This window comes from Buteo buteo, chromosome 1 (assembly GCF_964188355.1).
Source record: "Buteo buteo chromosome 1, bButBut1.hap1.1, whole genome shotgun sequence".
NCBI lineage: Eukaryota > Metazoa > Chordata > Aves > Accipitriformes > Accipitridae > Buteo > Buteo buteo.
In genome coordinates, this window is record NC_134171.1 from 35,234,511 (window position 1) to 35,522,868 (window position 288,358).

General features: G+C 38.0%; 2 protein-coding genes across 7 annotated transcripts; both read left to right on the top strand.

The window, feature by feature from the left end:
- The first annotated feature begins 57,023 nt into the window (after positions 1-57,023).
- Positions 57,024-171,597, top strand: FAT1 (FAT atypical cadherin 1). Of its 5 annotated transcripts, none has more exons than XM_075027088.1 (29): positions 57,039-57,462; positions 65,676-68,964; positions 96,054-96,368; positions 117,398-117,459; positions 122,329-122,658; positions 123,189-123,399; positions 127,543-127,682; positions 136,570-136,845; positions 137,065-137,275; positions 139,807-143,874; positions 144,522-144,718; positions 146,119-146,272; positions 147,746-147,979; positions 149,258-149,647; positions 151,026-151,240; positions 151,655-151,792; positions 152,093-152,236; positions 154,418-154,615; positions 158,956-159,757; positions 160,693-160,824; positions 160,932-161,095; positions 161,687-162,149; positions 162,647-162,800; positions 163,030-163,140; positions 163,350-163,981; positions 164,223-164,360; positions 166,333-166,392; positions 169,161-169,196; positions 170,133-171,597. In XM_075027088.1, exons 1-29 carry the CDS (start codon positions 57,409-57,411, stop codon positions 170,756-170,758), a joined length of 13,944 nt encoding a protein of 4,647 aa, XP_074883189.1. In that variant the 5' UTR covers positions 57,039-57,408; the 3' UTR covers positions 170,759-171,597. The 5 variants fall into 5 exon arrangements, with proteins under 5 accessions (XP_074883223.1, XP_074883189.1, XP_074883199.1 ...); XM_075027108.1 differs by lacking the exon at positions 57,039-57,462 and adding an exon at positions 59,299-59,381; XM_075027098.1 differs by lacking the exon at positions 166,333-166,392 and having other exon boundaries at positions 57,040-57,462.
- Positions 171,598-206,432: 34,835 nt separating this feature from the next.
- Positions 206,433-263,510, top strand: MTNR1A (melatonin receptor 1A). 2 transcript variants are annotated; one of them, XM_075041607.1, is made up of 2 exons: positions 206,433-206,844; positions 262,642-263,510. In XM_075041607.1, exons 1-2 carry the CDS (start codon positions 206,652-206,654, stop codon positions 263,508-263,510), a joined length of 1,062 nt encoding a protein of 353 aa, XP_074897708.1. In that variant the 5' UTR covers positions 206,433-206,651. The 2 variants fall into 2 exon arrangements, 1 of the variants encoding a protein (XP_074897708.1); XR_012652345.1 differs by lacking the exon at positions 262,642-263,510 and adding an exon at positions 211,656-212,523 and having other exon boundaries at positions 206,651-206,844.
- The last annotated feature ends 24,848 nt before the right edge of the window (positions 263,511-288,358 follow it).

The following is a 288,358-nucleotide window of genomic DNA, read 5'->3' on the forward strand; positions in this document are numbered from 1 at the left end:
TAGATTAAGTTAGGTGAAGTTTGGGTGCTGTGGGTGGAGGTAGATCAAATCTGCACTAGCCAACAAGCTGTAGTAACATTACTGTAATGTAAGCCATAGCTGCATTATAAACCCTGGACATCCTGCAAGTAACATGCTCCATTCACAAGCCTTCCTCCTTCAAGTGTTTTTTGGGAAACCCAAAAGGTCCTTTTGTTTAAAAACTAGCCACCTAAATATTCATATGACTTTAAAGTTGGTTGTTGGCTCAGAAAAATAAGAGTTTTCTCACAGAAATCCCAGAAAGTAATGTTTCGATAAAAAAGGTAAATTGTACCACTATCACTTCAAAAACAAAAATAGTTGACCCTAAATCTTAATGCTAGAAAGATAACTATGGAGCAAAATATTCATACCTCTTCACTGATTATTCAACATGCTCTTAAAATCTAGATTCCCATATAGCATAGGTGAGCTTGATAGCAAAAAGGCAATTTATATTGTTCTCATTAAAGGGGCTGTGTAAAATGGGCATCATGATTTTAATATTAATAAAAAATTGTTACCACTTCTTGTTCTTTAAAGAAAGTGACAACATTATTTTAACACCATTCCTGTAAACAAGAATGGGAAAAGGTGTCTCTAAGAAATAGTAATTCTGGTTATTCTCTTTTTTACTTGGCACACAATTTCTCAGGAAAGTTGTTTAATTCAGTGGAAGTCTATTAATGTAAGAGTACTGTGGAGAAAGATGCACACAGTTTCTTTCAAGTTGCACTTCAATTCTTCACTTTCATTCTTTCAGATTTCACTACTGAAATTACATAAATAACAACTCTATTTTGACTAAATTATCATGTCACGTCAAGATGGGGGTAATATACAGTTTATACTCACCTATTCATTTACCTTTTCATATCAATATGGAAAAAAGATCTTTGTTTCCATCTCTTCTAAACACTTTTCTCTCCATTATCCAAGGTAATATTACTTATATTAGCATATTTCCCACAACTGCTCTTCAGTCAAGATTCATGGTTTTTGTCTCTGCTTAACCAACTCAAGAACTTTTCATCATCAAGGAACATTCCTAGCTACTATATGGACAAACAGACACAAATACACAATTAAATGCTCTTTGAAGAAGCAAGAAGCAGGAAAAATGGTCTTTTTAATAAATATTTAGCATGAAACGGCAAGACTATGGTTATGGAAAGTACATAGTAATAGAGAAGAAATGACAAAAAAAAAGGCTATCAATTCTTCTGCTGGGTTTTTTTCCAACATTGCCTTGATTTGTATCATGATATTCATAGAATCACAGAATCATAGAATCATTTAGGTTGAAAAAGACCTTTAAGATCATCGAGTCCAATCATCAACCCTGCCCACTAAACCATGTCCTGAAGTGCCTTGTCTACCCACTTTTTGAATACCTCTAGGCATGGTGAGCCCCAACACTTTCCTGGGCAGCCTGTTCCAATGCCTGACAACCCTTTCAGTAAAGAAATTTTTCCTAATATCCAGTCTAAACCTCCCCTACTGCAACTTGAGGCCATTTCTCTCATCCTATCTCTAGCCACCTGACAGAAGAGACCAGCACCCACCTCCCTACAACCCCCTTTCAGGTAGTTGTAGAGAGGTATAAGGTCTCCCCTCAGCCTCCTCTTCTCCAGACTAAACAGCCCCAGTTGCCTCAGCCGCTCCTCACAAGACTTGTGCTCCAGGGCCCTCACCAGCTTTGTTGCCCTTATTAAGTCATTTCTAGCTAAATTCTAGGTAACCAAGCATGCCAATGCTTGGCTTTTAGGCATATTCTGCTTAATGGAGAATTATGTGTGTGTCCATGAACAGACCTGCATGATCCACCAAAGAATGAGATCCACAGTTATGAGTTACAGTTACGAGTATGTTGATCTGGGGAGCCATCCATAACTGCTTGTAGAAAGTGTTGAGGAAAAAGGTTGGGTGAAAACCTTCCCCCTTTCATGGATATAGTTAGATCTGGAGAGGCACATCTCTCTCACATGCAATACCACTGGCGAAGTTGGAGCCTGTGCACTAAAAATGCTCTACAGTCACCATTGGGTTTAATGGGTTTTAAGTCAGTCTCATAAACTACTGCTGCATAGTGACACCCGCAAATAAATATGACTGGGATTTTCTTATTAGAAACAAATAAATTTTAAGGAGAGGGAGAGAGAGAGTGGGGGGGAGAGAGAGGCTATGGAACCAACCAGAAACCTCTGTAATGCAAGCCAATATGTCATTGACATTTCAGCTAGAAGTTATTTCAGACAATAGAGATAGGCTTGGGTGCATCTATAACATCGCTAAGGAAACCTCAGTTGTGGCATAACAACACACTCTCACATTGCCTGAATGCTTGTTGTCCTGAACTAGTACTCATAGTCAGAGGTGGGTTCGTAGGGCAGAAGTCTACTACCTCTCAGGTAAATCCAATTCTACATGGCATAGATAAATGCATCTTCATTTCACAGCATCACCATTTCCTGCAGAAAAGAGCATTCAGTCTATTTACAAAATCTGAGCAAGACCAGGGAGTGAATGCATGAGACGTATGTATATAAAACTGTCAGACTGCCACTATTGACACAGTTGGATCATCTGAATGGTAACAATTCTGAATCTTAATAAAACAGGGGAGGGAGGGTTAGAAGAGAGAGAGAGAGACATAAAGGGATTTCTTTTCTTCTTTTCCCTCTTTTTTTTTTTTTTTGATGCACATGTTCTTTTGGTATGAAAGAGAAACAGAAAGAGAAGAATGTGTAAAAACAGATGTGGAACTACAAAGCCTCCCCACAGACTCCTTGAGAAGGAAGATGTACATAAAGAGCAGTCTGTGTGGCCACTAAAGTACAAACTGATTCAGAAAGAGGATATGAAAAAATGTTACAGTGAGCACATAATTTATCACAAAAGTTAAGATGTATATAACTATCCCAGAGTAGCAGGGAATTAGTCTTTCTTGCATGATTAAATACACAGCTAGTGTTTGCAAATATGAGGAAATCACTGCATGGCTAATCTAGAGCATGTAAAGTTTATCAGGAAAAATAGTACATTTTTTAGACAAATCTGATATAGCTGTGGCAGGGGGAGACAAGTTGATAGGCTAACTCATAGCTTCAATCCGTAGCAGCTACAACTACACTATTATGACATTGTTGATATAAATATGATCCTCCTTTCATCTGAGAATCTCATTCAATCCTTTGCCACAGAATGATGTGTAGTTCTTAATATTGTCCAAGGCAAATTCCAGTGGCAGCTCAGCCTCATCGCTGTAATAGCAGTACCCTCTCTAAATGACAAAGGCAGCTTCCTACCATAGTTCTGAGTCACCTTAAGGAAAATGCTTCCCTATCTTTTCTATAAGATTTTCAAGGGTTATAGATCTTTTTCTGATGAATTTATGGTCTGGACTGTTATATATTTTTTACTGTAGTCCTATTCTCACTTTCACAATTGCAGTCCAAAAAAAAGCCCTAAATGTCCAATGCTTTTACCAATTTTGAATTGTCTAGTGATGCTTTGATTAGTTACTGTTTCTCATACAGTGCTCCTTCTGCAATTTCACATTCCTTTTTTTTTTTTCATTTTTCTTATAGTTTCTAACACTGAAGGCTTTTATTGGTGAGGGACACAAAATATACACATGTATTGTATGGTAAGTGGAAAGTGTGATTTATGTCTTTGTTTTGACTGTTCATTTATTAACCATGTACTAACTATCATTGGTTTTAATACAGTGAAGTTTTTTTGTAAAGAAGCTGTGCTTTTCACTTCATCTTCTGTTGCTGTGATCTCCTCGGTCCCTATCATCTTCCTTAGTTTCTATTCACCCCAGCCTGTTTCAGTAAATGGCCCCAAAAGTTTTGGTTATTTTCTGGATTTCATAGGCCAACATTTCAGACTTACCTCTTCTTGACAGTGTACATGGCTGAAAGCAACTTCCCACTCACTCATACCATCTACTGCTCATGCCATTACACAGTTCCTAAGTGTCATTATCATAGAAGCATGTGTTCTGAAACGTATTTCGTGTTAAATTGTTTCATGACTTCTTTCAAATATGCGTACATTCAACAACTAAAATGCTGAGTTGGGTGGTCCCTACTGCTTTGTGGTAGAGGCAAGAGCAAAACATCATGTGTGATTTCAACACCGTTAAGTTGTTTAGTGATAATGCAGAAGTGATGTGGCTGAATCAGCATTATCTCCACTGTAAGTGGTTTCTGGTGTTAACTCTTCTGTTGCCTATCACCATGTACAGATCATAGACAGAGCAATTCCCTATCCTGTCGTCTCTTTTAACTGGCAATGCCTACAAAAGTCTGTAGAGGCATTGTATCAAGAATGGCAGCAGCATCTGTCCCTCAGGGAATACTTGTCTTTGCTTTTCCTTTAGATTTCAATGATACATAATAAAAATACAACAGAAATGATTAAGTGTGATAGCATCTTTGACTCAGATTGTCTTTATTTTCCAGACTAGAGAACTTCACTCAGACTACTCAGACTGCTTTAAAACTTCTCCAGCTGGGCATGTTCCTCATGCACAGCATCAGATGATATTACTGTCTCCAAATCAGTTGGTACTATCATTCAAATAGCAGCTTCCTGATTCAAACCTAAAACCATAGCAGTCTTCTCATTAATTATAGTAACAGTTTGGAGGAGATTGCTGTTGCACATTACAGCAGTACATATGAATTAAAACATCAACAAAACACAGTTGTGTTTAGAGTTTGGTAGTAACAGATGGGTGTTCATGTGCAGCTATCTCCTAACAATGGCTGAACTCTTTTCTGCTTTACATAACAGAGTTGCATACTATTTAAGCCAGAGCTAAACTTCTCCAGAATTCCACCCAAATATCTGAACTGTTTGCAGCAAAGACCCAAAGTTAATTTTCACTCACTTATTCCCATATAGCTCTGCTGAAGCTAATAGAGTTGCATAGGTCCGACCAGAATTTGGCTTCAGTTTTCTGAGCACATCTGTTCATTTCATGACAGCCATTTCTTTGTGGGTTATGTCAGTTAGAACAGAGCCAGATGCTGATCCCTTTCTCGAAGCAACTTATTTTTTGAGTGATCCCACTGATACAAGCACCTTGTTTTTACTAAAGAACAACCAACCTACATGTGACAGTGACATGCCATAGGAAAATGATCTGTTACATTCTCGTTATCTGTTCCTTCCCCTTAACCATCAAACACCCCGTTAGGTACAAACAGTGTCACTTGGCACTAGATAGGTGCTATTGAATCCTGAAGGAATGTACGACACAGTTTACCTCTATGGTAGAATAAACCCTGTTTATATTGCTAGATGCTCCTAAGTTATATGCTCGCAAGGCAAGCTTCACCATCTGCCAGGGAAACCTGGCAGAAATGGACAAATAGAAGATATTCTTAATCAATATACCCCTTTATTTCCTCTCTTCCCTCTCTCCGTAGACTCATAGCCACTAAGCCAGCACCATCCACCTGTGCCGATGACTGCAGGATTTCTGGCTCAGGAGGGGACACAGATGCCTTGAACCACTAAGCAACTACCCCTTGCCTATTTTTTATATGCTGAGGGCTCCATGCCTATGCACCTGGTTTGGGATAACACATTTTCATTCAGCTGTTGATGACTCTGAATCCAGTTGAGAAAACAGCTCATTTGAATTCTGCATAGCTTGTTTGCTTCTGCATCTAATTTATTACCTGATCACCTCTAATTAGACCAGTTGCAATGGAAGAGTTGTTTTGTTCTATGCAGTTAACAATTATTTCCTCCCAGTCAGGACGTAGGACCTTTCCTCATGGGGTGATCTGCAAGAAAATATTGAAGGTTTAGGTTTGTTCGCACATCAGAAGGAAAAGGTTAATGTAGAAAACTTAAGAAGCAACATTCAGGTTTTCTGCCACAGGAGGTTTCACAGTAGTCAAAAGATTTTAGTTTTATATTATTTTTCTGGAATTGTTAGCACTTTTTATTCCCAGCATTTATTTTCCAAAATACATGGTTTACTGTAGTGATAATGTACTTCTTTCTTCTTTTTTTTTTTTTTCTGATCTTCTTCTATAATCATAGCCAAATTTGCCTAAAGATTCATGGGCTTTGGACCCCCAAGATTTCTCAGGGAGAAACTGTTATATTTTGCTTTACAACAAAATTATAGGGAAAAAGGTACTACCATTTTACTTAAGAAGAATTATATGTGACAAACAAATGCACAGTGTTTGGGGCATTATCATCATTTTCTTAAAGCTATATGTTGTTTTTACAGGGACTGTTGCTGTTGTCATGGGTGGAGACCAATATCACTGAGGAAAGAATGCTGCTAGTTTAGAAATTTTTGTTTGAAAGCATGAACAGAAATGTGCACACAAGCAGGTGGCAAGATGAAGCACTGTTTTTGGTTAAAAATAAAATAAAAGAAGAGTAGTAGGTGGTTGAGTTCCACTAAGTAATAATAATAATTACATTTAAAACACCTCTGTAGGCTACCAGCTTTGAAGTGTGTGGAAAGAAAAGTAATGACTGATAAGTGTTTGCGAGTGTTCAATTTGTAATGGCCAGAAGAGATAACTCAGCTCAGTTTGATGCTAATTAAAGACTTATTATCTCTCTTTCAGCTCTGCGTCCAGTTGTACACTAAAATTATACATTTTGACATAATTTTATTGTTACTTGTATCTTTGAGCATAACAAGTGAATGTCACTGTACCTCAGTAATTCAGGTATCATTATACAATTAGCTGAAGAGTTTGCTTGCATAATTGTAAATCAGCTGTGTGGTTTTGAGTTGCATGTTGCACTTCTAACTGATTTGTAATATAGCCAAGATGAGAGACGGTGTCTCAGTTCTCTGCTCTTCTCCTATTAGCTCTGAAACAAAATTAGACTTATTAGAAACAGTAGAAAGTCATTAGACAGCTTAATTAATCAAATTTACTTAAAGTATCTGAAACATCATTCATCTAGCAGGTGTATTATGTGGATTAAAATGAATCTAACATCATAACTTCCAGCTTGTACCTCATACCTTTCTGTTAGTCTGGCTCAGCTTTGAATTGAAAGATTTGATTTAAACACAAAGATTTGAACTCAAGTCAGGTGCAACGTTTTCTCTAAACCAGCTGTCTTCTCACTGTCTCTGAGCAAAAGGATTCTTTTTCTGGGCTTGCTACCATAAGACTTCTTTAACTGTGTTTCACCTACCCTTGGAAGTTTAGTCTGAGGTCCAACTACCCACCTATTGGGCCTCTTTCCATCCCCGTTTTATTCTTCAGGATATAGCAGGATTTAAAACTGAACTCCCAACTCATAAATCTGCAGAGCTCCTTTGAAGTTAATGGAACAACATTGACTTGGCATCAGCTGATGGCCTGGTCCTTTGTAAATAGGAAAGTCAGTTCTCAGCATTTGTGTCTTGTGTGCTGTGCCTGGTCTGTCTCATGTGGCATCGTGTCCCCACAATCAGATCGGGGGGCCCAGGATCAGCTCTTAGCCTTGCCTCAGACATAAGCCAACGCCTGAGAGAAGGATCAGCCACATTCACCTTGCTGCCAAATAGTGAACCTCATTCTCAGATCTTAGCGACAAACCTTTCCTGCCAAGGGTAGGTGTATAACCTGACAATGTGCATAATATATGTGAGTTTGTTGCTCAAATCACAGAATGAATGTGAGTAGATCCAGCTGTTTGTTCGAGCTGCTGGGACCTTCACCTGTGAAAGCCCCTGTTCTGTACCCAGTGCACCAACAATGTTAGAAGCTGTCTCAAATGCAAGAAAAAGTGAGAGGTGAAGCTTGAATGTTTAAGGATCAGTGTCAAAAAACTCCCACAAAGAGACCTGCCCACAGCAGCAAGCAATCCATACTTGGGCAATGGTGTTGCACACTGCTAAGGCTTCAGGGTGAGATCATCTTTTATTCCAACACATTTCCCTCACCGTTCCAGACTAAATGCCAAGTCTTGAGAGAAGAGCAGGCAGGTGACGACATCATGTGTAGGTGATTATACAACTAGTGTACTCAAACTTGTGTCTGCTTACACGTTTTGCACAGTAGCTAGGTAATGTGCACTGCATATCACCTCTGCCTCTACCTTTCTTGAAAGAAAAGTATTCTTTATAAATTATACTAGCTGCCACATGCTTTTGGTTCACATTAACTGATTTGTGAACCAACCAAGCAAGACACAGAGCTAGACCAGCATCAGCATACTGCATGATAAGCACAGTGTTTTGCAGGAAACTGCTACTTACATTGAGGTATGGAGTTGTCATGCTTTTAAGTTCCAGTCTTGAATTAAAAGCAACAAGAATTAGCAACAAGAAAAAAAAACCACCTATATTTTTAGCATATTCATGTTTAGATGCCATGTAACCTTACAACTTGACAATATGCCAGTACTGTTGCTTATGTCAGAAAGTTATATGGGATTTTTTTGCTTCTTACCTTTACTTCTACTTATTTTCTCTTCAGTACTGCCCTCTCCTTTCACTGGAATTGTTCCTTTCTTTCTTTACTTAATGGATGAGGACACAAACTGCCATGTGGTAATTCATGGAGGATATTCTCCAAGCTGCTGAATCGTATTTATATGGTGCCTCTTTTTTTCTCACAAGTTTCAAGAAACCCTCATGGACCCTTGCATAGAGAAGTTAAAATATGAGTTTCTTCCTCCTCTTCTTTCAAATTAATGTAGAATTAGTTACACTTGTCCCTGCTATAAACCCAGAAAGAGGATTTCTGATAGGACTGGGAGTCCTAGACAATTCTCCTAAACATTGTCTGGTTCTATTTTCCCCTTTTGAAATCAAATTAATTAGTGGCAAAACACTTTTTTTTCCTGTCTTTGATTTATCTTTTCAGAATTTCCCATTTAAAGTTCTTGAATCCTAGATAATGAAGCAGTAAATTTCAGTTTTAGAAAACGTTGTTTCTTTGGGAGGGGAATAAGTTGTTCTTCCTTGAATCCATGATAACCTGTGGGTGGCCCTGGATTCTCTCCAAGATCTGCTGAAGATGAGATAAAACAGCCTGACCATTGCGAGAGGAAGAAAATGGGTGAGAGGGAAACAAAAAAATTTGGTTTTTCAGATATAATTGCATGAGGAAAACTAGAGCTAAACTTTGCCACTGATCTTCTCTTTTGATTCAGTAGCCCAAGATAGTAGGTGTTTCCAACTCAGTATTTCTTCTCTGCTATAAGTCCTTCATTAAATAAAACCTTGAAAAGAATAAAACATTTTAGCTATTATTCAGCATTTTTAACTTTCTTCATACAAATAAACAGAATTATTTAACTTTAGTTACTGTAATTTTGCTCCCAGTATGGAATAAGCCTGGTTTTGACTGCAAACATTTGGTGCCTCACATTTAGATATTACAAAATTGAAGTAACTTAAGTCAAGCTCTCTTTTTATTTATCCCTTCTGCTTTCCACAGTGTGCCCAGAGTCAATGGAGGAGAAAAATGTCTAGATAAATAGCTCTCACTTTGATCCATGTGTACTTTTGATGTCCTTACAGACAGAGTGTTTTTAAAATTAAAAATGGAACTTTTTCTATGCTGGCAGAATATTATGCAACAAGACCCTAAATACATCTAAACACCACATCTGCTAAAATTGAAAGAAAAGAAAAAGTCAAATCTGGCATCATCAATGCCAACAGAAATGTTACTATTAATTTTAATGAAGCCAGGGTTTCTTTCAAAGATTAAAACATTGGATATGTTTTTCATTTTGATGACTCCTAAAATATACTTCAGAACCACATATTGTTACTGCTTCTCAAAATTTCAAGCCAAATAAAATTGGGGTGTGGATATGTTTGAACAGGTACCTCATAATGTTCAGGTGCTACAACAACAGATCTATTCATTCAAGAGGTCCTACTCAGTATTTTGAATAATCTCTGCGGCAAAATTCCACATTATGGGACAATTTCTATAATGGGAACGTACATCTGACATCCTGAGCATATGTAATTTTAAGTCACTCAGATTGTGTCACACAGTTTACTCTTTCTGCACTCGTCACACCCTTCTGCAGAGAGACTCGTATGGTCGCCCAGCTCCTTACAAGCCTACAGCAACCAGGCTACACTTCTCAGAGCCTACACGTCATTTTGAGAGAGGCCCTTAACATTTATTAACCCTCCTGTCACAGCAAGCTGGCTGCCTGATCTGACTTGTCAAGAGCTAAAATGAGCACTGGGGAAAGCGATGTGGGGGGAGAGAAGGAATACTAAGACTTAAAAGCCAAGTGGAACTTCACAGAACACACAACCCCAGAAAGAGCTGGAAATGTAAATTAGTTCACAGTTCCTTACAACACAGCTAGTACAAGTGTGATAAAAAGAATAAGCCTAAGATTGTTCTTGCTACTGATGAATATACTACAGTAACACATTACTTACCACTGGACTCCCAAATCCTGCGGAAATGATGGGCTCACAGGCAAACCTGGAGCCTTTGAGGAATGTTTAAAGATGTCTGAATTAGACAAAACATGTTTAAAATCTCATGCGGGCAGACCTTACCCCACTGAACAGCTTTAGAAACCTAGGCATAAATTATTTCAACAAATGTCAGCTGTTGGAGACCATAGGGGATTTTTTTTGCAGTATTTTTATGAAATATTAAGTGTCATTTAGTGTAACTGTGTGATCTTGCTCAACTGACTTAAAGGGATTAAATTCTGTTCAGCGATACTCTCTGGGATTGAGGAAAAGGCAGCCAATGGACTAACATGCGGCACACTACCATGTCTAGGTTGGAAGGGTGAACTATCTGGGCTCAATGACATTTGAATAAATTTAACTGTGCAGGTCCATAGATAAATCAATCTTACTCTGCCTTGTGGGCTGGTAGCCAGCATGTGAGGAAAGAACTTAATTACCTGAATAGGCTGACTAGAGGAACATAAGGCAATGGTATATGTAAGAGTTATAAAATAAAGTGTCTTTTATGCTATGGGTGTTTGAACAGAAAAATAAAGGGGTAGTCCATGTGTAGATGAGAATCTCTGGTTCTATGATTTAGGGGAGAAATGGTGTACCAGGCACAAAAGACTCCTAGAGGACTTTGACTCATTTCCTAAAAGCTGACCAATTTCCTGACAGACAAAACCATACAGAATGATATGTTTATTATTTTGGCTACAACTATTTTCTGTGCTATTTAAAGTACAGGGTAGTTGTGGTTAAAGTCTCTTAGAAAATCTGGATGTCTCCTTTCAACTAACAGATGCCTCGGAGAGTGCATTGTAAATCCAGCACACCTAAACACTCTGGGAGAGCATATTCCTGAACAGTGGTGAAGCCCAGCTACCATCAGTAGTCCTGGGAATCAGGCGAGAAGTGAAATGTTGCAGACAGGGAGCCTATGGCCTGAGAGTTACTGCCTGCTCAAGAGACCCTTAACAGCACATGGGTATAATATTTAAGGATCTCATGAGCATCTAGCCAGTGCTGTGGCATGACTAAAAATGCCTTTATTGTTTTATTAACCACCCCTATCTTTAATTTAATTGTTCCCATAGGGGCAGCTGCCCTTACAAAATGCATTTTTGTGTACGTCTTCAAGCTGGATGTTAAAATACTAAAAAATCCGGAAGAAGCATCCATTCCCAGCTTCTAATGCTTTTACCTACTTCAATTTTGTAAGCATGTAGGGAACCCCTATAAACAAAACTTTCCTCAAAAATACATATTGTAAAAAAATGCATTTAGCTGAGATAGGTCACAGAGGACCTTCACCGATTGTGAAGTTCAGGTGCATTTTTTTATTCATATCTAATATTTCCTAAAGCTTTATAAGCATCCAAACTGTATTTTACTTCATGCTGAGATGGTGGCCATATTAAGCTTTTTATTCAGATACACTGCTCTTGCTGACGTGTGTTACTAACCTGTGTGCTGGTGATAGAACTCAATAAGGGCTGTTTGTAATAGGAACTTTACTCCTATTGCTCTCTTAACAGTGTTATACACCATAGCTATACTTTACATCCAATTTAACACATAATACTGTTGTACTGACTATTACAATGAATACTGCACCTCATCTTCATGGCATACCCCAAACACATCATACAGTGCAACACATAACTGACAGGTATGTACCTACACTCTCACATAACTCCACAATTAACTAAAACCCCCATACTTAGAGGAAAGGATTCTGGATTTAGTAAAAAGTTATCAGAAAGCTATTGGGTTTTACCTATAAATTAACTCCCATACTTTTTTATTTATTTTTGTATTCATAACTGTGGTCAAGTTTTACTATGTGCAGGTCAGAAGGCACTTTGATAAATATAGAAATGGTACATTTTGTACTCTTCCACTGCAACTATGCAACAATATTATCAGGCAATTAATTTTTTCATTAAGCAGGCCCTAAATATTCTTCAATTTTCCACTATCAAGATATTATAATCTTTAGCAAGAGAAAGTAATTTCTTACTGGTTGTGCAAAAGCAAGCTCGCCTGTTTATATTTACCTTTTCTTTAATATTTTATTTTTCATTAAAAAAAATCACTTTGACCCTATTAGAGAAACAAGGACCATCTACCTATTGTTGCGTGGCAGTAAACACACACATGAACTGAATCCAAAGGTGGTTAGTGAATGAAAGAGGAATCTGGTGCCTTACTGTATACTCGCCTTGTTCCTAAGGCTGTGAAAGTTCCTTGCATCTGTACCTGCACACACGTGTGCAGACAGACATGCACACACAAGTGCAGACAGACGTGCACGCACACATGCAGACATGCAGGCACTCAAACCCCCATGTATGTATGCACGTATCTAAACTCTGTGGTGCCATTGCTAGGTCACCCCACAATAAGCACTAATCCTAAAGGTAAATTCCAAGCATTGGTTGGAAGCAAGGTGTGCTTTTATGCACCTTAACATCCCAGATGTTAAGGCATGAAGGGATTATGATGTGCTACAAGACTTGCCACTTGTGTTAGCACCAGGACACAGACCAGGTCCCTGATCCTCCAGAGCACAACGCATCTGTCCCACAAACAAATCTGTCCTTTACTGTAATGGCCACTACTCTCTGGTGAGGTTATCGAAAGGATGGGTTGCTGGGAAGATCAGGCCTATTCAGACCTCTCCTACAGGGACCACAACCAGTTTCAGTGGAAAGAAGTAGTTTTCCAAAACACTTTGGCTAATTACCAAGGTAATGGCAAAATACCAGAAATTTAATTCTGCTCTGACCTTTCTATAACATGCTTCACAACTGGCTGGCTGCTTCTTAAGAAAGGATGCTATGCATTTATGTAGCAGATGTCAGAGGCAGTATTATCGCTGATAAAATAGCATTGCTAGAAAGATGATGAAAACATAAGTGAGTAAAAGAAAGGATCTCTTAAGGGTTGCCTTTTTCCCCAATCCAAGATGGAGGACTTTCTAGGCACACTGAATTTTAATTTTGTCCTTTGAGAATATTTGGCTATCCCAGATAAAATAATTTGTAAATCAATTAAAAATGCAATGGAGGGAAAAAGTACCAAACAAACAAAACACCCACAAAGAACCTGCACTTGTACAGTGTTAGTCATTAATCTTTATTATCTCCTAAGATGCATGCATTCTGCCCTGGCTTTACAACCCAGATGGCCAGAGTCTTCCCTACCTGCAGACAATGTACGATGAGTGTAAAATAGCCATCAGCCACTTAGCTGTTACCCTTTTTTTCCTGCTTTCTCTGTTAGCACTGCACCACAGATTTTGATTTAATTAATGAAGTAAAAAATGTTATCATTATAGAAGAGAGTGATCAAAAATGCCAACACTCATATTTACTCATGTATCTTTCTGTATAGATCAGTGAACGATATCCAGATTTTTTTATAAGAGGAGATAATCTCTTTTGCAACATAGTTTCTCCTTTACTGAAACATTATACTGTATCTTGTTTGTTCTGTGTTAATATGTATTTCAGCAGCTTTCATTTTGTAAGTTATTCTTGCACAAAGAACAGTGTTCAGGTCTGTTCTGTATTTGCGAGCTAATTTACACAAGTGCCACAGAAAAGCTTCCATTTGCCCTGAATCTAATGCATTGGTCAGAGTACATACTTCGGGGGGGGGGGGGGGGGGGGAGTAGTCACATTTCTTCCAAAACGCATACCTTAAAGTCATCATGATTCCTAATTAGATGAAATATAACAAGACATATAATTACTTTCTTTGCATCTGTTCATACATACACATTTCCTCATCAGTAGAGATTCCATTACTTGGCCTTTAAATGTGGAAGTTTTTTAATTAGCAATGAAATGATGTTTTTACTTCACTTACTTTTAGTTGCTTTTTTATATATACCACTATGCCTTTAGTTTTTTCATATCTATGTCCTTTCCCTTGATTTTTGAAGCCTGTCATTTTCTGTGGTGGTTTCTAGAGATAAATATTTCCTCGGGAAAAGATCACAAACATCGAAGCACAGTATAGAAAAATTCAAAAATTACAGGTATTTCTCTGTGTCTGAAATGATCTGTTGGGTTTCCTGCTTATAATAAATAAGAAGAGCACATGTTCAATTACTGCACTCAGTGTGAAATAGGGCATATCCCAGACCACATATTCTTTATATTTAACCAAAACCTGACATTTTAAAAAAGACATGATTCCTTAAAGGTTTTGTGTGGTAGACATGAGGTCCTTCACATTATTCCCCATTACTGACTTGTTTTAACTTCCCTTGAAACACCAGACTTAAATAGGAAACTTTCAATGAAGTTTGTGCATTTTATTGCTCTCGCATTCACTTGTGTACAATCACATTAAAAGCTGAAAGAAGCATGAAAATCAATGGCATCCATGACTTCTGTGCCAGTTGTGAGAGCATTCTAGCTCAAGCTACAAGACATTTTAAAAAGCAAACAGATGCCCTCTTTCCTTTTATTCCTTCAGTGTTCCTCACAGTGTCTTCTGTTAGGGGAGGAAATTGATTTTCTAGTTTCTTAGCTATTCCAAAATTAAAAGAATAACATTGGCACAGAACAAATGCAGAATGTCAACATTTTAAATTGAAAATTCAAAAAATTTCTATGGTACAAGCAAAGGATTGCCTGTTTTGATATTAAAGTATGGGTTTAGATTAAAAATTAATTTAACAGAAAAACTACTCAAATGAAAATTCCAATTATATAAATTAAAAAATGCCAAAATTTAGTTTGTAAATATTTTAGTATACATATATAAAAAAGTGATGCTTAAATCAAGTGCCTTAGGGTTGCCAAATATGTATTTATTTGGACTTTTTTTTGGTCTAGATTATGTGATCTAACTTATTCAACAAGGGTGCTGTAGCCCATTTAGATATTTCGGTCCCTCAGCTGCTTTCTTGCAAAATAAAATGGGTTACAGTATTACAACTCAGCCCATTTCTCCATCTCAGATCTTAGTTGAAAGTGTAACTGAAGGAGGTATTGCACTAAAACACCTAAGTGCTAATCACTACAAGGCACTTACTAACTCATTTGGAAATGGTGCAAAGATTTCTGAACAGGAAGCACAAAGCCGAATTTTATTGCCACAGTGATGAGGGCTTGGCTGCCATTGAGTCACTTCTGTGTTGGAAGAGGAGAAGGGAGAAGAAGCAGCTGAGAGAAGAAACTAGTAAAAAATAGTAGAACCCAGCTACTCACTGCAGCAGCTGATGCTGATGATTCCTTCTAGAAGCTCTGGTTTCTGCCATCATCTCCTAAGTGCCCAAAGCAGGGCACCATGCCATGCCATCGCCTGCCTCAGGAGCAGCATCAGCAGCCAGACAGGCTTTCCAGGACACTGCTGTAGACCACAGTCATTTTGTCACTGCCAGCCCTCTCCCTTCACAGAAAACCACATGCCTTGTTTTTAGAGTTGGCTCAGCATTCATTTCTACTCCCTCTGCTTAGGAAGTGGGAATGTGTCACTGAGGGGCACGCAGACAGATAGAAAACATTAATTTCTTAAAATACAGCAGCTGTTTGCTTCCAAGCATAGGGCTCAGTCACCTTATAAACTCAACACTGTTTATAATTTCATGACAAATGATGCCTGCCTGTGCAGCCCATGTCTGCCGAAGCTGATGGCTCAGTTGCCAGGATTTCAGTTCTCCATTCCCCAGCAAATGTGCTTGGCTCCATATTTCCACCTTCACTTTTCAGTGTACATTTATATTTGTTCCCACCTGTGATGGAACTAGATTTCATTGCAAAGGGCAACGGCTTCCATAAAGTGGAAATATTTCTCAACATGATTAATTATCTGTTCACTCACAGGCCTTTTCCAGATGGCCTCCAATCTGCAAGATCATGAACAACTTTGTCTTGCAACGTTAAGTGTACTATAGCTAAGCAGGCAGTCTTCTTTCCCTGGCAATATCAGACTCAGATGCCTACTTTTCTGGCACATTTCCTTAATTGTTACATATTGGTACCTGCTACACTAATGATGTATGTCAGGCACATGAAGCTACAAGCCTCAGGGTATTTATCGCAGCAATTCTGAAATATTTTCTCTTGCCAACCTCTTAGAATTAGATCATGACAATTGCATTTATGTAAAGAGTAAAGCACATCTTCAATCTTTACCATTTTATTACTAACCATTCTCTCTCTGTTTTCTTCCTGCTGCAGATATTGCATTGATGCAGCAGAGACTGTTACATTTTCCTGATGTAGGCACAATCCTTTTTATAGGTTCATATGTTCCGACCTACGGATATGTACATTGCTGTGACCCATATGAGTTGTGACCTTTAGTATATCACAGTGATGATGTCCTCTGTTTTTTCAAAGATGCGATAAAGGGGCAGAGTATATAATCTAAACACAGAGTCCCTAATCAGGGAGGAAATAGACATTTCCATCTGATGAGATCCTCTAACCCAAAAATGGTTGCCAAATACATCTGTCCCTGTAAATATTTTCTATTTCTAGCACTGTTTGAACACTTGGAGGTATCAGAAATAATAAAGGTATGTGTTGGGCACAGATCCACAGGAAGCACTTAAGGGCATGTAGACAATTGAAACCAATTCCTGTTGTCTACCAGCAAAACAAAGGGTCTTTTATTAAGAAGTGTATCTTTCGAAACATTTATTATTCACTGTGCATTCTTAAATATTTAGTTACACATACACAAAAATTATATAAAGAGTTTAAAACAAGCAGAAAACCAAAACACCTTTCTCCTACTACACATAAACCAGCTGCTTCTCCATCTGGTGCATTCTGTCCGCTTCTTCATAGCTCCAACCATATTTGCCGGAGAGCTGACTTTACTGGGACTCCTGAATAGCTCTGTTTCTTGCTGAGGACTTTATGTATGGAGTTATCCCTTTATTTGCCTATGCTATACAATTTCTCATATAAAAGATTACTTTGAACATATATGTTTGTTAGCTTAAGAGTATATTACTCTACTTTTTCCTATATGCAACAAACTCCAGCACTGTGATAAAAAACCAAACACTTCCCCCCACCCAAAACTCCCATAGGCAATGGAAATTGGTTTTGTCATTTTTACATAGTTTTATATGTTTTATACCTCCATATAAAAATCTGATTTGATGTAAATTTTGGGCTTGTTATAAAAAAATGAATGCATCAACCTGAAAACTGCAGGAAACAGTTAAAAGGCTGCACAGTATTAGAGGGGACGAGACGGAGATCGTTCAGTGGTTTCAGAGCCATGCTCCTGTGGCGGACACCACAGAGAATGAGGACCTTGGACCCTGATGACCCACAAAAGCAGGACCCTGCTTCAGCTCCCGCCTTCCAGCATTACAGCCACAACCAGATAGGAAGCTTTAACAGCTGCGGACACCCACAAGCAAGGCCTGCAAGGAGGAACTACACCAGCAGCACAGAGCGGGTACCATAAAAAGAAACGACGGGTGCTCGTAGTGGGTGACTCTCTGTTACAGGTCACTGAGGCGCCCATCTGCCGGATTGACAGGGAGTCACGAGGGGTGTGCTGCCTTCTGGGAGCAAAGGTCTGAGATGCTGCTGAGGGGGTGCCACAACTTGTCAAGAGCACAGGCTACTATCCGTTGCTACTCCTTCACGTGGGCACGAATGACACTGCAAGCCGGAACCTGGGCAGAATCAAGGAAGACTACAAAGCCCTGGGGGTGCAAGAGAGAAGTATTGGTGCCCAAGTTATCTTTTCTTCCGTTTTACCGCTTAGAGGAAAGTGTGCGGCCAGAAATAGACATATAATGCAAATCAACTTCTGGCTTCATGGCCATTGTGAGGGTTTTGGCTTTTATGACAACAAGACATTCTTCGATGACAATAGCCTATTAGCGAGGGATGGGATCCACCTGTCTAGAAGAGGCAAGGGAATCTTTGACAGCAGGCTGGCTGGCTTGGTGAGGTGAGCCCTAAACTGAAGGACTTGAGTTCCGAGGTCCAAAGCGGCAACACTCGCGCCAGTGCAACCAACTGGGGAATGAGCCAGGCCACCCAGAGCTGCAACAAATATTCCTTGGCTGCCTCCCAGGATGAGAACCAGAAGACCAACCACCTCACGTGTATGTATACCAATGCACACAGCCTGGGGAACAAACAGGAGGAACTGGAGCTCCATAACCAGTCAGAAAGTTAGGATATCACAGGAATAACTGAAACATGATGGGACAGCTCACATGACTGGAGGATTGTGATGGATGGCTATAGGCTGTTTTGTAAAGACAGGCAGGGAAGAAGAGGAGGAGGAGTTGCCCTCTATGTTAAGGAGAACCTTGAATGTACAGAAGTCACCTACGGCAATTGTGGAAGCCCTAACAAATGCCTCTGGGTCAGAATGAGAGGGGTTGTCTCCAAGGGGGATCTTAACAGTACGGCTCTGCTACCAACCTCCAAACCAAGATGATAAGGCAAACAAAGCAATATATGGGTCACTTAAGCAAGCTTGGGGTCAACAGAAGCAGGTTCTTGTGGGTGACTTCAACTACCCAGACATTGGTTGGAAGAACAATACAGCAGCTCACCTGTCATCTATCGAGTTCCTGGAATGAGTAGCGGACTGCTTCCTCATACAAATGTTAGATGTGCCAACCAGGAATGAGGCACTGCTGGACTTGCTACTCACAAACCAAGAAAACCTGCTTTGTAATATCTTGCTTAGTGATAGCTTTGGCTGCAGCAATCACAATATTGAGGCATTGGGGATCCTGGTGAGCACACTGAAGGTTAGTACTAAGACAAAGGTTTCAGAAGAGCAAACTGCAGCTCACTCAGAGCTCAGTTGGGAGGGTGTGGTGGATTGACCCTGGCTGGACGCCAGGTGCCCACCAAAGCCATTCTATCACTCCCCTCCTCAGCTGGACAGGGGAGAGAAAATATAACAAAGAGCTTGTGGGTCAAGATAAGGACAGGAAAGATCACTCACCAATTACCATCATGGGCAAAACAGACTCAACCTGAGGAAAATTAACTTGATTTATTAACAATCAGCCAGATTAGGGTTATGAGAAATAAAACCAAATCTCAAAACACCTTCCTTCCACCCCTCCCTTCTTCCTGGGCACAACTTCACTCCTGGATTCTCTACCTAGCCCCCTCCAGCAGTGCAGGGGGATGGGGAATGGGGGTTGCGGTCAGTTCATCACACATTGTCTCTGCCACTTCATCCTTTCTGAGGGCAGGACTCATCTCACTCTTCCCCTGCTCCAACATGGGGTCCCTCCCATGGGAGACAGTCCTCCATGAACTTCTCCAATGTGGGTCCTTCCCATGGGCTGCAGTTCTTCACAAACTGCTCCAGTATGGATCCCTTCCATGGGCTGCAGTCCTTCAGGCACAGACTGCTCCAGCATGGGTCCCCTGTGGGGTCACAAGTCCTGCCAGAAAACCTGCTCCAGTGTGGGCTCCTCTCTCCACAGATCCGCAGGTCCTGCCAGGAGCCTGCTCCAGCGCGGGCTTCCCACGGGGTCACAGCCTCCTTCTGGCATCCACCTGCTCCGGCGTGGGGTCCTCCACAGGCTGCAGGTGGAGATCTGCTCCACCATGGACCTCCATGGGCTGCAGGGGGACAGCCTGCCTCACCATGGTCTTCACCACGGGCTGCAGGGCAATCTCTGCTCCAGTGCCTGGAGCACCTCCTCCCCTCCTTCTTCAATGACCTGGGGGTCTGCAGGGTTGTTTCTCTCACATATTCTCACTGCTCTCTCTGGCTGCAGTTTCTATTCCGTGGGAACTTTTTTCCCCTTCTTAAATATGTTATCACAGAGGCACTACCACCATCACTGATGGGCTCGGCCTTGGCCGGTGGTGGGTCCGTCTTACAGCCTGCTGGTATTGGCTCTGTCGGACACAGGGGAAGCTTCTAGCAGCTTCTCACTGAAGCCACCCCTGTAATCCCCCCGCTACCAAAACCTTGCCACACAAACCCAATACAGAGGGATTCCATGGGAACCTTCCATGGAGGATAAAACAGCTAGCGAGAGCTGGGAGTTTTTCAAAAACATTCTCCTGGAGACACAAAAACAGTTCATCCCCTTTAAAAGGGAAGGGAAGTAGGTGGAGCAAGAGACCCCCTTGGCTTAACTGCGAGCTTCTCAGTCTGCTCAAAACCAAAAGAGAAGCTTACCAGAGATGGAAAAGCAGACAAATACCTGTTGAGAACTACAAGAGCATTGCCAGGGCATGCAGAGATGCAGTTAGAAAAGCAAAAGCTCAGCTCATATTGAAATTGGCCAGAGATGTCAAAAACTCCAAGAAAGGGTTCTTCAGGTACGTAAACAACAAGCAGAAACAGAAGGAAAATATTGGCCCACTGTTAAACAGGAGAGGTGAATTAGTCACCAACAACACTGAAAAGGCAGAGGTTCTCAACACTTTCTTCACCTCTGTCTTTAACAGCACTGTTGGGCTCCAGGCCTTGGGAACAAAAACCCAGGTTGATGCAAACACAGACCCACCGTCAGTGAAGGAAGCATTGGTATGTGAACTATTACAGTAGCTTGACCCCTACAAATCAATGGGCCCCAAAAATATCCACATGAGGCTGTTAAGAAAGCTGGCTGACATCGTTGCGAGGCCACTCTCCATAATATTTGAAAAGTCATGAACATCAGGCAACATCCCAGAAGACTGGAAGAAGGCTAATGTCAGCCCATTCTACAAGAAGGACTTAAAGGAGGATCCAGGAAATTACAGGCCCATCAGTCTTACTTCAGTCCCTGGGAAAGTTATGGAACGAATCCTCCTGGGGGCTATCACAAGTCAAATGAAGCACATGTCTGGGAGAAGCCAGCATGGACTCACCAAGGGCAAATTGTGCTTGACAAACCTGATCACCTTCTATGACAAAGTAACCTGCTCGGTTGATGTGGGGCGAGTGGTGGACATTGTCTACCTGGATTTCTCCAAGGCTTTCAGTACAGTTTCCCACAGCCTCCTCCTAGAGAAACTGATGGGTTACGGACTAGACAAATGGTCTGTGCGGTGGGTGGGAAACTGGCTGACACGCCGCACCCAGGGGGTGCTGGTAAATAGCTCCTTTTCAAACTGGCAACCTGTCACAAGCTGGGTCCCCAGGGATTGATATTCGGCCCAACGCTGTTTAATATCTTCATAATGGATCTGGATGATGGGATCAAGCGTACCCTGATGAAGTTTGCGAATGATACCAAACAGAGTGAGGAAGTGGACACTTCAGAAGGGAGAGCCTCCCTGCAGGAAGACCTGGGTAGGCTGGAAGAGTGGGCTAACAAGAACCTTATGAAGTTCAACAAGAACAAGTGTAACGTCTTGCACCTGGGAAAACATAATCCAGGAGTGCAGCACAGGCTGGGATCAACCTGGCTGGGGAGCAGCTCTGTGGAAAGGGACCTGGAGGTCCTGGTGGACAACAAGCTCCATATGAGTGAACAGTGTGCTGCTGCGGTCATGAAACCCAACAGGATGCAGGTTGCATCAACAAGGGCATCACCAGCAGAGATAAAGGAGTCATTAGCCTACTCTGCTCAGCGCTGGTCAGGCCACATCTGGAATACTGTGTTCTGTTTTGGTCCCTGCTACACAAGAAAGATGTGGACAGGCCAGAGAGGGTCCAGAGAAGGCCACAAAGATGATCAAAGGCCTGGGAAGCCTGCCGTATGAGGAAAGGCTGAGAGCACTGGGCTTGTTCAACCTTGAGAAAAGAAGGCTTAGGGGAGACCTTACCACCATGTTCCAGTATTTAAAGGGTGGCTACAAAGTAGATGGAGACTCCCTTTTTACAAGGAGTCACACAGAAAAGATGAGGGGTAATGGGTACAAGTTACCCCTGGGGAGATTCTGACTGGACACAAGAGGAAAATTTTTCACAATGAGAACAATCAGCCAATGGAATAATCTCCCCAGGGAAGTGATAGGTTCCCCAACATTGGACGCTTAAGATTCAGCTGGTCGGGGTGCTGGGCCACCTTGTCTAGACTGTGCTTTTGCCAAGAAAGGCTGGACCAGATGATCCTTGAGGTCCCTTCCAGCCTGGTATTCTATGATTCTGTGAAATATTTGCAGTCTTCCAAAACATTTAATTAGATGTGTTGTTGCAGTGGATCTGGGAACAGCAGTCTGGTTCCCTTGGATAACCATCCTCTTCTCTACAACATGTTCCTGTTCGCTATAATGCATTATTATTATGAATTCCCATGCCACGTCACCACTTTTCATCAAAAAGGGCACACTTCTATGGGGGATATATGGTCAACTCAACCTCATCATCAGTGAAAAGGTTCCACTGTAACATTTTTCTACTAAACACTTTAAGAAGCCTAAGAAATGTCACCTCAGCATGGATGAATATTTGGCATGGTTTTCCAAAGGACTATACAGACTAAAATTAATCAGAACTGTGAACATTGAGTAGATTTGAAAATGCAAGTTTTTTAAGTAAATACCTTTAGAAAAAATATGACTTACCATTTAACCATATCTCCACTGTAATATACGCTGAAATAACTAAAACCATCTTGCAGTGATTTCAGCAGTCTGAGCTCTAATTGTTGACTGTGGATGTGCATGTAGCCATGCATAAGTATATCTGCACATTTGAATTCTTGAGTTTCAAAAAATATGTTTAAATACAAACCAGTCTTTATATCACTGATGATGCTGAGTTTATTTTTCCATACATGCTTGGATTGGATTTATTGAAAGAAGGCAGACAGGATGTACTATGATAATGTTAAGTCTTCCCTTCATATCTGCAGCTTAAGAGCTTCACAAAGAAATATACTAAATCCAACTAAGGCTGAAGTGAATCCTCAAAAGAAAAACTTGAAAGAGAAAACACTCAGAAACCTCAGCAGCTAATTGCTGTGCAGATTCCACACAAGAAATAAAATGACATACAGGAAGATAAATCAATGAGTCATCCTGTAAAAATATGTATTGGTAGATTTTCTGTGGCAAACGAAACCCTCAGAGAATGGCTGGGATTATTTTAAGAAAGCAAAGTTTAACACTGAGCATATATGTAGTTTTGTGTTTATGAGTCTTTATTATACATGCAGATATATAGGTATCTAATGAGGTCAAGATGAAGAATAAATAGATACACTATGAAAGTGCATAAAGTCCCCAGTATATATTTATTGTTGGAATTTGCAGATATTAATTTCATTTCCAATATTCTTCATGTTTTTAGTGCGCATTATCTAGCATTTCATTTTCTCATTTAAAGTTTGTTAGGAACGTATATATACTTGCCCATACCAACAAGTTGGGTCCAGTGTCCAAGAAAAGTACACAGGAGTTAACAGAAGTTAAAAAACTTATGGTTTGTGGCATTTTTCAATAAGAAACAAACTTCACATGAATCCTCCCATAATCCCCTCTGGATAGCTAGTAAAATCAACAATTAAACATCACTTCTGTTAGCTGTTTCTCTAACATTCCTTCTTTGACTTTCCACACAAACTGGCTGTGGGCTCTTCAACAATGAGGGAGACAAGAAAACTGTCTCCAAGGTTGACTCAAATTTTGAAAAATCACTGCCATATGAGCAGGATCATAAAAGAGAAAACTAAGGCAAATAGGTGAAGAAGAATACAATATATATTTGCTTCCTAGGACCTTGCTAGCCATATTTATAACACTGTATCTCCAAATATTCTCAGAAAGTTAACACAGGAAATGTATCTCAAAAATCCACCCAGAAGTTATTTCCTTCCCACTTATCAATGTAGATGATTTTTGCATCCCAGCTGAATTCTTTCTAATTCCATTACCTTTGTCTTCTGCAGCTAAGTTAAACTTAATCTATATGCATAGTTTTTACATTCATACTTCCTTTTCAAAACCCATCCTATTCTCCAAGGCTTGTCACAATATTTTGAGAAATTAAGAAGCACAGAAGACTAAAATAAATATTTGCTTTTGAATATGGTATGATTCTAAAATTCTAGTACCTGAAGAATGATAACCTGGTGAATATGGAAATCTGTTCTAAAAAGATATATTTACTTCATAATTAGTAAAAAGTATATGAGGAATGTGTAATGAGTAACTGTAAAAAAAAATCTAATGGCTAGTATTTTGTTACTTTCATGGATGAAAATCAATGGATAGGCAAAGGAAGGGATTCAGAGTTAAGAAAACTGAAATCTTTAGATTACTTATTTAATTTTGTCTAAATTTTCAAAACCCAAAACTGTTCCAAGAGATGGCTAGCTTGTCCGTGGTCTAAAGGGAATTAAGGGGTTTAGTTGCTTTATGGGTTTACCCGTATCAGAGATGCCATTTTTTGGGCAGTAACATAAAAACATCAAAATTCAAATGATAAGGATTCTTAGGATAATGGAGGGAAGCTTGAAAACCTGCTGTTTCTATCTTTACATCAGATTTCAGGCTGTGACTCCCTTCTAAACTAACAGTCTAATATTGAATTTTTTATATTTTAATTAATAAATTTTGGTTTATAGTTAATATAATTAATATTAGACATCAATATCTAGTTATGTCCCTCTTTCTAACAAGGTTAAGTCTCTGCAACATGAAATATTAAAGTCTTTTCTTAAATTGAGCTCCAGAGCTTAGTCTTTAATTACATGAAATCGGAATAAGGCCCTCAAGATTTGTTTGTGTTCTCATTAAACTGAACGATAATATTGAGATGGGAGCAGAGTCAGAGTTCAAGGCATCTTTCTCGCTGCTTAGGAACTTGCTTTCTCTACTTTGGTGCTGCTGATGTCCTCAAAATGACGGACTTGTCACCCAGTGTGCAAAGGTGCAGTCCTTTCACAGAAGAGCCACAGTGGGGAATGTTCACAGGTCATAGTCCTTGATTGCATGTACTATTCATCAAGGGCGAATACTGCAAATACTTACCCTGGAGGGCAGGGGAAAACAGAAAGTTAGTGTGTATCTTAAACAGCCCAAGAGGTGAGCAATAAAATCTAATAGAAGCTAGCTGTTCTGTACCTGATCTTCTCTTAACTGCAATTATTTGAAAATTTTTCACTGTCTTGAACAGCACCAGCATTGGGCCCTGCAGTCTCTAAATAAACCTGCTGTAAAATACTTTCTATAATCTCTTTCCAACTAGCGGGATCATACAAACATCAGATCTGAACATTTCACCCAAGTCATTTTGTTCTGCTCTGCTACTGCACTAAAAGAAAGAGATTATTTTTCTATTCAGTCAATCTAAAACTCTAAAACTTGACTTGCTCTATGTCACAGTGTTTAAAGGTGGAAGAGTATCTCATACAAATACACTTGACATTTTTAGGATGACACACCAATGGAAACTAGGTATCATGGATTCTTCTAAGAGTTTTACATACTTGAGTTCAAAATCATCAGAATTTTTTTTTTTGTAATTGAAATGTGCATGTGTAAAGAAGATTCAGAGAATTAAAAAAAAAGAAAGTACATGTAAATGCACCCACTGAAAGATTCATTCCCCAGCATAATACATGTTCTTCAAATTGAAGAACTGCAGATCCAAAGTAAAAATTAACATCTATGAGGGACTCCTTGTAAAATGGCTGCTCTGGGCATAAACCTGGTCCAAAATACATTCCATAATCTAGCTTCCATTAGTGAGATCATTAGCAGATTTTGTAAACACTAGCTGTAAGCATATTTATGAGGTCCTTTATTCCCTTTTATTGCTAAAGAAAAAAAAAGATTTCATTACTGTATTCCACCAGTGAACAATTTTTTTAACAGTATGAAATTTCTGTTCAAAAGAAAATGTAAATATTGCAAAAGCTTTCGTTAAGTTAGGCAATAACTCCCTTTTTACACTGTTTCTTTTACTTAAAGCCAGGACCAAAATGCTTGTGGTCTTTACAAGTGCTTTCAACATTTCACACTTAGCAAAATGGGGTGAGAATGTAAACAACCATATCTAAATTAGTATCCTGAACTTACTAGTTTGTATATTTTGCAAGTGTGTTTGAATTTGTTGCTTTGAACTAGAATGCTGTGATTTATATTGAAGAAACCTCTCAAAAATATTCTTTGTGAAGTGATTCCAATATAGGAAAAAATACCACCCTCCCTCTCATGCTTGTCTTAGATACATTACAATAATCTGTACCTTCTCTTATTTTCCAACTGATCTATAAGCTTGAGGGAATTGTATTTCTGAAAAGCTAAAAGAAACATCCATACATCACCCATAGATCACAAAGTTCACATTGAATGTATATCAAATGATGAATTTCTTGCACTAGAAAATAGCACAGCTTCCTTATCATCCTGTTCCACCTTCTCCATTCCTGTTTCTTCTCCCACTGAGATATCTGCACAAGGTTAAAGAGACAAGGTCAAAAAGAACTAATCGGTAGCCAATCCTCTACTAAACAGTTACAAAACAATCAGTCTTATCCCCAGTTAATTCTGTAACATGGGCAGGTGGTTAGTCCTGTAAGGGCCCTGATCTGCAGCTAGTGCAAATCAGTGTCACTTCACTAGAATACAGTTAGACCAACTTCACACCATCAGAGAATACACTTTAGGATTTAGTTTAGCTAATACCAGAGCCAACAAAAAGCAATCCTTGATTCTTAAATCTGAGGTCAACTTAGGCAAGCAGTAAGTTATTTCTTGCTTTTGTTTGTTTATCATTCAGAGTGTTGTTGTTGTTGTTTTATCTTTTATTAAGAAAGGAAAGATAAGTGCATTAAGGTGTATCTTTCAACCCTTAAAACATTTTATAGGTCTGTGTAGACAACTGATGCTATCTTCAAAGGCAATAATAAGAAAATGTACCCTGTAAATTGTATTTTATCCTCATAGTTTAAGGATTTTAGTCTTTTTTGTAATAGCTGCAGGGATTCATAATGCAGGTATATGAAAATTAGAATTTCTCCATATTTTGCAAACTTTTTATTATGCATGCTATAGGCAAGCTAGAAAAGATAGGTATGCCGGTGATTAGGAAGGGATACATTATTGCTACATTATAATGCACAAACAGGTTTTATGTTCTTCTGCATAATATTAGAAGCTCAAATTTATTGAGTCACAGCATCTTATCATCACTCAGCTTTTAAATTAAGGCAGAAATCATTGATTTATATCAGGCATAAAGAAGTTCCCTTGTCACATTACTTACTGATACATGGGGTATAATTCTGATAAAGTATGAGAGTATGCAATTGGGTCATTAAGAATTATTTGCATGCATGTAAAAAAAAAAAGCAAAATATATTCATTTTTACTGTTAACCTCTTCAAAGTGACATCCTCTTATTATCTGCTATTATCTGCTAAAAAACCATAAACATTCAACAAATCTGCTTGAACAATTTTTCACTTTATAGAGTTTAAAGATAAAATGCAAATGCAATGTACCTAAAAGTTAGAAATACATCTATGATAAAGGGATGCAATCATATCTTGCATTGTTAAATATCACAGGGTGAAGGAGATTATGATAGAGACTACTTTGATAGGTAAAAATTTATTCAGTTGTCTAGCTATTAAAAACTAGACATCTTAACCTATTTTCTAAAATTAGTGAGCAAATGCCCAGGTAGTAAGTTAAACAAATGGGTGAAAGTGTGTGGTTAATTCATTTTCGTCTTTTTGAGGTTGCAGATTGCACATGTGGGCAGTCTTGTGGCCTTTATTTGTTCCTATGAAGAAAGCTTGCGGATCGTGCTTACTGTGCTTATATACATTCTTGCTTATATTTCATATTTACTGGGATCCTCATATTCATGAAGAATAGCGAGCATTTTCAGTGGTCCTGTAGTAAATAGCACATGCAGAAAAAGCACCGTAGTCTGGTCCCCTATTTATAATCCCCCTTCAAACCCCACCCCCCCAACCCAACAGCCAAAGCAAAATAATTGTTCAATGGAAGCTCTTCAGCTTCCATGTACATTTCTTAAGAAATTTTAATCAAGATTCCTGAAAGTGAAGTTAATCGCTAACCATTTCTATTCCAGAATTTTATCAAACTAAATGCTCATTTCTGCAAACTATTATTGATTAGGGCAGTTGAATTTAAAAACTGATCATTATTGTATTTCTCTGGTTCATTGGGAAAATTATGCAGAAAGCACAGATTTGAAATGACGATAAATCAGAGACCAATGACAATATAGGAAATGTTCTATACTGTGATATTTTAGGATATACTCAGGCAGTCAATTTTATAAATGACAGCCCACCAAGGCTAAGATATTTCCACATCATAAATAAAAGCCTCCTAGAAAAACAAAGAGCCCCCTAAATGCCTATACTCTAATTTTTAAATAAAAAAAACCAAAGCAATTTAGTATATGATTTTGATATTGCATTTCCAAACCTTTGATTTGAGGCTTACTGCTCTTGTTCCAAATAACCCAGCTACCATATAGTTGTAAATGTCATGTGAAATGGACTCAAGTTAAGTTCTAAGAGTGGCTGAAATATTCTCTCTGCTTGACAAAAAGTATGTGTGAAAAGAAACATATGCTTTGAAGATTGTTTTCTCTTAATGCTTTGATTTGACATCGTGCTAGGTGCTTGCTATTATTTCTTACCTCAGTTGTCCACAATTTTCAGAAAGGAATTATCATCTCTGTCAGTTAATATATTGTAGTTCCCTAAGTATGTATGTGGACAATTTAATGAATATTCTGATGCTCACTGTATCTTAATGGTGAAACTGAACAGAACAGAGGATTAATTAGGTCAAATTATGCAAATATTGTGAAAGAAATTGCTTGACAGTTACAATACTAAGCTCTTTAAGTTATATTTTGGTCTTGTAAAACATTGTTCATACTATTTCAATTCATGAAAATATTATCTACAATTTCATTAAAAAATATCCATGTATCTGTTATTCAGGTTGAAAAATGGCTGAAGTCCCTTAAATAACAGAACAATTTGAACAGAAGAAGAATACAACATCAGAAATGCTCAATCTGTAACAATTTCATTTGCTCTTCTATTTTCAAACTCAGACTGGTTAGTTTATTCTACATGGGGAACAGTATTTAGACCATCTCAGCTGTCTCTACATGGAAGATGACGTGAGATGAATATGTGAGTTTTTCAGCTTTCCAGCAGACTGGCAATAACAAAGAGCAGCAACAGTGGTAATATCTTAAAATGGCATATCTATTTCTGTAATCAATATCTGATCATTGCTCATTTCAAAAGTGCCCTCTTTTCTTAGGATTTCTTAGAGATGAGGGCTGAAGGAGAGAGAGGCACTATGTTATATTGAAGGAGAGACAGAAAGGCACTATTTTATACCTCAGATTCTGGGTATTTTAGGTAAAATTGTCTTTTATTCTTTTTTTTGGTGGAAGTTAATTGCCATGGTGTATGGTCTTGAACTATAAATAAGTATATGGGAAATCTTTTATAGAGCATTTTTTTAAGACTAAAAGACATTTGTATGCCACAATTGCTGACACAAAATCCAGCTGAGTTTTGCTGTCTTTCCTCCTATAATCTGGAAATTTTTCAAAGGAGCTGATGAGAAATTATAAAACTCAAAAGCTGAGTCTAAATCAGAATTACTGGCAAATTACATGTTCATGTTACCTGACATTAAGATGAACATATGCAAAAAGATGCTGAGAATAAAAACTTTTTTCACTACAAGGCTAACTCCACTGTTTGTTAATAGTCCTGGAATCTGACTGCCTTAGCTAATATACAGTGTCTGGATAATTTATAATCCAGAGTATGGATTTTACTATTGGGCCTGGTTTTGCTTTTACTCCACCACATTCATTTGGAGACACTGGTGGAAATCAAACCCTTATCTTTATAGGTGTGTTCCAATGCTTCTTTAATAATGGTGTCCATTATTTTCAAATAAAGCACTTGCAAGATTACAGCAACAGATCTAATTTTACTTAACACATTTCTGCTATTCAGAGAGAAATGATAGAATAAATCATTATTAAAATACTTGATTTAAAGCAAGCACTTTATTCCACTGTTCTATGCACCTATTTAGACTGGTATCTTTTCTAAGTTTTATTGGAAACTCTTTCAAACCAGTTTTAAGCCTGCACTGGCACCTTCAGCTAGAGGACCTCACAGTGAGGAAAAAACCAAAATGCAGCAAATGCAACAGATGCTTTAAATTCTGATACAGTTCAAACACATCTATGTATATATTTCCTGTTTCAAAATGTTTTTACCTGCACTAAGCTTGTTTTCTGCCAGTGTTAAAGAAATTAATAGGACTCAGAGAGTTAAGTAAAATTCATGCCTTGAAGCCCAATTTAATTTCCTAAATTACACAGAATACTACCCTACTATTTCAAGAAATATCAGATGGTGGGTATGCTTATGTGGAGCAGATGTGATAGGAGAATTATTTTACTCCATTCTCAACACAGGTTAGACAAACCAAATTGGAATAAATATTCTTCTTAAACTGAGTTCATGACAAGAGTTGTCATGGACAGTTAGGAAAATCTGTAGGCAGTATGGCTCACAGAAAATAACTGCTGAGATTACTCTAGTTTTTATTTATTTTTGAATAATTTAAATACAATTTAGTCTATGTTATATTCATATGTAATAACAAGAATCCAAGTTATATGAGGGTTTACTCAACAAGTCATTTGTAGTTACTCTTCATGTGGTGTATTCATCTGTCCAGGTGAACTGCTCATTCAAGATTTGTATCTGATAAAATATAGATTGGTAGTAGACAACCATATCATATCTCTCACATAAATTATGTGATTCATCCTTGGTAACAGTGTGATGATAGCTAAAACTGATGACACTCTGAGGAACTACCACAGTTTGTGTTTTGCACAAAAAGTGTAAGTGAATGTAACAGATTTTGATCTTTCTCCAATTATTTTTACAGGTGTAGCTGTATCACTGTAGGTGATACAGTGTGTATAGAAGAGGAATCAAGAAATAATTTTAGCTATCTTCAGTGTGTTAAAAGTAAATTTAAGAGGAGTCTTGGGACAATAATAACATAAGATTTTGTATTTAAGATTTCTCGTGATGACAGAAGTAGCTGTCTTGAAAAATGGGAAACATATTAAAAATAAACAACAAAACAAAACAAACAAAAAACCCAAACCCACTGTTTCCTTTATTTTAATGCCTGCCTAGCAGGTTAGGAGATAAAAAGCAAGCATGACAATTTTTTTTTCTCCCTGCTAGATACAATTGCAGATTTACAGAACTTCACGCTTTCCTTTTAGAGCTAACATTTCAACTCTGTCAATACACAGAATTCTGAAAGCAATGAAAGAATTAAAAAAAAAAATTAAGAGAGAGAGAGAAAGGAAGGCTGGACAGCTGTTATTTTTGGTTAAGGATATTATAGTTTATAAAGAAAGCTCCCAGAGAAGAATGCAATGTTTATGTGTGCATTCCTTACAGATGATAGCCATTTAAGAGAGGCTTTGTGGTTAACCCCTGTCAATGGGAATGTATGGATTCTGGTAGGAAGGAGAATTATATACTACTACCATTTGTAGGAAAGTTTTGTTTTTAAGGTATTGACTACATGGTTATGAAAAAAAGGTGTTTGAGGAGAGTATAGTAGAGGAAAGTAGTGAAGTGAGGATTTGTCTTTGCTCCTCCTGAAATCAGTAGATGAAATAAGCCCCTCTGATTTAATGAAGGAAAATCTAGTTCAGGAAATTTTATACCAAAGGTAGAGACCATTTTCTAATTTTATATACAACTTACAGCATGTTTATATAACAGGAAGTTAAGAATATTTTTTTAAATAATGAAATTCCAATAATTTTAAAAGTTTTACAGCAACTTCTCTAGGTCAGAAAGATATTTTGGTAAATATCAGACATTTTGACTATTATAATTCTGCTTGGGTTTACTTTGTATCAACAGCTTAATAAATAATTCTGTAATAGAAGCCAAATTAGAAACATATAGTTATTTAAAACTGTAGAATAATCACCACTGTCTCAATTAAATCATAATATTTCAGAGAAAACTGTTCTCCTCCTCTATTTGATGGATCAACTTCCTGAAGAAAAAATAAAATAAAATCATAAACACTGAATGAATGACAGACTCATGGAAAGAACCCACTTTCAGGTTTTCATCAAGATTTTACTTTGCAGCAGTCACATAGCCTTTCTGCCACTTTAATTAGAATGAACAAATATGGAAAACTGTGTAATGTATTCTACATGTTATTGCATGCTGACACACCTCCCCCAGAAGTCTGACCACGTATCTAATCTTGATTAGATGTTAATAAGCTTTAAAGAGAAAGAAGCTGATATATGAAGTTTAATCTCTCCTCATGTCTTAAGAAGGACAATCAGGGCTAAATTTCAAAAAGACATTTTAAAAAACCATGTAATAAAGTGTGATGTGTTAGAAACAGTGTTTCTGTTAGAAACATTTTTGAAGACAAAATGAAGAAGTATACAAATAAATGTATGTTCAAGGTCAAGTATTTTGTAGCAACAAAGAAGTTGTCCAGTTTTAATTGCATTTGATATTGCAGAACAGCAGAAATCACACATGAACAGAATTTTTAAAAAGCACATTCCTAAGGCAAAACTGAGATTCTGCATTTTGAAATTACTAGAATATCTCTGAAGAATCATCTAAAGTTTTAGATTCTCATTAAGTAGGGTACCTTCTGAGAAGTTCCTAATTGTCCCATTCTCATTGAAATCAATAGCAATCAGTGCTGGCTCTGTACAAAAGACTCAATCTTATTTAGGCAATTTTTCATGGCAATTTTTCATTCTTATGTACTTGCTTGTCTATTGGAATCCAGAGCTCTGAGCTAGGTGGATAAGTCTCTCAAGAAATGCATGGCAGCTTGCCCAAAAAAGAGTACGCATCTCCAGAAATACAGCTGTGATTCCTGCTCAGGTCTTCCTAGGCCAAAAGCATTTAAGCTCCACATGCATAGAAGTTTGAACATTAGTATTTGCCAAGCACCTGAGGTTCTGTTTCTCGGTATACAGAAGAGCTCCGTTCCTGATGCTTCACTGCTCCCCACTTAATAGACATTAAACCCAACAAGGATCCATCTTCTAGGCACTTTATATCTTCAGCTTCTCAGTCTATTTGGCATAATTCAACACTTCCTATCACTTGTATATGAAATCAGAATTCATAGAAAACTTCTCCCCCTTACCTCCCCCCCCCCCCCCCCAATAACACTGCTTTTGCTAGCACATGAGTCAAAGTGCTTATTTAATAGCTTGGAGTTCCTCACTCAAGGCCTTTCTCCCTAAAGATGAAACCCTAACTGTTCTGTAATAGTGCTCAAACCCCAAGCTATTTAAAGAGAAACTGGGGAAAAAAAAATTATCTTTTTGAAGCTGTTTCACCAGGCAAAAAAGATTTAAATTCTCCAACATGACAGAGGGGGAGAGAGGGATTGCAACTATGATATTATAATATAGATCATTTGTGGGATTCAAATTTTCCTCCTCTATCAGTTTGGGGAGCAGTTTTACATCTAATTCTCAGAAGGTCTGTGTTTATGCCTTCTCCTTTGGGCAGTAAACTCCATCTCAGCTGCCATTTCACTCTGTCAATATCAAATTGGGCAATACAGAAGTTCAACCGTTTCAGTGAAAATGGGTAAGATCACTTGGGACATTCAGAAAACCATGAATTCAGGAGTTCTGTAGATGGTACATTTTTTTTCTTCAGTGGTAAAGTTAGACATTCACAAACCCACACCACCAATTACTCTTCTTTCCCTCATGATAATACCATAGTTTGTGGTCAGACACTAGGAACTGAATGACTAAAATAAATTGGGATTGAAAACCAAAGAACCTTTGTTACAGAGCATCAAGCTGGCTTTTAACCAGCTTTTAATGACTTTTAATCACTGAGAAAAGGTCTACAACTGTAGATTATGTCTACACTTATCCATACCACGTTGCTCGGAGATACCTAGTTAGTGCCAACCACAGCAGCTCCAAAACTGGAAGCAGTGCAGCTACCCTACGTACTTAGGTGAAGAAAAGGAGAGAAAATACAACACTGCACTCTGTCAAGCTCCCTTTCTGATAACCTGGAGCAAAGCTACACACCTCCAAGTCCCTAGCTTGGAGATCCATAGCACCTGGCTACGTGCGGCACTGTTTGCATGAAGTTAACTGAGACGTCTTTGATGCAGCACAGCATCATGTGGCATAGAAATACGCTGCTGTAAATCAGCAGAAGGGGAAGTGGCCAGCTGCTGGGCATGTCACTGCTGGTGTTCTGGATCATGTTGCACAATACATCTTTTCACTGTCAAGGATTACAGTAAGCTAAACTGACTAAATATGCAATGGGTTTCAATACAGGTAGTATTATGAGGTATCTCTACATACAGGGTTGCTAGTCACAGGCCCAGATCCTCAGCTGTCACAAGTGGCTATCAGCATTAACTTGGAGCTACCTTGATTTACACTTGCAGTGTGTTTGGTTTTGGTTTTGGTTGGGGGGGGGGTCTTTCCTATTCCTTTTCCATAATCTATGTTTTTAATATCTTTAGTCTGCCCATCTGCCCAACCTTCTTTTTATCTGTTCACCTATGTTTGGGCATTACATGCTATTGCAGGTTGTGAGTTAACTTAAAATTTAAACCTTGAAAGGTAATGATCCCATTTTGCAAGACTTTGTTTAGACCTCATCTAAAATCAGCAAGAGCAGAATATGTTAGATTGGAAAAAAGACTTAATGAGGAGACACTTAATAATATACAGCTATATGAAAGGTTGGTTGGGGAAGTGAAGATATGAACCGAGAATGAACTCACTTTCATTGCTGTATTCAAATATAAACTGTATGCATAAGCTAAAATGATGAACACAGACATGAAAGGGGAAGAAAAAGGGAAAGGATTAAAGTTTGTTGAGACAGAAAGAGATGTCTGAAAACTTTGCATATGACACTTATTATTCATATTCTAAACATGTAAAATCACTATATTGTATCAATTCCTCCTTAAATTAAATAGGAAAATGCTGAGAGACGGGAAGGACAAGCCCAGTGCACAATATTCATCAGTTACAAATTCAGCACTCCATTATGTGGTGTTGCTGCTCGAAACAAAAGAAATGTTTCAAACCCTTTCCGCACTTTCTGAAAGGCTTTTAACTGTATTATCGCCATCAGACAAATCATGTCTTTTCTTCCTAACTGGAAGATGCAACTTTATAACTGTATTAAAAAGCTACTGTGAAACAATGATCCAAAGTAGTGTCTGAAAGCATTTGTTAGGACATTCTTTCATTCTGTGGTAGTACATGCTCAGGGCACAGTTCTTGACAGGGACAAATGGAAGATTGCATTTTGATGGCCAAAGATACCTACAAAAACAAGAGAGAAAAATTTGCAATGTCTTTTTGTTCAGTATATCACAGTGCTTTGTAGTGGGAAAGAGCAGCTTTTAAAAGAGTAAGAGGCAGGCGAGGGTGCGTACTCGTACAACCTACCCTCTTAGAAAGGGGAGGGGAACTATAGCAGTGAATTTGAAAACTTAAAAATTAGCTAAGAAAAGGATGAAGAAAATAAATTCTCTGTGTTCTGCCCCAGAGAAAGCAGCAGATGAAAAAGGAGATATGTGTCATTTTACACCTGACTAGCCATTAACCAGCTCTTAGTCCCTACAATCGTATTGACAGGTTAATCAGACTAACAAGAAGTCCTGGACTTCTCGCTTTTTGCTAACTTCTTCTGCAATCTATGTTGCTACAAAGAACAGACTCAGATTCTTGGATTGCTTCTCTTATTTAACTATACTTGTATTCAATTTTTAGTGAAGTGTCTCTATGGAAATAAAAAGATCATGCCTTATACCTTTCCATCATGATGCACTTTATTTACTGTAAGGAATTTCACTAGTGTTCACTCCCTGAACATAAAGAAATATACGAAGATTTGTATATCTACATATCTCTTCACTTAAATATACATATACATGGAGATATATTTATACAGTAAAAGATATGCATAAAGCATTTCTGGCAATCAAATATCAACTAGAAGAGGAAGAGATACAACGAAATGTAACAAAGCAGGTCATTCACTGTAATTTTCATACTGAGGAATAGCTTGGTTTGCTTAACAGCTGAGAAATGGTGGAACTATACTGGAAAACAAAGACTATAGATTGACCTGGGTGTTTCAAAGAGGGACAAAGATCATGGGCAAGTGAATGAGCATTCATCCAAGTTTTGAAGGACCTGACCCATGCAGCTTCTCACAGGTCTCAGCATTGGAAAACGTGCCCCTTCAGGATGGCTTTTTAAGCAGCTCAGATGCTGAAGAATATGAAGTAGGATGAAGATGTGCTTCTCCAATATTCTTACTGTTCTATGTTTTTTCTCTTCTGATCTCCCAGCCATTTTGGGGCACGGGGAAGCAGGTTCCCATTCAGACACACTGCAGGGAGACATTGTCTCTGAGGTGCTGCTACCACACACTGATCCCTTGCTTACTCACTGCAATTTGAGGTAGATCACTGTGGCAAATGTGGGGCATCTTGAGCACCGGAAAGAGTACAGATAAAAAGAATGGAAGACGGTCCCAGACGATACACAGAATTTATAAAATTTCCATTAAATAAATTTTTTTTAAAAAAATCCCTAATGGAAAGCCAGATTGTCACACAGAGTTTAAACATCTGAACCTAATGAAAAAGTAGAGAAAGGTCATCTAAAATCAGCTGAAACTAGGAAAAAAAAAAAAAAAAAACAAAAAAAACCAAAACACCCAAACAAATAAGCAAACAAAAAAAAAAATCCCTCATCCAACCTTCTGTAAACAAGATCAGAGCAAGAGACTGTAAACTGTTGGGTTTATATATCTGAGCTACAAAGCAAGGGCCAAATTATCGGTATGTCGCTCCACTTGGAAATTAATTTTATTCTCCAGTTCAGCACAATTAAATCTTTGCCTTTAAGAAATCAGTGGAAGGGAATGGGAGTTATTTGCTTTTTTCCCCCCTCAGTGACATCTTTTCAGTAGCAGACAGGAATTTGCCCTCTGTTTTCAGTTTGTATAACATCACACTGTGCTTAAATAACCTACAGGGTGAAATTCAACCTGATGTAGCTTCAGTTCCTTCAGGAAAATACAGCTATATTTTCCTTAGCAAGTTACTCTTCACAGGTGTGATATAACATCTGAAATACAGCATTTTAAGGATCAGAGGAAATGTCACCCATGGAACACAGTGATGCTGAGAAATACAGAAGCCACAGCTCCTCACAGAGGAACAAAGTTTAAATAAAGATACAACAAACCCAACAATGTTGGTTCACAGTAAACTGAGAAAAGTCAAGCAAACATTATTGGGTCATGCTTCACTTACAGTCCTACAAACTACATCCAGTAAACATCCTTCGAACAATAATAACTTTAATCTACTTTCCTAAATACTCAATGTATGTATTTTCTTTAGACAGAGGCATAAAAACAGAGGGCATGCTTTTGCTCTCGAGCTGTTTTTTTTTTCTTTTCTATCTATACAGCTTCTATACAGTTTGGAAGCTCAGTTTCAAAATTAAAATTCAATTAAGGAGGAGTGATTAGTCAAATTTCTTTAAGGATTATGCCTTTCCACATAGGTCCTCAAATACAGGCATATAAGGCACTCCTAGAAAGTAAAGTTGGGAATAAAATTAAAAGATTAAAAATAACAGAAGGTAACTTTAGGGGCTTCTTATCTTAAAACAACTGTGCAAGCAGTAACTAATTGCTACAAATGGTGGGGGTTTTCACAGCAAAGGATGTATCAGATGAATGTATCATGGTTTTGCTTCTATGTTATCCAATAATCAACCCTAACTGCTGCAATTGTATCCCTTATTCATAGATACAGTGTATGGATCTATAGCCTGAAAACCCTCAACATAAGCAGTATGCTGTCTGCAAGTCTGCTTGGTCAGTCTCCTCATGTTATTCACAGTAGTCACTTAGGTCGCATGGTGCTTTTTTTGTCATCTTGCTGGATGACTTGAATTTTTTTAAACAGGAGGATAATAAAAAATGATAAGCAAGAACTAAGAGAAAATGCTGTTGTATCTACTAGCTATTTTGAATGTGAAAATCAGATATGTTTGAATGAATTTTGAAGACTTAATGTTACATGGATTTCAATTACACCCTTTTACCTGAGGAGAATGAATATATTGTCTAGTCTTTGGAAAATATTTATTCTTCCTTAGGATTAACCTATAGATAGAAGGTCTACAGATATTACTATTTGTACAAGGGAAGCATGACTAATATTTGTTTTTCCCTTCAGAAATCCTATATTTGGTAGAATCATGTTCTCGAGATACTGTGAAGTCTGTGCTGCTCAGTGACACTCTTCACCCTTAAAGATCTTCCTTCTAATTAAACTTTATATTAACAACTGAATGCAGACAGGTTTTCCTGCTTTCAATTATACGAAGTTAGTAATTCAATGGCTGTATGCACATTAATTTACCTAGAACTTAATGGAATTTGCCTACCCAGTTTCAATTGATACTCACATTCGCAGAGCTATGCTGAAACTCCATTCGCATTCCATATATTCTTGCCTGGTGAAAAAATAGTTGCACATGCATGTGATTGCCTCTTTGGATCCCTTTCAAAGCCTTCTTTAGGAATCTGAATACGCCCTTCTGTGGGAAAAACTGCAGAAACAAAAAAAGGAATGAAAAACTCTTTAAGACTGTCCTTCCTCCCAGAAGCTTCTCAGAACTTGATTGAGGGCTTCAGATACAAGGGATCCTAAAAGAGCAGGAAGGATCAAAGCCTCCAGCATCAAAACATTTTGGTTTCACCTTTCACTGCACCTCCTACTTACAGCCATTGGTGTAGAAACAGTAAAGCACAGAAAGGGAGGAGATGCAGCTCTGGGAAAAACGTTTAAATGGGAATTCCACCGTGGAGGGAGGCTGGCAGAAAGGTTATCTAAGTTGTACTATTTTTCTGCTTTGATCCCTGCTGGGAAAATACATATGTTTCACTTTCTCAATGTCTGCCATCCCAGAGAAATTGCAGAGTATCTGAAGCTACAAAAAATTTGTGTGAACTATATGTACATGCACACAAACACACTCAAACATACTGAGAGCAAAAATCAGCAGACACTTACAGTGATTCATTCACTGTGAAATCATACTCTGCCAAATCAATGAGTTACTGTTGTGTAACCAAAGGTAAATTTCACTCATCATGGACAATTCATATCTATTGTGTTTGGCAGGCTTTTGTCAAAGAGTAATTGAACAAAATGATTGTATATTATGCATGAATAGTATTGTAAACATCACAGACTATAATGTGAAAGATATCTTTAAAATTTAAGTTTTGAGCCACGGCATTTTGGGCACAGTGAAAGAAGTCAAAGCATTTGGTGGTTACATGAAAACTTTCATTAGAAAAGTGGGTTTATTTTATGCTTCCTTTTATACCTAGATCAAAGCAGCTTGTGATGTGCCTCATGATTCTAAATAATATTATGTCTGTCCCCAAGGTTTTCACATATCCCAAGGGAATTGGCAATATACATCAATTGCCATATAGGTATAAAGTATAATGAATGGATCTTGGTGTACTAGCTATTATAAATCATAGCTCCTCGTGTTTTACTGATTGGTATGAGAGCATCTGTATTGACTTACAAATGATGCTCAGGGAAGTGCATACATGTTCTACCTGCTTATGAGCTGAATTACTGAAAAGCCCTTGGAAGATGAGTGCTTTTCACAGTCTACATAGCATAAATAACTATGAAGAGGTCAGACGCAGCACGCTTTAACATCTTTCCTGATGATTGAACTGTAGGTGTCTGTGTTTTCTCCATTTGGAAGGAATGAAGAAAAAAGAAACAATTGTTCATACATTATTATTAATCATTTACAGTGAAGTAACTATCCCACATTTGTATGAGCTAAATCTATCCAATGTGCAATTAATTAGATGTGAGGATCAAAGCTGCTTGTTCCTTTTGATGTATTATTTTTATAATATATTTTTAAATGTTCTGTCTTTTCTTTTTATGCCAGCAAAGAATAATAGAATGGCACGTGACATGTGAACATAGATGTTCACACTGAGTTAATACAATACATGCAGAGGTTGAAGCTAAACAAGAAATTTTGCACTAATTTATTCCTTATGTAATATACAGAAAATTATGCTAAAGAAGATCATTCAGAAGGACATACATTTATTCTTATGGACTTAGTTCATGGATTAGGATTGTGAAGGCCATTTAAAGGACAAAGGTGCTCAGCATGAGAATTAAATAAACAGTTGGATATTCATGTAATCTCTGGGGGTTTTTTTGCCAGGGAACTTAAAACATCACAGCCTCATTGCTATCCCATCTTTTTAATATCAAGGAAAGGGCACATTGGTCCAAGTGGTTCTCATTATATGCTTGGAATATGATTACAGAAAATCCCTTCATGGCAGCTCTTGCTTTGCAGGCCTGGGGATGTGTTTGGGAGGGCAGACAGTCCTGGGACTATCTGATTTAAGAATAATCTCTTTCTACCTTAGTTGCTAAAATAAGAATGTAAGAATGGTCATAATGGGTCCACCTAGCTCAATATCCTGTGCTCTAACCATGGCCAACAGAGATGCCTAGGGAAGAATATTCACATGAGGTAACAGCTGGACCCAGAGGGTTGTGATCAGTGGCACAAAGTCCAACCAGAGGCAAGTCAGTGTATACCCCAGAGGTTGGTACTGGGACCAATGCTGTTTGACACATTCATTAATGACCTGGACACTCCCCAGGTGAGGAGAGGCTGAGAGCTGGGACTGTTCTGCCCAGAGAAGAGAAGGCTCAGGGGGATCTTATCCCTGTGTATAAATATCATATGACAGGGAAAGAAGATGAGGGAGCCTGACACTTCTCAGTGGCACCCAGTGACAGGACCAGAGGAAATGGGCAGAAATTAAACCACCTGAAATACCCTCTGAGCATGAGAAACACTTTTTTAGTGTGAGGATCGTCAAACGCTGGCATAGGTTCCCAGAGAGGTCATGGAGTCTCCATCCTTGTAGATATTCAAAACACAACTGGACACAGTCCTGGGCAACCAGCTGTAGCTGACACTGCCTGAGCAGGGGGGTTAGACTGGATGATCTCAAGTCCCCTTCAACCACTCAGAGGCTCACAGGATTCTGTGACAATAGGAACACCTAGGGAAGAATGCTAATATAAGGTAAGCACATAGAGATATTTCTCCAGAACACTCATCCAACACTTTGCCTTGGGAATTTCTTTCAGCCAGAAGTGGTGTTTTGATATTTAACAGAACAGTCATAAATTTTGTAGTTTCCCATAAAATTGTTCTCTCTTTCTTTCTTCTACCACTTGACCAATGACTAAATAGTTAACACTCTGGAAAGGCACTAAATTCAATCTGTTTGCAGACTCACAAGAACCACCGAGTTATTTCAGACTAATATTTTGAATATTATCCCTGCAATCTGTAAATGTGTTTAGGGCCTAATGTCATTTACAGATGTGGATAGACGAGTTCAGTGGCAACTCACCATTTGCATTAACTTTTTGAAAGAGGTAAGTGCTTAACTTACTATGGCACTTCTGAAAACACCTATAAGCATTTTCTGTCACACAAATTACCTTTGGACACCAATTCCTAATATCTTTAGATAATAACATGCTAGAAGGTAACACTAGGAAATTGTGTTTGCTTGCTGAGGTAGCCCAGTTTAGCTGCTACCTTTGCATATTTCCTTTTTAAGTTACATCATAAGTGGTACTTGATATTGCCCTAAATTTGTGTTGATAACAGTTAATCTACTAAATCTCTTCAGGTTCTTTTATAGTACAGCTAAATTTTATCAACCTGCAAGCTTGCAATTTTTTTCATGCAAATGTTCTTATTTCAAGAAAATTTTCATGGAATCTAAAAAATTCCATAGGGATTAATACAGAATAAGTCCTGAGTGGCCATATCTTGAGATAAAGGTCCTCAGATGGCTAATGAAAGTTGCTTTTTGCTCTCTGTTCTTTGCTTTTTTTGAATGATGTCACTCTTTAAGCCTTCAGCCCCCAAACCATAAACTGTCAGTATGTTATTACACTGCAATAGCACATTACCTTCCTAAATGATGCTTGTGTGCTTTTCTAAGGCTTAAGAGTAAAAAACTTGATTTGAAGCCGTTCACCAGGTTCCCTCTTATATAGCAGCTTTAAGAGTAGATGCAGTCACCACAGTTTCTAGTGTTCAGGATCAGGTATAGCAGCAGCAGTAACAGCTAAAGAAAATATAGCAACATGCAGTTGGTTCTGATGTTGTCTCATCTAAAATATTAATTATTGTTGTTCTGACTTTATTGACCTATTTTTGATGCCTTAATATTTCACAACTAATAATTTAAAATATGGCCCTTGGCCGCTTGAATATCAATAGTACTCTGTGAGATTTTGTCATCAAAGTAATTTAAAAATGGGACTTGGACATGTTAATAAAAGCTCTCCTTTGTGTTTCTCTTCCTCAGGTATGAAATTAATATACTAAAACTTTCTAACCACAAAGGGTTATTATAAAAAGAAAGACATTGAAGTTGTGAAGTAAACAATGGTTATATTATAATGTAAGATGGTAGTTACATAGACTCTTAGCACTGGATTTTGAGATAGATCAATGATATATGTCAGTTCCATGCTAAAGTGACTTATCTTACACTAGAAGGGTAGCTTTGCTACATTTTTTACTTCTCTTCTGCAAAGGAAATGAAGGTAAAATGCCAATAGCATCCAATGGTATGCTATAGAATTGCATTTATTTTATCTAATTAGCCAATGAATTTAAAAGTTCAGTTCTTAAATCTTGCTATTTACAGTTAGATGAAGGAAATACCCAAAATGTGAGCTTTCCTTGCCCAGGTAACCTTCTTGTATCCTACATGTTCCCCCAAAACATTCAGGAGTCTTGTAACATGCTCAGGGAGTCAATTCATCTGGATTCTGAAAGCAACGAAGAAGTGTGTTTCATGGCCATGGATGTAGAAAAAACAATGCCATGAGAGAGAATTAAATAAACCAACTGGAACTGGGCTTCTCAATCAATTGAGTCTTCTTGTTCATATTGGTCACATCCAAAAAAATGTTTCGTTAAAGCAGATAGAATAGTTCAACCCAGGTGGGATTAAAAGAATCAAATGAAAACTGCTTACACAGAGTAAAATATCAACTCATTAAGCCAATAGATGTACCCAGGCTGACCAGTGAATTGTTACCAATAACTAGTTTTCTTATAGGGCCACTGAGTGTCACAGTAATGGCAATGAATCCTTGTCCTTGTTTCCTGCATGTCCCCTAGCATGAACAAAAACATCTGTGTTCTGAAATCAGTTGCAAAGCTTTTCTCACCAGCACTTTGCTATTTTCTTCCTCTCAGTTCATCTCTCATAAGTCATTTCTACACCCTGATAACAGAAACATGGAGGAAATTATGGAGGGATCCTTTTTTAGCGCTTTAGGATAGAGGATCATTTGCAAATTCTATTTAACATGTTACTTTTACAAACATTCTCATATTGCCATCTGGAAACACACAATGCAGCACAACACATCAACAATTATTTCAAAGGACAGCCATCCCTTGACATTCTTCAAATAAGTAGCTTAAGGACATAAATTGTTCAATTATTAAAATATCTAGTAAGCATCTTGATTTATTTGGACTCACTGGCCCTCAATGTCAGCCCCTCCCATAAATGTTTTCAAAATAACTAGTTAAAATCCTTATGAACCAACCCCAAAAGTCTCCTTTGTTTACAGTAATCCTGACAACAGTTAGTTTACTGACAGTGATGCTTACTCGTCTCCAGCTGACCAGCAGTCTCACTGCTTCTGAATACTTCTTGTCACCAGTTTTTATCTGTCTGTTTTGGTTATACACACACACACACTATGAAATCTTTGGAGCAGGAATTTTTCATTATGTACACAGAATCCAAGAACAATTTTCCCTGAAAGCATTAGCAGAGAATCTAGGCTCTATTTATAGCAATACTTCATAATAGCAACAATAAATACACTTTAAAGATTTATGGGTCTTTGTTGAGTAGAAGTCATGAAATGCTATTGAACAGAAGAGGCAACAGTAAGATATGTTGTGAACTTGACCATGAAACCAAGTGCATTTAAATAAAAGGTGAAGAAAGTAAATTCTTAATTTTCTGTAGTTTCTGTGAAAAAAAAAAGAAAATCAGAGCAAGCAAGGGGGGTTTTTTTGAAAAAAAAAATAAAAATCCTGACACCTCCATTGTAAGGGGGAGCATACCTGTGTGTGTCTTTCTACTCTTGTGCGTGTTTCAGAATATATACTAACTAGTGAAAGGGTCATTATGGTATTAAGGAGCCAAACAAAATGTTTATTTAATAGCAGAATGAAATGTACACATAAATAAACTATAGAGGTCTCACTTAGGCTAGACCATATTACACAGACCAGCTTGAAGAAATATTTCAAGATCTTAACCAAAGGAAAAAAGCAGTTCAAAAAAGATCAGTCATTAGTTAACTGTGTTCCTTTTTAATGACTGCCTAATTCACAACTGGGGTTTGTGAATTCACTGAAGTTTTCCTTGGGGCTATGTGTGACATTTTTCCTGAATTTACTTTAATCAAAAATCAGTATGGATTTTTCTACAGTTTAAGATTATGGCAAACATTTTTTTGATCTTGAATTTTGCTTAGGGTCCAATTCTGCAACAGTTGCTTATACTGGATTTTGCTTATGGAAGCAGTTTTGTTCAGTTGTAGTTACAGAATTTCTCCTTATGATTAACCAAGTATCTTCTAAAAACAATAATTATTGTCTCTAGTAATCTGTGAATAGTCTGAGAAACTCAAGTCCTTGATGCACAGAGCAAACATGGAGTTATGGCAGTACAGGCTTCACTGTATTGCTATCACCCACTTATCGGCATTTTCAGCAAGAATGTTAGTCCTATGACAACGTCTCCAGCAGTATTCCTTTTTATCTTCTGAAACTTTAAGTGTGTACAGCATCTTTTTTTGCATCCTAAACACACATCTACACAGAAGTAGATGAATTCACAAACAAATTTCTTACAGCCAGTGATGAACTACCAGATGGTAACTACATTCAGTCTCCACTGAAATGGGTCAGCTTCAAATCAGTGACCTGGCAGTGAAAAATCCATTCTCAGTCCCCTGAGCATCCATCATCTCAGATAGCCTTTTTACCCTGTAATTATTTATTTCCACTAAACTCTAAAGTACTCTGTGATGCTTGGCAAGATACAGGCAATTTAACTTTCATATTTGATATTTCATCAAAATGCAGAAACCTCTTTCATGGTCAGAGCTTTTATTCTTCTGTGCAGTGATCTTTCCAATTAGAACACAATTGGAGAAAATACAAAAGAAGAAATACAGTCCGCTGTGTGTGAAGATACTCTGGAAAAATATTCTAATTAGAACTGAAGGCAGCAGTCAGTGTTCCCAAATATTAAAAAAAGGACAAAATCTTCATAACACATTTTACAAATACAGCTAACATAACACAATCTAGTAGTGTTCTGCTATAGCCACTGCAATTTAATTATGTAGAATCTTTTTTCAATGAGCCTACCTGATCGAAAACACCCATTTTCATCAGAAAGAAGGCCAGAACTAAACAAAATCATTTTAATAGGTACTTTTATTTACACAATTAGATAGTTGCACAGTCCTTGTCACCATAGAGACCAAGCACTTAGTTTAACAATATATTTGACTGTTTAAATCAAGCAAGATGAGAAGAATTGTATACAGCAATACACAGTTTCACATAATATAGTTTCTGTCTGCTGCCCCCAGTAATGAAATAGGGAGATAGCCAGAATATTTCAAGTAGTTGAGTAAAAAACTTATCTCCTGCCTGCTCAAACATAGTTACTTACTGAACATACAAACTTATTCTATTGCTATGAAAGTAGCGAGTCTTTTTCAGTCTGCATTTTACTTTTATTTTGCAAAGGATTATGAGAGAGTTATGATAGTGACTTCATGAGATACAATCACTCAATTGCTTTTGATTCCCTGACATACTTCAATCCTGACGGGAAAGTACAGATGATAAATTCTTGCATTTATTTTATCTCATTTTCTTTGGGTCATAAATTAAAAGTGTTAGTGTAAAAATGTTTCTAGCTCAACACATCCTTTCCTTAGAATTGTTAATAAAAAAGGGAGTGATGGGCTTTACAGCAGATAAATGGTTAAAATATTATCTGGATTCACTCCATCTGTGGGAAGAAAGTTTCAAACCCAAGACCTTCTGAAACAGAAAGAACTCTTATTTATATTGAGGAAACACTAGATAAGATATTCTGCTGATCTTGGGTAGATATTCAGCAAAAGTTCAAATGAAGGTTCAGTGCAGTGCCACATTCCTGAACACTTATGGTGGTAACAGTAATAGGAGAGAAAACTGAGCAGGGAGAAAAGTCAATAACTTGAGAGCAGAGAAGGAGTTATCATCAAAGCCAGGCTTCCGTCGTGTACTCAGATCATGATTCCTATCACAGTCATGGGATGGTAAGTACACAGAAAAGATGTGAGACAGACAGCATTAGCAGAAATATCCTTAAAACCTGTTAAAAAGGGAAAGAGGGGAGGGGAGGGGAAAGGAAGAGAGAAAATATAAATAAAATGCCAACCAAGGAAAAGCAGGATTAGGTATGTTTTTTCTTTAAAATTTTTTCATTTGATACAATGCCTTGGAAATGCCAAATGTCAAATTTAAAGCAATCTTTTTCTTCATTGTTCTCTTTTGCTAGACTTCTCTTGATTAACTGAAATACCTTTTCCTGTGGGTATTAATTAATCAGTTTGTGTTGGATAAAATATATGTTGAAGCACTCTTTATTCCAGTTTGTGGGCAGCGCTGTGATTTATTGAGAATATTGGAATGGGCCTGGTAGGGTCTTTGACTCAATAGCCTTGAACAATGTATCTGAAGTTTCATCCATAGGTCTGAAAAATTCCACCTGTGCAAGATGTATATAGATGAATGAATCAGCACAAGCATTTATTACTTGCTACGTCTACTTTCAAGGTACAAATAGATCAAACCACATTGGCTAGTTGAAAAATCTGCATGAAACATGCAAAAATTGCCTAGTACAATGGGAAGTTTGAACATCTTAACTGAATGTCACCTCTGCGGCCCGCATAGTGCCTTTTCTGAAAGTGAAAATATTTCCTTCTTTCTCCCTCGTGCATCATCTATTCAACTCTACCCAGTCTACCTCACCAATCTACTTTCTCTTGCTTCTTCCTGCTCCCTGTGTAAGAGCTTCTTGGCAGATACATCTTTCTATTTAGTTTGAACTAAAGCAAGGGTAAGCTTTTCTGGACTTAAACTAGTTAGAAGTTGAGCCTAGGTGGCATACAAGTTTTATTATACAGTTTCAGCTTTTGAGACACTAGCTTTATAAAGATTGTCAATATAAAATAATAATTCAGTAGAATTTTATTTTAAGGGTAATTCATGCCCAAAGGTATGGTCTATAACTTACTGTAGGTAAGCAATGATGTTGCAATTATAAACAGAAAAAGACACAATATATTTCTTGTGACTGACACATTTATATATGCTTATGATGTGAAAATGGGATATATTGATATTGATTCTCACTTAGTTCCTATTTTGATATATACTTTTCTTCTACAGACATTGACCTTTATGTGATCCCATTTATATGAGGGAATTTTTCCACACATTCAGAGTGATACAATATTGGTCTGAATGAACACTTCCACAGTGTTCGTTATTTGGCTAATTTACATAGTAATAACCCTATCTGATGTGCCATAACAGTACTGAAGATGGTATACAGTACTAGAGATAGTATGGAGACCAGAGCTTAAATATGACATAGCTTTGTTATGGAGGATGGCATGTTATATTGGTCTTGGATGTTCTGTGAGGCTTTTAATGATTTAGTTATTTAAAATACAGAACTTCGGGAAAAAAAAGAGTAAAGAAGGCAGCAAACCATGTTCTCTATGTTTATAATGAAAGAGAAACAGAAGTTTTTTAAGTGCTGCAAGAGTAAGAGAAAAAAACAGGTTGTCAAATCCTATTCAGTAATACAGAACACATGGGAGAATGACAACAAGTAGATAAGTTTTATGCCAAACATATATATTAATCCTTTTATTCAGAAATCTTGTTTTGGTCACAATTCCTTTGCATATATGTATTGGTTTTATGTGGCAAGGTTTTGGTAGCGAGGGGGGTTACAGGGGTGGCTTCTGTAAGAAGCTGCTGGAAGCTTCCCCTGTGTTCGAGAGAGAGCGAGCCCATACCAGTCGGCTCTGAGACGGACCCGCCGCCGGCCAAGGCCGAGCCAATCAGTGATGGTGGTAACGCCTCTGTGATAACATTTTTAAGAAGGAAAAAAGTTGGGAGAGTGAGAAACAGTCGCTGGAGAGAGGAGTGAGAACATGTAAGAGAAACAGGCCTGCGGACACCAAGGTCAGTGAAGAAGGAGGGGGAGGAGATGCTCCAGGCGCCGGAGCAAAGATTCCCCTGCAGCCCGTGGTGAAGACCCTGGTGAGGCAGGCTGTCCCCCTGCAGTCCAGGGAGGTCCACGGTGGAGCAGATCTCCACCTGCAGCCCGTGGAGGACCCCACGCCGGAGCAGGTGGGTTCCCGAAGGAGGCTGTGACCCCGTGGGAACCCTGCGCTGGAGCAGGTTCCTGGCAGGACCTGCGGATCTGCGGAGAGAGGAGCCCGTGGAGCAGGTTTTCTGGCAGGACTTGTGACCCCCTGGAGGACCCACGCTGGAGCAGTGTGCTCCTGAAGGACTGCACACCGTGGAAAGGACCCATGCTGGAGCAGTTCGTGAAGAGCTGCAGCCCGTGGGAATGGCCCACGTTGGAGAAGTTCGTGGAGGACTGACCCCGTGGGTGGGACCCCACGCTGGAGCAGGGGAAGAGCGTGATCAGCCCTCACCCTGAGGAGGTGAAGCGGCAGAAAATAACGTGTGATGACCGTAAACCCCATCCCTGTCCCCCTTGTGCCGCTGGGGGGGGGCTTGGTGGAGAAATCCGGGAGTGAAGTTGTGCCCGGGAAGAAGGGAAGGGTGGTGGGAAGGTGTTCTGAGATTTCGTTTTATTTCTCATTACCTTACTCTGGCTGATTTGTAGTAAATTGAGCTAATTTTCCCTAAGCTGAGTCTGTTTTGCCCGTGACGGTAATTAGTGAATGATCTCTCCTGTCCTTATCTCGACCCGCAAGTTTTTGTTATATTTTTCTCTCCCCTGTCCAGCTGAGGATGGGGGAGTGATAGAATGGCTTTGGTGGGCACCTGGCATCCAGCCAGAGTCAACCCATCACAATATACCAGAAAAGAAACACCACAGTTCTATGACAAGGATTGTGATGGAAACCCAGATCAAGTAGAGTGGATAGACCACGACCTTTCTCTTACACCAAGCTTCCAAAAGGGATAGTAAATGACTTTCAAATACAGAAAAAGTAGATTTTATTAATTTTTAAAGTAGAAGACTTGACTTCTTAAATGGGAAAAAAAAAAATCACAGTGACTAGGTAAGACAGAAAACAAATAAAAAGAGTTCGTAAACAGTTCTTTCCCTGCCCACTGTGCCCTTGTAGGAGAGGTTCTTGTTTCACATGCTGGATTCATTTCAGCTACGTGATTAACAGTTTGAGAAGTAAAGAACTGTCCCCTAGTAGTCACAAAGACAGTTTTCTTTCCACCATCCCTAGCAGATAGCTGTGTATCAGCTCTGTTCCTTCCAGCAAACTCTCCTTAAAGCAGAGACTCTCATTTTCTTGCTATGGCATTGTGCTTGCACTAGACAGCTAAAAGGAAAGGGCACTTCTTGTCAAGCTGAGCACCTTCTGTTTGTTACTCAGGTATTCAGCCACTTGCAAGATCCAATAGGCATTCATTGAACTCAGATTCTTTTCATTGATTTAAGTTAGATTTTGATTAATAATATAGACAAGAACACCATGCAAGCAAATGAAGAAAGAGTTTTTTTCACATATGTACTCCTGGATCAGGCAACTCAGTTCACAGTAGGTAAGACATCATGTAGGATGGGAATGTCTAGTCACAAGAGTCCTCTCTTCCATTGGATGAAATAATATTCCCAAATATATTGAAGTCCAGAAGCTGGATACATGTACACAAAGCTTAACCAGAAATGAATGCTAATATTGGTAAAATGGGATAAAACCATCAGTAAAGACCAGGAATCTTCTTCTTGATGAAATCTAAGGGCTCCGATTCCACAGTAAAAGAGGATGTAGTATTTTACACACACAGGAGACCAAACCTTTATGAGGTCTATGGCATACAGACAAGCACTGAGTTCTCAATTCTTTATATTTGAAAATCCTAAACTTAGCTCTAAGTCTAGATTAATTGCAGCAGAATGACTAGGTATAGTATTCTATACTATGGAATAAAACATTAGGCCTTAGTGACAATGGAAAACAGCATCCTTTCTAACTATCAGCTTTTCAAAATTCTGAAGTCACCTAGGTTTTTAACTATTTGGATTTGCAAATCCTAAACCAAACCATAACCTAAGATTAATTAAAGCTGGAGGAATAAGCGATAACTCTTAAAGAAACATGAAGCTTATGACATTGTAGATGCTAGCTCAATTAAAATTTCTTTGAGCCCTACAGTACACAGAAGGCAATTGGGTTCTAGACTTATATGCTATATATATAAATGCTATAGATTTATAAGCTCTAAGTCTAAAACTAGTCTTTATAAAAGGACCAATGACCACAATAAAAGGAGCATCGTGACCTAGTCCCAGTAGAGACCTATGCCTTGCCTTCTTTATGACCTGAAGAATTTTAAAGACATTCAGAGGATTAAATTCCAACATTAATCATCCTAGACTAAATTAAAACTGGTCTACCAATCCATGAACACTAGGCAGATCCATGGCTTAAGCAGAGACCAACCTTATTCCTGATGTTTATTAATACCACAATCGCTGGGGCTCTTTACTTTTCTCTACAGTTCTTCAAACCCTAACTCTAGCTTTAGGGCCAGTTTTAGAACCAAAAGGACCAGTACCTTACTACAAAACAGAACATAGTACTTTAACACCAGCCCTTCTTTTACTTCATTCAGCCCTACGTAATACTAATGTCACCTGAGCTCTTAAAACTTTAATTTTGTGAACTCACACCAGCTCCAGGATTAATGGAACCTGGACAACTAATTCCAAGTACTCAAAACCAAGGAAGCTCTGTTCCCAATTTATCACTATCTCTTAGCACTATGATATATTAACATCATCTGAACTCCAACTTTTTTAGTTTTGAAAGCCCTAAGCTTCAAATTGCTAAATTTACAGCTGAAGAACCAGCTCAAGAAAACAGGAGATTTAGGACCAAACGGACAGCAGATTTCTTTCACCTCTTTTTGTCCTACAGAGTGCCAAAGTCATGTTGGCTATGAACTGGGGAGTCTGAAAATCCTGTTCCTAACTCCAGTGTTAAATCCGTTTTTCACAAAATCAAAATACCAGCCTATGTAGCTTAAAAAAGTTTTTTTAAAAAAATTAAATACTATTATAGCCTAGCTCTTTTCTGATCTTTTCAAACACTTTAATTGTCCTTTAATTATTTAGATCTAAATTCAAGAGTTCCTCATGTTATAGGCATGAGACTGTGAACTGATGCCATTCTGCCTTGAGCTCTGTGGATTTGAACTCGATAGTGCAGTCCAAGTACCGCTCAGCAGGAAGATAACTCTACCTAACAGAGGAGCAGATTTATCCTACCTTGCTGAGCCAAACAAGACAAAAGTCCCTGCAGAACTCCATACCATCATCATTCCACCCTAGGCAATATTGAAGATAAGTGGGATTTTTCACTTTTGTTTGGGATGCGCTAGCACAAACCATTACCCTAATTTCAATCCAAACCTTTGATCAAGATACCAGTACTGTCCATAGTGGTGCAGCTGGTTCTGTTGTGGTTTGCCAGTATGGCACAGAGTAGGATAAATGCCATAAAAGCAAACTTAACTTATGTGATTTTTTTTTAATTGTTTGTTATGCGGACTTAAAGTAATCTCTTTGACTAGCCCTCAGCCTGAGATAGATTGGTGAAGAAAAGTATGATGTGGAAAAGTGCCTTGTTTCTGAAGTGAAGCTAAAATGCTTCTCAAAAGTTGACATACACAGAGGTAATCTGTAAGATCAAAATGTTGTAAATATGAGGCTGCCTAGCTCGCTCCTGTTTAGAGAATGTATTTCTCATTCCTGTTGCTTGAAAAAAAAAAAAACAAAACCCACTCTTTTCCAGATCAGCTATCTCTGCCAGTTCGAAGGCTCAGAAAATAACTACTAAAATATTTGGGTGTCCTCCCCCCATTAGTACCTGAAGAACTAGTTGTACCCATAAACATAAAATAATCTTTTATGTACATTTTCTTTTTTTTCCTCTGTAGCATTGCCCCAGCTTTTCTTTACTGTTGCATATGTGTGTATTTCACGCATACCCACAAATAGCGGTAGCTGGTAGATTTAATGATTGAGTCGCCTCAGTAAACTCCTCTTTAGGTTCACAGTGCGCACAATGGATTGTCAAGTAGCTGAGACTGTTTAGCATTTCATTAAACTGATGCTGATATATGACTATTATTTTGACATTGCTGCCTTGAAAGTCTTGAAAAGCACTGTGAAAGGGTACCTAATCAAATAGTCAGTGATATTTTACACAGTAAAAATTCTCTAGGGCAAAAGAAAGTCAATAAAAATAATTAAACTACGAAAAGTTAAATATTCTTGCTCAAATTCTGTCAGATAGAGAGATGCATGCAAAGGCAATCCTAAAGATTTTCAGGGTTTTTGCAAAAGTTTGGGTTAGGTAGGAAAATGCCAGCAGTCTCTCAAATGTCTCTCTCATACAAATTGCCCCCTTTTCCCCTGTAAAAAGGGGGGCTGGGGGTGGGGGTGGAATTGAACAGCTGTGGTTCAACCTAAGTTCGCAGACAGTAGGCAAGATCAGCCAGAGAGGCAGAATTCTTTTGTATTCCCCAGGTCTGCATTTACAAGAGAGGAAGCAAGATAGAGTGCTAAAGGAGTATACACCCTTGACTGCAGGCCAGGGAGAGGATGATTACCAAGTTTGGGGGACTTGTGTTGTTTTGTTTTGCTTTCCAAAGGCTACAACTAATTGAGATGCTGGGGAGTTCTTCCTAAGACATTGGGGCCAGATGAGGAAAAGGAGACTGGCCAGAGCAGAGCTTCTACTAATCAGCCTCCTTCTTCTGTGTAAATGCGACTCGGATAAGGGTACAGGTTTTGTGCTAGCTTTTTGTACTCTAGAGAATTTATTCTTACTGTAAAACCAGTGTCAGATCAGTTCATATTTAACTGATGGAGAACTCGCTTGAAACTGTGCCTGACCCCATTACTGAGAAGATGTATTTGCCCTCTGCCACAGAGGCTCAATGTTTATGGGCCCTTGATTGCCCCCGACTCACAGGCTGCTATTGTGTTCAGAAGTGCTTTTTTGAAGCTGCACTTGGTGTAGCAATTGCAACTGTTTCACCCTGATAGAGACCAAGCCATAATTATCCTTGCCTTTGCCATCTCTGAGCCAGTGCAATTCAAAGTACCGATGTCAATCTTTAAAGCTTTATGCAGCTGAAGTCCCTACGATTTGAAATTAACTTCTCTTTTCCAAAATGGGAGCTGAGAGATCAGTCCAAAGTACTTGAGATATCATTCCCCATGTGCATACCTGGGGCTGGTAGCAGGAAAATTTCTCTGGAGGGCACTTGACTTTGGTATTTACTTCCTATCTATTGACTTATCCAGTTGATCTATCCGCTCCTGTTTGTTAAATATATAGCAAACAAGTTGAGATCTATGAGGCTAGGTTTTGAGGTAGATTAGTGAGAATAGTGTTAGTGCCACAATGCCTTAGAGGGGGAGGATGATGAAGATGATTATGTGGAATATAATTTCTCATTGTCTTACTATTTTATGACACAAGTTCTCTAACATAATGGCTTGCTGGTAGCCTGATACCAGATTTCTATTTCAGGTTTTGGGAAATAATTCCAAAGTTGAAGGATCCATGTTTCTCTTTAAAGCAAACTGTCTAATGCAGAGAACTTTTTTTTTTTTTTTATTGAGAGCTGAGCTAAAACTTGTTTCATCTTAGGTAGTTTCATAAGGACAAGGATATGTTAATAGATCACAGGGAGCACCGATCATATTTTGCTACAATGGTTATAAGACTGGAAGTTTTTCAGAGAAGTGCATGGTGCCCTAGGCACTGAAGTGTGATTTCAAGTATTCTCTTTTGTACCTTTCCTATAGGTTAGCAAAATGTAAGAGAATATATTAATTTTCTTTAGGATAACATATCAAAAAATACCCTGGGAAGATTAATCTTTAAATGTGACAGTCAACAATGATTATAACAGCTTTATTGACACTATTTCCAAGAACAAAAATCAAAGGGCAGAGAAAACGTGAAATAAAAATGGAATACTCAGTAACTATCAGAATGACTTTGTCAATATTATTCATGATGTTAGAAATCTGGTTTAGAAGGTAAAACTATATATATCAAGAAGACTTATGAATACACTTGCCTGGCCATCTTGGCTCCAACACTTTATCTGAAGTGCTAAGCACCATTACTCACCAATGGAGAGTGACGGCATATCCCTTTATTCTTCATCTAAAGTACTTACTGTCAGCATAGCATGTCTATAGCAGGAAATCCAAATCAGAAGCTCCTATTTTTTGGTTATCTTTACCAGCCACTTTTGAGAGATCCTCCTATCCCACTTATGGGAAGTTACTGCAATTAACCACACCACCACTGCATTTCTCCAGGCATTGAGAACTAAAGGTTAGACAAAAGTTTAAGCAATCTGCTGCTCTGCCCTTTCGTTACTTAATTCAGCAATCAAGCACAAATGGCCATGAATCTGAAAGCTAGCAAATTTTGTACTCCAAAATGATGAAATATTTGCAACTGTACTGAGTAGAAGTGTGGTTTACATTTGTTTCTAGCCCTTAACTACAATGCCTTTAAAGTGTTCCCCTTTTAGCTCTTTTCTGGAATGCTCTTTTCAATGCAGTTTACTTTATGAAGATCACTTTGAAGCAGTTTTCACAGAAGGAAAGATCATTTGGCCCAGTGGCACTTGGATAAGGACTTGGTGTAATTCCATTTAGGGTCTTCAAAAAGTAACTCTGACATGCTAAGTAAATCAATCAGCTGTGTCTGTTGTGGAAATCTACAAGACCGGAGAATTTTGACATTAAACTTTCCAGACAGGTTCATTCAAAGTGATCATTCCCAGGCTGAATTGGCTTGTATGCACTATTTGGAAATGTACTTAGTATTTATATACTGAAGTTTGTATCTGCTCTTCCTAACATAGAATGCTTCACGCTCACTTGGCTGATAGATTTTAGTGGTGTATCTTATAGGAAATAATGATCCAATGTCTTCAGAAGCCAATTTGACTTTTGGAGGAAGGCCACGACTTTAAGGTCCTTCGGGATAAATGGTGTCATGAAAGAATATTTTACCTTCTGAGAATCTCAGAGTGCTTTACAAATTTAGTGTCGCACTATCTCTCTCAGGTAAATAACTTTTAAGCATTTTCTGTAGTTTTCCCAAAATTTTATAAACCCCACCATTCAGGACCTACTCAGGCCCCTGCTTTCAGCTGATCCCTGCCACTTGGCAGTGACACCTCTCCTGGACTTTGTCAAGGAGGAGCAATTGGTTTGGGCTTACATTGAATGAGGGAGAACCACAGTAAAAATATGCCTTGCTTGGTTATGATTTATTATTTTTGAGAAGGAGCTGCCATTTTGCTTTTTTTTTGGGGGGGGGGGGGGCGACGACCCTTTCCTGTGCCTTGAAAAATACAGCTCCCCTGAAGAAAAGAAAAAGGGAAGGAAGAAAGAGAAAAAGAAGAGGAGGAAGAAAAAGGATAAGAAACAGGGAAAAAAAGGAAAAAGAAAAAAGGAAATGAGGAAAAAAAGAAAAACAGAAACAGGAGAGGGAGAGGCAGAGGGAGAGCTATTCCAGTCTTAGCGTGGCGGGGGGAGAGTGGGAGATCCCCGTGCTCAGCCCACCTGGAGTCACCGCTTATTTTAGCGGCTGTGCCCCGCCGAGGAGGAGCCCTGCGGCGGGGGAAGCGGCGTCCCGCCGAGCCCAGCGGCGCTGCGGCGGCGGAGCCGGGGGGTCCCTGACCGGCGGCGGCCGCGGAGAGTCACGGCGGAGGGGGGCCGGGGGCGGCGGGGGGTTGCAGGGCCCCTCGCCTCTCCTCGCCTCACCTGCGGGCGGGCGGCCGCGGCCCCGGTGCGCGGCAGCGGCCCCGCGCGGAGCCGCGGGGCGCGCTGCCGCTGCTGCCGCCGCGCTCCGCTGCAGCGGCGGGGAGAGGGGGGGGTGGTGCTGCCGAGAGCACGGTCCGAGGGGGACGGACGGAGCGCGAAAGAAGGCAGAGGGAGAGGGAGGGAAGGAGGGAAGGAAGGAGGGAGGGAGGGAGGCGGGGGGAAGGCAGGAGGGAGGGAGGGAGGGAGGGAATCGGCGATCCGGCGCAGCTTCCCCACTCTCACTCTCCGCTGCTGCAACTCCTCAACTCTGCCCGTTCTTTGCCTGGACATGTCTTAAGAAAGTTGGATCTCTCCCTCCCTTTCGCCTTATTTTTGTTTTCTTTTTTCCCTTTCTTCTCCCCCTCCCCGTCTATTTTTCCTGCCCACCCTCGTTCAAGTTTAAAGCAGCGGATGGGTCGGAGCCGACATGCCGCGCTGTGGCGATGGGGCCGGGCGCCGCGCTTGCTGCGCTCCGGGGCCGCGCTGAGCGCCGGGGCCGCGGCGGAGTTCACGCTCTAGAGGTGTGTGGGCACCGGGGCATCGCTCGCTTCTTCCCAAAAGGACAGAACAGACGGGGGGGAGGAAGCGCGCGGAGATGAACCGAGCTGGAGCGGACTTTGGGAGAAGAGCGCCGAGTCCAGCTGGTCTGGTGAGTTCTTTGTTTAATGAGTTTATTATCAGCGGGGTGCCCGGAGAGGTGATTTCGCATGAGCGGTTTTGGTGCTTTAGTTCGTTGCCTTGTTGAAAATACTCAGCTCTTCGCATCAACCAGTAGTTTCTAACTGTGTAGTATATGTATGTTTCTGTATCTCTCCCTCTCCCTCCCCAGATGCACATCGACTTTATCCAAAGCTAGGCGTACCTGGGGCTGAGGGCACCCCCGGCTATACCGCCACCCTCACGCACACAGCGGCACGCAGGTTTCCCGACCCGAGCGCCCGCAGCCAGAGCCGGGCTCGGCGCCGCGGGCTACCGGCTCCGCTCCGCCGAGCCCGGGCTGGCTGCCGGCGCCCTGCCCGGCCGCCCGTGCGCTGTGGCGCGGCGCCCCCTGCCCGGCCGCCGCGGAACTGCGGCCCCGCCGCCGCCGCCACCGCCGCGGGGCGGCCGGTGCCCGGGCACCGGGGGGCTGCGGGGGCGTTGCACGGCGGAGCCTCCCGGCTGCGGGCTGGTGAACCGGAAAGCCGGCGCTTGCCGAAAGGGGGGTCGGTTCCTTCCGACCTGCAGCCGCGGGCGCCCGAGGCTGTGGTTCCCGAAGGGCCCCCTGCGCAGCCGGCGTTATTTATTGACGGGGCTAATCGAAGACGTGGCGGGGCTAACGCGCCCCCGCCGGCTTCTTGCCGCCCGCAGCCCAGCTTCGCCGTGAGCCCGCTGGGTCGGGATCCCCCAGGCAAACGTTTGATCGTTATTAAGCGTGATCACTTATTAATGAGCGGGGAATCCTCCGAGGACTTATTTCGGAGTATTAATCTTTAACGTTGGGCTGGCTGACGGCCACCCCTTCAGCATGACTCCTGCCGGGCGCTTCCCCGCCCAAGGTAGCCCGTACCCCCTCCCCGGGCCCGGGGGGTGGTCGTCGCCGCCGCCGGGCTTCCCCGGCTCCGCAGGCGCTCCCCCCGCCGCTGCTTTTCCCGGCGCCGGGGCACGGCGCTACTCCTTAAAACGGTGGCGGGGAACCGCGGTAGCCGTCGCTCCTTTTCGGCCTCCCGGGAGACCTCCCTCCGCGCGGCCGTTAAGCGGCGGCTCGCCCAGCCCAGCCCAGCCCGGGGCCCGGGGCCGGGAGGCGTGAGGCCAAGCCCGGCCGGCGCGGCCCGGGGGCGGCAGCCCGGCCGCCCGCGCCCCCTCCCGCTCGCCTCACGGGGGAAGGGCCAGCGGCCGCCCAGGCGCTGCGGTCGCCGCAGGGCGGTCCTCGCTGCCACCGGCGCGAGTGGGGACGGCGGGGCTTGTCCCGGGTACCCGCTGCTCCTCGGACGGCAAAGCCCCGCCATCGAGGACCGGCTGTGCCCGTGGGCTCTGACGGTCTCCTCTCCGTCCCCGTTAAGACGTCCCCCGGCAGCAGCCTTCTGAAGTTTCCGAGTAGCCTTTCCGAGGGACGACTTCGCCACACGCGAAGCCGCCCGCGTCCCCGGACCGGCACCCCCCGCTCCCTGCCGCCCCGGCCGGGCTGGAGCGGGGTGAGCGCGGCGGAGGTGAGGGGTTCCCCCCACTCCGGCCCCGCTGGCGTCCCCGTGAGCGCCGGACCACCGGGAGAAACGGCTTGGGCTCTGGCTCGCCCTTCCCCCGCTCCCCCTCTCCGTCTCTCGCCCTTCCCCGGCGGGGCTGGGCCCTGGGCGGGGAGGCGGGCCGGGGTGCGGAGGCTGCCGCCGCTCCCGCGGCCGCGGAGCGCCGCGAAAACGAGTTCCGGAGGGGCGGCCGTCCAGCGCCGCGGAGGAATACGGCGGGGGGGGGGGCGGAGGGGCACCGGAGAGGCGCGCTGGGGCCCCGGGAAGAAAGGGGGAGCGGCGCGGCGGGCACCGTGCGGGGCTGGTCCCGGCCCGTGCCCCCGCCCCGCAGGTGGCGAGCCGCGGAGAGGTGAGGTGAAGTGCGGAGCGGTGCGGCGCGGCCGGGCCAGCCGGGCGAGTTGGGAGAAGTTTTGGTGGCGAGGGAGGGCGGCCGGGTGGCGCGGGCCCCCTCGGGAAGTTGCGGCCCTGAGGGGAGGCCGGGAGCGCGGCCAGGCCGCCGGGAGGGGGTGGGCGAGCGGCCGCCTTGTGCCGCGGGGGCCCGCGGGAAGGGGCTGCAGAGCGGCGCCGGCCTCCTCCCCCTTGTCCCCCGCCCGCGGGGCCGGGCCGGGGTGGCCGCCGTGCTGCGGCGGGCCCGGGCGCCCCGCTGCCTCCCCCCGCGGCCGGCGGGGCTGGAGGCGCGGCCGCGCTCCCCTGAGAGCCGGCAGTTTAGCCGGCAGGAGTTAGTTCAGGCGGCAGGTTGCTCGTAAAGTTGCGTCGAGGAAAAGGGGCGGCGGTGATCTTTTCCCCTGGAGGCAAGGTGTCTTCGGATGCTTCCGATGGGCCACTGCAAACTTAATTCCCTGGTAAGCCGGCAGGGGCGATTCGCGGCGAGGAAGTACCTTGGGGTGACTTTCTTCCTTTGTTTGCACTTCCAACGTCGAGTCCCTCGTTGCCTTCCTCGCTGGATTCTTCCGAAAGATAAAGGGCAGCGCTCGCCAGGACGCGGCGTTTAGCAGCGGCTCTGGGAGATCCCGGCTGAGCGCATCAGCCAGCTTCTGCTGCCTTTTTTTCTTCCTCTTTACGGCCGTTGAGACAAAACAAAGCTCTGTTTGAAAGGTGCGCTGTTTAATCTCTTGGTGTCGGTAAGTGAGGGTGTGCCTTACAGCTGGTAACATCCCCTCGTTGGAAGCTTTTTCGGTTTGGAAACGCACTAGTAAGTTAAAAAACGCTCCCTTCTAACAGCAGGTTTTCTTACGGTTTAAACTACTTGCGTGCAAGTTGTTCCTAGGGAGTTACATGGGAAATACTACCTGTGTTCTTTTACCACCTCTGCTGTCTTTCTGTAAAAGGAAAGAATGCTGTGTAATATATGTGTATTTCCAATTTACTTGTCTAGCCGTGTGGAAATACTCTGCTGTTTAGTGAGTAAAATACCTTACTTTAACGCTGAAAACTCTTTCATTTTTAAGTTTCTGGTTTGTTCTCTGTGAAATCCTAAAATCTTAGTTTTGGGAGACTGGAAGGGGACCTTTAGTAGCCGTCCCAGTAGTAGGATAGTCTCCTGGTTTTTGTAACTTAGCATGCGAAAGAACTTTATATGGCGAGGTTATCGCTGCTATCAGTGCAAGTAAGCAAACATAAAATCCCTTTAAACCCTCAAAGATTTACACTTTTTACATTTTTTTAAAAATTTAAAACTGAGTTTAAGCTCAGTAAAACTATTTTTGTCATCACAAACTTTAAGGTGCCATGTTAAATTTCAGTCAAACTCTTTCATTCACGGAGATTGGAGGTCTGCTTTTTGTTGCACAACTGGTGAGTAGTAGGTAACTGCTGTACAGATAAATAGTCAAAATTCTCTATGTGAAACTTTGTTTCACTCTGGATTCAGAATCTTTACATGCTGTTTGAATACAGCTGCTGCATTTTTCTTCTAACAGCAAAGATCTCAAAAGCATAAATCAAAGTATCTCATGAGATTAACTCATAATGTGGAGAATACAAGTGTAAGACTTACTGAACTTTAGTCACAAGTTGAAACTGTTATGTTAATCTCTGCGACAATGTACATTTTTTGAATAACTTACCAGCTTTACTAAAGTAATGTTACCATACGCTTTCATCATGTGTTAATTTTCTGAATACCAAAACAGACCCACACCCTCCCTTTCAGAAAAGCAAAAGACACTGCTAAGCTTTTTTTATTGGAAATGTGAGCATGTTGGAACAGCTAAATCTGATTTTTTTTTCCAATCAGACTACATAAATAATTACTTTTAAACATTTGAAAGAGTAGGTGTGACTACAGTTAGTACAGCCCCCAAAGCCACACGATCTCTTGTAGACTTCTTCAATGGGAACCCTGTCATGACAGCTTAGTTACTGCAGTAATAACTTTTCACAGTGCATTTGTGTCAAACAGCATCAGTTGCCTATGCTGATCAAAACTGACTGACGGAGACATTTTAGTGTTAATAACTTAATACTACAAATCAAAGAAGCTGGCGCATGTATGGGGGGGAAACCCCTGCTACATTTGTTAAAAGTTAGTGAGAGATTTCAGTAGACAAGTATTGTAGAAACAGCACTAAAGAACCTCTTTTAGTCCTCAGAATGCTCTCTGATGTGTCTCTAGAGCAGTGTAACAGGCCATGCTCACAAAGTCTTGTTCTGCTAATGTAAATGATGTAGCTTACATCTTACAGTAGGTCCTTCTGGACTTAACTGGCAGATCTTGCGTGTAGAAAAGGGATAGCAATGGGACTGAGACTTTTGCTACTTCGCCTGTGTGGCCTGATTTAGGTTCTTTTTCTACCTGTGACTTTTATTTGATTGCTGGGGGAGTAAATCTCTTAATGTATGCTCCCCATTGATACATTATGTAGAATATAAGCTTGTTTTGTCTGGGTTTTGTTGGCTTGCTTGGCATTGAGATTGTAATTTACTGAATTCTGTACTTTATGCTTAAAACTTTCAAATCTCAAGCTATAAACTTTGAAGTCTAGATACTGTAAACATACTGGTAAGAGAAACAGCCTTTTATATGACTGCTGTCTTATCCAAATCATATTCATTTCTAAGTTATCAGTTTGTCTGCTAGCCCCAAAATTTTGCTTGTTCTTATACCTTTAATGTGAAGATAGTTCATATTTCTAAGTTGTGTTAGTATTTTTTCCCCATATACAAATTATGTTAATGGTGTTGATGCGTTAATAACTTTGTTAACATTGTAACTAATGTATCCCAATGCTGAATGTGCATATAAATAAAAATTACCTGGATATGCCTATAAATAAAAAATATCTGAATAGTAATTTCCAAATATGAAATCAAAGTTTGTTTGAAAGTAGCTTTTCAGTATAAATACGGTGTGCACTTCTTATAAACCTAGGGCTATGATGTTTTGTTAAGCAAATGGTTGCCTTATGTGTTGAAAATGGATGCAGAAAATCCTAAACTGGTCATATTCCAAAGATAATAAAAAATTTAGGAGTTCAAAGTGTAGCCTTTGGCTAAAATGTTTCTGAAATTCAGTCATTCTGGCTCACTGTAATGAGCCATCTGAGTTTATATCTAACACATTATCACTTTATCTTAACATTTTCCTGCTTTCCCTTAGTAGTTATCTGTCTTTACAACTGGCATTGTTTAATACTTTAGATATTTATCAAGATTATATTATGTTGATTTTTGGATAATCCTGGATCAACATTTTTTAGCTTCCAGTAGCTCTGTAAATTATGATAAGATGGAAAAAGTGTCATGTAACAGAAATGACTAACTTGTTAACCATGTTAGATAAAAACAGTTCAGTTGAGAGATGCTCTTAAGCTCTCGATTGTGACTCAGCAAACCTTAGAAGTTGCTCCTGAGGAATGGATTCTTTTACTGCTAGTCGCGTCATCGTGTGTAATAGGCTGCCAGTTGCCAGTTCTGAGCAGACTCCACTTGAAGTTATTACAGAAAAGTAGCAAAAAGTGCTTAAGGTATTATGGCACAGCAAAATATTTACAGTAGTAGTAAAACCTATGTGTGTGTTTAACTTTGAATTTTAATGGAGAGTTTGGATATCTTAATGCAGTCTAATGCATCATAGTGTGGTGCATGTTATGTCTAACATGCCTGAGATGTGAGGTGCAAATGATAAAAGATACAGAGAGGTACCATGTTTTATGTAATAAATACACCACTTCAGACAGCTTGTTCCAAATGTAAGTATATAGGCAGTGGGTTACGGGATGCCATAGCTTCAGAGGTGAAGCTGGGTTTTGGACTTCAGTGTAAACTTAAAAAAAAATAATCCTGTTGTAACAGAGGGAGAAAAGAGGGAAAGATCTGATCATTAAGTAGTTTTTGATAATAGACAGCTTCAAAAATTCCAGCAAGATGGAGTAAAAAACCCTGTTTCTGTTGATTACTTAAAAATGATGTAATAATTTCTTAACATGTCTCTTAGGACAGTCTGATGGCACCTTAAATTGCTTGGAGTTTTGGAAGTATTGATATCAGTTATTTATTGCAGAGTTTTGGCTGGCTTTTTTTTGTTGTTTTTTTTTTCTTTTTTTTTTTTTTTCTTTTTTTTTTTTTTTGAGGAAAATGTTCATTTACTTGGCAGTATGTTAGAGGAATGAAGCCCTGGAGACCCAAGGGTCTGTTTATTCCCAGGACAAATCATAGCCTGGGAAGAAAAGTAGATAGGGGAAGAATAATATTGTTAACCCATTGAAATGGTGGCTGTTCCAACCTCATGCTCATTTGCCCTCCCAAACTTTCCTTCATCCAGTGTTAAGATCTTGTAAGTAGTGGTTCCAGCTAGTGACTTACTTTTAAAAGCTCATACACTTTTTATTGTTTGCTCATTCACTTTTTATTGTTTGCTATGGTTATAGCTTTAATCATGTAACTTAATTGCTAGATTTGGAAGGCATGCACTTTTTTTTTCTTCCAAAAGGTTACTAGCTAAATTTTCATCACTCCTCTCCAGTATTTCCTATAGTTTGTGTGGATCTGAGTCTTAAATTCTCTCTTCTCAAAATCATTGACTTATTAACAGCTGTGACTGAATTAGCTTCTTCTGAGGTTTTGGAATGAACTGCTGATACAAGTAGATTAATTTGCTCTAATGCTTTCTAGTGGGCAGGGGCAGTCCATGGAATTTCAGCCAATGCAATCTTTCATGTATCTGCTTGAGCAGATAGGAATTAGGGGAGGGAGAAATAACTGTAAGAGAAAATGTGAGTGGAGGATGGAGACAACATAATGTGATACCTTTTGAGCTGAGGTGAACAGAAGTAGTGTGCTGATAGGCACTGAGGAGAGGCTGACAGCCAAAGATAGAGTGAGGACAAACTGGGGCTAAAATGTGGAAGGAAAAGGTCAGGAACAATGAAGGAAGGGTACAGTTAGGAGTTAGTATGAGTTGCATAACAGAAACAGACTGGCCAGGGAAGAAGATGCTAATGGAGAGGTAAGGGAAAAATATTTAGGATAAATAGGGCAAGGTGGAAGAAAGGAGTGTGTACTACTTAATCAAAGTAATCAAGTCAAAGCTAGGTTGCTTTCTACTTGCTGCAAAGAAATTGTTCCCCCAAGATTTTGTTGAAATCTTGGGCTTGTTGAGGAAGCATTCTGAAGCTTTGATTTGTTACCCTGTTGGGAGTAAAGACTGTTGCTATAAACCCAGATGAAGAAGATGGTCCCAAAGGTCTTGTCTTGTTCCTGAGGTTTCTGTCTGTCTTCCTACTGCAGTCTTGCCTGGACTTAGGCATTGGAAATGATAGGCTGACTTCTTCAAAAGGGAAAGCCAGTGAGGGTGTGTCTCCATGTCTGTCTTGCTGTTCTAGGCTCTTTCGCTGTCATTTCTGGAGTGTGTTGGAGAAACATGTCTTAATAGTTCCTCCAGTTACTTTGATAGATTCCTGTTCTCATAGCTTTTGATACTAATTTGTTTCAGATCTGTTCTGAGAGGGGAATAAAGGAATAGGTCTCATTCTTTATTGATTTGACAACTTAGTGATGCTTGATAAAAATGTTTTTTTATGATATGCACTACTTGTATAAGGGTACTCAGAGCTGGAGAGAATACAATACATACAGAATTATTCTCTGTTTATAATTTTTATAATTCTCAGAACAGGTGCTCATAGGATACTTCGAAGGATTCATGGTAATTTCAGGCCAACTCTTGCAGTTTACTTCCACGTCATTGGACATCAGCTATTTTACAATCTAAGTGAAATGAGGGAGAAGAATTTTCTATTGAAAGACAGTGTCATGTATGAAGTGCAGGACTGGAGTGAATGTTCACTACTCCAGATTAGTTCAGATCTAGTTTGCTCACTTATAGCAGACAGCGCTGGCATGTTTCTTTTAACATGTTGCTTCGTGGAGCTGTTCATTTGAAGTTAACTCTGTGTGTTCCCCTTGGGTCATGGTAGTAATTCCTGCACTTTTGGTCTTGTGGATTCTTGGTATTTTGTAGGAGTTTTAATTTTAATTTTATTTTTATTACTGTAAATCATGTTGAAACTTTCTTCAAAAAGGATATAACCTAAATGTGTAACTTCTAGTTTTCTTTCAAGTGTGAATTCTAAGCTAAACATCAAGGTTATTTGAATAATATCTGAACAGTCGTAAGTCTTAACACTTCTCTCTCTTGTTTCAGGGTTTCTTTGTAATTGCTGCCATGGGAAGATACTTGACTATGCTGTTGCTGCTGATGCTGCTGGTGCAGCATTTTGGAAACTGTGAAGGAAATCAAAGGCCACATCATGCTCCACCAATGCAATTTACACAAGTACAGTATAATGCCACTGTGTATGAGAATTCTGCAGCCAAGACTTACGTTGGGCATCCAGTGAAAATGGGCATTTACATTACAAATCCTTTATGGGACCTGAGATACAAAATTATTTCTGGTGACAATGAGAACTTGTTCAAAGCTGAAGAATATGTTCTTGGAAACTTTTGCTTTTTGAGAATACGGACCAAGGGAGGAAACACAGCTATCCTTAACAGAGAGGTAAAAGACCATTATATGCTGACTGTTAAAGCAGTTGAAAAAAATACAAACACTGAAACACGCACGAAGGTCAGGATACAGGTACTGGATACAAATGACTTGCGGCCTTTGTTCTCTCCAACATCTTACAGTGTTTCTTTGCCTGAAAACACAGCAATAAGGACCAGCATCGCAAGAGTCAGTGCAACAGATGCAGATATAGGAACAAATGGAGAGTTCTACTATAGCTTTAAAGAAAGAACAGATGTGTTTGCTATACATCCAACTAGTGGAGTGGTAGTTCTAACTGGTAGACTTGACTACTCAGATACTAAGCGTTATGAGATGGAAATTCTTGCAGTGGACCGTGGGCTGAAGCTGTATGGTAGCAGTGGCATAAGCAGTATGGCAAAACTAACTGTTCATGTAGAGCAAGCAAACGAGTACGCCCCCGTTATTACAGCTGTTACATTGACTCCATCAGAATCGGACAAAGATCCAACTTATGCAATTGTAACTGTAGAGGACAATGATCAGGGTTCAAATGGGGAAATAGCATCATTAAATATTGTTGCAGGTGATCCTCTTCAACAGTTCAAAACAGTGAGGTCTGTTCCAGGAGGTAAAGAATACAGAATAAAAGCCATTGCTCACGTCGATTGGGAGAGCCACCCTTTTGGATACAACCTTACCCTTCAAGCTAAAGATAAAGGAAATCCCCCACAGTTTTCTTCTGTAAAAGTTATTCATGTGACATCACCACAATTTAAGTCTGGTCCTGTCAGATTTGAAAAAGAGATATATAGAGCTGAAATAAGTGAATTTGCCCCTCCAAACACACCTGTGATAATGGTGAAAGCTCTGCCTAGTTACCCACATTTAAAATATGTATTTAAAAATACACCGAGCAAAGGAAAATTCAATTTAAACATTCACACTGGTCTTATTACCACTTTAGAACCCATAAAAGCACAATATGCATCCCATTTTGAACTTGAAGTTGTGACAAGTGACAGAAGAGCTTCTGCAAAAGTATTAATTAAGGTACTAGGCATGAACAGCAATCCTCCCGAATTTACCCAGACATCCTATAAAGCCTCCTTCGATGAGAATGTGCCAATAGGTACGAGTGTCATGAGAGTAAGTGCAAAAGACTCTGATGAAGGGGAGAATGGTTATGTGACCTATAGCATTGCAAACCTAAATCCTTTGCCATTTGTGATTAACCATTTCAGTGGGATTATTAGTACCTCAGAAGACTTGGATTATGAATTGATGCCAAGGGTTTACAATTTAAGGATTCGAGCTTCTGATTGGGGTATACCATATCGTCGAGAAGTTGAAGTTCCTGTTACTATTATTTTAAATAACCTGAATGACAACATACCTCTGTTTGAGAAAATAAATTGTGAGGGAACAATCCCCAGGGATCTTGGTGTTGGAGAACAAATAACAACTGTATCTGCTATTGATGCTGATGAGCTCCAGTTGGTGAGATATCAAATTGAATCTGGAAATGAACTGGATTTATTTAGCCTAAATCCAAATTCTGGAGTACTTTCACTCAAACAGTCACTAGTAGATGGCCTAGGTGCTAAAATGTCTTTTCACAGTTTGAAAATTACAGCTACAGATGGAGAAAACTTTGCAAAACCATTGTATATCAACATAACTGTAGCTACTAGCCGCAAACCGGTCAACTTGCAATGTGAAGAAACTGGTGTTGCCAAAATGCTTGCAGAGAAACTCTTACAAGCAAATAAATTGCACAGTCGTGGAGAAGTTGAGGATGTTTCCTTTGACACTCACTCTGTGAATCTGCATGCACCTCAGTTTAGAAGTACTCTCCCCAGTAGCATTGAGATAAGAGAAGACCAACCTGTGGGCTCCAGCATAATACTTATGAATGCTACTGATGTTGATACTGGCTTCAATGGAAAGCTAGTGTATGTTATTTCTGGAGGTAATGAAGATAGTAGTTTCATTGTTGATATGGAAAGAGGAGTGCTGAAAATTTTATCTCCCCTTGACCGAGAAGTAAAAGATAAATATACTCTAAATATTACTGTCTATGATCTTGGAATACCGCAGAAGTCTGCCTGGCACCTTTTAGATATAAAAATTTTGGATGCTAATGACAACTCACCAGAGTTCCTGCAAGACAGCTATTTTGTTGAAGTGAGTGAAAACAAAGAGCCAAACAGTGAAATAATTCAAATTGAAGCTACTGATAAAGATTTGGGGGCTAATGGAGAAGTGAAATATTCTCTTCTTACAGATACAGACAAGTTTACTATTAATGCTGTGACAGGAGTTGTGAAAGTTGTAGGGGTTCTGGATCGTGAAAAACAGCATGTCTATTTCTTGAAAATAGAGGCTAGGGACCAACCTATTGAAGAACCTCAATTATATTCAACAGTTATTTTGAAAGTGTCTGTAGAAGATGTTAATGACAATCCTCCTAAGTTTATTCCTTCAAATTATCATGTGAAAATTCGAGAAGATCTTCCTGAGGGAACTATTATTACGTGGCTGGAAGCCTATGATCCTGATTTAGGCCAGTCAAGTCAAGTACGATACAGTCTTTTGGACAGTGGAGATGGCACCTTTGATGTTGACAAACTAAGTGGAGCATTACGTATTGTACAAAGGCTGGATTATGAAAAGAAACAACTTTATAACCTGACTGTGCGGGCCAAGGACAAAGGAAAGCCCATTTCATTGTCCTCTACGTGTTACGTTGAGGTTGAGGTAGTTGATGTGAATGAGAACTTGCACCCCCCACGGTTCTCTGTATTTGCAGATAAAGGCTTTATAAAAGAAGATGCCCCTGTTGGCTCCTCAGTAATGACAGTATCTGCTTACGATGAAGATGCGGGACGAGATGGGGAGATTCGATATTCCATCAGAGATGGATCTGGTATAGGAGTTTTTCGAATAGATGAAGAAAAAGGTAAGGTGGCTTTCGGTTATTTTTATATTCTAAATAAAATCATATGCCAGCAAAGAGACAAGATAAGCAGCATTGTCACAGGTGAGATAGATGTTCTTGTAAGGACAAAAAATGTCAGCAATAATGTGTATAGCACTGTCTAACACTTTAGGGAAATTATATGTATACATTTGATGAGTAATTTTCCTCTGTTGTCCTCATTGCTATCCAGCATACCTAAAGCCATTCTTAGATCTTAAAATCTATGCCATCTGGCAAAAATAATACTATTGATATAAAATGAAGGTGTGCCTCATGTGAATGCTGTTGTCTTGCGAGCAGTGGGACTGTGAAGCTAAGGCAGCAAACTGCTTTCTGCAGGGATTTTCATCCTTTTTAATCTTAAGTGACATCTCTGTTGCTTCATTTACTGGAGGTATGCCTTGTTGTGATATTGCCATACATGTTGGTTTTGGTCATTATCTTTCAGAGTTGTTATAGGTGCCCATCTGTAAGTTAGTAAGCAGTGCTGCCTTCATGGAAAGGCTTCTGTCGAAGAAAGCATAGATGCAGCCTTTAAAAAAACTAATATAAATGAAGCAGACTGAACTGTTGACTTATTTCATTAATAATGCATAAATTGATGAGCTACTGTAAGAATTATTCCAGTGTCATGTATTCAGAAGAAACATAATTATGGTTTCAATAAAATTCTAGTGCTGACTTTAACATTTTAGTTGGACATCTGTGTAGCTACCCATTCATTTATGTCTCTGATAAAGATAGAGCATTGATATTGTGCTACTATCTAAGTGCCTTAAAATAAATTGAGGAATCTTGTGCAAAATTTGGCTACAGGTTACATGTAGGTGAATTATGACATATGTGATTGACATCTAAAAAAAAAGAAAAAAAGAGAATAAAAAATGTCAATCATAATCTGATTCATCCAGTAGCCATTCTGTTTGTTCTATATGCTTGCCACAATCGCGAATGTGGGTAATACGGATTCACAAAGTCACTTTGCTCTTCAAGGTTTAGGTGACCAAACTGTTACTGGCCATATTTTTTTCTTCTATAGAAAGTCAGTTATTAAATTATGTAGTTTGTGGCTAAAGAACCAATTCTAGAGCTTGAAATATAGCATTGCTTCTCTTAGCTTTGCTTTTAACAAAACGCAGAGTTAAGATTGTGGAACAGATTTTCTAAAAACAGAGAATTGAGTACTTTCCAAGACTTAGTAGTTTTACTTTTAGGTTTTTGCTATGTGTGTAGACTATTCGTTTGTGTATCATTATGCCTTTCTTTTGACATAAGTACATTTAAGTTTACTGTGCATTATAGTATCTTAGAAAAGCGTCTAGTTGTCCTACAGAATGAGTCTGAGTTTGCCAATTCGTTGTCCAAGTGATAGACAATAGTAATGAGAACTGAAGAGTGAAGAAATATTTTTATTTTGATACCAATATGTACATGTGTGCCTATTTGTGTGTTATGTGGACAGGTATGTGCATTTTTGTGACACTACTACAGTGGTAGAATTAGTTGTCTGCATGTGTTGCCTCTTTACTCTTTTAGCAAAAGGCTAGTTTGCTTTACTGAAGAATTGGTGTGAGTTTAAGTAAGTTCCTTTTTATCTGACAGGTTTACAAAGTTGGCAGAACTTGGGGCAAAACCAGCTTCTATTAAATAATCTTGTCCAGGACAGCAGCTCTGTATTTTCAAGGTGTGGGAGAGGCATTGTCTATATTCCTCTCTGGTATCTAGTGTTTGCAGTTCTTCAGGGATGAAGGTAGAGGGGTTTGGTGGGGGGGTGGGGGTGGTGAAGAGGGGTTGCTAGTTTTTAATCTTAGTGGACAAATTTCACTTGAGATGCTGGCGTGGGGAAGAATGTGTGTGTTTGTGTTTGGTAGGGTTTTTTTCTGTCAAATGTTGATCTAAAGGAACCGAGGAAAGAATATGGAGTATCTACAAGCTTGACAATGTAGCTTAAGCTTTGCCTTGACACTTTTGGGGTTTTTTTTTGTGTGTGTGTTGGGTTTTTTTTTTGTTTGGTTGGTTTTTTTTTTGCTAAGACACCATCAGAATTGTTACAGAAGGCACTCTTTATACTGCAGTGTCTGAATATTTGTCATATTTTTCAAAATGGACTGGCCTTGATACAGGGAGCAGACTGATAATTAGCCAAGAAAGCACGTTAAAGAATTTGTGAAAGAGGAGATCTGGCAAGCAACTTGGTGACATTTTCAGCTTGCTAAAGGGCTCTTCTTTCTGACTTTACCCTTGAGCTACATGCTTCCTGCTATCTCTGAAAGCATCATACTACACTTTCAGTTGAAAGATGGATAAACTGGATTTACGAAGTTATTTGGAGTCAACACTTAACTGTTCGATGACTAAGAGGAATCCTTTTGTGCCTTGCTTCTTAGGAATCAAGGACAACAATCACATTTGCAGAAAGACTAGATGATTCATGATGATAGAAGCATCAAATAGCTAGTTCCATGCATGGAATTTTTGCTGGCTTTCAGGTTATCTTTTCCATGTTAATGAGGTTTTTTTTAATTTTACATTTTGAAAGGTAGGAAACTGTATTAGTGTTTGATATTTGTACTCGTAATTCTGGAATTTTCACAAGAGAGTTTAATATATCTTTGCCACTAAGTCTTGAGTACTTTTTTCTAAGACTTACCTTTGGTTTAGGTTTTCATAGGTTCTGTTTTCTGCAGTCCAGTCCAAACCATTACAAATAAATCTCTTAACAGGGAGCCCTAATCCACCCATACTCCCAGACTCAGGAGTTGCTTTGATTACTTTGTTGCCTAATTGCTCTGGTGCTTTTCAGGAAGACACAGAAAAAGTACATTAGGGCTGAATTTGGTAGTCAGTCACATTTTAGCTTTTGTGTAAGTATTCTTGTCATGGTTTAAGCCCAGCCAGCAGCTAGGCACCATGCAGCTGCTCGCTCACTTCTCCCCACCTCCCAGCAGCATGGGGAGAAGAATAAAAAAAAAAAAAGTAAAACTTGTGGGTTGAGATAAGAATAATTTAATAACTAAACTAAAATAAAATGTAATACTAATGATAATAACAAAGTGTAATAATAATAATAATAACTGTAATGTAAAGGAATAAAATAAAATTTAAAAAACAAACAAACAAAACAAGAAAAGGCAAGTGATGCACAATGCAATTGCTCACCACCTGGTGACTAATGCCCAAATAGCAATCCACCCCTCCCAGCTAACTCCTCCCAGTTTATATCCAGAGCATTACGTTCTATGGTATGGAATATCCCTTTGGCTAGTTCAGGTCAGCTGTCTCAGCCCTGGCCCCTCCCAGCTTCTTGTACACCTGCTTGCTGGCAGAAGAGGGGAAACTGAAAAATCCTTAATTTAGGGTAAAAGCTACTTAACACGCTGATGGTTTAGTTGTTGCTATCAACGTTATTCTCACACTAAATCCAAAACACACTGTACCAGCTACTAGGAAGAAAATTAACTCTATCCCAGCTGAAACCAGGACAATTCTTTAGCCTGAAAAGGCAATAATGGTCAGTAAAGGAGGAGAGCAAGGTGATAGAAGTCTGTAAAATTGCAGTAGTTTCTGTACCACCTTCCTCATATCACTGTCTGGTTTTTGCAATGCAAGAAATAGGGCACACACAATTAATAGGTAACTAACCTAAAAGGGAGTATTTTTTACATGAAGTGTAGTAAAGTCATGAAACTCATTTCCCCAGGAAGTTATAGAGATCGAAAGTATGACTAAAGAAAATAAATGTTACTAATGAGATTATTTTGAGGTTTGGCCTCATGCTATCTCCAGCTCATAAATTGTTAACTGGAAGCCAAGTGGGTAAGGGAAGGAGATCAGAGATCATTGCTCAATATATAATGATTCAGAAGTATAACAGTGCATTGTGACTGTTACTGTACAGAGATAAAATTCAAATTCCATAATAAACGGAGACTCTGGGTGTATTATAACAGTATGAAGGGAAAAATGTTAAAACAAGATTTCTCTGCAGTGAATTTATACAACAAAGCAGTTTGTATATCCTTTAGATATGTGTGTTCAGGAGAAGTTGGCATTCAAGATAGCTTTTTATGTGTGAGCTAGACTGAAGTCTGCAAATTGAGATGATCAACTGGCTATATAAATTGCCTACTAAAGCAGCTGTAAAATATTTTCCCAAAGAATTTGATAAGGAGTTGAGCAGATTGGGATGTATTAATAATAGAATGCATTGTGTTGATACAGATCCCAGTGTGCCACAAAAAAACCCCACACGCACCATCTAAATCCCATTAGCACTGAGCAATAAAAGTGAGATAAATCATGTCAATACCATGTTGCTACTGCCACTTAGAAAAGCTCTAAGGAATGATAGAAGCAATTGCTGGAGGAGAACCTAAAGCAGAAGCTATGTGGGACCAAGGCAGTACTGAAACCTCTTCCTTCCTTGTCCCAGTTCTCATCCCAGCAGGCAAGCAGGGAAAAGGAGAATGTCTTCCTGTTTACTTTCTGGTTGTCAAATATAAGGATAGAGCATTTCCATTAAGTATTTACACTCCTCAAAGGTGAAATGAAAGATGGAAGCTCTAGTATGTAAAAACAGCATTAGAAAGCATTTCCAGTACTTCTTCCACTTGTATAGGTGAACAAGGCAATTCAGTGTTGCCCACTGGGCTGGACATGGCACTGACATGGGAGCACCAGCATGTGGTGAGCAAGCTTCCGCTTGATTCCGACTGATTTTCAGTCATAAAAATGAGAACTGTTACTGGTTTTGCAGTATCTGGCCTTCTCCAAAGAATTTTTGCCACGCAGACTGCTCCTTTCCTTGAGATATCAGGGCTTCTAGCTTATTACCGAGAGCTGGTTTTTATCTTGTTTCAAGGTTATCGTCTTTTGGTTTTGATTTTCTTTCCAGTGCTCAAAATTTAGATAGCTGAGGGATCGAGCAGACTTGGAGGGAGTGTAGGTGCCCTGGGTCATTTAGCCTAAGAAAGGTCTCATTGCAATGTTTATAGAAAATGAGAGCCCATCCTGGAAGCTGATGTTCAGAAATGAAGGAAGTTTCAGAGAGTCATCAATTCCATGGTGCCTGGTTGTGTCTAACCAGTTGTATATTAGAGCGGTTGGATTTGCAACCCTTGTACACCCAGATGCAGGGTGTTGCATGTAGGCCCTATGCAGTAAGATTTCCCCTGATCACAGTTTGTTTGAACTATTTTAATAAACCATGATGGTTTTACAAACACATTGTTATCAGAGACTTCCCAGCTAGTTCAACTTGCAAGGTTACCAGCAGGCATTTTCTGAACTTCTGCAATGGAGGATATTTCCCAGCACATAACCGAGTTCCAGGATGGTGTTAAGGGTGATGTGGCAGTCTGAACTTCATGCATGATAACTTTATTACTCCGTGTTTAATCCAGTAATATAGTTATTTGTTACCAGGAATCTTGCTGTTCTTTCAGTAATCTGAGTTTAAGTTACTAGGCCATGAGTGTTACAGAATAACAGTAATTCTGTTTTAAGAAAAACAACAAAGTTTAAGGTGATTAAACTTATTTGCTGACTTAAAAAGACCTAAGTATGACTGTGCTTTATTAGAACAAAGGTCTGTCTAGCCTGATATGCTGTCTCTAGTAGCGTAAGGAAGAATAAGACCAGGGCAGACACATGATACTTCCTTCTAATACTTTCCTAGTCTCTGGTTATTTTCCATTTGGGGAGTTTTTGAGTCAGATGTGGTTTGTAACCTTTAGCGGATTTCTCTTTTTTGTGTAGTCATCCCTTGGAACCATGTTATTTTCAAGTGTAACCTTGCTACCATGATAAGGAAAGATGATTTGTTTTGGTAGAGAATGTTAAAGGAGCAAGTAAAAAAAGAAAAAGTTAACAGGGGCATGTGGAAGAAAATTAATTTTATTGCACTATCTCTGTGTGCATAAAATACCATCAATAAAGCTTAATGGCTATGAGACACTATTTTTAATATTACCAGAACCATTTCCAGCTGTGAAGGCAGTAATTCATTAAGGAGAATAAATAGGATTTTAACTATGTAAAGCAAAGTACTGAATTACAGTCTTAAAAGGTACAGAGCATTGCTAACACAGAGTAAGCATGTTAACATTTCTTTGTAGTGTTCTCGTAATTGCATTAATTAAAATGCAGGATATGATTAACATTTATACATAAGGGGTGGCTTCAGGTTCTGTTTCTTGATCTTTGGCTTCTGAGCTTTTCAGATCCTTCCACCTCTCACTGTTGTTGAGTTTTAATATGAAGATAGGCATTAGCAAAGATTAAATACTGTGATCATCAATGGAGCAGAACACTTTAAGTACCTATTGGATAGCTATTAAACCAGCAGTGTTGCAGGCCAGTTGGCTTCTGTTCCAGACATCTATCCTAACAATTCTTCATACCTTTAGGCAGGGTGGCTGCACCCAGATTGTCTGTGGGGAATGCTACCTGCTGCATTTTGACTACTAACTGTGCCCCGGTGCTCTTTGGAAGAGTGATAGCTGGCAAAGACCAAAGCAGTTTAGCAATGCACGGAATCAAGTTCCAATGCCTGGGGACGTTTTCTGTCTGTTTGTTGTACTAGTACAGCCATAAACCACTTGAAGGTAGGGGAGGCATTTTTAGTCAAAACTGAGACTAGTATCATTTGGTTTTAACTTAATTTCAGTTAAGCAGCCTTATAAATACGGGACTTTCTTCACACTCTTTCAGTAAATGCTTCATGTTGAAGTTGCACCTTCCATATACTTGAGTTTGTTACCCCTTTTGTGTAAGTCATGAATATAAACACCAAGATATATAAGAACTTAGTTTCCCTCAGTTCAAATAAAAAAAAGAAGAAACAAAAAAGTTCCAATTAATTTCCATTTTTCTACTATACATATTCCAAACATGCTGTTGTCAAAGCCATACGGTGACTGTGTGCTGAGTTTATTCTGAGTCCTTGCAGATCTGTCAGATAGGTTATAGGTCACTGAAATCTGTTAACAGAAAAAATGTTGAGCAAATCTTTTTGTAAGAAAGCTGTTAAACATTAAATTAAAAATTCTAATTGATTAGGTGATATTAATAGTCAGGAAAGAATATTCCTGGTGGGTTTGATATGGTAGGCTATGAGGAGGAGATGATCTAAGATTTAGTCCAAGTTTGTGACAATGACATTTCCTGCTTAGCTTCTGTCCACAGACACAAGTCCTATTGACACATAGGTTTTGCAATTAAAATTCCTTATGTAAGTATTTTGACCAGTTAAAAATGAGGAGTAAATGGGAAGCAGACCTTCTCCTGTGAAGGTCTTCTCATAGTGTTTTCTTCTTGGGAAGCACGGTAGTTCTTCCCACTAGTGAAGAGAGAGCTGGATCAGGAGATGCTCTATTTCTGTGGAATACTAAGTGGCTGCAGCTTTTTGCACAAGAAATTTTTACCCTAGCTAGTTTGGGTGCAGGGGTGAGTGAAGCTCAGAGCACAGACTGTTGTCCCAGGTATCTAATTAGCTTTCCAGACAATTTTTTTTCACCCTACACTGAATTCTGTACTGCCACATTACATTGTACTGAAGTTAATGATTTGCCCATATAGCTATAGCAGCTAACTTTCTTCAGTGGCTGATGTATAAATGTGCTAGAGTAAGAATTTCTAAGGATATTCTGATTTGGTTTGTTAAAAAAAACAAACAAAAAAAACCAAACCAAACCCCCAAACCCCAACCTTGTAGAACAATTACTAGGTTCTATAAACTCCAAGTTAGACTTAAGTTCTTAAGCCTGTGAATGTTGATTTGGAAGGTTAATCTTTTAAATAAGGGGCTGCATCAGCACTTCAGTTAGCAGTTAAGAGGAGCTAAAACCTGATTCTAATATGCACAATGGAGATTTGAATGAAATTCTAGTCAGCAGAGAGGAGTTTTTTCTTAATCAAAGGACTTAATGCAGATTATTCTTGGATTCTGGAATTGGCCGGTCAGTTGCCACACTGACATCTGGAACAGAATTACGGGTCAAAACCTGGAGTTCAAGCACAAACTGTTAAGCTCATGATTTCTTTGGAAAATAATACAAGGGCAAACATCATCTATTTGTTTGAATAGTGTATAATTAAAGCCCTTAAAGGAATTCAAGTAATGCTTTCTGAGTTTGAGAGGTTTTTTTTGTGTGTGTGTATCAGGATAAAAGTGTATGTTGGGGTGTTGGGGTTTTTTTGAGAAATGTTGGGAATGTATCTGTTCAAGAAATACTAGTTTGCTAAATAATAATAAAAAACACAGCTGTTCTTATTCTGGAAACAAGAAGTAGTTTAGGTCAGAGATGCAGAAATAATCATTCCTGTAGCTTTATCTGTGAGGAGAGTTTAGTAAACACAGTATTTAAAAAAAAAAAGGAGGTGGCCAAGTGAAGATTAATTTGATAGTTCAATGCTATGGAAAGATATTTTAATGCTGATATACATTCAGTGTTATTTCCAGTGGCATATTTATTTTGTGGTGTGCCTGGGCATTCCCTCCCTTTGGTATTGAATTGGGAAAGGTGAGCAGCATGAGAACAACTTGAATTCATGGGACCGGGAGACAAGATCTACCCATTTCAACTCTTCCACCAGCAGTCTTGTGAATTGTTTGCAGAAGAGTCCTTATCAAACTTCTCCAGAGCCCACCAGAAGAAAGGTTTTGTTGTGACAATAAATAATGAAGCCACGCACATACCATGCCCACCCAAACACAATAACCTGGGTTTTTTTAAAGCATTTATCCCATGTTTTGAGGACTTCTCTTCCCTACCGGAATTTTCAGTGATAGTAAAGCATGCAATACCTGGAGCAGAGCTGAAATCCTAGCTTAGTCTGCAAGATGGGAAAGACAATTGTATCTGTGTGGGGCACTTAAATTGAGGAGGCATATTTATGGTTGTTGTTTACAGATATTTTAAAAAATTGTTGTGTAGACTATTTTTAAAATGGGGTATTATTTTATTGTCTGCTTTCTAGTTAATGATAACCACTTGGTTTGAGTGTGTTCAGAAAATAAGAGTGAAGTTCACACAGAGGAAGTTCTGTATGGTTTCATTCTGTTTCTTATGGCATTTTTCTTGAGGGTGTTAAGTCAAACTCGGGCCATTATGCAAGAAAAAATTAGTTCCGTTAAAAAAAAAATTAACTGTGTCTAAATTGAGTAATAATTTGAGTTTAAAAAACATTTGCTTAGAATTTCATGCAACTAAAATATATTTTCCACCAATTTGTTATGGTTTTAAAAATGATGCATTTGGCACTTAGAGTCTCTTTTATGAGGCAGTGCAAATAGCTGTAATAGCAGCTTACTAAGAATAACTGTTATCTTTAGATCCCCTCTGGTATTAGGAGAAATTTGAAAACTTTTTTTTGAAGAAGTATAGACCCAGTTCAGCACAATTTGTGTCTGTTTAAAGAAATAAAGGTCAGAGCCAGAGACCTGCTATCAGTTAAGACTGAGGACAAGACCTAAATTTGCTGCTATCCAAAAAATCAATCCATAAAGCTCTTTCCTAGGAGATGACTGACTTTCGGGGGTGTGTTATTTTGCTTTATTGCTGGTACCGATAGCCTGGCTGCTTGACATCTGAACTCAGTCATGTGTATGTAAGTACTCAAGTTCAGAAGAGGCTACCTGGTTAACCTGTCAGGGACCATCTGGTCTTGACTAGGGCTTGCAGCTTTGCACTACTGTACTCAGGGTGTGATTACCTTCAGGCTAAGGTGTGGAACTGATGGTGCCGCTGGGCTAACCTGTGGGGTGATGCTGTTGCATTCACGTTTCTTTTCAGGAGCATCAAAAGTTCTAGAGCTAAGCCTGGCATTTAGAGCTAATGTTGAGTTTGAGTTTGACAGAGGTTAAGGAGGCCTGGGTTTGGACCAAGGTCCTGAGCTGCCTGGAGCTACCTGATTACCTTTCTTAGGGTAGAAGGAAACTATATAATTTGCATTTGTGATGGTGGTAACTGCAAAGTGCTATTTGGTTGTTAATGTAGCTTTTAGAGTGTGTCTTTGGAAGAAGCTGAATTAGTTTTAGACAAACAAATTCATCTTGTGTTTTGCTGTTGGCATGGGGATCTTCCAAAGTAGTTTGAGAGTTTTCTTAGGTATCCTGCTGAGTAAAACATCACCTTAGCTGCCAAATAGAGATCCCATACAAAAGCTGGGGCTTCCCTCCTCTTCTGCAGGGATGCTTAAAGTAAGGGATTGTTTTGCTGTGAAAGGCGTCGATTGGGTTACAACTTGGTCTGATGAAAACAGAGCTGCCTGGGGGCTGTGTCTCTGTAGGAGATGAACTGAGGCTGAGCCACATGCGGTCCCAAAGATTACCTTATAAACAGCAATCAATTCAGGCAGCAGAGTACATATTAAGGACCTATTAACTTGCCTAGGCCTCTCATTGACTTGAAAAGTGCTTGTGAGCAGAGGAATAATAAAAGGGATGGGTTGCCAATAGCTATGGAAGGTGCAACTTGCCTTATCGCTATTGGTACATCTGTTGAGTTGGGGATTTATTTCCTACTAAGCATCTGCTTAGCTTTTGAAGTACATATTAAGGTCAAAGGAGGGGAGTTTGAAATGATTGCGTAATGTTTGTTCTTTGAAGATTTTAAACTTTAATCATACAGCATTTGGACATATTTAACAAAGAACGAACCTACATGTGTGTTTGGCAAACTTCCACAACTTACAACATGCAGTAGTTGCAGCTTTAGAACTTGGATTTAAAAAAGTTTTGGGTCTTGCTGAAACTATGGTTTGCAGGCCCATTTTGTAATCAGTGTATCAGTCTTATTGCATCTGTGACTTGATTACACTGGTCATCTGAATGCGACCAAAAATTAATTTTCAATTAATCAGTCTGCATATGGCTCAACAAAAGAAAATCTCTAGCATTCCAGTGCCATCAAAGAGGGATTTTGGGGAAGACAGAAGTGTCCAAAGAATCTAGCAACAGGACTGCAATAGATAATTTCTTGATTCAGAAATGAGGTTTCCCCAAACTCCTTGTGTTCTATCCACTCTTCTAATAGCTGCTTCTATTTCATTTTAAATTATTTGTGAACAAGGTTAAATCAATACACTCATGATTCTTATAAAGAGCTGCAAAATTTTGATAGGCATTAGGGTTAAAGAGCAAACTGCTGAGCTAGTGGATATAAATTGTCTTGACCTACCAGTAGTGGTGATCATTGATAGTTTTTCAGCTCAGAGTTCTGCATCTGTGCAGGCTTGTCAGTGTGGCATTGCTGGTACCAGAACTGAATATCTGCCTATATGAGAGGGAAGGTTACACACAGAAAATTCAGTAGTTGTACTGTTCTATTGCCCAATCTGTTTCTTATGATAATCCTCACTGACATGGATTGCTTACAAAATCTTCATGTTTCTTAAATCAATCACTTTGGGTGCTTATACAAAAGGCCATTTTTATTTTGCTGATGCAAAAAGCCTGAAACTGTCTTTATACACCAAAAAAAAAAAAAATAATCCTGAGTTTTGGTTTTGAAGTTGCTGATCATAGTGTGTTTATTTGTATTTTGTACAGGACTTAAGGATTAAAAGATTATTATATTAAAAATTACAAAATGTAAGAAGTGTAGTGACAGAATAGCTTTCTGATTTTAGCGTTCCTGGTAAATGTAAATGAGCATTACAGAAATGCTCCAGTCATGTGGGTAAAGAATTGAAGATTTTGGTAACATAATGTGCTAAAAATGAATACAGAATGAATGAATAACGTGCTAAAAATGTATACAGACTTCTCCTGACATGTGTTGTCTGTAGTCCTGGCTTTATTTATGCACAGAGAGAGTTTGGTAGTTCAGCTTGGAAGACTTGCAGTACAAAGAAGCTTATGATGGAATGTATGAATGGAATTATGTATGTGATCTTTAATGCTGGTACCTTGTCCCCTCCCTTTCTGCAAAGCTGTGAGGGTGACATGCATAGCTCTTTCATGGGGAATACATGTCCATTCTACAGATATTTTTTTTTTTTACCCCCCCCAAAAAAAGCCCCTCATAACAAACAAACAAACAAAAAAAAAACCAAAACCACTTTTTCCTATAGATTTACCATGACAGGGTATATCCTGTCTCTATGAAAATTAAAGATTTCTGTCTAATGATAAGGGTTTAATCTGCAACGAATCAGACATGTGGAAACTTCTGTCTGTGGAATTTTCTGTTTGATCTGAGAGGAATGCCCTTGCTGTGCCCTTCCTGTAATGAAAGCAAGGTAGAGTGAATCAAAGTGATTCTAGATAAGATTGGAATGTGTGCATTGGTTATGCCTCTATTATATTTGGTGTTGCAATTCTGGTCGTATGTATTATTTTACTACCCAAGAGATTAACAGCATAGTTTGTCTTTTTAAAAGATACCTCTTTCTTTCTGTTTTAGTTAAAAGTGGTGGGTTTTTATTGATTCAATTCCTGAGTTAATTACTTAGGTTTGAACATGGAAGTCTTGCTCACAAAACCAGATATTGTCAGCAAAATATTGAATATGCTATGATAATACAACAGGTTTTTTGTTTCTGTAAATAATTTTACACTATTCACTAAATCTTCTGTCTTAAAGATTTTTTTAGTGTAGCATTGTGAGGAATGGCTAACAGTTTCTCTCCCTGTCTTTATTACACAAAACAGTTAATGATTAACAAATGTCCAGCTGCCTGTGCAAGGAATGTTAATTACTTTGGGGAGGAAGGGAAAGATGACTATGTCTTTGCATAAGAAGTCTGGTATCATAGTTCACTTTCAAGGTAGTTTGAATATTGCAGTACCACTTTTAGCAGATTAATCAGAAATGGAAAAATTACCTATGCCTCTCTCTTTGATGTCGGGTTATGCGTATGTGCTTCCATACCTGTGCTACTAGCTAGTGCAGTAATATTTGTTGCCTGGGTTTGTCCAGACCATTTTAAAGTAAAAAGTGTATAAGAAGAGATGACAACATGTTAAGAAGTGGATTACTTTGTGTGTGGATATAGAGAAAACATTGCTCAAAAAAAAAAAAAAAAAAAAAAAATCTAAGCAGTTCATAGTCCCCACCATTTCACACTATTCCCAATCAGCTTTCTGAATGGGGACTTGTGTGTTCAGTACAGAAGCCTAGAGATCAAGAACTGTGCTTGCAAATATTAAAAAAAAAAAAAAAAAAAAAAAGATTAAAAAAAATCTTAGAACTTGGGCTTTTCAATTAGCTTTTTGCTTGCTTAAAAATGTTCATACTGAACAGTGAAATTCTGTGGTGAAATTTTGGACTGACTTGAATCCTTCCAGATACAGATAAGGTAGGGGAGGAGAGTGTGAGAAGTTTCAAAAACTGTTAGTGAAAGATGAGTTGTCACGTTGTCATTGACTCAAGTTTAATAAGAAGTTAAGGGAGTTATGATTACAGTGAGAACAAGATTACTGTAGGTTATGTGGATTAAATTTGGAGTGAATATTGATCCAGCATGTGATGATAGGAGGAAATGGAGTAAGAAATATAAGCCAGGCTATGTCTGTAATTCCAGGGGTGATCAAAAAATCCTTTGGAAATTGAGTTGTTGAGTCTAATCAGACATAAGAATGGTCAGCATTTGAGAAGATATTGTTGAGAACAGTCATGCACAGATAGGGAGATTTGAGGTCACCTGGTGCAACTCCATCTCTAGTCGCTGCAGATTCTGTGATTTCTTAAACAAGGAAAAAGTCTTCAGTGGTTCAGGAGCAAAATCAATTTTGTGCCTAAATAGTCTGCTAGTTACCTACAATATCATTGTGTTCTTTCATTCACACTGAGTGTACTAGTGTAAACAGAGTTCATCTACTTTTATCATGGCTCTATGACAATTAAACTTCTTGTTTGGTGGAGTTACATACATCACTCATTCTCTTTGGTATTGTTACCAAAGGTGCAGTTATCTTCAGCGAAAAATGTTTCTGTGGGGAATAATTAAGAGCTTTCCAATGGAAATTCTAACAGAGAAACTCTGTGGTCTGTTTATCCAAATGCTTGCAGGTTCTACTATTAAGCAATAAATATAAAGTGAATTAAATTTATAGATTTATTTTTTAAAAAACTTTTAACTTGCATTGATTTCTGCTACCTTTAGTAATTTTTTTTCTTCCTGAAAATGTTGATTAAACCCGTGCAGGCAGTTATCCATTATTTATGTGAAAAAGACTGAACCCATCTCCCAACAAGCATCCAGGGCACTTACAAATAAATATGCTTGCCATCTGATAAGTAATTTCTAGTTTTCTAGTTGCAAGTCTACTTTTTAGATGCTAAGTATTGATTCTTCAGTGTGCATGTAAGAATTTGCTTTCAAACTGAGGATTTCTCATTTACTTGATACAGCAATCTTAACCAAAGAGAATGAACTTTTTTTTTAATCCCAAAGTTCTTTGCCTTCATGACTCCCTTGTCCTGAAGTTTTTACTCAGAAACAAACAAGTTCAGAAACATTTCTTTGTATAGCCTTTTGTTTACTTTGATTCATATGCAAAGGCAAATAATAAAAAGATTAGTATAACAAGTACCAATCAGTGTGGAATCCCCTCTGGATACATGAGTAGAAATAAAGTCTGAGTAAATAAATGTGGGTTTTGTAGGTTAATAAATCTGACTTTGTCAGAACAAGGATGAAAATGTCTTTTGATGCCACTGGATCCTGGATGCTTTAATCTCATAACTGTGTTGATTTGCTTTGTTCTCCTAGCACTCGCGTGCCCACAGGTACACAGCTCTTCTTTGTACACATAAATCTGCTTGGGAGCAGTGTTTCTGTTGACAGTAATTAAGTGCCATGGTGTATATATCTACCTGGCGCAGTAGCATGAACAGCCGTAATAACCTGATTTCCAGTACTTCTCAACCTGCTACTTGCCTTTTGATAGGTGTCAGTATCTTTTCTTGCTCAGAGCTGGTCTGGGAACTGGCATTGTTAACCAGCAGTTTCTGCAACTGAAAATAATCTGGAGACTGAAAGCTTGAAGCAAAATTGCTGCAGTCCAAAACACGAATTAAAATAAATAACATGCACATGCCAAATGGCTATTTTTTGCATGTGGGTTAGTCATGAGCCAGTGTTGCTGTGGAGCACAGCTGTAGCTGCTTCTTACTAAAGAGTAGGACTGCTCTGTTGAACTTGCTGGGCCTTCAAAGTTACTTTTGTGGAGGTAATATGAGGTAGGCTGCAATTGTTCAAACTGCAACGAAAAAGGGAATCTGAGAGAAATGCTGTGTATGCAGGAAAAAGATTCTTGGGATACATGGAGCAATTCTCCTTATTTTAAATGGTCATTAAATTTTGAGATTTACAGACAAAAAGTGAGAATACTTGTTGCAGAACTGTCCAGGTATTTTAAGTTTGCAGAGGTCTAAACAGCTAGATCCTTCTGGATCAACAAAACAGTTTTGGTACAATTAAATGTGTTGCTCTTGTGTATAATTGGCTTCCCATGTGTCTCGTTATTTTCCTTGTAGCCTCTTCTTCTGCCTAAGGGGGACCTAGGTTAATCTGTCAACTCCAGTTAGTTTTCAAATTCCTGGGGCCATTTGCAGAGGAATTTCCCCTTTAGAGGCTCCCCATTTCCCACTTGAATTATTAGGGTGGTAATATAACCACTCACATTGTCAACAATTCCTTAGTACCAGGAAACCTGACAGTGAAGTTAGAGGAATTTTGCAGGGTGAAGCTGGAGTTCTAAAGAGCATATACGTGATCATTTGTGTGTGTATCTAAGCAAGTCTTACAAAACTTTAACAAAGAACATAGAAATTCATCCTTTGCACTTCTTATGCATGTGCAAATACATATGCATTCTAAAGTTACAACTAAATACATTTCCTTCTTTGTCTTTGATGTTCATAAGTAAACAAACAGTAGACCTGTAGAACCCTTCACTTGTTTCTGAATTACCTACATTTCAATAGAAATTCTCTGTTGTTCATGAAACTGTAGTAAGAGAGTAGGATTTAAGGGTGACTGAGTAGTGTAACACTATTATCCCGAAGTATTTTTGCTTAAACAGAGTTTTATGATACTGTGTAATTTTATTTCTTGGGACATAGAAACCAGTTGTGTCTTTACCTGAAGACAAAAATCTGTCCTGAATAAGGGGATGCATGACTGGAGCAATGATTCAGATCCTGCAAACTTTGCTCATGTAACACAGTAAGAGTAGCTGCTTTTGCGGGTCTTGAGAGCCCACATGCTTGGCCTAGAATCTGCTGGCAGTTTGTTCTGTTTTCACTAATATTTCAGCATACTTTCTCTCAAATCATGAATGACTGCTTATGTTAACAGCAAAGCTTGCTTTACTTGCTCTCTCTTCACAGAAATGTAGATGATACGTGGTTGTATTACAATAATTTTTCCTATTGGCACAGGAGTTAACATTTCATTTCCCTAATGTGTACTCATCAGGGGGTTTTTATGTCTCTCTATATCGAGCTTTAGCAACATGGTACTGTTCCTCTGTATAGCAATTATATTGCCTGTCCGAAAGCTTGACATACAAGCAGCCTAGCTGACAGAAATAAGCTGGAGCTATTAAAATAACTGTAAATGAGGCTGACAATAGGAGCTGTCTGCCATTGTCCCAAAAGATTTTCTGAACTGGAAGTAATCAGTTGAGTTCTAAGGCAACCCCATCAGGGATCTTCTAATTGCGAAAATTCCCCCTCGCCACCCCCTGACTTCCTGAAAGCAAGTTCACAATCTTTGTAGACCTTAGCAGTTTTATTACTTTTAGCCCAGACTACCCAGTACTGAATCATAATTTCTGGGCATAATCTTTTATGTAGACAATTTTAAGAACATGTTTTCAGAACTTTTTTTCTTTTTATAGATGGTCTAAATACTGTGTTTTCCGTTCATTTGACTTGCTTTTGTTACGAATGTGCAGAAAGCAATGTGGCAGGAACTAGAAGGCAAAATGTTACTGAGTCTAATTATTTACAATTCTTTCTTTTGCCCTGTGTTTTGTTCTACTTTACGCATTTAACTAAGACATGCAAAACCTGTTTTCTCAATGTTTTAAAATATAGTCTGTTTGGTGCAGAGCTTTAACTATGCATGTCTTTGCTTCTAGGTCTTCATACTATCTCTAGATGCTTATTTAAGTGATAGCTGCTCTTAACTGTTGAACATTCTCTATTTCTTCAAATCTCTACCTATCTTGTTTATAAGCTGCGTGTAGCAGAGATCAATAGTGACCCTTTATCTCCCTCCACTTGAACACAGTTCACATTGCTGCCACCTGCTCATAGCACAGAAGTGATGCATACACTGTTCTGTGTTTTAAGTTTTATGTCAAGGTCTGGGTTTGACCGTATGCTGGGGCTCTCTGGATGCCAAGTTTTTGCCCCCCCCCCAAAGTGTTTTACTATGAATGCATCGGTAATTTCTATGCATTTACAAAAGCAAGTCTGCCAGGTTTGACTGGACACTGACAGTGTCCAATTGTGTCACCAACTACTCTCTGTTGTTCCATTAGTGTCATATGCAGAAATTGTTTAATTTCAAATACAGTAGGTTATTTAATGGAATTTGGGAGTTTTTGAAAACTCATACTCATATCAAATTTACATAAGGTATTGGTACAAAACTGGATTTGGCTATGTATTTCATTACATCTAGACACTTAAGTTAAATTTGAGATACAAAACAGGTCATCATTTTATTATGATTGTGGTTTTACTTTGTTCAGTTTGGTTTTGTTCAGCTAAAATCTCAAATCTGTTCTGATGGTGATGGTTCCTATACTCTGTTAAGGGTTCTGTGTGCTCTAGAGACCACATATGCTCTGCAGTGATATTCTTGCCCTTCCACCTCCTCAAACTTGCAATAACTAGTCCCTGGAAAGAAAGGAAGCAGTAGTGGACTTGACACATTTGAAGGTGTTGCAGCTGTACTGTGAAATGGCATTTACCAATTAAAGAACTTGTGCAAATTCACTACAGTCCCATCAGCTTGCTGAAACTGCTAGTGATAAGTTATTCAAAATGTTCTGTCTAATCCTTGATTTGCTAGAAAATGAGCAATTTGTCCTTGAAACAGCAACAAGAGTTGCTTTCCATTTAACAATCCTGTCTAAGCATGATTTCTTATCTGGTAGTACACAAGACACAACTTGAAATGTATACAGCTTTCTACTTCAAAGAGCTATAAATAAAATTTCATTCCATTTTGGGGGGAATCTGCCTTTATAAATGCTGACAAAAGACTTGTATTTCCAATATGTTACTTTCAGCTTATTTTCAGTATTTTTTTCCTACCTTCTCCTGAGAGAAATTTTTCTGAGCATTCTCTGAAGCAAAAATAGTAAAGTTTAAGTTTGTCATTGCCTTTCTTCAGTACTTACAATGAAGAAATGTTATATATATATAAAAGTGAATTAAGAACACTGTATAGAAGCTTACTGAATATCTAAAGAAATGTGTGAAATCTAAATCTGTTACAAGTTGTAACTATTAGAAGGGAAGTTTATATTGATGACAGATGTTAGATGATATTATCTAAGGGCTTCAGGGGTGCATGTGACAATCTTAACTCTATAGCCTGCAAGCATAATTTGTTGCAGAATTTTTCAGGAGTGGTTGTGTTTTTGTGGGGTGAGGTTTTCTTTGGTTTTTTTGTTTTTTTAACATTAAAGTACCGTTTACCAGGATGCATGTAAGATGTAAAGCCACCAAATTATTTAAAAAATAAATCAGAATGTGTTAATTTAAGATTCAGCTTTACTTGGGCAAAATAGAAGAATCATTGACTGGTTGAAAGGAAACAATGAAACTATTTCAAACTAGATTGAATTATTAGTTATGCACATTCATATTCCTCAGACATGTTTGCAAACAAGTAATCTGAATTGAGTTATGCAAAATGCAATATTGATGGTTTGTTGCTAGGTTACAGTCTTTCTTGCTGTGCCTAATTAATGCTCCTGCAGAAGAGGAGAGAGAAGAGCAGTGAACACCTCTTGTTCACGTGTGATTCAAAGGCAAGCAATAGTTGCTAAAACTTTCTGGTCTCCTTCAGGGCTGCAACAGGATTATTTATATTCTGAAACAGTATAGTTTAGTCTGTGTGAATCATCAGATGCAAGAAGTCTGATGTGTGAGTAGCTTGCGTTGTGATAAGCTTTATATTGCTATGGAGTTGAAGCGCAAATCATATTTCTCTCAGTGGCTGTTGCACTTTGTTCCATGGAGGCGTAAAAACGTAATGCTTCCTGTTCAAAGTGCTTATGTGATAGAAGTAAGGAAGGCCAGCACTTTTCCAGCTGTTTATTTATCAAAAATATTACCTCTCTTAAAAGAGAGATTGTATATACTTTTTAAAAGTTCACACTGCTTGCCGCAGGTCTTTTTAGTATTTCAACAGTGCAGCGCCTCTCTTGGCATTCTGCCCTGTTTATAGAGTGGACAAGCTGACATTTCACTTCTGCAAAAGGAATATCATTCCATTCCTTCTTCAGGAGGAGACTGTTTCAAGGAGTAAGGAGTTCACAGGATGTAGATTTTGGTCTTTTCAACTGATACTTTAAGTGCTGAATAGTTCCTTGTCTCTGTGGCAGTACATACTTGAAATCTTCAGTGCTTAAAGATAGCTGGTTTGTGTAGAGTAAAGACCGGTGTGATATTGTGCTGCCTTTGTTTGTTTTGGTTTTACCAAGTGGTTATTACTTGACTGATCAAATAATATTAAATTTTGTTGATATTAGCATTGGATGCTATTTTAGAAGAAATGTAGGCTTAAGGCTCAGTTGTCCCTTGTGCACTGGTGCTTGGTAGAGGCCTGAGTTACAGTAGCACAGCAGCCTCAGGGAAAGAAAGAATTTTTTTCTTGGGAGTTCAATAGGTTACATGTTTCAAAACCTTTACTTTACAGAACTCTTTATGGCATGTTAGGATTGTGGCTGTAAGTGGCTGCTGCTTCAAGGCATTTCCCCATGTCAGACTACAGTGGTGGCCAGAAATTAGCAGAAGTTAAGAAGTTAACAGAAATACAGATAAATTGGCTAGAGGATTTTTTTTTTAATTGTTCTAAAAGTGGAAAGAATCTGAGCTATGTATGACACTGGTCACAATTAGTAATAGAATCAGAATTTATACTGAGTACTACAGATGGGTGTAGTACTTGTAAATAGTGCACTCTGGTCTGCTGTAGTCTGCTTTATCTTTTGTGGGTGGGTGCCATAACTATTAATAAATTTGATTTATTTTTTTTTTTGAAGTCACCTGGCTTTCTCTTACTATGTCTGACAGGGAGCATAAAGTGGAGAAAAAAACCCCACAAAAACTCCATGCACAGCACACAGGATTGCACTTGCCAACTGTCCTGATTTGACTGTGCCTCTAGAATTTACTCAAGGGGAAAAGGAGGACAGAAGAGTATGGATGTGTTCCTCTTTGAGGCCTCTGGGGACTGCTGAGAAGCAGACAAGCACTGTGTCTTCTCCTATGCCAGATGCTCTTTCCTTTTTGTTTGGTTGGTTGTTGGTTTTGTTTTGGTTTTTTTTTATCCTGTCACCTCTGCTATAGCCTCTGTATTTATACTGCTCAGGAAAAAATGCTTATCATGTCATGGCAGGTAATAATCTAAGAAAGAGAGGTGTATTGTAGGAAAGACAGAAGTAGAACATATAAGAGACAGATAGGAACAAGAAGTCTGCTGAGGAAGTCATCTGCGTTCATCTGTGTTCGATCTGGATAGTGTTGAAGAACTGCACTGTCATTAACTTGCACCAAAAGGCAAAGTATGCGTTAGAACAGATGCTATTTTGAATAAGAACACCTGGGCAGAAATCAAAAGTTAAAGTGAAAAACACCAGCTTTGTAAAATGTTTTTGGTTTTCTGGCCTATTCTGGTTGTGCAAGTGTGGAGATTTTATTAACAAACTAAAAACTGTCTATTTTGAATTGCTTGACTTTAGAAGCCAAAGTAAGCTAGAACTATATTTAGTAACATTTTACTTAAAAAAAAACAAAACAAACCAACCAAACTACTGATCAATGAGGCTGATGTGATTCTTTCTTTGTTTTAACAACTAAGCAAAGTTCCACAAAATGTGAAGCAGAAATTTGGCCAGAAAGACTGTAAAGTTCTGGGAGTTGGAGTTCTCTGGACCTTTGTCTACATAAAAAGCTAATTTCATAAATATTAATAACTTTCTAGAAAATATATGTGGCCTATCTAGAGGTAGCAGATATTCAAGTAGTAAACTACAGTATGTGCTGAGCATTTCCCCCAGTATTATTTTTAATTCAAAAGATTGTGCAGACCTTAGTGATAGTTTATATTGCAGTCAGTGACTTACCATTTGTTTAGAATTCAAGATAAAGTTGCAGTCTGTGTTAGTGTGTTGGTAGACTAGTGCCATTGAGGGACAGCATGCCTCTGTTGGTAATGGGCTTAATCCATTCACGTCTTCAACTTTGATTTGGATTGGTTGTTCATTGCAGGTCATATATGATCAAAACCTTTGTTCATGCAGTTCTTAAAATACTGGCTTCTTTCCCCTGGAGATGGCTTTTAAAGCAGCTAAAGAAACTTTGTGATTAGCCCAGCTTATTAGAATTTAGATTAATTAAGTTTGTAATCAGATTTCAAGCATCATGTTCCAGGCCAGGGATTTCTCTTAGTTTGTTTCAAACATCACTCCCTGGGCAAATTCTGCTAAACTGCATTTTCATGCTTTGCTGAGAAATGATTGCAGGTTTTGATTTCCATTACAGAATCATTAATATTGTTAATGAGAGTTCTCATGGATAAGCACACTTAAGGAGGATCATCCCTGGGAATTGGGAGTATTATAGTCTGAGCATTTGTTAATTAGATAGAATTGGCATATGTAAGACTGTCAGATTTGAGGTGGATTTATGTGTTTATTTTTGTTTTAAGAGTGACTTTGGTTGTAGCGACTTGGGTTGTGGGATTTAAATTGGAAGTAATGTTGGTTCTTGTTGTGAGTGGGGTTAATGTTCTGCTTTTTCCTCGGTTGCTGTATTCATAAACCAGCCTGTTCGTCCATATTGAATTCTGTCCAAATTCTATTCTATAGTATTCACTTAGGACTTTTGCCTTCTTTTAATGAAAATTATAGATGAGTCCTGTTGCATCAAGTGGGTACATACCTAGTCTAAAACTTCAGACATGAATATTGTAAAATCAGCTTTGATGTCCTCTTGCAGAGGACTAAAAAACATTTCATCAGCGCTCTTTTTACTCCCCTCTGGTGGTTAGTGACTGAATATGAATTTCTTTTTATCCTGACCACTTGAAAGGCTTCAAGATTGCATATCCAGTCAAGTGAAAAATGTTTTTGGAATCCTCACTTCACTGTATTTTTGGAACAATAATATTTACAAGTCTTTGGAATTGCAATACATGCTAAAGATTCTTTAGTGGTGCTCTATGGAAGATTTCTCTACTTGTCGTGCTACATAAAAAGCAAATGGTTTGTAAAAGTTAAAATTGCCAAATTGCCTCAGTGTAGAGAATGGATGGGAAATTCACTGATTAAATATTTTTCTGTGAATGGGAGAGGAGTTAGAGCAGAGATGGAGCTTTTACAGCATTGAAGATATAATAGAAGCACTTAAACTGTACTCCCTAAATGTCCTTTGCACCACTTGAAGAGAAAAGTGAAAATACTTTCTAGGAGCCAAAATACACTGTTGAAACTGGTGATACTGATCAACATCTTCAGGATGCTTAATGGTAGATCCATTAAGCTGATTGTGAGGTCCAAACAAATTAACTCTTCACTTAGATTGTTTTATTACTTCTCTTTGATATGAGTTCCCATCATTTTTCTCTGTGATATCTTGAGAACCACTAGAACTAGAAGCCAGTGAATTTATGAACTCTGTGAGTGCTGGCTTTCAGACCCCATACAATATTGTGCAACCCTAATATGTAAAATAGATCACCAAAGTCAACATCTGCAAAAGCACAAGGTTGGCACACTAACCAATGATACTTAAAGGACTGGTTCTAGACCTGTGGTTTGGTAGGAGAACTATTGTTATCTTTGTAAAAAAAAAAAAAAAAAAAAAAAAAAGGCATCTTCGTTACATTCTTGTTTGGGCTTGTGTTTATTAGAAGGTATAGTAGACTACTGACGTTTAAATGCATTTGTATTCATTATCGTTGCATAGAAAATAAAGATGAAGCTATTAATGTTCTCATAGCAAAATCAGGAAAGATTTCATGTTAAGCTTGCAGAAACAGGAGCAATTTCAGCTAGAGTAATGAGAAAAGGATGGTGTTTTGTAATTACTGATGTAAGGTCAGAACTGTACAGTAACGTTAAAAGGGGAAAAAAAAAAAGTACTCCATGTAGTTGTGTGCATTTAGTGTTGATTGTGTTTGGTGACACAAGTGCTGATGCAGAACCAGAAGAAATTCAGGTTTTGGTAACTAGAGCTTCCCCCCTGGCCCCAGGCATGTGTACTAGATCAGTATCTGATCCATTTTATTGCTGGGTGGAAACAGCAGGAAGAAAGCTGAGTCATATTAGTAGACCAGTTGTCCTGTCCCTCGCTGTGCCTGCAGCTTTGAGTGATGAAGAACTAGGTGTGGTGGCCTCTCTTCTGCCTCCTTCAATGTGTGAGGGGTGAAGGGAAGTTTTTGCTCCCTATCTTCCTGTCTTCTTTTGCATGGCTTTTATACTGGAGGAATGTTATTTTGAGTCTTCATTTTTAACATTGTCAAAGTAATCCACTTATGTGTGATGCCCGTCTCTAATAAGTTTTCCACCTTCCATACATACCTGTCTATTCCATCTATTTAAAACTGTTAAGTAGGGTACCTGGAGTAGGGTTTTTTTAAAGTACCCTTTATGCCTCTAGGAAATGTTCATTCAGGAATTTGTCTGTTGATTAGTATTAAACAGTTATGTAGTCATCTTTTGCATATCTGACCGATCATAAAATTGTTTTCCTAGATGCTTTCTATTTCAGTTTGGAATTATAAACAGCACATAGAGGAAAAAATATTCACCCAACAATTCAGGATCTGTTGGGTGAGAAACATGAAAAAAATGGAAAAAGTAGTTTTAATGATTGAGATTTCATGTTACTTTGACTAATGCACGCTTAGAGTGTGGCTGACCCTGTAGAAAATCAGAGACATCCTGAAAACCAGAGCTACCCTGTTGGGTAAACATCTGTGTTATGTGGCATGTTCAGTGGTCAGATGATCAGACAGATTACGAGCCTTTCATTGAATATTTCTGCAAAAGTCAGTGTAAAATATACAAAAATAATGTCATATGTGCAGATCTAATTTGAAATTAAAAATTAACCAAAAAATAAAGTTGCCCAGGTATCCTGTATTGTGCTGTTAGTCACTATCCCTGTAATCTTTTTACATAGTTCTTCTTGAGATACTGTTACTGGCTTTTTGGTGTGGTACTTTTTTCCCCTTTGTCCCTTGTGAAGTATGTGAAGAGAATGGACACTTGAGAACTGATTGGCCACAAAAGCAAAATAGGTTCAGTCTTCTTTTTCCTTGAGGTAGGCTTTGATAACTAAGGTGGTAGAATTTGTAAATGCCAGGTGAGCAGATTGCAGGAGGAGAGCTCCATTACCACAAGGGTCTCTTTTTATGTTTCTTTAAAATCAGGCAAGGCTATCTTAAAATTAATGTGCCACTTCTGCTGTAGCTATTGTTAAGAAAGCAGGACAGGTGTAAAATGATAACAGTTGCTCAATTCAGCACATAAGCCTGTCCGCTGTGTTCTGCACGGATTGCAAGCAACAGAGTAGTGTTGCTGGAAGCCTTGCTAAAAGGTAATTAATACAGTCTAGTCTTGTGTTTGGTAGGACATGAAGGTTTTACAAAATTTTCCAAGGCATACGTGGAGTCTACCCAGACTTAAGATGAAACGCTTGCATGCCACATCCATCATTTAGGTTTAAAAGAGAGGCCATAGTAATTAACATATTTACTCCAAAGCAGGTCTCCTGGCTGAAGTAGAGAGGTGCAAAAGGTGTAATGTGAGTGAGTTACAAAAATAGAATCCAGGTACCTGGGTGCTCAAGGCTGCATGTCCATTTTTAAGAGCAAATTTATGTACATTAACAATCAGAAACTATGCCGGTAACCACAGCACAAATCCAGTGACTACATGGGATTATTATTTTAATAATAAAACTGCCATCAAGCAAAATATAAATACTGAGGTGAAGAGACTGGAAATGTGAAATGCCAGTACGCTTAAAATTAACACCTTGGCTTAGTTTTTGATGATGTTCCTCTGCAGGGTTGGGGGAGGGAAATTATAAAGCCACCAGTTTGCTTTCAAGAAAACTTTATAGACTATATGTAATGCATGTATTTGCAGCACCCCTCCTTTTTATCCCATTTCTGAAGCCTTTGACAATATATAAAACCAATTTCCACACTGACATCTGGTGGTAGTTCTGAAATGCTGTGTCGTTTGAAATGTTATATATGGGTATTTTGCAGGTCTAAGCATTAGATGCTATCCCCTCCAGACCTTCTGAAGTGATCTTACTGACATCTTAAAATTTCAAATGATCATCATCAGACCTTTATGCAACTTCCCACAAGGCAAAAATAGTAATGGATAAATGAGTAATTCATCAATATTTATCTCATTTTGCTCAGCTGGTATAATGCATTAAAAAAGTGTCTGGAGCATGTGAAGGAAATGATACTTAGAGTTAATTCCTCTCCCGAAGAACTCCTGTAAAAGTACAGTGGCATAGTTTTATTGAGGTCCTGTTTTACTGATGGTATATATATGTTGTGTGCAGCAGATGAGCTCAGGAGAAGGACCGCATCACACATAGTCAGGATATGTGGCTGTATTCAGAGTCCAAAACCAGCTGTCATGGTGATAGTTTGACTCATCTCGGCTCCAATCCCGATTAGGCCTGGTGTGTGTCAGTATAACAAACAGTAAGTATGTTATGTATGACAAAGCCCTTCAAGATTTCCACAGAAATGGTTACAAGGGCTTGCTCTGTCCTCACCCTGACACATATCAGGTTCATTTTAAGTTCTATTTAGAAAATATCTCAAATCAGACAACCCGTAAGAGCAACTGGATCAGGAAGAGGAAAGTGAAAAGTTTTATTGTGCCATGGCTCCGTTAATCTGTTTAATATTCATCCCCCATCATATAGGTTACACCACCTCACATTGCCTTTGACACATGCATAGCATGACTGTACCTGTGAGCTGCTTATAAAAAATAGATCTCTGTTTCCTTCAGAGTGGATAAAAACTTGAGTTCTTCATTCTCTATTTAGTTCTGGCTCAGACAAGCTCCTGTAGGCTCAGCAGACAGATTTTTATTAAGTTTGTGAATTGTGTAGCTGTTCCTTAAATGGTAATTCATTTTATGTGTGTAAAATTGAGCTAAGCGCTGCTTTCCATTGCCAGAGAGAGTAATGGCAGCCATTGGTTGGTCCTACTGCTACAAAGATTAGCTTCAGGTGTAACTTTTGTTTTCTTTTCTGTGAAATGTCTGTGTGAACCCACTAAGCACGTTAAGAAAATTCAGTTAAATAATTCATTTGGGCACACAGATAAGAATGTTTCACATCTAAGTAGCTGCTCATTAATATGAAGAATGGTAAACAGTGCAAGAGTTTGGCATCTAAATCAGATAGTTTAATATGGTATAAAATTCACTATAATCAGAGAGGAGTAAAGGGGGTCATTCAAGTCCCAGAAGACTGTGAATTACTCATTATATTTAATCTTTTAGGCAAAATAGCTTTTATGAATAGTGCTAATTGATCTGATAAATCTCAAAGGATGTTGGAAAGGAAATTAAGTAATATATTGTTTTAATATCTGTAATGCATAATTGCTGAAAACTGTTGTAGTAATTTTTTGTGGCTTCAGGTTAGCCTCAATATGTTTGTCTGTGTATATTAACAGAGATTGTAGAATCAATGTCAGTTATTTTGAACTTGTATTCATTTTTATTTATTCATTTATTTAAGCTTGTTGCTTACTCTATTTTTACACACTTCTGCATATTTATTGAGCATTTTCTATTTATCTTTATTCCTATTAAACAGGTATTATTGAGACTGCAGATCGCCTGGATCGTGAGACTACTTCACATTACTGGTTAACTGTTTATGCAACAGACCAAGGTGTTGTGCCTTTATCATCTTTCATTGAAATCTACATAGAAGTTGGGGATGTTAATGATAATGCTCCTCAGACCACAGAACCAGTTTATTACCCAGAGGTCATGGAAAACTCACCTAAAGATGTATCCGTCATTCAAATTGAGGCATTTGATCCAGATTCTAGCTCAAGTGAAAAGTTAACCTACAAGATTACAAGTGGAAATCCACAGGGATTCTTTTCAATAAACCCCAAAACTGGTAAGTACAATACAGTGTTTTATTTTACATAAGAATGAATCAACTTACCTGCATAAATACATAAACCAGGTGAGATGGGTTGACCCTGGCTGGACACCAGTTGCCCACCAAAGCCATTCTATCACTCCCCCATCCTCAGCTGGACAGGGGAGAGAAAAATACAACAAAAAACTTGTGGGTCAAGATAAGGACAGGAGAGATCATTCACTAATTACTGTCACGGGCAAAACAGACTCAGCTTAGGGAAAATTAGCTCAATTTATTACAAATCAACCAGAGTAAGGTAATGAGAAATAAAACGAAATCTCAGAACACCTTCCCACCACCCCTCCCTTCTTCCCAGGCACAACTTCACTCCTGGATTTCTCCACCAAGCCCCCCCCCAGCGGCACAAGGGGGACAGGGATGGGGTTTACGGTCATCACACGTTATTTTCTGCCGCTTCATCCTCCTCAAGGGGAGGATTCATCACACTCTTCCCCTGCTCCACCGGGGGGTCCCACCCACGGGAGACAGTCCTCCACAAACTTCTCCAACGTGGGCCATTCCCACGGGCTGCAGTTCTTCACAAACTGCTCCAGCATGGGTCCTTTCCACGGTGTGCAGTCCTTAAGAGGCACACTGCTCCAGCACGGGTCCCCCACGGGGTCACAAGTCCTTCCAGAAAACCTGCTCCGTGGGCTCCTCTCTCCACAGATCCGCAGGTCCTGCCAGGAACCTGCTCCAGCTCAGGGTTCCCACGGGGTCACAGCCTCCTTCGGGAACCCACCTGCTCCGGCGTGGGGTCCTCCACGGGCTGCAGGTGGATATCTGCTCCACCGTGGACCTCCCTGGACTGCAGGGGGACAGCCTGCCTCACCATGGTCTTCCCCACGGGCTGCAGGGGAATCTCTGCTCCGGCACCTGGAGCATCTCCTCCCCCTCCTTCTTCACTGACCTTGGTGTCCGCAGGGTTGTTTCTCTTACATGTTCTCGCTCCTCTCTCCGGCGGCTGTTTCTCACTCTCCCAACTTTTTTCCTTCTTAAAAATGTTATCCCAGAGGCGTTACCACTATCACTGATTGGCTCGGCCTTGGCCGATGGCGGGTCTGTCTTAGAGCCGGCTGGTATGGGCTCTCTCGAACACAGGGGAATCTTCCAGCAGCTTCTTACAGAAGCCACCCCTGTAACCCCCCCCCCCGCTACCAAAACCTTGCCACACAAAACCAATACACCAGGCAAAACCAAGATCTTTGGTTTAACATTGTAGCCATGCTTTCACAATAGTTAGAGTTAACCTGGTATCTTGAGCTGTGTCAATATTAGTAAGTTATACAAACAAGTAGAAGAGGATTTGAGAGTTAAGCAGTTAGTTCAAAGTACCTGACGTCTGCATTGTGCACATTTTGAGAAGGTTTATTTTAGAGTAGCTCCACTCTAGACTGGTCAACACCCGTTTGTTTTTGTAATGCAGTAAATATACAGTAAAAATACATATTTTTAGCTTAGTTTCATCCAAGCTGTTTTTAGCAGTCTCAGTCTTCCAATTTTGATGCGTAGGGTTTTTTGTCAGGCTTTTTATTTTTGCGGGTAGTGTTAGTCTAAGTAATGCAAGCCATTTATTAACTGCAAACTCATTTGTCCCACAGTCAAAAGGGACTATCTTTGTAAAGTAACTGTTGCTGTTGAAAGAAATATAAAATCTGGAAGATAATTTGCAGGTGTGGTTGTTATATAATGAAAAGAAAGAGTCTGAGTTCAGTGGCTGTTTGGAAAGCTTCAGAAAAAACACACTGAGGTTTTAACAGGAAAGTACAAATACAAGAAACAAGTGACCTTTTAGTAACTGTGAATTACAAATACTGAACTGTGAGTAGGGCAGAGAGACAGGAAACAAATAAAATAATCCATTTTAACTGAAGCTACACAGCAATTTTGAAAACAATGTAAAGGCTGCCTGCCATCCCTTGCTTCTGAATGAATGTAGAGAAAATAGTACATATACTGGATTTTTTTTCCACAGATCTTTCCTAATGGTAAAGAAGGGTTTGGTTCTAATTAAATAATATTTTTCTGGTTGGGCACAGCTTAGCTTTTCATATGTCACATAGGTACTGTTTCACAGTAGAAATTACAGAAGGTGCTTCTGATTCTCTCAGCCAGAAATTTCTTCTCAGAATCCAGAGGTTTTTAGACTAGAGGTCCTGTAAAGGTGTAGATAGTGACTTTAATCTGTAACAAACCCAGTAAGGAGAAGGGAGCAATAGAAGCCTTATTCATTTAGCTCTTGCTCATTCATGGAGGGAATTTCAGGGATTTAAAGGAGCAAAAATTGGGTGAAAAATATGTTTTGAAGGCTGGGTTGACACTATGGCCTTCATTCTGTTTCATAGTTGTTTCAGCTCAGGGTATGAAAGACTTGCATGCTGTATCAGCTGTAATTGCTGTATCAGCAAATCTCTGAGTGCAAGCACAGGTATGTTATTTGGGTTATTTCTGACAATAACTTCTTTGTCAGCATGTGCTGCATCTGCTTGTGAAGACATTGCCAAGAGGGACATATGAAGTAGCTACAGCAACAGAAGATCTTTAGCATAGTTAAAACCTGTATCTAAATACTATATTTACAGAAGCATTGGTTTTAGAACAAAGGCAGCCTAAGAAGTAAAACAAGAAAAATTCAACTGCAAAGTCCTATAAAGTGAATACAGAAACTCTCTGTGTGTGTGCTTTATTTTTATTTGTCTTTCTCTGCTTACACATAATACAAAAGGAAAAATTTTCCACTCTTTTATCTTCTTCCTTGGGCTTTCTGGTTTTGAAAAGTACTGTTTGCTTGCTACTTTTATATTTCATATTGTCTCCATCAGTGATGTTGATAAAAATGGGAGTAAAATTGCTTGTGAATTGAGTGGAAAGAACTGAGTGACTGCAGTGCTCAAATTGCAAGTGAACATAAACTCTACCTACATTCATTTAGTCTTTATAATTGGCCAACTATTTTTGGTTGCTTTTTCCTTATTTTTTCTGTAGCTCATTTTCTCTTCCTCTTTCTTCCGGTTCTTTCCTGCTGTGCTCTGCCTTCTGTCATTATGCATAATTTTCCAAACTTTGTTTTAAAAACACTTGCATGCCTTCCTTACCTAAGTTTTGAGATGAAGAAACATCTTTATTCCTATTTAATTGATAGAAGAATCAGTGCAGCAGGAGATGGTGACTAGTCTTGAGACAGTTTATAGTTTTCCATGTCAGTACCTTACTGCTGATCTCATTTATGTTAGAAAGGGAGCTTGAGGGAGCTCAAGACACTAGATGGTGAAGTGATAAGGAACACTTAATAGAAAGCTAATAAAGTTTTTCTGTCAAGAGAGTTTCTTACCTGCCTTTATTGCAGCATGCATACTGTAGAAGCAAGCAGTGCGGTGTGGAGTCCTTCTCAGCTATGTGTTAAAGGAGGTGGGGGGGGGAAACAACAAAACCCCAAATGGAAATAATTAAATAATTATATTTCAGAATATGAGCACTGAGAGGAAAAGAATATCCCTCTGATTTACGTTCATCAGGAGAAAAAATTTTTTAAAATATAGTTAAGATCACAGGGATCACTGATGTCTATTACTGTTAAAATTGTAATGCTAGATAGACAAACATAGAGAGAAGAGGAAGAGGAGAGGTGGGCAGAGAAGAGGAGAAGGGAAACCTCTTTGGCTGTTTTCTGTCATGTTCGCAGAGTGCACTCAAGTATAGTTCAATTCACATTAAATAGCTAGCTCATGTATATTGTCTCCCTATTAAATAGGATGCTGGATTTCATGTGATCTAATGGGCAGTCTTGTTTTTCCTGTACATGTTTGGTTTGAAATGTCAGTCTGCACTAGGCACTAATGCAGTGATCAAGATGAGTTTTGACTGATGTTATCAGGTTCGTAGCTTCCTAAGTCTCTCTTCTGTCTATTAGAAATCAAATACGTTTAACCTGAATAGATCTTATTTGGGGTGAAAGCGCTTTCACTAGGATTGGGATGTTAAGGAGTTGAAAAATCACTTTAAAAGACACTAGTTATTGTTGTAGTTTATAACACAGTGTACTTTATCTCCCTCAATTATTTAAAATAGGGCTCAGCTGAAGAATACTTTTGACAGAATTAGTGGGATCAAATCCTGTCTTGTTTGCTTGTGCAGGGTATGTTACCCTTGGACCTTGTGAGGCTATCCCACTGTAAGGTATTTGTCAAAGGGAGAGAAACCTTCATAGGGCCCCAGGTTTCCCTTCCAGTCAAAGGGGAGATAGGGCTGGAATATGAATCAAGTCTTTAACTGTATCCCACTGTGACATTGAAAGTGACAGAGTAAGAGTTGAGTGTGTGTTAGTTAGGTTTCTTACTTTGGGCTGCTGTGCAGCCCCAAAGGCAAATAGAGGACTGTAATGGCCTTCAGTCCTGAGTCAAGGAAAGGCTAGTGTTGGGATTCTTAAAATATGCAGTGAGTGTTAAAATAGGTTTCAGCTGATAGTATGTTATTGTCTCCTCTCCAGGTCAAGGATCCATCTTTTTTCTGTCTCTATAGAATTTAACACTGTGGTATTGTGGTCCATGATTAGAACTCCCACACATAATAGTAATACAGATTATAAATAGCAATAACCTACATGTAACCCATGTCAAGTAAAATACTGCTTTCTGTGCTCTGGAAGTAGCTAATTCATTTCTAGAATTTTATAGGCTCCAGACTAAGATGTCTTGTGTCCTTGTGCAATAATCCTGAATTTGTAGATGGTGAAACTGACTGATGTGGACCTATGTAGGATATAGTTCATCTTTCACAAAAAGAAGAGATTTCTTTTCATGATAAGAACTATTGATTGACTGATCTGTTTTTCAAAAATGCTATTAGCTGAAGTAGTTATGTGTGCTTCTCACAGTGATCAGTTTTTGAGTAACCCCTTCAGTAAATCTTCACTGGCAATTAAAAACATCTTTCTTATTTTAACTAATTATAAAATAACTTAGTTAAAGAAGCATTGCTAAGTTTTTCTTTCCATGCAGAAGTTGTTTCACTTTTTGGAGCAGAATATATAACACTACATCACAGGACATTTTGTAATCTTTTCAGATATACCTGGCTTTTCATTAAAGCAAATGAAATACTATTTTCTTTAGTTTTGGAGTGTCCATGTAATGAAAAAAACCTGCTGTACATATGAGCTGGCCAGGTGGAATAAAAATAGTTATCATAATGTTATTTGCAGGAAAGAATTAGAGCGAAGACTAATTGCACAACTTCCATGCTCGACCTGAATAGAACTGTAGGCAAATATGTAAGTTATGCTAACTACTTCATATCTGCTTAACTTCTTGCAAAATAGCTTGTAATTAAATACAAAAGTAATTGACAAAATGGTAGAGTTCCAAGGCATTTTAATATGGTTAGATGGAAGGAGTTGGAGTTGGCAGAATTTGATAGCTATTCAGAACACCCATCCTGGGATTCTATAGTTAATCTCACCACTTACCCCTAGAGCTACTGCACTGAGGATCAGAAAAGATTGGTACTTTTAGCAACACTTATGTAAAGCAAAGGATTATGTAACAGTAAACAAGTACTGGGTTTCGTGCTTTGGAGCTCACAATATACAGTGTTTTCTCTGGTATGTATGATAGAAAGTAAATTGGTAATATTTCACTGTTTCTTGTGGGTGTGGTTTATTTGCATGTGAATTTTTCTTTTCTTTTCTTTTCTTTTTTTTTTTTACGTTTCATAATTACCTTGTAACAAGGTCAAAGACATTGAAACCTAATTATCAAACTACTGGTAGTTGCTAGTTTCCATATTTCATTGGATGCATTTGGATATGTTTTGTCTGAGAAAGCAATGAGATGGACAAAAAATGGATGCTTTAGGGAGTGACTAATGAGCTATTTCACTTAAAAGTCAGTGAATGTTGTATTGTTTGAATTAAATTACTGAATATTTTTATTTTTATGTGAACACAATCATATTGAGTGGGCAAATTTGTATTTCTTTCCACCTTTGATTCTTTCATATTATAATAATTTGCTTTATTGCTTTTGAGGAGGAATGTTGGAAGCATGACAGTTAATAGCAGGATTGCAGTAAGTCTTAAAGAAAGTGGAACAGGTACTTAGTATGGCATCTACTAATAATAGCTGGTAATACCATTGTATGTATGTTTATGAGCTGTTTATGAATTATGATTATATAATTTCTAATCTATATTGGATTAACCATTTAAAAATGGATCTGTTAGTGTCAATTCAAAAGAGAGTTATTGCATTTATTTTTCTAAGAGCTTTCAATCAAAACACCTAATTTCTTCCTGACTGAGACAGGAGAGTGAGACATGCATAAAGTACAAGCTTTTTGTTGCACCCAGTAAGAATTGTAATGGTAGTATGCAAACTAGCTCCCCAATTTAAAATGTATACTTACAGTTCCCCAGAATGACATTGTCAATGAAATTCTTTTTCTATCATTGTTTCCTATGTTTTGTAGATTTCTTCTATTTTTATTCTTTAAATTGTGGGATTGCAAACCACGTGAAATTAGAAGAAAGGTATTCACCTTTAATGGATGAACAATAATGGCTCAACAAGTCATATGTGAAACATGGAAATTTAAGAGCTAAGGAGAATATCCTAAATTGCTGCAGAATTAGAGCCATTAGACTGACCTCTCCCTAAACAAAAGGAGCTCACTGAATTCCCCTAGGCTCTGTATCAGTTTCCATATGGATGGAATAGTTTTGCCATGCCACTATTTTAAAATATGGCTGCTACTCAATGATACAGGCTTTGTATAATTAATATCTCAAAGACTGCTGAGTTAAGGTGCATGAAAGAAGCTTATACTACCTTGTAAGTGGTAGTATGCGCGTTAGAATGGGAAAAACTGCATTTGCATAGTGAAAGGAGTTGCAGTTCTCCTTAGTATTACTGAGGAAGAAACTGGAATCTTAACCAGTATCCATATAGGGTGAGGGAAGACCCTTGTACTTTTTTTTATTACCTTGCCCATGTATTCAGGCAAGAAAAAATTTCTGATCTTTTTTGCCAAATTAGTATGCTTATTTTTCACTCCCCCAGGACTTCTATTATATTTATTATACCAACGAGATTTGTCGTGGGGAAAGAATCAGGGTTGGGTTGCAAATAACACTTTCTCCAGAAGCCATGCCTTACTTCAGAAATTGAAAACAGTAATAGCAAATGAGGCAGGGATTTATTTGATGTTGCTCCATACAACAATTTTGAGTCAGATTTGCAGAAATGCTGATTGCAAAAATATAGCTTTCTATGCCTTTAATGCAACTTGATATGAAAATAATGCATACTTCCAAAAACTAGACTTGGGTTCATAACCTGGACAGCAGAATGACAAAATTAATTTTGAGTGTTAATTTCCCCATACTTCAGTTTTGCAGGTATAAAATAGGAATAATTGCATGACCTAATTGCTTGGGAGTGTTGTGCAGATATATTCATTCATATTTATGAAGCACTTGAGTATTATCATGAGAATGCCATGGACATTCCTTTGAGGAAATTAGTAATCCTGTGGTGTAGGAGTTAGGCCATTTAGATAAGGCCTTTCTTACATAGGGAATTCCAGCAGAAGCATTGAGTAATTACCCATTTCGGAACATACTGTATCCTGTGCTCCCAGTGAGGCCTGAGTCTATGCATCTTAATGCACACATGCAAGATAGTCAAGTTAAGATGATGTGGCAGTCTTGACTGGAATTTCCTAGTTTGAGTGACTAAATCTCAAGATAAGCGTTTGTCTAGGATTTAATATTATTTGATGTAACTTTTGCTCTTTTTTTTTTTTCTATGTTGTTTTTTTTTTTTTTTTTACTGTCTCAAGGTTTTGAAAGAACTTACACTAAAATTGATCCTGTGGCAATTTAGGATTGTGGCAGGTTTTGTTTCATAAATTGCACCACACCTCAAAACATGCATTAGAGTTAACATCAACCTTCAAATTAAGTGCTGATTTAAAGACATTTATCTATGCAATCCCAAAATAGAATGCTATTTTAATATAAAAAGTTTGTTCTATACAATAGTGGGATTTAAATTTTGGTAAGACTGAGTCTGTCTCTCTCACTGTTTGTTAGTCTCTAGTAATCATTAAAGCTTTGTGAAGTTATAAAATGCTAATAGCTCATGGGCGAATCATCCACCTCACATGATTTTTATCATTTTACACCATTTGTAACCTTTAAATCAGTATCTTTGTGTGTGTGTGTCTGATTTGGAGACTGACTGAAGTGAAAAAGGAAATGGGTACAGCTGCAAACAACTTCCATGGGTTTCCGATAACACTGGAGAATTACTTAGTGAGGAAATGAAGGGCCAGTGACCGCACAGTAGTATTGGCTTCATTTTAACAAAGGAAATCTTTGTTGTTTAACTGCTTGTGGGTTTTAATCCCAATTGACCTAATATTTTAGAACTTGAATAAAACCGGTATTGCTACATTGCACACTAGTGTGATTTAAAGTTAAATAAAGACCCAAACACTGAAATTGTTCTGTTACTTCTGTAGCTGACAAACAATGCAAGGCTCAATTATTGTTCATTCATGTTACACAGCTCAAAGCATATGTAGCAGCCTCCATGTACCCAACTGTTTACCTGTCACATGCAGAGAAAATAAAGTATTTGATTACACTGTCTCTAGAACAGACTTTTTTTTTTCCTTTACATTTACTGAAAATGTAACCAGAATTAACCCAAATGTTTGTTAAACTCCTGCAACCAGAAAGGTTACATGAGTAGACAAAAGTTTGTATAGACATACATTTGGAAAGAGAGTTTAATTTTGCAAAAAACTAGTTTTATTTTCCTTTTTAAATATTGTTTAAAGAACTTGAAGTTCTATTAGACTTGTGGTTTTCAACCTGGTCTCTTCTGGAACTGGTAAAAACAAGTTCATATCTCTGAAATTTCTAATAACATCTTTACATCCATTCATTCTACGATATTTAGGGATTTACCACTTGAAAAGATAGAAAATTTGCTATAATATAGGCAGCTATTTTAAAAATTATTTGCAAGCATTCATGTAGAGATCACTTCTTTTAAATTTTAGGTGGTGGTGTTGGGGCTTCATTTATTTATTTGTTTATTTTATTCTCTTACATCTCTTTGGAAAAAGAGAAATGGTAGGAGCTGGGAAAATAAATGGGAAGCACAGCAGTCCTTGCCTTCTCCTTTTTCTGTCCCTGGAACTACATAAAAACTTCATGTCATGATCTATGTTGTAAAGCAGGAGTTTAAAAGAAAGTGAGGTTTTCTTTCAGTTTTCCCATATTCTGATGCAGAAATGGTGATGGAGACAGAATCCTTCTATATCATATGTTCTTTTGAGCTGGAATATATAATGTGCAAAATTATAATTCTAGCCAGGGACGAGATGGGTGATCAGGTACTGTTATGAGCCACTTGCATAGTATCACCTTCACACAGGCTTTCAAAGATACCAGTCTTCCCTTGATAGGCTGAGTAGTGTAAATTAATGGAGTTTGTGTATATAACACTACTATAACATTAGTATGGATTAATTTCCTGTTAAGAGAAGATTACTCAGAATTAGTGCCGTGATTCATATCCAGCTTGGCTTGATTTTTGAGTGATGAAAGTAAAAGATCGGTCCCAGCAAAAATATAGTTCTACATGAAGTAATACTGTTCTTCTATCTGAAAAATTCACACTGGAGTCACAATCAAAGGCTAACTAGGAGTCAGCTATAAAATTCTTCTTCAGCTTTTCTGAGAGCTGAGACAAGACCTTTAGCAGCAGTTTATGCGAGCATGTATGTCATGAGTGTTTCATGGTTCAGTTACAAAAGCAGTTCCCTTTAAATCAGTAGATAAAAGACTGCAGTGCATTCCACACTTGTTCTGGTAGTATTCTGTCTTGTAAATGTAGGAAATATCATGCAATTAAAGGAAAAGAAATTAAAAAAAAAAAAGGCAGTAGCATTGTATAAATCTCCAAATTCTCACTTAGAAACTAATATTTTAGGGTTTAGATGTATAGGGAGTTAAGGGGCCTCGAAAGAAAACCTGTGATGGTTTGGAAATATCCTCATATTCCTAGTGTCATTTGAACAAGTTTCTCAGTACAACTGTACGTATGTAAATACATGTGTCATCCATAAACCATTCTTAACATCAAAGGAGAGAAGATAGTAAGGACAATTGTATCTACCAGAGTTGTTAAACTGTTGCCTCAACTATCCTTTCATATGAAGGATTTAAATAAGTATCCAAAGAAAATTCCAAGAAGGTTATTTGTAGGCTTAAGGCTGCCTAGAACCCTGAGATACCTCAAAGTGCTGATCTGTACCTCATTTATCCATATACAGAGAACACTGGAATAAGGTAGTTCTTAAGAAAAAAAAAAAGCAATTGTTTTTATTCATAGTGTTAGATCATACGATGTTTTTTTTTCTGGCATGCTACTCTTAGCTCCTGCCTCAGTTCCTTCAAGATAAAAACTTGCACATCCAGTATCAATGCTGTGATAAATGTTGAAAAAGTCTATGCCAAATGACATTTTTTAATTCATCTTTTTCAAGTCTTTAAAAAACTTTATGTATTTCAATAACAGAAATATAGTTCTGTTTGTTGGCTTTTTAAGGAGACATGTTCTTGAACTTGTCTACATTTTCAAATTTAGAATACTGTATTTTCAAATTGGGTGGCCAGTTCTGAAGTTGACAAAGCAAGACCAAACATCTCTTGCAACTGATGAGCTTTCTTAAGGAAATCTTCGTTGTTTGAATTAATAAAAAAACAAATAGTGAAATAAATAAATCATATAGACACAAACAAAAATAATCCAGTGTTGAACATTTAGAAGGTGAATTTCCCCCTTCTATAAGGCATATATTCAAAATTTGGAGGGAATGGATTTTGTCCATAACAGTCAGTTAGCTACTTTTATATCCATGTCTACAAATCAGTTAATTAAATATTATTTTTCACATTTTTATATTCTAAAATGTAATATTAGTTAAATAAAATGTTGTGACTTTCTCAGATGAGTTTGTCTTTGATTAATTAATAATTTTATCGAGATTCAAATGAACATTTTTAATATTACACTGTATTTTGTGTGGCTGCTTACTCCCCTGTTTTGGTGGCATCAATTACTAGTATGGTGTTGTAATGAAATTGAGCTGCATCGAAGAATGAAAGACTTCTGGTTTGTGCTGGCAGTATTTTATGACCTGTACATATTTAGTTCCATTCAGTGGTCTCATTTGTCTTTGTGTAGATGGAATCTTAGATGTGCTAAGATAACTGAGATCAAAATCCTCCCTTTATGGTTTTGTTTCCAAAGTGGTTATAATAAGAGAGACCACATTTAAAACTAGTACTTCTGCTAAGTTTTCTGGCATCCTGTAGAGTTATTTGGAAACTGTTTTCCCAGATGATACTTCCTTATTATAATATGCTAAATACTAAGGAACTTTAACTAGACATTTTAATTTCTTATTTCACTTAGAACATATCACTGTAATTCATCAAAAATTTTTAAACAGCTGTTCTCATACTTTGCCAAAAAAAATACTCAAGTAGTATCAAACTTTCTACTCTTTCCCCATAATACGTTTTCCTGTTTGTAGAATTTTATTAAATGCCAAAAAGAGTTCAGTAATTTCTCATATTACTTACATTTGTTCTCAACCAATGTTGTCATTAGTTATATGCTGTAATTGCAACCAAAACATTGTTTTGTGACTAAAAACCAGTCTTAGTAAAAACAATTGAATTGCATAAGGGCAATTTTGACATCAAGACAATAGCCAGCATGGAAACCTGCTCTGATATTTCTCTTTGAAACCATGTATTCTTAACTCAACTGGGATAACTTTTTAAATCTCTGTTTAAAAGTTCAGGTTGTCTATATAGCGAGGTGTAGTTGCAATGCATGCAGACTTTGACTTCATGGTTGTTGCTATTTAACTACAAATCTGTTTGTTGATGAATACTTTCAGTTAACTCAATGCAAAAAAGTTCAAAATTGTACTTTGTTTAGCTACCTTGCACTTCAGAGACAATATTTACCAACTGTAAATAGCTTTGCCAGCAGACTAAGTTCCAAAAACTCTATACGTTCGTTCTTTGTGAATTTGTCAGTCTTCCTTAATCCACGTGTGTGTTGCAGTAGTTTTATGGGAGATTAATTGTGAAGTTGTAAAACTTGTGGCAGAGGAAGTGACCTCAAAACTATCCTCAATCCTTTAATAATTGGTCTTAAATACTTCTCTCAACTGATCATGATTTTTTTAAAACATACTAACAACTCAGTGCTGGCTACTATAAGCTGAAAAATGCATTTCCTTTGTTCAGGGGAAAAAAAATACGCCAAGTTTGGAAAGGAGTGTGAGGTTTCTTTCTTTGTTCAAGCACTATAAATGCAGTAAAATTATGTCAGGTTTGAAAAGATCTTTCAAGATGATGTGAGATTTTCTGGCAATAATTCTATACTTAATTATTGACCATGGTTTGTCTCAAATAGAGATAATAAAGGTGAGTGATGAAGATCAGGTTACTTAGAGTTAATTACTGAAGGCATGTGAGCTTTAAATTGGTGTGGCCTTAGTATACCAGATGGTGCTGAAGGCAAGAGTATTTTTGCAAGGTAAGCAAAGAGATAACAAAAATTTGTAGTGTTCTGTTGATAGTAAGATCAAAGTTCATTCTACAGGAAATTTATCATAATTTACTAGTTTCCTTTCAATAATCATACTTGGGTTTTGTGGTTATATTTTCCATTAAAAATTATTTTAGTTATTTTTTTACTATTTATTAAGTACCTTTGTTTTGTGATTTCATATTATACTGCTTATGACTTAAAGTTCTGGTTTTTATCTTCTTATGTATGAGAGAAACAAACTACCAAAAGAATACTATTGGCACTGAATCTGGACACATCCTAAATGCTTTCAAGCACTTAGAATGCAGCATCTTAGACTTAGGTTTATTTTTCTAGTATAGCTATTTGGGGGTGTGTCATTATTTATATATTTCTTTTCATTGTTCCCCAAATAGTTTTACTAGTAAAAGAATTACTGCAGAAGCAGTTATATTCCTGTCTTGGTAAATCCAAACTGAAAGTAATGTACTCCGTGACTAATTAGAGTATACAAAACTACATGATTTACTTTTGTAGGATACATTTGAGCAGTTTTCTATAATTATATGATCACTAAACACAGATTTTATACTTCACTTGAAATCTAGTTGAAATTGAAGCTCTACCATGTTTATTGAATTGGATGACTTAATTGTTTATGTAAAGTGTTTTTTCTGCCTTATACCGTATGTTAATAATCTTTGGTGAGTTGCTTGTCTTTGCTCCCTACTTGCAATCACTAAAATGATTAATGAGTACTCTGATCAGCAAATTCCAGGTCTTTCTATCTGGATGCTGTTAAAATAGTTCAGGGAAGTGACTCAAATTCAGATGTGTACCTTGCACTTATACTTTGTGGTAGTAGGATTGAGTAGTTAAATAGCCTGGTTACTGAATAACGTGGTGACTGGTGTTATGAAATATCAGCCATAGGATTAAGTTAACTCACTTTTTGACCCTATATACAAAGCTTACAGTCTGTCTTGGCAACAAGTAACAAACTCATAAACACCAATATTACTGTACTTCAATAAATGTCTAATGTGCTGACACAAGCATGCCCCTATGGACTAGGCTGGTTATCCCTTATTTGACACAGTCCTGACTTGGTTAAGACTGCAATCTCAATTACTACTTTGCTTTTCATGGACTACCATTCAAAGGGCAAGACATTTATTCAGCTGGGGTAAATACACCAAAAATGTTTTTTGTGGATGAAATCCAGAGCGTATTCATCAGCATCTGAAATGGGAATAAAGAAGTGCCTAAATAAAAAGAAAAGGTGATCTGAAGAGCAAATAGAGTGTGTAGTTCTGTAAAGCATTTGAGACCTTTCAGTCTGGAGTTTGCCTAGGTGCCTGTACACTGTGGGAATGTCCTTCCTGCTGGCTTTTGCCTGAACTGCTGCAGATGGGAATTGAAGGGGAAAGGCACCAAGGCTGTGAAAGACTGCACTAGTTGAGTGCAATCATGCTATACTTAACAGAAAGGGAACGCTGATTACAGGACAGTGTACTGTGGTAGGTCTTCTTTTAATTTTTCTAAAACTGCTTATTACAGGATAGTGTAAATCATTTCTGTAAAATACCCTGATCAGAAAGTTCATACATGAAGTGGAAAACTACTCCTTTAGCCCCCAATGTGGTTTTAAACTGCCTAGACAGAACTGATCTTTGCTCTACCTAAACAACTATATAGCAAAAAAAGGTAAGATTCAAGAGGCCAGAGAGAATAACCACAAAAAAACATAACTCTGTAGCTAATGGATAGAGTACTCAGCAAAGAGAGTGGAAAGAGAAACCTGAGCGCTCGATTTCTCTTTAAAAGTGGTATCATTTTTACAGTCTTTATTGAAAGAACAGAAATTATTGCTTTTAAATGATTTACTTGAGCAGACATTTAATGGCTTGCATTTGCAGCCATTTAGTGTGCTTGTAAATTATATTGCTAGTTTCTTTTGGGACTATACATTTACAATCATATTTTCAGCACTCGGAAATTACTGGTGACAATTCTGTTGCTGGTTTTATTGAGAGCTATTAGGGTGCTTAGGTCAAGGAGGAGTTTAGGAATGAAAAGCAAGTCAAATTGCTAAGGAACTATCTTTAGGACTATGTAAACCAAAGCTGTTCAGTTCCTTTATGACATGCTTTCTCCAGTATGATTGCTGGTTAGGACTATGATCTTGTTTGGTTTTTAACTCAGCAGCCTGCCTTCATGGTGACATATTACAACGGCACACTGTGTAGCTTATAATCATCATCTAAGACATGGGGTTTATATTTTGTCAGCTGCAAAGCTGAAATCTGTTCTTAAATCCCTCCGCTATTACTTTTCATTGACCTGTTTTTATTAACCTATTCATTTACTTTGATTGTGAAGCCTTTTCTTGGCTTACATAGAAGACAAGATTTGACTATAGTCTTGCCAAAAAGCTTATCTGAATGTCTTTTATAAAGGAAATGTGGGCCTTTTCTGATGTTCACTGATTGTAAAGTAAGTTAAGTGTAAATCATAGATAACTTCAAATCACTTGAAAGACAGAAGACTGAAAAAAATAGTCTTCTTTCTGTGGCAGTGATGAAACAGTCATGGATTATCATGCTTATCAGTTATTTTGTCCATATTTCAGCAAGTGTTGAGATACTGGAAACAGTTTAAAACAATGTCATAAGAGATCTTCCTGACAGTGAAACTTGATGCTTACTGTATTATCAGAGATGTCTAAGACATGACTTGATCACACTAAGTACTTTCATGAGGAGGAAACTGCTGATTCCAGTAGACTTCTTACTCTATCAGACAAAAGAAAGAAACATTCCTCTGTCTAGAAGGGAAAGCTGCCTTGAATTGGATATAATACACCATTTTTTAAATTACAATGATTAGTAGGAAATCCTGCCTTGAGGTGTGACAGCATCTTTATCACTTGAAGAGACATAATTGGTCTTCGATTTACAGAATGTATGCTATAATTTGCCCAGTTTGTCCAGGATTGTGTTATGCAGTAGTCAAACTATATTGTCATTACAGCCACATATGAATTTAAAATCCATACTTCCTTCAACTCTTACACTAATTTATATATTAAGACTTGTAAAGAAAATACCAAGATAATTGGTTTTAACATTCATTAGTTATTTGTCATTTTTGAGGTTGAAGTGGGGGGATGAGAGCTTGCTTAATAATACACTGTAAGTAAACTGATCTAAAGCTTTAAACTGGTTGAGTTGCACTAATGCAGTCCAGAGAAACCATTTCTGCTGATTGGTGATGGTTTGCGTTCAACACAGAAGACAAAAATCTCATCAACAAAATGTGACCTCCCTTATATTTAATTCCAATGTCTTGTATCTGTTGAAGTTAGTGATAAAAATGTTGTAACTGCTTTCCATATTTCCTTAAACCTTCAGTGCCAATGCATTCAAAGATCAGAGAAAACTGTATGTCTTTTCATACACTACAATTCAAGTAGTGTTATACTACATTCAAATCAAGCCTATCAGTTCAAACTCATTGGAGGCAGCTTAGTAGACTTGGCATGTGCTTTAGTGTTTTGGATTGTGGTGGGTTAGCCCTGGCTGACAGCCAAGCTCCCATCCAGCTCCGGAACCATCATCTCAAGCTGATGTGCAGTTGGAAAGTCTGTGTATATTTGTCAAAGCACAAATGCATGCATTTGTAGGTACGCCTGTAGTAGGGAATGCACGATGTATACACAGGAAGACAAAAATTTTGAGCCTTCCTCCTCCCTTGCAAGGACTGCTTTTTCTGATGCTACTTCTTTCATCACTGAGATCATCCATGCCATAATATAGCTAATAACATGGAATTAATATTAACATTCTTAACACAGTGCCTGCTTAATGTTCTGTGTTTTTTAAAGAGATTGTCATTTCAGTATTGAGTGGAAGTTGTTGTTGATGTGCTGTTTTTTAGATACAGAGGTAACGTGATTTAACTGGGCACTGAGATGAAAGCTTATATGGGATAAAATAAATCCCTGCTAATATCAGCTCCCTTGTGCTATTTTCTGTTCCAAATATAGCAGATTTATTTATATTTACATAATTGAATGCTGTAGTTGCATTTTTGTCTAGTTTAATACTGTTCAAAATAGAAATCTGAAGTAAATTTTATTTGAATACAGTTGTAACTATTTTGATTTTTCAGTAGAGCTCAAATAGACAGCAGATATCCCCAGAATCTAAACTCCAAAGAGGAAGGAAGGGAGAATACAATTGTATTTGTTACCTGATGTGGGGTTTTTGTTTTGTTAAGGATATTTACAGTTAGTTTCAGTTTATTATAGTACCTCTTCAGCTAGTGAGGCATAACAGCTGTGGTTTATCCAAAATCTCTCTGAATTATTAAGCTGCTGTTATGAAAATGTTTCTGATGAGGCGAGTTTTGAAACATTACTGAGTAGAAAAATTGCACCAATTTGCTGGAGATACCATTTGCTCATCGTTATCTTAGAAATGTTTGTTATAAACTTGTATTTTCCCAAGGATGATTGACCCGTCTTGCCATAGTGTGCATTGATTTCCAGGTGGAATAATAGTCAGTGATGTGAGTTATTGGAGCTCCTGGAGCTCATTGTTCCTGTTGGTTTGTGGGGGGGCGAGGGAGTGGTAAGAGGAGGCAGAAGGAAAACGGGAAAATGTGACTGCAAAACCATGCTCTGTGAGTCAGTTTTGCTTTGAAAATGAATGCTTTATCACAGTGATCTGTTTCTCACACATGCTGTCATTGCTGTCGTTCAGCAGCGAACGGATTCTTCCCACCTCATAATAACGATTTCAAAACTGATTATGTTACAGGCTTCTTTAGAGTTAATTGAAATAATCTTTTACTTGTCACTTTCCTGTGGTTGTGGTATATGCAAAGGTGTGGCTATTCATTTATTTGTGTAGAGGGAGGGGCACAGCAAGATCTCCAAACTATTACAGAAAAGAGAGGGACCTCAATCTAAAAAGTTTTGAGAACTTTTGTTTTCAGTAGAAGGAGCAGAGTGGGGGCTCTTGTTGCGGGGAACTGACTTATATTAGGTCCAGAGATTCTTCCCAACCCTCTTAATGGGCAGTCACAAAGGCCACACTGCATGGGAACGCTCAACCTTCCTATCACAGCCTTAATTCAGAAAAGCTCTTCAACAATTGATGAAATCTGTTGGTGCAGCATTAAGCGTTTTATGATATAGAAAAGCTTGGAAAAAATGGAAAAACTTAGTGATTGCCGTAACCAAACCTTTTACAGTCTTAAGCTGTAGTGAAACACTTCACTGAAGCTAGATTTTCACTTAGGAAAAAGGCTAGCAGTAAAGAGTTAAATGAAAAGAATGTCATGCATGTGTATGTGATTCTAAATCCAGAAGTGTTACATTTCCTTTGTTGGCATTAGTTTCTGCTGAATATACGGGATATATATGGTGAAGACTAAACCCTTCTGTTATTGGTCTGAAGTGTTTTAACAGAAGTGTGGCATGCTTGGTTGAAAAGACTGTAAGTTTTAACAGATCAAAGCATATATATTTTGTTCTTACTGGATATTTTTCTGCTTACCTGTTTTTGAGTTGTTTTGACCAGCTTCATTAACAGAAATTATATCTGAAATTGGACTTTCTTTAACAGACTGTAGTATGTAGAGTAGTGGTACATGATAGAATTCCGACTGGAGTGCTTGCAGCAAAAGTGTTTGGTTTTTTTCCCCCTGCCCCCCACCCTCAAGGTATTAGTTGGCATTTATTAGTGGTGGCTTGTCTTAATGGCTCTTGCTGGGGAAAAAGTGGATAGGAAACTGTTGCAAGGTGCCATCTTTCTGCTCTCATGTGTTAACAATTCTCTTCTTGCTGCTGCTGTGAGAAATGGAATCTAATATTGTCAAAGGGTGTAGACTGAATATTGACTATTCAGAGAAATGCAAGCATAACGAGATATTTCTGCTGGAATTACTTTATTCTTCCTGTGCTTTTTGAGATCCTCGCCATCCTCAACCCTGCTATTCAACAGCCAACTCCTTTAGTGGCTATGCTGAAATTTACTCTTTTCCCTTGCAACTGTGGTGAGTCTCAGGGGATTAATGCTTCATGGGAGGGCTTGTGCTGGCTTTCTCCAGAGGTACGCAATAGAAAGAGCTATTTGGGAGAGCTTGTGTTTCTTGAAGTCACCTAGAAGTCCCTTTGCTCAAGGGAAGCAGATGGGGCATCAGTTCTGCCATTTGTTCACTACCAATTAACAGTTCTGTGCTGTTCCCCATAGACCCTGTGAAAAGAAAAGGTGTGGCTTCACCAGCCTCAGCCAGGAAATTAGGAGAAAACTTTGTTTAGAATATGTGACAATAAATATTGTCAGTTGTCATTGTTCACAGCTCTGTAATCTCTATGGGAAGATAATACCTCAAGGAGGTTAATACAAAGTTGTCACATCCTTTTTTTTTTTTCTCTCTTTTTTTTTTGTTTTCCTCTTCCTAAATTCACACTACTAATGCAACATTTTTTCCTTGTTTTTTTTTTTTAAATTTTTCTTTCCCACTTTCTTTGTAATTAAGAGCAATTACTTCATAATATCAAAAGATGTATCCTAAAAATAACATACATGTCTTCTATGTATTGTAAAAGCATAGAAAGATAAAGTGGGAGAAGATGATAGATCTTCATGCCTAGAATACCAAGTATATAATGGATTTGATACAATGGCAAATCAAATTGCTGGAAAAACAAAGGCAGTTTTGACCATAATTGAAACAGCCATTTTTTTTGTACTGTCTGTTTTTTTGAAGAATAGTTGTTTGAACATTTGGCAGCTGTAATATTGCCTTATATAGGTTTTGTTCATATTATTTAGTACAGGCTGTCTATTTTCTTGGTATATGTAGACTACAGCTGTATTTTGACAGGAGCATTGAGTAGCTATGCAGTGGTGGTATACAGTTTTGTTTCTATTGGCCTTGCTCTTTTAAGAGAAATTGAAATCTTTATTGCTCTTCTTACTTACACGCTCTATTTTTTATCAGCTGTGAGACAGAATTGAAGGGTTTTTTTTATTGTAGCAGATCAACCTTGAAAACTTTTATAAAGGGATTTAAATTTTGCTTGCAAGAGGTCTTATAAAAAGCTTACGCTATAGTTAGAAAAAGGAACCTGAAGTATGGCCTGTGTTTTGAGCTCTATTTTGTCCTTAATTGGGTAATTGCTTCCCTGTTTTTCAGTTTTACAATTAAGGATCAAGATGGCAGTGCTTTCCTGTCACTGTAAAAAGCTGGGATAGTTGAATAAAAGGTCTCATGACATTGCAGCATCTTTTGTATCTAGCATATGCTGGATTCCTGCTGCAGAGAATATGGGATGCTTTGGCCAGTAGTGGCTTAAGTTGGGCAAATCCAAATCTTGGTGTTTGCTCCATGAAAGCCAAGTTGGGTCTGGCAGGATTTCCTAGCACAGGCTCAGTGCCATGTGAACACAGTGATGGTGTTTGTGGGGCCAGCTTGTACCTGCAAACAGGTTAATGGCTTTTGTGCAGCAAAGAAACCAAGTTCTCTTGTGTCTGCATCCATGGCACAGTTAACCCACACCATAGCAAGCCATTCAACTATAATTGAGTTGACTGAGTTTACTTTTCATGGAACTCGATAGTTAAAAATTTGAACTTACTGTTAGGGAGAATTAATTCAAGTAAGATCCTTTTGTATTTAGATTTCACTGTCTTTTTGTCACCTCTTACTCTTTGACTTTCTTCATTTAAAGCAAAACTCATCATGCCTTCCTAATCTTGCATCAAAGTTATATCAAACTCTCACAACAAAATCTAACATCATGCATCAAAAACTTGGGCTCATTCTCTGCTACTGCCAAAAGCAACTGTTTGACTCTTTGTCATTGCAATATCAAGCCAACACACACAAATTGCTCTCGTTTCCACCATTAATGCATCTCTTCAGGTCATCCTTTTTCTGGTTTTATTACTAAAAATCAAATAGATGTTTCTTCTGAAGAAATTGGTAGTTATTCAAATAATTTGTGTAAGCACCCTTTGAATAAGGCGTATGAACACCTTCTGAAAACAAGACTTCACGTGAGAGAATTACATACATTACTGCTGTCAGAAGCATGACATGGACAGATGTATTGGAAAAGTGAACTGTGTCTGTCTTAAGGGCTACAACAGCCTAGCTTTCAGATTGCAAAGAATATTTTAATGGTCTGTAAGGATTGGAAACCCCTCACCCCTTCCCTTAATGGAAGCATAAAAGCAGCAAAAACAGAAGAGACCACCTAAGAAGAAATTGATATTGGGTACATCGATAACTACTGATTTAACCTAACCTTCATTCAGATTATTTTCTTGAAGGATCTGGTTAATTATTCTTTCATGTTTACAGGTCTAATTACAACCACATCTAGAAAACTGGATCGAGAGCAGCAGGGAGAACACATACTGGAGGTAAATAATTTCTTTAGTTCTCTGAAAAACAGTGACTGCAAGTTCATTGCTCTTTTACAGAGTTAGGTTTACCGTACTTGATTACCATGTGAAGAATTTTGAGAACTGGATTTCAGAAGTAATTTGCTTCTATGTTCATTATATTGCAATAAAGAAACCTACCTATCTTATAAAAACTGTGTGTTGGGACTTGGTCATAAGAAAAGAGTTAAGATACAGATAGAGGCAATTTTTTGTTTTTTATATCTGTAAACCAAGATTTTCTTTCAAATGGTACAAAGGTATGGTTGTTAAAAGCAGGAGTGTGATTTTTGTATCTTCCTGTGTAATTATTGGAATAGCTGTTTCAACCTGCCTTTTACTGAATATAGACCTCTGAAAAAGAAGTGCAGAATCTTTTTTTAACATTGATAATACAAACAGATTGTGAGTAGACCTTTTTTCTGCATATTTATCAATCATGTAAGTAGATGAGTTGCAAAACACGCATCATAGAGTTGGAGTCCAAGAGCATGAAATTTGTGACATAATTCCTTTATTTAGCTACATTTAATTGATTGCCTGGAATTTATGTAATAGCTATTCTCATTCTATGTTAAACAACATGAAAGAATAACACATAAACAACTGTGAGTCTTCCAGTTTCACAATGTTGTCATGCAGTGTGACAGCATTGTACTTCACCTGCAATGAAGACTTACTATGCACAGTGATACTAAGATTTATCTGGAACCTTATTGTGCCTCTCCTCCTGGATGATAGATAAAAGTCTGCAATGTGAGTTGGCAAAACTAACATTAAAGCTAGAGAAGCAAGTCTGAACTTACTCAAAACTTGTGAAATCTTTAGAAAGATTTTCTAATAGGAATGCAAGGACTGCGTAGACTTGGAGGTGAATATATTCCTTGATAGCACAAACTATCCTTTTGCAGAACTCCAGTGTACATGAAGTCTTCCTGGCCCTTTTCTATCCCTTTAGTGCATTGCAAGCTGGATTAATGCAGCTGTTGGACCAAATTTTTATCATTATTTTCATTTCTGTATCAGCTTTGGAAAGAACTCTTTGCACCTAAGTAGTAATAAGGTAGAATTTCCTCTGCACTGTGTTTCTAGTAGTAGTAGTAGCAAAGTTAATTGTGGCAAATCTGATTTAGTACTAAACATGTTATTTCTGTAAATTGTAAAGTTATTATATTTTTCTCTTTTTAAATTAACTCCTTAAATGTGCTTGTGTCGGTTTCCCAAAGCACTTCATGTCAGTTAGATCTTATTTCTTGACCACTGCTATGTATATTGGTTGAAAAATTGGTATCTCATGCCTTTTAATCCTATGCATATTGTGCTTGCTTTTGTATTAGATTTATACAGTAAATAAAATGAGCTGTGAATCGTTCTCTGACCCTGAAGCCACCTGGCACAGTATGGCTTTGATTGCTTATACCATATTCCTGGAACAGGATGGCCGTGTCCAAGCTGCCTGTTGAGAGTGGTGCCTGAATTGTGCGAATTCTCAGGCTACAGCTAGGCAATGTGTGGGAGTGTGCTACTTGTTCCAGGCCAAACTTGTGCCAGAGATCACACTAGCAGTGTAATATTATGGGCAGTTGTCTGCTAGCAGTCATGCCTGCTAATTTAACCTAAAGTTATAACAAGATAACATGTACAGAACTCAGAAAGTTGTTGGTTTTGGTTTTTTTTAAGGCTACAGTATCACACAATGGTACATAAATCCTCCTGGTTCCAGCATTCTCTATAAAGATAGCAGATTAAACTGATTGCTCTTCAGCGTGGAATATTGGTTATTGCCTGCTGGTATCATTATAATTCTTCAGTCTTCCTTCACTTTGAATCCCAGCTGGTAGTTAAGTTTTAAATAAAAGTCTGCGAAGTATCCAACGGAAGAACTCTTAACTACAGAATGATACTGACAGACAGCACAGCCCGAAGTAGCAGTTTTCCCATTTGTTAGTTTTATGTTTACAACTTTGAAAATAGGTTGGAAAGAAACCCAGAAATGCACAGAATGGTGGGCAATATTATGAGCCAAGTGCTGAGCATCTGGCTAATTAATTGAGCATTGAAATGTTGACCAGATGGGTTGGTGGGTTTATTCCTTGTTTGCTATTAAATTTGATCCTTGATTGCACTCCTGCTTACATAATAGTAATTAATATGCCCTATTCTTTTATTCCCAACTTGTAGCTATTTTCTAAGTGCCAGTTGGCACTTTTTTAATCCAATTATTTTAGGTTAGCTTCATGTTATTCTCCTCATCTCTTAGTATTCTGTTTGTTATCTCAGTATTGCCTTCAAAACTGATGTTGCATTCAAATCAAACTAGTTTTTCCTCAAATTTGCCATTTTTATTTCTGCTTGACTCAGGGCAATGCTCATTTTATGTTAATGGACAAGTTATTCCGTACCCCTTGGAATTTTTTCTTTTTGGATGTGTTTTGGTTTTGGGGGGGGGGTTGCAAACTGAAAGATATGTGGTGGGGTTCCATTACATGTACTAAACGGAACAGATATTCATATATGTGGAAATCCTACCACCTGTTAGAGATGAGCATGAATATTTGCATTTCATGTTGCATTTCATGTGTTTTGTTGTGGTTAATCACTTTACTCACACTTTTTCATTTCCTTCATGCTTGAAAGTTATACTGTGTTTCATTTGTATTTCCTTTTTTTTCCTAAAATAGATGAGAAAGGGCAAAAAAAACCCCTATCTGATCATGTCCTCATTCACGTCAATGTAAATTCATTTTTTCAACAGGGATTCAATTCTAGCCTGCCATTAGTATTCATTTCATTATTTTGTATCCATGTTATCCTTGAATCCTTATGTGTTTCCGTAGTCAGATTTCCCAGGGCATCCTAAGAACCAGTGAAGGAATTCACTACCTACATTCTTGAAGAAAAACACTTGTTCTCCCCAAACTGGGGTGGGCTTATTGAAACTGGAATATCCTATATCAGTGGTGCATAAGGTTTTTTGTTTGGGTTAAGGGGGGTTGTTTTTGTTTAACACCCTCCACAGCACTGATCTTAGAATCACAGAATAATTTAGGTTGGAAAAAACCTTTAAGATCATCAAGTCCAACTGTGTATCTTCCCTATGTTTTCCTAGTGCTACTATAGTGACTGACTTCTACGCAGAGCTTACTCCCAGCAAAGACTTGTATCTTTCATGCAAACTCAAAACCAAACTGAAACTGCAGTGGGTAACATATTTCCCGTAGAATTTGTTAGAAACACTGGGTGTTTGATTTTTTTAAATTTTATTTTATTTTGTGTTCCTCTACAGCTTTGACAAGTATCCAGTAGAATTAGATGAGCACATCTCAGTTTATCCATTTCCTCTAATTACAGCAGAGCTGGCATAGGTGACCCTCAGACATCCCTGTGTGTTTCTATGTAATAATAAGGAGGGTAAATTAAGTCAAAGAATACAGTTTTAAAAGGGAGGGAGGGGGAAGGAGTGAGAAAAAGAAAATGCAGGGGACACCATAGAAAGGCTGAGGAAGAGTGCTGCACCAGGTCATAAAACTGTTCTCAAAATAAGAGACACAAGGATTAAAATTTTGCAGCTAAAACCAAAACCAACCCAACAGCAAAGAGAAAGTAAGGAAAAGAACATGAAAGATTGACAAAGAAAAAAAATGTGTTTACCCATCCTTACTCCTTGTGTCTTTAATGCCAATTTTTTTGAAAACATCCCCTTCAGAAACAGATTTAGCTAAACTGCTAGAGTCAGGTAATACTGTTATCAGTGAAGAATTTAAATTTGGTTTGAATACTTTATGTAATAGCAGCTAAACTCTCCCTTGAAAATGCCTGGTGTCTGAGCGCATTAGTTTTTATGTGTATGGCAGGGTGCAGCTAGAATATGATGGGCCAGATTCTGTAACTCTTCTACTGACTGACCTCTTGCAGGAAGCAGGAACAAAAATCCCCTATCTTTTTCTTCTTTGAAATAAATGCTAAAGTAATTTACATATGCTCATATTTAACTCCTTATTAACCAATAAGGGATTAAATAGGTAAGAGTTAAGGTAATTAGGTAAAATTCCTATAAATGAACTAAGTTTTTGCATCAGTTTGATCCTTTTCCTTTTACCGTGACTCTTACTTTTATTATATTTTTTGTTCACTACTCATGCCAATAACATCAGATCAGTCCTAGAATTAATATTGTAGATGATTTTATACTCATTTCCTGGCTTTTTGGTAGAAATTTTGCCTATTGCTGGAAGAGCAGACTTGGCTTAATTTCCCATTTCATTTAGTCTGTGGAAATAGATTGTTGTGTGTCTTCCTTAAAAAGCAATTTTTTAAGCATCTTTCAAAAAAGATAGTGATTTTATGTCTCAAAATATAGGGGATTTTTAGTGCATAGGCCTGTCAAATTCTGAAACTTATGTTCTTATGAACTGCATCTTTTGAGGTATAAAATCAAATTATTAAATTGAAAAGTTGCAAGGAAACACTAGGCTGAAAGTATATTAAGATATTATTACAGTGAAGCTCTTATTAGAGATACTATACTTGTGTGCTGTTCCTGTACTTAAGTTAATATTTCAGCTACAATGCTGCAAAATAGTGAAATAGATTTAATATATATCTATCAACTCCTACATGCCATACATCAAGCATAAAAATATTAAGATAGTAGCCGAATAAACTTATGTAGTGCCTTTTGTAAATATTCACCAAATAGTTTTACACAATGGTCTTTAAGGAACTGAAGTTAGGGAATCACTTTACAGTTGTCATAGGCAGTTGCAGGAATATCTGATTTAAAAAGAGCGTTGTTGGAAGGACCATGTTTGAATTGAGCGCTAACCATATCCTTTTTAATAAAAACAGGTAACGGTAACAGACAACGGTATTCCTGCAAAATCAACAGTTGCACGGGTGATTGTGAAGGTCTTAGATGAGAATGACAATAAGCCTCAGTTCTTGCAAAAGTTCTACAAAATCCGGCTTCCAGAGCGTGGTAAGCCAGAACGAGAGAGAACTGCTAGGAGAGAGCCAATCTATCGAGTTATTGCTGCAGATAAAGATGAAGGTTCCAATGCAGAGATCTCTTACAGCATTGAAGATGGTGATGAACATGGCAAATTCTTTATTGAACCAAAAACTGGAGTGGTTTCATCAAAGAAATTTTCTGCAGCAAGGGACTATGATATCCTTTCAGTGAGTCAAAATCTTGTATATCATGAATATATGAAGTGTTCTTTTATCTGTATTCTCATCACTTCTTATTCAGTAGCTGGCAGATGAGTGACTGCAGTGTCTGAAGGAAGAAAGCTTCAGCAAATCCAGAAGTATTGTTTTGTGGGTTGGTTGGTTGGTTTGTTTTTAAAAGATGATTTCAGATGTTTGTGTTGAGAAAGTGAATCAAGAAACTGTTGTTCTTTTCCAGAACTTGACAGATAATGAACATGATGAGGGAACATAAACAATCAGTTTGACTCTTTTTCAGGAAGAAAGCAAAATAAAAGTGAATTTATGGTAACAGATTTTGTGCTACTATCAGGTGCTGCATGCTTTTTCTCCATTTGCTGCCCAGATAATGAAGGGCAAGTGGCACTCTGAGAGGCACTTAACCTTTTTGGATATATCTCACACAAGCAAACGTGCTTGGAGCTTATTACTGCTTTTCCATTTATGTGACATGGTGATTTATGTGATCCTGTAGCCTAAAAGATGTGTCTGTTTCACAGATTAAAGCTGTAGATAATGGTCGTCCACAAAAATCATCAACTACACGGCTTCACATAGAATGGATTCCAAAGCCCATCCCACCCACAGAGCCCATTTATTTTGAGGAAACATTTTTTTCTTTTACGGTGATGGAAAGTGACCCAGTTGCTCACATGATTGGTGTAATAGCTGTTGAACCTCTTGGAACACCACTTTGGTTTGACATAACGGGTAAGGATGCCTTAAGGGCTTTAATTATTAGAAACAAATGCACGGAGTCTGAGATACTGGAGGGCTCATTGCAGCTTCATTTCTTAATCACTCTTCTAAATAATGCAAGGGTTTGGCATTCTTTAGCTGTAGATGCATATTTTTTCATTATTTAATTATAAATTAAATTGACTTAAATTTTTATCAATGCCACCATCTATATCAAAGATTAAAATTACATTGCAAAGTATCTGCTGTGTTGCAGTTTTGGAAATGACTTATGAATATTCTGTCAGTGAAATTAAAACTAAGCAAATCAATCTCATAGACTGTAGAATGGGGAAAGAAATAAAATGCCAGTTTTGTGCAAATTGGGATAGCACACCCAAAGAGAGATTACACTGTTCACATTGATTTCTTGTTCTCTGGGCTGCTTCTCAGTTTGCTGTCCCTTGATTCAGTACTAAAAGGAAAGCTTGCAATGTTCCTAACCCCAGCAAACTTCTTCCTGTACATATTCTTACTACTGTATCATACCTTAGCCTCTACCATTGAAAGGGGAATCCTACTCAGTAATATGACTATATGTTGATGCTGTGGTGACAAAATGAATAGTGCTTTTTAGTTTTAGGCTTACTCACTAGACCTATGAGCACCAGGAATACACAGTGTTCACTGTATAGCTGATACTAAAAACACATTCTGTCATGTGTTACGTACTTTAGAATCAAGGAGAACAGTAGAGCCTTGTTTCAGGAGAGGTATCTTGTAGTGAACTGTTTCTGGGCTTAAGATGACCCTATCAGATTGGGATTTTTCCACCACATTCACAAGAGAGAAGGATCTTTCTCACCTTGGTTAGTGCTGAAAATTTTAGCCATAATTATGGTGGTAAGTTGTTGGGGAGAGCATTTTTATTATTATTTCTTAAAAATTTAGTTACTTTAAAGGTCTGTTTTGCTGGTATGTATTTCCTTATGGGATGCTGAGAACAGTAACAGTTAAAAACAAAATTTGTAAAACTGATACATGTAGCAGGAATATATAAAAGCCGAATACTTGAGGGTGTTCTCGGAAAACTTTCAAGCACCTGAGAACAGACACAACCCTTCCCTAAATGCACACTTTGTGTGTGAACAACCTGTGATGATATTGATAAACATTGCTAAGGTATTAAATATTTACATGGAATTTTTTTTAATGGTTCTTTCTAATATATTCTGGAAAAAAAATTAGTTTCTGTCCAAATAGATCACAGTTGAATAAAAAGTGTTTGCTTTTAGACAAACCGAGGGGTAAGAGATCTGTACAACTATGTAGAGGGAGTAAAGTGTTCAATATGCCTTCTTGCATTCTCACAGGGGCAAAACTCTCTGCATTAGAGGTATTTTGGAACAGTTGCTGCTCTTTTACTATTCTCCCAAACATACACACACAGATAGATATGGGAGTAGAAAAGCAGAAAATATTAAGATGACTTAAGTGAGCAGGAGAGAGGAGAAGGTTCCGTGTGCTCCAATTCAAACTGGGTTATCCAGTCAACAGCAAACAGAAACATCTGTAGACCAGAAGGAGTCTATTAAAGGAAAGGTTAAGAAAGAGATATTGTCAGAAAAAGGTGAGTGGTTCGTGGAGATGAAAGAGAGTAGATAGAAGAGGCCTCAGATGTCAGAGTACAGCAATGGTGTTTCCTGGGGTCTTTTATTAGCAAAATTTGTTAATTAGATTGGGGGTGTGCTTTTCTATTGTTCTTTTTAGTTTGCTTCAACTGCTGTGCACTCTGAACAGTGTGTACATCTGAATAGAATTCTGATGATAGTATTATGATTTGCTCCTTCTAAGCATGCAGTACAGTTTGGACACTTACAGAATTTTTATTGTATGCTTAACGCAGAAAATAGATGATCTTTTCCTACTATTTTTAGAAAGACATGTATAGGAAACTCCAAGGGGAAGGAGCAGAACTTGTCCATGCACTGTAAAATAAATTAATTTATTTTCACTGTTTTCTTAGTAACAGTGTTTTGGAAAATTTGATATGTGATCATGTTGTGAAGTTATCAGCTACTCTTACAGGTGGTCACTTTACTGCCCTCTTTTACTGTATCTAATAGCATGAATTAATTTGATTGACAGCTTTCCTTTGTGTTCTGTGCTTGCTTTCCATGCTTCTTTCTTTTTGGCTGAGCCAGGAGACAAGCTTGCTAGTGAAGTATTTTACATCTTTCAGATGGCTTGTGACCTGAACTGTACAGCAGAAGGTATCTGCTGAGATCACATAATTTATTACCAGATTATGAGATCTGAAATGAAAGCGTACATTTATAAAATATTTATTTTATTAACCCTTCGGAAATCAAAGTGCTCACAGTTGCATTTGTGACAGGTTCGTTTTTGTTTTGTTTTGTCGTCATTACATTTATACAGCATCAATTCAGAGCATCCAGTTTTGGCTTTGGCCAAAACTGTTGCTGTTACACTTTTAGTGTACCAGATGCAGAAGTTTGGGTTGAGTTCTGCTTCAGCGGATTACCAGATATCATACTACTACAAAAATTAGGCAAGGCCTTTGTGATATCCTTGATTTGGTTAGAGAGTTTGTCCTTGTATCAGGGAAACGGAAAGAACAGATTCATACCCATTCACCCTATTCTTCCCTTAAAATGGAGATTACTTCATTGAGACATCTGAGAAAATGATATCTCATGCCAGCTATAAAAGAAAAGCTAGAGACTCACTTTTTGAAGCTGACATCTTGCACAAAGCCCATTTAAAACATCAGATGTACACCTGTTAAAATTTTTTAAAAAAGCTGCTGCATTTCATGGTGTCCATTCGTGTGGTTCAGAAACTGCTGCTGGGTCAGTAAGAGGAGTTGGCTTTCAGTGAAACTGAAAAATTACATTGTCTTTGTCATTATCAAATATCTTAAAAATCCAGTGAAGCAGAATCCAGCCCATCTTTCCAAAACTGATATGTCTGTCATGCAATGGAACCATCTAAAGGTGAAATCCTTTTAACATGTGAATGGGGGCCCATTTCAGTATTTATTGTTCTTTCTTGGATTAAGTATACATTTGCAACCTTTGAAACTTCACCCTCTCACTTCTAGCCTTGGCTTTTCATGAAAGGCATTTAGTGATTTACAAACATAGCATGTAAAAACTTAAAAAAAAAATAAAAGGCACTCAGATGATATCTGAATGCTATCCTTGTAAAATATAATTGGAAAAACACATGCATATAATTAGGAGAAATTGGTTTGCCATATCTTAACACTGGCTTGACCAAAATAAAAATTGATTCCTCCATTTTAGGCAGTTTATTGAGAGGTCTAAAGCAATTGTAGTTAAATGGCAGTATTTATCATTGCTAACAATATTTGGACTTAATGGACACTGTTCTCATGACAGTCTGCTCGGTGTGGCATGATGATGATCAATTAAATGTTTAAACGACTAAGTGTAGCTATTGATCTACACGTTATTTAACTATATTTCAAAGGGTAATTTGAAAGTTTCACAAGGGAAGTTAAGATAATTTGCTTCAGAAAAGGAGCTTGGCCATACTTAAACATTGGGCATTTAAACATTTAGCACTCATCTGAGTCCAGCTTATCTCAGTAGGAGTTAGATAGTGAGTTCTTTAGATACTCATCATTGAGATAACAATCCTTTGGAGGTACTGTAGCTTTTTCAACCTTATCTGTAGTCATGTATGAGTATAGTAATTTGTACTCTTTGTGTGTCTGGTTTGGGATTTTCATTTATTTTGATACGAAGTATGTTCTTCACTAATTAGCCTGACAGTCTGCACAAAATAATCACAGTTCACCTAGTAATTCTCAGTTTCCTGCTATTTGGAATCTTCAAATTCTGTTTAAAAAAAAAAAAGTAGAGAATCTTGCTAAGAATCTACCTGCTAACTTTCCATGAGCCAGACAAATCAGCTTTGTCCAAAACTGATCAGTTTTAAATATCCGTAAGTAGCAGCATATCACATTACCAGAAAAAAAACCCAAAGGGTTTAAAATAAGTGTGTATATATATGTGTATGTAGTTCCACCTCCATTAAGCATCTGAAGATAGAACACGATCATACATCAAAACAATGAAATAGTGCTGTGTTTTATGAACTTCTCCCTCTCCCAATTTCCTGAACAAGGTGGCAACTATGACAGTCGATTTGATGTGGACAAGGGCACTGGAACTATCATTGTCGCTAGACCTCTTGATGCAGAACAGAAATCAAATTACAACTTGACAGTAGAGGCAACAGATGGAACCAGATCTATCAGCACTCAGGTAATAGACTTTCTAATAAAGCGCTTATGGAAGAAGGAATTTGTAGCTGGGGGGTGGGAAGGGTGTTGCATTTTCTCCTTACCATTTTTTTTTTATCCTGGACAATGAATACGGTTTATATAAATAAGGGACTGTGTCTAAAATAGAAGTGGATTCTGATATTTGTAGAGCCATGTTGTTTGGCGGTCCAGGTGGAAGGCTGTGTGTTACTATGCTGTAGTCTGAATCAGCAGCTTTTAAGTTATTTCATGTTCCTACATTAGCTGAGTAAATGAAAACAGAAACTAAGCCTTTCCATGCATGATGTACTCACAAGAAAAGGATTAATACTTCTTATCTGAATTACCCCTCTTTATCCAGCTCCCCCAAATCACCAAATAATATGATTACTTCACTTGAAATTTAAAAGACTATTGTAAGGTCGTTTGGTGTCATCCCCCCCCAAGATCTGTGAATGACAATTTGTACAATATCGAAGTACAGTTTTATGAAACTGAGCTGCTCCTTCTGTGTGGTGTACGTATAGAAAAAAGGTTTAGTTGGTAGTATCTCTGTGTATCTTCCCGAGTACTTTCTTTTAGCTTCAGTGGAGGTAGAGACTGCCAAACACTCTCCAAAAAGCAGCTATCTCAGACAAACCAAATTTTTTCAATTTAGCTCTTTTCTAAGGCTTCATGGTGGTGGCAGTTCTTTGCACTTGGACTAATAAGTTCACTTTTAGGCAGAAGCCTTTTGTGACACTACTGGAAGTAACTCATAGTCAAGTAGGTTATGATGTATACCCCTCCTGTTATCACCATCTAGTTTATTTCCCCAACCCAGAACCTGAATATATTTGGAAGTAGGGTTTCGCTGAGGTTGGTGTGAATGGAGCCATGAGCATAGAGGAGCTAGGCTTTTCTTCCAAATAGAAAGGAAAGATGTATTTACTGATTTAAGACTGTTGAATTGGGACAGTGATGTGTCTGTGTTATCTATGTCCGTCATTGACCTACCCCTAAGGAGCTCAAAGAGCAATAAATGGGTTGCTGCTGTCTTTTCTGTACATGGAAAATCTGTGTTATGAACACAATTTCTTGATGTTCAACTTCTGTGCAGTATGTATGTTTTTATGTTGTCTTTTCTAATGTCTTATATGTTGTCTTTCTTCTTTTGGTCAGAGGGAAAGATGTTGCTTTTCAATGTTTAGGATTTAAAACAGAATCTTTATTGAGCTGACTGCATGTCTGGAGGCTTGATAGGTCAAATAGACTAAATTGGATAGCAGAAGATTGCAAAGGTTAGCAATTTCCTTTTCCTTTAATGGTGACAATTGTGGTGATATTCTAGGCCATGAATCTCCAAACACAACAACATGTCCCCCAGTAAGAACTTGTCGCTATCATAGCCGTGGTACCATTGCTTCTGGTGCTGATAACCACCATAAAAGGTCTGGACAATCCTGCTGTAAATTTATTGCCTAGTTGTAGTAAAAATATTGAGCAGATTCATTTCTGCCGATTACAGAATGCTGGATAGAAGGCATGAATTAGTTTGGAAAAAAAATTAGAAGAAACTCAAATCCAGCTAAAAGAGAATTCCTTTTGCCAGGAAAGTCAGAAAGACAGCAAGAGGCTTTCCACACAGAATTGCCCTCCCTCCCAAGAATGCAGTCAAAAATGCCACCAGGCAGAGTGTGTTGGGGTAGCCTGGGAACTAGTAAAGGCTGAGTATGTGGTCCTGATGAGTGCAGATATTCAATCCAGTGCTGCTGTTTATATAGCTGAATTTATGCAGGCGTCCTGAGCTGTCACATTGGAACCATAATCTGCTTTGTCTTGTGAAACAACCAAGAATGGGAAAGTCACAAAAATACTTTAACCCTCACCCCTTCTTTTCTTCTGGGTAATGTGATTCATTTAGTTCTTCTTGGAAGTGTACAGTGTAGCTTTTGTCCAATTTCTTTAAATGAATTTGTTATTTTAGTATTTTGTAAAGCTGAGTGAACATTATAAACATTTACCACAGCAGTGTTTTGCAGAAGAATTGGAGTAGTAATCTCAAATTTATTGTCTCTTATTTCTCTGATTTGCTTTTTGTATGATTTTCTTTTGCGTCTTTCCTTTCCTCTTAGCTAGAGTTTTGGCAGGAGCAGAGGGTTGTGGTTTCTGTTACAAGCGAGCACAAAGACTTCCCTTGCATTGTCTTCCTTTTTCCCCTGCTTGTGGGATAAGCACAAGTTATGCTGTGGCTGTTTGAGTCCCGCGTTACTGTGGTATATAGATTGAGGAGCATGGATTAGTTCAAACTGCAACTGTGAGTGCATGAACAGACTCCTGATTTTAACTGATTCTCTTACATCCTCTGTAACTCCTGGCCCACCCAAATGGACTAATCTGTTAAGCCCTCAGGGCTATCATTAAGAAGATGCATTTCAGATGAGACTTAACTTCAGGGGAATTAAAAATGTTGATATGAAATCAAAGTTGAAGGTGTGATTTATGGCTGCCAGTTTCCATCATTCACTGCTGAAATAATGATGATTAAAGTTTGAGTGTTGGTGTGGTGTTGGATTCTTCTAAGAGCTGATAAACAGTTAAAATGGAGTGACAGGCAAGAGAAATTCTGAATACTGAGCGCATACATTAGGAACAACAATATGCCATACACAGCTTTCAGCTTACAAAGTAATTGCTGTAAACATTGGAAATACAGTAAACAATTTAACAGACCTTGATTAACAGCAGATTAAGTAATTTTACGTTTAATTTGAAAAAGGAAATTACATTTTCAGGACATTGGGGAGGGGGATAAGAAATGAAATTCTTATTGTGTAAAAGCAGTGTATTGAATCTGACTTTAAACTAGATGGCATTTGCTGGCCTCAGGCCATTAACATCTGTAGAGCATTTGCCTCTTTCAGGACTTCAGTTAAATAGCTTTTTGAAAAATACAGCAGCAGTAGGCGTGGAGGCTATTAGAATTTTGCGTGCATCTAAATGCCAAATGCATGATGCAAACAAGGACAAACAAATTCCAGGCCTACAGTAGTGGTGTTTGACAGATGATGTTAGAGATGACTAGTGTCACAGTAGGAAAGAATATCATTAAAAAAAACAAATCAATGTACTTATGTTTTAGTTTTATAATGTTTTGGCCTGAAATAGAAAAGGTTATTCACAAGCTGTAAGTAGCAATATATGAACTACTGAGTTGCTTTTTTGGGGAAAACAAACAGAAAGAAAAAAAAAAAATCCTGTTTCTACCTCTAGCCACTTCCAGTCATTGCTATGTCTATCAATTTTTTTGCACTGGAAGTAATACTTAAGATGGTTTAAAGCTAATTGCAGCATTTTACCTATTGATGTGCTGTTGCAGAATATTTAATCTTTTTTTAAGCAAAATTTACATGGATATTATGCTTTGGGAAGGAAGGATAGAGTATTCTTCATTGATTAAAGGTGTATTTTTGCTTGAGTTCACCACACTGCTCCACAGAGACATTTTAGAACTGGAATGCAGTTATGTTATCTCTGGATAGTACAACTTTTTGTTTACAAAAATGATTCTGAACACATCAATGTAACCATATTGTAATTATGAATGGAGAGAGGAGTAGATTTGAAACTCCACATAGAATCAGCAAATGAAAGATTGGATTAAAACAATCCAAAGGAACATCATGTTTAAATATTATGCACTGAGCATGTTTTGTCAATGGCACATATCTCCCTTATAACTTACTAGTAATCAGTGTATACCTGTGCAAATTTAGGTTTCACCTGTCAAATAATTAATAGATTTCAAGTCCTTCCCCTAAATAATCCTAGGCTGCTTTGTCCTCTGTCTGTGTAACCAAGTTGCATTGCTCTCAGTGAGATCCGTGAGTAGAGGGCAGTTGTGCAACACAGCCCTTGCACGGCCTTGCAAAATAAGTCAAGATTCTTTAGTATCAGACCATTTTGTTTCAGAGATCACATTACGGTCTGTTAATGTCAAACTTTTCTATAGTATGCCTCTAAATATGCAACTTCTTTCATAAGAGATAATATTAGTTTATTTCTTTTAAATTTAATCTTAATAATTTCACTGAGAAATGCTCAATAGCTGGTTTTATTGTATTACACATTACTTTAGAATAAAACAAGCTCTTCATGTATTTTGTCTCAGGCGCACAAACCCGTATTTTTCTGTGTGGGTCTTTAAAATTGCACTCAAAATTATTACTTCAGGTGCCTTTCATTTAATTTGAAGGCCTTAACACTTTACATGAAAATTTGGTCCATTTACATTTAAAAGGAAATTGCACAGCTAGCACCTGTCACTTGGCATCAGTAAGAATCCCTGTCTTGAAAGTAGGGCTTCCTTAGTACATTTATTTAACAGTTTAGATTGGAAGGAGCCCCTGGATTTCATCTAGTTAAAACTCCTGCTCAATGCAGAGCAAACTGCAAAGTTGGATCAAGTTGTTCAGGGGCTTGTCAGGTTCTAAGTGCCTCGGATGACAGGGCATGACACCTCTTCCTTGGACATATTTTTATGCTAGTGATTAACAGCCCTCCTTGAAAATAATTTTTTCTTATGTCTAATTGTAGTTTCCCTTATTGGTGCTTGTGAGTGTCGCCTCTTGTCCTTTTACTGTGCATCTGAGAAGAGTCTGGCTCTCCTGCAGTCCTCCCTTCACACAGTGCATTGAGAGCTTATAGATCCCCACTGATTTTAATGGCCTTTCACTGGGCTCGAGATACTCTCTCAGACTGCAGGGCCCAAAACTGTAGTGGATCTACAGTCCTACTGGTGAGTGTCAAATAGAGGGGAGTAATTCCTTTTGCCCTATTTGCTGCTCCCCTTATTAGAGCAGCTCAGCCAAGTTACCGAAAGGGAGCCCATCGATTCACATTGTGCTTGTCCGACAGAATCTGTGGAGGGGCGTAAAGTTAACAACATCGGTGAGTGAAAAATGAATCCCAAAGTATGTAGATAAAACACCTTTCACTTGAGTCTAAGATAAACTTTGGATTTTAGGTACATTTAAAATGATTGCACTAATAGATCAAATTGTGTATTTGTAGTTGTGTTTACCAGTGTGGAGAAAAACTGCATGCCTGAGCAAGTAATTTGACAAGTAATGGAATACCTGAGCAAGCCACTCATAGTGGCTGAGTCATTATGTTTATTCCTTAGCAATATTTCTGTTAATAATTCATATTTAATCATGCTGTACATTTTGAGGAGCTATCTCCTTATCTGCTTAGCCCCCAACAGTACCTTTTTGGAGGATGTCTCCTTATGTGTTTAGCGGTAAGGTCATTCTAACTGTTTCAGTAGCTAATACCAGATGAAGTTGATGATAAGTCCTTCTAACGGTATGATCAACAGATCACTTCTCAGTTAAGCTGGTTCGTTGGACTATGTGGTTGGTCTTGCAGGTACCAATGTTGGTTTCACAGTCACTACGTTCCTGGCATTTAACTTAGTACTTTGCACAGTTTTTTGTGGTGCTCCATTCTAGAAATGCTGTTTTACTGTATTCATTTGGTGTAGTACCAGCAGCACAGGTAGCTACGTCTTCTGCTCTGAAGATTCATCTAACACAGTTGCTCTGGAGTTGCATTCCCTCTCGCCTCTGGTTTTGACTTAAGTTTTTGTATTTTTCTCATTTGAGGGGGGGAAATAGGCATGCACTTAAATAGGAGTTTTGATTTAAATTCATCAAATTTGATACTTTATCTTTTCACTTACTGCTTTTCTGAGTGATTTAATAATCTCTTGAGGGTGGGAATGGAATAAAAAAAATTGTTGATGGGTTCGTTTTGAAAGCATAGTACCCATTAATTGTTGTAGTTGTATATTGTCTTTTAACCTTTTATTCATACAAAAATATTTGTATAGTTTGATTTGCATTGAGGGTTGGGGTTTTCTGCCTTTTTTTTTTTTAATTTGTTGGCCATCTTCATTTGGTTTCATTTTTAATTTTCCTGACCACCAGTGTTCAGTGAGCAGGTGTTGTTACTAAAATGCTGTCTAAGTGACTGTGTTGGACCCTTCGGTTTTTCTTCTTCTAAGATGCCTTAAAATGTATTTTATTTATCCAGAATTTAAAAAGAAACCAAAAACAGTGCTTGTGTTGTTTTATTACATCCTCTCTAATCATGACAGTCTAAAAAAATCACATATTTAAGGTCATATTCTTTTCATTCTTGCTGTTCATTTTCCAGTTGAATTTGTTAGTGAATATATTTAAAAACTCGACCTAATATGTATCCTGGGTCACTTACCATGAATTTTTCTTCCCACTGAAAATCAATATTTATTCCAACCCATTGTTTCCTTTCTTTAATCAGTTTTTAAACCATGACAAAAACAAACTCCTTAGTTTCCATAGCAATATCTTACAAGGGATTTTATCAATGTGCCAAATGATTAGTTTATTTCCTATTTCTTCCGTTTTCTGAGAACTCTAATACATTGTGAGAGGCAGCATTTTCCTCTGCAGTGATAGTTTGTATTTATCCTAACAGACTGTTTAAAACACTGAAAAAACTACCTATGTTTATGAATATTTCCCTAGGTGTACTATACATTGGACTACAGCTCAGTGACCTGCGATGCCTAGGCCTACATCTACTAAAAAAGTTAGAGGCTTGTGTGTGTGGCTGTGGACGCTACTGTGTACACACATACACACACATGCCCCGCTCCCCGCCCTGCCTGGTGGTCTGGAGGTGGAGCTCAGTAGTATTAAGAGGGTGTGTTACATTAGGAGGATTACCATCTTTCCCCTGACCCCCTCCGCAGTCCGGCAGAACCTGCGGGTGGCTGCCGTCTTCTCTTGGTGATTTGTTTCCATTTAGCAGCTTATTGCAGCACCACTGCTTTGCCAGTGTCTCATTTTTATTTTGTTTTGTGCAGGGTCATGCTCCCTATTGTTCTTCATGGATAAGACTGAGGGAAAATTGTAATATGGGATGGGCTTTCCTCCTCCTTAATTGTGCTTTATATTTCCTGGTGGTCTTGCTTACCTGCAGATTGTTTCACAGTTCCAAATAAACTTAAAACCCTTTTTATGCCTTACCTGGCTTTTTATTCTGTATCTGGCTTCTAACTCTTGAGATTCCACATTTGCCATCTTCAACTCTGTTCCTATATTCCCTCTTATATGCATGTCTGTTCTTTTTTATTATCCGCGTGAAATTCTCAGTGAAAATAGTCTTTCTGGTGACAGTTATTTCAGCTACCAGAGTGGGCAATATCCCAGTTTTTGGGACAACATTCCTATGTTATAATACAAAGTTATCCCAAGAGTTCCACACCCACTTCTTTGTGTTCCCGGATTCTCACTTCCATTAATCAGTCTGCCCCATGGTTGGTGCAGGACTTCATTACATAGATGCAGAAGTCTTTCTGTTGTTACTTAGAATAAACCCCTTCTAACAGTCTCCTAAACTCTTGGTAGCATTTGTAGAGTATATCCAAGGACTGCCTATGTCTGTCTGGAAGTTATTTAAATGTTTTCGGCCTTTTTTAAAAATTACCATTAGAAAGAACTTGTTGTATTGGAGCTTAGGGAGTAGTTGCAACCTGGGATAATATACCTGTATCTGAAATAAATATTTTAGGGATTAGTACGACTCCTGTTGATACACTTAATACCTGTTTTTCCTTGGTACAAGTTTTAACATAAGGTGCTAGTTTTGCAAGGTTGAAGTTGAGGAACTTTTCCTGTAGTGAGATGTATGGCATTTCCTTATTATTTGGCACCATCAGGTTTCAACTCATCTAGTGTCTACTCTATGCTGTTTGGTACCCTATCTAAATTATATCTCTAGACTCCACCAGTTATCAATGGAAAGCAATAAGTATCTTCAAAGAACAATTTAACCCACTTATGATATCATAAGTACTTATTTTAAACACCTGTTGATGGCACTTAACTAATTTATACAGAGCAGCTAACCTTTGGGTGGCTAAAAGCATGGCTGTATGTGCAGCACAAAGAACTTGAATTTAGCCATGTGTTATTAGAGCTTTGCTGTCCACCTGCCAACTCCTCTGCATTACTGTTACTTGTCTGATGTTACCACTACTGAAGGAACAGGATGGTGGCTGAGTGTCTTAGCCTTTTTATACAAGAGTTTGATGCTGTGGAAGGCAAGTGGGTGTGCGGGGATCTTCCGTTGTTCCAGTGAACATTACTGTTATTCAGACATAGAGAGCGTTGCCTACATAGCATGTAGGTGAACCCAGCTGAACTTCTGTAGGAAAATGCAATTTGAAGCATCAAAGTTAATATAACTGTAACTACAGAGAAATTGTGTTGGTGACCAGTTACCTATGCTGAGATTGTGCTACATTGCTGAAGAAGAGCAAACAATACCTGTGGTTCTTCGAAATAATATACTTTTGTGGGAATTCCACCACTTTTCCATTCTTGCCTAGGCTTGGAAATGTAAGGAGTTGAAAGAGGATTGTTCCCATGTGAGGGCACGGAGGAGTACAGTGCATCTGCTTCCTTGGAAAACATTGCTTAAAATTCCAGATTTGTACAAATACGGTTTTTACTCCTCTTGGGATCCATATTGATTTTTTTCTTTTTTTAATTCCAAAATTACTAAGGAATTCTTCTTCATCTTGCTTTAGACAGGTATCATTCCCTTTAAGATATCTTGCCTAAGGCATTTCTGATTATATAGGTTTCTGGTTTGACTTTGAGGAAGGTGAGGCAGATTTGGGTTTAGTGAGATTCTTCTTCACTACACCTCTTAGATCTCTCCCCCTCCCTAAAAAAAAATTGTCTTGGGGTGGAATTAATTCAGTATTATTGTCTGATTTTTAATGAAGTATCCTCTTCTCACCTCTGTTTCCCAAATACTGTCAACACTTTTCCCTTTCCATTATATCATTTCAGGTCTACATCAAAGTTATAGACACAAATAATCACAGGCCTCAGTTTTCTGCTTCAAAATACGAAGTTGTTATACCTGAAGACACCATACCAGAGACAGAAATTCTGCAAGTCAGTGCCACAGACAGAGATGAGAAGAATAAACTGATTTATACTATGCAGGGCAGCACGGATCCTATCAGTCTTAAAAAATTTCGTCTGGACCCTGGAACTGGCTCTCTTTATACTTCAGAAAAACTGGATCATGAGACCATGAACCAGCATATTCTCACAGTAATGGTAAATAAACACAAAATTTATTCTGTAGTCAAAACCAAACAGATCTTTTTTGATGTCTTTTTAATTTGCCCCCTTAATTCAAACATTTATTTATATGCTTAATTTGTGCACAGTCTTTGTCTCTGTGGCTGGTACAGATTGAACCTTGAATTATTACTAATATTTGATGAACTACTGAAATAACAGTGCTAATTACTAGTAATATGCTTACTGTTTCAGGTTCGAGATCAAGATGTTCCTGTAAAGCGCAACTACGCTAGAATCATCATTAACGTTAGTGACACAAATGATCATGCACCATGGTTCACCAGCTCTTCCTATGAAGGACGGGTGTATGAGTCAGCAGCTGTTGGATCAGCAGTACTCCAGGTTACAGCATTAGATAAGGACAAAGGAAAAAATGCAGAAATTGTGTACTCTATTGAATCAGGTATATTGACTTAATTGCATCTTCAGTTAATTTTGAAACAGTGTTTGCTGATACTTTGTTTCAGCTGTAGACATGTAAACAAATAGCTATAAAAAAGAGGGCTGTACAGGTGTATGTGTCATATTCTGTGAGATGTATTTAAGATACAGCGTCAGGGCATTTAAAAGAAAACTACAATGACAAAAATTCATCTCCCTCCCTTAGCTATTTGTGTTAACCTTTAGATACACTTGGAACATTTTAGTAGTACTAGAAGAAAAAGCTACCTTTAAACCCTTAACGGGGTGGTGGGGGGGGTGTCCTTTAGAAATTACAGAAGCATTAAATGGACATCTTAAAAAAAAGCAATCTTTTTTGGTAATGTAAGTGGTATTTGGTGGCATAGGCAGAGCAAGGATTTGATGAAAAGAGTAAGAGCCTGAGACAAGTGCTTTCGTGTTTAGCACAATGTGAAAGAAAGGAGCTCAAAAATAACTTATAAATATCCATATACTTAACCACTAAATAGTCCTAGTTTTTAAGTTAAACTTTCTGATAGATGTAGCAAGGAAGGGGTTGCTTTGCATGTTTCCCTCTGGCTGATTTTAGATAGTGGGACTGCTATTCTAGCTCAAAAAAATATATAAGAAAGTCTTTAATAGCTGGTCAATTTGGCATTAAGGCTCCTTTCAGGCCAGGGAAGAGCATTGGGTGCTGCTGCTTATTTTTAATGTCAGAGTATCTTTCTGAACTTGCCTAAGACAATGTAATTCAAGTGATTGCAGTTTTGAATAATATGAAAACAGGATGACATTGACTGAGTTCACTTACTGGATGGAAGTGAATTTTGGTTCAATCCATTAAATCTAGATGGAACCCTTCCATTACCAAGGTCCTGAACTATTTAGGCACTATGACTGGGGAAAAAAAAAAGTTATTTAAATTTCATCACCTATGTGAAGTACTACTTTCAAGGTAGAAAGTAATTTAAAATAAAAATCCCAGTAACAATCATAAGAAGCTGTATATTAAAGAGAACAGTAAGTAAAAAGTTATTCAGTTACTGTTGCATGCAAGGTGACATATGTCAAATAAAAAAAAAATCTGCACAAGTTGCTTTGTAAAACTGTAAATACTTTCCTTTTCTTTCCCCAAAGTGTTGTTTTGATATGAAAACATAACACTGTATTAAAACAAAGCTTTGATTATGATACTCTGAAGAGTAAGAATGTATTTAAGTGTCTCATAAGTTGCTGAAAATATGTTTGTTTTCTTCTATTTGTAGAGAGATTACCTTTTTGCTAAGCAGGACGCTAATGTCCATGAAACTTTTCTCTTGCCTTTTCTGTTTCAGTAGTGCTTGATTTACAAATACCAAAGCATGGCAAGAAAAAAAATGTGTGTGCATGCTGTCTAGAATGAAGTTACACCCTGTTCTCTTCCTTTCTTCTAGCTTTTTGTAGGAGTAAATGTAAGACTTCCTTAGGTCTGTTTTACAGGTTTGTGATCTATTGGGAGGTTAAAGCATTATAATTGATGTTCTAAGCATATGGAAGGAACATTCCTTAAATGTTTGTAATGGCTGCTTAGATTTGTAATGGGATATTCTAAGAATGCCACTGTGTTTAGAGCCTCCACTAAAAAAAAACCCAAACAAAAAAAAAAACCTTTTGCCTACTTGTGTGCATAACTCAGAAGTTCTTAATGAATTTTTTCCATGCTGAGAACATTGCTTTAGTAATGTAATTTTTTAAGGAAGTAAAATGTTAAATCTTACCATATTTAGTACATGAGCTGAATACTGTATGCAATGTAGTTCATCTATATATTTGAAAATATAAAGATGACAAGGGTTTATCAAATGGCAGCTGATAATCCTCAGCAGGTAGTATTTTTTTCCTAATACTATCACAGGGAATAACTTGCATATGTATTAACAGGAAGTTAGGACAGAGATCGCTATTGGTCCAATTCAGAAAGATTAATTTTGACGCAGTGACTTAAACAGTACTTGCATAAGTAATTAAGATTAACAAGTGTGAATTCGTTAAAACAGTTCTTTTTTTTTTAAAGCAGTGTCCTTACTTTAGATCATAAAATGTAACTTGTATTCTACTAATGTTAACTTCTGAATATAATTTTCTTTCAGTTTCAGTACATACTTAAATTGGCTTAAACATGAACTCAATGACAAAGATAATTTGAAGAAAATACATAATTTATAATGTTGAAACTTAGAAAATAATTGTTATCTTTTTAAGGGTTTTTTTAATGGAAAATGAAACAATTTTTTTGCATTTGTTTTCAAGGCTTGGATGGCTTTGCTAACTATGTTTTATGCAATGTTTCCACAAGTAAATTTAGAATTAGTACTAACTCTTATTATAGAAAACTTTCCAGAGGGGCTAATCGTTGTTAAACAAAACTAAGAAACTTTAATATTCTCTGTGTTCTCGCTACGTGATCTCTTTTAGTATATAGCTAAATAAGCAATCATTCTTTAAGTTCTTTATACCTCTTTCTTAATTGCTTACTTTTCTTTTTCTTCACAGGGAATATTGGAAATTCCTTCTTTATAGATCCCATTTTGGGTATGATTAAAATTGCAAAGGAATTAGATCGTAGTAACCAGGAAGAATACAACCTGATGGTAAAGGCTACAGACAAAGGGGATCCTCCAATGAGTGAAGTCACCTCTGTTCATATATTTGTTACAGTTTCTGATAACGCCTCACCAAAATTCACAGCCAGAGAATATTCCACAGAAATCAGTGAAAGTGCCAGCATTGGCAGTTTTGTTGGAATGGTTACAGCATACAGTCAGTCTTCTGTAGTTTATGAAATAAAAGATGGTAATATAGGTGATGCCTTTGCTATCAACCCGAACTCAGGTGTCATTGTTTCTCAGAAGTTACTTGATTTTGAAACTTTGCCTACTTACACTCTAACTGTGCAAGGAACAAACATGGCTGGCTTGTCCACTAATGCAACAGTTTTGGTACATCTTCGGGATGAGAATGACAATACCCCAATTTTTATGCAGGCTGAATATACAGGACTCATCAGTGAATCAGCTTCAATTAACAGTGTGGTTCTGACTGACAAGAATATCCCATTAGTAATTCGAGCTACAGATGCTGATAAAGAATCTAATGCTTTGCTTGTTTATCAAATTGTTGAACCATCTGTCCGCAAGTATTTTGCCATTGATTCTAGCACTGGTGCCATTCGGACAGTAATGAGTCTGGACTATGAAGAGACAAACATTTTCCACTTTTCAGTGCAAGTACATGATATGGGGATACCACGTTTATATGCAGAATATGCAGCTAATGTTACTATTTATGTAATTGACATCAATGATTGCCCTCCTGTGTTTTCAAGAGAGTTGTACGAGACATCCATTTTGGTTCCAACCTATAAAGGCGTGAAAGTCATCAGTGTAAATGCCACTGATGCTGATTCAGGCATTTTTTCACAATTAATTTATTCCATTATTGAAGGCAACATTGGAGAAAAGTTTTCAATAAACCATAAGACTGGAGATATAACAGTACAAAATACAACTCAGTTAAGAAGCAGATACGAATTAACAGTGAGAGCATCTGATGGCAGATTTGCAAGCACTGCATCTGTAAAAATTAATGTGAAAGAAAGCAAAGCAAGCCAGCTGAAGTTCACACAGAGTTCTTACTCTGCAACAGTGCAGGAGAATTCCACAGAGGCAAAAACAATAGCTGTTATTACTGCTATAGGGAATCAAATAAATGAGCCTTTGTTTTACCATATTCTAAATCCAGACAGCAGATTTAAAATAAGCCCAACTTCAGGAGTCCTTTCAACAACAGGAATACCATTTGATCGTGAACAGCAAGAATCTTTTGATGTGGTCATAGAAGTGACAGAAGAATATAAACCATCAGTTGTTGCACACGTTGTAGTTAAAGTCACAGTGGAAGATGTAAATGATAATGCTCCATTTTTTGTCAATCTTCCATATTATGCTGTTGTTAAAGTAGACTCTGAAGTAGGCCATGTTATTCGACATGTCACTGCAGTAGATAAAGATACAGGCAGAAATGGAGAGGTGCATTACTATCTCAAAGAACATCATGAACACTTCCAAATTGATCCCACTGGTGAAATCTCACTGAAGAAGAAGTTTGAACCAGACACACTAAATAAAGAGTATCTGGTCACAGTAGTGGCAAAAGATGGAGGAGACCCTGCTTTTTCTGCTGAAGTTGTAGTCCCAATTACAGTTATGAGTAAAGCTATGCCAGTTTTCGAAAAGCCCTTCTACAGTGCAGAGATACCAGAAAACATTCAGCTCCATAGTCCTGTGGTACACGTACAAGCAAACAGCCCAGAAGGACTTAAGGTGTTTTACAGCATCACAGATGGAGATCCTTTCAATCAGTTTACTATCAACTTCAACACTGGAGTTATAAATGTTGTTGCCCCTCTTGACTTTGAGTCTCATCCAGCCTACAAACTGAGTATTCGAGCAACAGACTCCTTAACTGGGGCGCATGCTGATGTGTTTGTAGACATAATAGTGGAAGACATCAATGATAATCCTCCTGTGTTTACAGAGCAGTCTTACACTGCAACCCTTTCTGAGGCATCTGTTGTTGGAACATCTGTTGTACAAGTGAGCGCTACGGACGCCGATTCTGGAACAAACAGGGGAATTTCCTATCACTTGGTTGAGGATAATAGTGACAGTCATAACTACTTCCACATAGATAGCAACACTGGACTCATTCTTACAGCAAGAACTTTGGACTATGAACAAATTAGACAACACAAGTTACTAATAAGGGCCATAGACGGTGGCATGCTGCCCTTGAGCAGTGATACTGTTGTAACTGTTGATGTAACCGATCTCAATGATAACCCGCCCCTTTTTAACCAATTGCTTTATGAAGCTAAAATTAGTGAACTGGCTCCCCGAGGACATTTTGTGACATGTGTGCAGGCCTCAGATGCAGATAGTTCGGATGTTGACAAGCTGGAGTACTCCATTCTGACAGGCAATGACCAAAAGAATTTTGTAATTAATAGTAAAACTGGCATTATCACCATCTCAAACCTACGCAGACAGACACTAAAGTCACATTATAATCTTAACGTGTCTGTTTCTGATGGGGTCTTCAGAAGCTCAGCCCAAGTCCACATAGCTGTAACCAGTGCCAATATGCACAGTCCTCTTTTCAGTCAGAATGAATATGAGGTTGAACTTGCTGAAAATGCTCCCTTACATACTTTGGTGACTGAAGTTAAAGCAACAGATGAAGATTCTGGTACATATGGCCACATCACGTACCACATTGTGAATGACTTTGCCAAAGACAGATTTTATACAAATGAGAGAGGGCAGATATTTACCTCCGAAAAGCTTGACCGTGAAACACAAGCAGAAAAAGTAATTGCCATTAGTTTAATGGCCAAAGATTCAGGAGGAAAAGTTGCTTTCTGTACTGTTAATGTAATACTTACAGATGACAATGATAACGCTCCTCAATTCCGAGCAACAGAGTATGAAGTGAACATTGGATCTGATGTTCCACGGGGTACTTCTGTCATTAAAGTGTGGGCATCTGATGCTGATGAGGGTACAAATGCAGACATCACATATGCTATTGAAGCAGAGTCTGAAAATGTTAAAGAGAATTTAGAAATTGATTCATTGTCTGGTGTAATTACTACAAAAGAAAGCTTAATCGGTTTAGAAAATGAATTTCTGACCTTCTTTGTTAGAGCAGTTGATGGTGGATCCCCCCAAAAAGAGTCAGTTGTTCCTGTCTACGCTAGAATACTCCCACCAGAAGTGCCTCTTCCAAAATTTTCGGAGCCGTTTTATTCTTATACAGTTTCTGAGGACATTCCAATTGGGACTGAGATAGACATTATTAAAGCAGAGCATAATCAGACTTTAGTATATAGTCTGATTAAAGGGCACACTCCTGAAAGCAACAGAGATGACATTTTTGTGATTGACCGACAGACTGGAGAGTTGAAACTTGAGAAGAATCTTGATCATGAAACAACTAAATGGTACCAGTTCTCAGTTCAAGCACAGTATGCAAATGAAGATTATAATGTCGTTTCCTCAGTAGAGGTAAGCATTCAGGTAAAAGATGCAAATGATAACAAACCAGTTTTGGAGTCCAATCCATATGAAGCATTCACCGTAGAAAACATGCCAGCTGGAACAAGAGTTATCCAGGTTAAAGGAACTGACTTAGATTCAGGACTCAATGGGCAGGTTACTTACAGCCTGGATCCTTCTCAAGAACTAGACATTGTAGAGTCTTTTGCCATAAACATGGAAACTGGTTGGATTACCACTCTCAAAGAACTCGATCATGAGAAACGAGACAAATACAAAATCACAGTGGTTGCATCTGATCGGGGTGAAAAAATTCAGCTGTCTTCTATGGCTGTGGTTGAAGTTACTGTTACAGATGTGAATGACAATCCTCCACGCTTTACTGCAGAGATATATAAAGGAACAGTCAGTGAGGATGACCCTCCTGGTGGGGTAATTGCCATCTTGAGTACAACTGATGCTGATACAGAAGAAGCCAATAGACAAGTCTTTTATTACATTACAGGTAAATATTTTTGAGTAATGTCAGACTAATCATTTAAGTGGTCCTGCAGTGATGTGAGATATAACTTAATCTTTCAAATTAATGAAAAATATTTGAAACCATATCGCTGCAAAGAAAGAATGTGTGTATCTTAATAAGGGTATTAAAAACTTCAGGGGGAAAAAAAAGTTTTAGAAAACAGGTCTTTGGTTTTCTGTTTCATGTGTGCCTTGCTTAAAATGCTTTCTTACATTTGTTGTTTACTTTGATATCAAATTTTATTTTAAAAATATATTTGCACTTAAATTAGTGATGTAGTTAAAGAACAAACAACAGAAATTTCACAAAATAATAGAATTAATTTCCAATGCAGTATTATTTTATTAGTTTTGTTATTTAGCATATGTCTTGATATGATGTTATCTGTAATGCTACGTGAATTTCTGCATTGATTTTTATAGATTCTGTGGGCTGCAGTTAAATTTGTTGCATGAGCATCTACTGATTACTTCTATCTGGAAAATGAAGCTATTTCACTATAAAGCCACAGAGGGTGTCTGTTTATTTGCATTTACATTTTTTTCTCTTTAGCTATAACTTCACATTGATAAAGTAATAATAGTAATCTCTCTCTTGTCTTTAGTTAAATGTTTCTTTTTGTATTTCAGGAGGTGATCCCTTGGGACAGTTTGCTATTGAAAATATACAGAACGAATGGAAGGTCTATGTCAAGAAGCCTCTGGACAGGGAAGAAAAGGATAATTACCTTCTAAATATTACAGCTACTGATGGGACCTTTGCAACTAAAGCTGTGGTGGAGGTTAAAGTCCTTGATGCTAATGATAATAGCCCTGTCTGCGAAAAGGTAGGCACAACCTTGTATCTTCTGTGTCCAGCTGCTTCCATACATAAAATCTAAATTTTCTCTGAAATTGCTTCTCAGGAGACTGACAAATAGGCATTCCTTTTATGTTGGTAACAGAAATTTGGACTGTTAAGATAGAATGCTGTCAAAGAAAAGTTATTTCATGGACAGGTTTCTTAAATAAAAATCCAAAGACAATTCATTGATGTAATTTTAACACTCAATGGGTATTTGAAGAGTATAAGGAGAATTGCAGTACATTTCTCCTGTGTTAATGCATACTTTTCCAAAAGGAATTGTTTTAAGCTGCAGCCATGATAGTTTATGTGCTCTATTTTCTGAAGGAAGCAAAGTCTCAAAGGCGGCTGTATACCATCACTTAGTTGATGTATTTGTGCATTTCCTGTGATAAGAGTTGAAAAGACTGGAATATTATCCTGCAGTTGCACTCAGCAGCACCAAAAATCTGTAATCCATAAACGTTTTCTAGTTACAAAGCTATCTACCTTACCAGATCTGATAGTCTGCAAAAATGGGCATGAAAAATAAAGAATGGAAAAAAAAACAGAAAGGTGGACCCTGCAAGATGTATAATTGCCTTACAAGAAAGCCCTCGGTTTTCATAGTCAGCTTTTTTTTTTTTTTTTTAAACTTTTGCACATTTGGACTTTTCATAGCCATCTTGTTGAACACAGATTTGATGTTACCAGGTGGAAGTCTTTTCTTGTTCTGGGAAGGATCAAGTATACAGTGAGCACTTGATTCTTATTCTTAGTCAATGTTTATGTTGGTTACTTCTATATAAATGACTGCCGTTATATACAGACTGGTTAGCTTTTTATCTTTGTTAATAATGGTGTTATAAGGCTCAGTCCTTCAAATTTAATGCACATCCCTGACATGGATGAGCTGTAAGAGTGCTTAGTGCCTTTAAATTCTAGGTGGGTTTTTCCTTAGTTTTTATTTAAACTGGAGCCTTTTTTCATGACATTACAAAAAAGGCAGGTACCACTTTCTTCTAGATTGAGTCAGACCTAGAAAAGATGATTTGCCAAAAGAGGAAAAAATGAAATTATGAAAAACGTATAACTCCTATTTTAGAAATGTATTTAATTATCAGTTAATTAGTTAGAAGTGTTTAGAGTTCTTAGCTATGCAGTGATACTCAAGAGTCTTTATGGTTGCTGTATTAATTACCTTTCTGAATAATCTAATAAATTAATTAGAAAATCATAAGTTCTTTCCATTATCAGGTATTTCATCCTCTGGTTCATTTCATATATGTTACCAAGCATTCAAACAGGATATTATCTCCTCTGTCATTCCTTCTTTCCCTCCCCTTTCCAAGCTCTACTTATTTCATATGTTTAATCTTTCAGTGTAACTTTAAAATCTTGCAGGCTTTATACACTGATTCTGTTCCTGAGGATGCCCTCCCTGGCAAACTGATAATACAGGTATCTGCTACAGATGCAGATATTCGTTCCAATGCAGAAATTACTTATACACTGCATGGCACAGGAGCAGAAAAATTCAGACTCACTCCAGACACAGGTAATAATACTTTATACACTATACAAAATCCCAATCATCACCTTATTTTATAAAATGTTTTACTGTTACATTAAGACATACATAAATGTCAGTACTTTAAGCTGGAACTGTCAGTTCCATTAAGGGTTAGTTTATTATATAACTGTTTAAAATGTGAGTTTCTACTACACAAATACTAATAATATATTGAATAGAAGTCAGGGAAAAGGCAAGTATTTTAATATATTAGGAACAAAAGAGTAAACAGAGTAATTGCCCCGAAGCCAGAAACTTCCACACTGAAGTGACTGGAGTAAAAGTATGCTATAAATTTTGTACTTTTTATATTGATTGTAGTAGTAGCAATAATGGTTTATAACTGAAAATATCTTCATTCAGATTCTCTTTGCCATCATTTGGTTTGGCATATTAAATGGGATGAGGTTAGATGGAACAACAAATTTTCTTTCCGTAGTAAATGCCAAAAGTGCCTCCAGTTTTATAGGAAGCATTATATAAATGAGATTAACTTGTAATTTGCCTGACTTTAGTTTTCATGTCATTCATGTCTTCTGGATTGTAATATAGGTCAAAGCTAACGCCAAAATCCTGTGCTCTTCAGGCTGCGGTAGACAAGCAGCAGGAAGGGAGTAGTAAACAATGTAGAAAAATTTAAATAAGATAAATACAAAGATGTAGTGGAAATATGGAGAAGGAGATTAGAATACTTCAGTGGCAAAATAAATGAGATGATCTTCATGGGGTTGGGGTTTTTTACTTTGAATGTCACCTGTGTGCTGTGCTAGCATGTCGTTACATAAAGTCAGAATTGGTGGGGCTAGAATACTCATGAAAAATATTTCAGAATACTTTTTTGAATTTGTTAAAAGGAGACAATGGCTACACATTGTGCCTGTCATCATGTTTTCTGTCACACTGGAAAGAAAGTATGTTAGACTTCTAGAGGTTTGTCTGTAGCAGCAAGTTACATTTGATAGTGTGAATAGCTCTGTTTATTCACAGAATGTTAGAGGAGGAGAGTCAGCTCAATAACTGTGGAAAGAACAAAACTAAATGGCCCAGGAAAACCATATGCAGATTTTACCTTGCATTTTGTTAAAGACAGAGTTCTAATATTTTAATTTTCTTTACACAAAAATACATGGATTTGTGGATGTATGTATGTTCTCTCTCTTTCTGCACCTTCAGGTAGTTTTACTTAAGCTCATTTCTGTTTCAGAGGCATTTGAAAAAAAAGGCAGAGGATTTTAGTATTTAATCTTTTAAAGCTGAAAAGGCAAGCCACTGATGTGCTTTGCCCAAAGTGGAGCTCATTAGTGCAGTACAGCTGTTGACTTAGCCACTGATGAAATTACCGTCAAAAAGAAAATTGTTGTTTAGTTTTTCTGAGTACAAAGATTTTAGAGGAAGACATGTTAGGGATACTTAAGTCTTGCAACTCGCATCAACTGATGTATGTTATTCTGTTTATAGGTGAACTGAAAACATTAATGCCCCTTGATCGTGAGCAGCAAGCAGTCTATTATCTTCTAGTGAAAGCCACAGATGAAGGAGGAAGATTCTGCCAAGCTAATATTATTCTGACTCTGGAAGATGTGAATGATAATGCCCCAGAGTTTACAGCTGATCCTTACTCCATTACAGTATTTGAGAACACAGAGCCTAGAACCCTTTTGACAAGAGTGCAGGCAACAGATGCAGATGCAGGTATGCATTCTTTGACCAATACTTTTGTCATGTTCTCAAAGTTTCAGTAATGTTTATTTAGTCTTACCCTGAGAGGTGTTAAGTCTTTCAGTAGAACTGACAGATGTTCAATACCGCTCAGGATTAAAACTCTTGAAAGATATATTTAGGTCTACTAAATCATACAACACCTGACTTATATGTGCGAGTAGCTTGGAAGACATCCCTTTTGTGTCTCTGCAAAAAAGAAGAGGGGGGAGCAAGACAAAACGTAGGATATTTTTAGTGTGATAAACTATTAATGTTATGATGCCTTAGGTCCATCCTTTTACTCCTGGTATAAGTAAAGGGGATATCAAGCCATGTCTGTTCATGTAAACGTGCATTCATAGATTTTTGAATGTGTGCTTCTTAGGCTAGCCATCCATGATCATGCCATAAAGAGAACCCTGGTCATTTGTAGCTTTCTGTATATGCTACCCGTTAAGATTTTTGCTGTCTCTCTATCTTCACTGTTTAGTTACAAGCATTTAAGTGAACATGAACTGAAAATTACATTAGAAAGAGTTTGTTCTTAGGCTTTGTTGTAAGGAATAAAACAGCATCAAGTCTTTAAAAAAGGTGTATGATTTCCATATATCATCAGTTTATTAATCAAACAATTAATAGTTGCCTCAGTCTTCTGAAACAACCAACCCACTTTGTGCTATGATAAAGCTAAGTTGCTGAATTGGAAGGTAAGAGAGAGATGTTTTCACACTTCACTAGTCTTTGAGGCTCAGGAGGAGCAAAATACTTGGCCCAAAAACCTATGAGGTTTGTTTGTTTTATACAGAAAGGTTACCAGAAATAATGTTCCTGATAATTTGAGGATATGGTTCTTAAATAACCTTACTGGTATTGAGTCTAGGTATTTGATGTAGCCTAACTCTCCCATATCCTCCCATGTTATTTATAAGCCTGCTAAGCAGATGCTATTGTTCTGAAGTTATAATTAGATTTATATTACTAATCGTTTCATATTAGCTAGTACTGTGACTGAAGCAGAACCATGCTTCATGTTTTTTGTGTGGCAGAAAATCGGTGCAATGAAGTGTTAGCTTAATTTTTTAAATCAGATTACATCTTTTTGGAAATCATTCTGCCCTTCACAAGAGCCACTAACTCTTGCTGAAATGTAGTTTAACATGAATGATAATATTTAGAATGCATGTTTTATTTCTATAGCTATCAGATCTGTTATTATGTTGGTGTATTTTAATGGCTGCTTCGTACTCCGCAATTGTTTTCAAAATGCAGGGATGAACCGTAAAATCCATTATTCACTGGTGAACTCTGCAGAGGGCCAGTTCTCTATTGATGAATTCTCTGGAATCATTCGTCTGGAGAAGCCTTTGGATCGGGAATTACAAGCTGTGTACACTCTAACTTTGAAGGCTACAGATGAAGGTTTACCTAGAAGACTGTCTTCAACAAGCAGTCTTATAGTTTCTGTTTTGGATATAAATGATAATCCACCTGTATTTGAGCACAGGGAGTATAGTGCAAGTGTATCAGAGGACATTGTGGTTGGAACTGAAGTTCTCCAGATCTATGCTGCAAGCAGGGACATTGAAGCCAATGCTGAAATCACGTACTCAATAGTGAGTGGGAACGAACATGGAAAATTCAGCATCGATTCAACGACAGGTAACAGATTACAACTGTGAATATACTTGAGGCTAATGAAGCACAGTGCCATACTGTGTGCTACAGTAATTGAACGAAATAGCTTATGCATAATCTGTGTGCATCGTCCTGGCTGTAAAGCCAGTGCTACTGTCTGTTCACCTATTTTGCCAGCATGCTTACTAGAGGAGTGCAGTAGAATGTAGAATAGGAGCTTTATTTGTTGCTATTTATTGTTATTTGGGTTAGATTCATTAAGCTGACCAAAATAAAGGTTTCCTAGCTGGAATATTCCCTGCTCTGGGGGCAGAGGGGGTGGAAAGTCAGAGATCTGTAATTATGGAAACATAATAGTCTTTTCAAAAAAGCTATATAATCAGAATGAGTGGCCAGACTTGGTAAAAGAAAGATCAGAAATTAAATTGATTGAGAAAACCAGTCATTGGTCCCCAAAGACAGTAATCCTAGAAGAACCAGTTTGATATGGCATTAAAGAGAGGTTTGAATATTCTGTTCAATCATTTATCCAGCGTGACAGTGGAGATTTAAGGCTTGCATGTTAGTCAGATTTACTCTCAGGAAGCATTTAGGTTCTCTGGAGAATTTTCCCTATTAATGACAATTCTTTGTTAAAAATCAATGTACACCTCAATGGTAGTTTTGTTTTCTTATAGTTCTTTTTCTAGAGCTAATTTCTGGTAAAGTTTTATTTTTTTTAAATAAGACTTCTACCCAAAAGTTAATAGTAATTATACAAGTGTAATTGAAATTGTAATTCTTCCAGCTGCTTTTTCCAGTGCACGTGCTGGTACTATGTTATAGAAGTACCTTGCCAGTTTAACTTCTTCACATATTTGAAAGGTGGAAAAAGGTTCCAGGAAAACACTCTTCCAGCAGCAGATCAGCATCTGTGTTAGGGACTGCACTAACTTAACTGGTCAGTTAAAAACTCACACTTCAACTCAGATATTTATCAATGAAAAGTCATGGTCAGACACTTCTCTTACTGTCTCTGCATACTCATGCCTGACATGAGTGCTGGTTACGAGGAAAGTGAAGTTAAAGGTCATTTCATATTTTTGCTTACTTTTAATGGAAAATTAAGAAAAGGACATTTTCTAAGCACTTTTTTTTTATTTTTCTTCATTTTTTCATTACAAAATGTGAGCCAGGTGATTTTAAAGTGCGAGTCTTTTGTGGTAATGGCAGAAACATCTCATCTTTTTACTTCTATGTGTAAAGCCTGATCATTTCACTGTGTGGCTCCAGCTTTACAGTGAAAAATCAAGCCCTGAAGAAGCTGAGTATTTGTCAGATCAAAATCAAAAGTTGCAATATGTAATACTACAGTAATAGCAGAGTTTGAGTGAGGTTTGGTGTTTTTTTTTTTCTTCCCTAGGAGCCATTTTTATCATTGAGAGCTTGGATTATGAAAGTTCTCATGAGTACTACTTGACAGTGGAAGCCACAGATGGAGGCACACCTTCATTAAGTGATGTTGTAACAGTGAATATTAATGTAACAGATATCAATGACAATACTCCAGTGTTTAGCCAAGACACTTACACTGCAGTAATCAGTGAAGATGCTATACTTGAACAGTCAGTCATTACAGTACGTATTGCTGTTTTTTTTTCTTTGAAATACTCTGTCATGACAATCATGCTTTCAGTCTTGAAGGAATAAATACTGATTTGAAGATGGACATAAATGAATAGATAAGTTTGCCACTGAGTGAATTGAAAATTTATTTTGAAAAAGTTTCAGAACCAGAGACGTGAGATGCTGTGGGAAAGCAGATGATATTTTGTGATATATTTGTGTTCTCCTCATGAGAACATGACTTAATTTTCAGAAGAAATTCAGGAAATTAAGTGATGTTGGTATGTTCTAATCGGATGGCTTTTCTCCTCAGAACTATGAAATGTGGTAGACCAAAACAGCTGTGCTCATCTTCAGGATGAGTTTATCTGAAAGGTGATAGAGTCTATTTCAACCTGTTTTAAATGAGACTGTAATGTCCCTTAGGTTATGGCAGATGATGCCGACGGACCTTCAAACAACCGTGTTCACTACGCAATTATAGATGGCAATCAGGGAAATCCTTTTACAATTGACCCTACTAGGGGTGAAATAAAAGTGACTAAACTTCTAGACAGAGAAAAGGTAAGGTTTTGACACTTTTTGAGCTGTTGGGATAAATTTAGCCATACATAATTGATGACCACCATTTTTTTAATTATATTTGTGAATTACCATTTAATGTTTCAAAATTAATATAGCCGTTGTAAAGTGAAAGCGTCTATTCATGTCAGTGCTTTTGGGGAGCGGGGAGGAAGAGAAAGGATTAAATATATGAAGGCAAGCTTTACTGGGGGTTTGCACTGAAATATTTCTTCCTTAAAAGCTGAATTTGTTACTCTTTGCTTCTTAGTGGATGTGTGAAATTTTTTTATTATTTCTTAGATTTCAGGTTATACCTTGACAGTTCAAGCTTCAGATAATGGAAACCCACCTAGACTTAACACAACCACAGTTAATATTGATGTTTCTGATGTAAATGACAATCCTCCAGTATTCTCAAAAGGAAACTATAGTGTTATCATCCAGGTAAATACAGATAGTGAAGTAGTCAAATCAATAATATTATTGGAGTGGTAATTTGTGACTTGAAAAATTCTGCAAGATACAATAAACCTAATGCTTCAATTCAATTTTTCTGTATTTTTAATTCTTTAAGGTTGTCAGTGAGACTGCTTACCTGAATAAGTGTTAAGAGTTACAAAATTAATATTGTACAGTCTATTTAGAAACTTATGTTGCAAGTTGAGCATGTTCTTTTTTCATGTACTTCATGTGTGTACATGTATATATATATTATACTTCGCATTTATGTTTATAACATTCTTAGCATCATACAGGTAGGTTAAAATACATAATAATTTTCCTATTTCTTTTTAATCTTAGAGTTACTGCTTAGAAAAAGATACTTTAGGTACCTGTTACTGTGAAGCAGGTGTTGTGCGCCGTGACACATAGGTCAAGACTTAATTCCTGTTGGCCTCCTCTGGGATCACAAGCAGTTAAAACAGGAGTAGTATTTCATATTGCTACATTTGACTAATTTTGCACTTTAGGATGGTAGTAGTGGGCCAGATTCTCAAATGGCTGGCATGTACTTGACCGATTCAGAAAACTCTCTACTAAAGCAAAGATACAGAGGCAGTGTCTGTACTACTTCTCTTCTTGAATCCAACAGAGAATAAATGGAAGGGAACAAAGGAATTGCATTAAGACCTTTATAGTAGTAAAGTAAGTGAGCTCAGTCCCTTGGGTCCTTTTGCTGTTGCTGGTGCCTGGCCTTGTACAATAGATAAGTGGAGATCAAGCAATGTTATCTGGTGCACTGTGCCATCCTAACATACCACTTCTGTTTGAGACTGTGTACGTGATTTGTAAAGGTAGCTTTCCAAAAGAAGACAAAATGATTCATCTCTACCCAACACATACAGAGTATGGAAGTAAGATGTCCTGGATCTTATGCTTTTTTTTAAAAACAACAGACTTGCATGTTTGTGTGCTGTCAAAGGTATTTTGCTTTCCCCAGTTACAATCTTCCGTGAAATGAATGTTAATTAATGTATCCCCTAAAACTGTAGACTATATAAGCAATGTCTGTAAAGTTTCCCTTAATTAAAAAGGAAGACCTCGTGTTTTATAGTTCATTCTTATCAGCCTGTCCCAGTATGAGGGTAGCAGAGAAAAAGCTGGAGGAGTTACCCAAGAATGCTGGTGTGCATTTCCTGATGTATTTGAGTTGGACGTATTTGGACATAGTTGGAATTGTGCTTAGCTATTATGAAAATCAAATTACTTTATATGTCCAAATGTAAATATTTGTATTTTAAAATGACGGTCCTTGTCTGTTTTGCTGAAGGGGAAAAAAAAGCTTCAGCTACAATATCTGATAATTAACTTGACTTACTGTTTCAAGAACAAAGAGTATACTTGTTATTAGGAGTTTTTGCAGCTGTGAAAGGGATAGCATTTTGTTATTGTAGTACTTCACAATAACGCTTCTACTTTTTTTTGCATTTAAAATATGTACATATATAAAAAAAATCTGGTCAATACAGTATAGCATAAGTATTCTGGGAGAAGTATTACAAGGGTTAGATAAGGTTGTGTGTGTATATAAGATACGTGATAAACCAAAGTGGGTGAAGTGTCTCTGAAACCTCAGGCATCCACATGATGCAAACTTGAAGGGATTTTATGATGAAATTTTACAAACTGGATTTCATATTTTAACCAGACTCTGGCTGTAGCAGCCACAACTGTAGTCAGAATACTAATTAGGGACACAAGGGATCAGATGGAGGAGTGTGTTTTTCTAGTCCTCCCAACAAAGGCATTGGATTATTCTTAACAGGTGTTTTAGCTAAATTTTAAATCTTTGATGACTTGGTAATTAATCTACAGTAATCTTAATTCAGACCAAAACTGGAAAATGTAAAGTGTCAAGGCTGAGCTACTTTTAAAAATATAAGACAAAGTTTAAACATGTACTGCCTTTCTCCTTCTACTGTTTTCATCATTATTCTCAGAGGGTAGTATCTTTTCTTAAACAATATTGTCATTCTGATTTCTCTTACACTGATTAACTGGTTTGAAAGTAATTTGATTTTTTTTTCAATTTATTTATTTGTTTGTCGTTGTGAAAAAGAAATCAATGTCAGGCTATATCCTCTATTATAATAAAACCAATGTAATTGTATTATGCATTTGTAGGAAAATAAGCCTATTGGATTTAGTGTGCTACAGCTAGTGGTGACAGACAAGGACTCTTCTCACAATGGCCCTCCTTTTCTCTTCACCATCCTGAGTGGAAATGAAGAGAACACTTTTCAGATTAACCAGCAGGGAGTCCTGACAACAACTGCTGCACTGAATCGCAAAGTGAGGGATCACTATTTACTTCATGTTAAGGTAGGATGCGCTACCTTTAGCTGGTTTGCCTTATTAGTATAAGTATTTAGTTAACTTTCCCCACTCATGGCCAGTACACCTGTCTACCCCTTGTCTTTCTGTTTACAAGATCCTGACATGCCAAGTAGTCATTTGAGGCACATCCCTTGAGGTGACATCTTCAGAGACAAAGTCTGTTGGTTTAAATGGAAATCTACACAGGTGTAACAGTGAGATTAATTAAACTCACAGTATGGGTAAGGTGCAAGTGAAATGTTAACTGGGTTGAGTGGTCTTGATAAGCCCTTTGCCTTTCATGTGGGATGCTGGAAAAGCCATCAGGGGACAGGTCCCTTGAGCCACCTGCTATTGGCTGCAGACTTCCTCTTGCCACTATTGCTTTGACCCTTGAAGCTGTGAGCTGAACTGCACTGATACGATGGAAACAGGGATATTGAAAGTTGCACATCATGGCAGTACTGAAGTATTTTTCTATAGTGCCACATTCTTTTTGCAGTGGCAATTGAAAACATCTTTTTTTTAAGTTTGGAAAACCAAGTCAGGGGACCTTTGTCCATAGCATTGAAACTTGCAGTGTAGTACTTGGAGATCTCAGAATCTTGCAGTGGAAAACACGGCATAAAATTCAAAAATGACCGTGAAATGCTATAATATATGCCTATATTTGCCATTGTTGAGCAAAAGACCAGACAATGTCCAAAAATCCAGGTTACATTAACATAGCTAAGTTCTCTAAAATACTTTTTTGTAACCTTTTGTAAGAAAACTCCAAACCGATTATTTTTTTTTTTTTTAATCTTATCCAGTTCTTTTAAATTCAGTTATAAATTAAGCAGCTGTGAACAGGGGACTTAAAATTGGTAGGCTAAAAATAGCTGGCCTTTATTCTTAAACTTCATTTCCAGATTTGTGTTTTAAGAAAAATTCTTACCTTTACATGAGGAGTTTCTTTCAATCTCCAAGTTATACTCAGAAATTGTCTGCAATATTATATATGAGAAAACATGGACTTGCAGAGTTTTAGAGCAGTAGTGTCTGCGTCAGTGTATACTGAATTCTGTCCACATTGGGATAATAATCATGATGTATTTACACAAAGTCTATCTCTTTTCTTTGGGAAAGGAAAAAATATTCCTACAGGTACTTTTGTTTTCTAGTTGAGTCACTAAAACATGTTATCAGGAGCCATCAGTATAAGAACCAGTATAGATAAAGGGTCCATTTAAATGTAGTTTAGGTTAGGGTTTAAGAACTGAGATTAAAAAGGGGGCCAGGGAGGTATATCATTCATCTGTTAGCCATTTTTTTTCTTGATAGTTACCTGCTAATTAGTGGTGGGACAGATTAGCCTTCAAGGTACCTGAGCAATGGCTCTGTTGGCCTTCCTAGGCTGCATGAGTCAGAAACAGCCGTAGAGGTGGGCTTTGCCACACACTTGCCTAATAGGCTTTCCAAGTTCTATACCGATTCCCCAAAGTCATCTTTTTGTTTAGGGAAGAAGAACCAGCAATGTTTTTCCTGCATATGCAATCAGTGTAATACAAGATTCATATGTTTTATTTTATATTTTCTCTAAGCAGTAACTAATTTCTATTTATTTTGCTTCTAAAACATATTCCTGTGAATGCATGCACAGGCAGTTATGTCTGTTCTGTGTAGACTGTTACACTGTCTTCATCACATTTCATGAGTTAGCATCACATTTCATGATTTAGCTCCACCTTTGGCCCTTCCTAATGTGCCTGCCTTTTCTTAAGTATGAGGCGCCTATCTAACACCTTCCTCTGGGTGAAATCATGCAATTCTTTCATTTCCAAGCCACTTCCTAGACTGTAGGATGCTTGTAAACAGCCTGTCAGTACTTCAGCTATCTTCTTTTTAGCACAGCACTTGAAAAGTGCCTTTTTTTCTAGGGAATAAATAAGGGCTATTTTAATGGCATCCAGTAGCTAAACAAGTGTCTTAAAACAAATGTACTCATTTAGAACAAAGGCTTCTCAGAGATTGTAAATCATTAAAGCAGACTATACTAATGTGCATTTTTTGTGTGCTGTACTATCCAATCTCAGTATTTTGGACCTGTCTAATCCCTTGATTTAAAAGTTCCCTGTCTGAATTCTGGAAATATGTCACTGTCTTTTAATTGCCATTTGTCATCTTATACTATGATAGCTTTTTTTAAATAGACATAGTGCTATAATTTGCTATTATCCTCTCCTTAGTGAGTCACTATACATTAGTATGAAGGCATCTAAGACTAAAACTAGTGTTTCCATATCACAAGACTTCAGTTCCAATGGTGCACACAAAAATAGATACATGACTTCTGTGGAAAAATATTCTTCCCCTGTTCATTTCAAAGAAAGATGTTTTTCAAAGGCTGTAGGAAGGCATCTTCTCAAGTTTACCCTATCTTTAATTTCTGCACTTCCATCTTATAGCTCACAAGTTAATGGCTGTATATGATCTCTTGATACTCATTTTCATTTTTTAACTGACCTTCACTGGTGTGCTTTTCAGTATTGACAGCTTTCACCTTAGTTGCTTTCTGAATGGATTGCTGAGGCAGAGGTCGTCTTATGTTACAAGTATACTTTAATTGGAAAAAAAAAACCCAAAACACCACAACAAAAAAAACCCCAAATCCCTACCAAAACCCACAAGCAACCTCTCGCATACACACCCCACGTACCCACTACCACCAAAAAACTACTTAACATGAGCCTTTCTTTTACTTTACCTTTATGGTTTTAATAGAAATAAGGATTATTTTTTTCCTACAGCCACCTACATGTGCATGCCACTCACATTTGCTTTCCCTCTCTCCAAAGGAAATAGATTATCCATTAACAAATGTCTCACAGCATTAGTGTGTGAAATCTTCAGCTATGAGTCATACAGTCCTTTGTGCCACACTCTGAAGTCTTTAGTTTAAAACCACAGCAGATTTTTAAAATATCTGCATTATTGAAAAAATCATTTCTCCTGGGGCTCTTCTTTCCTACTTGCTGTCCATTTGTTATAATTTTGCTTGCCTGTTTGTTTTAAGCCCTTGTTTCCTTTGGGCATTTCTCCTGTAGCTAAACTGCCTGCCTTGTCTTGTTTCCAGGCAGAAAACTAGGCAAAACAGAACTTTGCCAACTTGAGCTCTCTCTCTCTCTTTCTCTCGTTATTTATGTTTGGGTAACTAGAGGGCAAATTTCTAGCCATGCCTTTCTTTTGGAGTTAACAGATGAAGACATGTAGTTCTGAGACATGCATTACCTTTTAAAAATGCTACAATTATGTGCATATCCACAGATAATCTTGTGCCTGGAGTTTTTCCTCTTTTGCTTAAATTTGTATGAAAAATCAAAAGTGGCTTATCTGCATAGATCTTCAAAGTGTAGCAACTACCTGTAGTCATTGTAAAATTATTGTAAAATCTTTTGAACAATGAAGGGTATCTTCTACCTTCCCAGCCCTGTGTATCGCCTCTGTCCTTTCACATCCCTCTAATTCTTCTTTGCCCATTTCTTTACTCTCACCTTCAGTAACTGGGAAAGAGCTCTGCGAAAAAGGTAGATGGGGAAAAAAGAACTGAGAAATAGAAAGAAAGTGAACCCAAGGGAATGCTCTTTTCTCATTTTTCTACTCTCTTTTTTTGTCCCCTCTTCATACAACAGCAGTATATGCTTTTGTCAAAAAGGGGTAGATGACAGGGAATGTGATGTTTAAAAAGGCTTTAAAATTGAATTAGCCTGATTCTGTTAATTACTTTAATTGTCTGAAGGAAATAGCACTACAGGTGGGGTTTTTTTCCTCTCCGTGATCACAAATCATGAAAGACAACATAATTAATTGTAACTTTCTACATGTATTGTTTTCCTTTTGAAGTACTGTTTGGCATACTGCATTCAGATTGTCTTTGACCACCTCCTAATAACTGTGGTGAAGCACGTTGTAAATTCCTAGTGCATGACTCATTTGTAATGTGTTTCTATGCTTGAAATAAAAAAGCTTCAGACACCATCTGCTGTCTGAAATGAGCTACTGTACATTTCCTCTGTATTTGCTACAAATGTTAGTAGCTTCCTGGCATTTCCAGGTATTAAGAGCACTGTAGACTTTTAATCTTGGAAGAAGTGAAAACATGTTTGTGTGTGCCTGCATATATAAGCTTTTTAAATTTTCAATATTAACTTTTGTGTCAGGACCTGTGTTACGAAGTTTACATAAAGCATTTTCCTGTAGGAACTTTTTTTTTGGTAGAAAAATACAATCCATGGTATACAGTACAAATATCTATAGTAGAATTTGAGATAAAGCAAAAACCTAACTCTATCCTTGTCTTCCTTTAGGTGGCAGATAATGGAAAACCACCATTGTCATCTTTGACTTATATTGATATTAGAGTTATTGAGGAGAGCATTTATTCTCCAGCAATTCTGCCTCTAGAAATCTTTATCACAGCCTTTGGGGAAGAATATTCAGGTGGTGTCATTGGGAAAATTCATGCAACTGATCAAGATGTTTATGACACTTTGACATACAGTCTGGACCCCAAAATGGAATCCTTGTTCTCCGTTTCCAGTACTGGTGGCAAACTAATAGCACATAAAAGGTTAGACGTAGGACAGTACCTCCTAAATGTCACTGTTACAGATGGAAAATTTACAACTGCAGCTGATATTACTGTACACATCAGACAAATCACACAAGATTTACTAAATCACAGCATTGCAATACGCTTTGCAAACCTCGCCCCTGAAGAATTCATCGGTGATTACTGGCGCAATTTCCAGAGAGCATTAAGAAACATCTTGGGCGTGAGGAGAAATGACATCCAGATTGTTAGTTTGCAGCCTTCTGATCCTCCTTCAAATCTTGATGTCCTCCTGAATATTGAAAAGTCTGGTAGCTCTCAGCACCCAATGAGAATTTTGCTCCACAAGATAAACTCTTCTGTGCCTGACCTAGAGGAGATTTTAGGTGTCCGGATAATTGACGTTTTCCATAAGCTTTGCGCAGGCCTAGATTGTCCTTTGAAATTTTGTGAAGAAAAGGTAACAGTGGATGAGAACATCATGTCAACCCACAGCACAGCCAGGTTGAGTTTTGTCACTCCCCGTCATCACAGAACAGCAGTTTGTCTTTGTAAAGGTAAGAAAAGCAGTAAGAAAAAATGTATCCTTGAAAAGATAGTTCTGGTTTTGAATAGCCATAATCCACAGGGCAAAATTTATATTACAGGACAAGATTAAGAATATCCTGTAACCCACACTGCAACATTTGCCTAATTTTACTCAGAGTAGGGAGTAATTCTTTCTTGCCTCATTACAGCATTTTAAGAGTTTACAGAATATAAGCTTATGGGAGGGGGGGGTTTCTTATAGTTACACCTTCATTTTCCATTTTATGAAAGAAGTTCCTTTTTTTGTTGCCTGTTCTAAATTGCCAGCCATTTTCAGTCTTGTGTACACAAAGGTAAGTTCTTGCAAAGTACCTGAATACTTCCTGGTTTCTGCTTAGAGAAGTAGCCCACACAGCTTCCAAACTGGGCTGGGAATGACAGGGTGAACTGGGAAAGGAATATTCTTTAAGATACATATAAGTGTACAGATTTATAACAGAAATTTGTCTTTAGCTCTGAGGAGAACAGCATTGCTTTTTAAAATCATGACTTAATGTTGCTGGGTGAATTTGCACATCATAAGTAAATATTTAAAGCCCATTCCTTTCTGTCCCAAATACAGACATACTCTTCTGCTCTCCCCAACCCACTCTGTCCATGTTTAATATCTACATGTTGTTTTTTATGGTGTATGATAGTAATGGTAAACCTTAAACCACAACACCAGTTTCCAAATTTTATCCATTAAATTGTTTCAGTAATCAAGATAACTATGAACATCAGCCACTATATATGCCATTTGTCTAGTCTGTGATTGTGCCAGTCATATCCCATAACTGTTACTTCACTTCCTTGTCTGATAGGAATGTCATTTGGGTTGCTTTCAGCTACTGTACTTAAGTGTCCCTTTTCACAAAATACCGTTACCACCAACAGGAGAGAAATAATGTATTTCATTTTACAGAAGGGAAATGCCCCCAGGTGAATAGTGTGTGTGAAGGAAACCCATGCCCTGAAGGTACTGAATGTTTAGGAGATCCAAAGGAAGGAAAATACACCTGTGTTTGCCAAGACAGCAAAGCTGGACAGTGTCCGGGTAAGAAATTAACTCTCAAAATCTCTAAGTAAAACCATATTACTTTCAAATATAAATCTGATTCCAGTCCTGTGTTAACACATTTTATGTTTTTCTGTATTCCTAAGCATCAGCTGGCTCTGCTGTGACATTTACTGGGAGCAGCTATGTGAAATACCGTCTCATGGAAAATGAGAACAAAGAGGAAATGAAGCTGACAATGAGACTTAGAACTTACTCTGCTCATGCAGTTGTTATGTATGCTCGAGGAACAGACTACAGTATCTTAGAGGTATACTAAAATCTCCTAGTGCATATCTCTTCCTCTTCTTGCCATCTTCTTACTATTTTTTGTGCTAAATTAAAAGATTGAATCATAACTTCTCTGTAGAATTGTTATAATTGAGAATTGCCTTCAAGGTAAAGTGTGTTATACATCCAGGTGACAAACTTGTACAGAATTTTTTTAATATGTAAAAAGAATTAGTTTTCTTTAATGTTTTAAAAATAAAACAAAAAAAAGCCTGTATTACCTATTTTAAATAACAAATTTAAATTTATTTACTTATAGTACTCATTAAGTCCATACAGAAAAAGTCACTTAAAGCACAAGATGAAAGGTTGTCTTGAAGTATTGTAATCTTTTGATGATCTGTGACTTCTTTACTAGTGGAAAAAATGTACAAAGTATACATTTTAATTAAAAGAACTGTATAGAATGAATCACAATCACTGTGACTGTTTGGAATACAATGTTATTAAACTGCCTTTTATGAACACCACCATCATCCTGTCTCTCCAGAAAACATAAACTTTTATAGGCATCAATATTTTATACTCTTTTAAGTGTGCAGACTGTTGATGTTGTGGCTTTCCTCTGTAGATTCACCATGGAAGGCTGCAATATAAATTTGATTGTGGCAGTGGACCTGGGATTGTCTCTGTTCAGAGCATTCAGATTAACGATGGCCAGTGGCATTCAGTATCTCTTGAAGTGGATGGAAATTACGCACGACTTGTTCTGGATAGGGTGCATACTGCATCTGGTACTGCTCCTGGTACACTTAGGACACTAAACCTAGATAATCATGTGTTTTTTGGTGGTCACATTCGGCAGCAAGGTACAAGACACGGTAGAAGTCCTCAGGTTAGCAATGGTTTCAGAGGCTGTATAGATTCTGTTGTACTTAATGGACAAGAGCTGCCCCTAAACAGTAAGCCACGAAATTATGCACACATGGAAGAATCTGTAGATGTGACTCCTGGATGCTTACTGACTACCACAGAAGGTTGTTCAAGCAGCCCATGTCAGAATGGAGGCATCTGCAATGCACTGTCAAATGGAGGTAAGCTGTGCAATATTCTGGTATTAGTTTTCAGAACTGCTTTTCCACTGCCCTGCCTTGAAGGACAAAACTTTCTCTGGGAGAGCAAGAATTATTCACAGTTGTAGAAGGCTGGTTGTTGAGCAGTGGGAAGGCTGTGTCTGCCTGTGTTCTAGACTCAGTTCCTTGGGGTATGAAGTAGACAAAGTCCATCAGACAAAGTGGGGATTTAATCTTCAGTGTGAACACCTGAGGTCCATCCTCTTAACTGTCTACTTTAGTCTTCCTTTAAAAATTCTGAAATCATTGTGACAAGCTTGAGTTTTGTGAGAGAAATGGAAGTTATCCTTCATTCATATTCAAGAAAAACCTTACTGTTAGACTTTCCTTCATCTTTCAATAAAAATGTGTTTCTTCCCATCCTCTCTCTCATCAAACAGGTAGGTGGGTAGGGAGGATTTTATCTTAAATCCAGTAAAGCCATATGTGTCTTTCAAAAATACTGTATTTGATTTCAGGTTACTATTGCAAGTGTGCACCTTTGTTTATGGGAACTCACTGCGATGTAAGCGTCAACCCATGTGCTTCCAACCCTTGCCTTTATGGTGGTACTTGCATCCCAGTCAGCGATGATTTTATCTGCCAGTGCCGAGGACAATATACAGGCCAAAGGTATGTTTGTATGGTTTGTTGTACCAATGAAACCCTTAGAGAATAGGCTCTGTTTTCTTTTTTTATCTGTTTCCTACTTGAAGCTCAGCCTTTGAAACCCACTGGAGTTAGTTGAAGTTAATGCCAGCCCCTATGTTACAGCCCTGAATCCCACACTATATACTCACTTACAGTAAGGTAATGGTTCGTTCATGCTCCCCCCTTTTTTTTCTTTGTTTGGCCTTTGCAGGTGCCAGCTGGGTCCATATTGCAAAGACAATCCTTGTAAAAACAGTGGCAAGTGTATTGACAGTTTGGATGGACCTGTTTGTGAGTGTGAAGCAGGCTTTCGTGGAGAAAGGTAGGTAGTGTTCCACATATATTGAATTTTTAACAGTATTACTTAACAGTTCAAACTGGTTGAAATCTGGAATGTTGATAAAACAACAAATTGCCTGGTAGTGTACAGTACTGTGTGTTAAATATATCTAGAATTGTTGAGAACAAGGATACTACAACAAAGACTACTGATGTAAACTAACCATCATTGCTCTGCTCTGTTTCTGCTAGGTGCCTGACTGATGTCGATGAATGCATAGAAAACCCATGTCTTAATGGTGCCCTCTGTGAGAATACTTATGGTTCATATCACTGCAATTGTAGCCGAGGATTTGGAGGAAAACACTGCACAGACATTGTTCTTAACAAATACGTTTCAACATCTTGGAACATTAGCTTAGCCGAAGTGATTGGGATTATTGTTTTCATTGCAGGAATATTCTTGCTAGTTGTGATTTTTGTTGTTTGCCGCAAAGTGATTAGTAGAAAGAAGAAGCACCAGCCAGAACCTGAAGACAAGCAACTTGGAGCTACAACAGCTTTCTTGCAAAGACCTTATTTTGATGCAAAATTGAATAAGAACATCTATTCTGACATCCCACCACAGGTTCCTGTTCGTCCCATTTCGTACACTCCAAGCATTCCAAGCGACTCCAGGAATAATCTTGACAGGAATTCTTTTGAGGGGTCTGCTATCCCAGAGCACCCAGAGTTTAGTACTTTTAATCCAGATTCTGTACATGGTCACCGCAAAGCTGTAGCTGTTTGCAGTGTAGCACCAAATTTGCCACCTCCACCTCCCTCCAACTCTCCTTCAGACAGCGATTCAATACAGAAACCCAGCTGGGATTTTGACTATGACAGTAAGAAATGTTCTTGTTTTATTACTTTTCTGTTAAAGGTGTATGCTGGTACAATTTTAATATGAGTCCAAAGTCTGTGTCTATGCCTGTTAGGATACAAAAGGCATTATGACTTTACTGGGTTTTGAGCCTGATTGGGCTCTATTAAGTTTTGTAAAAATGTGTAGATCTCAGCCTTAAATTTTATTGACTCCTTAATCTAAAATCTATTAATTGTCTCACTTGAAACTTATTCTTTCAGCTAAAGTAGTAGATCTTGACCCCTGCCTTTCAAAAAAGCCTCTGGATGAAAAGAACTCCCATCCTTACAGTGCTAGAGAAAGCATGTCTGAGGTCCAGTCTCTCAGCTCCTTCCAGTCTGAATCGTGTGATGACAATGGTACGTAAAATACAATCATTCTGTGTTGCCACTTACATTCATTTGTTCTGTCTTTGCATCTGTATCTCTTAGTATCAGTAGGACTTACATATATGGAATATATATTAAATAATAGCTTATTTAATATATATCTGTATTTACTTATGTTAATACCCAGATATGTTAATTTTAAGTATTTTGCCTATCTTACACTTTGTGTTAATTACCTTAAAATTATATATAATCATTCTGCTGTTAGAATATTAATGGTGAAAATGCAGCACAAGGTGTTCAGAGCCTTGCGTTTAAAAGGTGTTAAAAGAGTGTTCAAATTTGAGAAACTCTTCTAGGTAATCATTAGTTACTGCCTTATACAAAACTACAGTGAATTTGAAAAACGGCCTCTGCACAAATATAACTTTCACTTTGACGTTCAGCTCTGAGTAAAAAGCTTTCTGGTGTTACAGTTTCATTTGTTTCCTTCTCTTTTTCTTGCTGCGACCTCAGCTCCCATATGGATCAGATCAGTTCTGAGTGAGAGCAGAGTTTAAGGGACTGCTTGTAAGTTTGATTACTTTAGTAATGAAGGAAGCTGCACAAAAAGGAATTTTGTTACAGTAGAACAGTATATTTGGCTTTCACCATGATTAAAATGAATTCATAAAAAATTTCATACGTTGAAAAAAGCCAATATAAAAATACAAATATTTTGATCACAACTCCAGTCCATCAAAATATAATCAGCATGCATATTTGTGGGGTTTATTATTATTAATTGGAAGTCTTTTACTTTTCCATTGCGATAACAGATGCTTTTACAGTTGGTATGAATGCATCTATGTATTGAGAAACATTTCAGACTGATTGGACAAAGCCACAGTTGTCTCATAACTTAATTCACTAAGATAAGGTGTTTTGACACTTTATTCCAATTTCTGCCTTTGTCTTTGTATGGTAAAAAGAATTTGAAATTCCTTTAGCTTAGGAATAAAGAACATTCTGCTTCTGGAAGAAGTAGAGTGATTTGTTCTTAATAGCATGAAAAGAAACATCTGTGTTAATGATTGGTGAAAGTAAAATGGTATGCATACAGTACTCATCATTTTATCAGTAGACCTGACACCAACTTTCAACTTTTTTCCTGTGGTATTAAGTGTTGTGTGGTACATGTTGTTCTCCCCTCCTCTCCATCCCATATATTTCATATATTCTTACTCACGTTTCTTGTAATGTATTGATTACTCATTAATACATCATTTTAAGAGAAATAGCTGTAGCACCATAAATATTGTTCCTTCCTTCCTTTTTGGTAGATTCTGAATTTATTAGTTTGAAATCTAATCCCTGAAATTTGTTTGTATGGCTCATGTGCTTACCTCATCCTACCCTACAAGAGTAAATCATTCTCCCTTCCAAGTATCTTGGGAAAGGAAAGACATAAAAAATACATTCATTTTGGCTGGTTTTAAATAAGAATATTACAACCTGAATTTGGTATTCCTACTGTGATACCACTGTTCACATACAACTTAAGTAGGTCAGCAACAGAAGATTTCAGTAGATATTTTTCATAGCATTTTAGTTCATTTCAGTGAAAATTTCTTCCAAATTCACCCAACACAAGCCTTTCGAAAAGCCTAGTTTATTGCTATCTAGATGAAGTATTATGCAAATGGTATGTTTAGGCAACATTTCAGAAATTCTAACACAACTAAAGCAACTTTGTGTTTGTGCAGAATTTGCTTCAGGAGTACTTACAAGTACTTTTCCATGTTCATCAAGGATAAAATTCACGTTTAGGGATGTATTTTATGTATTATATGCAACTGCTTTCTAGATAGAGAGTAAACGTATATGTACACCAATAATCTTGGTCTATGAAATAGTAATGAACTGCAATGTTGAAGTGTTTTTTTTTGTATATGTGTATGCTGTTTAAAGTGATACTAACTATAGGTTTGTTTTAATTTGCTCCTTTTATACCCTTTACAAGCTTCCGTAGTGACTGTAATACACCTTGTCAATGCTGTTGTTGACTCGGTGGAAAAAGAAGGTATATACATGTTTTCATACTTATTTACTGCTTTGGCAGAATAATGCACGTTTGTCTTCTAGTAATGTAACCCTAGTAGATGGGAGTTATATTATTTACTTAGACTTTCTGATAAGGTTTAGTAAAGAATATATTTATATTGTATATCTGTTCATATTTTCATGTGTATGCTGTAGCTACCCTGTGGACAGGTTTCAAAGTATGATTTCTTGGAAGAAAAAGTATTGGCATAAAAAGATCTTGGTGCTCACTCTCTTCTGAAAATACTTACACTAAAGCTCCCAGCAGAATTGAGACAGCATCAAAGGCAATTACATACACTACTGTAGATGAAAAAGCAGCAGCCCCTGCTTCCTTTTCTTCTCCCACCCACATCTGTTGGCACCTTGTCCAGCTGAGCAGAATGGGAGTAAGTGTGATAGCAGTACTCACTTCCTTGGTCTTCAGATCAATCTGTCTCTAGCAGAAAAAACTGATTTCTAGTATGCAGTTGAGGAATATAGGCATACACATCCCTATCAGTTTAAGTAGTTACTTATTACCCAGCCTTACATCAGTATCTAAAAGGTATGTTTGGGTGTATATATATATACACACGCATATATTTGTGTGTATGTGTAGTAGACATTTTCAATAGAATTTTATTCCTTTCTTGCTGACATGTAAGAACTGACCACTCTGGAAAACATACTCTTTACAAAATAATAGTAGTAATAAAGGTGCTAGTGAGTCTATACAAACACTAACTATTGTTTTGATTAACCTAAAAAAATCTTTGAAGTTCCAGTAATACACAAATAACTCACTCCATGACCATGAGTCTGCAGAGGTTACTTCTGAAATAACATCCACAGTGTTTTCTTAATACAGACTAGGAAACCCTACTTTTTTTTTTAAGTCCTACTTAAAATGAAGCCATTTTAAGAACGTAAAATTAATTATAGTAGCTAAAGATTCTCCTTCATTTGTTACTAGAAGTACATCCTGTCTAATGTATACAGACTCACAAAACAGTAGACAAGTGCAAAGACTTCTAATTACATGCAAGTATTAAATTAATATGTACCTATAGACCATAGTCCTCAGTGCTAAAAAACTGTAATACACAGTACTTAGGAAGAATTACAAGACTAGAAAAGGCAAAATCTATTGGGGAAATATTTAATAACTAACTTACTCAGATTTTCTCAGAGATTTTAATTGGTAGAAACTAAAAAGGATGGATGTAGTTCTCAAGTCAAAGTTGGAAGTATTGCTTGGTGGTTTAGTATCACTAAGATAAATACAAATGTTTTATGCATTGCAGAATATTTGTAGAGAGATTAAAGATGTCCTGCTCAGCTACTTCTTAACACTTGGAAGTTTCTACTCTTAATAAGTATTCCTTCTTTCAAAGCATCTTAGGTAAAGAGTTCTGCTTTTGAACACCCTCAGGAGGGTGCCAGTTCGAGCAGCAGAGATCCTTGCTCAAGCTTTCAGCAAGGTCAAAGGACAGATGGTCTTTTCTTTAGTCTCCCCAAGTGGTTCTGTCCAACAGGTATCCTGGAAGCATGAACTATAGCTAGTCTCATCCTAGGACCGTTGTAGGCCTGTGTTCTGTGTGCTGCTCCTCAAGGAAAGTTGTAGTTCTGTGCAAATCAACAATGCTGAGTGCAAGAGGAAATATAGCTCCAGTCTAGCAGATTGCCACCTAGGAAGATGGGCACATCAGGTTCTAGTCTGTGTTGCTGTATTTGATGTTAAAGGGTCTTTGCCTCAGAAGAAGAGGACAGGACTGAGATGTCCCCACTCCTTGGTAAAAGTGCTCTAAATCATAAGGCCACAGTCTGCCTCTTGGCGTTAGGTTTTGCATCCAGTTTCCCTAGAAAAATGAAGAATGTATTCTTCTGAGTAGACTAGTGGTCAGAACCTTCTCCTAGAGATGAGGCCAGAGATGTTTGAAGAGTCTCAGATCTTGGACTGATACCTCCTTTAGTATCAACAGTATTTTTCTTGTCTGGGCTAAGCAAGCTTAAACAAAATAGAATTAAAAAAAAAAAAAACAAAACACAAACAACCCTGCCAAGAGTGAAACTCTGTCCCTCCAGTCCCAAGAATGGCTAAAAATATCAATTCTTAGGAGAAGATTCTGGTATTAAGATAGGTGTGGCCCATCTTTACAGACCTGAATAGGGAATATAGATTCATGAAGAGAGAAACTTTTAAAATTTGTCAGATAACACAGGACAGTTCTCTGCTGAGCATGAGTTGTTGGGATTGCTGTGCAAAGGGAGGTAGGTCTCCTAGTGCACCGTGTAGGGAAGCAAGATACTAAAGGGAGAGTTCCCATCTTTGAATGAGATACTTAAAAGTATAAGTCCCAATAGATGCAGCCCTGTATTGAAAAACAAGGGGGAATATAAGGAAAGAAAAAATCAGACCAAGTCTTTTTACCCTTTTTAGCAGAAGTCCTAAATCTACTGCTAGGAGGATTTCAGCAAACTACAGATTGCAGATTTTGCCACTACAGAGCTGTGTCCCAAGTGGGCTGTACATTAACTCAGTAGCTATTCTACAGTTCAAGTCTAAGAAAGAAGGAGCTCAGGAGAAAAAAACAAAACAAACAAACAAAAAAAACAAACAAAACAACTTTAGTACCACTAAGTAAACTGGACAAAAGCAGCATGAACATCATAGTGACAGTCATTCTTTGTCTTCACATTGGTTCTACTATTTGATTCCTAACTACAGATGTTTTTTCCTTTTTCTTCTCATTCTGCCACCTAAAGAATCTTTTGCTGTTCCTGACCTCAGCAATTCAAGAGGTGACTTCTGCATGCAGTTCATTGATGTTCACCAAAATATTTCTGTTAATACTTGGTTTTAACACAGACTTACTATCAGTTGCTTGCTGTGCATTTGTCTGCAGTGATTACTTTTACTAGATTTGTACCTTATTACAATTCTTTATTATTTTCCTTTTTGGTATTCAGATGAGAAAATTATTTTTTAATGAGATTAGGCTTACATCTACTTTCCACCAGATGAATACAAACTTATTCAAGGGGAGTTTGCAAGAGAGGATCAAGTTTGGTCATTTATGCATGATTAAGCTTGATTTTCCTGGTTTGTTCTTTTATTTGAATGTGGAATGTCTTTACTAATAGTCAAAGATTTTTATCAGAGGTGTGGCAGTGACTGTAGAGCTAACAGCATTTTGTGAAATTAACTTGTACAATTCAGTTAAGGGGTAAAGTTGCTTTAAATGGTCTGGATACTTTACCAATTAGAAATTACTTCTTTTATGTAAGAAAAGCACGTTTTATATATGCTAAATATATTCTTAAGAAAAACAGGCAGCTGTTGTCACCCTAATTGTAATTACTCAACAAGTGACTAAGAATTTAGCTGCACCAGGGAGGCTGTTGGTTCTTTGCTATCCAGTGAACAATTCTATACCATTGTATATTGTGATAGCACATTCCATAGGTGACCTACAGCTCTTCCCATGTTAGGTGAAATGTCTGAGAAAGTGTAAAAGTTCAAGTGTGAATGATGCAGTATCTAATGCATGGCATAATGTAAAGCTGTATTGTGTTGAATGTCTTTTGTGGAACTGGGGCAAACTGCTCTCTAATTAACAAGTAGCGTCCTAATCACAGTGATTGCATCATCTTAATACATTTGTTGACTTCTCAGTTCAGACTGACTTGAAGACAAGATACTAATACTACTTTGTTTTTTTTAAATTAACTTTTCAGGTTATCACTGGGATACATCAGACTGGATGCCAAGCGTTCAGTTGCCAGGTATCCAAGAGTATCCAAATTACGAAGTGGTCGAGGAGTCAGCTCCCCTCTACACGGATCCAAATGCCATCGATACAGACTATTACCCTGGCGGTTATGACATAGAAAGTGATTTTCCACCTCCACCTGATGACTTCCCTGCACCTGATGAGCTTCCACCATTACCACCAGAATACAGCAACCAGTTTGAGTCAATACAGCCACCCAGAGACATGCCAGCCGTAGGTAGCTTGGGTTCTTCTACAAGAAGCAGGCAGAGATATAACCTTAATCAGTACCTTCCCCATCACTATCCCGCAGACATGTCAGAACCTCAGACCACAACCAGTGGTGTCAACGGCAGTTACAGAGAACCTTATGCTCCTTACACATTAGGGTACAATAGAGACTTTGAAGCACCCGCTGTAGACAATATGTCCATGTCTGTGTATGCTTCCACAGCTTCATGCTCTGATGTGTCAGCATGCTGTGAAATGGAGTCTGAAGTCATGATGAGTGACTATGAGAGTGGAGACGATGGTCATTTTGAAGATGTGAAAATTCCTCCACTTGATTCCCAGCAACATACAGAAGTCTGACACACTCAACAAAAGTGCCTGGACTCTTAACAAACTTTATCGATCCTAGAACAACTTTCAAGAGCTTTTTTATTTTTTTCTCTTTCCCAGCCACAGTGAATGCTTTTGTTTCAGTGAGCTAAACTGGCATGGCAGCATTGGATCATGCAGTTCATTTCACTAAATCAGCCTCTTTTTCCATTTCCTGACCTACTGTAATTGGACAGTTCCAAGACTTCCATTGGCTGTGCCATTTCTGAACATCTTTTGTACTTACATTGTCTATGTTAAAAAATCACATACCACTTCTCCATGTTAGCATGATGCATATATTTATATAGTTCTAATGCAATTAATTTTCTCCTACTTTTTGTAAATTTTATGTACAGTTTTGATTTTAATAGTTTTAACTAGATTTTGTAGATATTTTGTGAATTTGTTTTCCACTGAAACTAGTGGTGTTAGTGTGCCATTAAAAACTAGCATCCTGACTTATTATAATCAGGGCATCACTCTATGTATTTCCTCAAAAACTATGGTTTGACATTTCATTATAAAAAAGTCAACATATTCACACAATTCCTGTTGTACATAGGTTAGGTCTGATATTTTTCTGGGTCAGCTACATGAAAATGTCTTAAATGGGTTGCTGTATTTTAGAACTGTAAACATTTTTTCCCTTCTTGGAAAGTGTGTTGGGGACCCTCTACATACCAGTTTAGAACCAAAACCACCATGACACAGTTTTTATAGTGTCTGTATATTTGTGATCCAATGGTCTTGTAAAGGTTTTTACTGAAAATTACCATTAGCCAGTCTTTCTTACTGACAATAAATTATTAATAAAATACTTTAGCTTTGCTCTGTGTATCTCTATTATATAATAGACAATTGACAAAGCATTCAGTGCAGCATTTTTAAGTCTGTATATGTTTTGTACTGTATTAAGTTACTTGCTCCAAGCAACACATTTTCCTCTCCTCAGAAATCAAACTGCAGCTATGTTAGAGATGCTCACTAGATGGCAGTGTGTGTCTACTTAATGGTGTTTAAAAAGTAATCGGGCCAGTATGAATAAAGATTGATGGGTATCAAACTTAAGTAGCCTTCTCGGTAGTTTGCATTTTTCTTTAAACATATAATATCAGCTATGTAAATTACTGAGTATTTTTTCTGAAGTCCCAAAAATATATACAGAAAAAACAAGCTCTTTAAACAGTTTCTTCCTTTCTTAATCACCTGAGTAGTTATTTTCATGAATAGCTGTCCCTTGATTGTGCACTTGCATGCTGAAGTTTCTGTGACAAGTTCTGAGTTTGTGATAAATACATGGGAGGTTTTATGCAGTTATATTTCAAGGGCAGTTTCTTGCTTTAGGTTCACACTAGAACTTTACCTTGAAGAAGTCAAGACAGGATACAGTTTGCCCACATACTGTCCAGCTGCTTTTCTGACTAGAAGAGAACAAAGCCTCTAACAAAGTTCTCTAGCATAAATTTGACTGGATGGTAAGCTAAAGGAATAAGATAATTATCTTCTACCTCTTGCATGGTTCTTAAGTTCAGAAGAGATTTCCTAGCATGTTAGTGAATTTTTAATACAGCCTGGAATCCTTTCAGCTCCACCTCCATTTTTTTTTCCTACTGTCTCATAAAATTGTGTAGCCTGGAAAGATAAAATATTAGATTCCCTTGGGCATGAGAGCTAAGCCTAGGCCTTCCACCATCTGGGGTAACAGGGTGCTGGATTTGTATTTGGAGTGCTATTTATGCACAAAATGGAACAACTCCTAGCCTAGCAGCTGTACAATGGAAATGGATAGATTACAGGACAGAGCCAATAGCCAGGCACAGGCATTCCTCAGTGTTAACCTGCCCATATGCCAGTAGGAATCTCACAACATACAGAAAAAGGCTAAAATCAATGGGTTTAAAACCATGTTCTGGCTGTTCAGTGCAATATTCACCCTGATAACAAAGAGCTTTTCTTACATTAGGGCCAGTGTTAGCATTTTCTTCTTTAAGACTTACAGAACTGTGAGTAAAGGGTATCACGCACTTGACAGTACTTAGGTTCACTGCTTAAGGTCCATCTTGACTTATAAAGCACAAGAACTGTGCTGCTAGGCAACATGCAACACCCAGATCCTACTTCACAGCAGAAGACAAGAGGGCATCATAGCAGTCAGGGAGATAACAGAGGGTTTCAACTCCACAACAGCTTTGCAGTTGGCAAGTAAAGCAATGCTCCCTCTGTAGAAGTACCAGGAGCTATTGTCACCTAATTCAAGTCCAGTAAGTGCAACTAAACCTGTTTTCCCACACAGAGCTACAACAATACACAAGACCAAGCTGGTGACATTTTTAACCCAATTAAAACACTGATGCCGCAGAGCATTGCTGTTTGACTCAATAGTAGTCCAAGACATTCAAAAGCATTGTCCAGATGATTTATTTTATAAGCCAAACATTTTAAAATAGGAAATTTCAGTAGTCAAACATTCAAGTCCTCATAGTTAATACATTTTACCTAACTCCTTATGCAGATTTTTAAGAGGCTAAAGACAAATTTCACCTCTTAGCTATTGAGTAGTAGGCATATCTCTGTTAAAAGGTCTTAAAGCAATACCCTGAATCACAGAACAGTTGAGATTGGAAGGTATCTCTCTGCTGTCTCCAAGGATGGAGACTAAAGCCTCTCTGGGCAACCTATTCCAGTGTGCAGACTCACAGTAAGAGTTTTACATTCAGATGTAGTTTCATGTGTTTCAATTTGTGCCCATTGCTTCTCATCCTGCCATAGGGCACCACTGAGAGAGCCTGTCTCTGTCTTCTTTCCATCTTCACATCAGGTATTCATAAACATTAAGTTCCCCACTGAGCCTTTTCTTTTCCAGACTGAACAGTCTCAGTTCTCTCAGCCTCTCATATGAAAGAGGCTCAAATCCCTTAATCATCTTACTGGCCCTTTGCTAGGCTCTAGTAAACTCCCCATCTTTCTTGTACAGGAGAATGTGAAAGTGATTTTTTTTTCTACTTTAAAACACTTATGAGCTAGTAGAAGTTAAAGTTTTAATGAGCAGATTTGAGTCAAACTCATTGCTGTTCTACATAACAAAATCTACATTTTATCTGGAGTTTATGAAATGTCATTTTGCCTTGGAGCAGAGAACAAACTGCAGTTCTACCTGATTAATAGTATTTGAGGTAGAAATAACAACAGTCCTGTAAGGCTTCCTTCAGTCAGTATTTAACACTCACACCTGGTTTGAGGACTCCAGGATAGAGGCACACACTTAAAAGAAGGAACATGACCAGAGAGTACCATGTTTTGGCTCCTCCTCCAAGGATATTTACTCAGAGTGTTTTTCCACAGTTCCCTGCTCTGCCCATTGCCTCCATGAAACAAGTACTGTCCCAAGCACCCAAGTCTAAGGAGAGTTCCTGCACTGCCCAAGGGATACAAACCTGAATCCACTCAAGGCAAAGAAGGTATTAAATCAGTCTCTTAATTGCAGGACACAAGATCCACCCTTTTACTGGGGTAGAGGGGGAGAATGAATGCACCACCTCCACCTTAAATCTATCTGTAAAGTCCTTGAAGGCAGTTGCAGGGATTAGCCCATGCTCCATCAGGGGTCCCGGCTGACACCTGTCTGCAGACAGAGACCAGTGCTGAAGAGATGCAGTTCAAGGTGCCTAGGATGACTCCTGATTTCATATTCGCAACATCTGTCCAGATCACAGCTCCACACACCGAACAGTAGCTGCTGACTGCCACAGCAAGGTACCCAAAGGCTCCACGCAAGGAGTCTACACACTTCACAGCAAACACCTGCACACACTCCACACACAAGAAAGTCAGACAGCCAAGAGGTGGGTGCCTCAGTTTTTCATAGCTCTTGCCAATTTTTAGCATTAATGGCTTTCAAGCCCACACAAGCCTTCATAAAAATATTTAAAAGATGAAGTCCCCATTAAACCAAGCACACTGAAGCAGACAAATTGTGGCAGCATTACTCATTCTTCCACAGCTGGCAGGGGGAAGAAATCAGAGAAGCACAGCATAACATCCAGTAGAGCTGCAAAGCAGGAAAATGAGCTCTTTGCTTTGATCTTAGAGATAAGAGTTTAAGAGAAAGCTTATTAGAATTATTTTCCCCTCATGTAAGGTAAATAAGTTTCTAAACTCGCTGATAATCAAAATCTTATTGATTACCAATGCCTAACATCCGTTGCTAAATCTGATCCACGGAAGTATTTCAATCATAACACAAATTTAAAACTTCACAAACAAAAAAGTTACATATTTGCAGCAGTCCCACAGGAGTCAAGGCTGTCAGTAAGAACATGGCATGACCATTATAACAAGAGCAAACAATTTTATTTTGAGTTATCAAAGCTGAGCCATATGCCTTTCTAAACCTTTTGCTGCAGATGATCATTTCTCAGTTTCTTATTTTCTTATGTTTGGAGTAGAAACCTTCAGTGTGAGGAAAAGCACTGAGAGGCCCAATTATGTGAATGAGTCATACTATCATTAATCCCCAGGGTACCAATTGAAAAACATGCTAAGCAGGATGAATTGCTTTCAGAGCTTGCATTTCACTTTGAAGAAATACATAGGGAGAGAATGTGCTGCTGCATCACAAAGTTTCTGGTTTCTAATTTTGTATCTTTTTTCTAGAGAACTTGAAGCACTGACAGTTATTTATAGCATAAAAGTTTAATGCCCCCTGTTTAAACAATTCATACTTTATGATGGCCATACAGATAATAGGAACTTCTTTGAGTTTCACTGGGGGGAAAAAAAAGACCTCAACTCAGAGGAAAAGGCTAAAAATATAATTAGCCTGATAACTGGAGCTTGATTGTATGCATTGAGCTTTTTTTGTTTTAAAGCCACTGTTCTGTCTCACTGAAATTTCACAGAACTTGCCTCAATGTAGCTGTTCAGAAACACCTAGAACACAGGAGAACAAAGCTTACTCTGCCTGAGTTAGATTAGACACTTCAAGTGTTTAAACCCACATCTGTCACTGATCACCCACCTCAAGAGCTCCTGCTGAGGAAGCCAGAAAGGCATCTAAGCATCTAACCTGGGCAATAGGAAAAGTTAAAGAAAGATGATGCACCTTGTCTCCCAAGAAAACAGAAGCAACAAAACAACAGTGACAGGGTGGGGGGGAACCAACAAAAAAAAAAAAAGAACAAACAACCACACACAAACCCACAACAAAAACAACTTGTCACCTCAGAGCCAAGCACACACAGAAGCAAAATTTTGAAAATCAGAGGAAATCTACTGCAAGTAGAGAGCAGCTGAGGCAGACAGAGGTTTTGCTTTAAGTCTAAGAAAGTATATCCTAACAACAGTTTCCAAGTCTTTTAGTAGGCCATGTCTTAAGTATTTTAGACACTTAAAGCCTAGAGGCTTCCTCTGATTTAGTGTGGGCTAATTCTTGCTGAGTGTACAAGCTGTGTTCCTCAAGTTAAATCTTACTTTAGAGATAGGAACCCTTTTGGGGCTACCCTCAATAGCCTTCTTAAGAAAAAGAATTTCCTCTTAACAGGGCTACTAGAATCCACATGTACCGCTGTATTGGTGCCATGACTTTCCTGTTGGCCACCCTAAAAACCCCTCAAACAGTATTTTAACATTGTGAGCAAGTGAGGCAGACTCAAGATTAAGCCTCCTCAGTCTTGTGGGAACAGCAGTTCATTTCCCCTCCACTTCCTCAGTTCTAGTTAAGGTTAATAAATCCTGTTGCCAATGCCTACAGCCACTTTGCAGATCAGCAAAAGTCCCTCCCCTCTTAACCCTGCAGCACAAGTACACAGGAGGGAGGGCTGCATTTATATTCCCAGAAGGCAATGGTATTCACACTTACTGTTAAAACAAGCGGAGAAAAGGTCTTGCATTAAGGGGCTGACATTCCATTCAGACTGTACCTCGATTCACATATTACTGAATCACCCCTCAAACAAGGAAAATGTACAGTTATGCTGTACTTTAAATGCCAGAGATTATTTCCCCACATCTGGAGTGAAACATGTTATTTTCAGCACCCCTGATCTTTAGGGTTTGGTTTTGTTTGTTTTGTTTTTTTACTTTCAGCTGTAACTAGTCAATCTCCTTGGGAAAAGGCAGAAATATCTTCCTCCATATTCATATTTGATTTAACCACTCTGCCAGAAACTTGTTTAAGTCAATCCATTTTAGGACCCTATACAGAAAAGAATGGTCTACAATTTAAAAACAAACAAACAAAAAAAACCCAAAAAAAACAACAAAAAACCCACAAGTGTCCAGCTTGGCTGATCTCTCACAACAGGGTTAGAGTATTAAGGGAAGTTTGTAACAAACAGGTTTTTTTACTAACTCCATAGAGAGAGAGAGAGAGAAAGAGATGCTCTAAGTACAGAGGGTATATTGAACAGTTCAGTCCATGTCCAGGGACTGGTGTACAAGGGTGGAAATACCTCATTTCTATACTGTGCTTAAGTAGGCCTTCCCATTAAGAACAGCTAGACACATCAACATCCATTAATAGCCAAACGCTTACAGATTCTCAAAGAAGATGAGAAAATTTAAGAAGGAATCCTCTAGTGAACAGAGCTTTTCAGAGTAATTCACAATTAGTGTCTTAGTTGCTCCATGTTTCCAATGTATTGGTCATTTATCACAAGGTTAACTCTATAGTACCTTGCCTCAAGACAGGTAGCGTACCTTAACCTCTCCCCAATTCCTGTTTGTGTTGGTATTTCATGCACAGGTACATCTTTCAGACTCAGTCCTGTCAGTGACTCCTTCACTGCACAAAACATACCATGAGCTTCTGAGAGCAAAAGCAGCTCTTGAACTTGTCCTTTGTGGTACACAGGACCTGATGACTAATAATACTGTTGAAGACACAGTATTTAAAGAAGTTTAATTTTAAAACTTTATAGGAGCATCAAAAGCCAAAACTTCTTACTGCCATGATCAAAAACATCCAAACACCACAAAAGTGAGCAAGGTTTTTAAAGAGAGCTAAGAGAGGCAGCTAAAAGGCAATTCTGAGCATGGAGCACAGACTGTACAAAGATGTCATATTGGCAAGCTTGTACCATTTATATCAACAAGAGTTGAAAGATAAAAGGGAGACTTGCATGGTACAACAGTAAAGCAAGGAAGACACTGAACCTGAAGGAAGTTGAAGTTGTTTCTTCTTATTTTCCTCACTTTTATACAAACTCTGACAAGTACAGTGCAGAGTGAGATTATCCAGAAATGTTTGAGGAAAATTTGCAGACATCAAAAATTAAAGTTTTAAAATAAACACATTAATAGCAGAAAGTTCTTCCAGAAAAACCTATAAATATAAAACTAGTGAAAGATCGAGGTGTAACAGGAACCTTGGAGAATTCAAGACTAGCAGATGTTTTCCCCCCTGCATCTATGTCCACTGTGGGGAAAAGTTGAGATGTTTCACTGCTTTCCAACATCTTAACATGAAAATTCACACAATAAAAGGATATTAATGCATGAGAATAAGCAGTATCAAAGACAATATGGCACAAGCACTTAAGGATCAGAGGCCCATGTTATCTAGGACACAGCCAACTAAAACTGCCTCAGGACCACAAGACTGGCCACTGACAGACAAGGTACTGAACAAGATGAACCAAGTACCAGCTTCCCATGGATGCAGCATTTAAGAAAGAATGCAACTACTAATAGCAGAAGCAGCAGCAAACAAGTAAATTGAGATTGTCAAACCAGACAATCTGGCCTGCTGCTTGTAAACTGAGAACTGAATCAAATCATGTTTGGGCATTTGCGGATTCTCTGTACAATCCTTTCATGTCTTCTTTGTTCCTACACATAAGAGACAAAAGAGCACCTGCCAACATGACCATTATCAGAAATGTTTGTCCAAACAGCTCAGTCTTATCTAATGTAAAAGCAGATCTCACATGGGCACTGTGACATTAGAAGCGCAGTCAACATCGGGGACAAAAGCTGCACATTTCTGTTTTTGTTCAGATAGTTATGGAACAGGGACAGAAATTCAGGTTCAGATAAAAATATTGGGTTAGAATTACTTCCCAAAGATAAACAGATGAGTATTTCCTGAAAGACAGATTTACACAGCAGGCAGCTCTGACTTTGAAAGTGAAAATGGAAACAAAAAAAACCCAGAGTCCTTTATGTAAAGCAGTTTTTACCAAAGTTTCCCACAAAAAGGACAACTGTTTTAGCAGTTTGGGGCGCTGAATAAAGGTGTTGAGGAGTTGTACTAGTGCCTCTCCTCTTTTTTGTGAATTATTTCAGTTCTGTTCCTTCACCATTCTGTTAAATAAAAGAAACACAATGCTTTCCTTTCAAGGTGAGCTAAAGGTTCACTTGACCCAAGGGTGTTCTGGGGTTGCTTTTTTCAGTATTCATTTCAGCAAGATATAGGAGCTTTCATACAGCTTGTACTGAATGAAGTTTTCAGTTTGGTGCCTGAACCAGGGAGAAGTTATTTTTACTGCCCTGTTTCTTAAATTGCTTTTCATCTCTGTTACTATACACCAATACTGTCAGCTATATCCTACAATGAAGTTCGTTCTGCACTTTTCTAAGGCAACACTGAAGAAATGTTATTTCCTCCACTAGAAACAAAGCTTTGCAGAAATCACTGCTACAGGAATACTCTTGCATAGTTTTGTCAGTATGTTCATTTGCAGTTTCAAATCTATAAAGTCATGGGCAACAGAGTATTAGTTGTGATTTAAAACCTCTGTTACTACTTCAGATGTTAGCTCTAATCATCCCTTCTATCCCTTCTTCAACTAACTTTAAATATAAATCATTACAAAAGCCAATAAAACAGGTAAAGGTGATATCACACTCTACAGCCTGAAGTTAGTAATGCAACATCTCAAAGTATATAGACTATTGGAATGCATAAAACTGAGTTACAGTTGTTTTCCCTTTCAGGGAACAACATAGGTTAGAGGAAGAATTTGCTTTCTCCCAATATTCCTTCTAAGCACCTGATTACTATACAGTAGAAATTAATCCAAACTCAGTGAAGTGTCTTTTCATTAGGATTTACAAAGCCAAACGTACATTCTATTCAACAAATAAATATTATGTCAGACACACACTTGTGACCTGACAAGATTTTATCCACCAATATTTTTATATTTCAGGTCCACATTTATTCAAAGGAAATACATGGCAAATCCAGATCAGCACTCAACAGCAACACAGGGCAACGCAACCGTACTGACACCACAGGTTGGAAAACTCTGGCAGCCATAACACTGGCACTCAAGCCCAAAGACCTTCCTACCTTCTCACATTCCAGTTCTTTCATGATCTATTGCTGGTGCTTCCTCCTGAGAATTTCAGGAGCACCTCATACAGCTCAAAACACACAGGTACACCCGCAGCGCGTGGAGAAATATTTATTATGCCTGCCAAGATGGAACATTTCTCCAATGTCATCTTCCTTTGATAAGCTAGACCTCACCACTACAAAGCGCCCCTCCTTCAAAGTACACTACTTGACCCGTAAAACCGATGACAACAAAAAAAAACCCAGCAGGAACCTCGGGGATTTTTCAAGGGCTCAGTTCTAGTTGCAACACCAACTGCACACACCCCTGGAAGGGCCAGCGCCCCCAAAAGCGGCACTCGCTGCTGGCCACACCTCCTTCCCAACCATTTCCGAGACTAGCTAATACCTCCGCTCACATTTCTCCCCCCTAGAAGTCCAGATTTGTCTTCATTTCGGTGCTTCGCCACCCTAACTCTACCTGTAGGCTCTGTTCCAGAGCCCGTCCCAGCAGGACCTCGGCATGCGGGGGCGAGGCCGGTGGCCTGGCATTGCAGCCGGACAGATTTGGGAGATTCCCTCCGCCTTTATCCCCATCTGCTGCTGACCCTGACTAAGGCTCTGCCCCCGAGGCAGCTGCAGAGCTCGGGGGGCGAGCAGGGCCACCTCCCTCCCTGCCCCGGCAGCCCGTTCAACCAGCGCTGCCCACACGGAAACCCCGAATGCCAAAAGCCCTTCCTGCGATCGCAAGGGGCCGCTGTCAACTGGCAGAACGCAGGCGAGGGGGTTTGGAAAGCAGGGCGGGCAGCGACATCGAGCAAAATTCACGGTATCGGAGCAATGGAATTGAGCTTTCGGACAGGCAGCGGCGGCTCCTGAGTTATAAGACGCAGAGGTTTCTTCCAGGTGAGAGATGGTGTCGGGTTTTTTTGGTACAGGATTTGGATTACTGCTACTGTTGTCAGGGAACAAGAAACAACGTACCCCTACTATGCTGCTTATTAGGAAGCCACAGAATTACAAGTAACACTTCAACTGACCTTTAGATAGTGCAGATGGCATGCCAGCCTGAATTAGTGAAACTGGATATTATACAGCAAGATTGGCATGGTTGCCTGGTATACAAATTGGCAAGGAAAACTCTTCCCTGGAGAAAACAAACACATAAAGACATAAAACAAAAGTAATGTGCGTGAGAGCTGCAGTCGCAGCCAAAACACAAGATCTGACACTGAATGACACTGGACAGACGAAAGACACCCAAGGCACCGCTGTGTTTCAGATCTTAGGATGACATCAGACCACACAGCTGAGAGCTCATCAGCCAGCACTGCATATATCTGGTCTGACACACCTAGAGCAGTACTACCTTATGATTATCTATATTATCAAAGCAGCATGACAGTAAGGGAACTGCAGTCTGAAGCTGATTTGTAAATATTCCCCGAGGCATCTAAAAAGTATTTATTCCTAGCTAGAATTAATATACATGTATTTCAAAAGGACTGTGATTTCTCCTTCATCTTGTGATCACACCACCAGACTGGTTCCTTGTGCTTAAAGCATCCATTGAAAGATGTCTCTACTATTCTGTTTTACTATCGACTCTCAAGCTGAAGGAGCTGCACCCAGCCTTGTGGTCTACATGTCTGGTTGTGCTCAGTGTTGCTTGGGTAGGAGAAATACCCAACATGCTACTAGAGTTACAGAATATTGTTCTGTTTGAACTTCAGTGCATGTTGCTGTTAACATACCGATAAAATGTTGGTGCAGTTGCAGAGGGGTCCCTCCTCCCATTTTAGAGAATCGGGCATCAGTAAGGATGAAACAGTGACCACTTACCCCTTTGAGGGAACAAGGTTTTAAACAGGAAAGCAAATTAATAAAGGCTTGTCATAAAATTGCCACACACAGTCCTGACTGCTGCACAAACTGGTTGGAGGGGGGCATTAGAGGTAACAGTAGCCAGTCTGGATTCTGCTTCATTAAACAATATCAAAAAACATTATGTTGTATCTTTTCCAGGACAGTAATAAGACCAACAGAAGCAAGTCACAGTGAGACCTGGACTGATATCCCTTCCTTCATCATGCTTACACACATCTCCTTCTCCACCTCCTTTTCAGAAAACTAAATTAGAAAATACAGAGATTTTACCCCTCAGTCAGTCCAGCCTCTCATGCTGCCATGTAGCTGCTGGCTCACCTCCCTTCTTCAGGTCAGTCCCCAAACCGCTCAGCTCCTTGCAGGGTTCCCACTTCCCACACAACTCTGGCAAGACAAGCAGCCCTTTTGCAGCTCACCTCTGCTGGAGGAGTTACCCCCAGCAGACCTTCTCCCCTCTGCCTGTTTCCAAATGAATGCTGCCAACCCTCCCCACACCTGTGTCTCATAGCCTTAATCCTACCCAACCCTCAGCTGCAGCCCAGGGCACTGAGGACACCCACTCTTATTAACCCCCTCATACCAGCATGCAGTCTTTCATACAAGGCTTCACAGACATAAGTTTTCAGCAGGGACCTGAAGAAAGTTCACATGACAACATGGATGGGGGCAGGGAAAAGGCAAACAGCATCTCAGGGGTTTGCAGCTTCAATTAAAAGGGTTTAAAAGGGAAGTAGTAACAAGCCTTTTACTATTAGGATTGTGCACAAGCAGCTGACAAGCACAGAAGCAACTAAGCTGAAAGTGTAGCCCTCTGCTTTATTAGTCATCTAAACAGACAGAAGTTGATGTCAGAATGGGACAGATTAATTCCCTTCCAAACATATGTGCTGCAGTTTGCCTAAAGCTCCTATGTGTTTCCTTCAACCACAATCTCACTGTTTGAGTTCCCATCTTGGCTAATCTCCAGGTTGAAAACATTCTTTTTGCCACTGTGTATTTGACTCAATCTTAAAGGTCTTTTCCACCGAAAGGATTCTATGATTCTATCGTAGACAAGTCACTTCAGGACATGGTTTACTGGGCATGGTGGCATTGGGTTGATGGTTGGACTCAATCTTAAAGGTCTTTTTGAACCTAAACAATTCTATATTTCTATGATTTGCAGTCTTCACAGAACAATAAGCAGCACCATACTATCCCTGAAGATTCATCCTTCCCTCCTCCCCCTCTCCCCCGTAATGCCCCCTGTTAGGCTCATCTAGCTTGTTAAAGAAATTCTCTTCCTATACCTACTTCAGATGAATTTAGGTCAACAATAACAACATTTTTCAATGTACACATTTGTTTACTTAGAGTTCCCTTTCTTAAATTGTTCACCTTTGTCCTTGTTTACACATCACCATATATACTGACTTTTAGAATCAGGTTGAAAGTTCACTATTTTCCAGTTCTCTCAGCCAGCAAATAAGTCTCATAAATCTTAGCATCAACTCTCTTGTGACCGATTCAGCTTCTAAAACATACAGTTCATTGGCTTTAACAACACATTTTTTCACACCAGATATGTTGTACAGTTCCACATGACACCAAATGCAGAACAGTTTTCTTCAAAGAGCAACCTAGTAGTTGTAAGCAACATAGTATTTGTATAGTATGTGCTCTGAAGTGGTTGCTTCATTTAGAAGACAAAATATTACATGAGGTATTTCTGGTTTTTTTTTTTCCTCTCCACATAAGTATATATTCTTTGTGTATGATGCCATTTCTTTGGTCTGTAATAGCTTCTTTGTCCATTTTGGTTTTTAAACATGCTCCATTGCTCAGTGAGAGGTGAAAGGCATCTCAGGATTTTATTGGCTCTTTGCTGGAATTGCTAATACTCTCATGAAGTACCATCATGAAGGATATCTCTTTACTGTATTGTAATAGCATCCTTAAGGGTGCACAGAGAATACATATTTAGAGAGAGAAGATTACCTTGAAAAGCAAATACAAAGATGGAGGTAGAGGAAAGACTACGGTAATAAGAGATGGTCCACTCAGAAGAAAGTCAAATCAATAAAGACAGAAAAATGGGGCAACATTTCTAGAGGACCAACCCCTCATAGCATGTAGTTGCAAGGGACAACTACATCAAGTAGGGAAGAACATCCTTTTCTTAAACTTTTGGCTATTATGTAACTTCTTTACAGTTAAACTGTGCCCAATAGGCTTTGTCTATAAGAAAAGTTACAGAGCAATGCTAGGAGAGCATCTTGAGACAGCCTTGCGAGATACAAGGATGCTACAATTTCAGGGACACCTCAAAGACACTAAGAAAATCCCATAACTGACAAAAAAAACCAGAAGACAAATACAGCTCTGGACACAGCCAGAAGGTACAATCAAGAACACATGGGACCTCCCGCCACCAGACATACTCAGAGCAGTACGGTAGAGTACCACAGTCAGTCCCAGCCAGCACAAACTGACTCTGCTGCCCTCCCCCTCGCCTCCCACTGCTAAACCCAACTCCCCGCCTCTCCACTACCTTGTGCTTGTACAGCCTTCAGCATTGCAACAAACCAAACCAAGGAGTTCATGTGAGACAGCAGCTGAACTTACCAACAAAAAGTATTCCATTTCCCAAGCCAGTTTGCTACTTACCTGCAGAGTGGCAGAAAGGGCTGAATGAACAATAGCGTTTGGAAGGCAAAAAAGTGAATTCCCATTTTTCTTTACGAAGAACATCATTATCTTTGTGGCACTCTCTAAACCTGTGAGGCATTGCTATCATCCTGTGACCCACAAAGATTTTGGAAGTGTTTTCCTACCTTTCACAGGTATCCGATCACAAAAGATACATTTTTCTCCACCCTACATCTACCTTATTTCAAGCACTCCTTCCTCCTCCTAACTTGTAACTAGTGAGAGGTCTTTGTCACATTCTTCTACTGTGGAAGCAGATACCCTCTTCCTTCTTGAACATAACATCTGCAAATCATCAATTGCTTCACCATAGTCAAATCCGACTTTACCTGCACTCTTTTTGCAAGCTGATTGCTGCCTGTCCTGTGACATGAGGATCCATTAATGCAGAAACTTAACTACAGTAAGACATTCAGGCACTCTAGACAAATAGCCTGGATGCCTCCCACGGGCTTCATTCCTTCCAGCACACAGGCATGTCCATCCACACCTTTTCCTTCCTCACCAGGCTCCTTCCACTACTACTGCTGCCTGCTTAGCCCATCCTTTTAGCCATGCAGATCCTCCACCTGGGCAGCAGTTACAATAACAACATCAACCCTACAGGATTCAGGTGTGTATTTGCTGCATTTGACACTTCTCACAGAGGAGCACCTGACCTGGATACCCTTCCCTCCCAAGTCTCACTACCACTCTGCTACCTGGACATTAACACCTCTATCGTGAATTCACACTGGCTTATGTCTGCTTTGCAGAGAGCTACAAATTCTGGAATGTATCAGAAGGAACGCTGTGTTTTACAAGATAAATTAAGTGGTACAATGTTTTATAAATATTTATGATGATTTTTTTTGAGAGCTAATTATTATGTGGCAAGTGTATTCACCAGAGGACAAAACCTTATTTCCTTGATAACAGGATTGAAAAAAATAAGGTGATACAAGTTATTTTTCTTTATGGACTCTTATAACTACAAGCTGCCATTCATAAATGTTAAGACTGCATTTCTTCTGCAAGCACACTGAAAATAAGTGTACTGGTCTAGTCCATTTAATAATATACATATGACCTCAGAGTATTCATGTTAACAGGTAGCCTATAACAGCATACACCATACTACACAAAAAGCAATTTAAGAGAAGCATACAAACAACCTTTCCATCAGAAACAGTGTTTCTTTTAGTACATGTCACAATAATGTTATGGCTTAGTTTAAAAATTTTTTGTAGGCATTCTGTTGTGCATATTGATCTAAGCTTTAAGATTCATCTGGTATATTTTAAAGTTTCCTCCAGAGCCCTGGAGGAAAATACAAGGCTCATAACATACAGGGTAATAACAGATGGAAAATGCCTGTCTTATCGATTAAATATATATTTATGCTAGGTTCATCTCACCAATTTTGCTGTTTACTTGAGTTTAAGCACCTAAGTCTTTTTCCTTGATTCATCCACTTATTCCCACTCCCCACCAGCCCCTAGGACTTAAGAAATGTCTGAATACAATAGCTGTCCAGAGTTAGATGCATAAATGTCTCTGGTATTTAAACTGTCTCTCACACAGCATAGGATTTTCTTTTCCAATTCAGCTACCCACCTCTTTGTTTTTCAGTTCCCAGGGTGCAAGAGGGGCTTTAGAAGAGAGGATTGCAAGATGCATGGTCCCAATGTGTCCATATGCCATACACCTAAGTTCCATTTGAAAAATCCTTCATTCTAGTCAAAACCAGGACATAACTAGACTACTGAGGAAGGGCCATAACAAGGCTCTCACACTGGTAACAAGAACATTTTATTGCTATTAAAGCCATGAATCTTCACAAAGAAGATTAACTATTAACTGTGTCATTACTTCATTTGCTATTAGCAAAAGCGACAGGATAGGCGTTAGGAATAATACAATAGAAAAGGCAGAAAGATGAAAGAGGATATGACACCTATCCAGTGCTTATCCCTCTTCTACCTCACTGCACTACTTCCCTTGCAATATTGACATCAGTACAACTGACCTCCTGATGGAGGTGTGCCAGGGTCTCCAAGACCTCTTTCGCCCAAGCAGATCCTACCCCTTGCAGTGTGACAGGAATTGCACATTTCTGAGAGAAGATCTGCCTCCTTTCCCTCTAGACTAGGTCTTCCCAGCAGTAGCATCCACAGAACAGTCACCTTAAAGTCCAGTCACCTAAGTCATCTTACTTTGGGGTTTTTTTGGTACCTGCTTTTATTGAGCATAGCTTTACACAGGTATGTGAAGCAGCTCGTTCAAACACAACAGGAACATACACCACAGCTGGCAAGTCTGAAAATGTAGTAATCAGAAATGAGTAAAAGAGAAAAGGAAGAAAGAGCTGGACCTTCTCCAGCCAGCGACAAAAGTTTTTGTTATGTTATTGAGCACCGTCTTTTCCACGCTCATTTGAAAAGAGTATTTATCTCTCAAAAGAAAATTACCATATGTCAAAGTAATTTCAAATGGAAACAGAAGACATAGCATAAAGACATAGAACACATGTGAGAAGAATGCTTTTCCAGGTTTTTCAGCCTGCCACTCCAGACAGACTCCAGACAAGCAGAAAGGATCTTAAAAAGAGAACTTGCCTCACTTGGGCTACTTCTCCTGTCCATCAACTCCATACAGCAAAATGAGAAGACTCAAGCACAGGAACAGGCCTTCCCCAGAAGTACAACAAGCAAAGCATCCGAAAACATAGGTTCTCTGCTTTCACCCAAGATTTCACTTATCTCTTAAGAGCAAAACATGCACTGCTCACAAAATCTTGACACTGAACTCAGATGCCCTTACATAGAATGGGGACACTAAGTTTTGCTTCAGTGTGGGCTCTGAGCCACCTACCATAGCGAGGATATGGTTGTGGAGTTCAGGGTCTCACAGAGCCCCCAGGCGATCCCACAACTCCCCTGTGCAGCCCCATAAACACAATTTTCCCCATTACCAGGGGAAGGCACCAGGCTATACACTGACCTGGCAGTGCAGGGTCTCAGGGCTGTCTGTGCCTTGACCCAAGCTGGTTGTATCTTGGTTTAACAGGTGTGCCATGGTCAGCAACTGCTGCCTGACCCATTCTGGCTTGAGAACCAGGAATACCCTGTGTGGTAAAAGCCCGACAGCCCCAGCAGGCTCCAAGACCCAGAAGGAAGTAATTCCCCATATCCCATGTCAAACTTTTCCTCGAGACAATGAACTTGAGACAAAGATGGTTTGCTTTGATATCACCAACCTCTCTACTTCAGAGCTGCTGGTGCCACAGAGGGTCATCGGAAGGATGAACGCACCACCAGAGAAAAAGGAACTGATATAATAATGTTATGCTAGAAAACTTACTAATTAGTGAGATCTCTGACTTAACGTAATCAGACTTCACCATTATTCTGGTAACACTGTTATTACTGGATTAATAATATCCTTGTTGTATTTTGACTAGGTTGTTAAGATTTTGATCTGGAGAGCAATAAACTCTTGGCTCCATATATATGCAATTTTCCCCTTTTCCCCATAATAAGATTTAGAGTCTAATATCCAAAATGTGTTTTCAAATCTCATTTACTATTCTCTATTCACTATATTACACTCAGTATACTGTACTCACTTCTCATCTCCAATGTCACACTCAAAGAAGATGCTGTGTGTGTTGTGTTGGATCAAAAGGACAGTTCTGAAGCCATGGCTGCCCTTGGAGGATTATACAGGGGGGAAGAAAAACCCATGAGTCACCCTTGAAAATTATCTTCATAACAATGTTTTCAAGAAGCTGGGAAAGGAAGAAAAGGAAGCATGAACAGTTTCAAGGTTTGGAAGAAAAGAGCAATATAGCAGTAAATAAGTGGGTAAATTCACCTGTTGTAGACGAGAAATGGGTAATCCTGAATAAGGGGATGTATTTAAGAAAAAAGGAAAAGAAAATATATCAGTTTTTTAAAACCAAATTAAGTTACCATGAGAACATCAATGACAAGAAGCAGATGAGGACAGGAGAAAAAAAGTAGGAAAAAAATCAGAAATCAAACAGAGTACATATAGTAGAAGACCAGAAGAATAGGTTCAGAAGTCAGTGGCAGGAAAAAAAAAGATAGCATATATACAATGGAATGAAATGTACTCTTAAGAAAGACAGCACAGGAAAAATAGCAGTAGGTGCTACCCTTTGCTTTGAAAAGCTAGTCCCTAGCTAGTATTGTTTAATCCATTTATAGTGCATTTCTAGAGTAAGAAGCTCAGCCTGCACAATCTCTCCTCTTCTCAACTCCTTTCCCACAATAACTCCTCTTACCCAGGTCTCCCACAAACACCAGGCTCCACACCCTGCTCTGCATAACCCTGGGGTTCCCATCTGCTTGCTAGTCTACATATACATCCAAAACTCAGTAGCACGCTATATTCTTTTTACTTAAATTCAGAGTGGAATTTGCAGAAAACATACACAAAACAATAAAAATCCCTTCCTCCCACAGCCTTCTGTAATACCCATTGCAGACAGTATGTTATGCATTCCTTATTTTTTTCAACAGACTGGAAATACATATTATCATCTTCATTATAAGTTTTGATTCCGCTACACTGAAATTCACCTTGCGCTTCAGTGACAACATATTTTCTGGGCTGCTTCCTCCAACTTGTCTCTGAAATAAGCCAATTGTGCAACTAAAGCACACAATGCATGCTCATTAAAGGCAATGACACATATACACCCGACATAGTCATGCAAATACAGGTTAATCTGAACAAAGTCACACAGAGAAGAGACATTAAACAGCTGGTGACTCAGTGAGAAAAACTGACTCTCTCAAGTGTGGAATTTCATCAACAAGCATTAGAACATGCCTAAAAATACTGGAAAAATATGCTCATGACATCCCTAGGCAGTCCTCTAAATCTAGGTTGTCTCTCCTATGCGCAGAGAAAAATAAGGCACAGAAAATCTCTAGACTCATCAGTAGTGGGTATGTCTATGAGGAAGATACAGAAATTTTGCCCTGACTGTTCTCACAACAGTTTTCCATTTGCTCTTTCTGCGCTGCACAGTAGGAGCGCACCTTACATTTAGTGATTGCCACTGCTGCAAAAACTATGTGAGGGAAAAAGGTGGTGGAGGAAAAAGTCTCTGCTCCCTCCCTTAAGAGCCACCCATGGTTTAGCCCCAGTTCTGTGCTGAAGTGATTGATTCCATTAGATTTATTGGTATTTTGTGTGCAGACTTCACTAGATTGGAAACAGGTGTTTCCAATCCACTTCTACCACCCACAGTTTTATCTGTAAAAAGCATGACAATGGGAGAGACACATCTGAAAATGATTCTAGTAATCTCTGGAAGGGTGACAGCAAAATTTGGAAAGGGATTTTCATTTGAACAAATCACATTATAGATTCTGAAAACCACTGAAATAAGAATAAACACCGTGACAACCATGCGTAATTTTCTGCTGCTCTCAATATACCTGTAATCATGCAAAAGGCACACATCAACTAAATAAGGGTATCCATAACTGTGCCAAGGATTTTATGAGTCAGTCAAATTACAACTCTACTTCCACTGTTTCTTTGTTTTCCTTCTTAAAAATTTCTAAGTATCACAAGATCTGGCAGTCCCTACACTAAGGTAGCTCAGTGCTACATAGCAAACTTTCTTAGTGATTCCTGAGGCATTAGTAGCACTGACAAGAAGATTACTAACAGTGCATAAGACAAATGCACAGTGAACTAAGCCTGACACTTGTTTTATTTGGACACCACAGAGCTATACCAAATTAAGGTATATTAATAAATAATACAAAAATCTCAGCCCCTAAGTGAATGTTGTTGTATCTTAGCAAGAATATACACGGAAAAAATGGGTACCTTCAATTGGTAATAACTTCTTTCAGCAGGACAGTCAATAAGAGAAAAATGAGCAGCTTTTTACTAACAGTGGATCTTCTCTCTTTACTGATAGTTACTTTTCTCTATACTGACAGCTACAGGTAATTATAACATATTACCTTTTTTGTTCATTTTCTTATCTGGGATACTTTGTGACAGCCAAACAAAACTCATTGTAAAGCACATGCTGATCCCAAGTAATACCACTGAGACCAGGGCCTGAATGACCAAGTCTGAAAAGAATCAAAGCAAGAGATACAAAAAAATAACCTGTCTTGTATGCTAGGAGAGCAGGTTCTTCATAAATAATGAATCTGTATGTCAGGCACAACAACAGATATATTTCTGTATGGTAGGTCAACCTGTCAATCCATTTTCTCATACAGAAAAACACCCACAGTAGCTGAAACCTGCCAGACAAAAATAGGAGGACTGCTTTCAGAAGCACTGAAAGAAGTTAGAGATTATATACAAATACACACAGAAATATCACGAAAGACTTTAAAATTGTGATTCAAACAAAATAACCTTTCTCAAACTGCTGCCAGAAAAAAGCCCACACCAAAATAAAAACATACAAATCCCCAAGCCTTGTACTGACAAGTTATGCAACATTTATTTTATTTAGTTTTCCTTTATTCAGCAACCAGCTTTTTACCTTCTGTATTTCAGGTAATTTCCTCATGATATGTCATCAAAAAAGGTAATCTCATTGACCAAAACTAGCCAATAATACTAAGCAAATTTTTGCCAAAAAAGGTAATATGTGCTCAAATTATTCCACACCATTTGAAAAGTGAAAAAACTTTGGGTTTTGCTTTCAGATGGCTTCTCCTATAAAATCATAAAAGTTCTTTAGTTATAATGAAATAGCTGCAAATTCAATTGTCTCAATTAAAACATTTTATTATATCTGACTTCTTCATTAGTCAGATAGTTGTTCACCAAAGAGTATTTTAAGTGGATTCAGTCTGCAAATAGATTGCTAGGTCACTAGATATATAGAAGAAAATCTCTCTATAGACCAATTAAAAATAGTAATAACTACTACTCACACATGCTAGCTGTAACCTCAAGTTACACTCAAAGATGAAAGGGCAAGCCATTTTCCACCTCCATTACTTTCTTATTGTGTCAGCTGAATTTGCTACAAAATGCTAATAAAAGGTTTTTTTTTTTCTTTGAAGATTGCTTTGATCCATTAACTAGATGAAAAGCATTAATTTCATGTAAAACACTGAATAGTGAATACTTACCAAATAACTCAGGTGGAATAAGCATAAGGAAAATAAGTCCTTTTAGGGGATGACATTTTTATAGCATGTCACAGCTACTGGAGTTTAGAATAAGCTTCAGTGTTTAGTACCACTAAGTGTTATTATGTATTTACCCCTTTATGATTGATGCTACAATATTAAAACATAATAATAATTCATACATAATGAAACCTCAGAAATTTTTCTTGTTAACAGCTCCATTGTTTCCTCATCTCTTGCACAAATAATAAATACAACTTACAATCAGTGCTATTTACCTCTTGCAATGTAATGCTACAGACCAGCTCATCAGGCATAAATAAGGGGATATCACAGGAATCAAAGGCAAAATGTTGGCCACCCATTTTCACACATGAAATTGCAAACTTGTTCAAAAAATAAATCCAAAGGATGTGTGCACCTAAGAAATCATCATGATATAATATAGCTAAAATCTGTTATGAAATTCTAAAGCAAAAGAGCTTCTCTGAAATTGATCACAGCACCAACTTCGGTACTAATTCAGGTAAATTCCATAAAGTCAATGCACATAGCTCACAATACCATAGCCACAGCATTTATTCAACATCCCAGACAACACAAAAAGTATATGACAACTATATATGAAGTTTTACTATCTTTAGATATGAAAATAAGCCTAAAAGCAATACATCCCTTCATAAAGGAGATCAAAATTATATGGAAAGTTGTAGATAATGGTAGAAATTTTCAATCTTAGAGAACAACATACCTTCAGCAGACCTTGAAGCAAATCACTGTTGAAATTAATCAGTCATGTCAACAAAGTAGCTGTAGATATAATCAACATAATTGAAATTGATGGTACTAAAAATTACTGGCTAACATATGACTTTGACTAGGACAGATGATTTCTGAACACTACCTCTGCATTTTCATATTTAAGTTATTACTGCAGAATTTTTCATAGCTGAAGTCCCAGAAGGTAAAAATTTAGATATGATGAAACTGATAACACAAAGGTGATCAAACACTTCATCCAGTATACATTACCCATACAAAATGCTGTAACAATCTTGAGCCTCCAAATCACATCAACTTCCTTGAAAAGATGACAAATATTAAGTACAATAAGCCTTTGATTAGCTTTGTCAGCTAAAGAGAGATACATTACACTTGAACATAACCTAGTAAAGCCACTAACACATGCTACACAAGAAACCAGGATACAGCTCACACCTTCATTTGGTGGCTTTATGGAAGTTAGGAGCCCGCATACAGCTGCAAAACTCAGCTGTGACCAATTTACCCAAATGAGCAAACCAGCTGGGCCTCCTTAACTTCAGCCAAGAGGCTGACTGTAAAATATCTTAACAAAATGGGGTAGAAAGAATGACAGGCTTTTGAAGATGGGAAGCCTTAAGGTGATCTGGCATCAACCAGTTCAAAGTGCTCGCTGGGTAATCACGTTAGTGATACTGATCAATTAGTGAGGAAATCCTCTGTCAGATTCACTCACTTTCAACCCATGGCACCAGAAGTAGAATAAACATTAGAAAGCAGTGGAAGAAAAGTATGATCAAAAGCCCCAACAAAACTGAATTTTTTGAGGAAGGCGAAGACCGACCACTAGAGAAGAAGATATTTATTTGCAGATCCTTGTTGCTACATCAGCTGGAGCTGCTAAGGGTTGACTAAGATTCTGCATCTGTAGCAAATTCTGGTAGGGCAGAAAACAGAGGGTGTTATGGACTCATCTGCCAAAGTGGACTTGACCAGAAGTTTGCTCTAGAAGTTTGGCTTCTAGGGGATCGACTCATTTTCTGGATATGAGAAATCCAGACAAATTTGCTGACAAATGTCTGCTTACATAAGATCAATGTGCAGGCCTTTCCCTTCACGTGATTACATCATAACTGTACCACAGGTTTCATTCCTGCCATCGTGGTCTTAAATAATTTGAATGTATTGGTTTTGCTTGCTCCTCTAAGAATACTGAAGGGGATCAAAACATGTCAGCGATGAAGAAGGGTGTTCATATGGCCTTACATATCAGGTTGAGTTCTGTCATTAGACAAAGCGGCAGCAGTACAAATTCCTTTTAGAAATACAAGAACCCAGAGGTCATAATCTTCTCAGACTGTGTAGCTTAGCAGACTTTCCTGATGCTTCTGTGGTTTGATAATATTAAAACCCAAAACAATTCATATATCAGGAACTAGACATAAAGTGTATCATAATGTGATTCTTCTGATGTCAGTAGATATCATCAATACTGATCATATTCTCCTTAAGGACTTGAACCTTCAAAGCTGCTTATGATTGGCCTGCTAATTACTTAATAAACACACAAATGAATTATTTAAAAGAATGACCATGTCCAGCTCAGTTTTCTTAAAATCACTCATTCCAATGAAAAAGATTTAAGCATGCAAAGCTCATCTACTGTCAGCCTCAAACAGCCAAATAATTCTAGGTTCAAACTAGGTTGTTCTGCCTGCAGCCTCTTTGATATTGATAAATTCAAACCCATACCAAGCAGCAATTTGAGATGTACTGAATCAATAGTTTGTCAAAACAACATGTTAGTAGTCACAGTCACTCAGCCCATTTGAGAAACGGCTCTTAGGAACATCCAGCAACGTAGGATATGTAGGACTGATTTGTGTAGACCAAAAGAAAAGGGAGAAAGTGGAAAGCAATTGCCCACCCCTTTGCGAAATTGCCCTGAACAAGGCCTGTAGCACCTGCTAAGCAACTCAGATACTTCGAGAGCTTGTGTTCTGGCTGCCAGCACAGGCTTTAGCCTGTGTTAGTACATCTTTACACTGCTATAAGCAATGCTAATTGCACAAAGCCTGCACACCTTCATTTGCTGATTAGCTATTCTCAGCACAATGTTTTAAAGCCTGTCTTTAATATTTTCCAGATGCATGTTTTTTCTCTTGTTTTTCCTTTGCTCAGTCTTCATCAGTAATCCAAAATTAAAATAGTTCATAACCTTTTACTGCTAGACAGGTGCACAGTATTAAGTGTAGTATAGAAAAAAAAAAAAAAGCTTGAGAAATTATGCAAAGACTCTTGAGACCAAACAGAGATGGGAGAGGAAAATACACACGGCAATTGAGTTTCCATCAGTGCCAGCTGTGATCACTTATGACTGATCTTGTTGTAAACTAAAACCACTTCTCTCATCATCTAAACAAGTAGTTTGTCTTTATTTTGATTTGTTTAGGTTTTTATTTGTTTGATTTTTTTTTCTTTTTTTAAATTCATGCTTCCTGTTCTCAGAGGAAGCATGGCCTTTCTCTGCAAGGAGTAAGGTCAAGTTAGGATTCAGTGAGGGGAAAAAGTGCCTCACAGGATATAGATGCAATAGCGAAGTTATCTTACTTTTCACCTAGTGTAGGCAAAATTCTGAAATTTTTACTAGTCATTACTGAGGCTAAAATTTTACTGAATCAAAGGTTTATTGTGCTTTTTAGTTTGGGCACTTTTTGGGGGGGTGGGGTGATGGTGTTTTATTTGTTGTTGGTTTGGTTGGTTTTTTTAAATAAGGTTAAGGAATGGCCAAAAACTCAACTAAATGTCCTGATTTGACCTTGTTTGTGTCACAGTCAAACACACATTAGTAATTGGTTATATTTAAGAATTGCCTAGAGGATCTGGTCAGATAGAATTCCAGTTTAACTACAATTCAAACATTTAATAAGAGTTTGTGCCTATCCTAAGAAGTTGAGAGTTAAAATAGATAAGATTTAGAAATGTGAGAGAGAATGTATAATTATCTCCATTTTACAGATGGAGAACTAAGGTCTGCAGAGACTAAATGACTTGTCCTGGGCAATGGAGAGTGTCTTAGGCTAAAACAAGACCTGAGCTAAGGGTTTTTTTGTATCCCGATACGATGCTGTAATTAAAAAGCTGATCTTCCAGGTAATTTTTAGCTTTATTTCCTTACGAAATAAGGTTTATGCACTATGCATGACATCTCTCTCAGACGTTACCTCCCTTACCTAATTTACCAATTTCAATTAAAATGGCACTTTCTATGAGTTTTAAGCAACACAGAAACTGGAAAGACATCAGCAGAGGTAAAGACACACAACTCGCTGTAATACACCTGGTTTTCCTACAGTTGTATGCGTAGCTTCCTGTTAGCTACAAGTCCAGTGCTTTTTACTTGCCTGGAGTGTCGCGGGGCACAAAAGGAAGATGGGAACAGCTTACAGGAAAGTAAAACAAATCTTGGAAAGTTAAATCAGTTGGTTTCACTGCTCATGTAATAGCTTGATTTTTCAATACTCCCTCTGAATAGTGTCTGCATTTGAATTCAAACAAACGCAAAGGATATATTAGGAAAATCTTCACAGCTATAGGGATAATGGAATATTGTGATCAATGTCCTGTGGACACTATGAGGCATCTATCCCTGGATGGAAGAATAAGTTAGAAAACAAGTCAGGAATCAATTTGGTTGACTCTGTCACAGGATAATGGAATATATCAGATAATTTCTTAGCATTTCTCCTGAGCCTATTATCCATGATGAAAAAAGAACTCTTCTGGTCAAAAATTAGGTGCTTTATGCACAGGTTAGTTGCTGAAAAAAAATCACAACTTTGATGGAGTTGTTTTCTCTGAATTTGTACTGTATTGTTTTTACTCGAGGGTGCATCTGTGACTTCACAGGCAATAACAAGGGACTTCTTATATACCTGTCAAGTGGGCCTCTACTTCTAAAAGAATTTCCATCTAATACATCTCTCTCACCTCTGGAAATTCCACCTGGGCAAAATGCTCTTTATTTATCCTGTCCTTTTGCTTCTATTACTACTTTTTTTTTTTTTTTTAAATTCTAACTGTAGCACAGCTTTTCTTCTTATACTTAGACATTTCTAAGTGTATGTCTGTACCTTGAACTGATTTTTTCAATCCTTCCCATAAGAAGCCTGTTTATTCTCCTCAATGACATAGTGCATAGCCAGAATCTACTGTGATACCGCATAATTTACATGCCAGTTGTGCATTATCCATATTGCATTTTGCCTGTTGTCACTCCTTCTTATAATGGTATCAAACCAAGATTCCTACTCCCAAGAAACTAAGGCTATTTTAATTGAAAACATTAATTGAAAAGTAATTTTAATACTCATTTGTAGTAATTGTAATCAGCAAAAGCTGAAAACAATTACATACAATAGGACCCCAAATGAGCAAAAATTAGCAAAGCTTAATTTAAAAAAAAAAAAGCAGAAGTGCTGCCATAGAAAATGGGCTTACTACAAGTTAACCAAATCAATCAAACTACGATTAATCAAATGCTGAGTCATGAAAGAGTATTAGGTTTGAGGAAGCATATCAAGTTTTAAACAAAATGTAGGCCTTAATTCCTCAATTTGGGTTTAATTATTCCTAACATCTCCATATTACCATTCTTAATGACTTTAATTTTCCACTGTTGCTGTTCCGTCTCCTCAGCTAATGCAAGTGATAAAGATCTGTAACTTTCATGTTACATACGCAGATAAGATCATTTGCTCTCCACTATTTGTGGCACAATGTGCGCACTGTGTAGTATGTAGTAGATTAACCATTTTCTGAAGGCTTGTTTTTCTGAAGTCAGTGGCTTCTACAGGAACACAATCAACTTTGAAATTTAGAAGAAAATCCAGATTTGCTGGTTTGCACATCATTCAATCTAAAAAAAAAAAAAAAAATTCTAAAAAAATTCACTAGCCATATGGAATGGAAATCAGTGCAAAACTTGTATTTAATGCCCAAAGGATCCTCAGGAAAACAGAATGATTTCTGCTTCGCTCAGTTCAGTAGGCATTGTCTTACAGTGCCTCCGGTTTTTAATGGTGTGCGTCAGGGATTAGAAAGAATGTCTTTCTGGATTTGTCTTTCTGAACCTTTTTTCTGGTTATAATACCTTCCGAAGATAATTATCTCTTTCTTGCTATAGATGTAGAAAGAAAAAGCTATCTTTCCAAATGTGAGAAAACAGGAAGGGAAAACCTACAAAAATGGACTGGCATTACAGAGAAAATGAAGAAGATTGCCTTAAAGTTCATCAAATCTCAACAGTTTGTATTTAAAGTATGTTAGAGCAAGTAAAGTGTAATGAGTCCGGTAACAGGAGTACAGTAGTGCAAACTTCAGAATCTTAGTTTCAAAGCCCAAACTTATTATTCACATATCCTGAACATTTGACAGAGACAAAAGAAGTGGGTTATAAAGTAAATTGCCCAAAGATTAAGTGAGATTTTAATCTAAATGTTTCTTCTGTGTGATAGTAGTATACAGCAAAAGAAGCTGCATGAGTGGGGTGCAATGCTATATTTGAGAAAACCTCATATCCTGCTGAAACAAAACAAAAGGTTTAATATGTGCTGTGAAAGCCAAAAATGGTTAAGAAAATATCCATTAACAGTTGTCTTTGTGTATCACTAAATTTAAGTAATTCCTTAAGATTTTTATAACCTTGACTTGAGGTTTTCCCCAGAGGGTGAAGGAACTGTTCACGCATGTTTTCAAGAGCTCCGAAACAATTTTATAGCTGTAAAAAGAATCATTCCACCACACCAGATTATTAAGTATTGTATCACACATCGAGTAACAAATATTATAAATTCTTATGTTAAATAAAACAGTTTATAAGAACTTAGCCTGAAAGCCTTGTGCATATAAGTAATTATACTCATGTGAATAGTCTCTAGCATTTTCATGATTAGAGACTAACTGGGTACGTTCTTTTTTTTAATAAACTAGTAAGAATAAATACACTTTATGGTAACTATTACAATTCTCAAGGGGCAAAGATTTTCAGATTACTTTTGACACTTTCATTACCATGCATGTTGTCTTTGCAGGCAGTTTTGATTTGCATATTGTCACTTTCTTATTTTTGTTTTAGAATGCAAAACAGTTTCAGTAAAACCAGAAATATTTTTACAAGGATTAATCATGGATTAATGATGTCAAAATTCTAAGCTAATACATTTAAATGGTATCCCCTTAGTGACCGTGTGTGCCGCGAGTGATGTTTATTGACTGATTAATCACCAGATTTATTTTTTTCTGTTTTACTGTCTTCTCATTTTTCTTTGTCATTTCTGCACAGACGTTAGAGGTTGTTTGTTGGAAAAGGGCAGTAATTACCATGAGACAGCATCCTCTGAAGAAGTAGAGATCACAAGTTAATAAATACCTCTGTCTTATCGTCCCAGGCTGAGGATTTAAGGTTGGAAGTGAAATGAAAAACTGCAAGTGCAGAAATTACATTGCAGGGTGAGACTGGTTCAAAACTGAAGAGAACTGTGGCTAAGCACGAGGATTGGGGCAAGTTTGGGCAAACAAACTGGATTTCTCAGCAAGAAAATGGGGATGTGTGGAGGGAGACAACATAAACACTAAATAAAGCTGCAAGATGTTGCCTGTTAGATAAGCACACACCCACACACATATCTTGCCATGAGGATGCATAAGCCCGCAGATCCAATGAATACAATCAACCTGAAGAGGATGCATGAGGAATCACAAGATGCAGTTCGTGTTACCTGGAACAGGCTGGGCCAAGCGTGACAGAGTGATGTAGTGCTGACCATGACTTCGGGAGGTTCTTACGGCCTCCTGCCACCACTCCAGCTTTTTTCTGAACACACACGGGAAATGAGACAGTCTTTTCTTATGTGACCAGAATAATATTAACTACCTCAACATACCCATCATCACACTGGGTATCCTGATTGGAAGTTTCAGAAAGGATGTCAAGCTCTTGCTGTGAAGGGAGAATTGCCCTCTCATGCATCATTGTCTCTGAAGTATGCGTTCAGGTACAATAGTAATAGAAGACAGTACTTCTATCCTGTGGGTGCATTGCATCTTTTCCACTTACAGGAAACATTTCTCAGATCTGTTAGTCTGCTTGAAAAAGAAAAGTGGTTTTTGATTATTGAACAATATTAAATGTGCTGAATCCTTTCTTAGAGACCTCCGATGTGTTACTTGTTTAGTCATCTGAGGAAAACATCGTATTTGTTGACTTTGAGATCCCTGAGAAGATTGAGAAACCTTTGCTGACCTTGCGGTTTATTTTGTGGCTAGGTTTTATATTGACACATGACTCTTAACGACCTGAGGAGTTACTAATAAGAATGAAGTCTGGTGCATCATATTGAGGAGGGAATTAACAGGTTACAGGAGAAATTGTTACTAACTCCATTTTTTGTTTATTAGTGAAACAGAAAGAGTAGGAAATACAAATAAGTTAGATAAAGTGTGAAATAACATGTTGAAGGCAGTAAGAAAAAGTAATATAAAGAGAAGCTGAGCAAACATTCAGCAGTACACAATTGCCAGCTCAAACAAAATTACTCATTTGGCCTTTCTAGCCTCCATTTCTTCATATACATTCTTTCCTTAGAAACTGCTCACAGTGGCGTATCACCTGGATGATTTAGTGGAAGTTTTGTCATTTTCATGGACAAAGGGGGAAAGGTATATCAACGTCACGAGCCTTATTCTCATCTACAAACTATATCTGAGCCTACTCTGGGTTTACTGGGGGGAGGGGAGGCAAACAGAAACAAACAAAACCTGAACCAAGAAGTTGTTATTTGTAGACTCAAGACTGAAAAGGATTTTGGAAACACCGCAGACAGAGGAGACTGTTTAAAGATTTCTTCCTTGCCTTACTGATAATACTCTAAATGAAGAAAATGGCTCAGCCCATATTTGTTGAATAAAATTTAGAAGTAACTATGTTACTGATTCCTTTTTTGTGAGCTTTTATATTATCAAAATCACTCAATACTTGGTACAGCCTCTGATGATTTCAAATCAGATTAAGTCGTAGTGTTTTTCAATCAATTCTAATTGCACATGTTTCCACATTTCTTAAAGGGCACATTGCCAAGCACTCCATAGCATTACATCATGGAATTGTGTCATCACTATTTCAGTCAAGTTATATTCCACTGATTTCAGTAAAGTATTAACAGCCTAAAACTAGAATATTGACTACACACAACAATCGGATGTTTTTCCACCGTAAGCATTTTAACCTCTTCCATTCCCCCACACTCAGCACCCTACCCTACCCCACCCCTGGGTCATTCTCATCCAGCTTCATGACAAAGGCTCTCAATCTCAATTCTTCCCATTCATTTCACTCATTTCTATGTTAACTTTCTCTACACATTCTTTGAGCTTGTATGTATTTTTCTGCCTTTCTACACTTGGTAAGGACCATACTGGCTGGATTTTAATACACGAAGCTTTACTGCAGTCAATTCTTTTTGTAGTGCCTTTCCAGTTCAGTGATTTCAATTCAAAACATGTCCCCTGTCTTCCCCATGTTTAAACAAAAGGAAAGCCAAAGAAAACATTCACTTGGACTGAGAAAATAGTCATAGAAGACAATACAAGGGAATATTGAAAGGTGTTAAAATTGCTGCTGAGAAGGACAAAAAAATCACACAACAGCAGAATATTCAAAGGTGAGTATAAAAAATATACAATCAGAAAGAGAATTTTCTTTCTGTTTTAAACCATTTTGCATGCTCTGTTAAAGGAATATGCTCTTCCCTCATTGTCATAGGAAGCATGACTCCTGTACAGAAAAAAACAAATTTAAGTATCAAGTAGGCAGCCTGCATTTGGTCAGCACAGTGAGAAGACTAGAGAAATGGTGGACTGGAAGCAGCACAAACTTCAGAGTTTGCTAAATAACAAAGTGCTGTAATAGCATATGTAAACAGGCAGCAGCCTTGCAAGAAGTTGACAATCTGAATGTGCAGGTGTGTTCTGGCTTTTGGCAGAACTTTAATTTAATTGCAGGAGTATTTCAACTTCTACAGTTAATGCAAGTAAATCGTATGTGCCAGGCAGTGTCTGGAACTGTGCCCAGAAGGCAGGGCAGCAGAGTGACACACTATCATGACACTATAAAATGCCAGCGCCATGGAAATTCTTATTTTTAACATTTTAAATGCAGACTTGGAGGACACAGAAGGCAGTCACAAATAATAGAACAGTTCTGTCCCCTCAGTGCACAAGTATGCAGTAATACAGAGTGCCTTGTCTAGCAGCAGCTTTGCTTGTTAATCACTGGACTGCTAACGTTTTGGGACAATCTACATCAATCAGCTCTCAAAAGCAGTTGTTAGGGACCAATATCCTGAAGAATCACAGGACAAAGAAATGGACAGGGCAAGGAAACAGGTCATGTAGTAAGAGGTACAGTTTGAGGTAAGCAACCTCATGCTATACTTGCATGTAACAAGTTAGGCCCCTTAGTGTGATCTACTGCTAGAAGCGCTGATTTAATACAGCGACGAAGCCACTGATAACAAAGCTGAGTATTAACTCACTTATCTCAGCAACTTTGGTGTCGACTACAGACTTCAGAAAGTATCAGTTTCCAGCCAGGATTTATAGCCCTGAACCTTAACCATGCCCATTCCCCCAGGTTCAAAGTTAGCTCCCAATTAATCTTTAAAATCAAAATTAAGAGGTAGCATGCTTAAAACAGTGAGCTACAATATGCGACATTGCACATTCCTACCCTAAACCACAGATGAGCCAAGATTAAATCTCTTTTCTGCTCGCTAAGTTTCAAAGATAATTTTCTAATCATCCTGGAGAATGCTTTAACAATTAGACAATATACTATTCTACAGTGAGAAGCTACCATTGCCTCCTTTTCAGGCAATTTCATGTTGCAGGAGAAGAGAGTATTAATATAGAGAAGAGTCCTAGGACATAGTTCCATTTCTACAGAGCATTTCTCCCTGTCCTAGCCATGGATGGCATCTCACCTTAGACACCCCGAAACCAGAAGCAGCTCATGCTGCACAAGAACTGTTGTAACAGCTCAATAAAAAACTAAAGAGCTGGTGTATTTCCCATCGATCTCTTACATCACCTGCCCAAAAAAGGTACTCGTAGACAGGATGCAATTTCCACAGTTATTTTAGGACTTACAACATGTAGGTAGAAGATGCCACAGATTGTAAGTGAGAAAAAAACACTGAAATAAAAGACTTGTCACAGAGATCCAGCAGGGAAAGAGAGCTGCAGATCACAAAATAGAACATGATGAAATTTCAGCACTCAAAAGCATTCCTCTAAAAGACAGAAGTAACAACAGCCAAGTTCATTTGCAATGCAGCATCACAACCAATTGTCAGATATAATGAAGAGCAGGTATCTCCCACCATGGGATGAGATGGAACATACTTATTGCCACACCAGTTTTACTGTTGATGAAGTGGAATTGTCCCTTGTGTTTACCCATAGGCAGATCAGCAAGAGCTGTGTACTGAACATCAGCTGTCAAGCCAAGTTTGTGGGAAGAACTAAAGGACTGTGGTGGGTTGACCCTGGCTGGATGCCAGGTGCCCACCAAAGCCATTCTATCACTCCCCTCCTCAACTGGACAGGGGAGAGAAAATATAGCAAAAGGCTCATGGGTCGAGATAAGGACAGGGAGAGACTGTTCACCAATTACTGTCACAGGCAAACCAGACTCGACTTGGGGAAAATTAACTCAATTTAATACCAATCAAATCAGAGTAGGATAATGAGAAATAAAAACCAAATCTTAAAACACCTTCCCCTAACCCCTCACTTCTTCCCAGGCTTAACTTCATGCCCAATTTCTCTACCCCTCCCCCCCCCCAGCAGCGCAGGGGGACGGGGAATGGGGGTTACGATCAGTTCATCACACGTTATCTCTGCCACTCCTTCCTCCTCAGGGGCAGGACTCCTCACTCTTCCTCTGCTCCAGCATGGGTCCCTTCCATGGGCTGCAGTCCTTCAGGCACAGACTGCTCCAGCGTGGGTCCCCCGCGGGGTCACAAGTCCTGCCAGAAAACCTGCTCCAGCCTGGGCTCCTCTCTCCATGGGGCCGCAGATCCTGCCAGGAGCCTGCTCCAGCACGGGCTTCCCATGGGTCACAGCCTCCTTCAGGCATCCACTTGCTCCGGCGTGGGGTCCTCCACGGGCTGCAGGTGTCCCTTGCTGGGTAGCAGTTAAGAGCTTCCCCACAAGAGAAGGCAAGCCAGGAGCCAAGGCTGACAACAGCCCTAGAGAGGGCAAAGAGATGAGTCAGGCCCAGCCCCCATCCACAGAGCCCACGACAGGATCAAGAGGAGACAGGACCAAAATCAAGACTACAACACGAGTCCAAGGTCAGCCAGGAAACAAAGCCAGAGACAGGACAGGGGTAACAGGCACATTCCCAACATAACTCAAATCAGGGCTCTTCTAAGACAGACCAGACAAGTTCTGTGTTTCTTCAGGTAATAAAGTAAATTCACCAAAAGCCGGTTCGGATCTCTGCTAACTTTGCCGATTACAGTGAAGTCAATCCTGATTTAAACGATTATAATAGGGGGTGACTGGCCCTGGTGATTTGCTTGTTCTCATGCCTTCATCACTTCTATGCCGCTTTCACGTAAAGCCTAATTTAACTTCATGCACTCTTTATAAATGCATATGTAGGAAAAAAGTGTAGAAAATGCGAGGAAAGAGAGACCAGCCCCAGCCGATGTAGCAGACAGTACCAGACAAACTGCCTCTAAGACTGTCTGACTCTGAATGCTGAGCGGTGTGAACTAGCCTGATCATGCCAGAGCTGCTCCTCTGCAGTTTTCACAGCCTGCTTATTTGGGTGGCATATTAATGTCTCTAACTCTCCAAACTGTGAGTAAACACCTGTAAAACCTTAAAGAGCAGCATGTTTTCTAGGATGAGTTGTCTCTGTCGAGGCGAGAGAAGGACAGCCCAGGGGGAATGGGAAGGCAGTCCTGGCTGGAGCCTGACCTACGTGCTGATGCTCAGTTCCCACTCTCCAGGAAGCAAAGTTGGCACATGGAGCAACAGCACGAGGCTTCTCAAGGTATCTTTGGCCCTTGTTAGCGCTTGGGTCTCCCTCAGCTCTTCCAGGGTTTTCGGATAGGACCTCTCCGGTTCCTTTTTCAGGGAGCATTCCCTTCCCCAAGCATCGCTCTCACCAGCACAAGCAGCCCGTGTGCCCAGTGTACGCTCTTGTCACCAGACTAAAGTGAGACTGAGTCTAAATTGCAAAACACGTGGCTGAACATCCCCGCGACGAGACAAACGAACATCCCAGCGACGAGACAAACGCCAGCAGTCCCCTCACGGACCACGTTCCCTTGCTTTGAAGCAAAATCCTGGGCCGATGCTCATCACCCAGCTACCTTCTGGTGAAAAATATATCATGACCTCGCGAAATTTCACGACTGTCTCTGGGCAGCCCTTCCCTGCCCGGTGAAACACGCAGCCCAGCGCAGCCGTGCGGGATGGGGTTGCGGGGACGGCCGGGGCGGGGGGCTCCGCCCCCCGCCCCGGCCGTCCCCGCAACCCCATCCCGCACGGCTGCGCTGCAGGTGGCGGCGGGCCCGAAAAAGGGGGTTCAGCCCTGGGGTGGGGGGTGGGGGGTAAAGCCGCTTTCGCCGGGGTCCCCGCAGCCGCCGGTTTTGTTGTCACACCCGCCGCCGTTACGTAACGGTGTTTGCCCCGCAGTCCCCCCCCCCCCCCGTGGTTTCGGGTACCCCGCCCCCCCAAGCCGCGCAGTACCCCGATAAGGGTTGCGGGTGGGATCGCCCGTGGGCGCCAGCGGAGGTACTTGCCCTCCGCAGCCTGTTAGAGGAATTCCTATGCCCGGTTTGCTCCGGTATTTTAAACAGCTTTATACCGGTCGAGCGAGAACACTCGGTGCCGTTGTAACAGTCAGAAGAAAGTGCCTTTTCTTTTTTTTTTTTTTTTTTTTTTAACCGGAACACCCACCGTACGAGGGGGGTACCCCGCTCACTCAACCGGTTCCTCCTCACGCCTGGGCAATGGCTCCCTGTTCCCTCCGCGCTTTTTTTTTTGGGGAACGGCGGAGCCGGACCCCACCGGGCTCGTAGCCGCGGCGTGCGGCTCGCCCGCGCCGCCGAGGGAGCGGAGGAGGAAACGTGGGGGGGGGGGCTGGCTGCGGGGGCGCTGTGTCTCCCCCCGCCGCCCCCGTGCAACGGCGGCACGTGGTGCTCCCGGGACGCGGGTCCTCAGACGCCCCCCCTTCCCTTCCCCTGCCCGCAGCGAGCGCGGCTTCGCGAGGAGCTTTTTATAGCAGCACCGACCCGCTCCCCAATGGGGGGGGTTGGGGGGGGGGGTGTTTCTCGCCGCGCTCACGTTACCGTGCGAGTGCGATGTTAAATAAAGCCGGGGGAGGAGGGGAAGGGAGTTCAGCGCGCGCCTAACCAGGAGACGGCGTTAACCGGGGGAGCTAAAAATAGCCCCGAGCGCCGCAAAGCGCATATGAAACCGCAAGACGGCCAAACCCATCGATCCGCCGCTGAATGGAGCGGCCGGGCGGATGAATGGAGCGCGGCCGGCCGGGCGGATGAATGGGGGGAAGCGGAGCGCGGGAGTGAATGGAGGCCGCCGCGCCGCGCCGGGCCGGGCGGGCGCCGCGGGGGGGAGCTGTGGCGCTGCGCCGCCGCCGCCGCGCGGCAGCTGGAACCCCCCCGGCCGCGCACGTGCCGGCGCGGGGGCGGCTCGGTGTCACCTGGCGGCAGCGGTGGCGGCGGCGGCGGCGGCGGCGGCGGGCGGGGCGGGGCGGGAGGCGCGGGGGAGGCTATAAAAGCGTCCCGCCGCGGCACATGCACACTTCGGGGAAACTTCCTAGCCGGAGCGGCCATGGGAGGAGCGCCCGGTCCCGCCAGCCGCTCTCCGCCCTAAGGGCGGGCAGCCCCGCGGCCGAGGGCGGCGGCGGCGGCGGCCGCGACCCCCGCCCCGACCTGACCTGACCTGCCCCCCGCGGGAGGCAGCGCTGGGGGGCGCGCCCGCTCCGCCGGCACTCGGCTCCGCACTGGGAGGAGGAGGAGGAGGTGGCGGCGGCGGCAGGATGAGAGTGAACGGGAGCGAGCTGAACAGCTCCGTCCTCCCGCGGGACCCGCCGGCCGAGGTCGCCCCCCGCCGCCCGCCCTGGGTGACCTCCACCTTGGCCGCCATCCTCATCTTCACCATCGCGGTGGACCTGCTGGGCAACCTGCTGGTCATCCTCTCCGTCTACCGCAACAAGAAACTGCGGAACGCGGGTAAGGGGCGGCGGGGAGGCCTGGGAGGGGGGGTCGCCCGGGGTGGGGGGCTGCGGGGCGCAGCGCCGGGGTCTCTCCGTCTGTCGGTAAAACTTTGCCCGGGCGCGCAACTCCAGGGCCGGGCGCTCCCTGCCTTCATCCCCAGGCAGCGGTTATAGGCTGTGACACATGCCGAGGGCTTCGTCTTCCCTGCCGAGTCGGTGATCGAGCGGGTAAGGGTATTTTTAGCGCCCGCCACCGAATCGTGGTGCTATTTTTAGCTCTCGACAGTTCCCACCTAGCAAAAAAGAAAGGCAAGGAAGCCTCGCTTAAGAACGGAATTCAGACGTGGTACTGGGGATGCTGCTGTGGCATACGGTGTGTGCCCGCGCATGCTGGATGCTGTTCTTCTGATTGATTTTTGCTGAGTTACAGAAATGGCTCCAGTAATAAATACTACGGTTGGAGCTTCAAAGCGAGCAAATACTTAGTTATAGACGTTGCAGGATTCAGGAAAAAAACCCAAACCACCAATAAAACAAACCAAGACAGTCGTTTCATTATCTTTGTTCGCTTCCTACTTGCTATCTAGGTCTTTGGGGAATGGGAAACATCTGACAGAAAACAGATTTAGGCACGTTCTTAACAACAACAAAAAAAATCTCGAATTTTGACAGGATAGAATCTGTGATGGTCGATTGAGTAAATCCCTCTTAGTTCATGGATTATTGGTCAGACAGGCAGGAACTTCCTCACATTCATTCTGCTTTATCATGTCAGACCAGCTGCTGCGCACGTGTACCAAATCTGTGCACTCAAAACCCTATGCATCTTTCATTGAAAAAAATACAGGAGCATGTGAAGAGAGCTGCGTTGTTAATGAAAGCAGAATTTCACTCCATGATGAGTGAGATGCTGCTTTTATTTTTTTCACAACTGGCTGTCAGGTTCTTTATTATAACTCCACTAAGTTCATTAGCTAGTGGTTTAAAATTCATCTGAGGGGGAACTTGAGCCCAGGCTTTGCTGTAAGCTAGCCTAATGAAGGTAGCTAATACTGGACTCTGGCAAACAGTGGCACACTTAGCTTTTTAAGGTTAAGTCGGGTAATTCAAATGGGTTGTACGTTTCAGTTTTATTCAGCCATAGTGGAATGCCAACACACAGGATCAAAATGAAGGCTGTCAGATTATATTTTTTTCTCCCTCTGGTTGCCACTGATGTAAATTCTAAAAGCTATGTTCTCTTCTCCCTTTCATTGACAGAAATTTAATTCACTGGAGCTGGCAGGGTTACACACCACAATACTATATATTGGGAGAATCAGTTACTCCAGAAGTCCAAGTCAGTGCTTGACTACCCCTGTTCCCTGGGAGATTTTCGGGTGGAGGGAGAAAGGGTCCAGTTAGGCTTATTACTGGGGTTACTCCAGGGGAAAGGGTCAGATTCTCCTCCCCCTTAATTACTAAATACATACTTCAGCACTTCTGTGGGGAGTCTGCAATACAGACATGTCTGGTAATAAGTCTGAAATAAATGTGGTGCCTGTTTTCTGGAAACGTAACTGAATCCTTGGGCTCTCTGCGTGCGCATATTCTCTACTGTAGATCTCACGTAATCCCTCTTGAATCCCAACATGTGCTCACTTGCTCACTCTTACTGCATTTCTTGTTCTTGCCTTTTCTGTCATAGCGGCTGTTAAGAACTGCAGCAAACTGGCAACAGTTATCTCCTACAGCTAGGAGAACAGAGCATTCTTCTGAACATAGATTATTTTAGACTGGAACATGAACTAGATACTGGTTTACCGTCTGAAATTAAGGATTAATTGAAACAAGTAGATGCTTTGTACAAGATGGGAAATAGTTTTTAGTCTGTTTTAGGAAAAAAATAATTAATAACAAGTTTTTTAAAATTTTAAAGTCTTTTTTTCTTCAAAGTAAATTTTTTTTAGTACATGGATAAAAGGAAACTTTGGAAAGAACATAATTAATTAAGATTCAAAAAGGTGTGCAAAGTGGTTTTGGTTAATCCTGCAAAAAACCTGTGCCTGGGCATAACTTTACTTATGTGAGCACCACTATTAAACTTGGCGTTGAATTAAGAAAGGGTTACTCAGGTGACTAAATTTATGATGAGGCATAAGTATTTAGAATACCCTGGCCTAATACTTGTGAGTATGAAGAAGAAAGTTTCCTGAGTCTTGTTTACACTAATTCAGATTATTCAGGAAGAGATTACATTGAAAATGATCTGATTTATACATACAACTAATTTGCAACTTGCTAATTATAAAGACAGTTACAACTTTTTACAGAGCTGTAATAAGAAACTTCTGATTTTACAACAACCTATATTTATTAATAAGTCTTTTGCTGGCACATTTATTGAGGAAAAAGGACACAGGATGAAAATTCCACTGGAAGAAAGGTCAGGGAGGAACAGAAGATACCTCCTGAAGAAAATGTATCTCATTGAAGACTTTCTTCCTTCTTTGCAAGAGAGGACTAACAGAGATAAGGAGTATTTAACACTTTACCAAAAAGGTGGATTTGGTGGGGGAAAACATCTTGCATCTCTGTCCCACTCTCTATTATATAAATATTTTTGGAAGATAACTACAAATTGAACCTATGGACTTATGATTAAAAAAGTGCATTGGGAAATAGTAGGAAGGCCTAGAAAAACCTTCTCAACAAGTGGTGTAACCTTCCTGACAGTGAGAAGGTTAGTAAAAGACACTGATCAAAGCAGAGAAGTCAGTATCTCAAAGAAGTTTGTCTCAGCAAGCGAGGAGTGTCTGATACTACAGACTCCTTCATAGTCACAAGCATGGCTTCAGTAGATGCTCTTCTAGACACAGAAGCTGATGATGCAACTGGTAGGATCCTCTTTTATTTAATGTACTTGACTTGTAATAAGTTTCATAGTTCTGGTCTGTTCTTTTTTTTTTCTTTTCTTTTTTTTTTTTTTATGGTGCCTTTGTAATCTAACAGGTGCCTGATACCAATTCAGTCCTGATGGGGACAGCTGTGATTTAATGCTAGCCTACGCAAAGACTGAATTTGGTTTATGATGTCTGTGATCTTTTAACTTTGAAACAAAGTTCAAGGGAAACATTCAAGGCATAAGGATTTCAATGGCCATATCTTGATAGCACATTCATGCAGCTTGAACTTTAAATGGATGTGCTTTCTTTAATAATTAATTTTAAAAAGAATAATAGCTCATTTTGAAAAGAAGTTTGGTGTAAATCATCCAAATGTGTCTCGTTTTCCATGGCTAATATTCATAGATCAGAAATAAGGTCATTCAACAGTTCCACCCTGAAGAAATAACTAGCCTTAGGGAAGGCGAATTAAAGAACTACTAGTACTTTGCAACCAGTGGAGTTTTTACTTGATCAACATTGGATTAGAGCAACTCTGAAAACTGAAGAGACCATTAAAAGTGATTTATGTAATATTACGCACAAATTCAGTGATTGCTAGTATCCTTATGCCTTTGTTGTTACCCATGCCAAGAAAAACAATGCATCAAGAACAAGGTGAGAGAGCAGTTCTGAGTCTTTGACTACGGAGATTAGTTTACCACTTGTTACATCAAAATGTCAGTTGATGTGCACCTGTATTCCGGTGACAGAGGCATTTGGGTACTCAGTGGTTGCAGGACTGGACCATTCTTAAGGTCAATGAAGAAAGCTCTCTTTTACAACGCTTGCTCTTCTTTCTCTTCCTTTTGAAACTGTTCTCTTGGCCTGGTGGGTTGCTTTTTCCTGGGCACTTTATGTGCTGAGGTCCAAAGGTGCCCTGGCTATCCCTCCAACCGACCCCTGTGTTGGAGGGGAACCTCCAGCAGGCAAGAAGAGAGCCCCAGCAGTCTCACCCTCACTCTTCAGTGCCTGTCCTGTTTGCTACACCTGACATGAGTTGGGGTGACACAGGGACTGGTGCCAAGCTGGTAACTAGCACCTACCACATCAGCGCAGAAAGCTGCATTCACCCCCTTCTTGCCCATCTCTGTTCTGTGTTAGATGCATTTGGGGTTTTGTACTTTCTCCCCGGTTTCTCATGTCCTTGGCCCAAATGTTTTGTTGCTAAAACTCTTGGTTTTGTTACTAGTGAAGAAGGCAGAGAGTAAGTCTGACAATGCTGAGGCCCCAGGGCCCTAGAGCAGCAAGATAGTTACTTCAGTAGGACTGCACACATGCTTAAGCTTAAGTATGTGTGTTAACTACTTTTCTGAATGAGATGGCAATGAAAAAGGGGGAAAAAAGACAATGTTTGTATGCTAAATCTGGCTCAGCTGTATTAGGTCCAAACGCTTCTGTAAAGACAGCTCTGTGAGTGCTCAAATAAAACTCAAGAGTAATCTCTGACCAAAATCTGTAAGATCAGCGAAGTTACTTATGGAAGAAGTAGGGAACACAGCTACTTATGATTTTCTTTTTTTTTTTTTTTAAATCCAATTTTTGTTAAATAGTACAGCCATTGCAGAATTGGGGGATGAGATCTGTCAATAAGAATTTTATTTTGGAGGCTTTTTAAACTGGCCCTGGGTTTTGGTTTGAGCAGTATAAGAATCTAGTTGAGGAGTATTCCTCTCTTAGTGCATTTTCTAGAATATAAATTTTAAATATAAGAATGGAACTATCTTTTGATAATCAGGTTGGAGATCTAATCAGCCTTTTCAGAATATGATTGTTCTTGATGATGTTTTGTTTTTTTAGTTTTAAAATGGTAATGTTAAATGCTCTATTAAAGATTGTTTTATCTAATAAATGAAACTCCTGTTGTGAATTCAGACTAATGGAATCATTGTTTCTGTCACAGGTGGTCCTTGGACTTCTTTTTGTGCCCCGAGAGACAATGGGTAGCCCGACAAATATTTGACTCGAGGGAGATAACTTTTAGAAGATCAAGTTGTAGCGCAAATTCAGGGTTCTGATGAAAACCGGGATGTTGATGGCAATGAACATTATTTCAGACATGAATAACTTCCAGTATTAAAAATGGTAAGCTGTTTGGGAGAAGGGAAACTACCTAGTGGAAATGCTGACCTTTGCCAATTGTTGAACAGAACTGAGCATAAAAATACAGTTTAAATAAAGCTGTTCCTCAGACTGGTTTTGATTGAATATTTTACTGAATCAAAGGTTTACTTCAGAAACCTGTTTAAAGGCACTGTGCTGTCAGTGACTAAAGGTAGAGATGAGTATTTCAAATAATTAATACTCTATTCTTACTAATACGTCTGTCAAACTCAGCTATGTGTTCTTTCTGCAAGATTCTGCATTCTGAAGTTTATAGAGGCACTGCTTTTTCTAGTTTGCTGCTGCCAGCAGACAAGGGTACTGATATGCTATGCTACTTGCTGTCTCTTAGGTTATTTTTTTGAGGGGGTCTCTCTTTTATTAAGTTTTTTTTCATCTTTAATCTTTCCTTAGCAATTTCTGATCTGCTTCTATTCTTCTCTCTTTTCTATTTCTTTTTACACTATCCACTTTTCTGTCTTGTTATAACATAGATACTTTATGTCTTTCTAGCATAAGACATCATCAGCAAGTCTAGTTTAGTGACAGAAAATGCTACCAACAGTAGGCATCCAGTGCTGATATGACAATGTCCTCTCGGTTTATACAAAGAGGCTTGCTTTCCTAGGGCAATAAAAATGTTGCAGTGTCAATTCAATGCTATGCATCACAGTTTAATTTTGTGACCTCAAGAACCTTGTCACCCTTGCTGTTGGCAGTTTTTCTTCTACTCACGTCTGTGAGCTGCCCCAAATTCCACATTTTCTGCTCCTGAGAAACAATTACCAACCTCTGTTTCAGGAGGACAAGTGTTACTAAGAATTTTTCAGGATAACAGAACACAATGTTTTAATGTTTGCTTATTTAATAAACAAATAAACTTGTATTTACATGTGTAGTTAAGTAATGCTTGGAACTGTAATACCAATGCTGCTACTGAAGAAGTGTTCTTTCAAAATCTAGCCCTCCTGAAGTCAAAAAGATGGGCAGTATTACAGTTCAGTGGGATAATCAAGGTTCGTACCTTACATGACAGAATAAAGGTCTGATTATCTTCTTTCTTAGTTTTAAGAATAGATAAAATATACAAAAAAACCCTTTACCAATACCCTTAAATTCAGAAAAGTGTGCTGCAAACTTCTTAATCTTTTTCAAGTAGAGCAGAAACTAAGGTATAATCAGTAAGTCTATTTACAGCTTTTAGATAGTGACTTCTGTAGCTTAAATAGTTTTGTGCTAATAACTGACTAGTAAGTGTACAAAGTTTTGTGCCCTGTAGTTTTTTGGGTTTTTTTTAATGAAGTTTGTTATCTATAGAGAAGGCAAACTTATACCCCTTCCTTGAAGAAACACCTTGCATCAGAAGTAAAAGATTTGCAGCTCATTCTTTTGATTTTTATAAATGATCTAATATAGTACCAGGTCATATAGTTAGATATGCTTTTTGAAGAATAGTTATTACCTTATTGATGAGCATAAAAATGCAGCTCTTGATCATCTCAGAGCCCTATACTTGAGTTAGGGACTTGAATTAGGTTGTCTTGGTTTTGGGGGGGGGGGGGGGGGGAAGTTGAGTTTTCTTGATCATGGAGATCTCATCATTTTTTCCATTGCTAGAGTTCTAAGAAAAAGCCCTTCAACTCTTCACTCGGACTCTCTAGTCTCCCCTAACTCTGAAGGTCCCTTGCTCTCTAAAACAAAAGAGAGAATAGAAGCAGCTGATTTCAAACCCTGCTGTGTGTGACCAAGCTCTGGAATTCTCTATTCAAATACAGACTTCACCTACCTTTATTGTGCAAGTTGGACAGGATATGTAATTTTTCCATTTAGGCCTACAGAAACCCTATTCTACATGTGTACGTGTGATTCTACATGTGATGCTGAAATATAAGGTCTATTTATATTCTATCACCTTGACTATTCTTTTGGAGTGCAGATGCAAGATTAGCAAAACTAACTGCTCTTCAGGGAGAGGTTACCAAGCAGAGGTACTCTGTGCTGACAGAGGTCAGCTCCTCCCTTGGTGCCTGGTATTGCGTGAAGTCAACCAGTAATACTGCTTTTGTTAGTCGGCCATTTCAGCCACACCCGAGTATTAGCCTAGCGTGGTTATAGTACAACTGTCAGTACTCTGTTATTTAACCAGACAAGATGGTTAACTCTATAGCCATTGGCCAAAGTGATGAATGGGCGTGAGTACAGGGATCGGCCTTGATCAGTCACACCGTAGAGAAGTTTCAGCAGATACCTATCTTCTTGTGTGTTTTCAGGAAGAATCATGAATGTTCTTTTCCCCCTGGTAGTAGCTATGGATTTCATTTGATGTTCCTGTTTTCCAGACTGAGCGATGAGCAGTTTTCTATTTCTCCTTAGTCTTACTTGATTTTTAAGGACACTTTCATCTCCCTGTCTGTGTTTCGGAGAAAAGAAGTGGTTTCATTTTCAGAGGTAAAAGAGTATTCTTAGCCCAATACAGTTAGGGTATGGACATTTTTGTGTTAGAGATATTGAAAGGAAGGTACCTCTTTCTGTGAATTTTCCTCATTAACAGCCACTACTTGCCCCTTCAGTCAAACATTGCAAAGTCACTCATAAAATGAAGAATTGCAATGCTTTTTTATCCTCCTTCAGCCCTCTTGGGATATTTTCTGTTTTCCCTTAAGTAACAGCATCCACAGACTTATTTTAAGACTGGATATTGTTGAAAATATGGGACTTACATATTATGAAGAATCAAAGTTTGCATAAATGCGAAAGAATCAGTTACTTCAGTTGCGTTTTTGTTTCATTTTGGATGAAGAATTAATGGCCTATAAATAAAAAAACCCCACCTGTTTTTATTAATAATCTATGTGTATTTTGCATTAATATGTTCTGTCTTAATTATAATACATTAAAGGTATGTCTCCAGATTATCTCTGGCTGTGTAATTCTGGGGTCTGCCTTCTGTAATTTGGGTATTGTAATGTACTGTAATGCCTGCACCTAACATGCAGGTTCACATAATTGCAATTTACTTCACAAAACTTAGGTTCCTCCCCACATTTCCATTATGCCATATTACATCTCCAAACCTTCCCTGAATCTCTGTTACTGGATTAGTTCTCACTTAGAACAAAGGATTGAAAAAAACCTCCTCGATCATCAAATCCAATTTCCAGGTATAGTAGGTGTTCATACAAATCCTTTCAGAATCACCTTTCACCTTAAGTTATAACTTTTTCTCCTTATTCCAACTCAGGAAGGGTATTGTCACTGCCTAAATGTATTTTCTGTCAGTTTATATGCTTTTGCTATGGTACCAATGTTACTTAACATTACTTAACATATCTATTCTTGTAATGAGTGGGAATTAAAACATGACCTCTTAGCTGTCATTTTGCTAGTCCAAACAAGTTGGATATCAAATTCTATTAGTCTATTTACAAAATAATCTTCCCCCTTGTGCGAGAGAGCACTGCCCCCAGGAGCATGCGTCATCTCTGGAAATACCTTCCCTAAAAGTGAAATCCTGGTTTTACTGAAATCAACAGCAAACCTCTTACCAAGGTCAGTGCCTGTCTCCTTTCACTTTTCTGGCTGCGCTGCTTGCCCATGAGTAAGAAAGCTGCTGTACTGCTAACAGCCTTAAACCCAAAGTGTGGTAAGCAGAGAACTCTTTACCATAACTTTCGAGTCAGAACAGGATTTTTGTTGGATCGCTGATATTCTTGCAATAAAGCTGATTACAGATCAGGGTCATAAGTGCCTGATCTGTATATCCTGAGGTGGGTGCATCATGGGAAGCCACTTACAATTCCATGTATGGTAGGTATGCAAACTATTAAGTCTGAGAATAAAGAAAACACAAAAGACCATCTACTGCTGCAATGCTGTCCTTTCTGGGGTTTTGGGTTGTTTTTTTTGTTTAACAAATGGAAATTAGGTTACTTGGGTCAAGGACAGTTTGCTTGCACTAGAGTTGTCTAGTCAGATCACATCAGTTTATCCTTGATATTATCTTTGTCCTCTTCTGCTTTCTAGGAACTTGTAGTTATTTAATATGTTAATTAAGCAGAATAAGTTTCAGAATTGGGGGTTTGCTGCTATAGCCTCATTGTACAGATTGTCTGGTGGTTCTGTTGCAAAATACAACATCATCATATATATGTATGATGTTCCTTTGGAAATTTCTCTTATCAATCTGACTATCTCCGACCACTATCTTTTTAGCTCTCCTTTTGATTTTTTTTCTTGTCTAAAGAACTGTACTGTTGAGAATCTCTGCAGCGCCTCATAAACCCGTCTTATTCTCCCTTCCCGATGATGTAACACATTTCAACACCTGTTGCTAAGGATTTTCTTAGCATTGGCTGTGACTTGTTTTGGGGATATACAGAAACGCATTTATATTAAAACATATGTAAATCCTACTTGTTTTTACCACATTGCAGAAGGTACTCATACCAAAGGTTGTTTCATTTTGTGGTATACTTTGGTTTTATGAATTTACAGATAGAGATGTGTCTAGAAACATTTCCTCTAATTATTTGGGTATTTTTGTAGAAAGTACCTTTTCATTTCCCCCCCTTTTTTTTTTTCCTAATGCAGCATCCACTGGCACATTATAACTCATATTTTAGTATATTGCTTGTGAATATACACACTCTCTCTAGACATGAGAATCTCTCGTATGTAGGAAAACAATATTCAGCATGTCTGACAGGAAGGAAGGACGGTAATGTTTCCTTATCTTTCCTCCACCTAGACACAGGTGGTGGGTTTACTTCATGGTATAAATTAGAACAGTTTCAGTGTTTCTGTAATTCATGCTTACTGAGACAGCCCCCACAGGGAGTTACGTATCGGTGAGTATCATGTCAACATAGCTTTCATTGGCCAAGCTCATTCTAACTATTCTGTGTGTAAGTGTCCAGGACTACAGAGTTAACACAGTAATCGTCATAAGGCTGGGTAAAACAGCTTCTCATCTCCTCTGTATACTGGTAAGTATGGAGAAGAGAGCAGAACCAAGTTTGTGTCTTAGCATATATTAAATACCTAATGTAGAGCTCAGAATGCTGTCAGATTTTCTCACGCTTTCTTGCAGCAAAGGTTTTTGAACACTGCTTTTAGGAAATAATTGGGCGTTTCTTTTGCAGCTTGTCTTAGAAATTTGTACACATCCTAATCCTGTTTTTTGCAGCTCTTCTCCTATTGCCTATTCAGTGTATCCCACTACTGGGAATCTCTGCAGTGGCTGATAAGATTGTCAACTACAAACATTTTTTTGGTTGCTGGAAACCTGCCTTGATTTTCATAGTTTTTATGGCATAATACTTGTCTTGTTCATAGATGCTCTCCTCCAACAATATTTTGTATCTAGGTAACATACCCACTTTTGTTCAATTATTTTTGGATGTTCCTAGGAATTTGTCATGCTTCTGTTCATCATACATTCACACTTTTTCTTTGGATGATCCATAGCCCCACTGGGTATTATGCTGAAGATGGCATGAAGATGACCACTCCTGTATTGAAGAATAACTAACTTTACACTATCCTTGTTAAATTGTTTGCTGCTGAAGTTGGTTTGTTTTTTTTTCTTTCTTTCTTTCTTTCTTCTCCCTGCATTTTTCCGTTGAGGGTAGATCTGTCAGTTTTTGTCTAAAAGGCTCTTGTTTTAGAGTTGTTACTGACTTGGGTCTCTCCTTTATGGGATCCATTACATATTCTGTGAAAATTGTTTTTTATACACTCTGTAATAATAGAATACCGAGATGCTGCACTGTTCTTACGGGCATTATGAGTACTAGCATTTTAAAAGGAGGTTGAGTGCTACTTTTGCAGTTATTCCTGGTAAGAAATTCTAATGCATACTGAGTGACAATCTAGGGGAGATGATACAGTCGTACAAAGCTTGCACTTGCACCTTGTTAGTACTGCTTGCAGCAATCATTATCTAAAAAGTGCCCTAAAGATGTGGCTGAATCTGACAAACATGTAAATGCAGAAGTATGAATGGAAAAAAAAGAGAAGCAAATAAGCTAAGCTGAAGCAACCTAGTGGACATAGGATTTGCAGTCTGCTTGTTGTCGGTGCTTGTTTTGTACTGGAGTATCCCAGTTGTCACAACAGTGATGCATGCCTTCATTGTAAGCTTTTCTAGCAGGTCTTCTTTTTTACTTTTCTCAAGCTATTGCAGTGACAGGGCTTTGCTGCCAGAATGCTTACTGGAGTCTAGCTGCCTGAGCACATCTTTCTTGTGCAGAGATAACTTCATAGACTACCACCAAAGCAGTGAATTGATTTCTAAGATCTTTCGCTTGTATACAGATATTCATATTATCTCCTGTCCCCATATTTACTCAGAAAACCTTTTTGATCAGATTCAAATTTCACAGAGATTTCACCTGTTTCTGTCTTTTGAATTGTTGACCATTCCTTGTGATGGCTGGACAGAATGTTTGCTTACTTTACTCAAAAACATGAAACTTGCTTGTCTTGCAAATAAATCTCCAAATCATGAATTTGCTTGTGTCTTTTTTTGGTCTACTCTCTTATACAGGTATTCCAGGGTGGCAGCTCCAGTATATGTTTAATTTAAGCTGAAACCCATTCTGAAGACATATTTATTAATATTTTAAGAATTTATTTTGTAGGAGCATTTCTACATATTCATGTGATAAATACAAATGTAGTATGCAACCAACTACTTCTTCTAGAAACACTAAAAAATGGACATTTTTAGTACTTTGGAATGTTACTGGAAATAAAGAACTGTCTAATGGTCATCTGTAAATTAAAATAATATTATGCCTTCTATATTCAGAAACTCTGAGCCTCTACTGAGGTAAGAAAAGAGTCGGATGAGCTGACAAGTTAGCAGTGTGGTATAACTGGAAAAGTTAGATTAATGTCAGCTATAGTAGGGTGCTACTTAGGCAGTAATCCTAAAACCAACCTTCCTCTCACAGGTGACAAGTATAGAGTTAGTTATTAGAAGTAAGCTGCTACTCTCTTTGCACATGTACCTACGTGGTTACTTAGGGCTGGAGTCTGTCTGTCCTACTGGAGACCGTTCTCAGGATTAAAAGCCCTACACCCCACCCAGTGATTACAGCTGCAGTAATTACAGTACTCGTGGTGGACAGAAAGGGCCCCACTGCAAACTTTCAGTCATTCAAGGTGATTTTAGTCCACAGGGTGTCATTCAGCTAGCAGCCTCAAAATGGTGCTGTTCTCTCTTATGCTTTCCTGCTTCCTTTTATTTCTCTTGCTCCTGGAAAAGAAATTGGACTCTTCAGAGCACAGAACGTTTTGAGTTGAGATTTTTTTGCAGTTAGTGTTATTTGATAAGTATCCTGATTTTGATAAGTACCCTGACTTCTTTGCCCTGAAATTAGCTATTCAACTTCGTTTTTAGCTCCGACCTGGAATTCTCCTCAGCCACCATGCAGAACAGTACAGCTGCTTCAAGGATACCTTTGCACCGTGCATGAGAGATGGACATGCATGGTACTGTACCCCGTCGTAATCCTTGTCACACTGAGGCCTTCCAGAAGGACCTGCTCTTTTGTTCAGGACACCTTGATTCCACCAGGCTTCTGGCCATTTTAGATTGCAGTATTAAGGGAATGCATTTGCTTCAGTTCTCCTACCTGTTCATTATCTGACAAGGATAATGAAACATTTTGCTGCTCATAACTAAAACAAAACTGCATGTTATCCAGCATGCTCCAAAGTACTGAATAATAAATGTAAGCGGGCATAGTTCATTTTGTCATTTTCTCTTGCCCTTTATTTCTCTGGAGTTTTACAGCAGCTTTAGGTTGTTTTTCCAGCTCTTCAACAACAAATGGCACCAAGCTCTCCAGTGTTGTTATTTGTGCTCCTTCAGAAGATCAGACTTAAGAAATCATCTACTGAAGTTCTAATGAAAGGGCATCAGTTGCCCTTTTTCTTATTGTCTTCCAGAACCATCTTCCCAGTCCTCTGTGGACTTCATTGACTCTATACCCATACTCAAAGTTCAGAAGTGACTTTTTTCTTTCAGTCTGTGTCAATATATTGAATACTAAATTTCTGAGCACTTCTGTACATATGACCTCTATTTCTCGTTCTCCCTGAGGCTTTTGCTTTTAGTACTGTTATCCTCTTTTTTTGTCCTTCTATTTGTCATGACTTTCCTTCCATATTTGTTCCTAGCCAAAGCTCATAATACATTACATTTCATTAGATCCCCTCATAGATCTTGCTTTATGTCATGATTTTCAAGCTGTCAGTGTAGAAAATAGCTAAATCATTGGCTTCTATTGCTTTCTGCAGTCCCTAGGCAATTTTTTCTACATGTATTTTCTACATCAAACCCTACATCATTTTAAACTGTGACTACACTTAGGAAACAATGACTTCAAAAATTACACTTTAGCGCTTCATATTTATTCTGCCTCTACATCGAGTCCCTTCAGTTTACAAATCATTGTGAAATGCCAGGAATGTTCAGCTATAAATGTAAGTCTTTCCTACACAGGTAGATAGACTTGATAGCATTCCAGTTAATAACTATTACTAATAGTTTCTGAAAGAAGTGCAGCAATAACATAACTTCAGTCAAAACAATTTTGAAAGATAAGACTTTTATAGTAAGTAGAGAAAAAAATAAATTTGAACCATCTGAAATACAGTATTACTCTGCAGGTGTCTTAGAAAGATTTGCTGACAAGTGTTCTTCACTTCTTGCTGTTTCAAGTTCTTGTTTGGATTATGGCCACTGGGAAAAAAGTCTGCTTGGAGTTAAGCTGTTTAAACCAGTACCTAATGCTTTGTTAATTAACCAGACAGATTACTTACTTTAATGACTCAGCACTGCCTTCAAAATTTCATTGTGTACTGGCACTGTTCTGAAAGGAGGGGATGTGGAAAAAGGGATTAACATGAGTCTTGAAATTAGTCTCAGTTAAGTGGAGCAAATGGTAGAATATTTTGAACCTGAAACTCGTAGGTACCTGAAATTCCCATTTGCTAGTTTTGTGAATCCAGAAAAAAAATCACTGCCAGTTTCCTCTGTCACCAATGACTTTTACTTATATAGCTAACTATTATGTGGGTCTAAACTGTTTTCTTCAATACACTGTAAAGCCCTTTGAGCAGTAATAGTGTATTCATTACTCAAACTATTGACACCAAAAAATAGGAAACAGAAGTATGAATGAAATAAGAAGAGTAAGGCCTTTCTAAGTATGGAACAAAAAATTCCGACCACATGAGATTTTTCAAAATTCTAGTATTAGATAAGTAGTGACTCTTTTAAGGACCTGCATTTTCCCTGAAGCCTATTTGGACACGAGGCCTTTGGTTTTGGAACTGAAGATGCCACAGATGCCAAAGGATCTTCTAGAGACTCAGTTTTCAGAGCTTGTGAAGTCCTGTAAGAATCTGTAATGCTTTGTAAGTGAGACTTGGACAGTGTAAAAAATTAGTCCAGGACAAGAAAGATATTAGATCACATGCTGATTTAAGATACAGATGGAGTAGGCAGTTATGTATGGGAATGCCATAGGCAGAGTTAATCATATATTTGAAGAAGAAAAAGGACTAGGGTGACCTCTTCGATTCCCTTCTATACAAACTCAAATAGGAATATGACTTTAAGATAATTTTTTTTCAACTAAAGTCATGCTCAGCATAACCTTGGAACTATTTTCCAAGAAAATTAAATATCATCTGAAACTGATTGCAGTCTGTTTTATTTCGACCCATATTGTTTATGTATTTGTTGAGGCATATGCAATGATAAGTAATTTCTTCTCAGCTGAGAATCTGTTTCTTTCTTATGTTACAGCTGTCTGTCTCCTCTTACACTTACTGTTGTAGTATTGTAAAAGCCCAGTTCCTAAGCCATTTTTGGACTTCACTGTTTGAATGGTACTGGCTCGTGTGTAGCTTCCCAGTTCTGCTCTTGAATTTACTTTTTCCAATACTTTGTTATGTTCCCATGAACATTTCCCAGCTTCATTCTGGAGCAGTTTTTTGTCTCAGCAGGGCAGTCAGTGATTCTTTATCTGAAATAACTGTGCAGGAAGTATAATCTTCCACAGCACCTCTGTGCCGTATGGAAACCTTGTACAAGCCTATGACTGCAGCTTTTCTGTCAATTGGCTTGGTTTTCCATGGAGAAAACATATAGTTAATGCATTTGATTTCTTTCACTATGTCATCAATGTTGTATCTGATCCAACTTGCTATTTTCTGTCACTGCTTTCTTCAGTGCCTCCTCATACTCTCTTTGAGTTTGTATCGTTTCCTCAGCTATTGCACGGATGCCTGTAATGTCCCTGAATTAGTCTCTTGGCTCTTTTGTCAAAGTATTCCACTATTCCACCATTGACTTTATTCCCAAAAGAATATGAAAAAATGTGTAATACCGTGTATCTAGTGTGCCCAGTTTAGCTGATGCTTCATCTTTTTTTGTCAATATCCATTTTCCTTATCCAGAATAGTTAATTTGTTTTCACCACCTGTTTGATTATTTGATCTTAAATGTTTGTGGTTAAGTGCATAGCCTCTTCTTACTTCTTAATAGCTATGTTAGGATCTTCAAGATCAATAGAAATTGCAGTTGGAAGGGTGCCTTAGGGCTGTGCTATTAGCCTTTCTCATGACAAATTCACACTACTTATGGTTCTTCCCTTTCTAGGTGTATTTCTGAGTCTATTGATCAAAATCCATTTTTCTGAAACTTGTGTATTTTAAAGGAGTATATGAATCATTACAAATGTACAATGCTCAGGAATGCCCCTAGCCCCTCAAAGAATTTCAGGCACTGCACAATTAGATTTATTTCAGTGATGGACGCATTTGTTCAGAGCATGCCTAATTTAGCATATTTAGGCTTAGAAAAAAGGAAGCTTTTCAGCTTCAGTGGCACTGTAGAACTTTTCAAGAAAAAGTATTAAGAACTGTCCTTATTCTGGACTCTTGCTTCCACTAAGGTCATCTCACCTCAGGCTTTTTGGATTCCTTCACATCTTACAAGCACAATCTCAGACTACCTTATCTGAGGGAGACCTACTATCTCTATAAAGGGAGTACCTATAATAATGCAATAGATTGGCTTCAGTCTCTTTAAAAAGCTTGAGAGATATATTCTCTAAATACAGTGAAAGATACTAAATTTCTCTGAATTCCAAGCTTTAGATGTGATTTATTCTGTAGTACTTTAGAGCTGAGGCAGAAATTTGTGAATTTATCTTTTGGGTAAGTAAGTAAGTCATCTATTCTGAACATGGCAGATTGTGATTTTGTTTTCCACATCTGTGACATATTACTTCAAAACTTGTGTCTGTATATAGACTCAGTTGTGCAGACTGTTGTATATATTGCATATATGTAATTACATATATTAATTTCTGACTTTCAAGTTTGGTACTCTCCCTGCTCTTTTGTGAGTGATCTATGAGTCTGTCAGTATGGAATTCAGACTTGATCTTCCCATACATTTTTAAAGCAATTTTGGTGCAGCTTGTGAAATTCTGAAAATGTACCATGCGTGTTGCAAGAACGATAACTTTAAAAGAAAACACTTGAGTTTTTCTCCAAATATCCTTCTTTATAAATGCCTTTTGTTCACAAAAGTGTTTTATTCAGAGAATATACGTCCAATACAGTGTCAAAAAATTACCTTGGAATGAACTGTGTAATTAAATGTTCTTTCATAATCATGTACTGAGAGAATTTCCTACATAAGTTTGCACAGACGTTTTTGGATGAGATGATACAATGAGGATAAACATTAGAAGATGTTGGGTTTATTTTTTCTGGAATTGTTCCAAAACATACCATTTTGGGAGACATCAACGAGATGGCAAAGCCAGTGGAGTTCACAAGACTGTGATTCACCTGATCTGCTGAGTTCCACTACAGCATAGTCTTTTCAGTGTAACTGTAACTAAACATTTGTTACTGGATTACAGGTATTGGATACTACCAGGTAGATTAAGTGGCCTCCCTTCAAAAAGTCTTTATTTCCAGCCTTTCCATATAATGCCATGTAAAACTCTTATCTCCATTTACCTCTCTTTTGATCTGGGTACATCATGAAGATCATTGAATTAAACATAGGAGTTGGTCACTAGTAATACAAAGTTCAAAAGCTCATGTGAATTCTTTTAGCTTTCTGTCAGCCCCTTTAGCCATGCTGTTTAATTGACTTTTCTGCCTCATATTGCCTTGCTTCAGTGAAAATACAGCTTTTGGATATTTCCACTCTTTACGTCTCAAATGACAGTTCAAATAATGTCTAATATGCCCCAGAATGCATCTTCTCTCATGTCTCGCACCAGTGCCTAAAGTTCATGATTCTTACAGAGCTGGCCCTAAAATGTCCATCTTACCAGGTGAAATAAGTATTGTCATCTCTCCCACCACATTTCCATAGTTTTCCATACTGTTGAAAGCAGAAACTTCACAGAAGATACTGGACTCTGCTGAAAGCAGGAGATGGGCTTGACTTGCATTTTTCTCCTTGCTAAGAATGCTCACATCAAAGAAGTTAACATTGTTTTAAAGTGTACATATGTGAAATCAGTGATCAGCCCCTCAGGCCAAAAAACACTTCGCTGTCCTTGCTAGGAAATTCTACAGTGCTACTTATTTACAGGCAGCTTTGTCTGTTTCCTCCAAAGACCAGCAAGTCTGATGACCATGTTCAGAAGACCGCAGGTTATCTGGGAATAGATTTACAGTAAGAAATTCAAGTGTCCTTTAGCTTGTGAATTTTTAAACTTCTAATAAAATTGTTTATGTCCTTGTAAACAAGTTGAAATACCAGTTGATGGTGACTATGCGTGTGTGAAAATTCTACTGACAGCTATAGAGTAGTCATAAAACATAGGCATGGCATAGCTTTAAAATCACTACAAGAAAAGCTAGTAATGCTTGCTACTACAGTTATGGTCTTTGCCACATAAATTGCTGACATCAAAACTTTCTAGAAAATTTCCATTCTGATGACACTTGTGTTTATCACATCGATGTTAATTTTAAGAGACAATGAGTGACTTTGATTTAAAAGTATTATCATCATAGTATTAACACACTTTTTACATTAAAACATTAGTCTAGGAGTAGCAGCCAAATATTCTGTCTCATAAAAGCAACGGCAAAGCAGACAGACTCCTGGAAAAATCTTGTCCCTGAAGAAACTAAATAGCAAAACTGAGAGCACATCGAGTAAACCACAAATCAAGCTGCTAGCGTGATTCAGAGATTTGTGAATACAGTTTTAAACAGAGATTTTCTAAAAAGCATTGGAGTGGTCTCTCTGTTGATATATAATGGTTTAAATATTGAAATTATCATGACCGGTATAAGGGGAAAGCACGAATTTGGAAACAGTCTCTTGTTTTCATTTCCATGAGCCTTATGTACTAATTTGAACAAGTATTTGCTAAACCATAGGAAAAAGATGAAAGAGACTGTTTATTGTTTATGACAACAGAAATGAAATTTCATAGCAATAGGAATAATATTTACCAGTTCCATGCATATCTATACTGCCCCTGTCATGGATTGAGCTTCTATGTAGTAAACATTGCAAAAGCACCAAAATAGAGGTCCCTATTAAAAGGGTTGCAATCAAGTAATGAGGAATTGGGTTTGTGCAATTATTTATTATTTGAGGACTGATCACAGCAGTATTCTGGAATTCTCTGCTGATCATTCATTCCAGATGTGTGTCACTGCTATAACATGTATTACAGTTGGGTAAGAGATGTGGCAGACTGAAAGGTGTATATATGTATACTATGCATATCATATACTATAGGAAATATATATCCCTGTTACATGAAATCTTTTATATTGCCCGGAGCAGCACCCCTTAGAATAATAATTTCATTTTTGATTAACACCTTTGGCTGCAGATGTTTAGATTTGCTGCCCTCTCAGTATGTGAGAATACATCTACTGCTATATTTGTCTTCAAACCTAATTTAAAATGGACTGAATATCTCAAACTGTTCTTTTCACTTTAGTGTTGTATTTCATCTATCGGATTAAAATTCAGAGCCATCTGCCCCACTGAATTCAGCTATGCTGACTTTTTACATTGAATTGAGAGTTTCGCAGTAGATTTTAATAGCAGTGGCATTGCATACGTTTTGTTTTGTGAAAGTGGGGTGTCTGTGCCACAACAGAGTTTGGTAGTTTCCTCCTTAATCTGCTTTAAATCAAACAAACAGATCCTTAACTGATGTTAAAGGTCTCAGCTCCTACAGCTGTGAGTTGGCTGCAGCTGATGTTACACACCCCCCTGTAATGATCTTTGCCTATTTAAATTCAATTTCAGTCCATAAGAAGCTATGGTATTTTCTTACTCAATAGGACATCTGCCTACTCAAGCCAAAACAGAATTTGATTGGATGCTAACAGGTAGATTAAATGGCCTCCCTTCAAAAAGTCTTTATTTCCACATAATATCATTTAAATCTCCTTACATGTTTTCAGTGTGCTTTACATCATTGTAGAGGCTTCAGAGGGGACACTGGGACTGGCCAAGCAGTCCTCTAGACATCTTTGTTTACAGCTGCAAGCTGTGGAGGGTGGATGAGAATCACCCATAGTAAGATATGCACATGAAAAACTGCTCGAGGTAAAAGACGAAGTTGCATACCAGGAACTGGAGTTTCCAATATGTGTTATCTGTGTGCATGCATCACCTTTTACTCTCCCCATTCTGTTATCAAAGTCCCTGACACACGAGGACTCTGCAGTTCGGAAGAACTGAGAGGTGGAAAGCAAATACCAGCTTCTCTACCCCACCCGCGGAGTAGAGAGAACAGCAGGACAGTTGAGCTCTACAGGAGTGTTCTTGAGATAACTTTCCAGCTGAAGGGTGTATGGTGCATGTACCTCCTGTACTGTTACGGGCATGCATAGAGTTCTGAAGATCTGTGATTATTAGTGAGTGTCTTTTTATCTTCCTGAAATGGAGGGGGGTTTTGTGTTGTGGGAACCACTGACTGGGGAACAGTCCATTCTGCCCACTTCAGGAAAACCTGGGTAGGTTAGCAAGGCTTTACAGTTTGCTAAGGACCTTTTTGGAAACTTGGTTCCTGCTGTCTTTCAAAGATAGGCACCTCACAGGGGACTCTGATGAAGTTTCTTTTTCTTTTTTTCACATGACCTTTTTTGTACAAGTGAAGAAGGGGGAAGATGGTCACTGCTGGTTTTTGTTGTTGTTGTTGTTTCTTCAGACAGTGTTCTTTTTCTGTGCAGTTCCATTTCAACACAAACATTTTAAGGATGTGAATGCCCCAGTCAAACAATGCTTATCCCTGAAGCTGACTGATGTTTAAATGCTTTGCAGGTCTGGGGCTCAGCTGTGTATGTCACTATTGGAATGCCTCGAACTAAAAGCCATTATAAAGATCTTTTTTCTTCTTCCCTCTTTTTTTATCCTTGTCTAAACTGAACTTAGGATTCAAATGTTTTTGAGAGCAGAAAACATTCAGGACATAGAAAATGCTGCCACTGAATCTGCAACAAGTCCCAAGAATACTTCAGTTACTTCACATAGTTCTGTCTTCATCTTATTGTAACACCTCCACAAAAGCAGAGCATGATCGATGTATTAAACATCTAGGGGAAAAAAAAATTATTTTCAGTGCCAGTTATACTTGAGAAGAAAAGACGAATATATTTTATTTTATATCCAGATGCTCAAGGCACTTTCTGCTCAAATGACTCTTCTGATAAACAAAGTACTCAAAATGAAGTTCCTAAGACATATTTTTAGCAATGGCAACTGGAAGGTTTCTTATGTCGCTGTATCTATATGCCTAGTATGTCCATGTTCCAGTCACTCAAATCCATGGATTTATCTAAAATCAAAATCAGTTCCAACACACTGCATTCCCCTTTGGCTTATCCTTAGCTGCTTGAGTTGCCACAAAAGTCATATTAATAGAGGCAGCTGCTTTTCATCAAAATAAAGTTTGTGATGCTGTTCTTTGAGTACTGACAGGCTAAAGCTGTGCACATCAATTGCAATCCAAAGTTCAGAAGGAGATTTCAGTGCTAAATTTTCTGGGGTTTCTTTGTCTTTGTTGTTTTAAATTTCCAGGTGATTTTATTCCACAATTTTAGTATCCCTTTTACCCCATCTTTGAATGTTTTTCATATGAGAGGTCTTACTGATGTTATTAAGCAGCCAGGGTTTTTCTGGTTTCTAAAGGCAAGTGGATGGTTTGCAAAAGACTAATTTGATTGTTTCCAGCAAGCAAGTGACTTCACTGTTTTGTGCCAGTGATTCCTTTCACTAATCAAGTCTTTTAAGCTAAATGGCACTTTTTGAATATTTTTCCCTCCCCAAATTTCCAGGAGCTTGACTGTCATAAGAGAACATCATGTCTCTTCAGAAGAGAGTTGAGGTTACTACCTGTTGGACTGTCAAGCCGAATCTGCCTGATATGTATGCTTTGCCAATAATATCATTAACACTTGCACGAAGCAGATGGTCTTTTTAGACTCCATCTATATTGTAGTTATCCAGAATGGAAAAATGTCTCACATCAGTATTTTCACAGTTTGGAAACTATATAGCCACAGTGATTGCTGTCTAATTTCTACCTGGCAGATTGCAGTGACTGAAGAATGATCTATGACATTATAAAGGTACTTGAATTCTGAATGGGACACATAAGCATGACCTTAAAACAAAAAAATTAAGGTGCTTGGGAACTTAAAATATATATTGACATTTTTTTCGTGTTGGAAATTTTGATCTGTTCCACTGTATCTCCCTTCAACCTTAGTCTTTTGTGCACTTGGAATGAAATATTAGTAGCTCTCAAAATAGTAGATATGTCAAATTCTAGACGGATGAGAGCAAATAGCTGTTGTAGGAATTTCAAGGGGTCATCCAGTCTGCCTTTTATCCTACCTAACACAGGATCAGCTCTACCAAAGTGACTCAGAAAAACTGTGTCCTAGGTCAATTCATTATTGTATTTCAGAATCTGTTGCTTATTTCTGTGCAGTAAGGTTGTGGAGTAAAGACTGACTTTGCATCTGTGCATATAGTAACTACTTTCTCATTGTCTTTGGGAAGTGTTGTTTCTCTTCCTGCTTCTAATGGCATGTGGAATTGATGAAGAGAGCTCAGAAGTATTATCATCAATCTCTGAGGGGCCTGTCTTTGTCACATGTCTGTGTCACATACAAAGATTAAAAACATATAATCATTTTGCAATAACACATAATGATTTTTCCAATATGAGAAATAGCCTCTTGCCCTTTATCCCTCACCTAAGACTTTACAAAGAAAATTCTCAAAATAGTCTGACCAATTAGAATCCTACTTTGGATCATGTGAATCATCTTATCGAGGTTTATGACAAAAAATTTCTACGTATGTTAGAGTGTTTACAGTTTTGGAAAGCAAAATCTTTAATTTCAAATTATATTATATTTTTATGCTTCAAGATAGATTAGCATTTCATAAAAGAAAAAAATGACTGTTTAATATTATTGCATCTTTTTTGAGAAGAACAAGGGGTTTTTATCTATAGTTTGAGAGCGGTAACGTATGACTTAACCTTGAGTGTTAACAGTGAGGGTTCCATACTTGTCCATTGAAAATAATCTTTGTCTTCTTTGTTGAAGTTTTGGGGATTTTTTTCCCTTGAAAGTTGTTTCCAGCACCCTACTGATGTTAATGATCCATAACTCTATCAGAATTTTCAGAACCTCATTATGAAAGCTCGTTAAGTTTGATATCTTGCCAAATTCACATTCAGATTCTTTTTCTTATTTTTTCTGGTTTAGGTTTGTGAATTTTTCTTTAGCCTTTGTAATGATCACCAAGAAAAGCACCTTGGTCTATTGATACTTGAGCAGTGATAATAGGATCCAGCCTTGGTTGATTATATAAGTCACTGTCTAGAACAGTTCAGTGTGCTTTTTGCAGATGATGTTTAAAAAAATAACAGAATAAAGAAAAGAAAATCAGTATCTTTTTAATTGCTTTTCATTCTGCTGATGATAGAAAGTGTAAATGTTGTTTCTTCTATTGCTGGTTTCTGAGAGATTTAATTAATCTGTTTTGTGCATAAGTTAAACAAATGAATCTCTCTAGAAGCAAACTTTTCTACCTTACAAGCCCTACATATTTTTTACTCATTATAGGCCTGACTAAAGTCATCCAGCCTGTTCACATATGTCTTGCCACCTTTCTTACATAAAGTCTTAGTTTCATCAGCCATGATTTTAAGGACACAAAATGACACTTCTTCTGGAAGAAAAACTGTATAACAGTTCTTTGGTAGGTAACTCTCACTATTATTTATACTTGCTTCATCTCCTGAAATCTGATTTCAGGTACTCTGTTTTGAAAAAGTTTTCCAGCAAATTATACAATAGTAACTCTTTATATCTAATTGAATCTGAAATTATTTCAAAGACAGTATTAAAATGATGAAGTAGATTTTGTGTGACCCTTCATATTTGGAAAGGAGGAGTGAATGGCAATATTGGAACAATCATGAATTACGTAGCAAGTCATGATACCAGTGTAAAACTTCCGATGCTTGAATTGGACTAACACAGCAATCTTTAGTAAAGAAACTGAACCCCTGCAGTTCAACCCCTAAATCAAATAAATCATTCCTTTTGATCCAGTTTTGTTGGGGCGTTTTCCTAAAGTCTTAACCTTAATCAGCTTCTGCTTTACAGTCAGTGGACAGCTCAGCCCATTATCTTTGCACCATTCAACCTGTCAGAATTCATTAGCTTGCCATCTACAGAGAACTCCCTCTGCAACCAATTGCTTGTTAATTCATCTCCAGCAAACTCTGAGGGATTTTGTTAAAGAGCCATTTTAGGCAAAGTATTTGATTTATACTTCCTTTGGCACTATTTAGCCAAAGGTTCAACAAACGTCAGGTTTTTACAGTTCACCCAAGCTTGGTAAGATTTTTTGCTTCTCGAGATTTTGAAAGTAATCCATCAGCAGTGATTTTGGCAGTGGGTAAATACCACAGTAAAAATCTTGTGGGTTATTGCATCAAACTGTTTAGAACTTTTTTCCCTGTAGGGAAATTATCTTCATTAAAAGACACTAAAAATAATAAGTTGCAGCATCTGTCAATTTGCAAGTTCCGTAAGAGACATTAATTACTTGATATACATAAAGCATATTCTTCTGCTACAGGGCATTGAAATTCTCTTCTCTTGGAATAAAATTTCTTCATTTTTGTTAAGCCTGATATACTTTTGTAAGATGATGACCAACTTTAGTCTTTGTAATTAAGATGACCAACATACTCTTTAACGGAAAACTAGCTATTTGATTTCATTCTTATGCTGGAATGCTAAACACTTTAAACAGTAATGGACTTCAGCATTGTATTTAAGTTTATTTATAAAATGTCTCTAAAAATTGTACAACTTTTCTTGTTGCTTTCATAGGAGAGTCATAATAAAACAATCTGTCATATGTAGGAGTTCTTTCTCCCGAATGTATCTTCCTCCACAAATATTTTTTAGGCCAGAAAATACTTAAGCAATTCCCTGAACAGGGAAAATACAGTGTTGTATCAAAGGACTAGGCACCAAAAAGTCTACAGATCTGTGGCAGCTACATATTTCTGAAATTTGAGTAATATGTCTGGGAGATCAAACAGCAGTGTAGAAATCTTATCTTAAGACTCTGTTTAATGGTTTTGTTTGTTCATGTGTTTATTATTAATTTCAAACTCTTCTATCTCTGTTTCTTAAACAAGAATGAGTAGTATTTGGCATTCTTATTTTCTTGTATCTATGATTTATATCATAGTTGCTCTCTTTTTTGGAGTGTCATTCAAGGCTTCTGCTGTAAAGTACCAACCAAAGTACCTCAGTTAGGAGTACAGTATCAGAGGCCTCTATAAAATTAATGGAAACACCTCAAGAAAGCTTGTCAGCTGAGACAGAATTCTCCATTGTGTTTTTGCACAAGGTCTCAGAGGTTCATAAGAGTGCCACAGATGGTTGATAATAACGAGCACTATTATGACTTTTCTGAAAGCCATCTTTCTCTCATTAAACAAACATCTGGCTGCTATTTGCTCCATTCCACTAGTAACTATTTCTAGTTTTTAGTTTTGTTACTGGGATAACTACTTATTCTTCTAAACATATGGCATGCCTGAATCACTGAGAGGAAAAGAAAGGCCTAGTAATTGTAACAGAGAAGGAGCAAAGTTAGAGGTTTCATTGAAAAGGTACGAAGTTTCATTTTTCCCACTAAATATACGGCAATATGGGACAGCATTATGAAGACAGCAGAAGCCAGAACAATGAATGTTAGACACACAAGTTGGAGCAGAGGTACAGAGGGACAAAGGAGAGAAAGAGATGACTTCTTGTTTCTCTACTTTTTTTATTTTTTTTTAATTGATTAGAAAATAAAATAATTGAAGCTGGCACTCTTATTTTTCATCTCTGGAATCTTGTGTGCAAACTTTAGAGTCTAGGTTAAAGACTTTTCAGAGCTTATTCCTTTATAAAGAAGATTTTCTGATTGCAAAATATATAAATTTAAATAAATCATTGGTTTTGACAATGTTCCTCTCAAATAGTATGAAATAAATGTTACTACTTCTGTAATAGTATGAACACTTTTTTTTTCTCCTTAGTGATGATCAATTATATTTTATACTGATCTTTTCCTCTGCTTAAAAGCAGAAAAGTAAAAGGAGAGGAGTAATAAGAAAAAAACATGTTTCTTGATAATCTAGCTTAGAGAAGCAGGTTGACAGGAGCCTCGTGAAGTTCATCAAGGAGAAGTGAAAAGTCCTGCACGTGATTTTAGCTGACTATTGCATAGCCAAAAAAGATCCCTTTATTACCTTATGCCCTTCATCAGCCTGAGAATGGGAAGAGGGAAGAAATGGTGTATGTGTACTCATGTTCTATGAACAAATGAACATGAATGTTTTTCCTTTTGCCTTTACCGAGAAAGGTCAGCTGGAGAGTAGGCTGGGTATGCAAGAGTAAGCTTGCTGTCTTTGATAGTCAGCACATCTTTAGCCAAAAAAAAAAAAAGACATTTCATCAAAAAAACCCCACAAAACCAAACTCCCTAAAACCCAACAGGAGAAACAATGTTCAAAAGTTGCTGATAACACCAGTTTGGAAAAGTTACAGAAATTTAGTTATCTGAGGTAAGATTTGTGCAAAGGGATAATAAATTTCACTAAAATAATAGCTGGAGAAAACAGACAGACTTCCAAGTGTAGACTGCTCTCATGAGATCTGACCAGCAGCAGCAAAATCCAGGCTAAGTCCCATTTACATACGAAGGCTTTTAATTTCATGTAATTATACAATAGATTGTAAATTCTGTGGGAATGTATGCTCCATGCAGAAGATTAGAAACATTCTGTTGTTTAGTCTGATTTCTTTTTAATAATATTTACCACTTACTAGGTGTATTCATAGAATAGACTCTTGGGCCTATGAGAAAATCTGGTCACTATAGTGACATTCAAAGCAGCAATTAATGGTTCTGACCTCTATTCTCCAAAGCGCCCTACACAGACAGGAAAATGCCATATGCAAAACATCTACTGTAAGTTCCTAGATTACATGCTTGCTTTTCTCTACTGACTCTATAGGACTTGGGTATGACAGGTACAGATAGCAGTCACTTTGAATTGTTCTTCTTGATTTCTTGAATTTAGCTGCTCTGGTAAGTCCCAGTATCAATCTATGGCTCCACTGTATTAAATTTATAGAGCCTATAGAGGCAAGCTCAGATGGGGCAGAGCAGTCTCTGACTGCAAGTTAACAGATGTTGGCTATTCCCAGAAACCAATGCTTTGTAGTGCAGATGATATTGATACATCTGAAGGTGTAGAACTTTTCCAAAATTTAAATATCCACATTTTCAATGTATGTTCCAATCTATATTTGCTATAATTATTTCTAACTCAGTAGGATGATGTTACTTTAACTCATCTGAAACTTCTGAAGACATATCTTTTTCCCAGTTTCTCATTTTAATAAGGAATTTAAAGCCCATTGACATCAACAATAAAACTTTCCTTGATTTCAGTATGAGGATTGGATCTGATTTTAATTCTTCACCAGGGAATAATTTCAAAATAACCCATTTGGTCTAACTAAGACTTTAATATGCTAATGAGTTTAAAAAAATCTTTATAAATTAACTAAAATATTGTAATTATTCAAAAATGCATTCAACTAGTTGTAATTTCCACTACCAGACACTAGAGGGGAAAAATGTTCCATGTTTTTAGACCATTAAGATGCAAACCGAACTGTAATGTATTCCATTTTATGCATCATTTTTCAGAATAAGAATGCAGTGGCTCATAATAACATTTGTTAAAGATTTTCTAGCTGTAGCAGGAAGTGATTAATCATACTGTAGTAATGTTGTTATTGAGTCATTGAATTAGCACTCCGATCTGAGAAAACACAGGATTCATAACAGTATTCTTTACTAAGCAGTCAGCTGGTATTAAGATGTGGTACAGTCTGATTTTTTAATCCTTAGAGAAGGTGAAAATCCATTAAGATACAGTAACAATTTTGTTCAGGTAATGGTAGCTGATTCATTTCATTCCTGTCTACAGATGAAATTCTCATGAACATTTTACAGGCACATGTTCATTCACAGAAACTGCAGTTCATCTTTGCTAGGAAACATACCGTAATTTTCATAAGCACAAAGAATTCTTTTATGTTTGTGATTGTCTTTCTCCAAGCAAGTCCCCCAGCTTTTTTCTTGAACTCCATACTCTCTATGTTCTGCTTTTCCACAAAAAAAACCCAAAGAGGCCCCCCAAAACCCCAAGGAAATTGGGCATACTTAGACCTTTGCAGAATCCAAATATTTTATATATATATTCAAATACATTTTATTTTGAAATAATCTGGAGATTTTAGAAAATTCAGTGATGTTTTCTCCCAGACAGGCATACAAAGCAGAAGTGTGTAGCAGTCATGGGTAACAGGGAACACAACAGATGTGTGCAAGTGTATTCCTCAAACTAAGCCAAAAAACATCCTAACCCAGAAGTTGGAATGTCTCCAATACTAAAAGGCATATGGTGTTATGGGACAGTGTTAAAAACATTGGGATGTTATCTGCTGTCTTTCTCTACGTACTCTAAGTTCAGTTATCTCAAGAGTTTTCAGACTCATAATTTTTTAATCGTAGTTGCTAGTAATTTCTTTGCTCATTCCTTATAATTGCTACAGTTTTATAAACTGTCCTTATGGTTGTTTCTATTACAACTGCTTAATACAACTTGCTGTTTGTACTGCTGAAAAATGAGACTGAGATTCTCAAAGAAGCCCCAAAAAACTAGATTTCTGGTTCCCACTGAACTTGAGTGAGACCTGGGCATCCACATCCCTGAGGCCCATTTTAGAACCTCAGTCCAAGGTTCTCCTATGAAGACATCTGCTACCTTATTACTTTGATTTCTTTGCTTAGATTGACCAAATCCCTGTGCGTTAGTTTTAGGAAAAGGTGTAGGAATACTCTATGTAGGGCAGAGATGCATGTTAATCTGTTTTTCATATTGATAGATGCAAGAAACAGTAAAAGGGAGGAAAGATAAATAGAAGTGTCGGCCAGGAGAATTACTCAATGTAATTGGTGGTTACCCCTTGTCTGATTGCTCCAGTACAGTGAGAGATGATGCTGTGTTAATTCTACTAGGTGACAAAAGATGAATTGACAAGTGAAGAATAATATGAACTTTTGTTTGATACTCATTTGTTAGGTGAGAAGACAAGGATGCAACTACACTCGGGGGCTGGGGGGGAGAAAAAGATGATCGTAACAAGCAAAAGATTGACACCTTTCCCCAAAATGATTTGGGTTTTTTGTTTGGTTTTTTTTTTAAGAAGAAATGGCAAGATCTTCAGAAGTCCCCAAATTCTTGATGAGGTTGTATTCTAAAGTATAAATATATCTGAATGTGAAGGAAAAGAGCTCTACAAACAGATCAGTTGGTTTTGTCATGTGGAAGGACATAATTTTATATAGAGACAGTCAAATACAGAGTTTAGACAGGATTCTATACAGCTACTTTAAATAATTGGAAAGATTTATTATTTTTATTTAACCTTTTACAAATGTAATTTTATAGAGAGTTTTCTGACAATTCTTTTGGCAATAAAATTCCAGTGCCTCTCACAAAGTAAGGGCTTAATTATTAATCAAAATAAGTAACTAATTAGACAAATCAAGGCACCACATATGTAAAAGTAATATATCTGTAATGGAATGATATATAAAAAGGAGCATATCATATGTTTTGGACAGCTTCATACATAATGTATAGCAAACATGACTACTTAGCAAGGCTGAAATGTTCCAATGATTGCCAGAAATGAGTAGTTGGGTTATCTGAACACATGCCCATGCAATTGCTGATGCAGTTATTAAATGTCGTCTTCAGTTTTAAACGTGCATAAATCACTCCAGTTAATATTAATGAGACTGATGTATGCTAAACAAGGGAAAAATATATCCCTAATGAATGAGACCTGTCACTGAAATTCTGAATATATTAAGCAGCTTAGTTTTGTACTATTCTATCACATTGTTTTCTAACATTATTATTTAAAAACTTTGGCTATACTGTGACTTATGATCAAATAAATATACCTAAAAAAAATGAACTGAGTTCAACTTGGTTTGTAATAGAGTCAGGCTTCTGCCATAAACTTGATATGGACTTGAACTTCTCTGTTATTCATAGAAGTATCTATCACAGATACCTGCACTTTATTTCTTGTGCTATATTTATACCAGAGACAATTTGTCATCATGCATCTGTGTATAATACTATATATGTGTATGTAAGCATGATTATGTATATGTGTATAATTAAAGACTTAGATTTTTCTCCTGCAGTTTCACAGTTATACATAGAAGTTGTAAAATTGTTAACCTAGAAGGGAACAAAGAAAGGTCCCTATGGAAAAGACTGTATATATCCAGAAAAACCTTCATTTTGTACCGTGACTTCTGATTTTTTGTGTCCTCTTATTTCCTAGAGAGTTTGTCAATTGCAAATACAGTGTTTTCCCAGTGTTGAAATCATAACCAATAAAGCTTTTGTTACTGAGCTCTAAGCTATGTCAATTCTTAATCTCTACAAACATTTGTATGTAAACTAGAAGAAACAGGAAAATATATTTTGTTAATCTACTAACAAAGATTAAGTGCAATTCAAGATGGATTAACCTGCATTCCACAAAATTGAACTCCGCTGTACTCAGGGTTAGGCCTTCTGTTTCATAGTACTACAGATGATCCTTAATAACACAAAATGTTACTGAGAGAATTAGTAGTACAGTAGCTGAGAATCAGTACAGAAGCATAAATGAAAGATCTGGCATAGTCTTAATTTCTTAATGTTGCTACTACAGTGTTCCTTTCTTTTCTGATGCAGCAATGTGACATACATACTAAATATATAGAAATATCGATTTCTCTTTGTCTATTTTAAATACTTTCTACAAAGAATTACTTCTACAAAGAAGGCTGTTTCTTGGTATTTTGGGAAAGTTTTTTTTTGAATCTAATCCATCTATTTTTCCAAGAATGTCTCACCTTTCAGTAGATATGGCACAAACTCACTTGATGATCGTCAAGATCCTAGACGTTCATGGTTATCTTTTCAGCATTTTGGGGGCATACTTCTTTAAGCCATCTCAGACAAGGCATGACACTAATTTTCTGACAATTAAGAACATAAAAAAAGGAAGATTCCATTCCTTTCTATAAATTATTTATTTTTATTCTCCCTGTCTGTTCCATAGCTTTTTTGGACATTCATCTTACTTTCTTAAGATACTTACAAATGAGGTACTTAAACCTAGGTGCCATCTGAGGTGCCATACGGTATTTGAGACAGATGTCTGCACAGGGCTGGGACACATAAACAGAACCTGCAGGGCCACCATCTCCTGAGGCAGCAGCAAGAGGCTAGTTAGGGCACTCTAGGGCCTCACAAATCCTTGAGCCTTCTCTTCTCCAGGCTGAACAGTCCCTCTGGTCTGAGGGAACTGAAGGCTGATTTTATGGGTAAACACTGAAGCAAAGAAGGCACTGAGCACTTCAGCCTTCAGCATTTCATTTGCTACCAGTTCCCCTGCCCCATTCAGCAGCAGGCCCATGTTTTCCCTAGTCTTCCTTTCACTGTTTATGTACTTGTAGAATCCTTTCTTGTTGTCCTTCACATTCCTTGCCAGATTCAACTCCAGTTGGCTTTTCTAACCCTATCCCTACATGACCGGACAGCAACTGCTCCTAGGTGACCTGCCCCTGCTTCCACTTCTTGTACACTTCTTTTTTATGTCTGAGTTCAGTTAGTTGCTCCTTGCTTATCCATGCAGGTTTCTGCCACCATTGCTTGATTTCCTAATTGTTGGGATAGACCTTTCTTGAGCTTAAAGGGGATGATTCTTGAGTATCAGTCAACTCTCCTGGAACACTCTTCTCTCCAGGGCCATATCCTCTGAAAAGGTTGAAATCTAGGGCTGTGGTCCTGCTTTTTGCCCAATTCCTTCTGTTAGGATCCTGAACTCCACCACCTCATGATCACTGCAGCCAAGGCTGCCTCTGACTTTCAAGTTTCTGACAAGTTTTTCCTTGTTCATAAGTATCAAGTCCAGTATAGCATCTTTCTTTGTTGGGTCCTCAATTGCCTGTGCCAGGAAGTTGTCTTCAGTGCACTCAAAAAACCTAGATTGCTTGAGCCCTGCTGTATTGTCCTTCTGGCAGATATCAGGATGATTGAAGGCTTCCATGAGGACCAGGGCCTGTGAATGTAAGGCTTCTTCCAGTTGTTTGAAGGCCTCATCTAGTTGGAAGAAAACCTCATCTACTTCTTCCTGATCAGGAGGTCTGTAGCAGATACTGACTACAACAGCAGACCATGTTGGTCTGCCCGCTAATCTTCACCCATAAGCTCTCAACTGACTCCTGACCCATAATATTTAGAACCCAAGTTTGATCCTTCTGATAGCAAATGTATTTGTCAATTACCTCATCTTCTTTTTCATCATAGTCTGTACAGCAAAAGACTATCAATAGGTATAAAATATGAAATTTCCAGAAATTTTCTACTTTGCTTTCTTCATGTAGATGGGAAAATATTTTTTCATCTACTCTTTCTTGTGCTGTCATTTTGGTTCTAGCCCAACAACTTCAGGATAGTGTCTAATATAACAGCCAGGACAGTTTAACACAAGCTAGTGGTAGATTAAAATAGTAGTTGTTAGGCAATATTAGTAAAGCCACTTCAAGCTGCTAGATGGCCAATTCCAGTCAAAACTGATGGACAACGTGAGTTGAAACACTAAATGCAGCTTTCAAAATCTGAACTAAAATAAAAAAAGGCTGTGATTTAATCTTCTGCAACTTCTTATCACTGTTGCCTCTACTGTCAAATCATTACTAAACCCACTCTACAAATGTTATATGTTGGTTGTGTAGCCAGCCTACACAATTAGTTCTGTATGTACAAAATTAAAGCCTACACTATTCATCATATTCCTATCATAGCCGGATGTTCCTTTCTGAGGTCTATATCATATGTTAGGGCCATTTCAAATGCAGCTAAATTGCCTGCAGACTCTGTTTAAGCCAGTTCCCCACAGGGTGGTAAGAATCATAGTGATATCTGTGCCCTCGCTAGCAAATAGGTTGGAGAGTACTTTTTTAATAGAAGACATATAGCCATCTTTCCACTGCAGCTCACAGTGCAGGAAGCATGTTTGCTTGCTCCTTAGAACAGCACACTGAGCACTGTCAAATATTACACACAGCTTTCGTAATACCTTAGTTTAAACAGTAATGGTAAAGATTCAGCGCTACCATACACAGGGCCACTGCTTGTATAGCTGTTTGGTCAGTTTTAGAATACTATTAAAGAGTTTTCCACAGTAATTTATTAAAAAAACAAAGTTCTTTGTAGATAAAATTTGAAAGGGAAGACCAGTGACTACTTGATCAACTGGTATCCAGTATATAATTTCTCTTATAAAAAATCTAAAACATCCAGTTGCTTCTGCATATTCACAAGTCATCTCTCCTGACTGTAGTCTTTTGAAGATAGAATGCATTTAAACTAAAGTTGTAAGCATTATGAGAGAGCTGCACTGTGTTCAAGTCATTAAGTTACTACTTTATTAAAATATTTTTGTGGACTCATTCATGGATGCACATTTAAAATGCTGAATTTACAGAATACTGGCTCAGAAAAGATTCATTACTTCAACTTGGACACCCATCTGTTTTTCCAACAATTTTTTTTTTTTAGAGATGTCATCACTACTTTATACTTAACTTTTCTCTGAGCATTGAATTTTGAGAGCATGCTCGTTATTAGTCTCACTTGAAACGAGTGAAGCTTGGCAGATATGTGAATATTATGTGTAATTTATTGCATGAGAAAAGAAGTGCCTAGAATAAAGCCTTCCCATATATTTTAATCCACACTTGAAAGCTATCTAGAATTTTTTTAAAACATGTTAAAAATGTAAATTTAAACTTCATTAAGTAACAGAAATCTTCTTTATGGCAAAATTATTCACTGAATTAATGGCATTCTTGCATTAAACAAAACACGTTTCTAATGATGGCTCTGGCTGGCTCATTGCAGTTTTTCACAAGTAGTATGCTACTAGCTCTCAAAAAGTCAGTGGGCAGAATTTTGCTGTCAAATATGCAAATTCAGGCTGATTTGATCATTTTGTCTCAGAAAAACTTAAAACTAACTGATGGTCCCAAAGAGTTAGTCTCCCTTGGATATGACTAATTCCAGAGACATATTTTGCATATAGATATGATCTGGACCTGAACCAAAGTCTTTATCTGTACACTTTCTAGCTTAATAGAGAAGGAAAGGGTTTAGAAGCTTAAGTAAAATTCCTCCAACCTTGATCCTTGTCTATATCAAATTTTTAGCTATATTGTGGCTAATAGACATGCTTTGAGGACCCCGAACAACTTACCTCTACTGTGTATCTCTTCCCTCCACACAGATCTTACACTGAGTCATTCTGATTTAGCTAACTACAATGACTGTTTATTATTTTCAGTGTATAACTCTTTGTTCTAGTTCACAGTCATCTACCAAGAAAAGTATTATGGATTAGAAATAATGGATAAGAAAATAAAGATTTTTCCTAAATTATAATATAAGATCTCTCTCTCTTTTTAAAATTATTTTAAATTAAATATACAGAGTAAGAGCTGAGCCAAAAGAAAATGTTGCTAATGAACAGGATTCCAACTGTTGAAATAATTACAATATCCTCTGAAATACTCTAGTATTTTTATGTGCATAGCAAATAGATAAAAATTATTATCTCACAGACCTGTAGCTCAAACAACTGTCCAGAAATTTCATATATGTTGAAATGCTGCAGTTCCCAATAGCATGGGATTTGTGAATACAAGATATAAATAGACTTCTGAAAGCTCAATGTTTCATAATTTGAACATCTGTTCAGGTTATAGAAAAGAAAGTTGCTCCTATGGTGAAACACTGTAACCTCTGAAGTTATACATATTATGGTAGGTAGCATATATTATTATGAATTGAGAATTACACATGCTTCATGTTTGAGTTCTTTTTTGTTTGTGCATATTGTTCCTAAATGGCCAAGGACCAAGAAGTGTGGTTATCTTGTATCATGATGGATAAGGTGATTTAAAGACCATTCTCACCCAGTGTCTGCACATACAAAGAACAATACAGCTGAGAAACAGGCTATAGAACCAGTGGATTATTTATATTCTCTTGACTTTCTGAACATGCAACATGCACTCATCTAAAAATGCTCCTGCAAACTGTTTGATATTTAAACTGATTTGGTTTATTAAATAAAAATTAAAAGTTAAACTTGTCAAGGATGTGATCATTATTTTTAGTAAGAGTTTCTATTTTCACTCAGGCATTATGCTGAAATAGTAGGATAGATTTCAATATAATAAAATTATAGCACATCTGTCTGGTTTTCGGAAAGTCTATTGGAGAATAGTAATGATTGATTTTAGGCCTTGGTAAGGACACATTGTCAAATGTATGTGACTTTAAATTTGAGAAACCGCAAAATGGCTTTATTCTCAGTGCCTGTAAACCTGTATGGTTTCCTCAAAGTTACTGTGATTATGTTGATTAACTCAAGAAAACCCAGCTGGACCTGGAAGTTTTCCTCCAGTACAATCGTAAGAGAATATACAGAAATGGCATGTAACAGAATTGTGTATGTTTGTCTTGTGTGTACCAGAAGGTGAACACATACCCAATAGCAATACTTTTCCTGCAATGATCATCACAGTTACAATTCCTCACTAACATGGAGCCCTTTCTAGAGATGGTAGAATGAATGCATATTAGCACAAACACAAAGTTCTCACACTTTTTATTTTCTTTTATGTCTGGTCTGTGCCATAAGAATGCAGGGCTGTAACTGGAAGATTCACCCAGGCTAGTGAATCTACTATGTTACCTGTATTCATTCTTAAACACAGCTGAGAGCAAGTAAGTCAATTCTATTCACAGAACAGTTAACTTTTGTCATGGTTTAACCCCAGCCAGCAACTAAGCACCATGCAGCCGCTCACTCACTCCCCCCCACCCAGTGGGATGGGGGAGAAAATCGGGAAAAGAAGTAAAACTCCTGGGTTGAGATAAGAATGGTTTAATACAACAGAAAAGAAGAAACTAATAATGATAATAATAACACTACTAAAATGACAACAGTAATAATAAAAGGATTGGAATGTATAAATGATGCGCAGGGCAATTGCTCACCACCTGCCGATCGACACCCAGTTAGTCCCGGAGCGGCGATCTCCCCACTCCCACTCCCCCCAGTTTATATACTGGCCATGATGTCCCATGGTATGGAATACCCCTTTGACCAGTTTGGGTCAGGTGCCCTGTCTGTGTCCTGTGCCAACTTCTTGTGCCCCTCCACCCTTCTTGCTGGCTGGGCATGAGAAGCTGAAAAATCCTTGACTTTAGACTAAACATTACTTAGCAACAACTGAAAACATCAGTGTTATCAACATTCTTCTCATACCTAACTCAAAAACATAGCACTGTTCCAGCTACTAGGATGACAATTAACTCTATCCCAGCTGAAACCAGGACAAGAGAAGATGTCACACTTGACAGATTTGTTAACTTCAGTGACTGCACCAACATTAAATGACATAGAAAATATTTGCTAGTTAGAATAAAAAATTACCTGAAAGATTGGAAGTAGGTTTAATGGTAAACTTTTGATAGAGAAAACATATGGACTTTTTTACTTTTTCAAATATTTAACAGTTATAATGATTTTTATAGTAATTCCAGTACAACCTCCATGAGACATTGCCATGTGTTTACAATGTTAAGATCGCCAGTATAGGGTAATTATATTATAGTTTCTGAAGGTTTCCAGCAGCTATGTAAGAAATACAAACAAATTCACTATAGCTTGACACATGCTATTGGCAAAGACACCTATTTTTTTCCTAACCGCATGACATAAAATCTTCAGGACAAAAAGCTGTCCATCACTCAGTTGATGGACACTGTGATATCCTTTCACATATCTACTAGCCCTGGGAATATAAGACATTTTTCTTCAGAGGCTGTCGTTCACCATATACCATCCACCAGCAATTTAGCAGTAAGAGAAAGAAAGGAAGCAAAAGAGTTGGTCCTAGTGGGATTAAGGTATCTCCAAATGCCTCCTCATTCCTTTTGGTTTTGGAGCACCTGTGCCCTGGAAGCAGAGCTCATCTTCTAGAGCTAACATGTTTTCCACTACTTGTGCCTCAAACTGTGGGAAGAAGAAGGGGAGAAGAAATCAGAGAACAGAGAAGGAAACAGAAGAATGAAAAAAAGCCAGCATCTTTTTGGAAAATATCCATTAATTTACTGTCTGTGGAAGTGATACATCTTCAGTATCTTCTGCTGGCTCAGGTCAGGCTGGACATGACCATGCTGCAGCTCTCTTAAGATTACTGGAAGCCCAGAATTTGTTACAGCTCTGTTCTTGTGAATGCCACCATTCTTTTGAAAATAGAAGTTTTGCTTTTCTGACCTTTTAGCAAAATCTACAAGAAACAAAGCTGGCTGTACTAAATGTTAGGTTTTTTAAATTAAGCTCTCAATCCAGCCTAGTAATCATGAGATTTTTAAAAAATAATCCCTTTGCTCAGAAAATGAACTCTGAAAACTAGGTGAAGTTCCACAGCAAGCAGTGGCCTTACAGTATAGCAAGGCAAAGCACCATCCATCAGCAAACAGTACACAGTGTCTAGCAGACACTTAAAATAAGCACTTAAGCAGCAATTTTTCTGAAACATATCTTCCAGAGTGAGGGATAGCTGTCCATCATCCACTTCTCTGGTATTCTGTGTGAGTTTTTTCCACGTAGAATTTCAGTTTATTTCTGCATACAAAGTTCTGCTTAGAAAGGGAAATATTTCTGCTTTCTGTAAGAAGCACTATTTTATTTTCTTTAGCCTTTGCCAGGAAAACCAAAGAGTTGAGATATATATGGTTTTTTACCCTTGAATTTGCTTCAAAGGTTTGTTCAGAACTTTATATGAGTGGATCTATTGGGGTGCTTTTATTCACTCTTAAACACACTTGAGTGCAAATAAATAAATTCCATTTGCAGAATAGTTAACTTTACAAGGAAACAGGTTATGCCTGATTTGTTAATTTTGGAGACTGCATCATAATGAATTAGTATGTTGAAACTTAAAAAGATACTATGTTGAAATGTGAAAAATAGAACTATTCAAGTCCCATTAAAGTTTTTTGTAATCATGCTATTTTTTCTGAATTTCATTTAAACAATTCTGAAGCAGTTGACTACAGCAACATTTTAAATAGCCAACAGATAATATTTTAATTCTATTGCTTCTCAGAATTTTCTTCCAGAAAAGCATTGCTTCAAAATCACTGCACTCTAGCTACTTTTTCTTGGGACGAAGTAACTAAAATAATAAAATGCAGCAATTACTGCTAATGGAAATTTTCAGGTGTCTTCCTTGAAGGGCTTGATTGTGTGCAATAATAATGAGTGTGAGAAATATAAAATACAAGATGTATTCATGGTGGTTTGAGAATTTCATTAGACTTCTGTCATTGGCTTTTGGGGGGATTGGGATTGCCTCTTTCTTTTATGAAGATTAATAGTCTCAGTGAGCAAGGTGCTGTAAGGAACACTAAAAGATCACTGTATAGTAACTGGTGTTCTCAGTGAATCTTTTTATGTATGAATGATAGGTTTATCACATTAAAAAATCCTAATACACTCATTTAATACTATAAACCATAGTCTAAATACTCTATATTTGTACAACTAACTGAAGTTGCTTTGAGGTTGATTTGTAATTTGAACTCATGCATAGCATGATTTTAAAATCTTAAATCTTGGACTAACTATACTCAAATTTACATTAAAATTTAAATTTTCATTATGAAATAGAGGCAGCAGTGATTTCTAATAATCTTCCCTATTTATGAAACCACAAATGCATGGCAATCCATGCTTCTTTTCCATAATATGGCTAAGATTATTTACAGCCTTGTATGGCCCACACTTGTTCAATAGTCATCTTTACATGTCTACATATGGATATAGCTATTCAGCTGTATCAATTATTGTTTGTAAATTCATTAGAAAGCACACCAATACAAGTAATACATATAGATCAAAATCTTACAAACTGTATGTACATATTCACAGAAAACAATGTCAGCATGTTAAATACAATAAACTACCACGCTGAGCTTTAGCTCCTGTATGCATTTGTGACAGGGACATGAAGAAAGAACTGCTCCATTTCCCTCCTGCCCCAGGGAACTCCGTTTCATTATTGCTCACTCAGATATAGGCAGAACAGGGAGGAGAGCTTCATTGTCACAAAAAATGTTAATTTCTGTATGTTAAATGTTAGTTATCTATATGAAGACAGCAATGGAAATACAGTAATAAATCAAAAAAGTGATTTTTCTTAACTGTATACTGTTAGGTACAACAGCATATGTAACACTGAGAATACAGATGTCCACAGAGTGATTATAAATACATAATACATAGATATTGGAAAAGAGAAATATGGGAAAAAGTTCAAAAAAGGAGGAATACAAATGCTAGGCAAGAGTATAGTTTCATAGGACAAAAAGGAATTATAAAGTTGCACAATGAGGCAGGGGCAAAATCCAATCCTAAGTCTGCCATTTAGTGCTGGTCCCACTTGAAATTGTAAATAACTGATCAGCTACATTTCCTTCTAGAGATGTGGTAAGGGGTAGATTCTCTGACTTGTATCAAAGAAAAATATATTTAGAGCACTTTGTCAGATTTATGTGAAGGTGCTCACATTTTTCTACCTTTTTTTTTCTTCTTTTTGTCTAATACAAATAAAACTAAGAGCTTTGTATGGAACATGGAGCTACAGTGTTAGTTCCATGAACATTTATGCATTAGAACGGATTAAAGAAACCAAGCCAACCACTGCAAATTGGCACAAAGTACTGGACTCTGGTGTGTCCTTTGTCTGTGGAACAATCAAATTCTCTCTTTGTTAGAGGGAAATAGTAAGAAGCTAACATCTGATTCCTGTCTTCACATTAACTGCTTGATTAATAAGACCTGAACCTCAGTTAGGCCTGCCTAAAGATACCGAACAACTAACATCCCAACCGCTTTATTATTTCTTTTCCAAATAGGTCTTGGAGCAAAAGAGTAGTGTGTCCTATAGGATAGGATTTACTAAAAGGGAATGGTAACTAAAGAACAATGCCATATTATTTTCCCCTTTAATGTCTGTAATTTAAATTTAATGTATTTATTCCAGAAAAACATATTCCTTAGTGGCAAAATATTTTCTCCCCAGGCTAGAACTCTCATTCTCTTCCAATGTTTTTTTCATTTGTCTCCGTATCCAGCCATATGAAGGAGTTTTGCCATGTTGTCACTTTTAGCATCTATTTTATCGCCTGTTCTTCCCAGTTTAGGGACTTGTTCAGCAGTGTGGAACAAATTCTTATTCTGAGCAATGCTTGCTTGTCAGTGTTATTGTCTCCAAGCTGGCCTGATGTTCAGGCAATTAATCATCAGAAGAAAGGTTTGGCGACCAATCTGAGGTAGATACTTTGTCAGCACTGCTGAACCTGCTCCTGCTTTGTACATCTACTGACTTTTATATATCTACTGAAAATCTCATATAACTAACTTTCTTCTTATCCTGGAAGAAAAAGGTTGAATATGTATGTTCATTTGTTTGACTTGGTAGTGTGGCATAGGTTTTTAATTCCATGCAGACTTAAAAGAGACATTTTCAGGAACTGTCTTGAAGATGAAAAGTTTAATTACTGTTCTTCTCTCCCTTAAGTCTTACTAAAGGTATGTGTTTCTTTTTTTCTCACTGTGTGCTACGTTCTGTTAGTAAAGGCATATCTGGGTGAGGTTGATGACTCTCTCCCTCAGAAGCAGTGGAGCAGGGTCAATAAAAGCAAGCACTGGCCAAGAGGAAGACCAGGCATGGGAAGGCATCAAGAAGAAGAGAGCTTGCAGCTCCAGCGGGGACTGAGATGGCTGAGAAGAACAGAAACAGATCAGGCCTAAGAAATGGGGAGAAGAGGACCACAGGAGATCATCAAAGTGCTTGAACTGACTGAAATCAGTCCTGGAAGAAAGGATCTGTCTTGAAAGGATAAAAAAAGACAGGGAGAAACTGGTTTATTTTTATTCTTCTCTGTCTTAAATGGTTTTCTTCGTTGAGCTCACTGTAAAGAGAAGGTTAATTGATCTATTTTAAAGCTCTGACCAGCTCAACATCCTGCCACACCATATTTACAGGACGCTTGACATTGTTAATAAAATATACCTAAAAATATCATAAAGAACTGACACTGTCCTATCCAGATTTTGGAGTGTATAAAAAAAAAATCCCCTTGGACTTTCCTAAAATATGAATTAAAGTCTATCAGGAAATTAATATAATGACAGCAAGTACTACTATCACCCATCAGTGGTTACAGCTGACACACACAATCTCAATAGAAGACTTTGAAGGAGTTTTTTTACATGTTACCAAAACAGTTCTGCATCATGGACTGACTAGTTTTTCTTCACACAAATGAAGGCTGTTAGTCTAGGTTTACATATTTTTTGAAAGAGCAAAGAATTTTCAGATCTTTTGGGGAAGCCCTTCTGCTGTTACTTTACAAAATACATTATTCTGCTAAAGCAGACATTTTTGTACTTTCACATGGGAACAGCTAAAGTAGCTCTCTGAGGAGCTCAAGCTGTCTTTCACTTTCAAAACTGTTGAAGGAATCTTTTCACCTACAAAGCTAAATACAGATATTTCTGAAACTAACTTAAGAAAATCTAGGAGGCTTTAGCTAAGATGTGGAAGACAGGCTTTCCCCCCTTTTTTTAGCATTCAGTCACCTGTAGAACATTTTACAAGGATAATGTTTAAAAAAATGAGGTGATTATGCCCTAATAGACCAAAGTAAAGAAAACCAAAGGGACCATTCAGTGCCATCTGAAGCTAAGGCTGCCTTAACCATTTGCTCACCACTCTATCCTTTTTGTAATAAACTTTATGTCAGGTTTTGCAGCACAATATAAATACACTGTATCTTTGACATACACTGATTGTGCAGAACCTCTTCTTTCTGGCATCCTTTCAGCATAGGGATTTTTTTTTTAATATTCATTGAGACAATTATCCCACATTTCTTTGCGTGCCTTCTTTATCTTTAGTTTTCTAAGTAGAAGTGTTGACTTCTGGTTTGTTAAATTTTGTTAAATAATGAAGTATGTTGGCACACTAAAAACCTGTACCTAAAAAAAGATGAAGAACTCAGGAGTAAGGTTCAGAAGGAGAACAGGCAAAGTTTTTACTGAATATTTAAAAGGATACTATCTTTAGCTGTCTATATTTAGCTTTTCAGCTTGCTGAAAAGCTTTTTTTGTAAGAATGTCCTAACATTTAAACAAAAATAGAAAGGAGTAGAAGAGAAAAAAGTAGGCATTAAAAAAGCAAAGGAGCTCCAACAGCCAAGATATCATATACATAATACTACGAGACTAAGATTATATGGTGGTATAGTTTTCCAAATCTATTTTATTTTCACACAGAGAAAGGGTTCACATTTTTTACATTGGAGGTGTTGAACTTGATTTTGCAAATCGTGTTTGGATTCTCAGGGTGAGCATTTAGGATATTTATGAGTCATAACAAAAATCAATGGGTACAAATACTTCAGATGAGATATCATAACACAACTTCTAAATGCTACCATACTGAAATTACCATAATACAAAATCCAATAATTTTGACAGCAAGTATTGGTTTCAGCAATTCATTTCATTGTACTGGACAGGTTAAGTAACAACCCTGACTGATAAGTTCTGAAGACATATGTAGGTACTGAAAGTCAACAGCATTTTTATATTTCTTTCCTATTAGCTAGTGCCATAGCCTTCATTGTACTTCAACCACATTCATTGATAAACAGACAGTTTAGACTTAAACAATAGAAAAATAAATGCTTTCTGAAAAATTCCACACCACTCCTCATAAAAGAAAAACCCAGAGAACAGGCAAGTAACTAAAACAAGGTGGAGAGGAATAATAGTTCAATAATAAAATTATGAGATATATTCAATACACAGAGCCACTTATTGACTCACTTACACTACTTCAACTTGTCTGAAGTCAGTGGAGTTAGCTAAATCATTATTTTAGCCGATTGCTTCTATTCAAAAGCCTGCTTCTAAGAATGCAAATTTATCAGCATGCTAGATCACATCTCCATGTAAGTGAGCTCTTAGTAAAGAACTTCATTTAATGCTGTTAAGATAAAAGACACAAATCCAAACCCCATTTCATTTCTAATAAGCATTAAATATAAAAGTCATGTATTTGCTAATTAACTAATCAAGAGGATTTTGAAAAATTTTGGAGTTGTATGTCAATATTTACTAAAGAGAAGGAAAATCCTTTAAGAGGTTGACCTCACTTAAGCCCATCAGGGTACATTGTGGAAATACCTGAAGTCTTCTATGATGTCAAAGGACAATCATACCTGGCTATTTCTCTTACTAGTTTCTCTCAAATAATTATTGCTTGGAAATTTTATTCTGTGCTGTGTGAAAAATCCCATCATGTGGGGAAAAAAAAAAAAGCAACAAGCAATAAATGAATTCCCCTCCTGACTGTAACTTCTAGAGCCTGGTCAAACTAGAGCCAACATTTGTGGAAATTTTATCATTCCAACTGATGGCAGAAAACCCAGATTATTTAGGTAAGATTAAAGTGTGGATATATTCACTAACTACAAGTATAACAGTATATCCAAGCCAAGAGTCCTGTTTCCATATTCCGTCATAAGCAGTTAACTATCGGTTGACCCATAGGTTACAATGCCTAAATGGGAGACATTCCAAACATTTTGTAGTATGAAAAGCTTAGGTAGGATTATAGTTCTTTTTCTAAATATTATATTTAAAATTATTTAAACAATTTTAATGTTTTTAAACATCATCATGAATCCTGTTGCAGAATAACTAGCTGATGTACATGTGCATCAGTACTTCCTATATCATTGTATACTGTAAAGGTATAGGCGTGAATTTAGGATAGCTTCATTATTTGCCTGCAGTGAAGTCGCAGTGTATATTTTAGGCTTCCCAGAAGAAATACTGAAAAAAACCCCTCATGCCTTTATTTGTCTGAAGAATTTAAGGAATAATGACTTAAGAATACTTTTTAAAGTTCTATAAATTCTTTATAGTCAGTTTGTCCCTGTTATTTCATCTGTTCTGCCAGCTGCTTTTGTAATGAAGAAACTAAATTGTACAAAGATAAGAATCCTGAGAAGCCTTAAAATAAATGAAAATATTTTTATGGTCATTCAAATATCATAAATATTAAAGTTTATCTTAGGATCTCTATAGACTATTGCTACTAGCAATGGGGATAGCATTAGAAAACTGGGAAACTCTTTTCTCCAAATCCATTTTAGTTCTTAGAGCACTAGAAATTAGATCTTTAGGAGGAAAAAAAAAAGTTCAGGTGTAGAGGAATTATATATTTCCCCAAACTTTTTGATACAAATTAAAATACAGATTTTACTTAAGGTAGTGCAATATCTTCATTCCTTCTCCTCTAACATAAAATTTCAGCTGTAGCCTAAGGTTTTATCAGCAAGCTATTTTAAAATGCACATCTAATATAAGCAAACAAACATTGTTTCTGAGTCAATTATTCTATACAGGTGCTAAAATGTGATAATTAACTACCTGTATGAGTCAGGGCAATAATGAATAAACTTCCTGCTTCCTTGTTTTCTTATAAATCTATCCTGTGTCATATATCTAAATCCATGTTATTTTAAATAATACAAAGGGGGAAAATAAACTAATGCTTCTAAGCTTTTGACACACTTGCATTGTCAAGGCTATCATTTTAATTGCTTGCTGCAGCAATCCCAAATAGATTTCTAACACCGACATGCTCTAAGAAAGTTGTCTGAAAACTAAATTGCTGCTTTGTCATATTTTGAATTTGCTTGACACTCAGTGTAACCAGTTTAGGTTTAATTTGTATTTCTTACCATGTTTTCACACCAATGTGGCAGGTGCAGAACTCTGCAGTTGGTGTGGGCGCTCACCAAATTACAAAGGCGCATGCTAAGAAATCAGTTCTCTCGGCAGGCTGTGGATATACACAGGCACAGGAGGATAGTGTAGGTGTTCGAGTGTTGGACTAGAACAGTCTATTCTGGTCCAATAGCTGGAGTAAATTTCTCAGCATTTATAAAACTTTTTACAGAGGAATGGAACAACAGATCATGGGGTCTTCACTCTCTTAATCCAGAGTTGTTGTTTTCCCATTTCCTTTTTATAAAGAGGAATAGATAAAAATTAGAGGAGACAGGTATTAAGATCCTTGGCATTGCTGCCATGTGTATACAAGTTCCACTTCTTTGTCCTTTTGGTTTCCAGTGCTAAATGCATTTCTGATGCTATAGAAGAACAAGATCTCTTGATACCATCAGTTACTTTCACCAACAAAACCCACTAATACTTCAATTAAAATGGCACTTATTCTAGTGAATTCCCCATGATACTTGATACCATTTCACTTGTCCCCCTGTGGTCTGGGACCATTCGACTTCTGGATTGTTGCTTTTGCACAATAAGGAAAATGAAGAAATGAAAGGGAGGCAGGAAGAACTGGAGGCAGCTGGGTCTTTGATAATGACACAATGGAGTACCCCCTAAAAATCATCAAACTGCTGAGGTGGGAGTGTAATATGATAATCTTCTCTGTCTTCTCACCTTTTTTAAGGAACTTGGGACAAAGAAACAGGAAAGGAAGGGAAAGAAGGGAGGAAAAAGGCTTCTGTCAGATATGTAAAAGATTGGGGTTGTAAGGTGGTAAGGAGAGAAAAGATGTGGTGATGGAATAAATGAGAGAAGGAAGAAAAGGAATAGAGAAATAAAGAATGGACGGAGGAAGGGAGAGTAAATACACATGTGTTTAACTATATGTAAGCGATATTTTCTAAAGTGCTATTTTCCAGTTTCCTGGCAGATGTCCTACCATTGCTGATTTTAGGAGAAAGAACTGGGAAGACTGTTTTAAGAACTCATTTCATTAGCTTTGCTGTCCACCGTGGACTCTGTAGTTAAATGTGGGATTGGCTGAATGACCACCTATACTGTTATTAGTCATAACAGAAAGAAAAGTCATCATTTTGTACTCCTGAGAGTTTGTTTAACTTCTTTTTCTTCCCATGAATAATTCTATGGACAAATTCAGCCACAAAATTCTGTTACATAAAACTGACTTTCAAAGAGATTCAGGAAAGGGATTTCATGTTTGCAATATTATATACAGTATGCTGTCAGTTATGTGATTGAACCTTCACTCTCCTGTTTTCTCCTACTTGTTTTCTCAAAATACGTATTAGAACTTGGAAGGGAATAGGCTGTATCTTCCCATTTTCTAACACTGATGCTAACTGATATATGAGATTTTGTACAAATACCAAACATAATTATATTTCATAAGCATCTGTCTCTGCCTTTTCCTGCTTTTTCCCTTTTGTTTGTTTTACTCTCTGAACTGTATTATTAGTTTTATTTATCTGAGCTGTGATATTACTGTGATAGTACCATTTTTGTCCCTCCATTTTTTTCCAGTCTCTAATGCAAATACAGTTGAAGGCGGAAAAAAGTACTCTTACGCTGATTCTCCTGCGATGCGGTTCAGTAGCGTGATCCTCTGACATCAGCAGTATTGTTATTCTAATTGGTTTCATACAGCTTGCTGAACTGTGATGACAACCTTAGTGTTCTGTAACATCTAGGCAATACCTTGTTGCAAAACAGGCTGTTCCACAGGATTTTTTTTTCCTCCCAAATGAATCATAGAAATTAGAGATAGAAAAGATCAAATCAGAAGTGGTAATATAATTCCCTTCTGTAAAAGTGGATAAGTTACTCAGGCAAATCTATTTGGTCTCTGAAATATTGTCATCATGGTAGAAGGGGCTGATGTTCAGAGGGAATGTATGTCCTGACCTTGAAAACACACCAGCCCAGTGAACTGTAGAAAGAACAGTTGAGGCAGATACCAGAGCCAAAACTAGGGTCACAGAACTTGAGACATCCACCACTACATCTGCCTGCTCTGGTTTCTAACTTCCACCTGCAAGACATCAGGGTTTGTTGATTCACTTCAATGTCATTACAAGCCTTCTTGATATTTTATCTTATGACTTAGTTCACCCTTGGCTGGGTGGACAAAAAGAAACCAAGTTAAGAATGATTTAAACAGAATTCCATGTGACCGGATTAGTTGTCATGGCTTCACATTTTGGTGAAAAACATCCATAGAACTGAAAAAACACATATTTAAAAACTGAATGGGGCACAGAACTACAGCAATATTCATTCTGAGTATCAGGAAATATGCATATGGGTCTTCAAACTTTTGTCAAACAGCAATTAAAATGTTTATTTTATCAACATCTACTGCAGATTTGTCAATGAAGCATTTAAAAAACTGAATTGTTCAGTTTCAGGACTACTGATTTAACAAGAGTCACTTTCGTCTATTATTTCTATATTATAAAACTACAAAACTGTATAACAGTGCCATTTTAATACAGTCTTGTTACCAAAATAAATACATATTATCTAGATATTACTCTGATAAAATTTTAGAGGTTTCCATAAAAGAACAGAAGTCTTGTTCAATTTGCTGCTCCTTCTAAAGCAAAATATCTTGGACATGAACCTACTATGTAGAGTCTCAAAGCAAATATTTCATGGCACTGCATAATGTAACAGAAAGAAGAGTGTATCTTGAGGTTCACTGGTGGCTCTGACTGCTATTATTTAAAGTCCTTTTTAAAACTGCACTTCTTAAAAATCCTTAAAAAAGACCCAAACCCATGCCACCTCTAGATTTTTAACTTTAGATCCACAAAAGGTCTTCAGTCAAATCCTGCTTACTCCTGCATCAGGTGCCTAAATGTACAATGGTAGTCTAGGCCTTTTCTTCACTGCTGTTTTTCCCGGGTGCTTTATAATTCATGTCATATAAATTCATCCAGTGGATAGCACTGCCCTTCTTGGCATACCCAGAAATACCTCAGTCTTGCCAGTATTGAGATATTCAATATCCCATGCACTACTAAATCTACTGCCTAGTACAAACTAAGTACTCCTATCATGTGAGAGGTCCAATACAAGAGACATTTCAAAGCAGCCCTGACATGTCATACAAAACTGCCAGGGGCAAGGTACATCCCCACGCCTGTAGCACTCATCCAGCATATGGATTCAATTCCTTTCTTTGCCTGACAGTAAAACTCACATCACTTTCCTCTCATGACTGAACCACCAAGAATAGCGCTGCCAAATATTTTTAGACTTTAAGGAGAGCAGTAGCTGTCTCACTCGCATGTGTGCCATGGGACTGCAGAAAAAGATGATAGGTGCTAAAGTAACAGCAAACTGTATGCCATTTGGCATATCTGCAAAACTACTTAATCACATCTAAATACCATTTGGCTACAGTCAACTTGGACCTGACACCAAAATCCTCCATTGCTTTATTCTGAGTATTATATAATTCCTCACTGCCATTTTCTGCCAATTACTCTTTCATGCATCTAATTTTCTTGGCCAGAAGATGGCATAGGCATTTCAAATTAAATTGTTGCTGCAGCTTCACTGGAAGTTTCTGTATGATAATTAGTATAATCTAAATACAGTATAACATTTTCTTTTCAGGGTGCATCAGTATGATCTTTCATTTATGCTGTGCTGATTATGTCAATTTTTCCTCAACTTGCAGCACACTGGAATAAAGTATTACAGTATGGATTATTCTGATAACATGGTCTTTAACAAATCTATTCTTCCATATCTCTCCAATATACTGTTACGTAGTTCTCCAGCTGTCCAGACCCATAAGATTCAGCACCCTAAATTTCTATCAACTGCAGTTAAAAGTTGAGGTTACTTAGGTCATTGCAGTATCTGAACTTGTCTGTGACACTCAGAATCTCTACATTAGTAAGATTACAAATGAGTTCAAACAGTAAATATTTAAATACTCTCTCCTCAGTGCTAACAAGCTACCTGCCTGACATCATTACAGCTGTAGGCAATTACTGTGTCTGTAATTACACAGCTGGTTTCATTACTGTCCCAACTAGATGACAGAGGGTCTGAAAATCTCTTCTATTATATGACAGAAGTATACATTTGAATGAGGCTTTAAGAAAATTGCTAAATAATACAAGGGGTTTTTTTCAGCTTAAAAAGAAAGAGAAAGGGTTTCCTACATTTGCTTAAAGCTAAAAGGTTCATTGTGGGCTTTAAGCCATTCAAATTTCCCTGCATCACAACCTGCAGCATCAGGGTTAATTTGCTAATGTGAAGCAAAACCCACAGGCCCATCACGCTATTCAAATTTAATGTGCACGTGGACTTCTTGATTCAGGCCAGGTTTATAAATAGTGCCTTTAGTTTAAAAATAGACTTTTCAGATCTAGGGGAGTTGATATTATGATCTGTAAAGTGAATGAAGCTCCCAGGAGTAACTGGAGCTTATACAATATTTATTCCTACATTTTTGCTCAGCTGCTTTCTGCTATTTTGATGCTGAGCTGCAAGGACTGTTAGTTTCTTAAGCCTTTCAGATCTTTCTTCAGTGAAGCTGGGACTGTATGCATGCTTGCTTATCTAGGTAACCTTACTTGGCTTTGGGATTTTGCCTAAAAAACAGTGGTCATTGACCCCACTTACAGGTTTTTTCATTTAATAATTTTTATTGCACAGGACCTTTGTGGAATCCCAAACTGTGCTGCCAGGTACAGCAATTTTCCAATATTAAATTGATCCCAGAAAGATTATGGACACGTCTTTTTCTTGAAATGTTATGACTGGTTAAGATCCCAGGGAGAAGGGTCACCGAGCCTGTAGAGCTAAGCTTTGTCTCCAGATACATGAACAAGGTTATTTTATTAAATTTGCATTAGGCACTCACAAAAACAGCTTTCACTCCTTGATTTTGTAGTTTTTTTGTGATGTTTTACAAGTGAAATACTGGTGCTAATGCAATAACATCGAGTGCAAAAATGTTCATGGAATATGAAACAAATCTGGTGTTAATATTTGTCATTGAGACATATTGTCATTTTGTGCATGGAAACAGCCATGAGAGAAGCAGAGGTCTAACAAAATGCCTTTCTAAGAAAGAAGTTCAGCTCTTAGTGGCAAAATGAAGCATATCGTATTGAATATTATGCTTAGCATTCTAATTTTGCTTTCTTTATAAACTAGCCCATTGCCTTATTTCATGTGATGTCTTGTATTCTAGAATCAGAGACTTATTTACTCCTACCATTCAGTTGTGAAGGGGAGTTACTAGTTTTCTAAACCAGGTGTTTTGCCAGCTATCTATCAATGCTGCCACTTTTGCTAGATGTAAATGTGTCATTATGATGCTGTGCTCAGTTATAACTATGAGGTACTACATTTAAATTTTCCACTGCTGCAGGTATTCAGTGGCGTGCAGCTAATCTTAGTCTTGTTTTCAGCCAGCAGCATAAAACCCCAGATTAACATTCTGAGCAAGGGCTGGATTAATGAGAAACATTTCAAAATGCCAAAAAAAAATCTGTAACCTATCCTTGAAGAAAATCAGTAGAAGTATTAGAGTGATCAGAAATCAGTGCTTTAAATTGTAAATAAAAACTTTGGTGCCATTAAATATATAAAAACTGTGGACATAAGCATCTTGGCAATATGGTTTTTGAATACATCGCAACTTCTAGAAAACGTGATCTAAATTTATAGCAAAGCATCCTGTTAATTAAGCCTAGTTATGAAACAATCAGAAATTACTGTTAGCATATCTGGCAATATCTGACATGTGATAAAAAACCAGTAGATAAGAATGGCATGGACCTGGAAGTTAGAAATTAAGTTTGATCTTGTAACTGGTCCAACACTGTAAATGTTTACGCTATCCTCTTTCCTTAAAAATATACTTACGTAAACGTTAGAGGTCTGAGTCGATGGCCACTGAAACAACAGCTTCATATGTGAGTTCAATGATAGCTGCATGTACTGTTTAGGCTTACCTAAAAGCAAAAGCATCTCCAGTTAGCATAAAAGCTTTAAATCCCTCTTAGCTAAATTTGGTGCAACCTGAAGCACTAATGCATAAACAGGAAACATAATGTTATATACTTTAAAATCTAGCAACATGATGAAAACACGATGGTGTCTGGAAAGCATTTGTTGTAAGAAGCCAATACATTATCTACACAGGAAATAATTTGAAATAGGTGCATAAAAATAGTAACATAGCAAGAAGTATTAAAAGCTGCAGAAATATCTTGGAATAAAAGGAGGAGAAATAGTAGCCTTACCAATGTTGCCAGCAAAATTACATCTCTAAAATTCATTCAGATTTCCTTAGTACCAAAAAATTAGCTGGAGTCCCTAATACTTTAAAACACTGTTATTTTGTTCCATAGATAAGCTGTTTCCCTTTTTTACAATATATTTTTTTGCCCAGGCTAAAAGTTTTACAAGAGTTAAAATACTGCAAAGTCTCAGCACTTGAGGAAAGAGCTCTGTAGACCACATCTCTCTCAGTTCTCCTAAAATTGCAGAAAGAATTAGTCCTTTTTGATCTGCTGGCAAAGTGCTCAGCCCTGCAGTCAAAGTCTATGGGAAGCATTCAGCACCACTTAGACTAAGTAACTGTAATTTTTTTCCATTGATATTCTGCACTTATTTAAGTTGCTAGAAATTTCTGGAAACTTTCTAATTCCCAAAAACTTCAGGACATACTTAGCACTAAATCTAGGGAATGACAACCCACATAGTAATTTGTATGTTATGCAGATACAAGTTGCTACTGATACAACTACATCATGTAGTTCTTAGATACTCTATATATTCATTTTGACATCATGACAATTAATCCCATAAGCATTGGTTTTTTTATAATCTGTCAGGGTCACAGATTTTACACTCAGTTTATGTTCTATTTTGTTCTTGGAAAAGTCAAATTTTCTAGGAGAGCACTTGTTTTTTTTCTGTTGCTTTAATGCAGTTTTTTATTCAGCAGGTAGGTCTGAGGTTGCTATGTGTTTGCTGAGTAGAAAGGCATCTTTTTCCATAAGGGAGGTGAAAATATTTAATGGAACATTGCTTTAGACAGCATCTAAAAGCATAGCCTGCTAAAGCTGGTTACCTTAAGAAAGAAGATTATCTTTCTTCCCACATACTTCCGTAGCACAACATCTGCTTAAATTTATTAAAGCTTATTTGACTTATGTCAAAGTCAAGAAATTCAACCTCTACCTTCTTGGTTCAGCCAACTGGTATTAATGCACAGTAATGCATTCTTTCGTTACATAAATCACATTTTTTCACAGCAATGTGATCTCACTCTCTAAAGAGAATGAATACTTTTTGTTCAAGGAAGAGTTATAAGATTTTGATTTTGTGGCTTTTCTAAAGGGTTCGATATGGAGCTTCAGTCTTTGTTTACAGCATTCTATTCAAACCCAGCTCTGAAGATAAAAATTAATTTTTTCCTGTATCTTTTTTTAAGGTACGCACCTCTATAATACTAAGTGTTCCACAAACATAAGAGTTTAATTTCACAATATACCATTAAATATATGGGAATTTCATAAAATAGTAATAATTTCCTCTAATGGTGGGTGCCTAAATCTAAGATCATATTTTTAAATTGTATATTATATAACATATGAAAGCTCAACATCATTTCAGATCCGCCTTCAGAGTCTGAAACAATGAACCTCAAAATATACAACAAACATACTAATCCCAAATACATTTTTTACTTGAATTTTCTATTCTATCTTAATGACAAAGTTTCTGTGCTCACAAGGAAAATGTATCTGAACTCAAGTTTGAAGATAACCCTTCCTTAAAGGCAGGTTAAAAGTCCTCTCTGCAAGCAGGTAGCTGGTTTCCAGGCAGTTTCTAGCCCAATGCTTTGGTCATCCAGCTGACATGCTGACTGTGAGCTGCCAGCCTGGGACTTGGTTTCCAAGCTCATGATTTTTTCAAAAAGACAAGCTCCCACCCAGGATATCCTGCTAGCCTCCAATTTCCGTATGAAACAGCTTGTATTTCCAAGACTTTCAGTTTGTCGCTCTATAGCAGCCTACTGAGAAGATAAGCTGGGACAACCATGGTGCATCAGTTTATGGAAGCCTGAAATTTGGCTGATTCAGAGAGAGAGCTCCTACTCTTCCCAGACTCAGTTGTCTCCAAAGCACGACGCTGCTAAAACTATTCAGAGAAAATATACCACCTGTCTTCTTTCAACAAAGGGAACAGCCATCCACACTTTTAACTTTGTTCTTATAGCTGAATCTTTTGGCTCAAGTGGGTAAATAATGGTAATATTAGCAATATTAATGGAGAGCACCAGAAGAAGTTTCAGTGGATGGCAGAGAGGGAAGCTTGGGATGGGCAGTCTCCAGCTAAGCAGAAAATTTATAACCAAATATAAATAGGATTATTTTAAGTATTACGTTTAAATAAGTGTCCTGGTTCTTTGTCCCATCTGGAGTTTATATGGTGCCATTTCATCAAGCCTGCAATATTCTGGGCAGGGAAAAAAAAACCTGCCAACAGCAACTTTTCATTCACTTTCCACTTCTTGAGTCATAAGATAAACACAGAGGCCTGAGTTTCATATAGTCTCTTTATCCATTCTTGTATAGCTCGCCACTATGTCAAGGGTAAATTCTGAAAGCAATGGGTTTTTTCCCCTTGTCTTCTTTTGCTTAAAGGAGCTCTGCTGTTTGTGCTGAAATGATCTGGAATTCTGCCAAAGCCTTCAGGATAAGCATATTTCAGTCTGGCAGTGAATTCCCAGGCAAAAGAAGAAAACACTACAGACACTATCAAGTGAAAGTTATTTATAAATCCAGATACAAAATCTATGAAAACTAGTGTAGCAATCTTTTAACTGAGGCCATTTCTCCCAGCTGCTATTAGTATAAATATCAAATGTGGTACTTTGTGCATGTATCAAAATTTAAACAAAAGAGAATAAGTAGCATCCTGAGCCAGATAATTTCTGTGTTTTTTCTGTAGATGTTTGCAGATTTAATATTTTTACCTGGCCATTTAAAGCATGAGAATAATGAGAGAATATGCATTTTAAGATGTTTGAGATAATATATTAATAAAATAGTTTTGAGAATCATAACAGCTAAAATGCCCTATTGGTTCATAAATACTTTTACCTTTTATTTTAACCTATTTTTATCTATTTGTATTTTATCTACTCAAAATAAATGCATAAAACAGTCCACCAAACCCACTTTGGATTAATAATGAAATTCTACGTCATCTAAAACTAGCAGTATATTTTCTTATAGGTTGCAATAGAAGCTCGTATTTCAACTTCAGTGTCTAATCTCAGAATTCCAAAATATAATCTCAAATGCACACACACCTATGTATACATGCACACACGTGCATTTAGAAACCTACACACGTGTATATATACACATTTATAGCTTTCTGTAGATATGGACATGAATAACTAGACCAATACATGTAGTAGTTATTTTTAAAAAATTAATAAAAGCTATATCAATGTATCTTGTGACCTTCTTCTTAGAAATTGGAATGGTTGTGAGGCATTCAGATGAGTTATCATTTAAGCAACTAAAGAAAGAATATATAATTATGCTCAAAAGATTAATTCAAAATATCTAGTTATGATGGGTTCCATTGTCTTTGAAGAACAGAGAGGGGTTCTATCAAGAATTAACACAGTCTAAAATAATCTCCCTTTATTTTAATTAAAAGATGAACCAAGAGAATAGATCATTGCTTAATTTTCCAGTTTGGAGGCAGAGAAGAATTTGGCATCAATAGTGACTGGGAACTGTCTAGGTCACTGCCTGGCATCACGTCTTTTACTGAAGAGTATGTCTCTCATACTTAGGAAAGACAGCTAAGCCTGTGTTCAGCTAGACTCTGAGTTTAGTTAAGTGCTTGTCGTGGTTTAACCCCAACCAGCAACTAAGCTAAGTAGCATGCAGCAGCCCACTCTTTCCCTCCCCCAACCCAGTGGGAGAGAATCAGAAAAAAAGTAAAACTTGTGGGTTGAGATAAGAATGGTTTAATAGAACAGAAAGGAAGAAACTAATAATGATAATAACAATAATAAAATGATAATGATAATAATAAAAGAATTGGAATATACAAAACAAGTGATGCACGATGTGATTGCTCACCACCCACCGACTGACACCCAGTTAGTCCCCGAGCAGCGATCCCTCCCAGCCCCACTCCCACCAGTTTATATACTAGATGTGACGTCCCATGGTATGGAATACCCTGTTGGCCAGTTTGGGTCAGCTGCCCTGGCTGTGTTCCCTCCCAGCTTCTTGTGCCTCTCCAGCCTTCTTGTTGGCTGGGCATGAGAAGCTGAAAAATCCTTGACTTTAGACTGAACATTACTTAGCAACAACTGAAAACATCAGTGTGTTATTAACATTCTTCTCATACTGAACCCAAAGGGTAACACCATACCAGCTACTAGAAAGAAAATTAACTCTGTCCCAGCCAACACCAGGACAGTGCTAGCCAGCAGATTCAAAAAGGGTCACTTTAAAAGTCATGTTACAGTCATGAAAGCTGGAAATAGAAATGGGGGAAAAAAGATTTTCATTTCAGGAATGGAAAATTTCACAGATAATGTAAGGAGAAGAAATTAAATTAAATATGGAAGGTAAATGTGAGTTCTGATACGTATTCGTAATCGTATTATTTCTGCTGATTTTTCAAGAGACTATCTATTTAAAACCAAAGCAAAGTTTAAAGTTATGAATTCATGTCTGTGTGATTGGAAGAATCCAAATAAATGAGATGATAAAAATATTAGGTCATGGTAATTAAACTCAAAGACAGTTTTCTTTTAAAAGGCGCATCTTTAAGTTAAGCTACTTCCTTTTTAGATTAAAAATGAGTGTCTTATTTCTGATATATGACAATGGATTTTGATCTAGAAAGTAGAAACTAATTACATTTAAAGTGTTCCACTAAGGCTGCTCATTAATTTATTGAGAGCAGAAGTGACAGAAAAGAGCAAAAGAAAAACTAATACTTGCCTTTTTATATTTATTTTACAGGAAATGTGTTTGTTGTAAGCCTGGCAGTTGCAGACTTGGTTGTAGCAATCTACCCATATCCACTGGTCCTCACATCTGTATTTCACAATGGATGGAACCTGGGATACCTTCACTGCCAGATTAGTGGCTTCTTGATGGGCCTAAGTGTCATTGGATCTATCTTCAATATTACAGGCATCGCTATCAATCGGTACTGCTATATCTGTCACAGTCTCAAATATGACAAGCTGTACAGCGACAAGAATTCATTGTGCTATGTTGTTCTTATCTGGGTCCTAACATTTGTTGCTATTGTGCCCAACCTGTTTGTGGGATCACTACAATATGACCCCAGGATTTACTCATGTACATTTGCACAATCTGTGAGCTCAGCATATACAATAGCAGTTGTGTTTTTCCATTTCCTGCTTCCCATAGCCATAGTTACTTTCTGTTACTTGAGAATATGGATCCTCGTTATTCAGGTAAGGCGAAGGGTTAAACCAGATAACAACCCCAGGCTAAAACCACATGACTTCAGAAACTTTGTAACCATGTTTGTGGTATTTGTGCTGTTTGCAGTCTGCTGGGCTCCTTTGAACTTTATAGGCCTTGCTGTGGCTGTCAACCCAGAAACTGTAATCCCTAGGATTCCAGAGTGGTTGTTTGTATCCAGTTATTACATGGCATATTTCAACAGCTGCCTTAATGCTATCATATATGGACTCCTGAACCAGAACTTCAGAAGAGAATACAAGAGAATTATTGTCACTTTTTGTACAGCAAAAGTTTTTTTCCAGGATAGTTCTAATGATGTGGGAGACAGGATGAAAAGTAAACCTTCTCCATTGATTACAAACAACAATCAAGTGAAAGTGGACTCTGTCTGAAAATGGGAACCTTATTGTCGCTCAACAGCATCCACATAAAGTATCTGTTTTATTAGACCTACTGTTAAATATTAAGGTGAAATATCTCTTCTACACTGAAAGCATTTGATCAAATTCCTTGCATGGTATTTGGGAACTGAAGTTACAGAGCCTTGACATACAGATCCTATCATACAAGGGTATAGCTCTCTTATAACAACACAGTGAGGGAATTACAAAATTATGCATGGATACTTTTTTTTTTCCTTAAATGGAGATAAACAACTAGAAGGAGATTGAAATGAAAGTATCCACATTGCCTGTCTCAATAAAAGAAATCACAAAACTATTCCTACCAATTTCTGCCTGCTTCTTCTGGCCAGGTTATGCTCCTGATTCTCAAACCTCTGAGAACTTCTTTTAAAAGATTAAATCAGACCTTTATACAAGATATTAGGAAATGTGAGGTGAGAAATCAAAGTAATTGAAAATTCATTAGGGTTGCTTTGCTCCTAACATGGACACGATTATTCATATTTTGGAGATTAAACCTTGCCAGCCCTCCTAGGAATGGCATTCTCAAATGAGTTCTCAATTTTAAAATAGCTTTTAGGAGGAGAAATATATGTGACTGATTATCTTCAAAGGTACAAGGGCAGGAGGATAAAAAGCAAGGAAAGAAAAGAGCCATGATTCATCAGCTCAAGCCATTTGGGCATGAAAATGTGTAGGAGGGTTGGGAAGAGAAATATAAACCATCATTCTTTCTGATGAGACAGTAACTCACAAAATCACAAAGTGCCCCAGAGGAGTTTCTGGGGAAACACCTCCTAGAAACACAAACAAGGAAGGACCATTATTTCTCACTTGTAGTTCTAAACTTCTGTAAGAAGAAGATCAATGCATTTAAGAGGAACAGTGGGTGAGGATGACAGTTTTGTCTGGTTAGTGGAATCTTGACCTCATGAAAGCCTGCAAAATGAGAAGTATTTACAGGATGAGCATTTAACATCTTTCTCAACTTGATCTCCTGAGAATAGCCTGAGACTTAGGTTATTTTGTAATCTGCCACAGATAAGCTTTTTGAAATAATAATTAGGTGTTTACCACAATGATGAACGTAGTGTAATAACCTAGAACAACTAGACACCTTTAAATAATGGAAAAGAGAAGATCCTACTTATGTCCCTGGTACAAGGAGGAACATGTAACTCTCAGGACAGGACCTGTTATGTGGACCTTCCACAGACAGCAGGCACCTCTTCAGTGAGGGGAAGCATACTGTGAAGTGAGGAAGGATAGCTAGACAGGCTGTCCTCTGCAACAATGAATCTCTGTTTATAATGAAGTCCTCCAGTGGAGAAAAGCAATTCACAGCAATAGGATTCACCCTCAAATTGACCTTAAAAAGAAGGAGCATTTTGTTCTGGAAAGGTGCTCCAACTGTCATAGCTTTTAATGCTCAAGTGTTCATACCTACACTGATGTTCAAGTACACTTGAGCTTTTCCAAACCAATTCCAATCATTTCAACTGAACTAAGAGTTTCTGAAAAAGCCATCAGACTTCTGTTAATCTATATTAAAACATGGACTTTACCTAAACAGTTCCTTTAAATTATTACTTGCTGTACTGGAGATTTTCTTGAGCCTATATGTCTTAGAAACCAACAGTCACTTGTCATATAATTCCTTAGACTGCATACAAGTCTAAGAGCATTTCATCTTTGTTGGATCATACATCAATGTACCCTTGACTTCATAATAAATTAAAAGGGAGTAGATTCATATTTACTTGAAACCCCCACTGACGCTTTGTCAACTGACTGGTTTCTTTTACCTTAAAAATAGGTGCCTCATGTCAAGTTGACAACAGAACTAATGAACAACATTGTAAAACCCTGGAGATGAACTAGCAAGTCAATGCATTGCCGAGGTGCTTGACTCATCTTTGTTTACATTTGCCAGTCAGAACCACTGTGTAAATAACCAGCTCTCTTCTATTGTGGTATCATCATATGATGCAATATGCTACAACATGGCTAACAGCATAAAGTATATCACAGCTTTCTTCACTATGGTTTCATCCTTGGAGGATGCGTAGCTCTGTAATTTTATTGCTTTGTGTGTAGTGATTTCAGAATAGCAAGGGAGGCACCTTATAAGAAAAGAAGTTTTTCATGTAAGAAAAAACACTATTTAAAATCTTACAAAACTTGCCTTATTTAAAGTATATTTTCAATGAAAATAATGTCTTATAATGCATCTAATAAAGTAGCATAAAGATAGTGTAAGTAGCTTAATCATTAGTAAATTTAGAATTCTCAAAGATCTTTCACTTGCCATTTCCAATAGAAAATGTACATTTATCATGTCTACATATTTATGAGCTGGTTCAAGATACTGTATCTAATATTGTGGGTTATCTGAGGAACTAAAGTCCCCTGTAATTCACAAGTGCTAAAATATATTTTTGATTATAAGAAAAATGGTTTGCTATATGCAATAAAACATATTATACCAAAGGTATATATTTTATTGAATAGGCCTGTAATAAAAATGGAGAGCATTTTTCACATCTGATATTTTGAAATATTTGTATTAAATCTAAATCACAGAAGTGTGGATGTTGGTGATGTTATGAGCTGCTAAATATAGCAATAATTTTAAGAAATTAATCTCTTGTTCTTCTTTGGGAGAAGGGAAGAGTGTTAGTCTTTAGAATTTAGTTTAAATTAATATGGATGAAAAATTTGGGCAATATCTGCTGGCCTCTTCAAATTAATTTTGCATTTACTGACATTCTGAAGTACATTTTAGGGAAGGTTTGCAAAACCACTCATTGCAAAAGTGAAAGAATAATGATGTTAAACTCTGCAGTAACTATTTCTTTTAATCAGATTCTATTGCTTCAAAGGAGTCAAAGTGATTAATGTAAGACAATCAGCAGCCTCGTCAGCTGCTCATTGACAATGAGCATGACAATGTAAGTCAGCACCGCACATGATCAGACTCTTTATGGTCAATATAAAAATGGTTGATGAAAATAAGCATGATTCCTGTCCATTCTAAGGAGATGGAGTTAGAAACTTATCCAAAATTAATTGCTTCTGTGCAAATGGATGAGCCATGACATGTTTTTTACATTCCAAGTACTTAAATTTTCCCCTGTATGAAAAGGTAGCATAGCACAAATGCATTATTTAGAGTTCTATCTGGAAGTTTTAGATGGTGTACTTGTCCTATAGCAGTCATCAGCCCTGGATGGATTTAATTCTAAAACATGAGTCTTAGCAGTCTACAACACCTGCAGGGACCCATCCCTTTCCTACTTCCTATCCATTCCTGGTCTGAGCCCCAATGAAGCCAAAGGACCTCTGTGAAGGAGCAGTGAACCCCTGTATGCAACACACTGAAGACTTATAGCCTAATTGACCCTGACCTTATCCTACAAGAATTTCTTTCATATATCGCAATCTTGAATATGTTGACAATCTGAATATGATCTTATATCAATGCATCTTGAACCCTTACAGATAGATAGTTTTATTGGTGGTCAGCTTCATTGCAAACTTCACGTTAACAAGAAGTTTAGCATTATTTCATATTTACCAGCAAAGAGGATATTAATGAATATGTTAATATCAATTAACAGGGTATTTATTATAGTTAAACTGTAACTGTATGCAACAATGTAATTTCATTTGGAATAGCTCACTTAAGAGTGCTTTGCACATTTTCTTCTTCCACTGGGCTAGTGGAAGTGCATAGATATGAAGCAAATACATGTTATTTCAATAGGCATAATATATAGCAATGATTTTACTATTTTTCTTTTTCTTATTTGTTTTAGAAAGTAAGTCTTTGAATCATCCACAATAAACATACTATTGTAATCAATCTATATTGCAGTGTATAGCGCATCCTTCTATAGTCAGTTAATATTGCACTTTATTCTTCTTTTGGACCACTTTTGAAATGTTATCATGTTAGAACAGATTAAATATGACATACTGAAGGGAACTGTTATTTCCCTTAAACTGCACTGAAAGAAAAATCATTAAAAAACTCCTTAAAATATAATACACAAGTATATATGTGGTCACCAGATTTAAAATAGAATCTCAGAAACTCTTCTATTTGAATATCTTGTTCAGAAACTGTAGTAATACAGATGGATGGTTATTCTTTAATTCTTTTCCAATAACTGCACTTTCTAAGTATCATTAATATGGTTTACAAATAATTAAGAACTACAAATGTCTGTCATCTTGTCACTGAGGCTTGGGAAATCACATGTGCTAAAGCCAAATTTCTTAGAAGAAAAAATATTCAAGTAGTGGCCTGGCTTATAGCCCATGTACTGTATCTCCAATTTTTGCCTGTGTTAAGTAAGAATTCCATTATGTGGTTTTATGAATTTACTCATTAAAATATTATTCCTACCTCATATATGTGTCTGAGAGATTGCAATAAAGAATAGGGTGGGAAAGACTCACAGTACAAGTCAATAGCCTTTAGAATTTTTAATAGAAACAATAGTAAATTCAGCAAAGAAGTACATGTATTAATAATGGTCACAGAAAATATTTTCCCAATTCAATAAAATACTCATCACTCAAACCATCCTTACTACCAAACACCGACCAAAGTGTTGAGAAGCATGTTATTCATAAATGTATATACCGATTATTCCAAAAGTTACAACCAAACAGTATTTGAGACACAATGTCTCATTTTCAGCTCATATAAACCAGCACAGATTCACTGGTTCATGTCAGCTGAGAATTTTAGCATATTAGATTTCATAAATCTAAACATTAGCTATTTTACACTATTACACAAGAAATACACGTTTTATTTCTAAGGAAGTCATGGATTATCAGCTCTCCAGGTTGTGAATTTGCCTGCTAAAGATCTGCAGAATTAACCTCATCCAGTGGAACTCTCTCTGTGATTTGTAATTTTTATAACTAAATATATAAAGTCAGCAGTCTTTTATTTGGCTTCGTTCTTAACTGTATAAATAGTATCTATTTAGCAGAAAATTGTCCTAACACAAGAGATTTGATCAATCCAGAGACAGGAAATCTACTTACCATTATACTTTCTGCTTATACTGCATGTGTGCACAAGGGTTTCATTTAATCGCAACAAGAATTTTACTTTACATGTTTGTTTCCAGAATCTAAAAGTGCTTATATTCAAATACACACTCTTCACTCTTCTTCAGTATGTAGAAATATTCAGTTTTTCATAAAATGTATAAAAGTCAGGGCAATACAATGAGGTTATCAGATGTATAGTTCAAACCAAAATATTTTTCCACACAACTTACTTAAGCTGTGGAATTTTCTGCCACAGAGTACTGCCTATACAAACCCTAAACAGGTACACAAAAAAACCCTGCACTGATTCACAGCAAGAAGATTCCCTAGGGCTAGCAAGCACAAAAATACAACTTCAGCATCAGGAAAACCCTAAGCCAAGGGTTATTGGAATGATACCTGGAGGAAGTATCACTATATCTTTGCCCTGTTCTTACCCTCTTCCTCAGTATAGATACTGGCCAAAGGATCCTGGAGTATATGGACGTTTTATCTGACTAACTACGTGTGATCTAGAAATGTTAAACAGAACTAACACAATACAGTGCACTTTGAAAGCCAAAGGGCTTGATCATTTGTTTTAAGAAACTGGCAATGTCCTTTTTCCCCCTACTAACCAATAACTGCTAATACGGTAAAAACTAGGTTTTAAAAATATAACAGTAGTAGGGTAGGTCAGGATAGGAGAGAGCAGGACAGCCACTCAAATTACAAATTACTATGTAGGCTTGGTAACAACAGAAAAACATATGTGGGCAAGAATAACATCAAAATCATAATTAACTTCTAATAAGAGTAAATTAATGAGATACTTTAGTTCACTTTTTAATGATACAATATCAGTATAACCTTTGTGATTATTTTTAAAGTTACATAAAAATATTATGTAGTTCTATGGATTACATATGCATGCTTTACAACCTTCAAGTTATGTAAAAAGACGTGTCCACAAATACTGTATTCAAGTAAATGTTTATATCCAACATAAGGAAAAATAGCTACTACAAGCACATTAAACCTACTAGAAAGCCCTTAGATCCCCAAACTTCAGTTTCAGACTGGCTGAAAGGCTAATATGCCAATAATTTATTGACTATTTTCTAGTCTTTCCTGATAGTTTAATAACATTCAATGTCCCTCTCACCATAAATTTTGCCTAGCTTGAAAGCAGAAATATTAACTGCTTCATTAATATTTATGTTCCTACAGATCATCTCTCAACCATTTTTTATGTTGACGTAATTTTCCCAGAAAACTCCTAGAAATACTTCTCCTTCCCAAATTAGTCCTTTCACCTTTCCAATCCCAGATGATGTGCTTTTGTTCCTCAGTTCTGACCATGCTGTCAGCTTGGCTGTCCCTATTCCATCTGTCCATACCAGTGAATGTATGCCATAATGTTCTGGACTCTGAAATGTTCCTGTCCTGTTGTGATCTATTATGACCACTTGTGTTTTTTAAGAGTAGTTTGATATCAACTAAAGACCATCTTACAGACAAACTAAATACAATAGTTTCAGTACTAGTCACCTTCAAGAATCTACAATTTAATACAAGCGTTACAGTTTATAACATGAATAAATGATGTCTGCTATTAGCTGAGAATCTAAGGGCCAGATAGTCAGTCTGGTCCTAAACAGGACTTTCTTACCTCTTGTCTTTTATTGTTTCTGGTTTACTCCTTCAAGACAAATCTTGCATTTGATTCACATATTGCTAGAAAACTGTTGTCTGGGAAAACAGTAATCAAAAGACAGAATCAATCTTACACAATTACTTCACTGCTGTTAGAAATTAAGTGTTTTCAGAGCAATTAGGACAGTATCCTGAAAGAATTAGCTAATCAAAAAGTTTCCTTATTAATACAGAAAAGCAACAATTCTAATTTTTTCAGTTAATGTATCATCTCAGAATGTTTCCTTGATGTCTAAGAAGTGTTTTTATAATACAGATAATACTACCTAATGAATTATTTCTCAGCAAGTAGAAGAATTTGAAATAAAAAATCCACCTGGTTGTCAAAGAAACAGTTGAGTAAGGTTTGTATTGAATCTTAAAATAAAATATGATCAAATCTCCAGAATAACTTTCAAATAATGAGAATAATTTTTCACAATCTTCTTATTTAGGACATGGCTTCTATATAAACACCAATACACTGATCAAAAAAACCAACTGTCACTGTTTTTCACAGATGAGTATGTATGTTCAGGAAGGCAAGCCAAGAGACTGTTGAACTTTCTCATAAATAACTGCAGAGTGTCATTGGGTCACATCTAAAGACAAATATTAGTTATTACAAAATAACCCTCTAATCATAGTTAAGGGCAGAATGATGATAGTGTAGGCAGATGGAATGAAAAAAGCTCCATTCAGAGTACAAACACACAATTAAGGAAATTCAGAGCAGTGTCTGTAGCCACATGAAGGCATTCTTAAACCAGAGTTCAGTTTCAGCCTCATCAGTTACTTTATTTTTTAGTTTTCTTCTTCAGCATCACAACCTTTGGGCAGTGTTCCATGATACTGAGAAGAGCCATTTAGCATGTCTCTGTGACATTCTTGGTTTCAGTTCTTCCTTCTATTTTGGAAGAGGAAAATGTTCAAGGAGAACCCTGATAATGCATTCCAAGTATGTTTGGATACAGCTGGGTATACATAATTGTGACAACTATGAAAATTAGAGTTTGCATTCAGTAAAGAGTAAGTAACAACCATAGGGAGTGACTGCGGCATTTGAAAATCATATGCATTACATTTGTTTGGTCAACACCAAAAAACAAACCGAGCTATACTGAACTATTGGACTTGCATGTCCCCTGTTATCTTACTTTTCATTTCATTTCATTTCATTTCATTTCATTTCATTTCATTCAACCCTAATGGTTTCTAGCTGGTGGAGATGTCAACATAAAATTTTGGAGTGGACTTTGCACGTGTGTCTGTGTGTGTGTGTGCGCGCGCGCGCATACATGCTTTGTGGAAGGGGAATAGAAGAATATCTTATAAACTAAAACAGTAAGTTTAGTCATTGCTATTAGTAAGACAAGAACTGTTAGCTGCTATATATGTAGAAAAACAGAAAAGAATGGCTGCTATCTTGTAAATCACCCTGTAGTGGGTCTCCCTTCTCTCTCAGCCAGAATTTCTAAGATGCTTGTCTCTGCCAGCTCGAGGAGAGGCAAAGTGATCACCACTGTGGCTACTCTGCAGGTACAGCAGACTTCCCGCTCCAGGGTATACCTCCTGATCTGACACGTTGCAGTGCTGGGCTTGGTGCTAGCAGAAGCACCATGCATGCTTAGTGCAAGAGGGAAATGACTCTAAAAGGTTTTGCTGGTGTTCATGAAGTTCTGGTGGGCATGGACCACATTAACCCCCTAGTAAAAGCCATCCGTGTTTCATTTTACTGTCTGCTAGTCCTAATTCTTTCCTTTCATAGGCAACAGAGAGCACAATTACTAACACCAGTGATCAAGGAATTAATGGAATTCAACTGAGTTGTTACAGTAGATCCTGTGAAGTTTTTTTCTTATTTTCAAGGCTTGCAGCAACAGAAAGTGAATCCAATTAGCAGAATTTCTTCAGTTTTCAGACACAGAAATGTAGAATTTTCTGTGTTTGCTGCTTCTAAAAAGCAAGTATTTTAACTCCGGAGATGAACTTAAATAGAACGTAAGTAATTTATACTAAAATAACACCATTCCTTTTGTTGAAATTTGCTATCTCATATTTATGTCAGCATACCTTGCAGGTGAAGTTTGAATTGGTTGGTATTTGAACAGGACATCTGAATGAAAACTTTTCAAGTGTTATCAGTGAATTTTATCCAGTCATGATAGTCAATACTAGTCCAATTTAATTATGGAAGATTGGAGGACATTTTGATCTCATTCAGACGAAATGTATCATCAGGGCACCTCTATTTGTCTTTTTTTAAAGGACACACCATGAAGAATAGGTAAGTTATGTCCAAATTCAAGCCTAAGTTATAATCTTCTCCCTGCCTAAAGGTCCCTCCTCTGTTTTAGAGTTAACCTCATATATTTTTCCCTTCATGCACTAAAGATTTGTTTAATATTGATATGCATTACTACTCCATTGCAACAGGAATTACACTCCCAGGATGGCTATACTTCAGTAATAAATGACAGAGGCAGCACAAACTGTTCCTTTAACCAGCTGTCCTGGTTTCAGCTGGGATAGAGTTAATTTTCTTTCTAGTAGCTGGTATGGTGCTATGTTTTGGGTTCAGTATCAGAAGAATGTTGATAACACACTGACGTTTTCAGTTGTTGCTAAGTAATGTTTGGTCTAAAGTCAAGGATTTTTCAGCTTCTCATGTCCAGCCAGCAGGAAAGTTGGAGGGGCACAAGAAGCTGGCACAGGACACAGCCAGGGCACCTGACCCAAACTGACCAACGGGGTATTCCATACCATGGGACGTCACATCTAGTATAGGAACTGGGGGGAATGGGGGCAGGGAGATCGCTGCTCAGGGGCTAACTGGGCATCGGTCAGCAGGTGGTGAGCAACTGCATTGTGCATCATTTGTGTATTCCAATCCTTTTATCATTACTGCTGTCACTTCATTAGTGCTATCATTATCATTATTAATTTCTTCTTTTCTGTTGTATTAAACCATTCTTGTCTCAACCCATGAGTTTTGCTTCTTTTCCCAATTTTCTCCCCCATCCCACTGGATGGGGGGGAGAATTGAGTGAGCGGCTGCGTGGTGCTTAGTTGCTGGCTGGGGTTAAACCACAACACCAGCTATCAAATACATACATGGTTTTACTTGCAAATAGCATAGGATAAATTCTCCCTACTCAATTCCACACCATGGATGATATATTGCTGGAAAAAGTGTGAGACTTAATCAGAATTCAAAGGAATAGACTGGAATTGGCCCCCTGGTCACTCTGAAAGTTGGGATTGCCAGCCCTAATTCTTCACACAGCATCAATCAAGCACACAAAAACCTGAGAATGGCATTAAACAAAAATGTGTTTTCAAATAATAATAAAAAATAGAGTACTTTAATTTGCTTTCCATTTTCAGGTGTTTAAGATGCAATCATATTCATATTCAACCCTACCTTAAAACCTGGAGGACTAGACATTTATTTTTTCTTCTCCAGTGAAGAGTAATATTCTCCTGTAACTGTTTGTAGGTGAAAAACAACAAATATAATCATGCTGAAATTAGAAGACCTATACTAAGATACATATTTGAAAACCAGGAAAAGCACTCTCCATGTACTTCTCCCATGCTCAACAGCACAACAAGAAGCTTCAATAAACTTCAGTGTTCTTTTATCACTTGAATGCAAAATAGCTTGTGAATAGTTGGGTGGATAATTAACAGGACTATCTTTTAACACCTCCAGTCTGTTATTTTTTTCATCTACTATTTGCAAATAATCCTAGGTAGGATGAGGCAGTGTGAGGAAACCACAGTGAATGAACTGCATGTATATCTTCTTTACTGAGAATTTTATTGCTATTCAGGTCTAAGGAAAATTTTTATATTAAAATACAGTAAAAATAAAATCATAATAAAATAAAATTAACACTATTACTGAAATAGTCATGTAAGAATTAGGTATATTACAAATATTAAGAAAATATTTTCTCATAAAAAATAAACATAGATGTTATTCTTCCAACTATTTAGGGGTTTTTTTTCCCTTAGAAAATTTCTATTCCTGTTTTTTTTCACCCTGAATGTTTGTAACATTAAAATAGATAGAGGCAATTGTACAACAAAATTCACTCATTTTGATTATGGATCCTATAGATCCTATAAGGCCTGCAGGGCATCATGAGCTCATGCCATTTGGAAGACCTGGAGGAAAGGCTTAAGTTCAGCTAGCTCATACATCACTTCCAGCACATGTGCATATCTGGATGAGCAAAATACTGATGAAACTCTCCTTTTGTGCAGGTCTGTACAACCTTTTGCACAAATCAAGAGCAGCAGCTAGTGACAGGTGGTGAAATTCCCTTTCAGATAGTATTTATTGCAAGTCAGACCCAGAGGTCTGACTGTAGAAGCATGAGGGTACTTCAAATTCCACATGGGGACAGCCCTTAGTAGCAGCCAGCAGAGAAAACATATATGCGCGTATAATAAGAGAATCTTGTGGATTTGGTTTAATAAGATCATTCAGGATTTTGCAGCAGCATACAACTCTTGACAAATTTTATCTGTACTCTCCTTACATAACAATTCCAGGATTAGAAATTATTTCTAAAAGTTTCGGTGTTTTAGAGCTATCAATTTTGATTTGGATCAACTTATCACTGCCTTTACATTGTCTCCAAATTATTGCTTTGAATATGAAACCCCAAAAAAACCAATAATATATAGTAATTTCAAATATGCATAACAATTGTTGGCTAACCTTTTACAATCCTAAAATGTACACATTTTCAAACATATAAAACAAACAGGGCTTTAAAAATATAGGAGCATATTAGAACTGAAGCAGGAATTCAAAATAAAATAAAACAAAAAAACCCTCAGGATGCCTTCTTGAATAAAAATTGTTAACTTTACTCAGCCTGTTTTTGACAAAGCTTAATTCTGCTATGGGAGCAGTCTAACATGCTTAAGATATGCAATTTTTGGTTGATTCTTGAGAACTAAGATGCAACTACCTGCCTTCATGAAGCCAGTATAATTTTTTTCCAGAACTAAGCAAATTCTCAGATAATTTCCCTAGCCTTATGAGAAGCACTAACCACTATTTTTATCCACTCAAATTCCCATGGATAATTGTGTCCTGTGCATGTTGTAGATGAGAAACCTCCAAGCTCTTGTGTAGGACCTTTCCAGAAATAACAAGGGGGTTAGCCAAGTGCCAAGCGAATTGTTCTGGCATATGGCCTGTAACTGCAGCCTCTCCAGTATGGAACTGCACATGAAATTCTTACATGGCTAATGTGCAGTTGCTCCTTCACCTGGCAAATGCATATCTACTCACACGATGCTGTAAGTGTTGAAGTAAGTATGATTCTTGCACTGTAAATCAACATAATCAAGGCTGGAAATACACAACATACAGGAGTGGAATAATTAATCTGCTGCTTATTTGGAAGTTCAAACTCTTCTAAAGTAATCCAACAACTAGAAGTGGTTCTTAGACCTACTGGTATTAAACTAAAGATCCCTTATTCTTTTGTTTTCTCTTTTTGCTAATATATTCATGCATTCCCCAGCATACTTAAACCAAGGTGCCTGCACATCATTCTCCTACACTTTTTTACTAAAACATCCATATGAAAATATCCATTTAACTGTTACCATCTGAAAGTTGTTAGCATATAAGCTACCCCAAGTTAACTCAAAACTTTACAAAATTAATGAAAATTCAAAACTTCCTCATTATTAACCTAATATTTTAATTGTTGCAATCTTAGTTTTTCCTTACACATTATTAACAAACTCTCTTCATGTCACACTGTAATAAGTCATAAAATCAGTTATGATTTTTTTTTTTATTTTCTGAATTCTTCGGATACTTTAATAATATGCAGGATTCTAAGATGATTTATGTGAAAACTGAGGCATAGGTTTGTCAAGTGTTTGTGTTTGAGTAGCATTACTGTAAACTTTTGGCTTAGTGAAACACCACTGTGGTTACATGAAAGCACGTGAATTTTTTAAAGCTTTCTGGAATTCATAGAGCCTGCATAAGTTGAATATTCCTAATGTAGAAAAGGGTGGAGACATCTTTGTGAGAGAAATTTTACCTACTGGATCTGCGAAAATTTTTGTACATGTTCATTTGAAACTCAATTCCAATTAAATTATCATTTAATTTGCTTTCTATTGCCTGTCTTAATTCAAGAGAATTTTATCATTTATTTCAATGTGTTTGGCCAGTGTGCAATTAGAAAACTTGTAGCCCATATTTCCATCACAGTATGACATACCGACTAGAGTGCAGAGGACAATAAAATATATAGGCAGTTTGGATTGGGATTTAATTATATTTTCAGACATAACAAAAGGTATTTTGTCATTTAAGATTATTTCAGTTATAGTAAAAGCTTTGTGACAAATTACTTGTTTAATTTAAAGTACAAGGTAAAAAATTTGCTGGTTTAGAGTGCCTAAGAAAACTAGCTAAATTCAAATAATGAATATATGAATGGTGGTTTTGGGTTTTTTTTTGAAGATTTATTGAACAAAAAATAAAATTCTTTAAGTGTAAATAGTTCCATTTTCATTTCCTACAAATGTATGGGTACCATAAAAATGAAAAGCGCTACTCAGAATTAATAGTACAACTCTATTTCAGTCCAGGGATGAGTTATTATGATTCCAGAATGCACTTCTATCTAACAAATAGCAATTATATTGTGTATTATTTTTTAATTCCAGCCAGCAAATGTCAAAAGAGCACTGGAAAGATCTCAGCCATCTAAATTGTTAAAGAGCTCTTTTCAGAGGCCACAGAAAATGTTGCCAATGTCAGTCTGCCTGTAACTGCATACATTTGCTTCAGGATCTGAGATACATGTGACAATAGTAAGGTTTGATGATCTTGCCCCTCTGAAAGAAACCAAACTTTGGTAAGACTTCATGGAAACTTATTCATTGCTGTACTTTCAGTCATAAGGTGAAGCACACAAAAAAACCTCAGGAAGCACCGTAGTAAAAGACAGTAGGAGGGAATGCTCTGCAATCGTTGCGTCTTGAACCATCTCCTGCTTTTACATCAAGGCAACGCTGAGGTAGCAGAAGAATGAATCAGACCCAAGGGCCAAATTCACTCACTGTGTAGGTGATAACAGCTCTTTCTACCCCACCAGAGAATGAAATCTTGGCCTTTATCTAACTAAGCGTTCACGCTGCTGGCTGAGGGTCCCTTCTCTTTCGCTCAGTGAACCACAAGATAAAGATAATTACATCCACCGTTATATATACACCTTGCCAATATAAGTATGTATATCACTGCAGCTGCAGAGCATGGGAATCGACAAGTGTGTTTAGGATTTTAAAGGCTGTGCTGGATCTTCTGCAAGCCCCCAGGGGGTGGCCGGCCCTGGGGGTGTGTTAATCCTGTGTACCCCCTGCAAGCGTACCGGGTGCGGACCAGCTTCAGGCCCTCAGGGAGCGGCAGGCGGTCGCGAGCAGGCGCACGTAGCCTTGCCCAGGGACAGACGCACGAAGGCCTCAGACTACCAACGAATAATTGCCTCGCTGCAGTCAGCTTTGCTTACTGTCTCTCGGATTAGTTGGGGAGTCCCTGAAAGCTTGAGAGTATTCAGGAGGGCCAGATTTACCTGAGGTGGATGTAATGCCTCACCCGGCACTGCCATGTCCGGCCTCCCGCCGCCAGGAGCCCCAGTCACTAAGGCAAACAGAAGCCCAGCAAAATGGGTCTCCTCAGGGGGACTGGGCCCAGGCCTTCCTTGACAACCAGCTGACAGGCAGCTCTCCTTTAACAGCAATTCGTCACACCTTGTCCAGATGCCTGGTTCCCCTATCCACCCAAACACCTGTGCTTCAGCTAGCATTGCCATGATTCTCCACGAGGCCTTTGCCTTTTACCTTGACCAAGATGGCTGCAAAACGTTCCTGTGCAGTGCTTAGTACATCTGCTGTTTACATGAAGCGGGAGAATATCAGGACGTTAAAAATGAAGATGAAGGCTGTTTTGCAGGTGCGTACTACCCAAAAGCTGAAGCATGGTGTGTATCCACGAGCATTTGCTGAAGAGAAGCAGTAAGGAGCGCAGCCCGTGGAGAAGTGTGTTTCAGCTTGATCAAGCCACAGGCCAGGCAATGGCTTATTCATAGAAATTTCTTGTGGGGTTCAGGGTGTGTGGGGGTGCTTGACAAGAATGTGGATCACAGAAAAGCAGGTAAGGTCAGTCTGTTATGGGAAGACAAACAAGAAGGCAATTTTCTACTAAAGTCCAGCATGTTCTTTCAGGCAAAACATGGCAGGCCAAGCAGACCACCTGCTCCTGCTCCAGCCCAGAGGCACTCTGATGAGCCAGCTGTGACCAACATCACCTCAGCTAACGCAGGAGCTGAGGCTAGATTAGAAACAGAAATGTCACTGCTGGGAACCGGGCACAGATCTCTCAGCACTGGCGAGGGATACTGCAGATGGCCCTCATGTCCCTGGTGTACGTCTGCTAACGTCAGCACCAAGGTGAGGGTGTCAGTATTTTGTGCACTTAGGAGAGCTTCTCTGCTAGATTGGAAGCTCTGCTTCCAGGCTACCAGGTGAAATTTAGCCAGAGCGTGATGACACGCAAAAGGTGGCTGGACATGGACTATATTGGCAGAGTGCTCGACCTGTGTGAGACAGACAGTTTAGATGGCAAGGGATCTTTAAGCCTTTAAATTTGTTCGCCTCAATTTAGCTGTTAAGTTAGCATAAGGGCAAAATGGGTCAGTTGGTAGGAACTGCAGTGTGGGACATAGTTCCTCAAACGTAAAACAGATGGTTAGTTTACCTGTGGTTAATCTGGATTATTTCTGCAGAAAAACATGCACTCAGCATACTTGTATTATTAGCCTTACGCCAACACTTAGAAATCTGGAGTGAAAAAATTTTGAGGAAAACAAACCCCAAATTTATAAACAGATTACTTATTTTAAATATAATTTATAAAAAAAGGAAGAGAGATTGAGATACTATCTAACACCCAGGAGAGCCTACCATGTGACAGAATTTGCACAGATGCCTTGCAGTGGGAATGGCTCTGGGACAATATTCATAGTTGCTCCCACGAATCTTAGTCCATGCTTCATTGTGTGTGTCATCACCATTACTATTTGCATAAAGCCGTTATTGTATTTTTTGCAACCTCAGAACTATCATTATAATAAAATGTACCATCTGTAGAAATCATTTAAGATGATGACTAGGAGATTCATGGTCACAGGCATTTGCAAAAAATCATGCGTTCTCTTTTCCTTTAAAAAAAGTAATTCCCATTATATCAGGGAAGACTATTGCTATTCAAAATGTGTAGCTGTGCATTACTGTAACAAGGTTTTTATAATATGCTGTGTAATGCAATATAGCTGGGGGACAAATCATTCAAAACAAATATCACAATTAAGTCAAAGCAAATAGGCTTATTCTACAACAGGTACCTCCAGATTTGCGGCTGCATGCCAACTAAAATGTATTTTTAGATTTTTTAGGTTTTCTATCTGGCATACTTATCAAGGGGACATCTGGAAATAAGTGTCACATTACAATTACTGATACCCTAATCTACAAAAATACTTTTTGGAGGCCATAGAGTCCCTTACTGCATTCAATATAATTACATGGTCATGCATTCTGATTTTGAATTAGTTGAATGAGAGGATGGCTTCATTGCCTTGCAGATATGTCTGTAATTTCTATAACACTTTCCATATCATGTTGTTCTTGATATTTATTTTATTTGATTTCTGAAACAGCATTAGGAATATTAAAATGAAGAGACAGCTACATTTAATTATGACATGGCTGATGTATCTGAAAGAATCTTAACTGAGAATTTCATTTTTCTCTTGAAACATTGCAGAAAGAACATGATTTCCTCTGGCTTTTTTGTTTAACATTCTTCTACTGATTTTTCTACTGCTTAGGAAACATAGTATTGCATCTCAAATAAAATAGCTAAAATATCAAGTACTACCAAATAGTTGCTTCTGGTTGACACGTGAAATTGATCTAATTAGTCACATCTTGGTGTTGCTGGTCCTAGATTGTGAACGCATGCAATTCTAACAAAAATATTCCCTGTGTACATTAAAAAAAATGTTATTTTCAGGAGCTTCAGCTGTGCCTTTTTTGTATGGGCTTCTTGTAAACATTCCCACTAATAGAGACTGGTCAGAGGGTACTTGAAGAAAAAAAACAGAAACAGAATATGGCCACAGCTGAACAGAATTCACTTAAATATTTGGGAAGCTATTAATAGAAAGTGCTGGTAAAATCTGTCCAGCTCTAACATCTGGATGACTTAGATAAAAAAAAATATTAAATCCTACTTTGAAATAAAATTTATTAAAGTTACCACAGTATTCTGGGACCTCATGTCAACTATTCCAGAAATCCAATTTATTGCAGATATATTGGAGGTTCACAGAAGAGGTAAACAGTTGCTGTAGTGAAAAATGCTACAGGAACAACTAGGAAGAGGACAGAAAAGTTATTTGTTCATATTATTTGCTTTAGGATGTTGATTTCATGCCCAAATTAAAACCGAGCAATGGTATTTGCATTAGCTGCGCTTTAGTGCAAAAACAAATCACTTTGTTATGAGTTAGCAGTTTTTCTTCTTAGAGAAAATAATGAAAAGCCCTATTTCTTGGACATATAAGCAGATGAGCCATCACCATAGCAACCGAAGGACGTATCCATCGCGTCATTCTGTCAAACGGCCCCTGCATGTGACTCCAAGCTCACATTCCTTACTTCCATCTGAAAGTAGGTTTTAGTCCTGCCATCCAATAAAATCAATACTCAGTAGGATGTTTTCTACCTGCCATAGTTTAGAAATAGGAAGCTACTTTAAGTAGCTTTTTTTGTCTTAAAGGAACAGCAAAGTTGTTTATCTGTCAATATACTGAACATTAATGAAAAACAGAATTAATAGAAAATAGATCATTTGTTTCCAGGAATGCTACGGTTCCTCTTGCTCTTTATTGTGTTTAGTGATTCAGTCGTATCTTTGTTACAGAGTGTTATCACAGGTTCTTTGGACAGCTTCCAGCAGTGAGTCTGCCTTATTTAAACACCATGTTTCTCTCCTAGAGTTATGAAAGAGGCTTTGACTTCTCCATCAAAAGAAGGAGAATCACGCTGCAAACATGTTTTATAAATCAGACAGTAGGAACCAAATACAAATTGCGTAGTGTTAAATGATCATCCATTTCCTTTGCAAACCCTAAAGCAGGATTTTATTTTCCTGTTCTTCCAATCTTCAAAAGTGTTACAAATCCAGCTTCCTTCTCAGACTCTAAAAGGTCAGTTTCACCTTGCCTCTCTTTTCCTCTTCCTCACCCTCAGATTCTAACCTTCTCTACACCTGCCCTGTAAAAAGAATGAAGACATTTGGCCTCTTCTTTCCTGGTCTAATTCCCAAAACAGCCAGGCTGAGCTTTCCCAAATGTTACAAAAACAATGGTGACTTATGCTTGTGTGGGTTCTGCATTTTGCCTCAACAAAGTCAGCTCAGATTCAGTTTCTGTAAGTCAAATGACTACTGCAACACTCTCTGGGAGAAAGAAATGAACTGTTGCCTCATTAGGTAGATCTGGAGGTAGCCTTGTTACTTGTGTTTTGAGCAGATGCTCTTTTTTTGCTGAGTGGTTTGGGATGAATACCAGTGATGCCTAAGAATAACACATAAAACTTCACTTAAATTCGAAGTCTTGAGTTTAACTACAGAGTGATCAGACTCCACCATCACTTGTGTCCATGCACCAGTATGACAATTATCAAAGATATGTAGCATAAGAGATGGAAAAAAATTATGGTGAAGAGAAGCCACCATCTCTATGTACAACTACATTGAAGTCATGTAATGTTATAGCCTCCATTAGGACGTGTGACTCCAGAATCTGAACTTTTTTTTCCCAATAATGCTTTCTTCACTCTTTCCTGAGTAATACCTAAGGAGGTATATCAAAACTGTGCTCTGTCTCTCTGTCTGCCTGTCTCTCTCTCTCTCTCTGAAACACACAGTACATTTTAGGTTTATAAAAATGTAAAATGTATTAAAATGTACATAAAATATAGCAAGATTCTATACTCAAGTGAATTAACAGCTATATGGAAAAGTGATTTGCAAAATAATTTGCCATAGCGGAATAATGGTCTTGAAACCCTATGTAAACAACTTCTGACTGTCAGTTTCAGTTAAGCTAGAAGGACTGGCAGTTTTCCAAAGCAGATTACACAGAATCACACCAGTGAAACTGTTTCCTATAAATATGGTAAGTGAGTTTGGCAACCTCCAGTAAAAAGAAATCAAGCAAACCATGATGTATACCCTTTCTTTGTTAGGTGTCATTAGCAAAACAAAGAATCAATTCAAGTACAATGTCTAGCAGTTCATTTTTTTCAAATAAAACAAAATATTTGGGTTTTAATCCTGAGCCAGAAACTTTCAGGTGTTAGGAACTTAAATTCTAAATCCAAAGAACAAATGTTTTCTTCTCACTTTCAATCCAGTTAGTAGTTCCTGGGAAGATGAACCTCATTGAGGAGTGGGATGTAAATAAATGTTCTCATAAAAAGAAATCAGCAAGGCTAAAAAAAGTGGATGACAGCCTGCACAGTTTGTGCTGGCTCAGTTACTTCGCAGTAGTGTTCAAATACAGTGTTCAGTCACACAGGACTCCCTTAGGAATTTAGTTAGACTGCTTCTACCACCAAATCTGATTCTCCTTAGCTGCCATTAGGCCAGGTCTGCCTAGTTCAAGGTTTGTGCCAACAGATATGCTGTATTTCTTCCCAGTCTTGAAAAATTGCTACCTGACACTAAGAGGACACTAGTCCTTCATCAGAGATGTCAACCTTATCCGGTGTCCCATTTTACAAACGTTGCCACTACGTGCTGACCTAATGAGGTTTGTTCCACCTGACTGCTGACAAGTCTCGTTCAGCAGAGCCATCTTGCCTCATTTTATGAGTTCCTGATTCACTTGTGTTAAGTATCTCAAAGTCCAGATGTAAGTGGAAGCCTGGGCTATCACTAGATCTCAGTTGTGCCTGATCATTTACTTGGCCCTTCTCAGTTAGAGTTTATGCACATGAACAAAGTACCAGTTTTCCAGGGTTCCTATTAATCACCTTATCTATACTTTCAAAACCATTATCTTGACTAAAATAGAAAAAAAATTTTATATAACCACCATTCCTTGAAGAAAGAACTGCCAAGTCATCTTTTTAATCCAAATGCTTTGTGTTTAGAAAAAAAAAAAAAAAGATCAGTGGAAAAAATTATTAGCATATTGAAGGCCGCGCAGTATTTTTCTGAAATGTTTTCTGTAAGATGTGTTCTATATGGAGAGCATCAACTATTAACTGTAAATACAAGTATCATGTCTTTAGCTCATGTAATACTAAGAAAATAGATCTGTGCCTGTGTTCAGAAAAATCAATACTGCAATTCGATTCAGATATGCTGTTGCTTCCCTTTTTTTTATAGATCGGTGGACATTAAATCATGTCAGTTTCCATTAGTGAGAAGATTGCAGATGTGTATACCCAGATTTAGTCTGTAATTTATTATTGTTTTTTATTTAAAATTTGGTAGCTTCCAGTGCCCCTGCTCAAAGCTGTGGCTTTGCAGTAGCAAGTACAAAATCTCAAAAAGTAAATGTAGCCTATGTGCCAGTGATTTCCAAAGGGTGTGCTGTGGTTATAGTGTGCCATAAGAATCATAGAAATTTGGCAGTACCCTGTGTGCTCTGCCATTTGCTTTTAGCATCTAATCTTAAGAACCTGATAGAAGTGAGCAGTGGTAGGGATGCCATGTAAGCAGCCCATGCTGGCCAGGCTTGGGGCAGTTTGGGAAGATCTCCTTTGTACTGCTAATTTCAATTCAAATTAAAGAGCACTCCAAGTATAAAAACTTGGGATATGTCACCATGTGTGAACAAATCTCCATAGGAATTGACAACGTTCCTATTTTCAGAGACAAGTTAATTCTTTTAGTAATATTTCACTGCCCTGCAATTTTCAGGCAGCAAACAATGGATTTCTGGCCACCTAGTAGCCCAGGTAAGGAGACATTTGGAAACTGTGGACAAATGGCTTGTGTACTTATCTACATAAATAGCTTATACATAGAAATTACGCTTTACCCAAGATGCTGATGTTGGTGGATCTGGTCACTAAAGACATAGTATATGTGTGTAAACAGTTTCTAGTTTGCTTTCACCAAGTTTTTATTTGTTTTGTATGCTGAAAACATTTATCAGGATCAACAATTAAAATTTTATGTGAATTAGCTAGTTCAATAGAAACAATATGAGTCACAATGCTCAGTCCATTAAGCCATCACTATTTTTTTAAACAAATGATTTACTAAGAAGAATGATGATTTAAAAAATCAAAAAATCGCAACTCCTATAACTGGATCTATTAAGGCTAGCAGAAATTAAGGGTCCAGTATTCATTATGACTATTTGGCCAGTTCCACTTGGTTAAACCACCTTGATGAACCTGCCTGCATATCCCTTTGTATCACTCTATTAGTTCCTTTCAAATATTGACAAATAGAAAACACTTGGAAAATTGTGCATATATATTTAAACTACAAGGAAATAAAACCAGAAATTATTATTGTATAAGGTTTTGTGTTTAGAATTTGCCTGCTGGTATTTGCGTGAAATGCCTAACATACTTTCCAGACATTATCACTGTAACAAATGCTTTTGCTTAGAACTTGTTTTCTAGATTTCCTTTCTAGAGTTAACACCTTTCATTTTAGACTCTGTTTTCAAGGGTGTGTAAAGTTGGCCTTAATTTTTATTTCTTTATATCAGTGCATTCAGAATGAAAATGTCTTCCTCAAACTTGCCTATCTGTTTTTGATATGGAAGCTGAACTGGAATGCTGAAGATGGTCTTGAGTAGGAATTCCTCAACAGGAGTAATTTAGATGTGTTTAAGTATTTGAGTGTAATCTAGTAAAAAGTAGTTGATAGTGTAAAGCTCATGCATATCAGTGGTATATACCATGACAATTTTTAAAAGAAAAAACAACATTTACTACTTTCAGAGAAGTTTAAGTTTACATTTAACACTTCTTATATTGTTGGCCATTGTGAAGAAATCAAAGGGCCTCCAGGGTAGTTGTTCATACCTTATAGGTTTCTCCTGTGACCCAGGAATGAAGCGGCAGATAGATTGTCTAAGTTAAGACTTTCATCCATCACGCGCAGTTCAGAATCTTATCTTTGTGGTTGAGGATCTCAGAGCATGTGATGCAGTTCCCTTGTTCTATAAACTTTGACTCTGCTGACACTGACAGTGGGACCGAGTGTGTGTATCCAGCTTCTGATGGAGAATTGCCAGGTACACTGGCTGTGTGACTTAAATAAGTTGCCTGCACATCAAAGATAGTATGAAATGTTCTGAAATTTTACAGAGATGTTGTGTTGGAATCATGACACTTGAAGTGACTTACTGCCATCCAGTATATCCTCACCTCATCTTCCCAAGACTGACTCCCAGCCCCAAGATCACAGCTTCCTCCAGCGCCAGTAAGAGCTGCAGCCTGCAAACTGTCATGATTTAGTTTTATTTGTCAACTTTCATCTTTGCCCAGCATCATTCATACTGGGAGATGGAAATCCCTGCAATGTACTGCAGATGGAAACAGCTTAAGTGCAGTAAACAAACCTTACAGTAATGGTTTGTATCAATGCCATCTTCTCTCTTTTGCTTTAAAAATGTAAAATACAGCTCAAATGAACAAGCACTGGTTAACCGTACTGCCAGTTTTTTAGCAAGCAGGTAGTCCCCAAAGCTGCCACTAACAGGGAAAAATTATATAGCCTGCCTATCACAAAAAATGTCAAGAACAGTTCAACATAACAAATATTCAGATGTGTAACCAGATATGAAACATTGGTAAACTAATTTCTCACAGTCAATTCCTCCAACTAAGTAACTCTTCCTAAATACAGTTCATCCAGAAATTTAGAGGAAGAGGAAAATTACACATCTGCATAGGAAACCAGAAAAGCCAAGTAGATCTGGAATACTTAGCATTAAATCTTTAATCACAATTAAATAGTATTTTTTCAGCATTTAAAAAAGAGAAAGAAAGAAATTAAACACAAGAACTAAAGAATGAAAATTATGCATATTGCTAGTACTACATAAAGAGCATCTGGTCTCATTAAGATGGTATTTTTTTTTCACAGTATACCACTTTAATGGATTCAGCAGGGAAATAGCAACAAAAACTACGCAACTAGAATGACAGTCTGACCTCTGTGGAAACATCAGCACTTATTCATCATCATCTTCAGTGCTATAAGATGTCACCTAGAGAATTTCTTCTGAGGTTTTTCTTCTGAAAAGGATTTAGCTTAATTTATATTCCCTACATGTAAAATACAGCTTTATTGGTTTAAATTACATGACGTCTGTACCTCTCTGTATAAAAGCCCTTTTTAAGAGAAACAACATATTTACTTGCCTTGATCACAGGTCTTTGGCCTAAAAGAAAAGAAAAAGATTTCTTTATAGTTTCTCCAACCTGTCCCGCATGTCAGACAATAATGGCATTGCTAGTGCTTTTCTCTTCTTCCCCTGGGTTCCTGTAGTTATTGTCTCTATATGCAAGAACTTCAATATTTCATTTAAGCAGATGTAGCATTGTCGTGGTTTAACCCCAGCCAGCAACTAAGCACCACGCAGCCGCTCACCCACTTCCCCCCCACCCAGTGGGATGGGGGGAGAAAATCGTGAAAAGAAGTAAAACCCATGGGTTGAGATAAGAACAGTTTAATAGAATATAAAAAGAAGAAACTAATAATGATAATGATAACACCAATAAAGTGACAGCAGTTAATGATAAAAGGATTGGAATATACAAGTGATGCACAATGCAATTGCTCACCACCCCGCCGATCAACGCCCAGTTAGTCCCAGAGCGGCGATCCCCCTGCCCCACTCCCCTACAAACTCACAGAGAACATTGGCATTGCCAATGCCTTTATGTGATATATTTCATGTAATTTTCACCTATTTTTGAGCTTTTTTTTTTATCTGATCTGATAACTTTTTTCAGGTTATTATACAGTCTGGCTAAGACAAGAAATCATTGCTTAATAACAGCAGACCATACACTGCTAGTAGTGCCCAGAGGATGAGACTGGCTCAAAGATCACCAGCTAGAATACATAGGATTTCAGGACATTTGGCAGTGACTATTAAAACTAATTTGCTGTTATACTGGATCATACAAAAGCAAAGATTTGCTGTGGTCTCAGAACAGTTATATAATTACTTTTCTTTATAATTATACATAGCAAGATATGAATGCAGAGCAAAACATGCCATTCTTGTGCATAGACAGGGCCAAATAGGGCACCAGTCATCCCTTTATTTTCTCCCTTACCTATAAGATCATAAGTTGTGAAGTGCTGTCAATTACACTACAGGTAGACTCAAAAAACTGTGCTCAATATTCTGAATTGGCACAGTGAATAGAAATGTCTTGCAAAGAAGTCTTCTACTTTGAACTGTGTATATGTAGTCTATAAAGTGCTAAATATTATGTTTTCATTCACCCCAAAATTTACCTAATAAAAGAATATAATAAATAGTTTTAGAAAAGCTTATCTTCTCCATACAGCTATGCGCTGTGATGTGTGTCATCCTCGTGTGCTTCTATACCTATAGCAGCAGGTGTCAGTAAAAGGATCCTAGCAACAACATGTGGGATACAAGTTACGTATGCTCATTAGAAGTGTGGTATATTGAGTGGTCATGGAGAAATGACTGAAATGATTTATTTTTATTTCACATCTGTAAGTAGAATTGGGAGTACAATTTTCTTTTTAATCAAGTTTCTATCTTTCTTTCATTTAAATGCATTGTGTGATTAGCTGAAAGAAATGGGTATTTTACCAGAGAGGGAACTCAATGGCATTTCAGGTTCAATTGCTTTGTTTGTGGACTCCATAAATCTTGATACTCTCAATTGTCCCCAGTCTGATACTCCGCCACCTGCCCCCCACCTGCCCCATCAAATTGCATCATATGTAC

Coding starts and splice junctions, on each gene's coding strand:
- FAT1 (XM_075027088.1), top strand. CDS start 57,409: ATGAACCGAGCTGGAGCGGACTTTGGGAGAAGAGCGCCGAGTCCAGCT. Junction 147,980..149,257: donor GGCAACAGATGCAGATGCAG/GTATGCATTCTT, acceptor TTCAAAATGCAG/GGATGAACCGTAAAATCCAT. Junction 163,141..163,349: donor GCAGGCTTTCGTGGAGAAAG/GTAGGTAGTGTT, acceptor TGTTTCTGCTAG/GTGCCTGACTGATGTCGATG.
- MTNR1A (XM_075041607.1), top strand. CDS start 206,652: ATGAGAGTGAACGGGAGCGAGCTGAACAGCTCCGTCCTCCCGCGGGAC. Junction 206,845..262,641: donor CAAGAAACTGCGGAACGCGG/GTAAGGGGCGGC, acceptor TTTATTTTACAG/GAAATGTGTTTGTTGTAAGC.